Source organism: Perca fluviatilis, chromosome 7 (assembly GCF_010015445.1).
Source record: "Perca fluviatilis chromosome 7, GENO_Pfluv_1.0, whole genome shotgun sequence".
Taxonomy (NCBI): Eukaryota; Metazoa; Chordata; class Actinopteri; order Perciformes; family Percidae; genus Perca; species Perca fluviatilis.
The window spans coordinates 8625036-8913393 of record NC_053118.1 but is presented as its reverse complement, the minus strand read 5'-3'; the positions used below and the strand labels follow the sequence as shown (position 1 = coordinate 8913393).

General features: G+C 40.8%; 4 protein-coding genes, 1 long non-coding RNA gene and 42 other non-coding genes across 51 annotated transcripts; 3 read left to right on the top strand and 44 right to left on the bottom strand.

Moving 5' to 3' along the window:
- Positions 1 to 14996: 14996 nt before the first annotated feature.
- On the top strand, positions 14997 to 33263 carry vegfaa (vascular endothelial growth factor Aa). 5 transcript variants are annotated; one of them, XM_039806575.1, is made up of 7 exons: positions 14997 to 15762; positions 17936 to 17978; positions 21524 to 21720; positions 23059 to 23135; positions 23224 to 23256; positions 27462 to 27593; positions 30343 to 33263. In XM_039806575.1, the coding sequence occupies exons 1-7, from the start codon at positions 15697 to 15699 to the stop codon at positions 30362 to 30364; spliced, it is 570 nt and encodes a 189-aa protein (XP_039662509.1). In that variant the 5' UTR covers positions 14997 to 15696; the 3' UTR covers positions 30365 to 33263. The 5 variants fall into 5 exon arrangements, with proteins under 5 accessions (XP_039662509.1, XP_039662511.1, XP_039662512.1 ...); XM_039806576.1 differs by lacking the exon at positions 14997 to 15762 and adding an exon at positions 15782 to 16788; XM_039806577.1 differs by lacking the exon at positions 27462 to 27593.
- A 30410-nt stretch (positions 33264 to 63673) lies between these two features.
- On the bottom strand, positions 63674 to 63762 carry trnay-gua. Its single transcript is given in 2 exon segments — positions 63674 to 63709; positions 63726 to 63762. It is a non-coding gene; the product is annotated as a tRNA-Tyr (tRNA).
- Positions 63763 to 64056: 294 nt separating this feature from the next.
- On the bottom strand, positions 64057 to 64145 carry trnay-gua. The gene is given in 2 exon segments: positions 64057 to 64092; positions 64109 to 64145. It is a non-coding gene; the product is annotated as a tRNA-Tyr (tRNA).
- A 677-nt stretch (positions 64146 to 64822) lies between these two features.
- On the bottom strand, positions 64823 to 64911 carry trnay-gua. The gene is given in 2 exon segments: positions 64823 to 64858; positions 64875 to 64911. It is a non-coding gene; the product is annotated as a tRNA-Tyr (tRNA).
- A 1001-nt stretch (positions 64912 to 65912) lies between these two features.
- trnay-gua lies at positions 65913 to 66002 on the bottom strand. The gene is given in 2 exon segments: positions 65913 to 65949; positions 65966 to 66002. It is a non-coding gene; the product is annotated as a tRNA-Tyr (tRNA).
- A 236-nt stretch (positions 66003 to 66238) lies between these two features.
- trnay-gua lies at positions 66239 to 66327 on the bottom strand. Its single transcript is given in 2 exon segments — positions 66239 to 66274; positions 66291 to 66327. It is a non-coding gene; the product is annotated as a tRNA-Tyr (tRNA).
- Positions 66328 to 68459: 2132 nt separating this feature from the next.
- On the bottom strand, positions 68460 to 68548 carry trnay-gua. Its single transcript is given in 2 exon segments — positions 68460 to 68495; positions 68512 to 68548. It is a non-coding gene; the product is annotated as a tRNA-Tyr (tRNA).
- Positions 68549 to 68785: 237 nt separating this feature from the next.
- Positions 68786 to 68874, bottom strand: trnay-gua. Its single transcript is given in 2 exon segments — positions 68786 to 68821; positions 68838 to 68874. It is a non-coding gene; the product is annotated as a tRNA-Tyr (tRNA).
- Positions 68875 to 69535: 661 nt separating this feature from the next.
- trnay-gua lies at positions 69536 to 69624 on the bottom strand. The gene is given in 2 exon segments: positions 69536 to 69571; positions 69588 to 69624. It is a non-coding gene; the product is annotated as a tRNA-Tyr (tRNA).
- A 1397-nt stretch (positions 69625 to 71021) lies between these two features.
- trnay-gua lies at positions 71022 to 71110 on the bottom strand. The gene is given in 2 exon segments: positions 71022 to 71057; positions 71074 to 71110. It is a non-coding gene; the product is annotated as a tRNA-Tyr (tRNA).
- A 237-nt stretch (positions 71111 to 71347) lies between these two features.
- Positions 71348 to 71436, bottom strand: trnay-gua. The gene is given in 2 exon segments: positions 71348 to 71383; positions 71400 to 71436. It is a non-coding gene; the product is annotated as a tRNA-Tyr (tRNA).
- Positions 71437 to 73134: 1698 nt separating this feature from the next.
- trnay-gua lies at positions 73135 to 73223 on the bottom strand. The gene is given in 2 exon segments: positions 73135 to 73170; positions 73187 to 73223. It is a non-coding gene; the product is annotated as a tRNA-Tyr (tRNA).
- Positions 73224 to 74170: 947 nt separating this feature from the next.
- Positions 74171 to 74259, bottom strand: trnay-gua. Its single transcript is given in 2 exon segments — positions 74171 to 74206; positions 74223 to 74259. It is a non-coding gene; the product is annotated as a tRNA-Tyr (tRNA).
- A 1885-nt stretch (positions 74260 to 76144) lies between these two features.
- Positions 76145 to 76233, bottom strand: trnay-gua. Its single transcript is given in 2 exon segments — positions 76145 to 76180; positions 76197 to 76233. It is a non-coding gene; the product is annotated as a tRNA-Tyr (tRNA).
- An 870-nt stretch (positions 76234 to 77103) lies between these two features.
- On the bottom strand, positions 77104 to 77192 carry trnay-gua. The gene is given in 2 exon segments: positions 77104 to 77139; positions 77156 to 77192. It is a non-coding gene; the product is annotated as a tRNA-Tyr (tRNA).
- Positions 77193 to 77429: 237 nt separating this feature from the next.
- trnay-gua lies at positions 77430 to 77518 on the bottom strand. Its single transcript is given in 2 exon segments — positions 77430 to 77465; positions 77482 to 77518. It is a non-coding gene; the product is annotated as a tRNA-Tyr (tRNA).
- Positions 77519 to 78193: 675 nt separating this feature from the next.
- trnay-gua lies at positions 78194 to 78282 on the bottom strand. The gene is given in 2 exon segments: positions 78194 to 78229; positions 78246 to 78282. It is a non-coding gene; the product is annotated as a tRNA-Tyr (tRNA).
- Positions 78283 to 78554: 272 nt separating this feature from the next.
- Positions 78555 to 78643, bottom strand: trnay-gua. Its single transcript is given in 2 exon segments — positions 78555 to 78590; positions 78607 to 78643. It is a non-coding gene; the product is annotated as a tRNA-Tyr (tRNA).
- A 4203-nt stretch (positions 78644 to 82846) lies between these two features.
- Positions 82847 to 82935, bottom strand: trnay-gua. Its single transcript is given in 2 exon segments — positions 82847 to 82882; positions 82899 to 82935. It is a non-coding gene; the product is annotated as a tRNA-Tyr (tRNA).
- A 289-nt stretch (positions 82936 to 83224) lies between these two features.
- trnay-gua lies at positions 83225 to 83313 on the bottom strand. The gene is given in 2 exon segments: positions 83225 to 83260; positions 83277 to 83313. It is a non-coding gene; the product is annotated as a tRNA-Tyr (tRNA).
- Positions 83314 to 83657: 344 nt separating this feature from the next.
- Positions 83658 to 83747, bottom strand: trnay-gua. The gene is given in 2 exon segments: positions 83658 to 83694; positions 83711 to 83747. It is a non-coding gene; the product is annotated as a tRNA-Tyr (tRNA).
- Positions 83748 to 83981: 234 nt separating this feature from the next.
- trnay-gua lies at positions 83982 to 84070 on the bottom strand. The gene is given in 2 exon segments: positions 83982 to 84017; positions 84034 to 84070. It is a non-coding gene; the product is annotated as a tRNA-Tyr (tRNA).
- Positions 84071 to 84622: 552 nt separating this feature from the next.
- On the bottom strand, positions 84623 to 84711 carry trnay-gua. Its single transcript is given in 2 exon segments — positions 84623 to 84658; positions 84675 to 84711. It is a non-coding gene; the product is annotated as a tRNA-Tyr (tRNA).
- A 1358-nt stretch (positions 84712 to 86069) lies between these two features.
- Positions 86070 to 86158, bottom strand: trnay-gua. The gene is given in 2 exon segments: positions 86070 to 86105; positions 86122 to 86158. It is a non-coding gene; the product is annotated as a tRNA-Tyr (tRNA).
- A 237-nt stretch (positions 86159 to 86395) lies between these two features.
- On the bottom strand, positions 86396 to 86484 carry trnay-gua. The gene is given in 2 exon segments: positions 86396 to 86431; positions 86448 to 86484. It is a non-coding gene; the product is annotated as a tRNA-Tyr (tRNA).
- A 636-nt stretch (positions 86485 to 87120) lies between these two features.
- Positions 87121 to 87209, bottom strand: trnay-gua. Its single transcript is given in 2 exon segments — positions 87121 to 87156; positions 87173 to 87209. It is a non-coding gene; the product is annotated as a tRNA-Tyr (tRNA).
- Positions 87210 to 89147: 1938 nt separating this feature from the next.
- trnay-gua lies at positions 89148 to 89237 on the bottom strand. Its single transcript is given in 2 exon segments — positions 89148 to 89184; positions 89201 to 89237. It is a non-coding gene; the product is annotated as a tRNA-Tyr (tRNA).
- Positions 89238 to 89809: 572 nt separating this feature from the next.
- Positions 89810 to 89898, bottom strand: trnay-gua. Its single transcript is given in 2 exon segments — positions 89810 to 89845; positions 89862 to 89898. It is a non-coding gene; the product is annotated as a tRNA-Tyr (tRNA).
- Positions 89899 to 90796: 898 nt separating this feature from the next.
- Positions 90797 to 90885, bottom strand: trnay-gua. The gene is given in 2 exon segments: positions 90797 to 90832; positions 90849 to 90885. It is a non-coding gene; the product is annotated as a tRNA-Tyr (tRNA).
- Positions 90886 to 91521: 636 nt separating this feature from the next.
- Positions 91522 to 91610, bottom strand: trnay-gua. Its single transcript is given in 2 exon segments — positions 91522 to 91557; positions 91574 to 91610. It is a non-coding gene; the product is annotated as a tRNA-Tyr (tRNA).
- Positions 91611 to 93986: 2376 nt separating this feature from the next.
- Positions 93987 to 94075, bottom strand: trnay-gua. The gene is given in 2 exon segments: positions 93987 to 94022; positions 94039 to 94075. It is a non-coding gene; the product is annotated as a tRNA-Tyr (tRNA).
- A 293-nt stretch (positions 94076 to 94368) lies between these two features.
- trnay-gua lies at positions 94369 to 94457 on the bottom strand. Its single transcript is given in 2 exon segments — positions 94369 to 94404; positions 94421 to 94457. It is a non-coding gene; the product is annotated as a tRNA-Tyr (tRNA).
- Positions 94458 to 95453: 996 nt separating this feature from the next.
- Positions 95454 to 95542, bottom strand: trnay-gua. Its single transcript is given in 2 exon segments — positions 95454 to 95489; positions 95506 to 95542. It is a non-coding gene; the product is annotated as a tRNA-Tyr (tRNA).
- A 237-nt stretch (positions 95543 to 95779) lies between these two features.
- Positions 95780 to 95868, bottom strand: trnay-gua. The gene is given in 2 exon segments: positions 95780 to 95815; positions 95832 to 95868. It is a non-coding gene; the product is annotated as a tRNA-Tyr (tRNA).
- A 775-nt stretch (positions 95869 to 96643) lies between these two features.
- On the bottom strand, positions 96644 to 96732 carry trnay-gua. Its single transcript is given in 2 exon segments — positions 96644 to 96679; positions 96696 to 96732. It is a non-coding gene; the product is annotated as a tRNA-Tyr (tRNA).
- A 294-nt stretch (positions 96733 to 97026) lies between these two features.
- trnay-gua lies at positions 97027 to 97115 on the bottom strand. The gene is given in 2 exon segments: positions 97027 to 97062; positions 97079 to 97115. It is a non-coding gene; the product is annotated as a tRNA-Tyr (tRNA).
- Positions 97116 to 97352: 237 nt separating this feature from the next.
- Positions 97353 to 97441, bottom strand: trnay-gua. Its single transcript is given in 2 exon segments — positions 97353 to 97388; positions 97405 to 97441. It is a non-coding gene; the product is annotated as a tRNA-Tyr (tRNA).
- A 615-nt stretch (positions 97442 to 98056) lies between these two features.
- trnay-gua lies at positions 98057 to 98145 on the bottom strand. The gene is given in 2 exon segments: positions 98057 to 98092; positions 98109 to 98145. It is a non-coding gene; the product is annotated as a tRNA-Tyr (tRNA).
- Positions 98146 to 99959: 1814 nt separating this feature from the next.
- trnay-gua lies at positions 99960 to 100048 on the bottom strand. The gene is given in 2 exon segments: positions 99960 to 99995; positions 100012 to 100048. It is a non-coding gene; the product is annotated as a tRNA-Tyr (tRNA).
- Positions 100049 to 101057: 1009 nt separating this feature from the next.
- On the bottom strand, positions 101058 to 101146 carry trnay-gua. The gene is given in 2 exon segments: positions 101058 to 101093; positions 101110 to 101146. It is a non-coding gene; the product is annotated as a tRNA-Tyr (tRNA).
- Positions 101147 to 102196: 1050 nt separating this feature from the next.
- Positions 102197 to 102285, bottom strand: trnay-gua. The gene is given in 2 exon segments: positions 102197 to 102232; positions 102249 to 102285. It is a non-coding gene; the product is annotated as a tRNA-Tyr (tRNA).
- Positions 102286 to 102570: 285 nt separating this feature from the next.
- On the bottom strand, positions 102571 to 102660 carry trnay-gua. The gene is given in 2 exon segments: positions 102571 to 102607; positions 102624 to 102660. It is a non-coding gene; the product is annotated as a tRNA-Tyr (tRNA).
- A 294-nt stretch (positions 102661 to 102954) lies between these two features.
- On the bottom strand, positions 102955 to 103043 carry trnay-gua. The gene is given in 2 exon segments: positions 102955 to 102990; positions 103007 to 103043. It is a non-coding gene; the product is annotated as a tRNA-Tyr (tRNA).
- A 35528-nt stretch (positions 103044 to 138571) lies between these two features.
- Positions 138572 to 153348, bottom strand: LOC120561899 (alpha-N-acetylgalactosaminidase-like). Its single transcript, XM_039805233.1, has 5 exons — positions 153237 to 153348; positions 150413 to 150569; positions 149160 to 149447; positions 143161 to 143182; positions 138572 to 139271 (listed from the first exon to the last, which is right to left on the bottom strand). Exons 2-5 carry the CDS (start codon positions 150565 to 150567, stop codon positions 139065 to 139067), a joined length of 672 nt encoding a protein of 223 aa, XP_039661167.1. The 5' UTR covers positions 150568 to 150569; positions 153237 to 153348; the 3' UTR covers positions 138572 to 139064.
- Positions 153349 to 160271: 6923 nt separating this feature from the next.
- rrp15 (ribosomal RNA processing 15 homolog) lies at positions 160272 to 166897 on the top strand. Its single transcript, XM_039807218.1, has 5 exons — positions 160272 to 160383; positions 162080 to 162390; positions 164078 to 164175; positions 164264 to 164453; positions 165916 to 166897. The coding sequence occupies exons 1-5, from the start codon at positions 160341 to 160343 to the stop codon at positions 166060 to 166062; spliced, it is 789 nt and encodes a 262-aa protein (XP_039663152.1). The 5' UTR covers positions 160272 to 160340; the 3' UTR covers positions 166063 to 166897.
- Positions 166898 to 181421: 14524 nt separating this feature from the next.
- On the top strand, positions 181422 to 253920 carry tgfb2 (transforming growth factor, beta 2). The gene is made up of 7 exons (XM_039806415.1): positions 181422 to 182702; positions 236351 to 236514; positions 243046 to 243178; positions 243266 to 243376; positions 245397 to 245571; positions 249406 to 249559; positions 249778 to 253920. Exons 1-7 carry the CDS (start codon positions 182357 to 182359, stop codon positions 249934 to 249936), a joined length of 1242 nt encoding a protein of 413 aa, XP_039662349.1. The 5' UTR covers positions 181422 to 182356; the 3' UTR covers positions 249937 to 253920.
- An 11764-nt stretch (positions 253921 to 265684) lies between these two features.
- On the bottom strand, positions 265685 to 266430 carry LOC120561615. The gene is made up of 3 exons (XR_005639619.1): positions 266372 to 266430; positions 265960 to 266056; positions 265685 to 265730 (listed from the first exon to the last, which is right to left on the bottom strand). It is a non-coding gene; the product is annotated as an uncharacterized LOC120561615 (long non-coding RNA).
- Between the last annotated feature and the right edge of the window lie 21928 nt (positions 266431 to 288358).

The following is a 288358-nucleotide window of genomic DNA, read 5'->3' as shown; positions in this document are numbered from 1 at the left end:
TGCAGGAGACCCAGATTTGAATCCTGGACCCAGTTTTTTTTCCAGCCAACTTACAGTTTCACCTAATCGCCTTCCTGTTCAACTGAAATCCTATCACATGCAATACTGAAAAGTGCTCATAAACACAACTGAAATGCTCTCATAAACACCACTGAAACGCTTTCATAAACACTACTAGAACACACTCACGTGCTAGCCTCGTGAGACCATCCTGATCTCGCGAGCTCCAGTTTTCCACTCGCAGATCAGTCTGGCATCTTGAGATAGAGAAAATTTGGAGCCGTTCACCAAACGACCGACCAATCAGTGTTGTGACACAATGAGAAGTGACTGTTCAGTCTAAACAACATGGCAGCTTCCACGGATGAGATGAGCGTAGCTATCGCGCAAGTTTTATCCGGATTAGAAAGTATTCCTTCATTGAAAGAAGAACAAAAAACGGCACAGGAGGCTTTTCTCAGAGTAAAAGATGTTTTTGCTCTTCTCCCAACTGGTTTCGGCAAGAGTTTGATCTGATTGTTTGATCGATATGCCGAGCAAATGTGAAGCAATCCATCTGGTGGAGTCAGGTTACTCTATTACTATACTGAAACGTTGTCATATACACTATTGAAAGTGAATTCCCGTTTCAGTTGTGTATATGAGAGGGATTCAGTATTGCGCGTGAGAGGGTTTCAATAGCGTATATGAGAGCGTTTTAGTGTTGTGCATGAGAGCGCCTCAGTGTTGCACATGAAAGCATTTCAGTAGTGTTTATAAGAGTGTTTCAGTATTGCGTGTGAGAGGGTTTCAGTAGCGTTCATGAGAGCTTTTCAGTGTTGCGCGTGAGAGCTTTCAGTAGTGTTTATGAGAGCGTTTCAGTAGCATTTATGAGAACGTTTCAGTAGTGTTTATGAGCAATTCAGTAGTGTTTATGAGCAATACAGTTGTGTGTGCGTGAGGTTTCAGTATAGTATGTGAGAGTATAATTTTTCACTAGTGTGTGAGAGCATTTGCATTTGTGATGTAATTGTGAATAATGTCCCAGATGGCCCCTCATACAATTTGGTTGGAAATATCTTATCACCAAGCTTAAAATGGTGTTACATGTGCCCATGTATGGCCTTAGCCCACTCAAAATGAGCCGTTGAACTCAGTTTCCCAGGACCCTTCACATTTTCACACCTGTTTGAAGCCTCACCCATGGACCCAGTTTTCAACTACCATTGGTCGAGTGTGGCCTGTGACCTATGATGTCATCTTATTAATAAAATTGGCACACAGATCCAAACTGATCTCTCTGTACAATGCCCGGAGTTCCTGTTAAGAGACCTATACAGTGATGGACTTTTCCCTACTTTTTGGACAAAGATAAGGTAAGTTTGACATAGCATTGTTAAGGTATTTGAGTAAACACTAGGAACAACTGGTTGATTTTTTACTAGACAACAGTGGACTTTCTTTTGAAATCATCCATTGCAACAGAAAATAACTGTTACAGAGGTAAGAGTGAAATCAGGCAAGAGCAGTGTCCTTAATACCAACTCTGGGGCTTCTTCAGTTTTTATTCTGCTTGATTTGAGTTCTGCCTTTGATACAGTCAACCACAACATCTTCATAAATCGCCTTGAAAACTGTGTTGGTATTAAAGACAATACTCTTGCCTGGCTTTTTCTATTTTATTCTTTCTCTCTAACATATCTTTCTCTGTTGCAATGGGTGAATTCTCCTCATCCTTAGCCCCACTCTCATGTGGTGTTCCCCAATGGTCAATTCTTGGTCCTTTATTATAGATCTATACATGCTTCCGTCAGGTCAGATCATTTGTAAATATAATATTAATTTCCACTGTAACGCAGACGACACACAACTTTATGATCGCCTTGAAAACTGTGTTGGTATTAAAGACAATGCTCTTGCCTGGCTTTTTCTATTTTATTCTTTCTCTCTAACATATCTTTCTCTATTGCAATGGGTGAATTCTCCTCATCCTTAGCCCCACTCTCATGTGGTGTTCCCCAATGGTCAATTCTTGGTCCTTTATTATAGATCTATACATGCTTCCGTCAGGTCAGATCATTTGTAAATATAATATTAATTTCCACTGTAATGCAGACGACACACAACTTTATGTTCTGCTGACTGGTAGCAAAACAAGACAACTTTTCTCATGTGATCAAATGTTGGATGTCACAAAACTCCCTCCAGCTCAATGATTCAAAAATCTGAAGTGCTTTCATTCAGCCCCCCAAAATCTTGGGAACCTGTCCTCTAATGTCAAGCACTCTTTTTGAATCTGAGCTTTGTTTTGACTTATAAATCAAAAAGGTTATACAATCAGGCTTTCTCCAACTTAGCATTATTGCAAAAGTCAAACATTTCTTATCTCAAGCAAAAACAAAGGAATCAATGGTTTCATCTTGTAATTCCTTGTATTTCAGGGCTCAGCCAAAAGGCCATTTCCTATCACCAGCTTGTCCGAAACTCGACTGTCAGACTTTTAACAAATTCAAAGAGACAAGATCATCACATACAGTATCACTCCCATCTTGGCAACAGCTTGCCCCTGTCCTAAAGAACCCCCTATCTGAGGAACTTAAGTTAGCAAACTCGGTGCATTCTTTTATATCACTTCTCAAAACTTACTTTTACAGAATTTTATAGTAAATCCCTTGTTTGTCTAGTTTCAGTCTCTTTTATCACTTGTATTTTTTATTACACACTGTTTAATCAGGTCTTATGTTCTATGTTTTTGTTGTTTTTATCTTGAGTGTGTATATTATTAGTTATTAGTGCTATACAAATAAAGTTTATTTTATCAGTACTGTGAATCACACATGGTTTTACTTAAGGCTTGATATCTGCAGATTTTGAAATAAACCGTGTTTTTTAAACTAAATCTTGTCTTATTTGTTCTGAAATGCTGATGTTTTAATGCTATATTTTATGTTTGCCTCTCACTGGCTCACATGTATTATAGATGACCATAATTCTTCTTAGACGGTATGGGGTATTAAATAATAGAGCCATATGATGTGACTCAGGAAACTACATAATTCAGTAATATCCTGTCTTACTGCACCACTGCTCTCGGGTAAATGAATATGGAGCGAGTGGTGCGCATTCCAAGTGGAATATTTGTCTGCCTTACCTTTATTCATCAAACATTAGCCAAGAAAAGTTGTTCTTTGAGGTACAATAGTCATATGAGCTGCTCTAGGAGTTGGTGTATTTTCCCAGATTCGGTTTAGGTACTACAGAGGTGGGACCAAGTCACTGTTTTGCAAGTCAAAAGTAAGTCTCAAGTCTTTGCACTGTAATCCCAAATCAAGATAGACAAGTCCCAAGTCAAGTCCCAAGTCAAGACTAACAAGTCCCAAGTCAAGTCCCAAGTCATAAACTTTGTATTTTGAGTCCTTAATAAGACACAATGCAATATTCAAATGTAGACAACCGACTGCTAATAAATTTGAATGAATAAATAAAACAATTATTTCGATTGATATTAAAAAAAATGTATATATGGAAAATGAATAAAAAAATAAAGTAAAAAATGAATAACAAAAAACATTCAGCATAACATCCATTGCCATCCATTTTTTGTTGACCATATAGTCTTTATACACAAACAAAATTATCTTTGGTGTCATGTCCAACTCAGCAACATAACTTCACATCTTCATGCTTCTGGGCTGACGCATGAAACCACGGCGGAACCAGCAAGCCAGCCACTGGCTAGCTTGTTAACTCTGCCATGCCATGCCCACACCACACCGGTCCAGAAAACAAGCCAAACAAAGTTGGCAATAGTAATGCACTTTCCTATGGTGTGACAAGAGTGTGTGGATGAAGCATTAGGTTGTTAAATTTGACTTGCTCTCTATCCCTGTTAATGTTACTACTTCACTGCTGGTTTGGCCGTAATGCAGAACCTCACTTCCGCGACTTGCCGCAAGTCGGTTTATATAGGCGTTTATAAGGAAGTTAGTCCAATGCAATAGCAATGGTACATATAAAAATGGTTGCAGCTCTGACCATTGTATTTCATTGATTTGAATGGGAGTGTCCTTTCTATCCATTTTATTTCTATGGTCTCACCACACATGATTAAAAATTATGGACGTATTATCAGTTACACATCGGTTTGTGGACTACCGTTTTGAACATGGATGCATAATAAGTTTTGGATACAGCATTGGAGGTGGAGCCCCGTTCATTCCTATGAGAGCTGCTCAGTGGTGCATGAAGCCAAAAAAAGTTCAACTTCCGCGCACTACAGACCTCGGCTAGCCGACTACTTTCTGGGTCCTGGTTTTGAAGCCTCGAGTTTGGCATTTGGTTGTCGCCATCTTGTTATTTGGGATTCAGAAGTGATCATATTTGGAAAATACTGTCAGATTGGCAGACGATTACGAGGTAACACTAGTGCTAGCTAGCTAGCTTTGGTTGGCAAGGTGCTACCCAATGCTTAACAATAAAAGATTAACAAAATGAAGACATTTTAGACAAAATGTGAGGCGGCTCCCAAGTCTAATTTTATTTTTTAAGTATTTACCCAATCCATTTTGGTAAGGTTGATTACCACAGTGAGTTGAAGTCATTTTTAATAAACCAGTCAATCTGCTACCTTGGCGACTAGCAAAGCTAACTGAGCGCCAAACATGGAGCTAACCGAGCAGCTTGAGAAAATCAGTCTATCTACACCTTTATGAAGACGGAACTTGAGACTGCTTTATCGCCTATCAACTCGACGCTAAATCAAGTGAAATCTTTATACGAGACACACGAGGAACGGATCTGTGGAATCGAAGCTACTCTTGAACAAAACGAACCAAGACTTGCCCTGGTTGAAGCTAAGCTAGCTAACCATACAGGCTGAAAATGCCTCGTTGAAAGAGAAAGGTGATGCTCTAGAAAATCGTTCTCGCAGGTTTAGTTTAAGGATCGTGGGGATTCCTGAGAGGGTGGGGGGGATCTTTTTTGATTTTTTGACAAACTTTTTCGAAGAGCTTTTTGGGAACGATTCCCCCCCCCCTCGTTTTCGCCTGAGCCCACCGACTTGGAAAATCAGAAGCGAGCGGTAATCAACACCCAAGAGTTTTTATAGTTGCATTCCACAGCTACTAACCAACTACCAAGACAAGCAGCGGATCATCATCACATACAGACGTCAACGGGAGATGACCTTTCGGGGCCACAGGGTGTTTTTTCACGAAAATGTCAGTGCAGAATTGGGACGCAAGCAAGCAGCATTCAGGGAGGTCAAGGCATTGCTTTATACAAAGAAGATCAAGTTCAGGATGGTATATCCTGCTCGTCTCCCAGTGTCATTTGAGAACGCGGAGCTGCTTTTTGACACACCCGGGAAGGCGATGGACTTCTATCGTGAGCATTGGGGCTTCGAAGCCTCTGATGCTTCAGAATCTACTCATGTCTGAGGTAATTCAAGCCCATCCTAAATTGTGAGTGATGAGAAAGAGACATTTAAAATTACACTGGACATTGCTAGCATATCACGTAACCTAGGGATTTTGTCACTTCTCTTACTTTACATTACTTTTTGGATGATGGGCTATAGGCTATATAGGCTGTCTGAACCTGAATAGGCTGCTCTTTCACAGCCCATCATCTCATTTATATATATTTTCTTTCTAAATCATATATGCTAGGATCCTTTAAAGAATACTTTGTTCATGCATAGGCTAAATGACATATCCAACATTTGAGGAGATATTGCTATTATATTGTATTGTTTAAGATAGCCTATACTCAATGTAATGTTTTTTTCTGGTCCTTAATTTTTCTTATTGAATCGTTTGCCATTTGTCATTGTTGACTGTTCTAGATTGAAGTTGTAGCCTACAAGCATAGATTGTTTTGCTACACGATAGATTTGAAACTTTTACTGTTTTTTTCCCCCTTTCTTTTATTTAGTCATCATTACTTTTTATACTTTGTTTTGAGTAATGCCCCCTCTCCTTTTTTTACAATGGTATATCTGGTCATGATGGGCCTTTATTTTGAAGGGATGAAAGAGGGAGAGAGAAAGGGGAAGAGGCCTACTCTTAAATAGTGGTATCAAACTTAAATTTCACATATGGGGTTCTGTTTTATACATGACACTGGGGGCCACTCCAGTGGCATTTCGGTGAGTGTTTTTTTTATTATTATTTCTTAAATGTCAGATCGGATAGTCTGTAGATTGGTTAAGCCTGCGATCCCCTTCAGGTTCTTTAATAGAGGAAGATCTAGGACGGCGTTATTGTTCATGTTATGGTTGTTGTTTTTCTTTTCTGTTTTTTTTCTCTTTTCTTCCCCCTTCCTTTCAGCTTTTATGGGGTTAATGGGAAGCCTAGGACACAAGCCTTTATCACAGTCTTATCTACCTCAGCCTTATGGAATGCTTCATAGAGCACATGTGAACCTTCTTGCTTTTACTGTACTAATGCTTCACTGCCTTTCTCATGTCTCTTTAACACACTATTCAAACACTTCTGTTACAGCTTTAAAACGTTACCATATACCATTATACTCCTATGGCTACTTCTGATAATTTGAACTATAATTCACAAGTACGTTTTGTTTCGTGGAATGTTAAGGGATTGAATGGCCCAGTCAAACGATCCAGAGTTTTCTCCCACCTTAAATCTATCAATGCTGATAATTTGGATCATACCCGTTTGTGGAAAGCTTGGATCAGCCAAGTTTATCACACTAGACATAATGGTAGTTCGAAAGGGGTTGCCATTCTCATTAATAAAAAGGTGCAGTTTACATCAATAGAGGTCATAACCGACCCTTATGGTCGCTTTGTCATAATTTGAGGTTTTCAAACTAAAGTTCATCTGGTAAATGTGTATGCCCCAAAAACTGGGATGATACTGATTTTGTTAATCATCACTACCAAACCTGAATCCTCATAAACACATTTTTGGAGTTGACTTGAATTGTGCTATCAACCCTGCATTAGACAGATCTTGTCCCAAAAAATCATCTTTGTCAGACATGGCAAGGGCATGGTCGGCATTCATGGCACGGCTTCGTAACCCGAATTTGAAACAGTTCTCTTCTTTCTCCCAGGTTTACCGCTCCTTCTCTCGCATACATTATTTCTTCATTGACAGCGCATTCATTCCTTCAATTAAATCTGTTGACTACTTAGCTATTGTTATTTCTGAACGCGCCCCTGTTGTTCTAGATATTTCCTTTGCTCTGAATATAAAGCAACGTCCAATGTGCTGGCAGATGAAGACTTTGGCAAATTTTTGGCAACCAATATAGATGTTTACATCAGCACGAATAAAACTGATGGGATCTCATATTCCCTACTTTGGGAATCACTTAAAGCTTACCTTAAGGGGGCAAATTATTTCACATGTGGCATTTAGCAATAAGGAATGTTCAAGGGAGATATCGGACTTCACTAACTCTATACGTAGGCTTGACCATCTCTATTCAGAGTCACCTAATGCTGAATTATATAAGAAACAGGTGGATTTGCAAGCTAAACTGAACATCGTAACTACAAAACATGTGGAGCAACTTTTATTGAAAACCCGCGGAAACTGTTATGAATATGGGTAAGTCTAGTCGTCTACTGGCTCACCAACTAAAACGCCAGGCCGCATCCAGTCTTATCCCACAAGTAACAGATGAATAAGGTAACTTAATGTCAGACCCTAAACACATTAACAATATTTTTGTCTCCCATTTCATTTCACTTTATACCTCTGACTTCCCTACAGACACCTCTTCAATGAGGGCCTTTTTGAACAACATGGAAGCCCCTTCTCTTGACCAAACTGTTGCATCCACACTTGAGCAACATTTTGAAATAGGAGAGGTCCTTAAAGCCATTATGGCCATGCAAAATAGCAAAACCCCAGGATTAGATGGATACCCTATAGAGTTCTATAAAATGTTTAGAGACCGGATTGCACCTCTCCTCTTGAAAGTTTTTCCTGAATTACTAGATAGTGGCATCCATCTCACATCTTCTCAAGAGAGATAAATACATAGTGTTTTTAGTAATTTTTTTTTTTTAACAATTTCTGGTTAAACTGATCTAGGGACTTCTTTCAAAGCTCAGGGTAGCTTGTAACACAATAAAGTGCAGAGTTGTCCCTCTGCTCATGGTGTGAATCTCATCTCACACAAGACATGGTGGGGAAAAGACAACAGTGGAGAAAAAGAAGGGGGCTAGAGAGGGCAGGAACCATGGAAACTATTTGGAGTGGCTTCACTGAACCTGTAAGCCATCTCTGTGATGAGACTGCAGGGCCGAGCTGAATGGAAACAAGCTAGACTCTGCTGGAGCTGGGGGTTATAGATGTTGAGGCTGGGACAATGCTTTGAACGCAGTGGGACACCACCTGTTCTGCTCTGATATGTGCCAGCATACATCAGAATGTCGAGACCAACAATCAATGTATCAGGATGTGGAGACTAACAATCAAAACCTTAAAATGAGAGAAGAGAACCGTTTTTTTTTTTAAGTTTGACAAGATGATTGGCTCCCAGAGGTCGTGGCAAGATCTGATTGGTTTAACTGAAAGAGGGAACGCCCTCCGTCAACTAAGTTGGAAGCGAAAAAGGAAAAGAGAGACACAGAGAGAATGTAAATAAATAGACTAAGCTGATCCTGTGAAGCTTCATTACTCCATATTATAATATTATTTCCTCACTTTTCACTCACCTTTTTGAAAGTCTTTCTTAATGTTTTTTAAAAGTAATTTATTTTTTCACCTATTGAGATTGTTTCAACTTTTCATTGGAAAAATTAATAAAAAGGCAGGAAATGTTACCTGCTGTAAGAAAACAATAATAAAAAAACAATAAACAAAATAGCTGACAGGTGCACTACGTGCAACAAGAAAGCGTACTCCTATACATAAGTAATCAATTCCAGTGAGAGTAATGGTGTAGACACATATGGCCCGACGGGCCACGGTTGACAGAAAACCCCGTCGATATGATCAGTTGCTTCCCCAAGGTCCAAAAAACTGCCACAGAACAGACCAAAAAGACGAGAGGAGACGAGACGTAATACATCTCTATAACAGCAGGCGGCGCTAATCATTTCCAACAAATGAAAACCGTCAGCTGATTGGACGAACGCGTCACATGGGTTTGTTTTCTCCGGAAATTCAGAGCCAGACTGTCATGGCGGCCGTTCAGAATACGATCTCATATTGTACTAAAATACTTCACTGAAACATGTTTCTGAGAACATTTTAAGTGAGAAATAGGCCATGCAGTTGCTGAATCTGTCTTCATTTCAGCTCAACAAAGGTCAGTTTAAAGATTTTCATCAGATTTGAGAGACTCTAGTCACCTCATTCCGCTCGTCATTTCCGGGTGAGTCCCGACTTCCCTGCCGCCGACTGAACATGTCAGGTCGGCCAAAATGAACGCCGACAGCCCCCCAGACGGACGATGGCACGGGACACACCGAACAGATTTGAGTCAGACTGTCCCACGGCCGATAATCGGCCTGATGTGTCCCGGCCTTAACAGTGAGTTCAGAAACAGTCAGGGGTTGCGAACATGCTTCTGTAACTGTCCTTTTTCTTGAATTAGTCAATATGGTAACCTTTGGGTTTCCTACCATGCTGTATGGTTCTGCCAACACATTCTATGATCCCAATTATTTTTATTTTTAAGAATTGGTTTGTAATGGTTCAGTTTTAGTAACTTAGATATAGCTTAGTGGAAAAGCTTAGTTGGAATAATACATACTGCAGCCTGAAGGCAAGCACATTCTGGGGAAACAAGGTCCTCCACACTGACTATGTTTACATGCACAAAATATTCAAAAAGACAATTTTTCCACCTAAGCTGTTCAAATGGTTAATGAAAATAAATATTCCACTTATATCCTATTTACATGCAACCGTGCAAAATAGAATTTTTCCAGTGTTCCAGCGGTGGCTGCCCTGCTGGACTGTGCAAACACAGCCTCCCTCTTTCATTCCTTCAACCACCTTCTTGAAAAGGTCACAGTCGCGATGTTTGTGCATATCCAAAAACTTAATTGTTAATGTCCAACTCTTTCATAATGTTTAAAAGTAGATGTGTTTCTCCTTCTTTCCTTTTGGGCATGCAAAACTTGCAAACTGTAAGTGGTTTGTGTAAAACAACCATAGGAACACACAGAGCTGACCATAAGCTAAACGGGCAAGAGAGTCACAAACTGCGGTAAAAATCCTGATTAAGACGCATATTTCAAATGTTCAGTATACATGTCCAAAGAATGCTTCTAAAATACCGGCATATCCCACGTCTTAATCGGAAAATGCTGTATTCGGGGAAATGGCCTTATTTGGAATATGCTGTTTACATGACCTGTATCAACCTCGGAATATTGTCATATTTGGAATAATAGTGGAATATAAGTGGGCATGTAAACGTAGGGAATTTTGAAGGGCTGGTGGACTGATTTTAATTTGACTTTGGTTTGCAAACCCTGGTTCAGATTTGTATTCTTATTTTCATTCAGAAAACTACAGTGATTGACCAAAATTCTTGTTTTTCATGAGTAGTTGAATTGAGTGTAAAAAAAGTGTGCACGAATTGTGGTCGTACGATTGAACGGACTGATTCATTTATTTTGATAAAAATGTGCCGCAGACTTTGATTATGTTAGCATGAATATTGCATAATTGTTTAATTGTATCCAAAATGATGTATGCAATGAGCACACACTATGTGTAGAAACAATTCTTGAATGTTCTGCTGCTTGCACTTATAATTCATGTTATAAATAACCATTTGGTCTCAAGGTAAATCTAATTTTAGACCAAGCCACTATGTGTAGTACTTCAAACAGATGAGGACCAAAACTTCAATCCCAGCATCATGACAGCTCCCAATAAGTTTCAAACATTTCCAGGTGAGAGCTGTCAGCTTCATCAGTGGTGTGTACATGCAGCATAAACTGAGCTGTGCTAAAGTTCGCAGCTCTGGGGAGCAAACACCGCATGCCAAAGAATCTTCAGATTCATTTGATGGCAAATACACAGTGTGCAGAAATATAGTTAATACTGTTTTTATCATTTTGGATATTTTGACATCAGAACATTGTTAAAGATAAAGAGTTTGATTGAATCAAATCAATGAATTCAGGTTGTAATACAGTCCCCTGGTTGCAACAGACCCAATGGAAGCATTTAAGGGTTAATAAAGTCATTAAAGATGGAGTGTTTCCAGGAAGGGAATAGTAATAGTGAATCATTTTACATGGGAATTTACAGTCCTAATAAAAAAAAAGCATTTTGAGTTCATCTTAGTTTGCTAATGTGATATAGTATTTCCTTGTTAAAACAGAATACTGAAGCTAAACATGACATGGGTTAGGAATATAATCATTGAAAACTGTAAAAAAAAAAAAAAAAGGAAAGGCATAGGGGCAGGGTGACAGGACTGGATGAGCTGGAATTCAATGTCCTTCTTACTGGAGCAGCATGAGGAGAACCGTTAGAGGTTTTCAACTTTATAAGTGCTTACAGTATCATAGAGGAGCCCCCTACACAATGTCAGCAGTGTTACACACTCAAGGTCTATGATCCTGGATCAGGGCACTGTTTTACATGCTGCTGGGATTCCTAGATATTTAGATATTTATTTTGTCCCATGTGGGATATTTGTGTTCACGGTCTGATTACATGCACATGGGCAGTATACACGGGACAAACACATCAACAGGTAAGCTACACAAAGAACAGGTGCATTTACAAGGACGACGACGGAATTTATTTGTACAAGGTCAGCGAGATTGTTTGATTAGCAGTAATATGGCAGAAGGAACTAAACGTCTGCCAAAGCGAGTCCTTCTTCACCTCAAAGTCCTGTACCTGCGGCCAGACGGCACCAGTAAGAAGTGTGGTTTTAGAGGATGGTTGATGTAAGGACAATGGTGAGGGCACGGCGTATGGTGGCTCCTTATTTTTTTTATTTATTTTTTTTAGTATTTATTGCTGAGTAGCAGCACGTAGTAACACACTTTCTATTGTAAAAAGCTATTTAAAACGGCATTTTTAAACTGCAACTCTGTGCCTTTTAAATCAAGGTTGAAGACTTATTTTTAATGCTGCCTCTTTTAAGTGATTGTTCTTCATACACTGCACTGTAACTTTTGTTCCTGAATAATGTTTTTTTTTCACTTGTCTTATTCTGTTTCAGCTGTTTCAGCTTGTTGAATTGCCTTGTTTCTGAAATGTGCTATATAAAAAGAACGCCTTGCATGAACTGATATTTTGACCACTTGAGGGCAGCGCAACAAGCTGAAAACACATCAATGACATTAACACTTTATAAAGTAGTTATGGTGAACGTGTTAGCAGACAGGTGCTAATTTTACACACCCAGCAGCAATGTAATCATTGATTCAGAGTGGTGTTTGTGTGTCTACCTGATGACTCCTAGTCCAATATATTTACTCTCTTTCAGCTCTGGTTGGGACTTTACCAACTCCTGAGGGAATGACTGTCTCTTATTAAGCTGCTAAATTTTCCAGTACTGCATATTCACCAGCTAGTCTCCTAACTGTGTCAGCATTCAGTTTGCTGCTAAGTGTGCCATAAAACCAGAATAAAAAAGAAAAGAAATATCACAGATATGTTTTTAATTACACAGTATGTGATAAAAATGTAAATATATATATATTAATATATTTTTGAAATATATATTCATAAAGTAACAGAAACATGAAGAGTAACTTCAGAGTACAGTCAAGGTATAAAAACAGCAACATATAGACCCAATAAAAGAAAGAAAAGAGAAAAAAATGGTAATTGAAACCTGTTAATAGAAATTCTGTGCACGTGTTGCCTATAATTTGTAGGTACTTTACTATGCATTATTCTAATGTATACCTACCTACGAACCTGAAGTGAACACGTGAGAATATAGTACAGGGCTGCTGTACAGTCACTGTGTGTGTGTGTGTGTGTGTGTGTGTGTGTGTGTGTGTGTGTGTGTGTGTGTGTGTGTGTGTGTGTGTGTGTGTGTGTGTGACTCACACACACACACACACACACCGTCGCCAGGAATTTTGGGCCCCATGACAAAAAATCTAATTGGGCCCCCTCTGCGCAGCTGTTGTCACCACATCTCTAGGACCTAACTGTCCCATCAAAAGCTTTACATAACTCTAATTAAAGGCTTGCAACTGTCTTGCTGCTTGTAGTTCAATACTAGTACTAGCACAATATATTGCTGCTGGTGATTTGTACATGCATGCAAGCAGGGGTTAAATTTGAATTTGTTATGTGGGGGGGCTCTCCCTAGGGGGTCCGGGGGAAAAAAATTGAAAAATAAACCGTTAAATGGCACTTTCTGGAGAGTTTTGTGCAAAGAAATGGAGAAATAGAGTCTTACATGATATGTGCAAAACTGCAAGGTTAAGAGTCTATATTTTGCATTGTTGTATCAACAGGTATTAGGGCATTAGGGACAAAATAGACATGCCATTTCAAACATCATTCATTTATTGTCAGAAATATCATGTTTTCAAAAGCATCCCTTTCATCATATTTTTTGTGACATATTTAGACTGCAAGCAGGCACATCCAGACACGAGTAGGCTTATGTGCCGGGGCTGAGCCCCGGAGAGCCCCGGCCCAATTTAACCCCTGCATGCAAGTCTAGTATGTAGTTCACTATTTGATGCAAGATTGCCATATACTAATAAATAACACTAACACTACAGAACATTGACCCAAATTACCTAGTTCTGTATCACCACCACTTGATTACATACATTAGATACGATAGATTTTTTTGTGTTTGTGTGTTTGTGTGTGTGTGTGTGTGTATGTGTGTGTGTGCAAGCTTCTCAAATAACTTGTCCTTCATGATGGGAATAATAAAGTCTGTATCTATAGATGTCATTCCATAATTCAATCTAAATGAACATATCAAACTGGATTATTTTAATATTGTCTGTATCTTACATGCAGGCTCAGGTAAGCTACTCACTGTTTACAACTGTCCAGCATCCAGTACAGACAGTAGGTTGTTTTTTTTTTAATTTTATTTCATAATGATCATTATGTGATAAAATAATTGTTATTAATGTGTTTGAATTTTTGTCATTAACAAATATTTCATTTTATTTTTTTGTAATGGTAAAAAGAGCAAGAGAGACAGAGAAATCCCCACAGACTCCCTGCAATGATGCTAACTGGCATGTCATTGAACACAATGTTGCTCACCTTCTTCACTGGGACAGGGAGGGGCACAGTTAGGGGGAGACTGGGGTGCTGCTGACTCATCTGTTGTTAAGTCTGCTAAAAGGGGCAGGGACAATGATTTAATATGAATATGTTGCTAAACGTTTCCCTGCACTTATTAAATGGTGATTAAATGTAGGCTAACACTAGTCTGTAGCTAGCTAGCTTATTTCACTATGGACATTAAGCCAACAGGTTAATACCACTCACAGACTAGAGGATATCCACCTTTCTTGGTGAAAAACTGGGTTACAGTTTGACACCCTTTCCTTTGTTTTTCCTCTCTTTTCTCTCTTTCCTTTTTTGAAAACCAGATTTTGATATAACGTTATTTGGCAACATTGTGGTCACTGTAGTTCTGGCGCATCTACTGACTGCAACTAAACACCGTCGCTGAGTGCCCTAAGGCAGGACCAAACCATTTCTTGCAGATACATGAAATGGTGGTCGGTCAATATGGAATATGGTTTACTTTTTGGTCAATGGGGATATTTAACTTTTACTGCCAAAAACAAGTAAAACAAAGAGATCATTAATTTTATTATTATATTTGAAATATATATACTTGAATGATGATGGTTTAATAATTTTATATTAGTTTTTACCTATTTTTTGGGGCCCCTGTCAGTCATGGGCCCTTGGAATTGTCCTAACTTTTCGCCCCTATACGGCGCCCCTGTGTGAGTTAACAGCAGGTTCAGATCCAGTGCCCCCCCCCCCCGGCATTCTGCCATTGGTTCTTCCCAGCCGCCCCGCCTCCGACAAAAGAAGCTTGCTGTCGGCCGGCTTCCTTAATAACGCATGAACTACGGCAGCAGCCGCCAAGAGGAGACAGAACGCGAAAGAGACTCAGACTGGTACCGCTGCTGAGCCGGGGACAAGCTGCTGTCGATGCTCCCCATAAGATCTTTAGAAAGAGAAGAGAAGCCGAGGCACAGCACGGGGGCGGACCCTAGAAGGGAGGTTTGCGGAAGAAAGCAAAAAGGATCACTTCATACCGGCAAACAGTGCCTGCTGTACACACACACTGTACACACACCCCTTCACGTTGTGGGATTAATGAGAGTAAAGAGAGACACCGGTGCGTAAAGTTGATGAACTGATCGGCCCGTTTCCACTGTGAACATTATTACTGTATTTTTTTTATTTTTTTTTGGAGGATCGCTCTGTTCCCGAGGTCCCGGATCCAGCGTGGATTTTCAGAACCCATCATAGTGTCTTTGTCTGTGGATGAGCGACGCTTGTCGGATGGTTAAGGTTTCCAGAGGAGCGCTGCTGTGAGACACTGGAAGGGTCCCTGTGAACGTGCCACATGCGTGTGGAAGATATGGATACGCGTTTTTTTATTTATTTAATATTTCTGACATTTTTTTGACTGCGTGGGTGTTTGTTTTGTTAATAAAATATTAAGATTTTTATTTTATTTTTATTTTTTACTATTAAACGACCGCAGAGATTTTAAGACTCATCGTGCGGAATTACAACCATGAACTTTGTTGTCAGTTTGGTACACATCCTTTTGGCAGCGGTTCTTCACCTATCCACTATAAAGGTGAGTGTTTGACTTCATTCATTCGTAATATCAATAATTAGGCCTAGACAGCGACGTTTGTTCTAATTCACATGTATAGGCTATGTATGCGTCTTTAAAGCATACCGGTTCTCTATCAATCATTTTAGATTCCTGCTGTACGTGGCGCAAAGAAAACACTAATCCCATCCCTAGTGAAAAACGTTACACACGTAGGGAAATTGTTGGCTAATTGCTGAAAGTGTATTCTATATATAAATGTATTATTAAATGAAAATGTTACCACCGGTATTTCTATTTTCTGTTTGTAGTCTACATAAAAGCCCTTAGTCTTACTTTGTCCATTTTGTTGAAACACCCATACATGTCCCTTTTTTGCAAAGCCAGACTCCATTTAAAAACCAGTGAGGTTAAGATTTGCTTTAAACGCTACGTGCAAAGAGACGCGCTTGATGAAATACGTAGCTATACCTAGGCCTATTCAGTTAGTGTCTTTCGATTCTGTAAAACAATCATTACATTTCGGCATATGTTTTGTTCACGGAAAAGTACTTAGTTGAATAGAAATACAGCTTAAATTGGGTTTGCTTATGGTAGGCTGCGACTCACCAAACTGGGTGTAATAGTCATAAAAGTTGTGATTTATGATTAAACGAGTGTTGCTTCCTGGATTACCTCTATGCCGAATGAAATAGTAAACGATACGATTCCGAAAATGTTTCTCAGTTAGTAATATGGTCAATATTTCCGGAGAGTGTGCATTAAACTGAGATTTCTGAATAGAGTTCTGCCCAGTGCGCCTCCATGAGAACTGACTGTTAAGTGCGGAGTGTAGTTTGGACTCTGTAGTCAGTCAGCTATTCAGCTGCAGGGTTTATTCCCAGTCAATCTTTTTTTCTCTCACGGTGATCCGGAGTGTGTGTGGAAGCTGAGACCCGGTTTCTCCTGTCCTACCGCCCTGCAGGATGCCCACTTCTTTCCCACACAGGCCGTTCCCGCTTTGGCTTTCTCACGCAATATCTCCGCCTGTTACAGCAGCCACATAAGGTGAACGTAGGTCTGCCCGGGATGCCGATTCGTCACGTTATCTTTTTACAATCAAAACAAAGGCCGGTTCCTGTTACTCCTTTCAGAATAAAACTAAGCCATGGTCAAGCAATTTCATGAATTGGAGTGAAAATTTGAAATGATTTTTACTTTTTGAGTTGTACTTTACTTTTTACAAAGAAAGTCAGTCAGTTGTTGGAATATTGCTAGGACTCTTAGCTTTCAACATCAAATGATTAAACTTATAAAAGCATGGCAGTTTTTTCAAATATAGAATGCCCATTTAAATTTAAATTAATTATCTTTTGGGCAGCATACCTTAGATTTACAGAAGAGGATTAGGGCCACTGGTGAAAAATGTATTTGAGTTCTGACTTAATTCTCAGAATTCTGAGTTTAAAGTCAGAATTCTGACTTTAATCTCAGAATTCTGACTTTATTTTCAGAATTCTGACTTTAAACTCAGAATTCTGACTTTAATCTCAGAATTCTGACTTTAATCTCTGAATTCTGACTTTATTCTCACAATTCTGACTTTAAACTCAGAATTATGACTTTAATCTCAGAATTCAGAAAGTCAGAATTCTGCCTATATTCTGAGTTTAAAGTCAGAATTCTGAGAATAAAGTCAGAAACTCAGAATTCTGAGAATAAACTCAGCATTCTGAACTCAAATAAATTTTTCACCAGTGGCCCTTATCCTCTTCCGTATAGACTAAACTGTTTGAGCAACAGGCTGCAGCGCTTTTATTTTGAAGGTACATCAGCCTTGCTCCTCAACTTCGTGTTTGCAGCTTGAATGACGGGCCTGATGCATCTGAATGCATTTGGTAACAAGCAGAGACATAATGGAGAGTCTATAACAACATTTTTTTGCGTGACATGTTATTCTGATATCAGTCTTTATGATTAGGAAGCTATTGTCATACTGCTGTGGATTTGGCTTCCCCATAAATCATATTGTGATGTAATGAGCTAAAAATAAAAAACCTTTAGGCCTAACATACTGTCATTTAATACGATTTGTACAGTAAAAGTTGACGAGATACATTTTGATTTGTTTTATGGTGATGACATTCTGTACAGAGGCAGTGCTGCATGCAAAGGAGACATATTTAACACCTGGTCTAATGTGCATCTCTTACAGACTGCCAGCATTAACAAGGGAGTGGAGAAGAGTAAAAATGAGGGTAAGTTTTCTTTCTCCATTAGAGCTGTTCTAATTTAAAGACTTCTTCCTTTCTTCAATGTGCAGGCCAGATAACTACAGGGCCACCTAGTGGACATGTGATGAACATTTGTATCTACTCTGCGTCAGACTTGCTTTGTTTCTTTAAATGTTTGACGTGTGTAGGTGGGGGGTATTTGTTCATTAGTGTGAGCTGAGGATTGCTTTCTGTACTGAGCAGACGGGAATCAAAGTTCCCAGCGGTGAAAGGTCGGAATCAGGACTTTGGAGTCGCCATAAAAAGAGGGGCAGATTTCAAAACACGAGTTAATGTAAGATTAAAGGTGTAAATAAGTCAACGCCTCCACAATAATGTGCTTCATTTTCAATCTGTGGTGAAAGAACACAGTCAATACATGAGCAGACAGTCAGCCTTGGTTCAATGCCATACTCATGTTTGTTTGACAGTGACAATGCTGAGGCCAAGGTTAGCCCCTGTTGGTTGGTTGGTTGGTCACGGATGGAGACACAGATTAGTCAACTGCAAACGGCGTCGCTGGACAGGTTGTGTGGTTGGTCCTAGTGTTTGCAGAGGAGCAAAAAGTCTGCCGTCTGCATGCTGCTAACCTTCACACACCTACACTGTCAGAGATCACACCACCTGTCAAAAGCTGTCATATCAACTGTTTCAAGACTGTGACCTGATAACTCCTGGTGGAGAGCTCTGAAGCGTTATTAATATGACTTGTTAAGTCCACCTCGGCCAGAATGGAGATTAATATATTTTTCAACAACAGCAGATCCCACAAAGAGATTGTGTCTTGCAATGCTTTCTGACTTCTCCACCCTGCCTGGGGCTCTCAGCCCCAAGCCCATTCATTCCTACTAAACACAAAACAGCGCACACAACAGGGTGTTCAACGCACCCCTGTTTCAGTTCAAATAAACATGTTGCAATTTTGCTAAACAGTTGAAAGCCCCTTACAAGTTAAATAAATACTAATTTATTAATCCCGCAAGGGGAATTACAATGTTTTCACTCTGTTGTTAGAATACACATTACACACAGGCCTGAAATACACACATGCTCAGTACTGTATGCACTAATGGAAAGATGTCAGAGTGAGGGGGGATGCCATTGCTGGACAGGCACCCCGCTTAAGTTGCTCCAGCCAAGCTGCTCTTGGCAGTGTCCAGGAGGTCCATATGGGGACTTGAACCAGCGACCCTCCGGTTCCCAGCCCAACTCCCTACTGCCACCTTGAAAGTTGATAAGTGGGCCCTAAGTTAAGACTTTTTTTGTTTGTCAAAACACAGTGTCCGTGCCGCTTGTGATTATGTAACATGTCACGCAGTGCAACAGTGTGGCTCGCTGATGTGTATTTAATATAGTTTAGGACAACAATGGAGCTCTATGGCGCAGATGAATGAGATGGATCAGACCGATACACAAACAGAACTCGTTACGATACATTCGTTAGTGTGGGTCTTGTCATTAGACTTGTTGACGATAACAATCCTGTAGAGTATCACCAGAGTAACTATTAAAGGATGATGTTAGACAGAGCAAATGTCTGCAACCTTGCTTCGGCGATAGAACCAGTTGAGTGTAGGGCTGCACGATAGTTTGTTTAATCGTCTACGTCGCGATGTGTGACGTAAACTTCAATACAATGCTGTCATGTGAGTCAACCGGTGTATTTAGCGACCTAATTTCCCTCTCCAAAATCACTTCAGAAGAGTAGTCACAGCGCTTCCTTCCTATGGTGTTTGTAAAGCATTAAAGTTCAACAAAGAATGGTTCACATAAGAAAAGTTCCTTTTTCATTTTTATTTTCTACGTAGATGCACTCCCCTACAAAATCACCCCAGTAGTCAAGAATGATTTATTATTTCCAAATAGAGCTATTCATATGGAGTTTTTTCTCATATCGTAATACATATCGCAGGAAAAATATATATTGCAATGTCAGTTTTTTCCAATATCGTGCAGCCCTAGTTGAGTGTGTTGGCATGAGGCCGCAGTCTGCTGACAGTCTCATGAACCAAATCCACCCAGCAGGTGCTAGTGTTTTAGCTGTTCGTGTCTGCTGGCCCCGGTCACTGCAGCCAAAACTGCAGAGTCATTCATCATAGATCTGGAGTGATACATGGTGCTGCAAAGATGAATCGATATCAACTATTAAATCAATCTGCAACTATTTTGATAATCGATTTGCACAGCGTTTGAGGGAAAAAGTTAAAAGTCTCTGATTTTATTTTTGTTGCATTTTAGGCCTTTATTTGATTGGACAGCTTAGACATGAAAGGGAAGAGAGAGAGAGAGGGGGAATGACATGCAGCAAAGGGCCGCGGGTCAGAATTCAACCTGCAGCTGCTGTGGCGAGGACTGAGCCTCTGTACATGGGGCGCACGCTCTACCAGCTGAGATACCCAGGCACCCCAGTCAATATGCTTTTAATATTTATATTCATTTTTCTATATCTGATGTCTCACCAGAGCGCTTCCACTGTAACATGAGAGTATTTTATTCTACAGTCTGTAAAGGCAATTTGCCTTATCATGCCTCAGTTAAAGTTATGTAACCATGTCCAGTGGATGGTATGGTTGAAATACTGCGTAAAACACTTTTCAAATGAAATTATCAGGGATCCATCTGTGTATTATTTGTAGCATTTAAAAAACAAAAAGTAATCATAAAGCTAACAGAGTCAGTCTGCAGCATTAATCCAGAAGCAGAGCTTGCACAGGGGTGGGCTTCCTGGGGTCACATGTCAGAGGTGAACTGGCGCCACAGTGCCTGAGGTCGTGACTGCTCTGGCAAACCAGGGGTCGGGAGTTAGCTCGGGGTCGCTGGGAACGTAGTCCTATGGACTGTGGGACGGATTATTCTGGGCTGCACAGGGAATGGAAATACAGAGAGGGCTGGCAGGTCACTCAGTTAGTTTTATCAAGTCTTGAGTTTGGTATCAAAACCGTTATCAACTCTCTGCTCTTGATCTCCAAATATTACTTGCTGCTATACGTAGAATACAGTATATTTGATCTCAGTCAAGGTTGCATCTTTCTGTGTAGCTGCTTTAATGTAATTATTATATACATTATATACACTAAAATAAATTTAAAAAAAGTCAGTTTTTGCTCGTATTAAGTTTTTTTTTTAAATCTTTTGTCACATGGTCATTACGTCCTTGTTATCTACTAATAAATGTGTGTGATTATTGTATTTTCTAACCCTATCCCTACCAGTTTGACATATTGTCAGTACAAGGTTGTCACTGGCACAAAAATGTTATTGTTGCTGCTCAGGCCACAGATCTGTGGCACTGTTTGCTTGTTGAGTTTGTCTTGTGTATTGGGCATCACTTAGGAAATAAATGGCTGAGGTATTTTTACTGGCAACAGATAAACAAGTGCTCTATTCTTCAGGACAGGAAATGGGGTTGGATAAGTATCCATTATTACGTAAAGCTTTTCTATTCACTTTTCACACTGGCTATATAAGGAAGATGACGATAATGATGATGATGATGAAAAGATGATCAATCCTCTTGTCTTTTTTTTCAGTTATCCCTCTCACAGAAGTCATCACCAAGAGTATGTGTCAGCCCAGGGAGGTGCTGGTGGACATCTTCCATGAGTATCCGGAGGACACAGAACATACCTACGTTCCTTCCTGCGTGGTCCTCAACCGCTGTGGAGGCTGCTGCAGTGACGAAGCAATGGAGTGTGTACCCACGGAAACCAGCAACGTCACGTTGCAGGTGAGTTAACGATTATTTTGTATTGTTGATTATTTTCTCGATTAATCGAATAGTTGTTTGGTCTATAAAATGTCAGAAAATGGTGCCTGGTTGACACCAGACCCTTCTCAGTTGTAACTGAGAGTGGGTCTGGGGAAGGTTCATTCAAAGCCCATTTCCAAAGGGGCGTCACCAACGGACGACGCTCAAATGCCTTTGGGGCGCAATTGGATAGTCCTTCAACCAATCAGACCAACCGATCCGGGTGACGTAGCAGCGACAGCGGCACCAACGGGTTGCTGTGCTTCGGTGGCCGTCATTTTGAACGTAAACAAAAAGCTGCTTGCTGTCGCTGCGCTATCGTCATCATGTAAAGCCCGCCTCAATGGTTACGATTGGTGCCTCTATTTGGAAAAATTGGAAATGGGCTTGAATGGGCTCTTGGCCAGACTGACTTGCAGAGCAAATCTCAAATTTGCCGGGAGTTCGTCACGGTTTTCCCAGGCTAGTGAAAATCCTCAAATGTCTTTTGTTCCACAACTCAAAAGATATTCAGTCTACTGTCACAGAGTATCGAAACTATACAAATATTCACATTAAAGAAGCTGGAATCAGAAATTGTACTTTTTTTTTTCACAAGAAATGACTCAAAGCGATTCAATTATCAAACTAGTTGGCGATTATTTTATTAGTGGACAACTAATCGATTCATCCTTGCAGCTCTAGTCTTCATCAGCAGATGGACTTTGCTTAGTTGTAATGGAGATAGCTCCGATGTCATCACATGATCAAAGTATGTAGTTGTATGTATCACGTGACTGAATTTCCATATCTGGGTCACATTGTGACAACTGAGCGGTCTATGAAAACTGAGTAAACTCCACCCACCGATGAAGACTAAAATTGAGTGTTCCAGAAAAAAAAAAAAAAAAGGTAGTAAGAAGAGCTTGTGTTAAGATTATTTAGTTAAACCCTTAAATCGGAAATTTCTGAGCACAATCACAGGGTTAGGGTTAGTGGTGCTTTGTAATTCTTGAAACATTATGAAAAAGGCTTGTTAGGCAAAGGTTAGAGACACGGAACATTTACATCCATCAGCATCTCAGGTATGTCGTTTACCCCAACCAGTGTGTTTACAGCCATTAGTGTGTGGTCACAGCCTCTACTGTGCTCAAACCATGCCGGCTGTTTGACGTGGATGTTGGCTGGAGAAGAATAGAGACGTAGAGTAATAAAGACCGCTCACGTCTTCGAGCCGTTGGGTTACAGAACAGTAATGGCTGTGGTGCTTAGACTGCATGTTACGGAAAGTCACGTTTTAATCTAAACCTTGCCTTATGTCCTCTGTTTCTCTTCAAGGTAATGCGGTTTCGACCAATGGTTACGCAACATATGATTCACTTAAGTTTCACAGAGCATCAAAAGTGTGATTGCAGGTAAGAAACTGCAGACCTCACACAGTGACAGTGATGCGATAAAAGCCACAAAAAAAACACTAAATCATCTTGCTTTTTTTAATTTCAGACTAAAGCCAGATGTTCAAGCAAAGAAAGAATAGTAAGTACGTGTTCTGTTTTTTTTTTTTCCTGTTTTCTCATCTGTTCAGAAGGTTTCAGATTTCTCTCATGTTCTCTGTATTCATTTGTTGAGATGCACACACCTTCCCCTTTCTCTGACTTTCTTGCGCTATGTGTTAATGAAGAGTGGTAAGATGTAATAGTATGGATCCTTCCAGTAGTGATAGCATTATTGTCAATATGGGGTGCGTAATTGATTAGTATTTTGACCTTAATATGCTTTGTCTAAACACAACATTGGATACAACTTTGCCCTTAATGGTCTAAAGTGGCAACATTTTAAATTTAAATAAACTACTTTATCAAAGAATAAAAAATAAAAAAACATTACAAAATGGCAGTGGTTCGCACAGTCGCCTCACAGCAAGAGACATGTTCTCCCCAGTCTCTGGCCTCCACCCAGTCTAAAAAGATTAGGTTAATTGTTGACTCTAAATTGCCAATAGGTGTGAATGGCAGCATGGTTGTCTCTCGGTGTCAGCCCAGTGATTGACTGACAATCTGCCGGGGGTGTACCCTGGTTCTCCCCCAAATGTCAGCTGGTATCTGCTCCAGCCGCCGCGACCCTGTAGACGATAAGCAGTTACAGATAATGGCTGAATTGATGGATGGATTGCAAATTTGAACAGACATTCAATTCCAGATTTTTAGCTATGGAACCAGAAAAAAAATATATTAAGTTGCAATACCCACTACTAGCTTTTTGAACTTTGGTTTAAATACACAGATTTCTATATTTAAGTATGTGGTCCTTTCAATTTAGTTAAACAGAAAATGAGCAAGCTCAGGGATGTCACAATTTAGGAAGTCATAGCATATGATCAAACTCAAGTTTACAAGTGTACCATCATGTTTCCTGTAGAAGTTAAAAGTTTAGAGTAGGGCCTTCAGACCCGGTCTTCCACCTATCATACGGACTCTCACACTTTGAGCGTGCTCTTTTTATGGCCGCGAGTTTAGTACTTTAGGGTGCAGCTATAATACCGTGAGTGATTGAGGCGTAGCCAGCCAGCTTCAGACCACCCGCTGCTGTCTGCACTCTGACTCCAGTTGCACAAACCTGACCCTCTGCCCTGGGCTACTTCTCCAGTCTAATCATAGCAGCAGGTGTCATGCTGTTAACCTATTTTTAGGGGTTGTTACGGCCTCCCATTTAAAGAAACAAATCAAGGCTCAAAAGGGATTGGAGGATGCAACACATAAAAAAGGATGCCAGACACAAGGTTAACAATTAACCGACAAGCTTTATTAAATAATGCAAAAATATTGTTCCCAAAACAAGCAATTCACATAGCTATTAAACATAGCTATTCCCAAAAGTAGCAAACAAAAAAGGGACCGGAGACCCCAGCCAAAGAGAATACAAGATGGGAAGATGCTGGACCAACCTAGACATGGGCAGTCGCTCCCCACGTCTCCCCCTAAATTACCTAAAAAGAGTAAACTAATCCTAGAACAAACAAAACAGACGAATAACGGAACTACCGGTAATCTCCAGCCCAAACTAACACAATAAACTAAAATAACAAAATTCCAGCACCTAATTGTGCACGGAGGTTGGGAAACAGAAACCTGCTTGTGGAGAAAATAGGTGAGGCAGAAACTCAAATAAACTTAATAGTGTGCTGCTGCTGTGCTCTCCATGTGCCTCTGTCCCTTCACTCTCTGCCTTCTTATCACCTCCCCCACTCTACCTGAGCACTGATTACGCTCAGGTGTGCAAAAGGCAGAGGGAGGAGGGCGGAACGAGGGACAGAGAGAGAGAGAGAAGAGAGAGAGAGACAGAGAGAGAGACAGAGGGAGAAAACAAGACACAAACACACACACACACCAGAGGCACATGTAACAGGGGTGTAAATAAAGGGGGAGTTCGGAGACGAACGGAAGTGTCGTCATTGATCGAGGGACCTCACTCCCTGTCACAGTTGTCATAGAGCTGTGTGTGTTGAGGCATGCATGTGGTTTGTGCGTCTTAAGGCTTTTCAGTGGTAGGTCAGGTTGTTTAATTGGATAAGAGGAGTGCGTGTGTGCCAAACTGCGCTTCGGCAGCTTGAAACCTGATGGATTGGTGGAGGATAGATGGGATCGTGTTAGCTAAGTCAAACCCATTTGTCATGGGACTGAGCTGAGCTCCGTCCAGCCTTGTAGAATGTCTGCCTGTCACTGTGCACGTAGGCAGCTATTTTACCCTGTGGCAGGGTGAGGTGAAGGTGCTATAAAGAGGATGTGCTCATTCATACAGTCGGTTACAGGAACAGAAACCCTGACACACCTAGCCCAGTCCTATCCCATGGATCAATATCCTCCCCTGCTCATGAGGAGACCAGCTTAGAGCAGCTGTTCTGTTGGTTCATTACCTCCTGTTTGGCTTTTGAATGAACCCTCCATGACAGTCCCTGCATCTGCTTAAGTGTCTCTTCATTTTCTCCTGCCTCCTTCTCTATTTGTTCAGAGCCTGAAGTTGGCCACCAGCTACCACTGTGTGGCAGGTGGATTTTCTAACTAACTTAAGAATACACATTTAAGTACTGTCAAGTTATGAACAAAATCAATATAATGAATGGATTTTGTGCACAGGTTCCATTTTTGTTTTTACCTGTGTACTTTTTTATTCATCTGCAACAAAATTCCACTTCCATGGCATTTGTCATGTTATCTCTATGGGAAATGGTTATCTTTAAGGCTGTCTGCTGGCCTGTAGTGTGCTGCACTGATAAGCACTCACTACTTCTACTTGCTGTTGGGGGCTTTTATCTGTTGCCGTGTTTCCTTTTGTTTCAGATGATAAATAGCCAGCTAGAGTACAGTATTACAGTAAGGAAGTACAGATACGTGTGTGTGTGTGTGTGTGTGTGTGTGTGTGTGTGTGTGTGTGTGTGTGTGTGTGTGTGTGTGTGTGTGTGTGTGTGTGTGTGTGGCATAAGATCATTGTAGCCTTGAGAGGTTCACAGATAAGTTCTGCTTTGGGTTGCTTTCCTCCTGTTTTCATACAGGAGGTCTAGAAGGTGATACAGAATTGATCCTTCTGCTTGGGTGTGTGTTTTGCATAGTGAAATCAGTTCTTTGAGACAAAGCATAGTTCCGTTTTACTTCAGTTAGTAACTACCCTCGTATATCTAGTTCTGTCCTTGTTGTGTCTCTGGTGTGGCCTTCCATCTCGTCAGCAGAGCACTGTAACAGATACTGCAACAAATATAGTGTCTACCTTAACATCAAACTTAGACATTCATTTTCCATCTCCTTGCGCCTCCTGTGGGTGAACACACTGCCTCAGTTAAATTGCTCTACCTGCCCTTTAGGGATTTATTATAAAGTGTTAGGAGGAGTTGGTTCAGTTGGCTTTGGCTCCAATTGCTTGACTTAAGGTTCTGCGCTGATGATGGATATTTGACGAATTCTGGAATCATCTTCTGACTTTATCAAGAATGTTCTTTGCTCCTGCCAAACAAAAACTTCAATACAAATTTCAATATTGTATCCAGAGCATCGATTTGCAAGCATGACAATGCAAACTGAGATTGGCCCCAAGTCATTAATTTCTTCGAACATAAAATCCCTTAAATTGTTACAGCACATTAAATTACATTTTTACTTCCTTATTGTGATGTCATTTATGTTCTTGTTGAAATAGAATGTTGGGGAAGAACATTTCATATCAATGGTGGAAGGGCAGGATTAAAAATAAAAAGATTTTATTAAATAAAAATGAAGTTCCAGTGCCAGCTTTATTGGCCTGATTTGTTTTTACACCTGGACAATGTCACCATGGAAGAGTCATTGATTTCCAAAAGAAAGTGTTTCCTTGTTCTTCGAATATAAAGTAAATGGGCATGGTGGCATTATACTTATATATACATATACATAATAGTGCAAAGCTTCTCTAACTGGGTAGATTCACTTTGTGATTTACTTAAAACATATGCTTCAATTATGCAGGGCACGAGGATGCCAGAGTTGGTGGATTAGTTTAATACCCAAAACATTAAATCTGAGCCACAAATCCTCTCTTGTGTGTAAACAAATGCCTTTACAAAGCGATCTTAGTGAGGGGTGGTTTGGGGTGTGAGGAGGAAGGGGGAGGATAGGGATGTTGCATGAGTGTCTGTGTCTGTCCTTTCTGCCGAATTTGCTCTATAGCTTAGATCTCTCTCTCTCTCTGTCTCTCCCTTTTTGCTTCCCTTGCAGCCACTGTGCGCCTTGCTCAGAGAGAAGAAAGCGCTTGTTTGTGCAGGACCCTCTCACCTGTAAATGTTCCTGCAAATTCACACAATTAGACTGCAAGTCCAGGCAACTTGAGTTAAACGAAAGAACTTGCAGGTTTGTTTACCATACATACACGATAAACAACGTGCCTTGAATTCCTTTTTTTCCCCTCCCGTCTACCCATCTCCACGCCCACCGCTGTGCTTCAAGCAAGGATTGAATGCATGCTTCTCCCTGCTTTTCCATGTTGTGTTGGTGTTTGTTCATGGGAATGTGGCAGCTTCTCTGTGCTTGCATTGTCTCTTGTAAGATGCAACAGTCACATCCGTTTGAGTGTTGATGATGTTTTAATTTTACCACTGACATGTTTTAATCCGGTCTGATTTAGGGATGCAAATTTAGATTTTTTTCTTATCGAAAGCCGGCCCTCGTTAACCGATCATTAACCCGTTAACCGGGAGGCTCGAGCGAGCAGCTGCAGACTTGAACCGGTCGTGCAGCAACGATGTCGCGTGCACTGTCCCACACGCAGCCCCTTTCCTGGAACGGCCTGCGTCTCCGTGCGACCGGCAAAGATCTGCAGCTGTTCGCAGAGCGCATGTCCAAGTCTGTCTCCACCTGCGTTGTTGTCAGCTGTGTGTCTGATCGGGATACTCCGTATAGAGGACGGCCGATTTAACCCAATGTAGTGCCATGTGTCACGTAGTTCTCCGCTGTAAGCGCCGTCCAGCAGAGAGCCACAAATTTAGGGCTTAAAATGGAACTTGCTAGCTGGTTAGCACCATCAAGTTAACTAGCAGTTAAGAAATAGATTGTATGGACTGTTATTTTTTTTTACCATGCAACACATTGCTTTTTTTGTTTTGATAAACAAAACTGATAGTATTAATCGGTAAAAAATCGTAATCTTGGTTAACGGTTAAATGGTTGATCGTTAACATCCATTACAAGGCAAGGCAAGGCAAGGCAAGGCAAGGCAAGGCAAGGCAGCTTTATTTGTATAGCACATTTCAGCAACAGGGCAATTCAAAGTGCTTTACATAAAACATTAAAGAGCAGTAAGAAAACAATTTAAAACAATTTAAAAACATTAATAAACAAATTAAAAACATTAAAAGACAAGAATACAATTGAAAGTGCAGTATAAGAAATTAAAGTTAATAAAATAGATTATTTAAAGAAAAGCAACATCAAAAAGATAGGTCTTTAGCTTAGATTTACAAAGCCATTATATAAAGGAAACGGTTTTATTAGCCCAGGAGGATTGCCCCAGCCCATGTAAAGCTTTAAAGGGTTGGTTCACCCATGTTGTTTTACTTACCTCTGGTGCTATCTGGCTTTGCAGACAGTTTTTACATATCCAGGTTTTACAATATCCACTTACTGCCCCCCAATACAATGAAGGTGAATGCAATTTAATTTGGGATGTTAAAGAAAGCACTGATAGAAAATAGTTCCAATGAAAGCTGAATATAAATGTCATTTTCCTGGCCAAATGGTTAAGGTTCATATCACATTACCTTAACGCCACCTGCTTCAGCCTAGCCTGGGGCCTTTGTTGCATGTCACACTACTACCTTTTTAGTCCCAGAGTTTTCACGGTCTTCATTTGCGGATAGAGTTAGCTCAGTACTGTTTATTTATACTGAGCCAACTCCATTTGCTGATGAAGACCGTGAGAGAATGCCGAAAGCTCCTGGGGGAAACAATTCAATTAAATTTTATTTATAGTATCAAATCATAACAAGAGTTATCTCAAGACACTTTACAGATAGAGTAGGTCTAGACCACACTCTATAATTTAACCCAACAATTTCCCATGAGCAAGCATTTACAAACACTTAGTCAATGGACCTTGAACTAAGGTCGTTTTTTTTCTGAAACATTTAGCGTAGCCAGATACCACTAGAAGGATCTGAAAATATATTTTTTATATATATATATTTTTTTTTTTTTAAAGCACTAAAATCACCAATTTGGAGATACAAGGTTTTCACATGCCAGTGATTATATATTTATCTTCCTGTGAGGGAGGTGAATGTCAATCTTGCTTTGTTACCAGTTACGTAGAGTAGACAAGGAGTCGGATAAAAACGTCATGCAGGTCTAGCAATGGCAGAGGCTCCACAGCCGTTCTTTTTAACAAAGGTTTACCGGTTATCGTGTTCATGCTGCTTGCACGTCACGTTCACTGGTTTTTACTCATTACTTTTAAACACTCAAATACTAATAAATATGTGTGGAGTTAAACTCATCACCCCAACTGTGTGCAGCAAACAGCTAAATAGAGGACTGCTGCCTCTTGTTAACAAGGTTTCACGACCTCTCCTGACCCAGCCACTTCCATGACCTCTGACCCCTGTGGACCCCCCACATTGCTTTGGCTTTAGAGAGCCACACACTTCTTGGTGAAGTGATGACTGACATGATTCCAATTGGCTGCTCAGTGGTCAAGAGAGAGAGAGTGGAGGGGACCTAAGGGTGGGGGGTCTCTGGAACTGGGGTTAGATGCCTGTTCAACCCCCACCACTCCACCCCACCCCCCAGTTCCAGCTATTACCCCACCACCTGAACCCAAAGCTACCAGAAAACATAAAGACCAAACCTTTAACTGAAAAAGCACATTTTATATACAGCGGAAAAAGTACGAGAAGGTGGAAACTGACCCAGGTCATCTATCCCCCAACCTCCTTCACTATCCACTTCTACTTACTGTTTTGCCCCTGTCTCTAAATAATCCCTTTTTTTTTGCATGGAGCAGTTATGTATAGGACATCATGCACATCATATTCTGTGAGAGAAGGCTGTATAAAACCAATTTGCTGCTTGTCACTTAACCAGACTTTCATCTCGTTTTCCACAGATGTGATAAACCGAGGAGATGAGACCAGCAACACTGTTATGAAGGAATTATTTTCTTGGCACAGCACTTTGAAACCCGAGGATGCATTCCCTGCAAGGACACGAAACGACAACGCAAGACAGGACATTCTTGGCGCAGATCTTGCCACTGTCTGTTTTCTGCCTAAAGATATTAATATATGTACATATACTATAAGTACATCGACAATGTGTATTGCTGCTACATAAAAAAAAACACTATTTAAAGCAAAACGAATGCGCCACTTGCGTGTGAATGGGAAAAGCTTCAGTGGCGTTCTGCTCTTGGGTAGAACTGGTAAAAGAAATCTGTTATTTTTATCTAACACTTCACTGGATGCCGGTCTGCTGTGGATATGAATATCTTAAACATTTCTTTAGTAACAAAAAAAACTGGTGACTATAACTTCAACGAGCGGTGCAGCAGAAGCCAAACTCACCTCCGAACTCTGACAGAAGAGACAAGGAGGAGACGGAAGGGAGGACGAGGAGGCGGAGGTGGAGGAACGCCGGTTGTACTTGAACAGAACGGCAGGTCCAAGAACTGTTTCCCTCTGTGACATGATGTGAAGTTTTTGTCTCCACTGTATGGAGTGACTCCAGCTGGTGTGAGAGCACACCGGAAAAATCTCTCAGAGTTTCCTGAAGTGACTGTGGATGCAGGTTTTGTGGCGTGATGATGGATAATGTGAAGATGACCTTTCCTCATAGAAGGGTTACGTGATGATGGCAAGAACTGAACTAAAGCTTAGCTAATTAAGTTAAGCAAGTACAACAATTTTAGTCAATGTTAAAATTGTGTGGGGTCTAAGGGCAGGACAAGAGTTAGGAGTTTCCATCAGATGTCTTTCTTTTTGTGCACAGAGTTTATTATTTACATTTTAAGGTATTGTGCTCCTTTTATAAAATGGCTGTCTGAAGGGATATTACTATAGGTATATATGGAGACAAGAAGTGACAAGCTGATCACAGATAGGCACCTCACTGTAGAAATCCTCAACCTTCCAGTTTTCTTATTTAATGGCTTTCTGTGTTCCAAAGAAATAGTCAGGCATCCACAACAGAGCAGTTTATCATAAACGATCTGTATATACTTACTAGCTATCCCTTTGTCTAGTACACTACATCTTATTTATAGAATATGTTCAGTATACTGATATTTATATGCCGTGTTAAGGTTATTTGTACTCCTCAACTGTTTGCAGTCTCCTAAGAGATTGAATGGAGAACACGTATGACTGTAGACTCTTTTATTGTGGGGAAAAAGGACTGAAAGACAATGCTTTGACATTCCTGATTTAAACTAAAGCTGTGTTTCTCACCAGCCGGAGGGGGATCATGGTGGGCCTGTTGACCGATAGTAACCCCAGCCACCGACATGTGTGTGAATGAAATGCCAACACAGGTGTTTTTCATTTTGGACTGGGGTGATGGACACGTGGTTTTGCACTTGTGGGCCCAAAGGCACATCATATGGAGGACCGAAGGAGTTTCGTTTCTGCTGCTCAGCTCTGACGTAATTTAGTGAAGACTGTCCGATCAGACTGAGGCCTCTAGTCTGACGGTGGTAAACTGGCACAGTGTTTTCTCTGACTTTAACCAAGGCACTAACATAACCTTCTCATTCCCAAGTATTACACTGTTGTGTGGCTTAGTAGGATACTGCCACTTACCATAAATCAAACATTTCCTTTAATGCTAAACTGTTACCATATGAGAAAAAGACCTTCCTCATTAATGAGCCATAATGGAGAAAAAATAGAAAGTTGCAAGGTATATATTTAATAGTGAATAACAAAGCAACAAGTTTAAGTAAGACAATGAATAAATACTATACTGATGATATACATATATATATAAGATAACATAAGTTGAAGTAAGTAAGGTCACTGGAATACAGTATATTATTTTGAATATACTACAGATTGATGTCCGGGAGCTGTGCTTTGACAGACATTAGTCAGTCAATTATCTGATACAGTTTGTCTGGAGGCGGCTGGATCTCAACAGTACAGAAAAATTGTTTTGTTCTGACATTAATCTCAATTCTATGAATCATGGCAGTGTGATGTAGAATTTGTCTTTTTGTGCTCCTGAGTTAATAACTAGTTCCTAACAGTTAATATGTATGTCACCAACCATAACCAAAACAAACCAGAAAAATGTCATAAAGTAACACTGTATTATGTTATTATTAGCTAAAACCTTTAAATACAGTATATACATGTAACTCAGTCAGAAATCAAATTCTTACATTGACCACTGTTTATTTCAGCATGTGCGCACCCAACAGCCAAAGCTGGCCAACAAAGAACAAACAAGGAGTGCTGACACCGCCCAATGTAAACTGTTTGTCACAGTGAATGTTGACCGTATGAAGACGCATGAAATAATTTATTTTAAGGACAGTTGACTAATTTGTGGGCACAAAATATTCATTCAAAATGTGTGAATTCCTGATTGTACTACCTGCTAGGCTCGGTACAATATGGCCAGGTATGGTCAAAAGACGGGTGAAGACTAAAAGTCAGTAATGCTGACTGTAGACTCAGATTTTAATCCATTTTCAAAAGTATAGGGACACTTTTTTCATGAATCCTAACTATGTATTAGTGCCAGCTGCATCACTGCTGTTCATGTGAACCGACCTTCTGTGCTGCCACCCTCAAACTTTAGGCCTGAGAGTATGTTCACTGAGAACCGGCTGCTAGTTCAGTACCTAGCCTCTCCAGTCCTCTGATGATGACAACATTCTATTTGTATTTAAGACTTTTTCTTGAGTTTGTACAGCCACACATTTTTAGTATATTTTCACATTAATATATTTATTGGTGCTGTAAAATGTTTTACAATATTAATACTCTGTTGTTTTTAGTGTATTAAAACATATTTATTTTGAAAATACATTGTTTTTGTATTATTAAATGTCTAGTCATATGTCAAAAACTAGTTTGAAAACTTATCTTTTTAGTGTGAATTATGGTGTCAGATACAGCGGACTGAGACGTAACAGGAAAGATATGATGTGTCATTGACACTGCTAGATCATTGACATGGCCTCCATGTAGACCAACAGAGTTAGGTTTAAAAGATTTTTGTAAGAATTATTTATTGATATTTGTTTGTTGTATTTAAAAACCTAACTGGTTGGGACTACATCCCATTTCTCATATACATCTCACGTTCTTATCACCAGCATGGATAAAAACTGGAGGAACTGCAAAAGTGGTTTAGGCTGTAATACTGCTAGTTGCCACTGTATGCTTACTGAGATGAAATTGGCAACTGTTTTGAGATCTAGTTCGAAAAGTACCATATATTACTTTTATAAATCAGTATTTCTTTCTAACACAAGTTAGGATATCATTAGTTAACTTTGTCATCTTTAAAGAAATTTCATAAACCATATATAGTTTTACTGACAGTTGTCTCACTGTCTCCATGGTGGTTGCTGCAGATTCGGCAAGACTGTCAGTATTGACTTCTTTTAACAATGAGAACAACCTTTTTATAATCTCAACCATGAACACAATCTTTTCTGTAGTGTTCAGCCATGCTAGCAGCCCTGTGAGGCTGTACTCAGGTACAGCGAATTTAGTGTAAACACAAAGTGCAGCTGAGGCTGATCGGATATCATAGTTTTGCAGGTATTTGGTCATAAACCAAAGTATTGGACGAAAAGAAATGTTGACCTGATGATGGCACTACAGATATAGTCAGAGGATCACCAAATGTGCACTTTGTCTTGGGGGAGCATGACTGTCTGAACCAAATTTCATGACCATCCATCTACTAGTTGCTGGTGGTGCTATAGTTGGGATCACTGAGGATACATCATCTGGGAAACATGATTTTTTTCAATGTATTAAGGTTTGTGCAAATCCATCTTGTTGATGTCAGGATATTTTGCAATATTTTGACCTTATAATGATAATTATTAGGGGGATTACCAAAAATAGAAGAACATGAATATATTTACCAAGCTTCATGGTAACCCATTCCATAGTTGTTAAGACATTTCACTGTGAATCAAAAGTGTCAACCCGCTGGCGGACCAAAGTGGTAGACCTACCAACCAACAGTTCCAGCCACAACATGGACAAAACACTTTGGGTCATTTTGTAATGCAGTGATAAACAACTTGTTTGGAAGGATTTGTTGTTGACCAGCTTGTATGGTGCATACGATTGATCCCCAATGGGTTAATTCTGTTGTTGCAGTAGTACAACAGAAACAGAAATAAATACACATAAGTGTGGAAAGTAACAGAAATAAATAAAAAATGATACATAAACTACAATAATAGAATATAATAAAAATAATAAAAATAGAAACTTTACAAGAATATTTGGAGACAAATGATATGGTTGTCAGGGTCCCACCGTCACCTGCATTCACTCCTCCCTCTCATTCTCCAGCACTCACTCCTCCCACTGATTCATACTCCTCGTCACTCACGCCGATCAGACGCTCCCAGTCCCCTCAGTACTAATTACACACACCTGCACCTCATCAAGCCACATCCTCAGTTCACCACCTGCAGCTAATCAACCACCACCTACATAAGCAGCACAGACACACATGCACTTTGTCTAGTCTCGTTTCTACACGACGCTCTGACTCCCTCATGTTAAAGCCTAGTCTATCAAAGTTTGCCTTACCAGTACTTCGTATCCTGTTGTCTGCTGCTGCTCTAAACCTGCCTACTCAGCTACCAGATTCCTGCCTGTTGCTTCCTGCTCGTTGTTGGATCATTGTTAATAAAGATCTGCTTCACTACTCCAGTATGTCTCCTGGTTGTCCGTGACAATGGTAAAGTGAGTGGTACTGATAAAGTGACAGTGGTGAGATTAAGCAGCAAAGTAAATGGCCTATGTAAACAGTGTATGCCAGTCAATATTTACTATGATTAGGTAACGGTATTCAGTGTTTGTCTGTATTGAAGGAGACATACTTTATTGAACCCCAAGGGGGAAATAAAAAATGTTCCCACTGTTATTTTTTACACATTACACACAGGCCCAAAATACACAAAGAGGCACAAACAGGACATTTAGCGATGTCAACGCTGCCAATGGACAGTCGCCCTGAGTAATCGGGGAGTTCGGTGCCATGCTTAAAGGCACCTCAGCAGTGCCCAGGAGGTGTACTGGCACCTATCCAGCTACCATTCCACACTCTGTACTTGGTCTGTACTACCACCCACTATTACAGTAAGAGTCAATGTAACATATTAGTGTAGTAATATAGTATAACATAATATAATATATAGTACAACAATATAACATACAGTATATATTATAACTGTATACATATAACATAATATGACGTATAATACACAAATATAACATAGAATTGAAAATCAACATGGTATTTTATGGTATCATATGGTATATTATTAAAGTGCCCATATTATGAAAAAAACACTTTTTCTGGTATTTGGAGTGTTCTTTTGTGTCTCTGGTGCTTCCACACACATACAAACTTTGAAAAAAATCCATCCATGCTGTTTTGAGTGAGATACGGTTTCTGAATGTGTCCTGCTTTCAGTCTCCTAGTGAGCTGTTCAAAATCGGCTCGGACTGTGACGTCACAATCCGAAATGAGCTGGCTAACCGCAACCGTTAGCTTGTAGCGTTAGCATTAGCATGCTAACGCTAATGCTAACACTAGCATGGTACCTCGTTCTCAATAGCAAAGCACTGCTACAACACACACAAGTTCACCATAATCTACAAAAGAACTACTTACATGTGCGCCCTCATTTAGAAGTCTCCCAGCTAATCCTGCCTTGTAACTGACTGAAGTTGGAGAAACAGCCTGTCTTTTACTTCTATGGAGCTAGCTAGCTGACATGATCTACATCTGAGCTACTGAGCATGTGCGAGTGCAATCAAAGATAGTACAGAAGAAGAAGATGAAAAGAGGTCTCACTCTGTAGCTAAAACAGAAACCAGGTGAAAAGAGGATCTACAGCAGGTAGAGAGAGCTGTGCAGTACAACAAAAATATGCAGTTTTTTGAAAATTAAACCATGTAAACCTATTCTGGTACAACCTTAAAATACAATTATGAACCTGAAAATGAGTATAATATGGGCGCTTTAATAATCTTCCCAATAATGCATTATTAAACTCTTTATTCAAAGCCAGATTAATTACGTGTTTAGGCTTAGTCGGGTAGGGGGACTCATTGTACATCAAAATGTATTAAATTAATGAATAAGAGAGGTTTCTCAGAATACAAACAGCAGCTGTTATAGAAATAAATATGGAATAAAACGGATAGACTTACTAGGAAAGTAGAAAATTATGGTGACACTTCTCACTTCCAGTTAACTGTGCAATCTATTCTGTGGTATTTCCTGACCTGTTCAGACTCATACAGCAGAGGCATTTTTACTTTTTGTTTTGATGTTGTGGTTCATGCTGGGAAGTTAACTTTTAACATTTCTGTGTTTACCCCCATTACTATTTATTATTTGATGTTCTCTTTCATTCTATAAATAGACAAAATATCTTTTATATGACAGCTTTTCTAGCTTCATTTATTGAAATTCTTCCAGATAAACTCTGGTATTGGTTTAAGGTTTAATAACATGTGAACTTTGTTCCTGCTGTTGAATGATAGCTGACTGGAAAACCTGAGAGTGCTTGTAACATGAACTCCTTAGTCAGAAGCCGTAAAGACAATGTGTGAGTACTTTGTCACCTCTGAGGTAGCATGTTCACAAAAGATTAGGCATTAATATCATACACAAGTGTTGAAGCACTTCAGAATAGCAGATTTGAGGCAAAAATGAGGCCCAGTAAAAGTGCTGGGTCGTTTTGCTGCTAAATACTCAAAAGAATGCTGCAAATCATTTGATCTGCGATTTAAGGGGAATTAAAAAAGAAAATCCAGGCCAACTTTGCCATATTAACAAGTGGGGCTGGACTTTCAACTGCTCCCTCGCTAATGCCACAGACAAATGGGAACCAAGGAGCAATACATCCGTCATATCCTTTATTTTATGAGAGAAATTTCTGCTGACATTCAATACATTCTACGGTGAAAATAAATGATATGCACTCTTGTTCTTACCCATCTGATTATGTTGATTATTTGTGTTTCATCTTAAATTGGATGTGCGTTTCAGGCAATTTTCAATTAGCATAGCAAAACGCTTTAATAAACCCATGTTAGGAGCAGCAGATAGGGGCCTGTGCAAACCACAAACCAACAAGGCACTTACGTTAAATTTGGACTATTGAAAAAAAAGAAAAAGAAAGGAAATGCCTCCTAAGGGCAGCAAAAAGAAAAACACTTTTCATCTGCAGAGATAGATAGAAACTTTACCTAATGGTAATACATGTTGGAGGTATCGCTTACTGTTTGTAATGACACAGCATTCAAAGTTGGCCCCTCTTCCCTGGCTCAACGGGCCCGAGAGAAACAGAGACAGAGTGCAGTGGGGGGCGAGCGAGGTAGAAAGTGAATGAAGAGAGGGAGTGGCGTTAGTGAGGACAAAGCTGTTAATCAGAGGATTAAAGCGTTATTTTCTGATTGTTTAACGGCGGTTACGTTCTAAAGCACAAATAAACAGACACACATCCGCGGGAAGGTGCCGCATTGCTGCATGAGTGAATGCAGTGCTTTATTCTGTATGTTGGTAAAACAAACACAGCGGCGAAAAACAGCACAAAGCAGCACTCTGCACATAAAAACACAGCAACGTAATAACCCGTTTCGTCGCCAAATACTGTAGCTTTGTATCATACAGATGCTAAAGGATGCCTTGTGGGTCGGTATGGACACTGAGGGGTATGGCTGAATGTCAGCCAAAAAACTTTAAAATGTACATATTATAAATCCTTGTCCATAACATCTTCTGCACTCATATTTTGGAATGCCATTTTCGCTGTTGGAAATGTAGCTAGTTTGCAATACAAGCAAAGAGAACAAGGAAGTTCTATCTCAAACAGGCTCCGCCCTCTGCTGGACAGTACGGGTAATACTCTCCTCTTATCCCGAGCACTCTCCCACTGAAGTTTGCATAAACGTAGCCGGCCACTCAGGAGGTACATGACAGTATAAACACTGCTGTCTGAGTCGCTGCTTCAAGAACATCCGCAGTGTCCCCAGTAACGACAGGATCTCTTCTGAAGCTTCAACTTGATGCTTCGCTGCGATGTGAGCGAGCCTGAATCTGGGCCATCAGGGCATCTGAGACTCTGCTATTCTCTCCAATTCTGCAGCGTTCATCCTCTGTTTGTGGGCGTCAAGGAGGTGAGGATGCAGCGCGGCTACTCTTGGACCAAATGTCTCAATTGCTCCCAAGAACTTGAAGAGTTCGTTCAGGTCGAGAGTTATGCAGTTAGATGCATTTTGTCGTCCACCCCATGATTTTTGGGAGGCAAAAATTGCATCTGCGTTGCCCAGCTCATGAGTTGGCATGGTATGTGGGACGCACAGTCCCAATCAGACGCAGTGAACAGCTGTTTGTGTGCTTCAGGGATGGTGTGGTTGGTAGATACTTGTCCAAAAAACAAGTGCCTCTCCATAGCCTACAGGCAGGCTGGAAGAGACCCTATCTCTGTGGTTTGTGCACTCTCCACAAGGGGCAATTAGTTAAGAGCAGCTATAGACAACACACACACACACACACACACATACATAACAGTACACAAGCCTACATAAAGGCCTACACCCTAGAGAGCAGACAAACAATAACCAATCAATTGTTCGATCTGGTGAGCATCAAGGTCTTATGTACGGCAGCGTTGTGGTCTACGCCCTGTGCGTTCATATGGTTCTATCTCTTGGACTTGTCAGGCTCCTTTTTTAGGTTCTGTGCTCGCTTGAATGACACAGGACTGGTAAAAAGGAATGAGTGTGTCCTTTGTGTTGCATCTAGTCTCGCTTTGCCAGACCCTCCTTCAGAGCGCGCTATAGGAGGGTCTGGCTACCCCACATAGCATTCGGGGATGGGAGGAAAACATGCTCTGGTTTAATGGCATTTCTTTAAACAAAACAGAATCATCTTGGGCGGTGCTAAACTCGGGGTGGTCTCTAGCTGACCCAGTAGAGCGTGCGCCCCTTGTAGGCTGAGTCCTTTGCAGTGTCACAGAGTTCAAATCCAACCTGCAGCCCCCGCAAAATAATCTTGAAAAAAACAAACTGTATAACACTGTTTTAATTGCACTAAATTATATGCGACTAAAGAGATTGTTGGGCTTGCACTTTTAAAAATGGACTGGTATCACTATGCAATCTCACTTTCTCAGTTATCTAAGATGAATGATTCCCTCGACCAGGTGCTATCCTGGGTAGGAATTGGACAAAAATTTGTAGCCCCAACTTCTTTGGAAGCTTTCCTGACTCGAAGGGGAAGACCAGTGCCTTTTAAGAATCCAGTACTGTGTTTTGCCAGAGAAACCTGGACAAAGACCCAGCTTTTTAAGGCTAGTCCATATCTCACCCTTAAAGCCTCTGTCTAGTTTAATAAAAAAACTATTCATATGAAAAAAAAATAGTTTTGTCGGAGAAATGGGCCAAATCCGGAATTCATCTTAGTGACTTGGTTAGGAAAAATAAAATTAGATCATTTGATGACCACAAGTGAGTGAATATGGTCTTAGTCAACAGGATTTTTGGAATTTGTTAATTATCAGGCATTGTGTTAACCAATAGGAAAAACAATCTTGACCAGCCAACTAAGATCCAGGATTTGTTTCATGTAGCTTGTCAGAAAAAAGGTGAAGTTTCCAAGTTCTATGGTCTTATCTGAGATGTACATGTACCCAGATTGGAAGGTTTGAGAATGTGTTATTACAGATGACAGATGGGAAAAGCTGGTTGCCTCTTGGCATACCTGAGGCCTGTACTACGAATCAAGATCAACATGCCCTGGATTTATTTCAGTTCCCCGGCTTCACCTAACCTAACAACCGCGGCCCCACTTAAGCTGTGTCATGACGGTGGTTAACAACTAGTTCAATCAACCCAGGGTTTCCCAATCCAGCGACGCACATGTTCACATAAAAGAGGAGGTGTTTGAGCAGCATGACCAATCGCAAACATCTACCAGAGCCACACATTTTACATAAGAAGAGCAAACTATAATTCTACATAAATATGAAGAACACAGACACTGTTTTACAGGCAAAATGCAGTCGCTGCTTCATAAAACAGGAAGGAAAGCTGGCAAAAAAAAAAATGACGCTGTAGATGCGTAAATCACAACGCTTACTAATATCACTTCCCCATCAGTCAGGCACAAAATCTGACCATCATTACACTTGTGCTTTCCATAAACTGGCGTTGCTTTAGCCTACTATTCCAGTTGCAACCCTGGCAGTGGTAAGTGATCATGAGAGCAAATAAAAAATATAAAAACATAATTCCAACCGAGGTGCGTATTGGGAACACACGGCTCAAGAACCCGACAAATAACCTATATGTAATTCCCTCCATTGAAAATCTATATCTTTCAGAAAAATACCCATCAGGGAATGTTGACGGGGTTGTCGGTCTCTAAGTGTTTTAACTTTTATGAGTGCACCTCTCTCTCTCTCCACGCACCGAGCTCCACTTGATCTTCTAAGAACGGTGAAGCCGTTATCAACCGAGTATTAATTTGTCAGTAAGCGGTGCATTTACACCGGTTGATCTCTAATCTCCAACATAGCCTGCTCCCGAGCAGGTTAGGTGTTCGGCATTAACAAGCGACCCACCATCATGATACACAAAACCCTGGGTTGAACATGAAGTTACCTTGTTAACACCAAATCTTGCTTCGTAGTACAGGCCTCTGTTCATGTGAAGCTCAAACTCAATTTACTCAGTATAAACTGTTAAACAGAAGTTACTGGATCCCAAGTAAATTAGCCAGACAAAATTTGTAACTTTGGAAAGGTGGTGTTGCTCTCCTGACTAAGGTATTTCAACTGCAGTTGACTAAATCTCCAGCTTCATGTGTTCTGGGTCTTCTACCAGACAACATAGTTTTGAATGAGCTGATGATATTATGGGTTCGTCTGGCCACAATAACAGGGTGTAGAATAATATTAAGACACTGGAAATCGACTAGCCCATGTTGTTTTAAGGAATGGACTGAGTTGATGACAAAAAGGGCTGCATTTGAACGTGACACATACAGAGTAATGGGGAGAAAAGATATTTTTCCTTTTTGGATGTAATAGAAGAAATGTCTGTCTGATTTTTTTCTATTGACACCTGGTATAATGGATTAGTAAGCTTGGTAACTGGTTCTATCAAGGCATGTGTAATTCTATTATTGTAATGTCCGTTCTGTGTTGTCCACAGCTGTGTCTCATTTAGAAATTGTATTGAATGGCTGAGAGGTTCAGCCTGAGTTAATTTAATCGAAGAGAGAAAGTATTTGTGTAGTAGTCGGATTTCTATTATTAATCCCTCTGTCGTGGTCTAAGGGATGCTGCTGATTTGTGTTGTATAAAAAGAAAATTGGGGACAAGGAAAACAATTGTGAAATGGAATGACAAAGTTCTGTAACATCTGTCAAAATAAAACAATATGAAATAAAAAATTGTAAATCACAAAAAAGTGGCAGTCTATTATATTGTCTATAATCTATTATAATGGTACTTGGAGTGTCTAGTTTAAAACATTGTAGTGTAACTTATAAATAATAAAATAATTAATTCAGAAAATGTGAACAGGAAAAATTGCGATCTGGTGTTAGCATTTCGAGAATTCACAGCAGGTAACATTGCACAGGGAGAGCACAACACTCTAGATTTCTTGAAGGAAACTAATTTTGCTTCTCTGTAAACTGTCAGTTGTAATACTTCCTCATAAACTAGATATTTTGGTCAGCTTAAAACATTCAGCCCCACTATTGTCCCAGGCACGTAACAGGAACAACAAATTTCCTTTACGCAAAAGCTTCCAGAGTTCATTAATGGACTAAATGATGGAATGAGGAACAGGGAAAGAGGAATGACTGGAAACTGTTGTGACTGTGGCTTTAAGTTGAACTGCAGATGACTTGATTCATAAAGTCATGATGAATGTGTGTGTGTGTGTGTGTGTGTGTGTGTGTGTGTGTGTGTGTGTGTGTGTGTGTGTGTGTGTGTGTGTGTGTGTGTGTGTGCGTGGGTACGTGCCTGCGTGCATGTGTTTTGTATTTGTGTTTTACCTACTGTTTGTACACTAATCAGAAAAAGAAAAAAATATCCACAAGAATAGAATGAGCCAACAATTTTTACTTGGCCTTTAAAAAAATTGGATAGCTATCAGCCCAAAACACATTAAGTGTCTACGATGTAATTGATGTCATAGTGAGGATGGTCTTAAAGTGCTGCAAATCCTAATTACATTCTTAAGAATTCAACCTTATCTGAAGCTTTAATACACACTCATACACATTCACTTGTAATAGTGTTTGTGTATGTACAGAAAGCTTCATTGAATGTGTAATACATGGACATCATGCAACTGAAGTACACTGAATTGAAAAATGAAATTCAGTGACAGAGTGGGAGAAAGACTTGAGAAAGAAAGATTGAAGGTAGTCATGCCGGTCTGCCTCTTCTCAGTCCTATCATAGTACAGCCATTATGACCCTGCACAAATTGCAAAATAAATTCTTTCAACTGTTCTTCTCTCTTCTCTCATAAATATGTCATTTATTACATATCAAAAGTCCTAAGAAATCCAAGTAGTGGAAAGTCTTGAAACATACAGAAAGTTCGGACAGATATTTAGAAATGATGTTCGGGTTCGGGTCGGGCTCGGTCACATCAGCACAGTAAGGCATTTGTTGTAAAATGGTGCTGCGGCTCCTTTAAGAGAGCTCAGTGCGTGTAGGTGTGTGTGTGTGTGTGTGTGTAAATTTGGCAGAAGAGAGAAAGGGAAAGAGGAAGCAGACGTGTAGATATGCCCGGAGCAGAGTTGGAGGAATAAGTTTAATTGTTGGACACAGTGTGCGCGGTGTCCGAAATAAACCCCAGACTGAAAACCAAGTTCATTAATTTGCTCACCAGAAACGGGATTTTAAAATCACGTTTCTGGAGCTAACAAGTCTCCCCTGGTTTTCTGACCACGCTCGGAAAAGAACGAAGCAGGAAAGGTTAACACATTGAACATTTTAAATTAAACAGCTTATTAACGTGCGCTTGTTGCCCCGTGTGCGCTGATGCGCTCATCTGTTGATATTTCCGAATGCCTTCCTACAGTTGCTTAATAATAGCGGGCTTTCCACACAAACAAACGTACATGTGTACAGACTTTAACTGTGTCGGGCTCGGGTCAGGCTCGGACATCTCCACTCTAGACCAAACGGGTTTGTTTTGTTGCACTATCTTTGGGCTGGCCTGTCTGTACATCTCTTCATTGAGCAGGTGCTGATGAGCATATAAAAAACAAATAGTGGCCTCAATAGAGGGCGTGGGATGACGAAGCTTGCAAAGTTTGACATGGCTGCTCTCCATGCCATCTTGCGCTGAAGTCAACAATTCCATGTAAGAGCTGACAATGAAAACTTCCGGCTTCACAATGTCCTCAAACCAATGGGTGATGTCACCATCTACATCCATTATTTTTACAGTCTATCAGTACAAGACTGGCAAGCAGAACAAGGACATGACGGATGCCAGACCTGATGTGACATGAAGGACACACTCACAGTTCTGAACCATCTACAAAAAAAAGACGCCCCTTCTGCTCGGATCTCTGCTCAGTGTCTCGACTGGGGTGCATGTGCACCCTTCTGTGAATGTTCGAAAGGCAAAGGCCATTGGTGACACTATGTTGGACAGCAAGGATGGACAGACTTATGCTTAGTACTACATACACAAAGAGGGATCAGATAATCTAACCTGACGCACTATATGTTTGTTAACACACAACCATCTCAAAAGCCATCACTGGAAACTGTTAAAAAATAAAATACCTGGCAGGTGATTGGATGTCTATAAGTCTAGCACGTCCGCCATTGTTTATGTGATCTTAACAGTCGCGGCCGTCACACAACTAAACTAGCCAGTAACTAGTAACCAGATGCTGATTAGTGAGTTAAGCTGGTAGTTCCGATGCAAACGCATTTCAATCAGGAGAGACTTAGTTTGCAGATATGCAAAAATATTTATTGTACAACAGCATGATAAAATGTACAAAGTCTTTTGGAGATTAGACTATTAAAATTAATATTTTAAAGGGGTAGAGAACAGGAACATAACCCCCCCCGATGGAGTCTAGACACTGGTGGCGGCGGAGAAGGAGACCAGACCGAAGAGGTAACGGAGCAGTCAGCCGGGAGAAACACGATGACTGGAGGCGGCAGGGAAGGTGGAGGGTTGAACGCTTTGCCTGAAACGACAGCTGACAGCCCAGGGAGAGAACAGATTTAAAGCAGAGTTGTAATGCTGTGATTGGCCCTTGAATTTCGTGGCCAAGTCTGATTGGTTTAACTGAAAGTATCACTTCCAAACAGCTGATTTGATTTAAGAAGAAAGAGTAGTGATTGGGTTAATGACGTCTTCCTGAAAGAATTTACGCTGAGCTTCATTATGCTGGAGCCTGACAAGATGGCTTTCCGTGTGATACGTGATCCCGCGATTCTTGCACGATCTCGTGATATCGCCAGAATCCAGCTGCCGTGCAAGGTAACAGGCAATCACCACGAGTACAAAATCCTCCGTGATGATTGATGGCGAAGCATCGCAGGTGGATCCTCAACTTTCCAGTGACTTAGAATTGCTGCAAAAGCTGCAAAAGACCTGTGTTCAAGTATGAGCTGTGTAGTCATCCTCCAGCACTGTTTGACACCGCCCTGCTGCTTCAATAGCCACAGAAGCTGGTGCTTGCAGATGCCATCTGGGCGCTCAACACACATGACCTTCCAGTAGTCACAGGCCATGTTCAGTATGTGCTGGATGGTGGAGCACTTGTTCAGCGCATCGCATCCACACATGTATCCACATACAAGGTAAGCTGTAAAATGTACAGCGAGTATGTCACAAGTTAGTATGGATAGGCAGTTGTCATGTTGTACAGTTATCAGGGCGCATCTACTGAAAACATCACACACCACAGGCGAGCAGGTGGGCGAACTGGAGCAACTGTAACTATAGATGAGGACATGCCTGTTGCCAATGAATAAAAATGAGTTCCTTGCAAACACCACAGACATGCAGTTTGCCACCACAACAAACACTAAGCTCATTGGTGATGATACAGATCTGCTTGTCCTCCTCATCTACCACACCAACCTCTGCTTCGAACCTGAACCAAATGAGCGAGAAGAAGCCGCATGTCTGAAACATCAAGGCCGTCAAGCAGCAGCTGGGTCCCAGTGGGACTTAGTGCCAATTTATGTTGCTTTGTTTACAAGTGTAATAATATAGTTGATTTAAAATATTATATTAGGAAGCCAATAAAGTGTTGCCAGGGTATGGTTAAGAAACACCTTTAAAAAATTCTTTTTACAGCTTGGATCTCTTAGGACTTTATATATGTTAGGCTATGGTAGACTTTTATAAGTAATTAACATTTGTCAGATTTTCTGTTGCAATTTGTGCGAGGTTCACCAGTTTTTCTCCCAAAGTGCCTGTACTGTCAGTCTGACTACGTCTCACTGGGAGTTAATGTCTACCAGCCTGGGTGAAAACTCTTGCAACAGGAGGTGTGTGTGTGTGTGTGTGTGTGGGGTTGGGGGGGGGGTGAAGGGAGGGGGAGTGTGCGTGTGTTAATTCATGTGAGTGTTTGCACTTATGGGAAAGAGATTACAGACAGCTTTTTCCACTCCCTCCCGCCTGTGTGATGTAACCTGCCTCTGATTTTCCTAAGTAATTATTAAAGTGGAAAGTCAACGGTTGGGAAACTGTCCTGCTGCTGCTCGGGACTGCAGAATAGTTGTTTTTTTTTTACTCTTAAAAAAGCTGCCCATTCTCCTTGAAATAAAAAAATAACTATATGAACTATACTGGATGGGGCAGTTGAAGGCACGTTTCAAGGATTTTTCAATTCATAACAGAAGCTTCCAAATTTCTTTATATTATGTCCTGAAATCTGTATATTTGTAGATGAGCTATATACACAGACATCACTGACTAAATATAATTTTTGTTGCATTTCATGTCATTGCTGTAGAAAAGCAATGATTTAGCCCATACTTACCCATAAATGCTTTTACTTTTAATACATACTGTACACAGTTCTTATCAGATTGCCAGGCTGGTGACTTTGACACTAGATTTAGCAACTGTGCTTACACCCTGGCTACATGCAAAAAATCGAGCAACTATTTTCAGACGAGCAATGTTGACTGCCAAGTCATTTAGCAACACATGGGTCAAACTCATCCCAGTGTGTGCACATTAGGCTGCTGGTTTTCCTGCTGATTACTGCAATTCATGTACAGTGAAGCACCATTCTAGTAGTATTCCCACCAAAAGCCTTTAACAAGTACAGTATGGTCAAAAGCGTGGATGATAACCTCACACTGCAGGTGAGAACATTATTATTAGAGCCGGTGAGCCACGTGAGTGTTATATAGTGAACGGACACTATATAACCGTGCGTAAAACATACTGAGATAACACGCGCACTGGGCAGACTCGGTGAGACGCTTATTCTGCTTCTCTGTTATGAGGTGGAAGGAAGAAACCCTCAAGGTAAGAAATTCTCGGCCGAAAATAGTTCGTTTTGACTTTCGGTATTTCAACATTCACTTCTCTAACATTTAACTTAACATAACTACCAAAATAACATGACGTGTATTTGTATGTGATGTACTGTACTTCCCCATCGATAATGTGTGAATTGCCATGAACACAATCCTCTAAGATGCACAAGAAACAAGGCTTGGTTAATAACTCAAACTTGCCGAGAACCAAGACACTGCTTGATTACATTAGACTCGAGTGGGCCGGCCGGTTGCGGTACGGTTGCGGTCGTTTCGTTCAGTAGCCTGGTGCGCGGTCTAGGTAGCTCATTTCCTGATTGATTCTACCACCACCACTCTAGTGGAGGCGCTAATGAGCTAGATTACTACACACACAGTAGCAGAATATTACCAGCTACACACAACGGCACGAATGAAGTAAATGAAAAAAAAAACAGGAGTTCGTCGGTTCATTGACGTATGGCACTCGAGTCTCCCGGTTCAGTGACACGAGTCGGGTTAATTAACCGGCTCTTTGGTCAGTTCGTCAACACTACTCTCCAAGCGCTCCCGTGCAGCGGCCAGGGCAACAGCCGTTGGCTTATTACTGCGGGGTGGGAGATCGCACAGTCCAGCTGCGACAGTGCATCCCTGTGCCATATGGCAGCTGTCCCAAGGGCAACGTCCCCCGAGACGGGAACCATGGTGCGCTTGTGTGTTCTATTGCCACTAGAATGGCCGTCCGGCTCTCTTCCTGAATGAGAGCCAGGAGAGGAGGAGTCAGGGGGACAGTGGAAAAGCAAGACCAGTCTCGCGCCTTCATAGAGAACCACAGTGCGTACTTTCGCCCTCCCAACCTGTTCCATAGCATCTGAACGAGAGTGGGATTTAATTTCCGCTCGTTGTGAGAGGGACCCCCGCGATATCAGGTCTGCCACGCGGTTTAGTAACCCCAGAGTGTACGCCGCTCTTATTAAGAGCAGGTGTCTGTGTCACCACAGCAACAGACTCCTGCCTATTTCTAATAGCCTGGCTGAGTGTACCCGCCACTGTCACGTTGTCTGTTCTTATCGACACGTCTACCTGACCCCCTGTAAGGCGCAATATGTGACAGCGGAGAGTTTAATGCATCCAGCCTGGTAATCATTAGGGGTGGGGGAAAAAATCGATACAGCATAGTATCGTGATATTTTTCATGGCAATACTGTATCGATACACAGACGCCAAGTATCGATCTTTTATGATATATGTGTTGGTCAGTTTGTCTGCTTGACAATCAGATTTTGCACCATGACAATTGAAGTGAGATGAACAAACAGAGAAATGTATCTTTTTAGATAAAACAGATGTTGATAAAATTGTCCTTTCGGGACATCATTTGAAATTGGGAAAAATCTGAAGTTGGAAAAAAGGTAAATACATTGCAATATATCGCAGAATATTGCAATATGTTTAAAATCGCAATAATATCGTATCGTGACATAAGTATCGGGATGATATCGTATCGTGAGGCCTCTGGTGATTCCCACCCCTAGTAATCATGGTGGCGGAGTTTATGTCCACACCAGCTCCCCCCCTAGCACCTGTGAGCGGAAAAACCACCCTCGCAACTTTGGGCTGGCTATCAGGTCTTGCGATGTAACGAATTGCTTTACAGCACTGCACACATACACGCTCCCAGAGTTTTTCACCCTATCGTCATAGCTGAGCCGGCAAGAAAGAAGCAGAAAGCTAGGAAAGCATTGTCGGAGGAACAGAGAAAGAGGAAACGGCAGACTGACCGAGCAAGTTTTTACACAGTGTTGCCAAATATCTATTCGGAAGCTGTAGGGGGAGCTCTATAGAGAAATCTGCGAGCAAAAAGCTCCTAACCCATTTTATTAAAAATGGAATTTAGTTTGTTAAGTTTTTACAGAATAAAAAATGGCTTCTTTTTTTTAAACAACATACAAATCTACACACGTCAACAATTTTTTGTTATTATTATTGATTTTGTTATTTAGGTGAACTAACCCTTTACTGTTCAAAAAACTACAGTTACTCAGGCTATTTCCCAAAAACTTAACTCAACTGAAATTTGAATGTGATGCAGCATGAAATAAAATGTCTCCCCGGAGCACTACTAGCAAAAAGAAAGAAAAACGTGTCAGTGTGCATGTGAAGCCTGGCTGGCTGACGGTTTGAAAGTGCGATGTGCTCTTTGGAGATAAGTGAAGGGATGCTGAAGGAACTGAGATAATACTAAGCTCATACAAACCTCTGGCAAGCTGAGGGCTTCAACTCACACTGCATCTTATATTCAAATGCCGATATGGTATATCTCGGTGCACAACTACATTCCGTATCCATATGGCCTGAATGTTATTGTTAGTGCTTGTGTGTGTTTGTTAGATTTGGCAGACTGCAGAGGCTGGGGGTTAAACTAATGAGATCTGGGGGCAAATGTGCCTGCATTGTTGTAGATAAGCTACATTGGTCTCAGTTGGATGGTGCATACATACATATGCTGTATGCAACAACTTAAGTATACATGGTTACATGCACACACACATTACAATACATGAACAGAGTATGACGAAACCCATAAATACTCTTTCAAACCTTTCCCTCCTACTTTTTTTTTGGAAAAACTGGATTTGTACGAGTCGACCTCTTGTAGAGCTGAGAAGACAGAGTAATGAGGAGATTAGCAACTTAATTTGTCGACCCAGTATGCCCCTGGGCCTCTTAGAGAAACTTCCCGTAGGAGGACCAATAAAAGGCAGGGTGCACAAAGATTAAAGTGGCCTTACCTCAGTAAAGTATGGAGGCTTGTGCAAGTAAGAGGGAGACTCTGCATATTAAGTGAAGCCTGATAAACCTATTTTATAGACCAAATTGCAAATGCCAGTTAGTCTGGACATCAAAAAAGAAAATTGGGGGCTTTTCCCTTTATGCTATGGTGACAGTGGATAGACAGAAGACATGCAGCAAAGGGCCGCATGTTGGATTTGAAGCCCTGCCACTGCAAAGGACTAGGCCTACATGGGGTGCACACTCTGCTGGGTGAGCTAGAGGTCACCTCGCCTCCTCAGGAGTGATTTAATCCAAAGAACAACCTTTTTCCTAAACTTAACTGTCAGTCTCAGACTTTACCTGGTCTAAATTTAAAGTAAGTTAGATTGTTTTGCAGTCGGCACCAAAATGAATATAATTACAGGTGTCCAACATAGACAATATGAAAATATTGAGCACAGTGATTAGACTGAGAACACTAATATAATTAAATAATTCAGCAGAGGCAGGGATATATAGACCAGAAAGGGGGAAATCTAACGCATCCCCTAAGTTTTTAGCTGCAGAGGCTGAAGAACTGAGCCTATACGAAGGCAAACACAGATACAGGCAATTGGACAAGAGGCATGAGTGGGAAAAATTGCAGGATCCTGAAAATCAGTATGCCTATGGTAAGTCAAATATCCAAATGTCAGTTTTCTGTAACGTTTTTTGAGCATTTTGACAGTATGTGACTTGCTAACATTAGTTTTCCAACAGCTAACCAACTTGCCCGATCATTTTAGTTATCAACTGCGCTCTAACTTCCCATAAATTGTAACGTTTTCTTCCCATGTAGGTTACGGACCCTGCACAATCTTGCAAAAAGATGGATAGGATTCCAATCAAATTTCCCTTTCTCACTCTGTTTGTGAGAGAGCGGCAGAAATGAGTGATGAATCATGTTTATTTACCACAGTAGAATTAAATCTTTTTTTTAATAGTTTTTATTTTGTCAACTATTGATTTGTTGACTAAAAACTATTAGTTTCATATGGTTTCCAACCATACTGCCTCACAAGATTGTAAACAAAGCCACTTCACTACAGCTTTTGCAAAATAAGAAACACCATCATCTCCATGTCTCCACCACTACAGCCCTGCCCACAATTAATGACCCTCTGAATCCCAATACAAACTTACCTGAAGAACACCCAACAACAGGGATCGGGCATCTTATGTCCATAGGCAGTCTGTTATTTTGTTTAGTACTTCTGACTACCACAAACCAGGAGACCAGGTATGTACCTGTTTGTACAGATGTAGCTGGGGACATTCCTTGAATTAAAAAATATCCATGACCATTTCAATCAATAATTAATAGTAATTATCTATTATTGATACTTGCCGACAGGGTTTTAACTCTTGCCGAAGATGTTACTGTAGTGGGCGCCCATTTGGTCATTCCACCTTTCAGTCGGGGCCGGAAACAGCTGCCTGGTAAAGAAGTTAAGTAGTCGGGGCTCACCCAGTAGAGTGCGCGCCCCATGTAGGCTAAGTCCTTGGCAGCGGCCAGGGTGCAAATCCGGCCTGCAGCCCTTTGCTGCGTGTCATACCCTCTCTCTCTCTCTTCCCCCTTTCCTGTCTATCCACTATCACTATCTAATAAAGTAAAAAAAAAACGGTGACGATTGAGCGCACATAGAACCGCGGGCCTGCAGTGTGGGGCAGGAGATAGACCAAGAATCATGCTGGCGAGAGTTCTGACATCGTAGGACAGGTACCTGTTGTTGCGGGCGGCTAGAATAACCTGGCAGAATAAGTACATAATGCTATTTCCAGACTTCTCCAGAGCTACACAGACAAAGTGGGACAAATTCGAGAAGTGTAAGAAAAAGCTTCATGAGCGAGAGGTTAGATTCAGAATCCTGTATCCTGTAAACAGACTCCAAGGATAGAGTTAGGACACTTGAATGCCCCCGAAAGGTGATGGCATTCAGGGACAATCTATTAAATAAATCTGTTGCATCAGTACATGGAGACAGAGCATGTGTGGAGCGAGAACGGATAATGGACCGAAAAGACACACTTTAAAGGGAGTTGGACTGTGCATTGTTCAGGTGCACATAGACTGTTCTGTGAGTATTTGGGAATTAGTTGTGTTTAGTCAACACCACTATGTATTTGTTATGTGCTCAAAAGATGGCTGTGATATTTTAATAGGTTATGTCGTCTAACATAAGCTCTATACGTTTCTCCACCTGGAATGTTAATGGGCTAGGGAATCCTATCAAGAGGAGGAAGGTTATGTCCAGAATTAAAAAAAACATAAACATTTGATATTTATGTCGACTGTGGAATCTGAAAAACTGTATGGAGGTTGGGTTGGATATGTGTTTAATAGTGTGGGGTCTAGCAGAAGTAGGGGGGTTGTTACACTGATTAGCAAACACTTACAATTTAAATTAATTAAACAAATTAAGGATAATTCTGGAAGAGTTATTATCATACTGGCTGAAATATAAGGGCAAGAACTAATTCTGGCTAATATATATGCACCTAATGTAGATGATCAGGCATACTTTTGTAGATTTAGAAAGGAAATTACAAGCTGTAGGGAACCACAATGTTGTTCTAGTGGAGGATTTTAACTAGATAGTGGATCCAGTTCTGGAGTACAGCGGCGCTGCAGCACGCCTAGAGCCTCAGAGCCTCTCTCACATTACAGAGGATTTGTAAGACTCTGGGCTTGGTTGATATCTGGAGAATTTTGAACCCAGCTGGGAGAGACTAAATAAAAAAAATTACACTGCACAAGACATATGATAGGCGCCTTAACTCCTCCCTTTCACAGGAGCCAGAAAATATAGAATTTATTAGGTCCGTGTTAAAAGATTACTTGGCAATCAATTAGTCCTCAGTGTCGTCTTCAGGGGCCACAGCACCGGCCTATAAGGCTGTGTTCAGGGGACGCACTATACACCCAAGCACTGTTAGAATTGCAAAGTAAAAGTCAATCAACAAGGAAGGGGATTTGAATATTACACGTCGATGATTAGGAGTGGTACAGAACTTTTAGTAATATTAAAACTATGTCACTGGATGTGAGGGTGCGCAACATTCACTTAAGGATTATGCATCGCTTCTATTGGACTCCCTCCTGATTGCTTAGACTTGGATTAAGAGACACACCAAATTGTTGGAAATGTAAGACAGAGGACGGCCAATTACTTCATGTCCTATGGGGTGTGATAAGGTCCAGGAATTTTGGACCTGGATACATGACAACCTATGTCTTATTGCAGGGAGCCAGGTTCCATTCAGCCCAAACTATTTGTTCTACCAGATAGGTCAATCCTAATAGATAGATAGATAAACACATAAGAAGCTGAGTCCAAACTGGTTAAATCATAGCCAGACAGATTCTTCTAAGAGATTGGAGGAAGGAAGGAGGAATGAAGGGATGCCTGCAATCCAGGAGAGGCTCGTGAGATGGCTAGGGTGGAAGCATTTAAAATAATGTCATATTAACGGTTTGCAAGATTGAATGTCTGCATTAGAAAATGCGTAAAGTGATTATGCTTTTTTTAAGGGCTCCTAAGAAGACGTGTTGTGGAGAGGCGTATAGTATGTGATAATTCTTTTTATCACATACACATAGTATATTTATTTGGTTTACAGTTTGTTGTCTATTTTGTTATTATTTTATTGTATTGTTTTGAAAATTATGGTTATTATTATTTTATGTTATATCTCTTAATTTCTATCTAAGGAAGTGTACCTAAGTTGACAACCTAGGCCTACGGTAGACAGTATGTGGTGATGACAAGAAGGGGGTTCCTGGCAGCCACCATTTCAATTCACTGCAGTGATAAAATTGCAGCCATTGAAGTCAATTAGAGTGGACAGATATTTAGAAATGATGTTCGGGTTCGGGTTCCGACTCGGTCACATCAGCGCGATAAGGCATTTTTTGTGAAATGGTGCTGCGGCTCCTTTAACAGAGCTTAGTGCATGTGGGTGCGTGTGTGGAAAATGGGCAGAAGAGACATAGAGAAAGAGGAAGCAGAGGTGTAGATGCGACCGGAGCAGAGTTGGAGGAATAAGTTGAAGTTTTGTACACAGTGTGTGCGGTATCCGAAATAAACCCCAGACTGAAAGCCAAGTTCATTCATTTGCTCACCAGAAACAGGATTTTAACCCCTACGTTATTGATTTTATAACATCGGCCCTGGAGTTAACAAGTCTCCCCTGGTTTTCTGACCACGCTCGGAAACAAAGCAATCAGGAAAGGTTAACACATTGACATTTTAAATTAAACAGCTTATTAAGGTGCGCTTGTTGCCCCGTGTGCGCTGATGCGCTCATCTGTTGACATTTCCCAATGCCTTCCTACAGTTGCTTAATAAAAGTGGGCTTTCCACACAAACAAACGTACATGAGTCATTAGCATGAGAAAAAAAACGAGATTTTAACTGTGTCAGGCTGGGGTCGGGCTCAGACATAAATATCTTAATGCCTGTCGGGCTCGGGTCAGGTTCGGTTACTGCTCTGTCGGACGTGGGCCGGGCTCGGACAGAAAAATGCAGCCCGATCACCACTCTAAAGTCAATGCTTGATATTCCACCACTCGTGTAATGGCGCGTCCCATAAGCATGCGTGAAGCGTCTCTCCGCTTCGCAAAAGATACGCGCATGGTCTATATTTATGCGAGCGGCGGGGCGTTCAGACAGCCGGGCATGAAGTGAAACTGCGAGAGCTTGGATAGGGTTTCTGCAGGTTTAACCAAGTCAAATTTAAGACTTTTTAAGACCATTATCATTCAAATTATAGGACTCGTGTCTAGTCACCCTGTAGAGGATCCAGAGTAGGTTTGGACAACGTTTGGGTTTTTTCTGATACCGGTCCTAAAACAATTAAACTTATAAAATGGTGTTGGTGCCTTGACGGTGCCTGAATCAATACTTGGCTTGTGTACTGCTAAGGCCATATGATCAAATAATTTTTTTTTTATTAAGAATGTAAGAACAATTACTTATAACAAAACTTATTTTACTAGTCAATTACAGGTATACAACAAAAAGAAGAACCACTAGTTGACAAAAGGGTATTTTACAATAACAATGAATGCACCACTAACTTACCAACTGTAAGTGAACATATCATTAAGTTATGTGTTGTTTCTCCGACAACTCTGAGTCTTTAACTGCAGGCTGTTGGATATGGAGGATATATTTATTCATAATTCAAATTGAAAGTCCAAAGAGAAAATGAAAAAGAGATCAAATTGCTAATATTATTATTTTACTAGCTACTAGGAATAATCATGCAATAATTGATTTTAAAAAAGAAAACGGAAACTGAAAAAGCAAAGTTGAAATGTAAAATCATAATTTGAAAATGTCAAGTAACAATGTAAAAAGTCAAATTTAAAATGTAAAGCTTAATAAATGCTCAAACTGAAATCTTAAATTTAAAGATGACATTGAAAATCGCAATGGAAATTAGAAAATGGTAAAATCAAATATGAAACTCAAAATGGGAAATGGAAAAGCTTAAATTTAAAATCTCAAAAAAAAACCTAATAATTTGATTTAAGCTTTTGCACTTTTTTTTTTTATCAAATTTTATCTTTTGAATTTTACACTTGGCAATTGCCCTTTGACATTTTAAGCTTCACCTTTTCCATTTCGATTTAGCGTTTGGCATTTCAAAGGTGTATGTAAATGAGGAGGCGTGGCCCAAAGGCTGGTGGGAGCATAGATATAGAACATGTTCTATACCTATGGGTGGGAGGGTCTGAAACAGAATGGGTGCAGAGGCACCTTAGGGACAGCAGGGGGAGCTGACTGCTGGGGAGCACACTGTTTGCAAGTACTACGGCGACAACAGAGTAAGTTGCGGGGGAAAATTAAAAATCATAAAGTGCAAAGGCAAAAAAAAAAATATATATTTTTTTCTATTTGAGATTTTAATTTAAATACTTCAATTTAAGCTTTTCCATTTCATTAGGTTGCACCGGTTGTTATCGGACCGAATGGATTGAATCCTGATAGGAAACAAGTCATTTTATGGGCGTTGTGACGCTTAAAAATGTAGCCACTGATTTACAGACATGTTTTGCAATGTGTCTATGGGAAAAAGTATTTTTGGGAGAGGTAACACGTAACGGACACGTGGATTAGGAGGGATATTTTCACCGCTGGCTTCATAATCATGAAATGCATTTAACAGTTTCCACATGTTTAGAAAATTTTGGGAAGGTCATCTGAAATAGAAATTGTTGGTACTATAAGGAGAACTTTGAATAATATTCCCTTAAGCAATAGAGTTTAATGTTTCAGATTTAAACTTCATTACAATGTTAGCAACGTGGTTTGAATCATAAGCCAATTAAAAGGAAATCTTGGCACAGATACACCACTTGTATCTTAATTACAGTTGGTCTGCTTGAAGATAAAAAGGCAGTTACTTATTGTCTACTGGTATTATTTAACACAGAGATCCTGCCATCTGCTTGCTGTGCCCTTACAGACCTGTCCTTTGCTTCCTATGTTATCTGAGGAATGTAGACAACAATTGCTCCGTGCTGTACACAGTACGTCACATGAAAGTACTGTGACATTTCTCCTGACAGGTCTGCTGGTATGTGGAGCTGCAGTTGAGACACTTGCAGAACTGACTTGACTGTGTCTGCTGACCGAGCATGTACGCCACAGTCTGCATACAGTAATCCTTCCAGTAGGCTTCCATCAGACAGCAGCACAGTCCAAAGTTGGCGCCAGACGTTTAGAAAACTGCTCATTCTCTTTCTGTGCTTCACTTCACTCAAATCACCTCTTTCTCATTTTTTGATCTCATTCTTTCAGTCTGAAAGGGATCACATTAGAGAAGAAGCAGCAAAGCATTCTATATTTAATATTTAGTAACTCACTGTCTAGACTCATTTCAATACAGCTCAGTTAACCCACTTCTGTTCAAAGCAGTTTAAATTCATCGATTTCCTACACCTTTTTATCCCGTTCAGATTTTGGGGTTTGTCTACATTTCCTGTATGATTATGTCATAACTGTATAAAAACTTTGTTTTTCCCAAATTTGTGGGGTGCATCCAGTGATTATTCTGCCATTGCTTTTGTAGCTAACGTTGTAAATTAACTTTTATTTTTATTTATTATTGCATTTTAATTTACATTTTTACTCAAAAAACACAAAATGATGCTAATGTGGAATTACATTTTCACATTTACAATATCATTTTAATTAAGTCCCTTATAGGCTTCCATAAGGTCAAGCCTAGCTTTTTCTGTTATCCTGGATTTCTAAATTCTGCTTTTGTGAAATAGGCCCCAAGTCAATGTACAAGTGAACAAAAGTGCAAGCCAACAATCTAAGCAAACAAAACTATAAAATAAATTCAAGAAAATAATAAATCAATCAAATGAAATAAAAAAATTAAAAATAAAATAAAGACAATTAGTAAAGTATAAGGAAGAAAACTTGCAAAGCAAAAAGCAAAACAAGGGATCGGGGTATTACACAATATATACTGCAATCTGTTTTTGTAATCTTAAGGCATGTTTATGCTTTAGCTTCCTTAAAGTTTTAATAATTAAGTAAATGTTGTAGAATGTTGCAGTAACCCTTACATATATACATTACTGTGGACAGAATTTACACTAAATCATCCTTATTTACAAAACCTCATGACAAGGGTAGATGGGCCCTATCTTGCACCTGGCACAGCTCAAAGGTTTATTGCATGTTACGCCCAAAACACACCTATGAATCAATGAAGACATTAAGTACAACCCTTTAAAACCATGTGCCCAGCGCCTGGACTTTTTTTTCCACCGTCAAACTAGCAAAAGTGGATTTGGACACGCCCTAAACGCACCTGCTCCATGCGCTTCATGCCGTGCGCTTGGATCGTTGAAATAGGGCCCTATACATTCTATGAAACAGAGCCATTTGGGTCTGTAATGTTTGATAAAAAGCATAAGGCACAAAAAAATTCCAAAAGTGTGTTTCCAAAGCTTAATGGTGTTATTGTTAACATGATATATGATAAAAATACTTTTTAATCCTTTTTCACTCGTTCATGGCACATTTCACATGTCCGTATTGACCAACATGACAATAGGTTATAATTTTTTTTAAACATTTTAATTTTCAGGATTATACATGTGTCCCTGTTTACATAAGATATATTTATTCAAAATAAAAACATTACTTTGAGTAAATATTTTTTTATTTGTGTGTTCCTCAGTTTGACTTGCCACTCCATCAGAATAACACACTGGGGGATCTGTATACGGTGGCATATTGAAATCCTTTGAGGATGTGAAACAGCAATTTGGAATCCTAAGGTCTCAATTTTTTTTTATATTTGCAATTTCGCCATCTATTAGTGGGGATTTTTGGATCCAGTTCTTCAGCCCCAAAGGCACCCGAATGTTTAGATAAGGTGTTGTAGAAATATGGAAAAGGTCATAAGACTTCTGGGTATTATTCTGTGCTTATGCAGAACCTGTGGGTTGGAGCCTCTAGATTGTTTAGAATTGGTCTCAAAGACACACCAAATTATTGGAAATGTAAAACAGAGGATGGCCAATTACTTTATGTCCTATGGTCCTGTGATAAGTTCCAGGAACTTTGGACCGTTACATAATAACCTATGTCGGATTGCAGGGACCCAGGTTCCATTCAGCCCAAAATTATTTGTTCCAAGTAGGATGGATAAGCACATAAGAAGCTGGGACCACACTAGTTTAATGATAACCAGACAGATTATTTTAAGGGGATGGAAGAATGAAGGAGTGCCATCAATCCAGGAGTGGTCTTGTGGGATGGCTAGTTCCCTTTTAAGTCCTACTGCTCAATGGATCATTGAAAACTTTGAAATGAAAACAACTGTGTTGAATGCACAAGAGATTTCCGGTTCGCTTACAGGGACTGCTATAGCTACTGCGTTTGACACCATATTTTGTGACAACACACAAAATATTAAATACAGATTTTAAAGTGCTTTTTCCGATCCACTGTACAACTTGGCAACAATCTTGGACCCAAGGTACAAAGACCTAGCCTAGAAATCTAGATGCACCCTAGTGGCAGCAAATGTAATTTGCAGCCAGGGTCAGTCTAGCAACTCTCCGTTTGCTTGCAAGCTGGAAAAACCAAACTCTAGTCAGGCCAATCACGTTGTGTATAGAGTCGGTATTAGTGTCCTATTAGTACGGGCTTAACATAAGGACGGCAGAGTTGCGACGGTTCCGCGTGAATTCCCCGCTACTTGAAAACAAAGAAGATCGCTGCTGGTGAACAGCGGTCTTTTGAATCGGCTTTAGCTGCAACTCTGGAAGACTTGGAGTTAAGCACTGAAGTCATTCTTAAACAAGGAAGATGTGTTCGGAGATTTGCCGAAGGGATACGGCAAAAATTTAACCTATGAACTAGTGTTGCTCTGGTTGGCTATGAGTGCAGAGGGAATTTGAAAGACAACCGTTTATCCCGCCCCTCGGATTGAGCCCTGCCAATGGTGAGTTCCCAGACCCAACATCTTGATGTGGGTCTGGCTCGTCAGGCTAACAAAGACCGCTTTTTTTGACAAAGTGACCAAACAAATGGCAATAAATATGCTACAGAAGCAAATGGACAAGATGATGCACAGCAACAGTGCCACCAAGGCACCTTACAAAGAAGAACAGCAAGAAAAGAAGTGTACAGAAAGTTGATGCAAGTGGCCAGCTGCTGTTGGAAATGTATGATGAAATTCTGGAGGAAATCTCGACCATGGAGCAGGAGGCCGGCCTGACAATTCCAACAGGTATGCGTATAATCAGACCCTATCCTTTATTTAAGAAATCAATTCTGTTAAATTTCCTGGTGTAATGAAATTTTTGAGAATTAACATACTTTACACTCTCTCGATTTATTAAAGGAATAGATTTACTTAGGTAAAAAAGGATAATTGTGCCCCCTTGTGGTTGACCTATAGCTCTGCTCAGCTGCTCAGAGCAGAGTTCCACAAAGCTCTTGAGGGGAGGATATTGTTTTAATGTAGGCCTACTGATTCCTGATCATTTGCCAGGCATGTATATTTCCTATAGGTACATGGATATCTGAGTGAGCCCTGCATACCCAGATGTGAGAGCCCACTGCATTAATGAAAAAAAAAAAACATGTCCCGCTTACCTGCCCTTGACCAAGCTGCATGCAAGTACCTCTCGGCTTCATGCAAAAGTGTCGAGCAGTGAACGTCTTTTCTCAGCTGAGAAATAGGATTTGTGAGACAGCAGAAATGCTTCTAATCTGCCTTTGCTCATAAAGTAGGCCAAAACTTGACTCTAGTTTCAAGTGGAAACATTACAGTGTTTCATTTAGTTTGAGAATTGTAAGTTGGGAAATATGCAAAGACCACAGTGTCTGTCATAGACCTTGCCTGACCTTGGCTATTTTATACATGTGAATTGAAAGTAACTTGAATTGTTTGGCACTTTGCAGTTTGATAGACTGCTATTGTTTCATGTTTGACAGATGTCCCAAATACTGTTTCAGTTTGTGTCAATGTCTGTTTTAAATGTCAAGTTTGGTTAGTGAGAATATAGTCAGGAAATGTTTGAATATTTTTTTATTTCACACATTAATATCGGTATCGGCCAAATTTTTCACATCGGTGCATCCCTAGAAATAAGAACAAGAAAAATGCTAGGAGTGACAATCTCCAGCCAGAATACCAGTATTACAGTAATACAGTCATGACGGTACAGAGAATTTGACAGCTGGAACATACCGCACTCTCTTTCTCTCTGTCTATCTATCTCCGCAAGAAAGAGACAGGATAAGTGGGGAAAACTGTGGTAATTGTAGCCTACGTGTGTGTGTGTGTGTGTGTGTGTATGTGTGTGTCTCTCTCTCTCTCCATGTGCCTGATTGCGTGTCTTGCTATGAGAAGTCAAGACAGCCAAAACCCCACCATAAATCTGGCTGTTTTATTTTGAAATGTGTTTATTTTGGTAAAACATCCAGCTGCACTGTGGTCTTCCTTTATGTGATTACCTGTCTGGCTTGACACATACGCTCGCGTATTGTGCAAGAAATAGAGGAGACGCCAAAACTATCGCTGCAAGCGGTGGGGCTATGCGCATGGTGTGGCCGGACAGAATGAATAACATGGGCGCCGAAATAAAAATAGCTCTGCTATGCCACGCATACACGTGCGGTGTATTCCAGCCAAGGGGGTAAGCTTCGCTTCAGAACTCGAACCTCCTATGGCGCCATTTTGATGCTACAATAATATCACCTCCCATTAGCATTCCATTGACTGCCATTCATTTTGACATCACTTTGACAATGAATAACTTTACATCTGAAGCGTTTAAAGACTCTATTTGTCCATTGTTTATTTCCAAAGAAACACGACAATGTATAAAAGGCTCCATTACCTTGTACCTCACGTTATGGCTCCGTAGCAGACGTTTTTGTAAAAATAGGCTAACGATTGTGTCATAACCACGCGACTTTCTGTCGCATAGTAGAGGAATTACCGTATAGTACAGGAGAAGCTCGCGTGAGCTGTTTAGGTTTAATTACTAATGTTAACTAGCATGTTAGTTAGCAATAATTAGCCTGTGCCTATGTTGTATGTATGTATCTCCTTATATATACCTACGCTCTCCGTCTCTATTAACTCGATAATAAAGCCGTAAAGCAGGATATCTTTCAACTCAGGACAGCGCCACTTCTCACAAATACAGATAGTCTTGGAGATGAGAAGTTTAACTGACACGTAACTGCGATCAGCTTCGTGGGAAATTAAGAATCAATGCCACCGACATAACCAATCACACTATGACAGACGCTCCACTTAGCACCAACTGCAATGTTTAATTTTAAATGAATGTAGCCTACTGGCAGTCTGGCACACGTGGGTGCTCAGTATTTTCCTTGGGTGTTCGAGCTCCGGAATACCCACGGCATCGGCGCCTATGCTGTCTATGATTCCAGCTCAGAGATAGCAGATGCTGAAGACCCTGAAATGCTGACCAATCAGAGCAGACTGGGCTTTTATCGGGAAGGGGGTCTTAAAGCGACAGGCGTTTAAACGAAGCGTCTTGGACAGAATACAGGTATATTCAGACACACAATATTAGAAAAATAGTGAGTTTTTTTAAACATTAAACCATGTAAATATGTTCTAGTAGCAACACAAAATACAAGTATGAACCTGAAAATAAGCATATATATATATATATATATATATATATATATATATACTATATATATTTTTTTTTGTTTAGGACCACTGATATGCCAAATCATGGCAATCCTGAGTAGCCTGAAATTTACAATATATAACTTGTCTTGATATGTGTGTGTGTGTGTGTGTGTGTGGTGTGTGTGTGTGTGTGTGTGTGTGTGTGTGTGTGTGTGTGTGTGTGTGTGTGTGTGTGTGTGTGTGATGTCAAGTGATTAATGGCAAAAGTTTGGATTAGCATATGAACCCAATCCCTTCACTCTGTGATTATGGGAAAACATTTTGGTATTTGGATTAGTTCAGCAGTCAGGGAGTAGATATGTAACTAAAGGTGACCATGTGGAGCATTTTATCATTTACAGGCATATCCTGTATGAATGTGGCAAAGTAGAAAAAAGAAATCACACATAGTTTTTGATGTTAGGGTTTTGTTTGAGCTCTGGAAAGCCAACACAATTTCCACTCCGTGTGATAGTTAATCACACTTGCATTTGGTATTGAGCACCTAACTCTGCAAACAAGTAAGAGTGTACCTACGTAAAAGAGTCACCGTGGTGAAGGCCAGCTGTTACATAATAGGGTTCAAGTCAGGTGAAACTCATGATTCAGACGGAAGAGTTTATGTAAGCCAGAACAGGTGATAAAGGGGCCCAGGATAAGCAAGAAGATGACATACACACAGGTATGTCAACATTGACACAGTAACCATTGCTCTGATGGGTCAAACTTGGGATTGAGGAAGTGACCAGGAATAAGATAAAGTTCTGCACTTTTACTGCAATCTAATTTGACAAACTTGTAAGAAAAACACATTTTTGACACATATTTTTATAGATTTAATACTATCAGCCACTATCAAAGGATAAAAAAGTATCATAATAGATGTTAGAATGTAGACACAGAAGATTTTGACTTGTCAAAGCAGGAAAATCCCTTTTTGCTCTTTTCTATTTAAGTGTCTCAGTAAGCGATGCCAGTAAGCTAAAATACCTAGACCCTGGAACTAGTACACCTAAATGTTATTTATTAGGGGTGTGCATCTCTGATAGGTATCTAGTGACAATCTCTCTCTATCTCAATCTCTATAACACAATTTGCAACAATGAAAACTACTTCCTTCGAGCCGGAATTCAACCAGTGACCTAAGGATGCCGGCAATTATCAACCTACAATCCTCCGCTCTACCAACTTAGCTATCGAAGGGAACACATCATTTTGATGGTACGATAACCGCAGAACCTGATACCCATCATCATGATCATCATTCTCCATCTCTACAACACAATTTGCAACAATGAAAACTACTGCCTTTGAGCCGGAATTCAACCAGCGACCTAAGGATGCCTGCAATTATCAACCTACAGTCCTCCGCTCTACCAACTATCGAAGGGTACACAGCACTTAAATGGTACGATAACCACCGAACCTGATGCCCAAGAGCGTTTGTATCCTCCATATCTGAAGAATAACCACGGAACCTGATGCCCAAGAGCGTTTGTATCCTCCATATCTGAAGAACAAGTAAACAGTGTTCTATTACAAAGTTTTGAACGTGACAAACAACCACCTGTCTTAATCTACATATATGTTCACTAAATAATGGTACAAAGTAACTTTCCAATGATGCATCATCATTCTCCATCTCTATAACACAATTTGCAACGATGAAAACTACTTCCTTCGAGCTGGAATTAAACCAGCCACCTAAGGATGCCTGCAATTGTCAACCTACAGTCCTCCGCTCTACCAACTGAGCTATCGAAGGGAACACAGCGCTTAAATGGTACTATAACCGCCGAACCTGTTACCCAAGAGCGTTTGTATCCTCCATATCTGAAGAATAACCACGGAACCTGATACCCAAGAGCATTTGTATCCTCCATATCTGAAGAACAAGTAAACAGTGTTCTATTACAAAGTATTGAACGTGACAAACAGCCACCTGTCTTAATCTAGGTATATGTTAACTAAATAATGGTACAAAGGAACTTTCCAATGATGCATCGTAATTCTCCATCTCTATAACACCGTGACACAATTTGCAACAATGAAAACAACTTCCTTCGAGCCGGAGTTGAACCAGCGACCTAAGGATGCCTACACTTATCAACCTACAGTCCTCCACTCTACCAACTGAGCTATCGAAGGGAACACATAACTTAAATGGTACGATAACCGCCGAACCTGATACCCATCATCATGATCATCATTCTCCATCTCTATAACACAATTTGCAACAATAAAAACTACTGCCTTTGAGCCGGAATTAAACCAGCAACCTAAGGATGCCTGCAATTATCAACCTACAGTCCTCCCTCTACCAACTGAGCTATCGAAGAGAACACAGCATTTAAATGGTACGATAACCCCCGAACCTGATACCCATCATCATGATCATCATTCTCCATCTCTATAACACAATTTGCAACAATGAAAACTACTGCCTTTGAGGCGGAATTAAACCAGCAACCTAAGGATACCTACTCTTATCAACCTACAGTCCTCCGCTCTACCAACTGAGCTATCGAAGGGAACACAGCGCTTAAATGGTACTATAACCGCCGAACCTGATACCCAAGAGCGTTTGTATCCTCCATATCTGAAGAATAACCACGGAACCTGATACCCAAGAGCGTTTGTATCCTCCATATCTGAAGAACAAGTAAACAGTGTTCTATTACAAAGTATTGAACGTGACAAACAGCCACCTGTCTTAATCTACATATATGTTAACTAAATAATGGTACAATGTAACTTTCCAATGTTGCATAATCATTCTCCATGTCTATAACACCGTGACACAATTTGCAACAATGAAAACTACTTCCTTCAAGCCGGAGTTGAACCAGCGACCTAAGGATGCCTACACTTATCAACCTACAGTCCTCCGCTCTACCAACTGAGCTATCGAAGGGAACACATAACTTAAATGGTACGATAACCGCCGAACCTGATACCCATCATCATGATCATTATTCTCCATCTCTATAACACAATTTGCAACAATGAAAACTACTGCCTTTGAGCCGGAATTAAACCAGCAACATAAGGATGCCTGCAATTATCAACCTACAGTCCTCCCCTCTACCAACTGAGCTATCGAAGAGAACACAGCATTTAAATGGTACGATAACCACGGAACCTGATGCCCAAGAGCGTTTGTATCCTCCATATCTGAAGAATAACCACGGAACCTGATACCCAAGAGCGTTTGTATCCTCCATATCTGAAGAACAAGTAAACAGTGTTCTATTACAAAGTATTGAACGTGACAAACAGCCACCTGTCTTAATCTACATATATGTTAACTAAATAATGGTACAATGTAACTTTCCAATGATGCATAATCATTCTCCATAACACCGTGACACAATTTGCAACAATGAAAACTACTTCCTTTAGCGCCGGAATTAAACCAGCCACCTAAGGATGCCTGCAATTATCAACCTACAGTCCTCCCCTCTACCAACTGAGCTATCTAAGAGAACACAGCATGTAAATGGTACGATAACCACGGAACCTGATGCCCAAGATTTTACGTTTTTCCTCCATATCTGAAATCATGTTTTAAAGTATAACTCAACCCACCTTTTTTCATATATTTTATAATAATTAACTTTAATGTTTCTAATATCCTCCATATCTGAAGAATAATACCGAACCTGATACCAAGAGCGTTTGTATCCTCCATATCTGAAGAATAACCACGAGACCGATATCCAAAGGCGTTTGTATCCTCCATATCTGAAGAACAAGTAAACAGTGTTCTATTACAAAGTATTGAACGTGACAAACAGCCACCTGTCTTAATCTACATATATGTTAACTAAATAATGGTACAATGTAACTTTCCTATGATGCATCATCATTCTCCATCTCTATAACACCGTGACACAATTTGCAACAATGAAAAGTACCTCCGGGCCAGGAGTTGAACCAGCGACCTAAGGATGCCTACACTTATCAACCTACAGTCCTCCGCTCTACCAACTGAGCTATCGAAGGGAACACAGCACTTAAATGGTACGATAACCGCCGAACCTGATACCCAAGAGCGTTTGTATCCTCCATATCTGAAGAACTAGTAAACAGAGTCTTCTATTCAAGTTTTGAAGGTAAGAAACAGCCACCTGTCTTAATCTACATTATACTTTAACTAAATAATGGTACAAAGTAACTTTCCAATGATGTATCATCATTCTACCATCTCTATAACACAATTTGCAACGATGAAAACTACTTCCTTCGAGCCGGAATTAAACCAGCCACCTAAGGATGCCTGCAATTATCAACCTACAGTCCTCCCCTCTACCAACTGAGCTATCGAAGGGAAAGCAGCGCTTGAATGGTACGATAACCGCCGAACCTGATACCCAAGAGCGTTTGTATCCTCCATATCTGAAGAATAACCGCCGAACCTGATACCCAAGAGCGTTTGTATCCTCCATATCTGAAGAACAAGTAAACAGTGTTCTATTACAAAGTATTGAACGTGACAAACAGCCACCTGTCTTAATCTACATATATGTTAACTAAATAATGGTACAATGTAACTTTCCTATGATGCATCATCATTCTCCATCTCTATAACACCGTGACACAATTTGCAACAATGAAAAGTACTTCCTTCGGGCGAGGTTGAACCAGCGACCTAAGGATGCCACACTTATCAACCTACAGTCCTCCGCTCTACCAACTGAGCTATCGAGAGGAACAGCACTTAAGTGGTACGATAACGCCCGAACCTGATACCAAAACGTTTGTATCCTCCATATCTGAAGAATAACCACGGAACCTGATACCCAAGAGCGTTTGTATCCTCCATATCTGAAGAACTAGTAAACAGAGTCTTCTATTGCAAAGTTTTGAAGGTAAGAAACAGCCACCTGTCTTAATCTATGTATACTTTAACTAAATAATGGTACAAAGTAACTTTCCAATGATGTATCATCATTCTACCATCTCTATAACACAATTTGCAACGATGAAAACTACTTCCGCCGGAGGCGAATTAAACCAGCCACCTAAGGATGCCTGCAATTATCAACCTACAGTCCTCCCCTCTACCAACTGAGCTATCGAAGGGAAAGCGAGATGGTACGATAACCGCCGAACCTTATACCCAAAGGCGTTTAGTCTCCTCCATATCTGAAGAATAACCGCGAACCTGATACCCAAGAGCGTTTGTATCCTCCATATCTGAAGAATAACCGAGACCTGATACCCAAGAGCGTTTGTATCCTCCATATCTGAAGAACAAGTAAACAGTGTTCTATTACAAAGTATTGAACGTGACAAACAGCCACCTGTCTTAATCTACGTATATGTTTACTAAATAATGGTACAAAGTAACTTTCCAATGACGCTTCTCTCCATCTCCATAACACAATTTGCAACAATGAAAACTATTTCCTTCGAGCCAGAAATGAACCAGCGACCTAATGATGCCTGAAATTATCAACCTACAGTCCTCCCCTCTACCAACTGAGCTATCGAAGAGAACACAGCATTTAAATGGTACGATAACCACGGAACCTGATGCCCAAGAGCGTTTGTATCCTCCATATCTGAAGAACAAGTAAACAGTGTTTTATTACAAAGTATTGAACGTGACAAACAGCCACCTGTCTTAATCTACATATATGTTAACTAAATAATGGTACAATGTAACTTTCCTATGATGCATCATCATTCTCCATCTCTATAACACCGTGACACAATTTGCAACAATGAAAAGTACTACCTACAGTCAACCTACAGTCCTCCGCTCTACCAACTGAGCTATCGAAGGGAACACAGCACTTAAATGGTACGATAACCGCCGAACATGATACCCAAGAGCGTTTGTATCCTCCATATCTGAAGAACTAGTAAACAGAGTCTTCTATTGCAAAGTTTTGAAGGTAAGAAACAGCCACCTGTCTTAATCTACGTATACTTTAACTAAATAATGGTACAAAGTAACTTTCCAATGATGTATCATCATTCTACCATCTCTATAACACAATTTGCAACGATGAAAACTACTTTGCCGAGGCGAAGATTAAACCAGCCACCTAAGGATGCCTGCAATTATCAACCTACAGTCCTCCCTCTACCAACTGAGCTATCGAAGGGAAAGCAGCGCTTGAATGGTACGATAACCGCCGAACCTTATACCCAAGAGCGTTTGTATCCTCCATATCTGAAGAATAACCGCCGAACCTGATACCCAAGAGCGTTTGTATCCTCCATATCTGAAGAATAACCACGGAACCTGATACCCAAGAGCGTTTGTATCCTCCATATCTGAAGAACAAGTAAACAGTGTTCTATTACAAAGTATTGAACGTGACAAACAGCCTCCTGTCTTAATCTACATATATGTTAACTAAATAATGGTACAATGTAACTTTCCTATGATGCATCATCATTCTCCATCTGTATAACACCGTGACACAATTTGCAACAATGAAAAGTACTTCCTTCGAGTCGGAGTTGAACCAGCGACCTAAGGATGCCTACAATTATCAACCTACAGTCCTCCGCTCTACCAACTGAGCTATCGAAGGGAACACAGCACTTAAATGGTACGATAACCGCCGAACCTGATACCCAAGAGCGTTTGTATCCTCCATATCTGAAGAACTAGTAAACAGAGTCTTCTATTGCAAAGTTTTGAAGGTAAGAAACAGCCACCCGTCTTAATCTACGTATACTTTAACTAAATAATGGTACAAAGTAACTTTCCAATGATGTATCATCATTCTACCATCTCTATAACACAATTTGCAACGATGAAAACTACTTCCTTCGAGCCGGAATTGAACCAGCCACCTAAGGATGCCTGCAATTATCAACCTACAGTCCTCCCCTCTACCAACTGAGCTATCGAAGGGAAAGCAGTAGCGTGAATGTACGATAACCGCCGAACCTTGATACCCAAGAGCGTTTGTATCCTCCATATCTGAAGAATAACCGCCGAACCTGATACCCAAGAGCGTTTGTATCCTCCATATCTGAAGAACAAGTAAACAGTGTTCTATTACAAAGTATTGAACGTGACAAACAGCCACCTGTCTTAATCTACATATATGTTAACTAAATAATGGTACAATGTAACTTTCCTATGATGCATCATCATTCTCCATCTCTATAACACCGTGACACAATTTGCAACAATGAAAAGTACTTCCTGAGCGAGGAGTTGAACCAGCGACCTAAGGATGCCTACACTTATCAACCTACAGTCCTCCGCTCTACCAACTGAGCTATCGAGAGAGATGCAGCACTTAAATGAATACGATAACCGCGAACCTGATACCCAAGGGCGTTTGTATCCTCCATATCTGAAGAATACAACCTGATACAAATTTGTATCCTCCATATCTGAAGAACTAGTAAACAGAGTCTTCTATTGCAAAGTTTTGAAGGTAAGAAAACAGCCACCTGTCTTAATCTACGTATACTTTAACTAAATAATGGTACAAAGTAACTTTCCAATGATGTATCATCATTCTACCATCTCTATAACACAATTTGCAACGATGAAAACTACTTCCTTCGAGCCGGAATTAAACCAGCCACCTAAGGATGCCTGCAATTATCAACCTACAGTCCTCCCCTCTACCAACTGAGCTATCGAAGGGAAAGCAGCGCTTGAATGGTACGATAACCGCCGAACCTTATACCCAAGAGCGTTTGTATCCTCCATATCTGAAGAATAACCGCCGAACCTGATACCCAAGAGCGTTTGTATCCTCCATATCTGAAGAATAACCACGGAATCTGATACCCAAGAGCGTTTGTATCCTCCATATCTGAAGAACAAGTAAACAGTGTTCTATTACAAAGTATTGAACGTGACAAACAGCCACCTGTCTTAATCTACGTATATGTTTACTAAATAATGGTACAAAGTAACTTTCCAATGAACATTCATACTCTCCATCTCAACATCATTACACAATTTGCAACAATGAAAACTACTTCCTTGGCCAGAATTGAACCAGCGACCCTAATGATGCCTGAAATTATCAACCTACAGTCCTCCCTCTACCAACTGAGCTATCGAAGAGAACACAGCATTTAAATGAGTACGATAACCACGCGAACCTCAATTAGCCCAAGAGCGTTTGTATCCTCCATATCTGAAGAACAAGTAAACAGTGTTTTATTACAAAGTATTGAACGTGACAAACAGCCACCTGTCTTAATCTACATATATGTTAACTAAATAATGGTACAATGTAACTTTCCTATGATGCATCATCATTCTCCATCTCTATAACACCGTGACACAATTTGCAACAATGAAAAGTACTACCTACAGTCAACCTACAGTCCTCCGCTCTACCAACTGAGCTATCGAAGGGAACACAGCACTTAAATGGTACGATAACCGCCGAACATGATACCCAAGAGCGTTTGTATCCTCCATATCTGAAGAACTAGTAAACAGAGTCTTCTATTGCAAAGTTTTGAAGGTAAGAAACAGCCACCTGTCTTAATCTACGTATACTTTAACTAAATAATGGTACAAAGTAACTTTCCAATGATGTATCATCATTCTACCATCTCTATAACACAATTTGCAACGATGAAAACTACTTCCTTCGAGCGAAATTAAACCAGCCACCTAAGGATGCCTGCAATTATCAACCTACAGTCCTCCCCTCTACCAACTGAGCTATCGAAGGGAAAGCAGCGCTTGAATGGTACGATAACCGCCGAACCTTATACCCAAGAGCGTTTGTATCCTCCATATCTGAAGAATAACCGCCGAACCTGATACCCAAGAGCGTTTGTATCCTCCATATCTGAAGAATAACCACGGAACCTGATACCCAAGAGCGTTTGTATCCTCCATATCTGAAGAACAAGTAAACAGTGTTCTATTACAAAGTATTGAACGTGACAAACAGCCACCTGTCTTAATCTACATATATGTTAACTAAATAATGGTACAATGTAACTTTCCTATGATGCATCATCATTCTCCATCTCTATAACACCGTGACACAATTTGCAACAATGAAAAGTACTTCCTTCGAGCCGGAGTTGAACCAGCGACCTAAGGATGCCTACAATTATCAACCTACAGTCCTCCGCTCTACCAACTGAGCTATCGAAGGGAACACAGCACTTAAATGGTACGATAACCGCCGAACCTGATACCCAAGAGCGTTTGTATCCTCCATATCTGAAGAACTAGTAAACAGAGTCTTCTATTGCAAAGTTTTGAAGGTAAGAAACAGCCACCCGTCTTAATCTACGTATACTTTAACTAAATAATGGTACAAAGTAACTTTCCAATGATGTATCATCATTCTACCATCTCTATAACACAATTTGCAACGATGAAAACTACTTCCTTCGAGCCGGAATTAAACCAGCCACCTAAGGATGCCTGCAATTATCAACCTACAGTCCTCCCCTCTACCAACTGAGCTATCGAAGGGAAAGCAGCGCTTGAATGGTACGATAACCGCCGAACCTGATACCCAAGAGCGTTTGTATCCTCCATATCTGAAGAATAACCGCCGAACCTGATACCCAAGAGCGTTTGTATCCTCCATATCTGAAGAACAAGTAAACAGTGTTCTATTACAAAGTATTGAACGTGACAAACAGCCACCTGTCTTAATCTACATATATGTTAACTAAATAATGGTACAATGTAACTTTCCAATGATGCATCATCATTCTCCATCTCTATAACCGTACACAATTTGCAACAATGAAAACTACTTCCTTCGGCGGAAGTTGAACCAGCGACCCTAAGGATGCCTACAACTATCAACCTACAGTCCTCCCTCTACCAACTGAGCTATCGAAGGAAAACATAATTATGATAACCCAACCTGATACATCATCTTGATATTTCATTTTTTTTACAGCATTTAAATGATGCATAACCACGACCTGATGCCCAAAAGCGTTTGTATCCTCCATATCTGAAGAACAAGTAAACAGTGTTCTATTACAAAGTATTGAACGTGACAAACAGCCACCTGTCTTAATCTACATATATGTTAACTAAATAATGGTACAATGTAACTTTCCTAATGATGCATCATCATTCTCCATCTCTATAACACCGTGACACAATTTGCAACAATGAATACTTCTTCGCGCCAGGCAGGAGTTGAACCAGCGACCCTAAGGATGCCTACCACTTATCAACCTACAGTCCTCCGCTCTACCAACTGAGCTATCGAGAGGAACGCAGCATTTAAGTAGTACGATAACCACGGAACCTGATACCCAAAGGCGTTTGTATCCTCCATATCTGAAGAACAAGTAAACAGTGTTCTATTACAAAGTATTGAACGTGACAACAGCCACCTGTCTTAATCTACATATATGTTAACTAAATAATGGTACAATGTAACTTTCCTATGATGCATCATCATTCTCCATCTCTAACGAACAATTTGCAACAATGAAAAGTACTTCCTACAGTTCAACCTACAGTCCTCCCTCTCCACTGGCTATGAGGAACACATATGAGATAACCACGAAACCTGATACTTAAGGCGTTTGTATCCTCCATATCTGAAGAACTAGTAAACAGAGTCTTCTATTGCAAAGTTTTGAAGGTAAGAAACAGCCACCTGTCTTAATCATACGTATACTTTAACTAAATAATGGTACAAAGTAACTTTCCAATGATGTATCATCATTCTACCATCTCTATAACACAATTTGCAACGATGAAAACTACTTCGCCGGGCAGATTAAACCAGCCACCTAAGGATGCCTGCAATTATCAACCTACAGTCCTCCCTCTACCAACTGAGCTATCGAAGGGAAAGCAGCGCTTGAATGGTACGATAACCGCCGAACCTTATACCCAAGAGCGTTTGTATCCTCCATATCTGAAGAATAACCGCCGAACCTGATACCCAAGAGCGTTTGTATCCTCCATATCTGAAGAATAACCGCCGAACCTGATACCCAAGAGCGTTTGTATCCTCCATATCTGAAGAACAAGTAAACAGTGTTCTATTACAAAGTATTGAACGTGACAAACAGCCACCTGTCTTAATCTACGTATATGTTTACTAAATAATGGTACAAAGTAACTTTCCGCTACGATCATCACATTCTCCATCTCTATAACACCGTGACACAATTTGCAACAATAAAAGTACTTTTCTTCGAGCCAGAGTTGAACCAGCGACCTAAGGATGCCTACAATTATCAACCTACAGTCCTCCGCTCTACCAACTGAGCTATCGAAGGGAACACAGCATTTAAATGGGTACGATAACCACGAACCTGATGATCCCAAAGGCGTTTGTATCCTCCATATCTGAAGAACAAGTAAACAGTGTTTTATTACAAAGTATTAGGCGTGACAAACAGCCACCTGTCTTAATCTACATATATGTTAACTAAATAATGGTACAATGTAACTTTCCTATGATGCATCATCATTCTCCATCTCTATAACACCGTGACACAATTTGCAACAATGAAAAGTACTACCTACAGTCAACCTACAGTCCTCCGGCTCTACCAACTGTATCGAGAGGGACACAGACTTAAATGTACGATAACATGGAACATGATACCCAGAGCGTTTGTATCCTCCATATCTGAAGAACTAGTAAACAGAGTCTTCTATTGCAAAGTTTTGAAGGTAAGAAACAGCCCGTCTTAATCTACATTATACTTTAACTAAATAATGGTACAAAGTAACTTTCCAATGATGTATCATCATTCTACCATCTCTATAACACAATTTACAGCGATGAAAACTTCCCGAGCCGAAATTAAACCAGCCACCTAAGGATGCCTGCAATTATCAACCTACAGTCCTCCCCTCTACCAACTGAGCTATCGAAGGGAAAGCAGCAGATGAATGTACGATAACCGCGAACCTTATACAAACGTTTGTATCCTCCATATCTGAAGAATAACCGCCGAACCTGATACCCAAGAGCGTTTGTATCCTCCATATCTGAAGAATAACCGCCGAACCTGATACCCAAGAGCGTTTGTATCCTCCATATCTGAAGAACAAGTAAACAGTGTTCTATTACAAAGTATTGAACGTGACAAACAGCCACCTGTCTTAATCTACATATATGTTAACTAAATAATGGTACAATGTAACTTTCCTATGATGCATCATCATTCTCCATCTCTATAACACCGTGACACAATTTGCAACAATGAAAAGTACTTCCTTCGAGCCGGAGTTGAACCAGCGACCTAAGGATGCCTACAATTATCAACCTACAGTCCTCCGCTCTACCAACTGAGCTATCGAAGGGAACACAGCACTTAAATGGTACGATAACCGCCGAACCTGATACCCAAGAGCGTTTGTATCCTCCATATCTGAAGAACTAGTAAACAGAGTCTTCTATTGCAAAGTTTTGAAGGTAAGAAACAGCCACCTGTCTTAATCTACGTATACTTTAACTAAATAATGGTACAAAGTAACTTTCCAATGATGTATCATCATTCTACCATCTCTATAACACAATTTGCAACGATGAAAACTCACCTTCGAGCCGAGATTAAACCAGCCACCTAAGGATGCCTGCAATTATCAACCTACAGTCCTCCCTCTACCAACTGAGCTATCGAAGGGAAAGCGAATGAATGCGATAACGCGAACCTGATTACCCAAAAGCCTTTGTATCCTCCATATCTGAAGAATAACGCCGAACCTGATACCAAAAAGCGTTTGTATCCTCCATATCTGAAGAATAACCACGAACCTGATACCCAAGAGCGTTTGTATCCTCCATATCTGAAGAACAAGTAAACAGTGTTCTATTACAAAGTATTGAACGTGACAAACAGCCACCTGTCTTAATCTACATATATGTTTACTAAATAATGGTACAAAGTAACTTTCCAATGATGCAATCATTCTCCATCTCTATAACACCGTGACACAATTTGCAACAATGAAAACTACTTCCTTCGGCGAGAGTTGAACCAGCGACCTAAGGATGCCTACAATTATCAACCTACAGTCCTCCGCTCTACCAACTGAGCTATCGAGAGGAACACAGCACTTTTAAATGAATACGATAACAACCGAAACCTGATACCCAAGAGCGTTTGTAGTATCCTCCATATCTGAAGAACTAGTAAACAGAGTCTTCTATTTACAAAGTATTGAAGGTAACAAACAGCCACCTGTCTTAATCGCTATATGCTTTAACTAAATAATGGTACAAAGTAACTTTCCAATGATGTATCATCATTCTACCATCTCTATAACACAATTTGCAACGATGAAAACTACTTCCTTCGAGCCGAGATTAAACCAGCGACCTAAGGATGCCTGCAATTATCAACCTACAGTCCTCCCTCTACCAACTGAGCTATCGAAAGGAAAGCAGCAGCTTAAATGGTACGATAACCGCCGAACCTGATACCCAAAGGCGTTTGTATCCTCCATATCTGAAGAATAACCGCGAACCTGATACCCAAAGGCGTTTGTATCCTCCATATCTGAAGAATAACCACGAACCTGATACCCAAAGCGTTTGTATCCTCCATATCTGAAGAACAAGTAAACAGTGTTCTATTACAAAGTATTGAACGTGACAAACAGCCACCTGTCTTAATCTACGTATATGTTTACTAAATAATGGTACAATAGTAACTTTCCAATGATGCATCATCATTCTCCATCTCTATAACACCGTACACAATTTGCAACAATGAAAACTACTTGCGCAGGGAGTTTAAACCAGCCACCTAAGGATGCCTACAATTATCAACCATTCTACCAACTAGCTATAGGAATATGTATAACAACCTATACATCATCATGATCATCATTTCCATTCTATAACAATTTGCAAATAAAATTTGAGCGGAATTAAACCAGCAACCTAAGGATGCCTCAATTATCAACCTACAGTCCTCCCTTACCAACTGAGCTATCGAAGAGAACACAGCATTTAAATGGTACGATAACCACGGAACCTGATGCCCAAGAGCGTTTGTATCCTCCATATCTGAAGAACAAGTAAACAGTGTTCTATTACAAAGTATTGAACGTGACAAACAGCCACCTGTCTTAATCTACATATATGTTAACTAAATAATGGTACAATGTAACTTTCCTATGATGCATCATCATTCTCCATCTCTATAACACCGTGACACAATTTGCAACAATGAAAAGTACTTCCTTCGAGCCGGAGTTGAACCAGCGACCTAAGGATGCCTACACTTATCAACCTACAGTCCTCCGCTCTACCAACTGAGCTATCGAAGGAACACAGCACTTAAATGGTACGATAACCACGGAACCTGATACCCAAGAGCGTTTGTATCCTCCATATCTGAAGAACAAGTAAACAGTGTTTTATTACAAAGTTTTGAACGTGACAAACAGCCACCTGTCTTAATCTACATATTAACTAAATAATGGTACAAAGTAACTTTCCAATGATGCAATCATTCTCCATCTCTATAACACACAATTTGCAACAATGAAAACTACTTCCTTCGGAACTAGAGTTGAACCAGCGACCTAAGGATGCCTGCAATTATCAACCTACAGTCCTCCCTCTACCAACTGAGCTATCGAAGGGAAAACAGCATTTAAATGGTACGATAACCACGAACCTGATACCCAAGAGCGTTTTGTATCCTCCATATCTGAAGAACAAGTAAACAGTGTTCTATTACAAAGTATTGAACGGAGAAAACCGCCACCTGTCTTAATCCACGATATGTTTACTAAATAATGGTACAAAGTAACTTTCCAATGATGCATCATCATTCTCCATCTCTATAACACCGTACACAATTTGCAACAATGAAAACTACTTCCTTCGAGCCAGAGTTGAACCAGCAACCAAGGATGCCTACAATTATCAACCTACAGTCCTCCTCTACTAATGAGCTATGCATTTAAATGAATACGATAACCCCAACTGATGCCCAAGAGCGTTTGTATCCTCCATATCTGAAGAACAAGTAAACAGTGTTCTATTACAAAGTATTGAACGTGACAAACAGCCACCTGTCTTAATCTACATATATGTTAACTAAATAATGGTACAATGTAACTTTCCTATGATGCATCATCATTCTCCATCTCTATAACACCGTGACACAATTTGCAACAATGAAAAGTACTTCCTTCGAGCCGGAGTTGAACCAGCGACCTAAGGATGCCTACACTTATCAACCTACAGTCCTCCGCTCTACCAACTGAGCTATCGAAGGGAACACAGCACTTAAATGGTACGATAACCGCCGAACCTGATACCCAAGAGCGTTTGTATCCTCCATATCTGAAGAACTAGTAAACAGAGTCTTCTATTGCAAAGTTTTGAAGGTAAGAAACAGCCACCTGTCTTAATCTACGTATACTTTAACTAAATAATGGTACAAAGTAACTTTCCAATGATGTATCATCATTCTACCATCTCTATAACACAATTTGCAACGATGAAAACTACTTCCTTCGAGCCGGAATTAAACCAGCCACCTAAGGATGCCTGCAATTATCAACCTACAGTCCTCCCCTCTACCAACTGAGCTATCGAAGGGAAAGCAGCGCTTGAATGGTACGATAACCGCCGAACCTTATACCCAAGAGCGTTTGTATCCTCCATATCTGAAGAATAACCGCCGAACCTGATACCCAAGAGCGTTTGTATCCTCCATATCTGAAGAATAACCACGGAATCTGATACCCAAGAGCGTTTGTATCCTCCATATCTGAAGAACAAGTAAACAGTGTTCTATTACAAAGTATTGAACGTGACAAACAGCCACCTGTCTTAATCTACGTATATGTTTACTAAATAATGGTACAAAGTAACTTTCCAATGATGCAATCATTCTCCATCTCTATAACACCGTGACACAATTTGCAACAATGAAAACAACTTCCTTCGAGCCAGAGTTGAACCAGCAACCTAAGGATGCCTACAACTATCAACCTACAGTCCTCCCCTCTACCAACTGAGCTATCGAAGAGAACACAGCATTTAAATGGTACGATAACCACGGAACCTGATGCCCAAGAGCGTTTGTATCCTCCATATCTGAAGAACAAGTAAACAGTGTTCTATTACAAAGTATTGAACGTGACAAACAGCCACCTGTCTTAATCTACATATATGTTAACTAAATAATGGTACAATGTAACTTTCCTATGATGCATCATCATTCTCCATCTCTATAACACCGTGACACAATTTGCAACAATGAAAAGTACTTCCTTCGAGCCGGAGTTGAACCAGGGACCTAAGGATGCCTACACTTATCAACCTACAGTCCTCCGCTCTACCAACTGAGCTATCGAAGGGAACGCAGCACTTAAATGGTACGATAACCGCCGAACCTGATACCCAAGAGCGTTTGTATCCTCCATATCTGAAGAATAACACAACCTTACAGCTTGTTCCATATCTAAGAACTAGTAAACAGAGTCTTCTATTGCAAAGTTTTGAAGGTAAGAAACAGCCACCTGTCTTAATCTACGTATACTTTAACTAAATAATGGTACAAAGTAACTTTCCAATGATGTATCATCATTCTACCATCTCTATAACACAATTTGCAACGATGAAAACTACTTCCTTCGAGCCGGAATTAAACCAGCCACCTAAGGATGCCTGCAATTATCAACCTACAGTCCTCCCCTCTACCAACTGAGCTATCGAAGGGAAAGCAGCGCTTGAATGGTACGATAACCGCCGAACCTTATACCCAAGAGCGTTTGTATCCTCCATATCTGAAGAATAACCGCCGAACCTGATACCCAAGAGCGTTTGTATCCTCCATATCTGAAGAATAACCACGGAACCTGATACCCAAGAGCGTTTGTATCCTCCATATCTGAAGAACAAGTAAACAGTGTTCTATTACAAAGTATTGAACGTGACAAACAGCCACCTGTCTTAATTCACGATATGTTTACTAAATAATGGTACAAAGTAACTTTCCAACGATGCATCATCATTCTCCATCTCAAAACCCCACACAATTTGCAACAATGAAAACTACTTCCTTCGAAGCCAGAATTGAACCAGCGAACGCAAGGATGCCTACAAATTATCAACCTACAGTCCTCCCTCTACCAACTGAGCTATCGAAGAGAACACAGCATTTAAATGGTAATGAATAACCACGGAACCTGATGCCCAAGAGCGTTTTTTCCTCCATATCTGAAGAACAAGTAAACAGTGTTCTATTACAAAGTATTGAACGTGACAAACAGCCACCTGTCTTAATCTACATATATGTTAACTAAATAATGGTACAATGTAACTTTCCTATGATGCATCATCATTCTCCATCTCTATAAAAATCGTGATAACAATTTGCAACAATGAAAGTACTACTACAATCAACCTACAGTCCTCCGCTTTACCAACTAGCTATCAAGAAGAGAAAACAGCACTTAAATGGTAATGATAACTTCCAACATGATACCCAAGAGCGTTTTGTATCCTCCATATCTGAAGAACTAGTAAACACAGTACTTCTATTGCAAAGTTTTGAAGGTAAGAAACAGCCACCTGTCTTAATCTACGTATACTTTAACTAAATAATGGTACAAAGTAACTTTCCAATGATGTATCATCATTCTACCATCTCTATAACACAATTTTCAACAATGAAAACTACTTCCTTCGAGCGGAATTAAACCAGCCACCTAAGGATGCCTGCAATTATCAACCTACAGTCCTCCCCCTACCAACTGAGCTATCGAAGGGAAAGCAGCGCTTAAATGGTACGAATAACTAACCTTATAATTAAGAGCTGTTTTCATATAAATTACCAAAGTTTATATCTGAAGAATAACCAGGAACCTGATACCCAAGAGCGTTTGTATCCTCCATATCTGAAGAACAAGTAAACAGTGTTCTATTACAAAGTATTGAACGTGACAAACAGCCACCTGTCTTAATCTACATATATGTTAACTAAATAATGGTACAATGTAACTTTCCTATGATGCATCATCATTCTCCATCTCTATAACACCGTGAACAATTTGCAACAATGAAAAGTACTTCCTTCGCGGCGAGTTGAACCAGCGACCTAAGGATGCCTACAATTATCAACCTACAGTCCTCCGCTTACCAACTGAGCTATCGAAGGGAACACAGCACTTAAATGGTACGATAACCATGAACTTGATACCCAAGATTGTTATCCTCCATATCTGAAGAACTAGTAAACAGAGTCTTCTATTGCAAAGTTTTGTAGGTAAGAAACAGCCACCTGTCTTAATCTACGATAATTTTAACTAAATAATGGTACAAAGTAACTTTCCAATGATGTATCATCATTCTACCATCTCTATAACACAATTTGCAACGATGAAAACTACTTCCTTCGAGCCGGAATTAAAACCAGCCACCTAAGGATGCCTGCAATTATCAACCTACAGTCCTCCCCTACCAACTGAGCTATACGGGGAAAGCAGCGTTGAATGGTACGATAACCGCAACCTGATACCCAAGAGCTCTTTCGTATCCACCATATCTGAAGAATAACACAACCTTAAGCTTTGTATCTCCATATTGAGAATAAACTCTGATACCCAAGAGCGTTTGTATCCTCCATATCTGAGAACAAGTAAACAGTGTTCTATTACAAAGTATTGAACGTGACAAACAGCCACCTGTCTTAATCTACGATATGTTTACTAAATAATGGTACAAAGTAACTTTCCAATGATGCACATCATTCTCCATCTCTATAACACCGTACACAATTTGCAACAATGAAAAACTTCCTTCGAGCCAGAGTTGAACCAGCAACCTAAGGATGCGACAACTATCAACCTACAGTCCTCCCTCTACCAACTGAGCTATCGAAGAGAACACAGCATTTAAATGAGGATAACCACGGAAACCTGATGCCCAAGAGCGCTTTGTATCCTCCATATCTGAAGAACAAGTAAACAGTGTTCTATTACAAAGTATTGAACGTGACAAACAGCCACCTGTCTTAATCTACATATATGTTAACTAAATAATGGTACAATGTAACTTTCCTATGATGCATCATCATTCTCCATCTCTATAACACCGTGACACAATTTGCAACAATGAAAAGTACTTCCTTCGGAGCGGAGTTGAACCAGGGACCTAAGGATGCCTACACTTTATCAACCTACAGTCCCCGCTTCTACCAACTGAGCTATCGAAGGAACGCAAGCACTTAAATGGTAATAACCACAAAACTATAACCAAGAGCTTTTATTCATATTAAGAATAACCACGAACCTGATACCAGACTTTATTCCATATTAACTAGTAAACAGATTCTATTGCAAAGTTTTGAAGGTAAGAAACAGCACCTGTCTTAATCTAATATTTTAAACTAAATAAGGCAAAAAATTTCCAATGATGTATCATCATTCTACCATCTCTATAACACAATTTGCAACGATGAAAACCCTACTTCGAGCCGAATTAAACCAGCCACCTAAGGATGCCTGCAATTATCAACCTACAGTCCTCCCCTACCAACTGAGCTATCGAAGGGAAAGCAGCTTTGAATGGTACGATAAACCAACCTTATACCCAAGAGCGTTTGTATCCTCCATATCTGAAGAATAACCTATATACTAATTTTCTATATCTGAAGAATAACCACGGAACCTGATACCCAAGAGCGTTTGTATCCTCCATATCTGAAGAACAAGTAAACAGTGTTCTATTACAAAGTATTGAACGTGACAAACAGCCACCTGTCTTAATCTAATATATGTTAACTAAATAATGGTACAATGTAACTTTCCTATGATGCATCATCATTCTCCATCTCTATAACACCGTGACACAATTTGCAACAATGAAAAGTACTTCCTTTGAGCCGGAAGTTTAACCACGATGTGCTACACTTATCAACCTACAGTCCTCCGCTTACCAACTGAGCTATCGAAGGAACACAGCACTTAAATGGTACTATAAACGAAACCTGATACCCAAGAGCGTTTGTATCCTCCATATCTGAAGAACTAGTAAACAGAGTCTTCTATTGCAAAGTTTTGAAGGTAAGAAACAGCCACCTGTCTTAATTCACGTATACTTTAACTAAATAATGGTACAAAGTAACTTTCCAATGATGTATCATCATTCTACCATCTCTATAACACAATTTGCAAACGATGAAAACTACTTCCTTCGAGCCGAATTAAACCAGCCACCTAAGGATGCCTGCAATTATCAACCTACCGTCCTCCCCTACCAACTGAGCTATCGAAGGAAACAGCAGCTTGAATGGTACGATAAACCACTTTAATCACCTAAGAGCGTTGTATTCCATATCTGAGAATAACACCTATACTAAGATTTGTATTCATATTAATAAACGAACTATACCCAAGAGCGTTTGTATCCTCCATATCTGAAGAACAAGTAAACAGTGTTCTATTACAAAGTATTGAACGTGACAAACAGCCACCTGTCTTAATCTACGTATATGTTTACTAAATAATGGTACAAAGTAACTTTCCAATGATGCAATCATTCTCCATCTCTATAACACCGTGACACAATTTGCAACAATGAAAACTACTTCCTTCGAGCCAGAGTTGAACCAGCAACCTAAGGATGCCTACAACTATCAACCTACAGTCCTCCCCTCTACCAACTGAGCTATCGAAGAGAACACAGCATTTAAATGGTACGATAACCACGGAACCTGATGCCCAAGAGCGTTTGTATCCTCCATATCTGAAGAACAAGTAAACAGTGTTCTATTACAAAGTATTGAACGTGACAAACAGCCACCTGTCTTAATCTACATATATGTTAACTAAATAATGGTACAATGTAACTTTCCTATGATGCATCATCATTCTCCATCTCTATAACACCGTGACACAATTTGCAACAATGAAAAGTACTTCCTTCGAGCCGGAGTTGAACCAGCGACCTAAGGATGCCTACACTTATCAACCTACAGTCCTCCGCTCTACCAACTGAGCTATCGAAGGGAACGCATCACTTAAATGGTACGATAACCGCCGAACCTGATACCCAAGAGCGTTTGTATCCTCCATATCTGAAGAATAACCACGGAACCTGATACCCAAGAGCGTTTGTATCCTCCATATCTGAAGAACTAGTAAACAGAGTCTTCTATTGCAAAGTTTTGAAGGTAAGAAACAGCCACCTGTCTTAATCTACGTATACTTTAACTAAATAATGGTACAAAGTAACTTTCCAATGATGTATCATCATTCTACCATCTCTATAACACAATTTGCAACGATGAAAACTACTTCCTTCGAGCCGGAATTAAACCAGCCACCTAAGGATGCCTGCAATTATCAACCTACAGTCCTCCCCTCTACCAACTGAGCTATCGAAGGGAAAGCAGCGCTTGAATGGTACGATAACCGCGAACCTGATACCATTAAGAGCGCTTGTATCCTCCATATCTTAAGAATAACCAACCTGATACCTAAGAGCGCTTTTGTATCCTCCATATCTGAAGAATAACCACGGAATCTGATACCCAAGAGCGTTTGTATCCTCCATATCTGAAGAACAAGTAAACAGTGTTCTATTACAAAGTATTGAACGTGACAAACAGCCACCTGTCTTAATCTACGTATATGTTAACTAAATAATGGTACAAAGTAACTTCTATATGATGCATTATCATTCTCCATCTCTATAACACCGTGACACAATTTGCAACAATGAAAACTACTTCCTTCGAGCCAGAGTTGAACCAGCAACCTAAGGATGCCTACAACTATCAACCTACAGTCCTCCGCTCTACCAACTGAGCTATCGAAGAGAACACAGCATTTAAATGGTACGATAACCACGGAACCTGATGCCCAAGAGCGTTTGTATCCTCCATATCTGAAGAACAAGTAAACAGTGTTCTATTACAAAGTATTGAACGTGACAAACAGCCACCTGTCTTAATCTACATATATGTTAACTAAATAATGGTACAAAGTAACTTTCCAACGACGCTTCATCATTCTCCATCTCCATAACACAATTTGCAACAATAAAAACTACTGCCTTTGAGCCGGAATTAAACCAGCAACCTAAGGATGCCTACAACTATCAACCTACAGTCCTCCGCTCTACCAACTGAGCTATCGAAGGGAACACGTAACTTAAATGGTACGATAACCGCCGAACCTGATACCCAAGACGGTTTTTTATTCTCCATATCTGAAGAACTAGTAACAAGTTCTATTGCAAAGTTTTGAAGGTAACAGCCACCTGTCTTAATCTACGTATATTTTAACTAAATAATGGTACAAAGTAACTTTCCAATGATGTATCATCATTTCCATCTTATAACACAATTTACAATGAAAACTACTTCCTTCGAGCCGAATTAAACCAGCCAACTAAGGATGCCTGCAACTATCAACCTACAGTCCTCCCTACCAACTGAGCTATCGAAGAGAACACATAACTTAAATGGTACGATAACCAATGAACCTGATACCCAAGAGCGCTTTGTATCCTCCATATCTGAAGAACAAGTAAACAGTGTTCTATTACAAAGTATTGAACGTGACAAACAGCCACCTGTCTTAATCTACATATATGTTAACTAAATAATGGTACAATGTAACTTTCCTATGATGCATCATCATTCTCCATCTCTATAACACCGTGACACAATTTGCAACAATGAAAACTACTTCCTTCGAGCCGGAGTTGAACCAGCAACCTAAGGATGCCTACAATTATCAACCTACAGTCCTCCGCTCTACCAACTGAGCTATCGAAGGGAACGCAGCACTTAAATGGTACGATAACCGAACCTGATACTAAGAGCTTTGTATCTATATTAAAATAACCAACCTGATAATCAAGAGCGTTTGTATCCTCCATATCTGAAGAATAACCACGGAACCTGATACCCAAGAGCGTTTGTATCCTCCATATCTGAAGAACAAGTAAACAGTGTTCTATTACAAAGTATTGAACGTGACAAACAGCCACCTGTCTTAATCTACATGATATGTTTACTAAATAATGGTACAAAGTAACTTCTGCACGCATCATCACTTCCATCTCTATAACACAATTTGCAAACAATGAAAACTACTTCCTTCGAGCCAGAATTAAACCAGCGAACCTAAGGATGCCTGCAATTATCAACCTACAGTCCTCCTCTACCAACTGAGCTATCGAAGAGAACACAGCATGTAAAATGGTACGATAACCACGGAACCTGATACCCAAGAGCGTTTGTATCCTCCATATCTGAAGAACAAGTAAACAGTGTTTTAATATATTTATAAAAACCATCCTGACTATATATATGTTAACTAAATTGTAATTTTATTATCATCATTTCCATCTCTATAACACCTACACAATTTGCAACAATGAAAAGTACTTCCTTCGAGCCGGAGTTAAACCAGCCACCTAAGGATGCCTACAATTATCAACCTACAGTCCTCCCTCTACCAACTGAGCTATCGAAGGGAACGCAGCACTTAAATGGTACAATAACCAACCTGATACCCAAGAGCTGTATCTATATTAGAATAACACGAACCTGATACCCAAAGAGCGTTTGTATCCTCCATATCTGAAGAATAACCACGGAATCTGATACCCAAGAGCGTTTGTATCCTCCATATCTGAAGAACAAGTAAACAGTGTTCTATTACAAAGTATTGAACGTGACAAACAGCCACCTGTCTTAATCTACGTATATGTTTACTAAATAATGGTACAAAGTAACTTTCCAACGACGCTTCATCACTCTCCATCTCCATAACACAATTTGCAACAATGAAAACTATTTCCTTTGAGCCAGAAATGAACCAGCGACCTAATGATGCCTGCAATTATCAACCTACAGTCCTCCCCTCTACCAACTGAGCTATCGAAGAGAACACAGCATTTAAATGGTACGATAACCACGGAACCTGATGCCCAAGAGCGTTTGTATCCTCCATATCTGAAGAACAAGTAAACAGTGTTTTATTACAAAGTATTGAACGTGACAAACAGCCACCTGTCTTAATCTACATATATGTTAACTAAATAATGGTACAATGTAACTTTCCTATGATGCATCATCATTCTCCATCTCTATAACACCGTGACACAATTTGCAACAATGAAAAGTACTTCCTTCGAGCCGGAGTTGAACCAGCGACCTAAGGATGCCTACACTTATCAACCTACAGTCCTCCGCTCTACCAACTGAGCTATCGAAGGGAACACAGCACTTAAATGGTACGATAACCGCCGAACCTGATACCCAAGAGCGTTTGTATCCTCCATATCTGAAGAACTAGTAAACAGAGTCTTCTATTGCAAAGTTTTGAAGGTAAGAAACAGCCACCTGTCTTAATCTACGTATACTTTAACTAAATAATGGTACAAAGTAACTTTCCAATGATGTATCATCATTCTACCATCTCTATAACACAATTTGCAACGATGAAAACTACTTCCTTCGAGCCGGAATTAAACCAGCCACCTAAGGATGCCTGCAATTATCAACCTACAGTCCTCCCCTCTACCAACTGAGCTATCGAAGGGAAAGCAGCGCTTGAATGGTACGATAACCGCCGAACCTGATACCCATCATCATGATCATCATTCTCCATCTCTATAACACAATTTGCAACAATAAAAACTACTGCCTTTGAGCCGGAATTAAACCAGCAACCTAAGGATGCCTGCAATTATCAACCTACAGTCCTCCCCTCTACCAACTGAGCTATCGAAGAGAACACAGCATTTAAATGGTACGATAACCACGGAACCTGATGCCCAAGAGCGTTTGTATCCTCCATATCTGAAGAACAAGTAAACAGTGTTCTATTACAAAGTATTGAACGTGACAAACAGCCACCTGTCTTAATCTACATATATGTTAACTAAATAATGGTACAATGTAACTTTCCTATGATGCATCATCATTCTCCATCTCTATAACACCGTGACACAATTTGCAACAATGAAAACAACTTGCCCAAGAGCGTTTGTATCCTCCATATCTGAAGAACAAGTAAACAGTGTTCTATTACAAAGTTTTGAACGTGACAAACAGCCACCTGTCTTAATCTACATATATGTTAACTAAATAATGGTACAATGTAACTTTCCAATGATGCATCATCATTCTCCATCTCTATAACACCGTGACACAATTTGCAACAATGAAAACTACTTCCTTCGAGCCAGAGTTGAACCAGCGACCTAAGGATGCCTACAACTATCAACCTACAGTCCTCCGCTCTACCAACTGAGCTATCGAAGGGAACACAGCACTTAAATGGTACGATAACCGCCGAACCTGATACCCAAGACCGTTTTTATTCTCCATATCTGAAGAACTAGTAAACAGAGTCTTCTATTGCAAAGTTTTGAAGGTAAGAAACAGCCACCTGTCTTAATCTACGTATACTTTAACTAAATAATGGTACAAAGTAACTTTCCAATGATGTATCGTCATTCTACCATCTCTATAACACAATTTGCAACGATGAAAACTACTTCCTTCGAGCCGGAATTAAACCAGCCACCTAAGGATGCCTGCAACTATCAACCTACAGTCCTCCCCTCTACCAACTGAGCTATCGAAGAGAACACATAACTTAAATGGTACGATAACCACGGAACCTGATGCCCAAGAGCGTTTGTATCCTCCATATCTGAAGAACAAGTAAACAGTGTTCTATTACAAAGTATTGAACGTGACAAACAGCCACCTGTCTTAATCTACATATATGTTAACTAAATAATGGTACAATGTAACTTTCCTATGATGCATCATCATTCTCCATCTCTATAACACCGTGACACAATTTGCAACAATGAAAAGTACTTCCTTCGAGCGCGAGTTGAACCAGCGACCTAAGGATGCCTACAATTATCAACCTACAGTCCTCCGCTCTACCAACTGAGCTATCGGAAGGAACGCAGCACTTAAATGGTACGATAAATAATCACTTAACCTGATACCCAAGACCGTTTGTATTCTCCATATCTGAAGAACTAGTAAACAGAGTCTTCTATTGCAAAGTTTTGAAGGTAAGAAACAGCCACCTGTCTTAATCTAATATACTTTAACTAAATAATGGTACAAAGTAACTTTCCAATGATGTATCATCATTCTACCATCTCTATAACACAATTTGCAACGATGAAAACTACTTCCTTCGAGCCGAATTAAACCAGCCACCTAAGGATGCCTGCAATTATCAACCTACAGTCCTCCCTCTTACCAACTGAGCTATCGAAGAGAAAGCATATAACTTAAATGGTAATGATAACCACGGAACCTGATACCCAAGAGCGCTTTGTATCCTCCATATCTGAAGAACAAGTAAACAGTGTTCTATTACAAAGTATTGAACGTGACAAACACCACCTGTCTTAATCTACATATATGTTAACTAAATAATGGTACAATGTAACTTTCATGATGCATCATCATTCTCCATCTCTATAACACGTACACAATTTGCAACAATAAAAATACTTCCTTCGAGCCGGAGTTAAACCAGCGAACCTAAGGATGCCTACAATTATCAACCTACAGTCCTCCATTTGAAGAATAACCACGAACCTGATACCCAAGAGCGTTTGTATCCTCCATATCTGAAGAATAACCACGGAACCTGATACCCAAGAGCGTTTGTATCCTCCATATCTGAAGAACAAGTAAACAGTGTTCTATTACAAAGTATTGAACGTGACAAACAGCCACCTGTCTTAATCTACATATATGTTAACTAAATAATGGTACAATGTAACTTTCCAATGATGCAATCATTCTCCATCTCTATAACACCGTGACACAATTTGCAACAATGAAAACTACTTCTTGAAGCCAGAGTTGAACCAGCGACCTAAGGATGCCTACAACTATCAACCTACAGTCCTCCCCTCTACCAACTGAGCTATCGAAGAGAACACAGCACTTAAATGGTACGATAACCAAACCTGATAACCAAGATGCTTGTATCCTCCATATCTGAAGAATAACCACGATTACTCAAGAGCGTTTGTATCCTCCATATCTGAAGAACAAGTAAACAGTGTTCTATTACAAAGTATTGAACGTGACAAACAGCCACCTGTCTTAATCTACATATATGTTAACTAAATAATGGTACAATGTAACTTTCCAATGATGCATCATCATTCTCCATCTCTATAACACCGTGACACAATTTGCAACAATGAAAACTACTTCCTTCGAGCCAGAGTTGAACCAGCGACCTAAGGATGCCTACAACTATCAACCTACAGTCCTCCGCTCTACCAACTGAGCTATCGAAGAGAACACAGCACTTAAATGGTACGATAACAAATCAATGAACCTGATACCCAAGAGCGTTTGTATCCTCCATATCTGAAGAACTAGTAAACAGAGTCTTCTATTGCAAAGTTTTGAAGGTAAGAAACAGCCACCTGTCTTAATCTACGTATACTTTAACTAAATAATGGTACAAAGTAACTTTCCAATGATGTATCATCATTCTACCATCTCTATAACACAATTTGCAACGATGAAAACTACTTCCTTCGAGCCGGAATTAAACCAGCCACCTAAGGATGCCTGCAACTATCAACCTACAGTCCTCCCCTCTACCAACTGAGCTATCGAAGAGAACACATAACTTAAATGGTACGATAACCACGGAACCTGATGCCCAAGAGCGTTTGTATCCTCCATATCTGAAGAACAAGTAAACAGTGTTCTATTACAAAGTATTGAACGTGACAAACAGCCACCTGTCTTAATCTACATATATGTTAACTAAATAATGGTACAATGTAACTTTCCTATGATGCATCATCATTCTCCATCTCTATAACACCGTGACACAATTTGCAACAATGAAAAGTACTTCCTTCGAGCCGGAGTTGAACCAGCGACCTAAGGATGCCTACACTTATCAACCTACAGTCCTCCGCTCTACCAACTGAGCTATCGAAGGGAACGCAGCACTTAAATGGTACGATAACCGCCGAACCTGATACCCAAGAGCGTTTGTATCCTCTCCATATCTGAAGAACTAGTAAACAGAGTCTTCTATTGCAAAGTTTTGAAGGTAAGAAACAGCCACCTGTCTTAATCTACGTATACTTTAACTAAATAATGGTACAAAGTAACTTTCCAATGATGTATCATCATTCTACCATCTCTATAACACAATTTGCAACGATGAAAACTACTTCCTTCGAGCCGGAATTAAACCAGCCACCTAAGGATGCTGCCAATTATCAACCTACAGTCCTCCCTCTACCAACTGAGCTATCGAAGAGCATAGCTTAAGTAGAATTGCGATAACCACGGAACCTGATGCCCAAGAGCGTTTGTATCCTCCATATCTGAAGAACAAGTAAACAGTGTTCTATTACAAAGTATTGAACGTGACAAACAGCCACCTGTCTTAATCTACATATATGTTAACTAAATAATGGTACAATGTAACTTTCCTATGATGCATCATCATTCTCCATCTCTATAACACCGTGACACAATTTGCAACAATGAAAAGTACTTCCTTCGAGCCGGAGTTGAACCAGCGACCTAAGGATGCCTACACTTATCAACCTACAGTCCTCCGGCTCTACCAACATAGCTATCAAAGGAACACAGCACTTAAATGATACGATAACTTAACCACGAACCTGATACCCAAGAGCGTTTGTATCCTCCATATCTGAAGAACTAGTAAACAGAGTCTTCTATTGCAAAGTTTTGAAGGTAACAAACAGCCACCTGTCTTAATCTACGTATACTTTAACTAAATAATGGTACAAAGTAACTTTCCAATGATGTATCATCATTCTACCATCTCTATAACACAATTTGCAACGATGAAAACTACTTCCTTCGAGCCGGAATTAAACCAGCCACCTAAGGATGCCTGCAATTATCAACCTACAGTCCTCCCCTCTACCAACTGAGCTATCGAAGGGAAAACAGCGCTTGAATGGTACGATAACCGCCGAACCTGATACCCATCATCATGATCATCATTCTCCATCTCTATAACACAATTTGCAACAATAAAAACTACTGCCTTTGAGCCGGAATTAAACCAGCAACCTAAGGATGCCTGCAATTATCAACCTACAGTCCTCCCCTCTACCAACTGAGCTATCGAAGAGAACACAGCATTTAAATGGTACGATAACCACGGAACCTGATGCCCAAGAGCGTTTGTATCCTCCATATCTGAAGAACAAGTAAACAGTGTTCTATTACAAAGTATTGAACGTGACAAACAGCCACCTGTCTTAATCTACATATATGTTAACTAAATAATGGTACAATGTAACTTTCCTATGATGCATCATCATTCTCCATCTCTATAACACCGTGACACAATTTGCAACAATGAAAACAACTTGCCCAAGAGCGTTTGTATCCTCCATATCTGAAGAACAAGTAAACAGTGTTCTATTACAAAGTTTTGAACGTGACAAACAGCCACCTGTCTTAATCTACATATATGTTAACTAAATAATGGTACAATGTAACTTTCCAATGATGCATCATCATTCTCCATCTCTATAACACCGTGACACAATTTGCAACAATGAAAACTACTTCCTTCGAGCCAGAGTTGAACCAGCGACCTAAGGATGCCTACAACTATCAACCTACAGTCCTCCGCTCTACCAACTGAGCTATCGAAGGGAACACAGCACTTAAATGGTACGATAACCGCCGAACCTGATACCCAAGACCGTTTTTATTCTCCATATCTGAAGAACTAGTAAACAGAGTCTTCTATTGCAAAGTTTTGAAGGTAAGAAACAGCCACCTGTCTTAATCTACGTATACTTTAACTAAATAATGGTACAAAGTAACTTTCCAATGATGTATCGTCATTCTACCATCTCTATAACACAATTTACGATGAAAACTACTTCGAGGCGAGGAATTAAACCAGCCACCTAAGGATGCCTGCAACTATCAACCTACAGTCCTCCCCTCTACCAACTGAGCTATCGAAGAGAACACATAACTTAAATGGTACGATAACCACGGAACCTGATGCCCAAGAGCGTTTGTATCCTCCATATCTGAAGAACAAGTAAACAGTGTTCTATTACAAAGTATTGAACGTGACAAACAGCCACCTGTCTTAATCTACATATATGTTAACTAAATAATGGTACAATGTAACTTTCCTATGATGCATCATCATTCTCCATCTCTATAACACCGTGACACAATTTGCAACAATGAAAAGTACTTCCTTCGAGCCGGAGTTGAACCAGCGACCTAAGGATGCCTACACTTATCAACCTACAGTCCTCCGCTTCAATAGCTATATCGAAGGGACACAGCACTTAAATGGTAAGATTAGCCGAACCTGATACCCAAGACCGTTTTTATTCTCCATATCTGAAGAACTAGTAAACAGAGTCTTCTATTGCAAAGTTTTGAAGGTAAGAAACAGCCACCTGTCTTAATCTCGTTATACTTTAACTAAATAATGGTACAAAGTAACTTTCCAATGATGTATCATCATTCTACCATCTCTATAACACAATTTGCAACGATGAAAACTACTTCTTGCGGCGAGGAATTAAACCAGCCACCTAAGGATGCCTGCAACTATCAACCTACAGTCCTCCCTCTACCAACTGAGCTATCGAAGAGAACACATAACTTAAATGGTACGATAACCACGGAACCTGATGCCCAAGAGCGTTTGTATCCTCCATATCTGAAGAACAAGTAAACAGTGTTCTATTACAAAGTATTGAACGTGACAAACAGCCACCTGTCTTAATCTACATATATGTTAACTAAATAATGGTACAATGTAACTTTCCTATGATGCATCATCATTCTCCATCTCATAAACACGTGACACAATTTGCAACAATGAAAAGTACTTCCTTCGAGCGAGGAGTTGAACCAGCGACCTAAGGATGCCTACACTTATCAACCTACAGTCCTCCCTCTACCAACTGAGCTATCGGAGAGCACTTAAATATGGATAACAGCAAACCTGATACCCAAGAGCGTTTGTATCCTCCATATCTGAAGAACTAGTAAACAGAGTCTTCTATTGCAAAGTTTTGAAGGTAACAAACAGCCACCTGTCTTAATCTACGTATACTTTAACTAAATAATGGTACAAAGTAACTTTCCAATGATGTATCATCATTCTCCATCTCTATAACACAATTTGCAACAATAAAAACTACTGCCTTTGAGCCGGAATTAAACCAGCCACCTAAGGATGCCTGCAATTATCAACCTACAGTCCTCCGCTCTACCAACTGAGCTATCGAAGGGAAAGCAGCGTAGAATGGTACGATAACGAACCTGATTCCCATCATCATGATCATCATTCTCCATCTCTATAACACAATTTGCAACAATGAAAACTACTGCCTTTGAGCCGGAATTAAACCAGCAACCTAAGGATGCCTGCAATTATCAACCTACAGTCCTCCCCTCTACCAACTGAGCTATCGAAGAGAACACAGCATTTAAATGGTACGATAACCACGGAACCTGATGCCCAAGAGCGTTTGTATCCTCCATATCTGAAGAACAAGTAAACAGTGTTCTATTACAAAGTATTGAACGTGACAAACAGCCACCTGTCTTAATCTACATATATGTTAACTAAATAATGGTACAATGTAACTTTCCAATGATGCATCATCATTCTCCATCTCTATAACACCGTGACACAATTTGCAACAATGAAAAGTACTTCCTTCGAGCCGGAGTTGAACCAGCGACCTAAGGATGCCTACACTTATCATCCTTATCGCTCCTGAAGAATAACCACGAACCTTACAAGCGTTTGTATCTCCATATCTGAAGAATAACCACGGAACCTGATACCCAAGAGCGTTTGTACCCTCCATATCTGAAGAACAAGTAAACAGTGTTCTATTACAAAGTTTTGAACGTGACAAACAGCCACCTGTCTTAATCTACGTATATGTTAACTAAATAATGGTACAATGTAACTTTCCAATGATGCATATCATTCTCCATCTCTATAACACCGTGACACAATTTGCAACAATGAAAACTACTTCCTTCGAGCCAGAGTTGAACCAGCGACCTAAGGATGCCTACAACTATCAACCTACAGTCCTCCGCTCTACCAACTGAGCTATCGAAGGGAACATGCACTTAAATGGTACGATAACCGCCAACCTGATATTCAAAGGCGTTTGTATCCTCCATATCTGAAGAATAACCACGGAACCTGATACCCAAAAAGCGTTTGTATCCTCCATATCTGAAGAACAAGTAAACAGTGTTCTATTACAAAGTATTGAACGTGACAAACAGCCACCTGTCTTAATCTACATATATGTTAACTAAATAATGGTACAATGTAACTTTCCTATGATGCATCATCATTCTCCATCTCTATAACACCGTGACACAATTTGCAACAATGAAAAGCACTTCCTTCGAGCCGGAGTTGAACCAGCGACCTAAGGATGCCTACAACTATCAACCTACAGTCCTCCGCTCTACCAAATGAGCTATCGAAGGGAACACTGCACTTAAATGGTACAATAACCGCCGAACCTGATACCCAAGAGCGTTTGTATCCTCCATATCTGAAGAACTAGTAAACAGAGTCTTCTATTGCAAAGTTTTGAAGGTAAGAAACAGCCACCTGTCTTAATCTACGTATACTTTAACTAAATAATGGTACAAAGTAACTTTCCAATGATGTATCATCATTCTACCATCTCTATAACACAATTTGCAACAAGTAAAAACTACTTCCTTTGAGCCGGAATTAAACCAGCCACCTAAGGATGCCTGCAATTATCAACCTACAGTCCTCCCCTCTACCAACTGAGCTATCGAAGGGAAAGCAGCACTTGAATGGTACGATAACCGCCGAACCTGATACCCAAGAGCGTTTGTATCCTCCATATCTGAAGAATAACCGCCGAACCTGATACCCAAGAGCGTTTGTATCCTCCATATCTGAAGAATAACCACGGAATCTGATACCCAAGAGCGTTTGTATCCTCCATATCTGAAGAACAAGTAAACAGTGTTCTATTACAAAGTATTGAACGTGACAAACAGCCACCTGTCTTAATCTACGTATATGTTTACTAAATAATGGTACAAAGTAACTTTCCAACGACGCTTCATCACTCTCCATCTCCATAACACAATTTGCAACAATGAAAACTACTTCCTTTGAGCCAGAAATGAACCAGCGACCTAATGATGCCTGCAATTATCAACCTACAGTCCTCCCCTCTACCAACTGAGCTATCGAAGAGAACACAGCATGTAAATGGTACGATAACCACGGAACCTGATGCCCAAGAGCGTTTGTATCCTCCATATCTGAAGAACAAGTAAACAGTGTTTTATTACAAAGTATTGAACGTGACAAACAGCCACCTGTCTTAATCTACGTATATGTTAACTAAATAATGGTACAAAGTAACTTTCCAATGATGCATCATCATTCTCCATCTCTATAACACCGTGACACAATTTGCAACAATGAAAACTACTTCCTTCGAGCCAGAGTTGAACCAGCGACCTAAGGATGCCTACGACTATCAACCTACAGTCCTCCGCTCTACCAACTGAGCTATCGAAGGGAACACAGCACTTAAATGGTACGATAACCGCCGAACCTGATACCCAAGAGCGTTTGTATCCTCCATATCTGAAGAACTAGTAAACAGAGTCTTCTATTGCAAAGTTTTGAAGGTAAGAAACAGCCACCTGTCTTAATCTACGTATACTTTAACTAAATAATGGTACAAAGTAACTTTCCAATGATGTATCATCATTCTACCATCTCTATAACACAATTTGCAACGATGAAAACTACTTCCTTCGAGCCGGAATTAAACCAGCCACCTAAGGATGCCTGCAATTATCAACCTACAGTCCTCCCCTCTACCAACTGAGCTATCGAAGGGAAAGCAGCGCTTGAATGGTACGATAACCGCCGAACCTGATACCCATCATCATGATCATCATTCTCCATCTCTATAACACAATTTGCAACAATAAAACTACTGCCTTTGAGCCGAATTAAACCAGCAACCTAAGGATGCCTGCAATTATCAACCTACAGTCCTCCCTCTACCAACTGAGCTATCGAAGAGAACACAGCATTTAAATGAATGCGATAACCACGGAACCTGATGCCCAAGAGCGTTTGTATCCTCCATATCTGAAGAACAAGTAAACAGTGTTCTATTACAAAGTATTGAACGTGACAAACAGCCACCTGTCTTAATCTACATATATGTTAACTAAATAATGGTACAATGTAACTTTCCTATGATGCATCATCATTCTCCATCTCTATAACACCGTGACACAATTTGCAACAATGAAAAGTACTTCCTTCGAGCCGGAGTTGAACCAGCGACCTAAGGATGCCTACACTTATCATCCTACAGTCCTCCGCTCTGAAGAATAACCACGGAACCTGATACCCAAGAGCGTTTGTATCCTCCATATCTGAAGAATAACCACGGAACCTGATACCCAAGAGCGTTTGTACCCTCCATATCTGAAGAACAAGTAAACAGTGTTCTATTACAAAGTTTTGAACGTGACAAACAGCCACCTGTCTTAATCTACGTATATGTTAACTAAATAATGGTACAATGTAACTTTCCAATGATGCAATCATTCTCCATCTCTATAACACCGTGACACAATTTGCAACAATGAAAACTACTTCCTTCGAGCCAGAGTTGAACCAGCGACCTAAGGATGCCTACAACTATCAACCTACAGTCCTCCGCTCTACCAACTGAGCTATCGAAGGGAACACTGCACTTAAATGGTACGATAACCGCCGAACCTGATACCCAAGAGCGTTTGTATCCTCCATATCTGAAGAATAACCACGGAACCTGATACCCAAGAGCGTTTGTATCCTCCATATCTGAAGAACAAGTAAACAGTGTTCTATTACAAAGTATTGAACGTGACAAACAGCCACCTGTCTTAATCTACATATATGTTAACTAAATAATGGTACAATGTAACTTTCCTATGATGCATCATCATTCTCCATCTCTATAACACCGTGACACAATTTGCAACAATGAAAAGCACTTCCTTCGAGCCGGAGTTGAACCAGCGACCTAAGGATGCCTACAACTATCAACCTACAGTCCTCCGCTCTACCAAATGAGCTATCGAAGGGAACACTGCACTTAAATGGTACAATAACCGCCGAACCTGATACCCAAGAGCGTTTGTATCCTCCATATCTGAAGAACTAGTAAACAGAGTCTTCTATTGCAAAGTTTTGAAGGTAAGAAACAGCCACCTGTCTTAATCTACGTATACTTTAACTAAATAATGGTACAAAGTAACTTTCCAATGATGTATCATCATTCTACCATCTCTATAACACAATTTGCAACGATGAAAACTACTTCCTTCGAGCCGGAATTAAACCAGCCACCTAAGGATGCCTGCAATTATCAACCTACAGTCCTCCCCTCTACCAACTGAGCTATCGAAGGGAAAGAAGCGCTTGAATGGTACGATAACCGCCGAACCTGATACCCAAGAGCGTTTGTATCCTCCATATCTGAAGAATAACCGCCGAACCTGATACCCAAGAGCGTTTGTATCCTCCATATCTGAAGAACAAGTAAACAGTGTTCTATTACAAAGTATTGAACGTGACAAACAGCCACCTGTCTTAATCTACGTATATGTTTACTAAATAATGGTACAAAGTAACTTTCCAACGACGCTTCATCACTCTCCATCTCCATAACACAATTTGCAACAATGAAAACTATTTCCTTTGAGCCAGAAATGAACCAGCGACCTAATGATGCCTGCAATTATCAACCTACAGTCCTCCCCTCTACCAACTGAGCTATCGAAGAGAACACAGCATTTAAATGGTACGATAACCACGGAACCTGATGCCCAAGAGCGTTTGTATCCTCCATATCTGAAGAACAAGTAAACAGTGTTTTATTACAAAGTATTGAACGTGACAAACAGCCACCTGTCTTAATCTACGTATATGTTAACTAAATAATGGTACAAAGTAACTTTCCAATGATGCAATCATTCTCCATCTCTATAACACCGTGACACAATTTGCAACAATGAAAACTACTTCCTTCGAGCCAGAGTTGAACCAGCGACCTAAGGATGCCTACAACTATTAACCTACAGTCCTCCGCTCTACCAACTGAGCTATCAAAGGGAACACAGCACTTAAATGGTACGATAACCGCCGAACCTGATACCCAAGAGCGTTTGTATCCTCCATATCTGAAGAACTAGTAAACAGAGTCTTCTATTGCAAAGTTTTGAAGGTAAGAAACAGCCACCTGTCTTAATCTACATATATACTTTAACTAAATAATGGTACAAAGTAACTTTCCAATGATGTATCATCATTCTACCATCTCTATAACACAATTTGTCAAGCGATGAAAACTACTTCCTTCGAGCCGGAATTAAACCAGCCACCTAAGGATGCCTGCAATTATCAACCTACAGTCCTCCCTCTACCAACTGAGCTATCGAAAGACATAGCAGATGAATACGATAACCGCCGAACCTTATTACCCAAAGAGCGTTTGTATCCTCCATATCTGAAGAACAAGTAAACAGAGTTCTTTCAAAGTTTTGAGTACGCCACCTGTCTTTTATATATACTAATTTTTTTCTCCTATACACATTTTGATACCCTGAGCGAATTAAACCAGACCTAAGATGCCTGCAATTATCACCTACAGCTCCTTACCACTACCCATGAATAATTGAATGAATTAACCATGAACCTGATACACGTTTGTATCCTCCATATCTGAAGAACAAGTAAACAGTGTTCTTTACAAAGTATTGAACGTACCCACCTGTCTTATTTATATTTTAACTAAATAATGGTACAAGTCTTTCATTTTTTCATCTCTATAACACATTTTAATTTTTGGCATAGCCCCTAAGGTCAATTATAACCTACACTCCCTTACCAACTGAGTATGAGGAATTTGTAGTAACTTTTCGACCTGTGCAAGAGCGTTTGTATCCTCCATATCTGAAGAACAAGTAAACAGTGTTCTATTACAAAGTATTGAACGTGACAAACAGCCACCTGTCTTAATCTATATATATTAACTAAATAATGGTACAAAGTAACTTTCCAATGATGCATCATCATTCTCCATCTCTATACCACGACACAATTTGCAACAATGAAAACTACTTCCTTCGAGCCAGAGTTGAACCAGCGACCTAAGGATGCCTACAACTATCAACCTACAGTCCTCGCTCTACCAACTGAGCTATCGAAGGAACACAGCACTTAAATGGTACAATAACCGCGAACCTGATACCCAAGAGCGTTTGTATCCTCCATATCTGAAGAAAGTAAACGTAAACTGTAGTGTTAAAGCTTTTTTGAAGGTAAGAAACAGCCACCTGTCTTAATCTACGTATACTTTAACTAAATAATGGTACAAAGTAACTTTCCAATGATGTATCATCATTCTACCATCTCTATAACACAATTTGTAACGATGAAAACTACTTCCTTCGAGCCGAATTAAACCAGCCACCTAAGGATGCCTGCAATTATCAACCTACAGTCCTCTCTACCAACTGAGCTATCGGAAGGAAAGCTTGAATGGTAATGATAACCGCGAACCTGATACCCATATCATGATCATATTTCATTCTATAACACAATTTGCAACAATAAAACTACTGCTTTGAGCCGAATTAAACCAGCAACCTAAGATGCCTGCAATAACCTAAAGACTATCGAAGAGAACACAGCATTTAAATGGTACGATAACCACGGAACCTGATGCCCAAGAGCGTTTGTATCCTCCATATCTGAAGAACAAGTAAACAGTGTTCTATTACAAAGTATTGAACGTGACAAACAGCCACCTGTCTTAATCTACATATATGTTAACTAAATAATGGTACAATGTAACTTTCCAATGATGCATCATCATTCTCCATCTCTATAACACCGTGACACAATTTGCAACAATGAAAACTACTTCCTTCGAGCCAGAGTTGAACCAGCGACCTAAGGATGCCTACAACTATCAACCTACAGTCCTCCGCTCTACCAACTGAGCTATCGAAGGGAACACAGCACTTAAATGGTACGATAACCGCCGAACCTGATACCCAAGAGCATTTGTATCCTCCATATCTGAAGAATAACCACGGAACCTGATGCCCAAGAGCGTTTGTATCCTCCATATCTGAACAACAAGTAAACAGAGTGTTCTATTACAAAGCTTTGAATGTGACTGTCCAGTTTTCACTAAGCTAGCTACTACTATAGCTCAATAATCTCCCCACTGGAAGGGTTTCAGGACAAGTACGGCGGATACAACTCAAGCCACTTTATTAACTTTTATTGCGCACACAAGCATCCACACACTAGCTAGGTAGCCTGATTGCTACCGCTACACTAGCCTGTCAGCTTGTTAGTGACGTTAGCAAGATAGTAAGTTAGCAAGCCAGGTTGTAAACCTGTAATGAAAACACAAAACCCAGAATTAACCAATGAAATTATACAATCATATTGTGGTGACCCACAAGTAAGACTGAAAGAGACATTCACCAAGGGACTGTACCTTTTAAGGGACAGGTGTTTATGTTATGAGAGTCCCGGGTTTACGTGTGGTGGCCGCTGTTGCTCTCACTCGCTGTACAGTGTTGTATACTTTTTTAAGTGGAGAGTAAAGCTGACTCGACGCATCTCCGTCTACTGTCTCCTCACTTATTGCACTCTACATTGGTGACCCCTGACGCGAGTTGGATACGGCTGAATTATGTCGAACAACGACGGTGGTGAGAGTGCTGCTGCTGCGGCGCCGGCCGCCGCTAGCGCCGCGGCTAATGTCGGCGCTATCTACGTAAATGGTACGATAACCACGGAACCTGATGCCCAAGAGCGTTTGTATCCTCCATATCTGAAGAACAAGTAAACAGTGTTTTATTACAAAGTATTGAACGTGACAAACAGCCACCTGTCTTAATCTACGTATATGTTAACTAAATAATGGTACAAAGTAACTTTCCAATGATGCAATCATTCTCCATCTCTATAACACCGTGACACAATTTGCAACAATGAAAACTACTTCCTTCGAGCTAGAGTTGAACCAGCGACCTAAGGATGCCTACAACTATTAACCTACAGTCCTCCGCTCTACCAACTGAGCTATCAAAGGGAACACAGCACTTAAATGGTACGATAACCGCCGAACCTGATACCCAAGAGCGTTTGTATCCTCCATATCTGAAGAACTAGTAAACAGAGTCTTCTATTGCAAAGTTTTGAAGGTAAGAAACAGCCACCTGTCTTAATCTACGTATACTTTAACTAAATAATGGTACAAAGTAACTTTCCAATGATGTATCATCATTCTACCATCTCTATAACACAATTTGTAACGATGAAAACTACTTCCTTCGAGCCGGAATTAAACCAGCCACCTAAGGATGCCTGCAATTATCAACCTACAGTCCTCCCTCTTACCAACTGAGCTATCGAAGGGAAAGCAGCTTGAATGGTACATGCAACCGCCGAACCTGATACCCATCATCATGATCATCATTCTCCATCTCTATAACACAATTTGCAACAATAAAAACTACTGCCTTTGAGCCGGAATTAAACCAGCAACCTAAGGATGCCTGCAATTATCAACCTACAGTCCTCCCCTCTACCAACTGAGCTATCGAAGAGAACACAGCATTTAAATGGTACGATAACCACGGAACCTGATGCCCAAGAGCGTTTGTATCCTCCATATCTGAAGAACAAGTAAACAGTGTTCTATTACAAAGTATTGAACGTGACAAACAGCCACCTGTCTTAATCTACATATATGTTAACTAAATAATGGTACAATGTAACTTTCCTATGATGCATCATCATTCTCCATCTCTATAACACCGTGACACAATTTGCAACAATGAAAAGTACTTCCTTCGAGCCGGAGTTGAACCAGCGACCTAAGGATGCCTACACTTATCAACCTACAGTCCTCCGCTCTGAAGAATAACCACGGAACCTGATACCCAAGAGCGTTTGTATCCTCCATATCTGAAGAACAAGTAAACAGTGTTCTATTACAAAGTTTTGAACGTGACAAACAGCCACCTGTCTTAATCTACGTATATGTTAACTAAATAATGGTACAATGTAACTTTCCAATGATGCAATCATTCTCCATCTCTATAACACCGTGACACAATTTGCAACAATGAAAACTACTTCCTTCGAGCCAGAGTTGAACCAGCGACCTAAGGATGCCTACAACTATCAACCTACAGTCCTCCGCTCTACCAACTGAGCTATCGAAGGGAACACAGCACTTAAATGGTACGATAACCGCCGAACCTGATACCCAAGAGCGTTTGTATCCTCCATATCTGAAGAATAACCACGGAACCTGATACCCAAGAGCGTTTGTATCCTCCATATCTGAAGAACAAGTAAACAGTGTTCTATTACAAAGTTTTGAACGTGACAAACAGCCACCTGTCTTAATCTACATATATGTTAACTAAATAATGGTACAAAGTAACTTTCCAATGATGTATCATCATTCTCCATCTCTATAACACAATTTGCAAAGATGAAAACTACTTCCTTCGAGCCGGAATTAAACCAGCCACCTAAGGATGCCTGCAATTATCAACCTACAGTCCTCCGCTCTACCAACTGAGCTATCGAAGAGAACACAGCACTTAAATGGTACGATAACCGCCGAACCTGATACCCAAGAGCGTTTGTATCCTCCATATCTGAAGAATAACCACGGAACCTGATGCCCAAGAGCGTTTGTATCCTCCATATCTGAAGAACAAGTAAACAGTGTTCTATTACAAAGTTTTGAACGTGACAACCAACCACCTGTCTTAATCTACATATATGTTCACTAAATAATGGTACAAAGTAACTTTCCAATGATGTATCATCATTCTCCATCTCTATAACACCTTGACACAATTTGCAACAATGAAAACTATTTCCTTCTAGCCAGAGTCGAACCAGCAACCTAAGGATGTCTACGCTTATCAACCTACAGTCCTCCGCTCTACCAACTGAGCTATCGAAGGGAACACAGCACTTAAATGGTACGATAACCGCCGAACCTGATACCCAAGAGCATTTGTATCCTCCATATCTGAAGAATAACCACGGAACCTGATGCCCAAGAGCGTTTGTATCCTCCATATCTGAACAACAAGTAAACAGAGTGTTCTATTACAAAGCTTTGAATGTGACTGTCCAGTTTTCACTAAGCTAGCTACTACTATAGCTCAATAAACTCCCCACTGGAAGGGTTTCAGGACAAGTACGGCGGATACAACTCAAGCCACTTTATTAACTTTTATTGCGCACACAAGCATCCACACACTAGCTAGGTAGCCTGATTGCTACCGCTACACTAGCCTGTCAGCTTGTTAGTGACGTTAGCAAGATAGTAAGTTAGCAAGCCAGGTTGTAAACCTGTAATGAAAACACAAAACCCAGAATTAACCAATGAAATTATACAATCATATTGTGGTGACCCACAAGTAAGACTGAAAGAGACATTCACCAAGGGACTGTACCTTTTAAGGGACAGGTGTTTATGTTATGAGAGTCCCGGGTTTACGTGTGGTGGCCGCTGTTGCTCTCACTCGCTGTACAGTGTTGTATACTTTTTTAAGTGGAGAGTAAAGCTGACTCGACGCATCTCCGTCTACTGTCTCCTCACTTATTGCACTCTACATTGGTGACCCCTGACGCGAGTTGGATACGGCTGAATTATGTCGAACAACGACGGTGGTGAGAGTGCTGCTGCTGCGGCGCCGGCCGCCGCTAGCGCCGCGGCTAATGTCGGCGCTATCTACGCTGCCACCATCAAGTTACCGGACTTTTGGCAGCACAGCCCGCGGCCGTGGTTTCCACACATCGAGGCACAGTTCCAGCTGAGGGGAATGACGCAGGATGTTACAAAGTATTTCCACGTGGTATCGGCCTTAGATGCCTCGACGACAGCCAGGGCTATGGCGCTGTTAGAGGCTCCTCCGGCTGATGGCAAGTACGACGCGCTCAAAACATTCCTGTTGAAACTCTTTGAACTGTCTGAGTTGGAGAAAGCAGACCGCCTGCTGTCCCTGACCGGCCTTGGTGACAGCAAGCCGTCCGAGTTAATGGAGAGGATGCTAGCTGTGCTGGGCACGGCGGATCCCTCATTCCTCTTCGCCCACATCTTCCTGCGGCAGCTTCCAGCACCCGTGCGCACCGCACTGGCCTGCTCCCCCCTCACTTCCTCCAGAGACTATCGGGCGGTGGCTGTGGAGGCAGACAGGATTTTCCTCGCCAACCGGCAGCAGTTTGTCCATGCGCTGCTGCCCCCCCGGCACACGTCTGCCCCGCTTCCACCCCCGGAGGACGACTCGGACACCGCAGCTGCTGTGACGGCCCGCCGACAGCGTGAGGACGGGTGGTGTTATTACCATTCCAGGTTTGGTGCCAAGGCCAAGCAGTGTCGCCAGCCTTGCAGTTTTGGAGCCCAGGGAAAAGCCAGGGCCGGCGCTATTTAGCAGCTATGGGCGCTGGCCGTGACTGCAAGCTGTTATTCGTCACTGACACCTTGTCCGGCCGGCGACTGTTGGTCGATTCTGGGGCTCAGCGCAGCATTCTGCCGGCGAAGCCTGTGGACACCATGGCTGGCGGGCATGGCCCCCCGATGGACGCCGCCAATGGCACACCTATTCGTACCTATGGCATGAGGTATGTGGAAGTGTGTTTCAGCGGGCGGCGTTTCGGCTGGGACTTCGTCATGGCCGCCGTGTCTACGCCGCTCCTGGGGGCAGATTTCCTCTGTGCTCATAGACTGTTGGTGGATGTTACAAACTGCCGCCTGATCGACGCCCTCTCTTTTGCTTCGTACCCCTGCACGCTTGGAGGGGTGGGAGCGCTTTGTCTGTCGAACACGCTTGCCACCGGGGACCTGTATCAACGCCTGCTGGCTGAGTTCCCTGATATCATCACGCCCACGTTTTCTACGTTTTGTAGATTTAGATTTAACTGTTTATCAAATTTCAGTGCACTATCGCAGATTATACCTAAGTTTTTTACTTGATTCATCAGATAAGGGGCTAGTGTGCCCAATTCAATTTCCGATATATTAGCGGACTCTGAAGGGCCGAATAAAATCATTTCAGTTTTTGACTCATTTGCGGACATCCACCTTTTACTCTCCCCAAAACACTCTGCCAGCCTTTCAACAGCAGCAGGGACAGTTGGTTGTAAGGGAAGATACAACTGCGCGTCATCCGCGTAGCAGTGAAAGGAGACATCATATTTACTCATGATCTGACCTAAAGGCAACATATATAAGGAAAAAAAGACTGGTGCTAAAATAGATCCTTGTGGAATACCGCATGATAAAGATGCTGAACTTGACGTACATTCTCTCATTTGCACTGAAAAACTTCTGTTTTGAAAATAAGACTTAATCCAGTCCAAGACATTACCTCGGATACCTACATAATTTTCTAAGCGTGCAATTAAAATATTGTGGTCAATTGTGTCAAACGCTGCTGTAAGATCTAATAGCAGAAGTAAGGTCACGTCACCGCTATCTGTGGCCATAAAAACTTTTAATAACGTAGATTCTGTACTGTGTTGTTTTTTGAACCCCGACTGAAAAACTTCACCGATAGAATTGTTAATAAGGAAGGACTCAAGTTGAATGAAGACTGTTTTTTCCAGAATCTTTGCTAGATAGGGCAGCTTTGAGATTGGTCTATAATTGCACATCACACTCTTATCTAAGTTAGTTTTTTTCAGTAGAGGATGCACTATAGCATGTTTACAATAAGTTGGAACAATTCCAGACAGAAGACTCTTATTAATTAATGTTATTACATGGCTTGCTTGAATTCTAATGTAGAATGCGGTCTGTTATTTCTTGATAACAGACCGCTGCTAAGGATAACACACCGTTGCCATGCAAAAGCAGAGCGTTGCCATGAACGCAGTTCTGTTCACTCTGGAGGACAGCTATCAATCAATCCGCTGAAAGAAGTCCGGATAATTTAGCCTATCAGCTGTGGCAAAAAGTGGGGAAACGTGGAGCAACTTCTGTCCTCCAAGCAATGACAGCAGATCTGATGAGCGTCTATCGCTAGTATCTTTCTATACCGTCTATGATCGCTAGCTACGCAGTAACAGCCGTAGGGACAACAACGCTAATTAGTTAGCTTACATTGCAACTTGTTTAACGTTAACTTACAGGTGTGTCAACATGCAGCGGCTCTGCAAAAAGGAAACGAGATGAATGAGGACATAAACGTCCACATAAATATTCCCAAAGAAGCCATTCACCGTGTCTCACTTCACCGTCAACAGAAATGTTCAGTTTACTGTAAATTAGAGCAGCCGATAGCCCGCTAGCTCACTACAACGCTTCAGCTAATGTTGTGTCAATTCCTGCAGTGATTAAAACAGCAGCTGGGTCATTTGTCCACCACGGCAGCACCCCATAAAATATACGGCTACTACCACAGCCCGTAAGGTGGTGTTGAGTATCTAATAGACGAAGGATTGCATTACAGAGTTTTTACGTTGCTATGGACGCAGGATTCCAACCGTAGAGACGGAACGGACTATTTTCTCTAGTGGAAGCAATACAATCGTATTTAAATCAATAAACTCCCATTTAAATCTATATTTTGTCAAGTTATTAGTCAAATTATTGATTTATTTGGTAAGTAGCCATGTAATAAGCGGGATAATGTAGAGCGAGGCGGTTGTTATAGCGAATACAACCCCTTCAGGCTGATTCAAGTCCTGATCACCCTGTCGGGGTTGTATTCGCTATAACAACCGCCTCGCGCTACATTATCCCTTACATAATACAAATGGAGCAATCAGTTAAAGAACTTTCTTAAATAGCATTGTAGGAACAATATCTTGAGGAGAGACTGTCGACTTTAATTTACCAACAATATCTAAAAGTGTGGATAAAGAAATAGGCTCACAGCATGAATTACAGGTATATCCATAGGCTCCTAAGAACACTGTTGTATATTCCTGCGGATGTCTGCTATACGTCCGACAAAGAATTCTCACATAAGTCCATAGGTATAACTCCAGGCACCTCTAATCTGGGGTTCAGGAATATATAAAAAAAAAGGATTCTTGGATTTTGACGATTTTTCTCAATAATGTCTGAGAAAAATCTGAACCTAACCGTTTTTACAGCTTGTTGGAATTTACCTAAGGACTCTCTTAACATTTCATACGAAATTTGTAATTTATCTTTCTTCCATTTACGTTCACATCTTCTACAATCTCTTCTCAATGATTTAACATGTTCATTATACCAGGGAGAAGGCTTATTTTTTCTGCTCACTTGTCTCAAAGGAGCAATACAGTCTAGTGTTTCTGTGCATATAATATTAAAATTATTAATAGTTTATTCTACACCAAGATGTGGAGATAGAAGGTCCGTAGTCAAATGCTGCAATTTCTCCATAAAAGACACATTAAAATCTACGTGTGAGTTCGGTGTTAGAGGACGGTGTAATATTTTAACTGCACAAGGTTTTCTCAGCTGACAGGGAAGAGAAACAGTACATGAAATCGGATTATGATCAGATAACACAAAATCTTCAATAATAACATCCTTGACACCTAAGCCGAGTGATAGAATCAAGTCCAGAGTGTGGCCACGATTGTGTGTAGGGCCGTTCACCATTTGTTTAAAACCAAAAGAATCAACAAGATTTAAAAAGTCTTTTGCTAAGGGGTTTGATGGACAACATACATGGATATTCAAGTCCCCCATCACTAAGATATTATCATATTTTAGAACAATGTCGGCTAAGAAGGCAGCCAGTTCTGAAATACAATCCTTATTTGCCCTCGGTGGTCGGTAAATAACCGCACAAAGGACAGGTGTTAAGTTCAAAGCTTGAAAAATGCTCAAACTTGAGTAAGGTACAAATGAAATTGTTCTTAAAAATAGAAGCCAGCCCAGTCCTCCTCCCCTTCCTTTTTGTCGAGGAGAATTAAAAACTGAGAAATTATTTGGTACAGCTTCTCCCAGAACGTATGTATTGTCAGTGTTCATCCACGTTTCCGTAATACAAAAAAAATCTAAATCCCGAACTCGTTTAGGATAAAAGACTTGTTTTTCAGAGAGCGTACATTTATCAAAGCCAACCTTATAGCTGATCTTTCAACGTCCATGGACTCCAGCGACTGTGCAGTATGAGTAAAGTATTTGTAAAATATACACAGATATAATATATTATAACAAAGCAGGAAGACTGTTGCTGTTGTACTCATTGGGTACACACATACACACATACACACACACACCCATCCCAGTGCATAGTGGCAGTGTTGTCCACCCTTGGGTGACCTCCTGGGGATGTTTTTGGATCAAGGCCCAGGTTATATTTTCAGTGCTGCTTGGGAATCACACGCTCTGTGAGGTCGCCGGCCAGCTGACCATGGAAAACATCTCTGACGTCTGCAAATAAACTCGGGGGTGTGAAAGAGTTCCTGTTGCACTCACACTGTCACATAACCACACACTCTAAACTGTGTCATCCCAGAGGGTAACACAGGGAATTTGGAGGACAAGCTTGGTAGAACTCGGTAAATAAAAATTAAATGAATTCCATTTTGGATTCATTTTGAATCAATTTAACATCTATGGTGTTGTGTTTTGTGTGGTGTGGTGTGTGCTCCTGACAACAAGCCCACTGAACCTACTTGAACCTACTAAGGCTCTAGTTGCCATCTTATGAGGTTCAAGGCTAATGTACCTAAGTGGGAACGATACAGAGAGGATTATCAATGGCCCCTGGTGCAGATGAACTAACACAATGCTCGTTACTGTAAGTGCAATAAAACCTTTGTGGTTAAGCGGTCAATAATGTCTCAATTATGGTTATCAATACTCACTTACCTATTCAACAGGTTTAACCCTTGTATGGTGTTTGGGTCTGTGGGACCTGTTTTCAATGTTTGCTAAAATAAAAATGATGCTATTTATTATTGCTTCTAAATCAAACTCATTGGCTTTGGCTCATTTTCTGTGAAGAACATAAAAAAATAACTTATTTTCAATGACTGCACATGGTACTCCATGGTACAATAATTGTGTAATAATTGTAGGTGCTATGAAACTTAACTGTGTCCTCCTAACTGGGCCTGCTGTGTGTGTGTGTGTGTGTGTGTGTGTCTGTGTGTCTATGTGTCTCTGTGTGTGTCTGTGCGTCTGTTTGTGTGCCTGTCTGAGTGTAGGTGTCTGTGTGCGGGAATGTTGTCTTTCTACACCTGCTACTCCCACACAAAGTTACACATTTTTTACATTCTTTCACCTGTTCTGATTAACCCTCTGGGGTCTGAGAGTGTTTTCAGACAGATAATTTGGGCATGCTCTGATATTGTTGTCAATTTAAGCAAATCTAAGTGGTATTTTCGAAGTACTGTGACTTTTTTCTTTTCAGCACAAGTTCAGCTACAAAAATATCTAGTACATTGTATTTCACGATTGTACTTTTTTTATTACTGGTAAATACTGGTAAATAAACAAGTTGTAAAAGGTAGTTTTAGAAGTTTGCTGGAATTTGTGAAAAAACATTACCTTACCCATTGTGACAAACTGGGCCACTTGAGGTGATTGTGTAAAGTCTTTGGTTTATAACAAGCACAACCACTTTCATCTGCTCCATTGTTTTATACAATCTGTCAATCTAAAAAAAAAAAAGCATATTGTTTTGTAAACCAAGAGTTGGGTTTAGAGTGGGAGGGTCAAGCTCGTTTTACTGAATATGCAAAAGGATTGTTCTCAGCTGATCCCAGGTGAATGGGACTACAGAAAACCTAGCAGGGCTATTCAATTATTCTGTTTGTGCAGGGGGACAAAAAAAGCTCAGTGCCTGGGGCCTGGACATTTCCCTGAGCTATTTTCAATGAAATAAATCATATAATTCATGATATTAAAATACTAAGTGAAGTTGAAGTAAATGAAGAATAAAGAACGCAAACATGACGATTACATAATTCACGTGCATATTAAGTAGCCATGTGGATTTACCGCTCCAGCAGAGAGGATGGTTTATTTATGGCAGCAGCTAAGTACACAAGAACGTGTCCAAATTTCAAGATTCGTGGCAAACTAAGATAAACAGTTAGACTACAAACCAACAGCTTTTGTTTTAGAGTGTAAATATTTGCTATTTGCAGAGCAACATGCTGTGTTTGTGTAACAGAGCGGCTAAGAGAGAAGCTGCATGCACACAGAGCAGTTTGAAATATCGCTTCCTACATGATTAACCCTTGTGTGGTGTTCATATTCTTGTTGCACAGACAATGTTCCTGGGTCTGGTGGACCCACCACATTATTAGGCTTTTAAATCAATACAGCCATAACAATTTATGTAAAAATACTTAACAAATGTTTACTTTAGCTCAATCACCAATGATATATACATAATTTATGGTTAATATTTGCCATTTACCCCTGTGAGATCACGTTTATGATCATATGATCATTTTCGTTTTTTGTGAGAAAACAAAGAAATTCCATTATAAAAAAGGTAGAAAAAAAAAATAGAAACAATATTTTTGATCATTGTTGGTGCTTATGTCTTAGACCTTAAGAATTGAAAATATATATTGTTAATATTTCATAAAAAAATGCAAGTCGCTCCAGCAAAAGTTGAAATTTGTGTTGTAAATGTGCCATTGTTAGCCAGCCGGCTAATTTTCAACTGTAGTCCTTTGGCCAGATGATTTTAGACCAGAGCAACAGGAAACAGTGAGACATTAGTACAGGTTAAACTATACAGACAGAAGTCAACAAGACACCACACAGACAGCTAGAGCAACAAATAAGCTTTCTGAATAAGCCATGCAGAGCTACAGGAATCAGCAAGACATTAGCACAGTTACACATCAACAGTGTCCACATTCAGTACAGGAAGCCAAAGCATCAAAGCACACAACAACACACACAACAACACACACACAACACACAATAACACTGACCCGTTGGGTCCCGTCGGGTTTGGGCAAAGATCTTCAGCTCTACTCCACGCACAAAAAAGCTTGGGGAAAAAAACTCCTTAAAGCAACACTAAGTAACTTTTCCCGCTTCGGTCTCCCTACAGGTTGGAAGCGGAATTGTCCATTACATTACAATATGCAAGTTTGCCAGATCGGGTAGCGGATCTGTAGTTCGAATGAACTGGACAATGTAATGTAATGGACAATTCCACTTCCAATCTGTAGGGGGACCGAAGCGGGAAAAGTTACCTAGTGTTGCTTTAAGAAGGAGTGAAGAAAAGAAAAAGCAACAACACACGTGTGTGTGTGTGTGTGTGTGTGTGTGTGTGTGTGTGTGTGTGTGTCGGTATAGCAATACAAGTCTGCAGACACAGAGGAACATTACCTCCCATCTCTGCAAACCACTTTATTGATCATGTAGGCAGAGATTGGACAGTTTGTGGCCTGAGTTTAGTTTACGGACGTCCTGTCTCACAAATCAAACATGCTTCATTTCCTCCTTATTAGGAGCTATTAGTGGCCCAGGCTAAGATAAGCCATATTTGTTGCCAGGGGCAGCAGCAGCCGGAAGATAGATGTGCATCTCATGTTGATTCAGAGGGACTAATGTCTCCCATTAACATTGAGCCCTGTTTGTTCCACAAGAGAGCACTGCCAAAGTACACAGTTATGTAGCAACAGGTTGAGAAGAAAGCTTTACTAAGATGGAAAAGGAATCAGATTAAATGATGGGAATCAAGAGCACGAAATGAAGTCCCATTGACACTCATTTTAAAACAAGTGTTGATCATTTATCTTGGGAATAAGTTTTGTTTCCATACGTAGCTGTGTAAGACGACCCCCTCTCTTTTTGGAAACAGACTTTTTACAGACAAGAAACATTTTGAATAAACAGGGTGGGTAGCTTTCACGATTCAAGATCTCAGTTGCACATAACAACCTACGACAAATAGCAAAACAAGTTACACCGTTGCGGATGGCGGCACATCTCAACAAGTACAAGTACTCCAGCTCCACCAAGGCTAGGCGTGAAGCCTTGGGGCAACGTGACTCAGGTAATGCTAATCAACCTTCTACTTTGACAGAACATACAAAAGAAAAGAACATGGGAGGGCGGACATCTCATTAGTAATAAAAGAAGAGCTAAAAAAGTGTTTTGGAACGTGATGACAGAGCCCCACTCAGCCACATCAGGAACCACAATGCTATATTGCCATGACTACACTACCAGTGTCGCCTGGGCCAGAGTGGCATTCACCGACGTGAGGAAAGCACTTCGGAAACGACAAGGAGTCCAATACGGACTGATTTATACGGCCAAACTTATGATCACGTACAACAATGAAGAAAATTAGTTCTTAAATGCGTCTGAGGCAATGGGCTATTTCACCGCGAAATTCATCACAGACATAAAGATGGACACTGGACACACATCATCTCACGCCTGAGAAAAGAAAGGCTGAGTGATAAGTATTGCGCGTCTTTAAAGTGTTTACCAATTTATCATTGTGCTGTCGTAGGTCATTACTGTTGGCATTATTATCATCATCATAACAACTATTAGTATTCTTATCATATTTTTCTTTCTCTCTCTCTCTCTCTCTCTCTCTCTACTTGTTCTTTTTCATTTTTTTCTTCATCTTCATGTAAAGCATATTTAGTTTTCTCTTGGGTTTGAAATGTGCTGTATGAATAAGGCTTGCCTTGCCTTGCCTATGTCAATTACAACTCACTATAAGTGCCAGAGACATGTGGATTAGAGTGTGGATCGGGCCGCATTTTTCTGTCCGAGCCCGGCCCGAGCCCGACAGGCATTAAGATATTTATGTCCGAGCCCGACCCGAGCCCGACACAGTTCAAATCTCAGTTTTTTTTTCTAATACTAATGACACATGTACGTTTTTTTGTGTGGAAAGCCCGCTTTTATTAAGCAACTGTAGGAAGGCATTCGGAAGTGTCAACAGATGAGCGCATCAGTGCACACGGGGCAACAAGCTCACGTTAACACAGGTGCACACCTACATAATAAGCTGTTTTAAATTTAAAATGTTCAGTGCCTTATCGCGCTGATGTGAACAAGCCCGACCCAAACATAATTTCTGAATCTGTCCGAACCCGGCCCGGCCCGTCGGGTCCTGCCGGGTCCCGACGGGCTCGGTTCGGGTATCCATCCTCTAGTGTGGATGTTGCAGTAATTCCCTGACCAACAGAGGTCCGTAAAAGTCAAAAATGTCTCAATGCCCCTGTAGGTGTCTACAACGTCTCACAGTCACAGCTCAGCAGGCTCCCAGTGCCTCAGACACAAATAACACCCATGGCTATAATGGCAACCATGTAGTCAAATCTAAATTGGTGGCTGTATATTTGCGTGGGCGGCATATTTTATAACAAGAAAAGTGAAAGCATGGATTTGAGGAAAAATTACTAAGGGGAACTGTAATAATAGGGCCACAGACTGGAAGATGTGAACACTGTCATCCACATTGCACGCCAACCTCAGGGACACGGCGAGCCTGCCAGTAATGCTTGGTTAGATAAATGTGGGCCATGTCACATTACTTTGTTGTAACAAGCTTTTTTACATGCAATTACAGGCATGCAGAATGAGTTTGCTCAGCATTATGAGAGCATTTTTAGGTCCTTACAGCGCACAGTAAGTTGACTGCCCGTTTGTTGCTCTTCATAGTCTATTTTTTTAGGTTGGAAATGGCCATTTTCAACATGGAGCGTGACAAACAACCTCATAGCAACAGGACTGCGTGCAGGACAAAGGCAAAGGAGAGAAAATATATTGTGTATTTGCTGGCACGGCCCATAATGTTCTGCGGTTGGAGAAACTTGTTTTTCTGTGTCTTTTGTTCCATCAAGCTGAGGGGTTTTTGTAACAGCATGTGGCTGTAAATAGTTACATATTCTTCCTTGATGGACATTTCATTTACTTTTCTATACAGAAGTGGTTTCTGCCTCTATTCTGCCTGTAATTATTTATGTTTTTCCACTGTTTTTTTTTTTCTGCAGCAGTAGGTGGCTTGGTCTGTCAGTTGTCTGTTCCTGTGGTTTAAAGTGTGGACCTTTTTCACGGCAGACATTTTGACTTATCATAGTAGGAAAAGCAAAGCTGAAATTGATAACCTTAACTCATTTCCATCAAGTCAAGTCAAGTCAAGTGGGTTTTAATGTCATTTCAAACACATACACTGTATATAGTGAAACGAGACAACGTTTCACCATGGATCAAGTGGTGTTACACATTTAAAATATCTGAAAACATTATATACAAACGACATTCGAGACATTTAGTGCACACACATAGACTTTACAAAAAGTGCAATTACTACTTAAAGTAGAGCATTTAAGACAGACATGGGACAGGACAGACAACAAAAGACATAAGTAGACTTGTAACAGAGCATTGATTGAGGTAGGATATATAAAGTTTTAGCAACATAAAAAAAAAAATGTCCCAGTAAACTATTTCAGTGAGTCAGCATGCACAGTACCAGGGCCTCTCCTAAGTGGAATGCAGCCATCATTAATGGGTTTGAATACACCTGTGCTTTTCCTACTATGACATGTCAACATGTCTGCCGTGGAAAAGGTCAATCAAGCATTGTTCACAGGGAGTGTTATAGTGCTTTAATGTGTTACTCCTTTGTTTCTGGCAAAGTCAAGGCCTGTTTATTGTGCAAACGTTAAATTGTGAACTTATTTTTATAACATAACTTAAAATACCATAAAATGAATAGAGAAGAGGATTCATCTGGGTTATTTATTTGTTTATTTATTTATGTTTAGTTACAAAAAAAACATTTACCAATAGAAGCAACCTAATTATAGGAATTATGCTTTTTGGGTATTTTCCCATCCTTAAATTTCAATTTATACTTTTTATTGATCCCTAGTGGGGAAATTACAATGTTATAAGTGTGTTATATAATAATAATAATAATAATAATAATAATAATAATAAATGATAATAATCTTTATTTATAGAGCACTTTTCAAAATCTACATTACAAAGTGCTTTACAAAACAGCAACATAAAACAGACCAGTCATAAAAACATCCGGTTTTTAAAACAAAACAAACAAATAAAGACTATTAGGTGTATAAAAACCTTTTACAGTGTAGGTAAGAATAGTAAAAACATGTTTAAAAGAAAAGATGTTCAAGCTCAAATAAAACCAGGAAAGGTTCTCTGATAAAAGTATGTTTAAAGAAGGGAGACCACTGAGTCAGCTGACCTACATAATATCCCGTGCAGATTGTTCCAGAGCCTCTGGGCCCTGGTTTAAGCAAGTACAGAGGCTGTTGCAATAACCCAGGCGTAATGAGTTGAAGGCATGTAAAATGATCTCTGTGTCTAGTTAAGATGGATCGTATTTTTGATGTTTTTCAAAAGGGGACCAGCCGAAAGGCAGAAATTGCAGAATAGGCTGGGACCCTAGCCTGACAAGCCAGACCCACATCAAGATGTTGGGTCTGGGAACTCACCATTGGCAGGGCTCAATCTGAGGGGCGGGATAAACGGTTGTCTTTCAAATTCCCTCTGCACTCATGGCCAACCAGAGCAATGCTAGTTGATAGATTACATTTTTGCCGTATCTGGTCGTCAAAACCCCGAACACATCTTCCTTTTTTAAGAATGACTTCAGTGCCATTCTTTGTTCTTTTCTCAAAGAAAAGCTTAACTCCAAGTCTTCCAAAGCTGATTCGAAAGACCGCTGTTCGCCAGCAGGAGCAGCCATCTTCTTTGCTTTCAAGTAGCAGGGAATTCACCCGGAACCGTCGCAATTCTTCCCTCCTTATGTTAAGCCCTCCCACCGACTCTATACACGATGCGATTGGCCTGACTAGAGTTTGGTTTTTCCACCTTGCAAGCCAACAGAGACAAATTACATTTGCTGCCGCTAGGGTGCGTCTAGATTTCTAGGCTACTGGGACCCTACAACAACGATCTCTGCTTTGTTAGAGTTCAGTTTAAGAACATTTTGCGACCTCCAGCTTTTGACATCAGTGACGTTGATATTGCCCGCCCAGCAGCAAGCTCTCGAAGTGGAGGCCGAGCTAGGAAGAATTTGCAGTTGGGGTTATTGTCATGTTAATTGTTAAAGTTGAGTAGCCTGACAAGCCAGATCCAGATGTTGGGTCTGGGAACACACCATTGGCAGGGCTCAATCCGAGGGGCGGTTGTCTACGTTTATATGGAGATTTTTTATTTTATATTTATATATTAACCTATTTCTCAAATGGAACATTTAATCCAGTATGGATGGTTAAACATTCTGATCTGTTTGTTTCCTCTTCATTCTGTCTGAAGCCATGTGGGGTTTTTCCTGCGCTCACAGAGGCTTCATGGGATCGTGGTTCTGCCAATTATACTCCTGTTTTCATACCATGCCAGTCACCGCAGTGCGGGTGGAGGCCCTGCGAGTGTATGTTCTGTCTGACACTTTCCCAAAAAAAGACACACCCCTTTTTCCATGTCCTTATGTGACCCAACAACCTCATTTAAGCCATCTTTACACACACACACGCACACACGTACACACTCTTCGACATTCTTACTTGCTCTTTCACAATGTAACACACACCCAATGACCTCTAAGCAGTTGTCCACGTCAGTCCTCAATTGTAACCAAAGCTCACTTCAGTTTAGAAAGCTGATGTTGAACTTATGATTGAACTTGTGATCTCTAATAAAGTACAGTACAGTAAAGGTACAGTTCCTACACTCATCATTAGGCAGAGAATTTCTGATCACCTGTGCTGCTCAATCAAAGTGAAAATAGTTAAGCAGTCTCTAATAATCTCTACAGTCTATGGGATGCACAGAATTTGCATTTTTCTCAGACATAAAAAGTACAGGTGTTAAGCTTGGTAGTGTAGTAACTATACGCAGGCCTAGTTGGTGGTAGTCTATATCAACGACATTCCACTTCAAGGATTGCTCCGCTGGCGCCGGGAATTCTGCTCTTTTAGGCCGGATATCCGCTTTCTTTGTGTTGGAATTTAAAATTCTGGTCGATTTATGAGGACTATGGTTAACAGGGGCCTCATTTATAAATCTGTGCAGCGAATTTGTCAGAAGTGGCGTACGGACGAAACATAGGACGTGAGTACGCACACAAATATTCAGATTTATAAAACTGTACGCACGTCCTATGCCTACGTCCTATATTTCCCTTCAAATCACAATCGACTCTAAATGTGGTGCAGCTTTGGTGGCTTCATGTCACGCCCATAGTTGCCCTTAAATAGTCAGTGAAACACCCCAAATTGCCATCTTGGAAAACCATTCATGACTAGTCGAAAAATGAGCGCCGTGCAAATGAGTCTGAGATTCCCATACTATCTATGGAGATTCCACGTTGCACGGCGTTCGACTAGTCATGACTGGTTTCCAAGATGGCTCCCGCAAGTAAACATCTTTTTAATAAACTATCTGTACACTTACAATGTTGTCAATTCTTCGGTTCACATTTAGGGACCCTAATTATGCTAACTTTATGGTGTGGTGATATTTCGAGCCTTTTTAGTGGTATTAAATAACGATTTAATTTGAGTGTCCCCATGCCCAAAATGCTAGCATTGTAAGTTAACCAGCAGTCCGCGGTAGCCTCGTCAAAGCTCCAAACTCATTCGATTAGCATGAAAACATGTCCCAGAGAGCGACAGAGTAGGTACACATCAGTTAATAACCCCTAGGTTCGTTTTGCACCGGAATTGCCCTTTAAGGCTCCGCTGCTCTGTAAAAACTACAGCTCTTTATCAGCAGAAGTCAAGGCTAGTCTTATACTTGTTAAACCTTTTATAGCTCTGCTGCTCTCTCTGCTTGTATATGTGTGTGTGTGTGTGTGTGTGTGTGTGTGTGTGTGTGTGTGTGTGTGTGTGTGTGTGTGTGTGTGTGTGTGTGTGTGTGTGTGTGTGTGTGTTATTGTAGCAGAGCTGCTTATTAACTGACTTTGATAAAATGTCATGCAGCATCAGAAGTCAGGCTGTAAGCGCTGGCTCTGTGTACAGAGGCTGAGAGTAAGCGGGCCAAGAGCTCCTCCTTCTGGTTAACTCAGCTACTTCAACAGGACAGAGAGCTTTCATGGGATTTAATCAAGGGTGTTCAATTCCCCCTGGAGATGGGGATATTCAAAAATGTTTTCTCTACCCCCTCACGTCATTCTTTCCATTGTGCCATATATATCATCATATACCAAACTAACACGGGGGGGGGGGGTGGCCCTTGCCCTTGCCCTGGCGTGCCTGTCTGTGCCCCTGCACTTGTCCTGGCGTGCCTGTCTCCTGCCAAGCCTTGTAGTTGTGCCGCGGCGGGCCCTGGCTAGTCCAGGTCTGGCCTTGCCACGCACTACTGCATAAAGCCGTCAAGTCATTGTCAATACCAATTATATTAGATATTATTTTGTAATATGTCATCATATCATTATTATAATTATACCATAAATATGAATCACCATATATTATTGAACACCAATATTTGATATAAGACAAGGATAGTGCTGATGTAGTTGTACTAATATTCAATTATATTATTATTAATTACTTTAAAGTAAGTACAATTGTATTATTATCATTTATTGATTTGTTTCAGGTCTATTCTTGTCTTATTTTTTGTATCTATTTATCTTCATTATTATTATCGTCTCTGCAACATTTGTTATATCACACTAAGGTTCACTCACCATGTCCACACTTGTCTGTCATCCAAACTCATATGCCTACACAAACACACACACACACACACACACACACACACACACACACACACACACACACACACACACACACACACACACTTACTCTATAAATGATTTGTACATTGTCTGTCATATCAACATTCAACATAACTGCTATTTATATATATATATATATATAGATATAATTTTCTGTATGTCTACATATGTGTATTGTTTACTCTATATGTCACCTTTTTGTTACACATTATCTTCACATATATATATATATATATATATATATATATATACCTTGATTTGTTCATATTTCAGTTCCCTCCATGGAGCTAATTCTGTCATCCAGCCATGTGCCTTTATGTCACATGATGACTATTGCTGTGGTCATACAAACCCTAAAAGAACTCCTTGAATCTACATTTTATACAGTGCTATAGAAATGACAGTGCCCCCAAGGGACAGGTGTTCTTTTTTTTCTCGTTGTGTCGTTGAAGTTAATATTAGATCAATATTAAATTCAAATTTAAGCAGGGTTAAAGGAACACGTCGACTTATTGGGACTTTAGCTTATTCACCGTATCCCCCAGAGTTAGATAAGTCCATACATACCCTTCTCATCTCCATGCGTGTCGTAACTCTGTCCGACGGCCCCACTATATTCTCAGAAAGGCGAAGCAGTGCTACTTCTGTTACTTGGGCGGAGTGATATGCTAGCAGCACCTGAGAAGCCCCGAGCAGAGACTACCAGTGCTTTGCCTTTCTGAGAATATAGTTCCCAGTTTATATACGGTTAGAATATGGCTGTGTCTCATGTGACCTTGTTATTTGTACACGCTGTGACTCTACAAATCACAACATGTAAATAGGAACATGTTGGCGTTATTTTTTCACTTATTCGGAGCAGTAGGCTAGTTGGAACCTGTTACCTCCAGGATCTGTGCTAGGCTAAGCTACCGGTTGGGCCGTCGGACAGAGTTACAACACGCACAGAGATGAGAAGGGTATGTATGGACTTATCTAACTCTGGGGGATATGGTGAATAAGCTAAAGTCCCAATAAGTCAGCGTGTTCCTTTAAGTGTCCAAAATCTTGCCCAAGGACAAAGGAAATATAGCAAAACCCACACATAAAAGGCCTAAGGACTATTTATATAATAAAAAATTACTGACCTTTTATTCAACTTGTGTATGTTCCTTTTGGTGTGTTACTGAAATAAAAAAAAAAATATAAATTGGTTTTATTTATTTCTGCCAGGACACAATGACCCATAAACACATGCACATGCTCTAAAAATAATCCTTATAGATACTAGCAACTATCCATTGAGTCCAGCTAAAATAACAGCAGGTTTACCCAGCGGCTACAAGAATTCCAGAAAACAGCAGAAAGTTTTAGGAACAGCCACTGTATATTTGTGGAACAGTATTCTGGTTTATTTAAACAGATGTGTTTCCTTCAGGGGCTCTAAATTTACCAGTGCAGTGTAGAACACTGAGGTGCCACATCTATGGGCAGCTTGTACGTTCTAACCGTCCTCCGCCACGCGTCATACCACCACGGGAGCATTGCAGAAGCGGAGCGTCTTGCCTGCACGACTCACAGATTATATTGTCTCTATGAATCTCTCGTCGTCCGTGGTGTTGTAGAGGAAGATACGATATTGAGAAGTGTGTTTTAGTAAATTGCATGGATGCTTTCGCTATCACTTGCCTGGCTGTCCAAACGCCTCACGGCTCGCATCAAAATAGACCTGGCGCGTATCTTTAGCGGAGCGGAGAGCCGCTTCACGCACGCTTTTGGGATGCGGCGCGGCTGATGAAACATCAAAGCATTGACTGGCCGTGATTCCTTGCGGGGGCCACGGCCCCTCTGGAATGCAGCACAGACGCATCTGATGGAAAATAGGGGTAATGAGAAACATGGTGGTGTCTGGTGAGAAAAGAGGTAAATACCTTTAATTAAAATAATCCTTTAAAGGGGTGATAGAATGATTATACAGGGTATTTTACACTGTTCCTTAAGGTCTCCTAATGGGGTATGTAACATTGGTTGGGCTGAAAATTGCCCGAATGCTATTTTATTAGGCCCTTAACTACCCTGTGAATATGGCTCTATTTGGAACAAGAGCTTTTCTTCCAAATATGGTATGCTCATGAATATTCCGAATGAGCTACGCGCTGATTGGTTTGAGCAAACTACATAGAAACATATGGGAGACTGGACAGCAGGTCTCATATTTCAGACACTGCAAAGTTATACATTGTTAGTCGGGCTATTTCGTTATTAAATTCACTTCTGAGACTTTTTTAAGCGAGAAATCAACTATATAAAGCTCAAATATGGGCTGTTTTACAAATATTGATGGCTAACCGGTGCTGCCTCGCCGCCCGCCGGTGCTGCCTCGCCACCCGCCGGTGCTGCCTCGCCGCCCGGCCTGCCTTCCTTCACAGACCCCGGCCTTCTATGAGGTACTTGGAGCTCCGTCACGGCTGGCAGCCCACAGCAGGGACTACCAAACACTGCTGCCCTGACAGAGCTCCAGGGCCTGCAACTCCCCTCTTCCTGCTAGCTAAATGGCCCGTTGTGTGAGAGTGAGAGCGCGGCCAGCGAGCTTACACCAGCAATCTCTTACCACATGTTACACACATGTCACGCCACTTATACAACATCTAACTAAATGTCTTATAAAGCTAACAACGTGTCCAATTTCAAGTTAATGAATATTTGTGGAGACTAGCTAGGTGTTTCGTTAGCTGCGGCTGTCCCTTCAATTCTAGCTATATGTAGCTACAAATCACGGATAGTTAGCTTCATTTTCGGCGTAATTCAAGTGTATTTACAGTTTGAATTTCGTCACGCTACTTATACAACATATAACTAAATGTCTTATAAAGCTAACAACGGTGTCCGATTTCAAGTTAATGAATATTTATGGAGACTAGCTAGGTGTTTCGTTAGCTGCAGCTGTCCCTTCAATTCTAGCTATATGTAGCTACAAATCACGGATAGTTAGCTTCATTTTCGGCGTAATTCGAGTGTATTTACAGTTTGAATTTCGTCACGCCACTTATACAACATATAACTGTCTTATAAAGCTAACAACGGTGTCCGATTTCAAATTAAAGAATATTTGTGGAGACTAGCTAGGTGTTTCGTTAGCTGCGGCTGTCCCTTCAAGTCTAGCTATATTTAGCTACAAATCATGGATAGTTAGCTTCATTTTGGGCGTAATTCGAGTATATTTACAGTTTGAATTTCGTCACGCCACGTATACAACATCTACCTAAGGGTTTTATAAAGCTAACAATGGTGTCCGATTTCAAGTTAATGAATTTTTGTGAATTCCAGAGGAATTCTAAGAGGAGGCTAGCTAGCTCTCATTGATAGAGCTACATTTAGCTCTATCAATGAGACTTGCGACTTATGTCCCCAATCGTTTATTTAAATAACTCAACACATTATAATTACACACATTAAAAGAGCTCTGTCAGGGCAGCGGCGTTTAGTAGTCATTCACCCACAAAGCAGTGACTTTGCACGGTTATGAAGTTCTGTGGGCTGCCAGCCTTGACGGAGCTCACTCGAGCTCACAGCAGGCCGGGGTCTGTGAAGGAAGGCAGGCCAGGTGGCGAGGCAGCAACACAGGCAGCACCGGCAGCTGAACTCTGACACACAGTCGGACAAAATTTGCAATTAGACATACATTTTTGTAAAACGGCCCATATTTGACCTCTACATTGTTGATTTCTCGCATAAAAAAGTCTCAGAAATGAATTGAATGTTAAAATAGCAGATGAACAACAGATGAAATACTGTATAATTTCTGAGATCTGCACGACCTAGAGTCAGAAGACTAACTGATCTCAGGTCAGTTGTGTAGCCTATGTAAATGTTGGGGCGTGACAAGGAGAGAGACTAGAGGAGGAGGAGGAGCCGCAATAGTTGACGTCAACTATGGGGCTTGTTGAGATTCGCCTGTTTTCAGAGGCAGTTTCAAATTGTGAGATTTGCAGAGAAAAGAGGTGTCAATGGGATTTAGCGGTTCTATGTATGTCATAGTTACCCCCTAAACTGTCATTATTCAACTATGACAAGGTAAAATCGGTTTTGCATTCTATCACCCCTTTAACTTTTGCTTTGGTGGATTATGTGTTTGCTGAATTACAGCAGATGCTTGAGCAAAACCCAGCAGAGGGAGAGACAGGCAAGCCGAGGTCCTGGTCCAGATGAGGCTGCACACTCACCAACCCCCACTCCCCAGTATGTTACTGACTAAGGCCAGTTACACACTGGCGGCGTGGCGTGAGCGTGGCGTTTCTGTTGCGTGTCAGCTGCGTGTCAGCTGCGTGGAGTTTTCTGTCTTTACACACCAGAAACGTGTCTGACGCTGCTGCTGCTGCTAGCCTTGCCTGTACACATGTATGTTTCCCATTGATAAAATGCTCTCAAGCAGTACTTCATCTTAAACTAATATATACTGATTTGATTACAGTAAAGACAACGTCGGCAGTATTGACGGCAAAATAGGCTACAGAATATTTTGTTCTGTGTTGACAGATGCAATATTTGAAAATCGATTATTAATTATGTTTTTTTTTATTACATTTATATCTGCATTTATGTCAAAACCTGGAGACTTTCAAACATAATTTATTAATATGTATTCGTGTCAAAATGACATATAAACGTTTTCCTATTCTATTTGCCTGGAAACGCTTCCAACACGCTTGCGTGTCGCAGGAAAAATAGGCGTTGGTTCTATTTCTAGCATGCACGCGTTTTTGCGTAACCTTACTACTCCGCTGCTCGTTTGTCCGTTACTGCAAAACCTCAGACAACGACAGACGGAAGTCGGCTTATTATTGGAAGTTTATACGTTACGACTAATTAATGGCTGTTACTTTTTTCAGATTCTTGCCCTACATACACAATGTATTTTAAGGTGACTCAATGTAGTTATTATTTTGGGAAATTGTGATGCGGCCTGCATTGTTGTAAAAACTAAGTTATGTTGGGCACTTATCTTCATCTTCCACCAGTTACAGATGGTGTAATCTGTCTGGTGAAGCCTGCTATAACAGACCATGCAGCTTTAAATTCTCTTAAAACTCCACAGTTCATAACGGTTTAGAGAGTACAACACATACAACATAAAAATGTTCTTACAGTAGGATGATGAAGACACATTGTCAGCGGCCACAAGGGAAGATACTATTGAGGTTTACACCTTACATCTAACTGATGGTGTACCATGATAAAAATGTACTTACTCACCTTATTTCTTTTCATGGGGAGGTAAATGGGGAAAGAAACTCAGGGTTTGTTGAAGAAAACCTGATGCAGTAGGTAAGACTTATAAAACTAACTTTCTGTCATATTTGCTGAAACTGACCCTATGTTCCAGTAGAACTACATGAAAGAGGTAATCAAAAAAGAATCCAGCTTCTCTGGCACCACCAACAGCCTGTAGCGCGATTTGCAAAAATCCACAGCTCCCTGTTCAGATGCACCAATCAGGGCCAGGGGGGGTGTCTAACTGCATGTCAGTCACTGCTCATGCGTACACATTCATTCTCCCTCGTGGGGGGAGGGGCTTAGGAGACCATTTGGGCTTTAGCAGAGTTTCCGTCAACTCTGAGTCAACTAACTCTGAGTTTTTACTAATCCTGCTTTCTGAAATGGGGCCCGAACATTGGTGCTGTCAGAAAACATTAAAAACCATGTCAACCAAAAGCCATGGATTAACTGTAACGTTCGTGCAGCTCCCCATGCATGTGTGAAGGTAAAGGTGCAAAATGCGAGAGCTTGTACACCTGATGTGAGCACTTGTAGAATACGATGTGAGAAAATATTCACAATTGTGTAGATGGATATTGATATACATGAATACAATGACAGCTGCAAACTTGTAATGGAACATTTACTCTATTTTTTTTTTTTCCATTTTCAAGCACAACCACAACTTGGTGATTACAAGCTCTCAAATCGTTCACTGCAACTTCACATATGTGCTCTCTCGCATCACAAAGTGGCGAATCTGCACGCCTTGACTTTTGCAACCATTATTGCAATACATGTGGTGCCAAACAAATTTGTACCTGTGAACTTGGGGCTGTGAAGCTCTCAGGGAGAGCAGGATTTCTGTCGCTAGATGGGACAACTTTGTATGTCTCATTTAGTGTAGCATGGTGGAATTAGCAAGTTAGGGTTAGCTAACTAGCCAGCTGGCTTATATATAAATATAATTAAATCATCTCAACACTCTTCAACAGTGAAACTGAAAGTGGATAGGAAGCAGACTGTGAATATTTTTTCTGTGACTTCACATTCAGAACACAGGTGGGTTAATATTATCCCCTGGTGAAAATGTTAACATACAAGCTTAGATGTTTGTTCTGCAAGTTCCCACATCGTATTCTACAAATGCTCACTTCAAGTCTACAAGCTTTCGCAATTTGCACCATATTTACCTTCATTCGCACGTACCACAGCTTTTAACTCCAGCGGGGAGAGCAAGAGCTGCAGGAAGAGGTCTGGCGCTTTTGATTTCTACCTACTGCAGCTCTAATTTGTTGACTCCATTCTTCTAGTTGGCGCTAACTAGATCCTGGGACACAGTTTATTTTTTGTTACATTGTCATACTTGCGTTCAATAGCGGATTCTTCCTTGGGCCAAGCTACATCCTTCCACCAAGTTTCGTGGAAATCGAGCCAGCAGTTTTAGACAGGCAAACAAACAAACCAATTAACAAAGAAACACACAGGCCCAGCTGAAAACACCTCATTGGTGGAGGCAAACATAATGAAAACATGACAGTTGTTTCTTTCATGTATTAATGTGAGGAAGGTTACAAGATACTCGTTACAGATCTGATAGTTTCCACCTCATCAGTGGAATCTTGACTGATGTTTAAGTCACATGCTTTTTAACCTTGCACTTTGTCACTTTTTCTTTTTTATCAGTTCACTATTTTTGTACAATCAAAAATAGGGATTAGACACACACATATTCTAAACTTGAATGTAACTTGTCAGAGGTTATCATTTGCATGAGCTGCTTTGGTGTTCCCATGCAGGAGACATGCAGGTTACCCTTTATAGATACATAATCTTTTTTAATGAACTGAGCTTTTTTTTGCACCTGGCACAGGATAAAACATAGACAGTGAAAAGATGAGACCAATTGGGTAGAGCAGAAAGGCAGAGGCTCTGAGAGATTCACTGCAAGAGAGAGGCTATGTGATAACAGTAATGAATGCATGAAACTGTGCACTTGATGAAATCCACCACTGTCATTATGATTTGAAAACGAGTGTCTGATGTCCCCATTCATTTCTGTATCTTTCTCTGTAGCATTAACACATAATAGATTTGAAGTCAAAGTTTGCTTTTCTCAGGGGGTTGCATTTTGCCAAAAGCTCTTGCAGCTTTCCGCAGTGACAATTGGCCCCTTCCCCTAATGAGATGGGTTAGGAAGGATTGTCCTTTGCAACAAAGGACTTCCACACACTGTCTAAGCCAAATCATGTGCCCTCCCTCTCCTGCGACTAAATAGCTTCTCTGTATTCCAGTCATTATCCAAATGTATCTCAGTGTTCCACTGTGTGTGTTCCGGTCAGAACTCTTTTGGCTTCTGAATGCTTCTTCTGACTTCATGGCCAGTGAACTGGGACCGATGTGCGTTCATCTGATCTAATTTGATGGTTGAGGTTACAGTATATGCCATACCATCTGTGAGTTAGTTTGATCCATCAATGTTGCATGTTGCACGGGGGACTACCGATGAAAATTATCACTTTTGAGCTAACTCGGGAACATTTACATTGTTTCAATGTTGATTAATGTTCACTGTCCCCTTTCAAAAATAAAGAAATTGAAAAAAAAATGTTGTTGCGAGGGCCGTAGCTACCATGTGGGATCTACTGATGAAGTTAAAGTGATAGTTCATTGTGTATTTACATTTTTAAACCTATTTTTAAACCTGTTCATATATTACTTTCTAATCAACAAAGCTATATCTCTTAGAATCTGCACATATGTGTAATATTATGTCTGATATCTTTCCCATTTGTTGTTCTTTCTAGGGCTGTCAGCATTAATGCGTTAATCGTGATGCGATTAAGGGCCGAGCATAACGCCTTCATTTTTTTAATCGCATTAATCGTATGCCGCCAATTATAAATTTATGTTCACTTCACTCGGCTTCGCATCGTGCCTAACAGGCTACTATTTTGACCCTTTGCCGCACTTTGCCATTGTAGCAGTAGGAGTTGAACTCCTAATTACCTGGTGCTCTGTTGACCAATCACTGCCTCACGGCCCCGTATAAAAACTGCTAGTTTCCCTCTTCCGCCCTCTCTTGCCCGTTGGTGACGGAAGTGCGTCATACTTCCGCGTCGCTCACTCCGTGTAGTTGCTCTGCTGTGCTACAGATCTTCGATTGGCGGGCTATCCTTCACCTTACTGTTGAACGCTGTGAATGAGGAGCGAGTAACACTGATAGCTGCTACGTTTGCATGCTCAGAGCTTCCTCCCTCTGGGCTTACTAAAACTCTGCTTGAACGGAACCGGGCTGAAGCCGCTGGAGATCCTTGTAGCTGCTTAGCACTTCCACTACTGGCTGCTGTTTTGCCGACACTGAAGTTTTGCCGACACTGAAGTTTTGCTGACACTGCTGTTCGCTTCAGACGCCTTTTGTCGACACTGCTGTTCGCTTCAGACGCCTTTTGCCGAGACTGTTGCTGTTATTTAAAAATGTAAGATCGTAGCGATTGCTGCACGCCTGTCTTGCCTTCACGGCTACTGGGCCAATATGAGTCACCTGTTTTATCGAGGCATTGTTTTATAGTTGAGGGGTTTGACTCCCTACCTTAATTGGGTTGATTTATTTGTTTCTTTCTTTATTTTCTTTCTATTTTGTTTTCAATTTAATTAAAAGTTGTAGTTATATTTTGTTTAGTTTTTTTAGTTACTCTTTTTCTACTTAAACATTGACTTTCCTTGGTTATGTTATTGTGTTAATTATAAGTGTTTTGTTGTGTTTCTTTTGAGGTTATTGCAAAGTCTTTTCTTTTTAATTCTTGCTTTGTATGGCTTCCTGGAACCACTAGTGGTTCTGGCCATTATATTGTATTTATATTGTGTTCAATTTCTTTCAATTTGTTTCTTTATAATCTGTTGATATTGATTTTTGATATTCCTTTCGTGGATTGAACCCCTTTAATTTTGTGTGTGTGTTTCCCATTTTTCTCCCCATTTTTAGTTACTGAGAGCCGAAGGTGGTGGTGTTGGTGTCCGGGTGGTGGTATCTCCTTTCCGGTGTGCTGTGTTTCCCCATTTTCATTTGCTGTGTTCACTGTTGTGTTTTTGTGTGTTCACGGGTGACTTTCCCTGGGATCCCTTTTACCATCCTCGTTCCCTTCTCCCCCTCCACTGGTAAGCCTCAGCCCTAATTATTTTTCCCCTTTTAGTGTGAATGTGTATTAAATTGTTTGCTTTTAACTTTATTAATTTTTATTGAAATCAAATTGTATTCTTTTGTAAGTTGAACCTCGTCTTTGGCGCCTTTGTATATTGACCTGTGTGACCTTAAATATATCAATCTTGCAATTGGAAGTAAAATCATTCTGGGTGAAATTCCCAGGGTGGCGTTGTCGGTGTGTTTGAGGTAGGCTTCATTTAGAATACTACCTCCTCTGTTCAGTCTGCTCTCGTGCCGCCACACCATACTTCCTCGTAACACATCCTGCTGCTGCAGGAATAGCAACACGGATTTCGGTGCCTCATTCTGGTGCCACTGATATGCCTGCGCTTCTCTCTGATGCTCTGAAACAGACATTACAGGCAACAGAAACATCGCTGCACGTGACGCTAGTTAACACTACACTCGACAGCAGCTAAAGACAGCCTACCGCTAGCTAGTAGCTGGATTAATACAGTTAGTTACAATGCTGACAGCTAAAGCTAAACGGTGTAAAGTTTGTCTGTATTTCACTGGAGAGAATTCCGACACCGGGATGTAACAATCTGCAGCTGCCGTTGTCGGAAAAACACAGACGCTGCGTTCAATGAACCTGGTAACCTACAGCCTCGTGGTGCATTCAAAGTTATTGTTAAATGCCCTTTTCCCATCTTGTGGTTGTTTTTGTCGTTCAACGGCTATTTCCCAGATGGGTTAAGTTATTGTTATAGTTATTACATTATTATTAAATCATTTACCATATGGCCTTAGCAATAAACAAGCCTTTCTTTAATGTCACCAACTGTAGTACCCTTCTTTTTTTTTACTTCCATTAAAAAGTATCAGGTTCCGGCACCGGTAAGGCACCGGTACCGTTTTAAAAGTACCGCTTTAGCACCGGTATCCAAACCAAACAATACCCAACCCTAATATTGACTCTAGATTCAAATGTGTGACTAGATTCACACATTTATTTTTTGTTTACAGTAAATAAATAATAAACAAATACAAATCTTAAAATCAACTTCATAAAGTCACTTTCTTTGCATTAATTTGATTCCCAATCAAGATACACTGGTAAGAATTGCTTTCAATTGTTAATATGTACTTAAAAACAGTTCCGAAATGTAAAATAATAGAATTTTAATCATGTGATAAAACATGCGATTAATTGCAATTAACTATAGAAATTCAGCGATTAATCACTGTTAAGTGTACTGTAAGTGTTAGTGTTAAGTGAGTTCAGCTAGCATCACGTTTTCTGCCTCTGTCTGTCCGTTCGTGCCTCTTCTGCGCGATGGTGCCGCTGTGTTTTAATGTGCTGGGTAATGCCATTTTCCCGCCGTGCGCTACATTAAAATCAATGCGACACACACACAAAAAGCGTGGAGCTTGTCGATATGACTAGGTAAGATGCATGTAAATTGTTGCGCATCTGTTGAAATTTACATCTATATTTCAATTTCTTTGCAGGAACACCGCCTTCACCTGCCATTTTTATTGGCTCACTTTCGGGTCTGAACTCCGTGAAGCTTGCGCAGTTGATCTGAACTGGGTTATAAATTGCCAGGTTGAGGTGACAAATGGGTTGAAAATTGGTGTGTGGATTGTGTGAATAAGATGCGTTTCATACAAGATCTGGCAACTGGTCAACATTAGACAAACATATTGGTTTGATTATTTATAAAGGAGTTTGGGCCATGCAAATTACGGGAGTTTCCTGGGAGAAATAACAAACCGGGAGGGGTCCGGGAGATAGGGCTAAAAAACGGGAGAAACCCGGGAAAAACGGGACTGTTGGCAGGTATGATCTGGAGGCTCTACACAAGAACCACACAGCAGCATGCCTGTTAAGCCACGGCTTTATTGCACTTTATTAACACTTAAACAGCACCTTCAAAACAGAACGTTTTTAACAATCAACTGTTCTGTTTTTAACTCAGGTTTCACTTCTTTGAACAAACAAAGTCTAAGTGGGAGGCTTCCTCATTCTGGCAGGAAAACGTCTTTTATGGCCCTGACACACCAACCCGATAATTGGCCGTCGGACAAAGAAAAACTTCCTTTTAGGCGAAACCTCGGACAGACCCAGGCTCTTGGTGGGCGGCCATCTGCTGGTGCCGGTTGGGACACAGATACACTGATACAGATATACATATACAGATATAGAGAAATATGATTCATCATAATTATAGCAGTTGGTATAATGAACAGTGGCAATTAAAGTAACAATAAAGATAATGAGACAATGACGAGAAATAATAGTTGTAGCAGTTCAGGGCATAGCAGGGCATAGTAGGGCGTAGCAGGGCGCCGAGCAGGATCACGGCGGCAGCTGCAACCATGATTTAGGTGCCACCCAAATCCAAGGAAAACTGCGAGTCGAGAAAACATAAGGACTTTGGGGGAAAAGCTACCCGGAGCAAAGTTAGAGATAAAATGATTTGCCATGGTTTTGGCCAGAAGACTTGACCCATTCGTGACCATTATTAGTACATCATGATCAGACTGGTTTTATTGAATCTCACCTCATCAGATCATGTCCGTTGTCTCCTGCATTTTACTGAAAGCTTTACTAAAGTGTTGTCACCCTTGATTTCTGATGGCCTTTACAGGCGCGCCAGGGGCTGAAAAGGAGAAACTCTACCTCAGCCCACACCGGAGGTTCCCGCGTTAAGACCAGGAGAACTCAGGCCCCAGCTTAAAGCTATGCGAGGGTGCAATAAGCCATGCAATGAGCCGCATAATAAACTGCACAATAAACTGTACAATAAAATGCACTATTAACTGCACAATAATGTGCAATAATTTGAGCAATAAGCTGAGCATTAAGCTGTGCAACGAGCCGCTTAAAAAGTGGTATAATAAAAGTTCTCCTGTGGCGAGGTCTCCCACCTTTACTTGAAGCTGTGAATGACCCTCATCACGTAGAGTTACGACAGACAGATATGTCCACCCTCTTGGCCAGAGCAGCAATATGGGAGGTGGACTCTGGGGATCTGCAGGCTGGGCATTTCTTCCACTATTTCCTTTTTTTGCCAGATTGGGGGATAATGTATTCATTTCATTGGTTAAAACGTTCATATTCAAAGGCAATATGAAAATCTCAATAAAAATATGTTAAATACATAAAATGAAATAAAAAGGGCACAAGCCTTGAGCTATCCTCTAGATCTACTACTACTGCTACTACTACTACTACTACTACTACTACATTCTGGAAGGTTTGTTGTTTGTTGTTGCCTTATTTTTTACTAGAGTTATGTTTTGTTTACCTCTTTTAGGGGCCCAAAAACTCAGCCTTTATTTGCTTTGTTCAATCTTTGCGTCGGGAAAATAAACCCAACTTTTTAAACTTTCAACCTGTGTTCCTTGACTGCTTGGAAATGTTGAGAAATCTCCCAGAGGAGTCACAGATGCCTTGAAGCTGAATGGAGTGAAACGGTTTGTAGGTAAAATAATCCAACTGATTGGTTTAATTATTATGTGACAGCCATCTATGACCCGCCTAATCAAAGGCCCTTATGCTGTGCCAGCTGTCCAATGTGTTTGGACTGGGGAAAGAAGATTAACCTTGGACTTTAATCTTAAGATTTCTTTGGCACATCAAAAGCCTGTGCTGCCACCCGGTAAAATACCCCATGGGCCAAACAGAAAATATACGTAAACATAAATAATGTCCCCAGCCATGATCCCTCTTTTGGTCCCTCCACATCCATGCACATCCTGAGTACTGGTATATGGCTGTTCAGCCTGGTATAGTGGATGCGGTGGTATGCCTACATCTACACAGAAACAAGTGAAGCACTGTGTGACCTGTGTTTAAGGATTATTCGTCTGTTTTTATTGTTTATGTTTATTTTAAAAATGTTTATGCTGCCCTCTTGGCCACGTCACTCTTAATAAAGAGATTTTGAGCTCAATGAACCTGGTTAAATAAAGTCTCACTCTATTCCATTTTAAGCCATCCATGACACCTCTGGGATATAAATATGTTGAATCATTTATATTTATATAGTAACAAGGACTGTGGATGCTGTAAATAATGCAAGGCCTACATAACATGAAGTCAGGACAACGTGATATGTTGTAAAGAGCTGACCCATTCCTTATTTATACTAGTTCGAGCCCTTGCAGCCTCTGGCACTCAAGCACTTTCCAGGTGAAGTCAATTAAGTCCTAGGGTCAGGGTTTAAGGATGGAGATTGGGATTGGGCCCCAGTGTCATAGAGACTTAGGCATGCACACACAGACTGTTAAAAAGTTTCCATATGGTAGTTTGATATCATTGCACACTCTCCAAGCCGTGTGGGCTGCTCTGTAGCCTCGGCTGGCTCTGGGGGCTTTCTCCGCTCTGGGATCTGCTAAGGCAGAGGAAGTGGTCCATGTCCACCCACGTCTTTCCCACACAGCCCCTTTTGGCACGCCTGGGGTCAGCATGGGTCAGCGCCTTTCTGCCAGCTGCCATCACTCACGGATGAATGCACAAAGGAAGACACAAAATATTCTAGGAGTCATACACTTGTCCTTTAGATCAGGGGTTATCAATCTTTTCTACTTCAAGGCCCACCCATTCATACTTGCAACTGGACAGGGCCCATTAATAAAAATCTCAAATTATTTTGGCTGATCTTCTTCAATAATGTAATCTAATAATCTGTTCTAAATGTATTAATTAACTACAACAACACCACCCCCTCTTATACAGGTTGTATAGGTTATACAATTGTATAGGTTTGACAGAAGCCAACATAAACCATAAAAGCACAGCATTCTCAGTCAAAAGGAGTTTATTATATGAAAGTGTTGGTCCTATTAACAAGAACAAGTACTAATAATTCAATAATTAACAGTAGAGTTAAAGTGACTATATGTAACTTTTTAATATTTCTGAAGCTCTGTCATTTTTCATACAATGATCTTAAATAACCTGTAACAACAAACTAGACTAACAGTGGAAAGAACAATTTTTATATAGATTTTATTAAGGCATCTGCAAACAGAATGATTTTCGGCAGGTAGACGGCGCTACATGTTATTTTAGAAGTTATCTGTTGTATATTATTCAAAACCAACCCAGAATTGGCTCTCAGGTATGTAAAATGTCTATTTCATTCATAAAATAACTTCACAGTGCACAATGTGACTGTACGTCAGTAGCCGACATTAAATTACACCAGCCTTCCATTTAGCGCAGAGGTTTCCCCTTTACGCCGCCTTACTATTTTCTGTTCCCTTGTTCCCCTGTAAAGTTACTTGTGCAAAGTGTCCGTGGGTTTCATGAAATGCGCTATATTAATCTAAGTTATTCTTACGTTGTTTGCTACACCAATCTCTTAATGCTTTGGCTTGTAACACAGTGACAGTGATACCCGGTTTAGCTCACGAGACATCCAAAGTAGGCTAAGTTACCCTATGCTACACTTGAAATGCAACGATGCATCTGTAACTTAAGCAAAACATACATTAGAAGTATATGACCTCCCGGTAACACTAACTCATTAATATACAGCGGCCAATACAGCACTGTAAAGAAAAGAGCTTTATGACAGCATGTGTGGTAAAAACACTACCACTTTTGTCCAAAGCGGCCGCTAGAATCAACACAAACTGAATGTCACATATAGCCACTTTAAACATGAAACAGAACAAGAACAGGTGATGCAGCTGTCTTCATCTTTGGGGTGGCAATACCAGTAGTTTTTCTCTATATCTGTGATAAACATGAACACATAGCACATACTAAGAATGTAATATTCTCATTGTAAGATTTTCACAATATAACTGTATGCTGTCAACTGAAAATTCCAGGAGCTGGGATTTCAAATCTATGGTCTGTGCCACACATCTCGCTACCAAGTAGCTAGCTTTCAAAGCACATTTAGATTGTATTGTAAAATAAACAATAGACTTTTCTGTAATTGTAGCTTATTTTCTTTTCTTTTGAAGTAGTCCTATGGCTTTCCAGCAAGAGTTGGGTATTGGGTGTCTTCTCAAGATGCTGCCTCAGTTTGGACGGCTTTAGCGCCTCATTTGAGAGTGTCAAGCCACACTCAACACATTGGTCTTTGGTCCACCCGTATGCGTTGAGTAAAAGTTAGGTTCTGTATGTTCAACCCGTTCTCATTCCGAACTCGTAAAATAAGTACGTTTGGTCAGTGTCCTTCAGCGTCTGATGCGACGAAAAAGGCACCCTTCGGCGCATTTGTGTAACGTACTGGGGAGAGCCGCAGTTGGATGAGACTTAGCGAGTGGTATGTAAAGGGAAATTGCTGGATAAGGACGGTGGTTGGGGTGGCGGATGGGTAAAACACCAGACTTTCACTCAGGAGACTCAGGTTCGCGCCCCCCGTGTGGCGTTTTGTTTCCCCGTCTCCGACGTGTGTTTCCCGGCTTTTGAGGCGTCCTTTCCCTGTTGTTTTTCTTTTGTTTCCCCCGTCTACGGCGTGTCTTTCTCGGCTTTTGAGGCGTCCTTTCCCCGTTGTTTTTCTTTTGTTTCCCCCGTCTCCGGCGTGTGTTTCCCGGCTTTTGAGGCGTCCTTTCCCCGTTGTTTTTCTCCTAAACCTAACCTCCGCGATTCCGTTATTGTCGCGCTTCACCCGCGGTGTGTTTCCCGGCTTTTGAGGCGTCCTTTCCCCGTTGTTTTTCTCCGAAAAAGGGACGGCAATAGTGGCGACCAAGCACGTTTACATGAGACGCTAAAGGAGACTTTTAACGTCAAATAAGAACGAGAAAGGCTCCTGACCGAACGTCCTTATTTTACGAGTTGGGTGTGAGAATGTGTTGGTATGTTAATATGCCAGGTATAAAACACTAACATAACATCAGGAGTTTGTAGACACCTGATGTATATGATATATATATATATATATATATATATATATATATATATGGCTATAGATGGCTGCATTCCACAGAGGTCCTGGTATTGGGCATGCTGACTCACTGAAATAGCTTACTGGGACACTTGATGGAATTGAGCCATCGTTGAGGTTATCAATTTCAGCTGTGCTTTTCCTACTATGACAAGTCAAAATGTCTGCTGTGAAAAAGGTCCATTGGAAGGTTAAGTCTCACTGTCTTGACACTCTTTATTTTCCAGAAGACCACATGGCAGATCATATCACAGAAATGATGCCGACATGTGGTGGAAGGGTTTTCTCAAAGCTTGAAACGGAAACGTGAGCTTCAAAGGAAGCAGGCAGAATTGAACATCCCTGAGCATTCACTGATGCACGATGTTGTCACCAGGTGGGGATCCACATTTGAAATGATTTCTAGGTTCTTGGAGCAGCAGCAGGCCACAAAAGCACCTGGCATCTTATGCCTAAAGACAGTGACTTCACTGCACTGGAAGTAAGCCTTAATCCTCTTCATGATGTCACTGATGTCCTGGCCTCAGAGAAACAAGTCACACTTTCCTTACTGAAGACTTGGAGCACATCAACATTGAGATACTTCAAGATCAAGAGGAAGACAGCACTTTCACTGAACAAATAAACTTGTAATAAGAGAAGACCTGTTAATGCAGCTGAGATATACAATGGAAATGAAGAATGTTCTGAACATATCCAGCTTTGTGGATCCCAGGTTCAAGGGAAGCTTTGCCAGATTATCTGAATGACACAAAGTGAAGCAAAGCTCACTAGCTTCAGGATGTGCAATGCCATTAAAGGGATGGTTCGGAGTAATTTCACCCTAGGGTCCTTTGCAACATGACCTCGAGCCAAACGCCACCCTAGAAGCTTTTTTTCCCTTGGTCTAACAGAGCACGGCATCTATTGCTAGAAGAGACTACCGGTAAAGTAGTGAATAAGGAGCAAGAAGCGAGAGAACAGAAGAAAAGGTCAACGAAATGGCAGAGTTTAAGGTTATCATCATACACAACGATGAGTGTATCAATTTCAAAGGTCGCCCGTACCTATTCTAGCCTCAATACACAACACAAGGGGCTAGAACTAACAAGGAGCTACAACTAATGGAGGAGAATCAGAGAGCTAGCTACCTAGCAGCGGTAGAAGCAGAGAGGAGAAGCCATGAAGCAAGTGTTATTTAAATAAACTCCTGGTATACTTATTATCTTTCCAATGCCTCGTTTTATGATTACAGAACCTATTTGTACTACTGTATAAGTTTGGTACCATTCTGGGCATTATTAGTGGGGTAATTTATGAGATACACCTTTGGTTCCATTAGCACCTACACTAAGCCATTCAGCTGATAGCGCTAACTTGACCAATGTTAGACCAAGGGAAAAAAACTTCTGGGGGGTGTTTGGCTCGAGGTCACGGTGCAAAGGATTCTATGGTGAAATTAGTCCAAACCATCACTTTAATCCAAGTTTGTTTTGTTCCAAAAGGATATGCATAGCTCATATTTAATTCCAGAGATGTGGACCTTGTTTCTTTTTATTTATTTTCACTGTACTGTATTATTTATGTTTTAAAAGGAAGCTACTGTTTAAGTCAAAAGCCAGCTAGATATTTTTTTCACCATGTTTCTAGGTTCTCTACTACAAAAGAATTAAAAATACACAAACCGCAAATATAAAACAATTTTGTGTAGATGATCAAAAGAGCTTTGCAGACAGCAGCGTTTGACTACATTTGTTTTCTTTAAAATGGAAATACATAGCATCTAACTTATATTTAATTCAAAGAGACAAACACTTTTATTTAAAGGTTATTTTTTTATTTTCATTGTAATTTGTTATCCATGTTATAGTATTATTTATGTTATACATGTTATACATTTATATAAAAACCAACAAGATCTTTTTAACCATGTTACCAAGTCCTCCATCTCAGTAATAAACCTCAGGTCCAAAAGAAATATTGATAGAATGTACCAACTTACAAAACTAAATCATTTTGTGATCTATTTCATCAAAAGAGCCATTGGTTATTATTATTATTATTATTGGTTATTATTGTGTTAAGGCAGCATTAAATAACACATACAAATCTGAAGTGTTCATGTGATTATATACATTAGTGTTGTGAAATTAATGAATGCATAATCCATGATTATTTCTCAGACTATATTTGTAACAACAAAATCTATAATTGTTGCATCTCTAATACTAATGCAACGTCATTGTTTTTTCCCTTCAGGAACTTACCACTCACCGTGCCTAGGCTAACTGTCAATAAACTGAGCGTCGTAAATTGATGACGTTGTTTGAGAAGGGACTTTATATAATTAATAATTAATTATTTTGAATAATCATTTATAAACTTAATACAATTTGAGCATCCAATTGCCATCATATTATTAGATTAATCTACTTTATTAAAGAAATATATCTTTACTCACAAAAAGTGAATATCAAGTTGAAAATATTTTGCGGCCCACTAGACAGTACTCGCGGCCTAGTGGTTGAGAAAGTCTGCCTTAGATGTATGTGCTCACACATGCTAAAATATTTATAACAGAGGTAGCAGTAGCTAGCTAGCTAGCCTGGTTGGCAAAATGCTGAACAGGAAATTTTTAGGTGACCAGAATGTTCCAATTAACTTTAATGAAGTGAAAACACACAGTGGGAGGGTCAGAGATGAAACAGATGAAAACACAGACCCAACAACACCCAAAAACAAGTTCACATCTATTTGAATGTACACAGTGCCATGGACAAGCATTGCTAAGTAGGGTTGGGTACCGAAACCCGGTTCCACTATGGAACCGGTTCCTATGCAAACGGTAGTATTCGGACCGGATCAGAACACAAATTTCGGTTCCTCATTTCGGTTCCGACTGAAATACTTTCCCTCTGTCGTTCCGGACAGCGGCAGAGGGAGGCACGTGCCCGCTCGCGGTGTGAAGCGCATGTCCGCGCTATTCTGTGACATGCACTCTACAATCACTGCTGATAGATGGCTGCTTTTTGTACACGCTCCGAAACGGACGTAAAAACATCACACTTTCTCTGTAGTCTACCGTTAGCTAGCTACCGTAAATGTAGGCTACATTTAAAATGCCATATTTTCCCTCTGGGCTCACCAAAACGGACGTAAATGCATATTAACCATTCACTGACTGCAGGTGATCGCTAGTAAACATATTACACTTGCTCTGCTAGTCTATTGTTCAGGACAAGAGCCTGTAGCCTGGTGGTGGGGGACGCCGGACAGCCTCCCCAAATTGTCTGCCCTTTCAAACTCATACCTGGGTGTGTACAGACCTCTTGGACACTATCTGAGAGAGTTTTCTCCTGTGCAGGACATGCCATAAATCAGTCAAATATGGTCATTTTTCTGCAAAAGAACTGCTAAAGTAAATTATTGTAGTTGTGCGTTAGTGACTTAGGTTTACTTATTATATATTTAAGTACTTTAAAACGTTAATATATTGTTAAATTTAAATAATTTTCAATAAAAAAAAACTCCATAAAAAAGCCTTTCTTTTATGTCATTTTTCAGTTTTTCAAGAATTGGTTTAGGAATCGGAATTGTTTTAAAAGTACCGGTTTGGCATCGGAATCGTAAAAATCCAAACGGTACCCAACCCTATTGCTAAGTCTCTATCATGATTGTCAGGTCGGCGTGTAAGTACACAAAATACGTACACAAAAAAAACTACATAATTGTTACTTCCCCTGAATTTATGTATTAATTATGTCACAATTTTATATATATTTTGACAAAATTACTTACTGGCACAAACATCTTAAAAAAGGACAACAAATGTTTTATTAAATTCAACGGAAAGGCCCCTCTAAACAATTAAAAAAAGAACACAATATTAGGTTTGGTGAACATCAGTGCAAAAGAATATATATCTGTTCAATGATAATTCAAAATCGGGTTGAGATGGTTTTGATTGAGCCTGTCCGCCTTTTAAATGATTCTATAAAATACCAGCTTAGCATTTTTTTCCTTTCCACAAACGTTTCTTCATAACACAGTATGATGCCCAGGTTTAGCTTTGTGTAATGTGAACGGTGAGGCTTTCTTTTGCTGGTAGTGGAGTATCTCCATCTGTTTGGATTGTTGTTCTGTGTAAACGTACCACATGACAACACCTGAGGGATTGATGGAGACGGAGAACTCTGTAGTGGCGTTCAACACCTTCATCGTCGAGCCAGTAAACACATCATAGACCTAAAAGCAAGAAAAAAACATATTTAGGGAACGATCGGTATTTATGGAATGGACCACCGGAGGAAAATAGGAGAGGGTCATGTCTTTTTATTCTTTGTTGATTGGAGGGTCATCCAATTTCTTTTAGTCTAGGGGGAGGGTCACCCAACTTCTGTATTCATGAGAACAGCAACATTTCAAAGTGGCTTGTTTGGTGCATATTTATCTATGTAGCTCTCTCAGTCTCGGCTCCTATTGCTAGCAGATGGGTCCCTCCTTGTTTAGTCAGCCAGACAATTTTGAGCTGTAGCTTTAGAGACCGTGGGATTTTCCAAACTAAATAAATCCTGCTCGCACATATAAACACAAAACTGCTTTGCTAGCTCCATCGTGTTGTAACAACATCTGCTGAAAAAATTATTGTATTCATTAGCATGATTGCCGTACTGTTTAGTTCAAAAACATCCAAAACACTGTACGAAAATACATAGCAGACCAGACGCAAGCTTTTATTTTGAAAAGTTGAAGCGTGCGCCGCGGACAGCACCAAGCCGGGAGGGCGTGAGACAGGAGGTCTGCAGGCTCCAGCCATACCCATCTCAAATATCCTTTCGGTCCCGGTGATTATTTGTGAAATTGTGCAAACGACAGCCTTTTCAAGGCATTTGAGAAGGAAGGAGTGGTAGCATGCAAGCTCCCAAATTGACGCTCGTCTGAGAAATGGAATTTTGGATAATGTTCAGCTTTGGCAGCTTTACCTATGCTAAAATATACAATGACTGAGGAAGCCTAGTGACGAGTCCATAGCAACCAGTTATTACCCAGTGTGCTTTGTTGAAGGGTCTCAATGTTTTATTGTTTAATTGCATGTGAATACTAGTTTACTAGATGAGTAACATAGTATTTGAAGTAATGCAGTAATGCAGGAAGTGTGCATTTAGTTTCCATGCTTATTGTGTTTCCACAACAATGTTAATGAGTAAATCTACTGAAATGGCCACCACACCATAACAGAGGAGTGTGATGTATAAGAGGAGAATGCATAGGTTTAGTCACATATGCCATGGCTGTAAAAAAACATTGGGTAAATGTACATCTTTGCCAAGTGCAAACCAGTACGGAAGGCATCAATGAATTGTTGGGGAGGGTCATCCCCTTTTTCCCCAATCATTTTGGAGGGTCATCCCAAATGTATTTCTGGTGAAGGGAGGGTCAGGTCTATTTTGACTAAAGATCCCAAAACTCTTCCGGTGGCCCGTGAAATAAATAACAAACAGTCCCTTAAGCATGGGCTTCGGAAGCAAAAAAATGTGGGTGGGTCCTCCCTTGCTAGTCAGTGAAGATAACAATACAGTAGCACCAAGGCTTTAATATCAACACACAGCAGTGTTCTCTCATTGACCAATTCAAAGCGCTGCTAACACTGGTTGATAGCTAGCTAGCCTAGCAAAATGTCAGCTAACTGTTACCATTATAACAACATGTGTAAATGTACTGTAATTCAATGCTGCAACAAAGACTACACAATGCCTTTAAAAGCAACAGGCGAACAAATAATGAACATTCACTTAAACATACAGCGACTTTGAACATATATTTCGTTCAAAAAGCAACTCAGCCGCTGCTGCAACAGAGAGAGAATTTGCGTGGGAGAAAATTGCTGCAAGAGTAAATGCGTAAATTCCAATATAGTGTATTTATTTCATATTTAATCCTAAGTATAATATTACTGGTGAAATGGTATTGCACCTATAATCTATTTCATTTAGGTGCAATCCTGCGGGAGAAAAAGTCCTAGGCCTTCTAATCCCATTCTGAGGCTGCAGCACCATCATTAATATCATTATAATTCATATTCTTTAATTTCAAAAGGGTTTACATCATTCACCTGCAATACTGTGGAACTCCTTTTTAATGTCGCTTACTGGTTTGTGTCCAGGGAACACTACAAAAACGTTTAAAAAACGTTTCAGAGCAAGTCACACTCTTCTGACGGTGCCTAGCTATACAGTGGCTTTACTAATATGCTCCGCTTCACCAATGTAAAGAAAACTGCCGTTTGCAAAAAAAACGTAATGCGACACAGATAATCTGCTGAGATGTAGAGCATGTCCACGATGGGTGACGTTAGTGATATGAGGACGGATAAGGTTATGTAGGCTACATAACTGATAGACTGGGAAGAAAAACCATACCGCTCAAATAGGTAGGCTAGTATCTGGACATGAAAATGCATCTATAGTCGGGGCCACAATATCATCTCCAGACGTATGTTTATCTCCCTGCGGAGTAATACAGCTTCTTCATCAACGGGATCATCGACACAAGGAAATGCCATGTTTAAAAAAAAAAAAAAAACGTTTTATAGTCTGCCTAACACAGTTAATAAACCAACCCTGTTCTTTTATTCATGCAGATGACAATACTGCGCTAAAATGCACCTGATACAGACTGAATGAATGAATGAGGAAATGAAAGAGCACTGTGTCAGAGGGAGGAGACTGAGAGAAACTCAAGGTTTATTGAAGAAAACCTGCTGCCATGACCAGGTTAGGTTCACAGGCTCAGTTACCATAGTAACTGGCTCTGAGGTTAAGTTACCTCTCTTTCTGAAATGGGCTGGAGTTACCCCCCTCTCTCTCAGGTTTGATTAACCTCCCTTTCTGAAACCCAGAGTTTCCCTCATTTCAGGGTTAACAAACTCAGAGTTTTCACTAAACCTGCTTTCTCAAACGGACCTCTGAGCAGCAGATATGCTATGCTGCTTGTTTGTTTTTTTATAAAAAACTTTGGGGGGGGCATTTTTAGGCCTTTATTTCCACAGGACCGATGAAGACATCAAAGGGGAAAGAGAGGCGGAATGACATGCAGCAAAGGGCCGCAGGTCGGGTCAAACCCGCAGCCGCTGCGTCGAGGACTAAACCTCTATATATGTGCGCCTGCACTACCAACTGAGCTAACCCGACCACGCTATGATGCTTGTTGCTCTTGCTGTGTCGCGGGAGTGCAGCAGTAGTGAAAACACGGAATGGAGTTTAAGTTATATGGACTCTGAATGATCAAAGTGGAATGGATTTGAGGAAGCAGCAGCGTGGAAGTCAACGCTGTAGCTAAAATGCGGAATGGAGTTTAATTTATTATGGCATTCCTCAAGTGAAATGGATTTGACTGACCGTGCTCTGAAAACTTAACAGAGAGATGCACTGATTAAAGAGGGTAAAAGTGAGTGGGTCCGATATCATTGATCCCAAAAATTGGGTGGGTCTTGTCCCACCCACTTTCCGACGCCCATGTATTTTAGGCTAAAAAAGACAAGGTAATTTACATTTGATGATTACTAGCCTAATACTTATAAACAATAACTTGAAGAAGTTGGATACTTTTTTACTATGGGCTACATGCCTAATGGCAGTATCTAATCTTTCAGGTTTCACTCATACCAATATTTTACATAGTAAATGTGATAAATCAAATAGCAATATTGTCTGGCCATCTTCACTGGGAACTCCATTAACTGTTAACGGCTAGCAATATATTTGATTCCACATATTTACGTGTTAACTGTGAAAACAGGAAGCTAGGGAGGGACTTGTTTTGTCGCAGATTTTATTGGAGTATACAGTAGCCAATAATGCTGAATGTGCGTTACGTTCATCTGCTATGCTAGCAATTTAGCTGACTAGGTGCTCCCAGTGAACACGGCTGGAGTCACCATGCCGGGACCAAACATAGCCTCCGAGACTGACGGAGGTGGCCAGTTTGACGACAGGGAATACAGTGCCCATTGGTGGTTTTCTTTCCAGGTTTGGCTCCTGGCTCCCCGGGGCTGAGTCAGCTAATAGAACACTTGCAAAGCTACCTGAACTAATTAGCTAATGGCAGCTAATATCAGTCATGAAGGTGTACAAACCTTATAGTTGCCAGTATCGTAGTGGAGTTACCCAGTAGGTTGTAGGGCTTGTGTGTGGATGTCTGTCCATTGCTCAGGAACACAAGACTGGGCTGAATGGGCAGAGGCCTCCAGTTAAACCTCCTTTCCTTTCCCCCCCCCCCCACACACACACCACACACACACACACACACACACACACACCTAATATGTGTTCCTTCCACCACCTTGATTTTGTTTTAGTGCCAAACTCTGACTCCAAATTTCCCCCCCTCTGTTATGTTACCCATTTTACTGTATGTGTGTGTATATTATTTCCTTTCGTGGTTTGTTTTCTTGTTTTTTGGGGGGGGCGGGGGCTTTGTAGTGAGGAGAGGAGAAAAAGGGGTGAGCAATGATGAGAAAAAGAAGGGTCCATATCTCCACTGTGTGTGGCTTTCCTTTCCTTGTCTTTGGTCTGTTTATTTCTGTCAGTCAGTTGTGTGTGTTTTTCCATTATTGTGGATGTGGCCTTCATTTTTTTTTTTTTTTTTTTTTTTTTTTTTTTTTTTTTTTTTTTGTGTCTGTGTGTGTAAAAAGAAAAAGGGGAATATATATAAAAGCTCTGTTCATTTCTTTTTGTAAGTTGGTGTTATATATTCGTCTCCATCTCATCCTTCCATCCTTTCCTTCATTGTTCATATCTTCTCTTCTTATTCATTCATTCCTCATTTCTCATTGGTGCTCCTTCTGTGTGTTCACTTGGTAGTGATTTTATTTTTTATTTTCATTTTTATTTTTTTTTTGTTTTTCTTATCTCTTTTTATTATATTCATGCTTCTCCTTCTTTCCTATTCTCATTACCATTTTTCCACTCTCCTTCTTCATTCTCTTTTTTTTTTTTTTTCTTTCTTATTTTCTTTTTCATTAGTTTTTCTTCTTTTCCTCTCTCTCTCTCTTTTGTATCTCTCTCTCTTTCTCTCTCTCTCTCTTTCTCTCTCTCTCTCTCTCTCTTTTTTCTGTGTTTTTCATATATATATATTATATATATTATTATGTGTATGTATATATTATATGTCTCATATATTATAATATATATGTATAATATATATGTGTGTATATATATATTAATAATATGTATTTAGTAAATCCGGCTAGACTGGAACAAAACAACAGACGTGCACCACTTGTTTGGTTCGAGCCGACAAGTAGTAGGCTGTTTCGTTTTGACTGGATGGCGAGCGTGAGATGCCGAAATGGATGCCAATAAGATTCTGAATGGAAAGTTTACTTTTAAAAAGTTGCCAAATGGTTCCCGTGACAAGAGCAAAGTGATCTGTGTGTTTTGTCGTTGTGAACTGAGCTATCATCGCAGCACGTCCAGTCTGAAATACCACTTGATGGCCAAGCACACAGCTGATGTGAATTCTCCGCCCCTTCGTCTAAGCCAGGCGACAAAAGCACAAAGCAAGCCGATCCACTTTTCCATGTTGATAAGAGCATTAAAATGAGAAAAAAATAATGGGACAAAAAGAAATCAAGGGACATTTAGAATAGATAAAAATATGCGATTAATTGCGAGTTTACTATGACATTAATGCGATTAATCGAAATTAAATATTTTAATCGTTTGACTATTAGCACTATTATTTATTTATATAATATGATGTACCTCTTACAATTTCATGTGACAAATAAAATTGATTGAGTAATTGTTTGATTCATCTCCCTCCTGCCCAGACTTTTCTTAAATACCTATTCTGGATATGCATATTGTCATGATGATAGAATAATGTTTAGAAACCCAAATACATGTTTTTTTGTTTGGTTTTTCACAAAAACACCTCCCTTTAGCATTGACTAAGATTGGTACTCTCATCCGCCTCTCCTCCGCAGCTGAACTGATGCATTTGCGTGATGGCCGCACATTGAGGAAATGAATGTGACACAGAACCTCATCTGCATGCCAATATTTACTCTAATGCACTTGTAATCACACTATTGTATGTAGGCTCACTTTACTCCTGTCATGTGTAAAATATCTGAAATGATAGCAAAAATAATCACACTTTTTGTCCAACTATAAAAGTTGTGTCCTGTATGTGCGCTATAGGCTATAATAACTATTTATGTAAAGTGTCTCATTTGAACAAAATACTAATGTTTCTGAATTGTATTATTTCTATATTATTTGCATTCTACAAAAATAAATGCTGAAATTAATTATTTTGTGTTTCAGCATTTATTTCACGCCATTTAGGTTTTTACGCTGCAGGTTATATGCTGCTTACAATATAAAACAGATAGAACAAGCATCAGATAGAACCAAATATATGGGGTTAGGTTGGTATGGCCGAATAACGAGCCCCTCGCACGCAGTGCCAAGTGGGATAAAAACAAGCAGAACTGTGCAATGTGCAAATAATTTGTTTGCTGGAGTTTCTAACAGAAACCTCTGAAATGTTTGTGTTGACTGAATTGAACTTAACGACACACATCAAAACAAGTTCCTCCAGAAGACCATTTTGCGAAGGCACCGACCGTCACTGTGTCCGGAACTTAGCACCGCCCAAGACGATTGGGATTGGTTTAAAGAAATGCAAACAACCCAGAGCATTTTTTTCTCCTATCCTGGGTGGTATTTCAGAAAGCAGGTTTAGTGAAAACTCTGAGTTTGTTAACCCTGAGATGAGGGAAACTCTGGGTTTTCTGTTTCAGAAAGGGAGGTAACGTCACCTCAGAGTCAGTTACTATGGTAACTGAGCCTGTGAACCTAACCTGGTCGGGAGCAGGTTTTCTTCAAGAAACCTTGAGTTTCTTCGAGTCGAGTCCTTCCAGAAAAGAGTTTTTTGTGATTGTTGCGGGCAAAAATCCTTGATTATGCGGCACGTTTTCTTAAAAAATGCGATGGAATATGCGGGATATTTATGCAATTTTATGCATTGAAATTGCGGGAACTTGCAAAAATTGTGGGAAATTGCAAAAACTGCGGTTTGATGAAAAAGAGAAAAAAAGTGATTCCCCAACACCCTGGTTTTCGATGTTCACGTCACGTAATTACATCACTTCATAACGTTCCCATGGCAACGGGAAAATGGCTACTCTTGTGTGACGTAAACGCAAGATTTTTCCACTTTCTGCTAAGATATATGTGACTTTTTGGCAACGAAAATGCGGGGATTATGAAATCATGCAAGCCCAGCATATTTTGCGCGGAAATCGGCAATTAATGCGGCAATTAATGCGGCAATTAATGCGGCGAAAGTGCGGCGTATTTGAAAAAATGCGCCCCCCGCAACAGCGCTCTCTCATTTCCTCATTCATTCATTCAGTATGTATCAGGCGCATTTTAGCGCAGTTATCGGCATGAATAAAAAAAAAAATGATGTTGGTATATTAACCATGTTAGGCAGACTATAAAATGTTTTATTTCTCAAAACATGGCATTTCCTTTTGTCTATGATCCCATTGATGAAGAAGCTGCCTTAGGCTACTTCACAGAGAGTTAAACATACGTCGGGAGATGATATTGAAGCCCCGACATTTTAATTTTCAGATAACTTACAATTTAAGCAGTAGCCTATCGTTTTTCTTCCCAGTCGATCAGTTATGTAGCCTATAACCTTATCCGTCCTCATATCATTAACCTCACCCATCTATGCTCTTACATCCCAGAAGATTATTTGTGTCGCATTACGTTTTTTTGCAAACGGCATTTGTCTTTACAACATTGGTGATGCGGAGCATTTTAGTGAAGCCACTGTAGCAAAGCGCCGTCAGAAGAGAGTGACTCGATCGCTCTGAAACGTGTTTTAAACATTTTTAAAAGGAGTTCCACAGTATTGCAGGTGAATGAGGTAAACCCTTATGGCCTTTGAAATAAAAGATTATGGATTATATTTCTGATAATGATGGTGCTGCAGCCTCAGAATGGGATTAGTAGGACTAGGATTTTTTCGACCGCAGGATTGCACCTAATAGATTATCGGTTCAATACCATTTCACTAGTAATATTAGGCTATACTTATGATTAAATATGATATACACTATGTTGGAATATACGCATTTACTCTAGCAGCAATTTTCTCAAGCAAATTCTCTCTCTTTTGCAGCAGCCGCTGTGTTGCTTTTTTTTTTTACTCGCTGTATATGCGCATGAGTATTTCCGCCGACCCGTTTGTTTATGGTTGTTACCGTGGTGAATCGTAGAATCATGGCTCCATTCATGCTGCCTTTTTATTGTGGTGGTGCACGCGCATGAACTTATGGTGCGTTCTTTTTGTCTTGTAATCGCGACTAGTAGCTCGAGTGTGACGTCACATCCATGTCAAAAAACGAATAACCGCGGGTTGCTGCTTTCTTTTTGTCACACAATACTACGAGTCGGAGAAAAGATGGATTTTTGTAACATTTTTAGTAACATTTAGGAATCTATTCACCCAATTATTGACATATTACACAAATTTATTTCACAGTTTGATACATGAAAATTACATTTTGATTAACATTAACGTTAGGCTACTGCTCTGCTTTCTGCTCAAGACTCGGCTTAAAGCCATTGTTGTCATATAGCAACCGAGCGTCTCTAGCCAATTTCAGCTGCACAAGCTACCAAATAACTATATTAGGCGGTATTTAACTCATAATAAGACTCTAGCGACATGCCTATAGGTAGCAGTATACAGTGCTATGTGTACGACTTCTTCATTTGGTTACAACAACGACAAAAGTGCTTAAAATTGTAGAAAAAACCACAATGTTTACTACGTGTGATGCACGATGTAGCCATCTTTGAAAGTGAACTCGGGGTCCTCTGAGTTCAGACGACTTGACAAGTCGTATATACGACCTTGTGGCATTCTTTTTGCAACTTCCGGTTCGTAACTCCGGAAAACTACTCGTAGATCGACTTCGGTGGACAAAAAGAACGCACCACTACTCTGAGTTGATTGAACCAACTCAAATCAGCTGTTCTGAAACCGAAAACTCAGAGTTTCCCATCTCAGGGTAAATCAACTCAGAATTAGAGTCAGAGTTTGTTAAACCTTCTACCTGAAATACCACCCTGGAATGAAGTGTGGTGGAGCCTGACCTTACTCTGCAGTGCTGTGGAGATAGGTCTGTCAATGCGAGACTAACCTGGTCCTAATGCATAAACATATACAACTGATGAGGATAGGTCAGAAATAAGTACATTTTAAGACCAGGTCAAAAAGGTTGTGAACCACCGACTAAACATATACAAGACACAGGCACAGTGTCATCGTCTTTGATACTTCCACACGCCATCGCCTACTTATGTAGATTAATGTGGGTATGTGGCTTGGAGAGACATATTAATTTACACCGTTTAAATATCCGGCTAGAATCTGGACCTGTTGACTAAATCTACCTGAGTATGGCATATTCTGTCTCTTGGAATCTTTGAAATCAAAACTGTACTTCAGTAGCCTGGTCCTACCAGACTCTTATACATTTCATTTGTACAGAGTCTGGCCACTCTCCATTGACAAGTGTTAACTTCCTTGAAGGCGGGTACTCTGTTGAAGTTTAAAACTATTGGATCTGCCCAGAGCCTCTCTGGATCTGCCATAACCAATCGCTAACGTTTGGTCATGCACATGTGCAACAAGAGGGGAGACCGACAACTATCGGCCTATATTTAGCATTAGCATCGCTAGCGTTAGCCTTAGCCAACTCCTTCACTATTAACGGAGCGAGCTGGAAAATCTAACTTTTCCCGAACCCCGTGGGGAGGAGGGCCTCAACATCATGGCCACCAACACAACTCAACAAAGATTGTTCTTGCTCGGGCTTTAACTTCTGGATATTCGGCAGCGTTGCCAAAACAGACCGAATGGCTTCGCTCGCATCTTTCTAGCGCACGTTCTCAACGTCATCGTTCTAAGCCACTCCCTCTGGTCGCTGATTGGACCGCCAATATTTGGCTGGAGAAAACCCAAGAATATACCGCAAACCCAGACAGAGTACTGAAGGGAAATGAAAATTGAGCGGAAGTACGTAGGAGGGCAGAGCCAGGCTAGTACTCCAGGGGGCCATTAGGACAATTTAAATGAGTGAAACTGAAAGTCTCTACTGTATTGCTTTTAAGACAAATAATTGCACAGTAATGACTGTTGATAGAGCACAGACATGCTGATTTTGCAAAGTGAGAAAAGGAGACCAACCTGGAGGGTTCCGGTTGCAGCCTCCCTAGTTCATCTCTCAGCATGGACATCCAGCAGTCGTCTATGATTACATACTCATAGCCCAGCTCCTTCCAGCCATCCTCAGCCAACCGGTCAGCCATGTCTCTAAACAGAGTTTCGCTTTGGGCAGAGAAAAGGAAGACAGAGGTTGTCAGCCATTCATGAAACACATTTATACTTTTTTTAGTCAGAACTTCTGCATCCTTCTCAATTTAATATGGTGGAAGGCTAAGGTCATTGGCCAAGGCAGAGTTGATTAATTATTTGGATGTGAATAGCACCACCGTGTGGCCATTTATAAAGCGCCTATTGTTTCCACTTACAACTCCTGTGAGGCACAGAAACAAAAGTATTTGTCCTATTCCTGGATTCAACACATAGGCCTATATCACAACACCAATTTCTACCTAGCAGATTTTATGCCAGTTAAAGTTTGTTTGCATAACATAATATTTCACTGCTGTAAACATATGTTGTATAACTAAACCTCCCGAATGTAATCTGCAATTGGAACTAATTGGTTAACTAACTGGTTACAGCATGGTTCCCTACCCCTTTATTAAATGTATTAATATAACGATGGAGTTCAATCTCCAATACTCTGTACAGCTACATGCTCTTGTACGTTAAACCTTTTGCATATCTGCAAACAAGTCTCTCCTGATTGAAATGCATGTATCATCTCTGCAGAAGATAAGCGTGGCCATGAGTCAGTTGTTTATTTTCTGGAGGTGTCAAAACAATCAACAGTAATTTTAAGAAAACAAAACCAACCACTCTCAGCTTCTGTCCAACTCTGAACAATACTGCTAAATGTATATATGGGATTCTATATATAAAATAACATATTTAGGATATTTATGTATTGGCTGTTAGTCTATTATGATCTTACTAAACCCAATATCCCTCTGTAAATATACTAACCTCAATATTGTAACTATCAAATATTTGCTTAGCTGTCATGTTCCATGTTAAATGGCTTCTACAGCAAAATTACGAGAACATGTATTGTGTTCATTTTCAAAATTGTCTACAGCTATCTTTCTATCTAATCTAAATCACAGAAACTCCCTTATTGATCATACCCGATGCAATTCTCTGGGTCATCTTTACAGTCAATATCACAGCGAAAGCGTTCCCAGGCCATCCATCCCATAGGTGGAGTCTTCAGCAGTCCGTTGTCTAGCGACACAGTCAGTGAGATCATGACAAGGAGCGGAGTTGCTGCTAAGAGCCCCATTTCTAAAAAAAGAATTGTGGAGAATATAGATTTACAAATGGTTTACTCACATACCCAAACAGACATACATGTTATTCAAGGTGGTAAAGATCTACTTTGCTAATGTTGTTTGATAAATGGCAGTTTTACTGTTGTTTCCAGGCATTTCGGATTCATGAACGTTAGTGTGTATTGCGCAGAATGTTCAACATTGACAGCGCAATCACTTTCAGTGCTTACTCCTCAAATGACATTTCAACTGCTTTCATTGCCTTTCTTTTGACTGACATCGATTGCTGCTACTTTCACCTTTTTCTCCTCAACTGTTTGTTCAACTAGTACTACTACAACAACTACTACTACTTTCAGTGTTGCTTGCAAACTGACAATTAGAGCCCCATGTTTAAATATCCAACTTCACAGCCGAAATAAACATGTTTACAGCCTGGTACAAAAAAACGGTAATTTCTAATTTCCTCCTTCATGACATGACTTCATGACGCGTCTGCGCGTGTGTGTATAGGCAGACAGGCAATGGCCTAAAGCGGCACTTGAAAAACATGTAGGCTTATTAAAGAATGTCAACTGTTGGGCCCTCATTTTGTTGCCTCTTGAAGTCCATTGGTAAGGAATGTGTGTCTGTCATCAAAATCACTAATCCAGACCAAACCAGAGACCGGTGGAGCCACAAGCGTTACTGGGAGTGACAGATACATTGAGGCAGTTAAACATATGGTGTCGATACCTATACGTGGACAAGGTGAGGAGGATATGAAACATCCCAGCAAAAAGCCAACAACAACAACGCAAGAACTAATGGACATTTTGACAGAGAGAGGATCATATTGAATCAAATTGATTTCCCCAGGGAAGATGCACACAGAAAAAAGCATTTTTTTCTCTAGTGGTTTTAAGTTGTGAACCTGCTGATATGCGCCTTGCTTCGAACTTGTGTGTAGGCCTGTGTGTGTGAGTGTCTGTGTGTTTCACACACACAAGGTTTTGTTAATGCAAATGGATGGATAGGAAAATAGTTCGCATGATATCGCATATCTTGAAACAGAGAGGATTACTGACTAACATACAAAGTGGATTTCGAAAAGAACGCTCCACAACAGATGCTCTAGTTAGAGTGATTAATTAGGTGGAAAAGGCATTGAAAATGAAAGAGCTGATTACAATAGTATATTTTGACATGGAGGGAATGGCTGCTTATTAAACTTAGTGGAATGGGTTTTGGAGGAAAGATGGATTTTTTTACTTTTAGTGTTGCTTGCAAACTGACAATTCAACTATCTTAACAGTGTTTAACTTTAGACGAGTGTGTGTGATTACAGTTAAAAGTGCCATCTTGCCAACTTATTTCATGTTTTGTTTATTTTCTTATGATGTGCAATTCGACTGCCATTATCGATTTAATGTCACAATGCTATGCATTGTGGGGTTTTTCTTTAACTAATGGCCGCATAGTTGCAGATTTACTGTGCAAAGTGTAAATAAAGAACTCAAAACGTCATAACACAGAGGCATACTTTGTGGGAGTACAAGCCAAGCAGTCTGTGATTTGAGTAAGGGGGGACATGGGAACCCGCATACATGTGCGCATGCATGTGCGTCCTTGTGCACGAGAAAAACAAAACGTGGACCCACTCGTGAAAAAACTTCTCCACAGCGACCTAGAGGTCAAGAATCCACAGGAAACCTTTAAGTTATTAAGTTGAATCAACAACTGCTCCCACTAATCTTGTTAAATATGAGTGTAAGGGGGTACAGACTGAGTTCTATACTAACATTCACCAAGGATTGTTTTTTATTATTATAAAAGAAACAACCATGACTTATGTTAACATCGGTTTAAAGACGTACAGAAAGTTTCCATCATGTTTGTTTTCTTCAAACTACAGAGGGATTTTAACTCTCTGCTGGAAAACAGCTAATATGCTGATCATGTTTATTTAAAAACCTAATTTAATAAGTAAACTCTCAGCAGTACATTTACTTAACTCATCATTTGAGGTTTAATTTAAGTCAGAACAACTCGTGTTTATATGCTCTGAATCTGAAGTGGTATGAAAATAAGAACTTAAATGAATAACATTTAAGTTGATTTATCTTGAAATTAGGAAAACTTGTGTATATGGTATGAATTCCAAGTTTAGATAATTGAATTGAGAACAATATGAGATTTTAAAGTGTTCTCATTTAGATCACCATGGGAAACGCAGCTTTGTAGACAGACCAAAATAGATGAAATAACTTAGCAGCTCTTCATGAAGACGACCCCATCCCCCTCCCACAACCACTCCCCCTATATGTTTTGTTGGTATACGTGCAGTTTAGTGTGCCAAAATATTTTCCAAAAATGGAGTGTCCCAAATGATGAGGGTCTTATTTGAGACAGGTTAGGGTTAGGGTAAAGGTTAGGGTAACACAGGTGGTTTAACAGGTTCATAATTAATTAAGGCCATTGTATGAGGAATTTGGGACACTAAACTGCACGTATACGTTTCGTTTTCTTACTACATGAATTAGGTCTGATATCTTGGCCCGGAGAAAGAAAGTTACTGTGAGCCAAAGAACACTCGAGCAACAGAGATCCTGTTTACCTAAACACACACACCAGAAATGCAAGATTGTTTTACATTACTGAAAAGCAATTAAAGAAAATTATAAAAACGATGGTCTCTTACCTGTTTACCTGAAATAATCAGTGTATGTATAGTTATTGCAGGCATATGACTGCCCTCTCTTCTTCCTGGATTTACTACTGAGCTGCACTCATCTCTTCCTGGTTAGGTAAACCAAGTACCATGTGACTGCTCTGTGTCACATGATGAAACAGGAAACAGGTAGAAGAGGCAGAAAAGCCCACAAGAAGAAGGTGGTACAGTAAAGTTGCAGAAGGTAGCAGCAATGCAACATTACAGATGCCGTCTGCCTTAAAAGAAGAAGAAGAGGCAGACGTGATATTGTGGTGATTTGTTGTGTTGCATATTGTTTGAACTTTTATATATTTTTTTAAATTTTATGCTCATTTGTATTCAGTATTTTAGTTGTTTTTTTCAGTAGATGTTTTTTATTTTTGTTTTTGCAGTCAGTATGATGCTGGTGTTGCTTTACTATCGGTGGTTGAAATATCAGTGTTTTCTGAGGGACTGCTTATATAAGAAACTAACACAGTGACAATAATGACCATGCTTTTAAGAAATGAAAATATACCCTAAACCAGTGGTTCTCAAGCTTTTTTCAATAATGTACCCCTTTTGAATTGTTTCTTTAAGCCAAGTAACCCCTGACCAGCACTAATCATTTTTGGTAGAAAAAAAAGTCTGTATAAAGAGGAACAGTACAGGGCTGTAAACAGCCTTGTACCTGGAAAAACATTTAAATGCTGATGAAAAAAGGAGACAATAACTGTAAAAAAAAAGACAAAACCTTGGAGAAAGATGGTAGAAAGAAGGAAGGAAGTAAGGCAAGAATAGGTCAAAATAGTATCAAAAACTTCAAAAACAGTGACATAACTTCGAAAAAAGCGAAGAATAGGTCCAAAGAAGGCGACACAAATGTCACATTTCTGTTAGGGAAAAAAAAATGTTCTGGACAACCAGCCTTGTAACTACTAAACATTTTGTTAAATATCTCACGTACCCCCTGCAGTCCTCTAAAGTACCCCTAGTTGTACACATACCCCCATTTGAGAAACACTGCCCTAAACTGCAAAAGAGTCAACATGGCATCATGACTTTGCGTAAACATACACGGCACTTTCCTAAAGCGAAATGGCGTGTTATCTGTACGCATTTTGAGCTACCCACGTGTACGTCTACGCTGTATACAGCGTAAACATACACACCACGTGGCGTCGCCACGTTGTCTGTTATCGCCAGAACGTGACGTACTATCGCGAGAAGAACACTGGGAAAGGCTTTAGTAACACAAAAAAGAAAAACGACAAAAACACGCTTAGGAAAACAATAAACGGTTGGGTTTAGGAAAGAAACATTGGGGAAGACTTAAAAAAAAAAAAAAAAAAGCTGAAAATCACCACACACGGGACAGCTCTCCTGGGTGAAAGTCCTGTGTTTTACCCACCCTCCCACTTACGTCCCTTTATACTACTCGCTACGGCGAATGTAGGTCAATGGCTGGCGAATTGCGTTGATAAACACGCTAAAAAGCAATTATGCGTCTTGAATGGCATATGAATTGGCGTGTCATACATATGCCACTTTATGAGATCAGTCTGAAAGAGTTGTGTTGGGGACATTTAAAGAGATATATTTCAGTGACTCATAGTTATACATTTTGAAGTAATTATTGTGTTTGAAATTCCAAATTTGGTGGCCTCTGGCACATTCTTATGCCACTACTCTATCATATACACTAATCTTAATCATTGCAAATTGGTCAATGATAAACAAGCATTTTATGAGTGTTTTAAACAGTAAATTACAGTGGGACTGCATTTTTCTTATGACAGTCCTCTTAGGCTATGACAACATTGACAAACATTGTTTGTTGTGTGTTTGCATTGTGTCTTAGAGATGGCTCTGTTGTAAAAAGATGTATATAAAGATAGGCTAATTCATTTTTATTTATTTTTTCATTCATTAAGCCCATAAATGTCCTGTGGCATAAGGAACATGCAGCGCTTTCAGAGGACTTTTTAATGCTTACTGCGCAATCGTGAAGTTGCTGCCACCGGTGTTTTCCAAAGTAGCCCGTCTAATAAAGATGTTTCCCGGTCTGTGGCGCACTAAAGACTCGCTCAAAATAAAGACTTTTGTGTGACTTATGGAGGTTCATGCGAGAGAAACTAGGTATGACAAAGTAAAATGTAATAACATTTCATAGATGAAAAAATCTATTTTACAATATTTTAACTGTTTACGAACGTGTTGAATTTAATATCGAAGGTGTGTCAGGTCATGTACTTTTTTTTTGTTTGTCATGTGTGTTTTATTGAAGCAGCAGCGGAGCTGATCTGCAGCTCCTCGAGTGGCCGCTTCAGTTATTCCCCATAGAGCCCCATGTTAAAATATCCAACTTCACAGCAGAAATAAACATGTTTACAGCCTGGTACAAAAAAACGGTAATTTCTAATTTCCTCCTTAATGACATGACTTCATGACGCGTCAGTGCGTGCATATAGGCAGACTAGGCAATGGTCTAAAGCGGCACTTGAAAATAATTCAGCCGTTCATGCAATTAAGAAATTTACAAAAATCCAGAGTCTTTAAGGCTTTATCGTTGTAGAGTGCTGAATAGTTTGTAAGTATTGTAGCATTTCATTCATAAAGATTTTAAATAGAGGTTTTCTGTTACAGAATTTACTTTTGTGAATGTAAAACTTTGCCAAGATAAAAAGATTGATGATATAATACTGTTTTTGTTTTAGAATGCAGAAATTATAAAAACCAAACAGCACGTCTTTGTATAGTGGGCGGTCCGCTGTTGAACTCTATATTCTGAATATAAACGATGAAATGGTAGCCTAGAAAGCTAGACATACCCTAGCAGCAGCAAATGTAATTTGCAGCCAGGGTCGTCTAGCAACTCTCTGTTGGCTTGCGAGCTGGAAAAACCAAACTCTAGTCAGGCCAATCACATCGTGTATAGAGTCGGTGGGCGGGCTTAATATAATGACGGCAGAGTTGCGACGGTTCCGCGTGAATTCCCTGCTACTTGAAAACAAAGAAGATGGCTGCTGCTGCTGGCGAACAGTGGTCTTTCGAAACGGCGTTGGCCGCGACTCTGGAAGACTTGGAGTTAAGCTTTTCTTTGAGAAAAGAACAAAGAACGGCACTGAAGTCATTCTTAAAAAAAGGAAGATCTCACCTTCTTCGTTGTTCTGCCTGGTTGTAGTGCTATCCTATTGCGTGCAGAGGGAATTTGAAAGACAACTGTTTATCCCGCCCCTCGGATTCAGCCCTGCCAATGGTGTGTTCCCAGACCCAACAGCCTGTTCACTCCCTATTTAGCCCCATTGTACCGAATTTGGTTGCAGTTCCACCAGAGTTCCACTGGGGGTGATCGCAGGCGAGTGCAAAATGAATGGGACTCTATGGAGCTAGACGGCTAAATTTGTCTCTTTCGCCTGATTGTCGTTGAGAAATCTCAGATTTGATTGGAGTTTTTGCAAGTTCACCATGGATTATAGGTCGAAAGTTGAATGAACGAGTACTTGTCGTTTCGATTTCTTACAGTTTGAGTCGTTGCCCATAACACGCTAGCATTCTGCTAATGAATGCTGATTGGTCGGTGAAGGACTGATTACGACCAGAGATCCCGCTTGACGGTATCCGAAGCGGAACCGCCCAATGCATGCCAGTTAGATTTGTGTCCGACTTGATCCTGACTTGCTCTCACGTCATGCACACGTGGGCAACGATAACCTCACGAGATCAAGGGGGCTGCAGGTTTGAGACGCAGGCAGCGCAGTTGCTTTTCACCTACTGCAAGACCCAGGTGGACCCAGGGCATGATGGGAAACACCTGGCTCTCAGCGGATCTAACAGCTGATTGGTTCAGAATCGACTCATCATGATAACATTTTATATCAACTTTTTATAGTTTCTGAATTGGAGGGATTTTAATTGCTATTTCTCTGATGCTTATTCTGTAAAGAACACCTGTTGTGTGGCTGATAGTTACATTTAGAAGTCAGAGAGACTAAATCCGTTAAGATTAGGGATCATCTACAGTATGTTGTGTAGCCTATTAGCATCAGCACCAGATCGCAGGTAGAGCATTTTGACAGCTACTCTGTCTTTATAAAACAACTGGAGACTGTGTACGAGCTGATATATGGGTTTGATAACATTTTATTTAAATCGGAATCGGGCCTAACAGGATTTGAGTGTTTCTGGTCTTGTTCAGCCTGAAGGCTGCTGGAAACGGCTGCAAACTGTCCGACTTTACCGTGGCTTTTTGTCATGCCCCCTGCTGCTGCCTCCTGCTGTCGTCCACTTTACAGGCGAGGCGCAGTTCATCCATACTGTCTATGAGTTCATCTCGAACGAGCCAAATATCTCCAGTGTATCATATGCTAAAGGGGGTAACAAAGGAAGCATTAAAGCACCTTCCCTTTAGCCTGGGTACCAGCCGAACTTAGCCCCGCCCACAACATTCGAGGTCGGGAAGTTCGGTCTGGACTTGCTCCGTTGAGAAGCAATTATTGCCCGAACAGGATCTGTTCGGACCAATCAGATTGTCGGATAGATGATCAACAGTAACAAATCAACCACGTCACCAAGAACGCTTGGGTTCAATTTGTTTACAACAGGTGGCTGCCGCTGGAGCCACGTGTAGCTAGATTCATTATGTCTGTGTGTAGATTCCACCATCGCGTCTGTTATAGAAGATATCGACAGCGCATTAATTTTAAAATCCTCAACCGGCCTGTCTCAAACCAGCTGATGGTGTGGCTGCGACTCAGCTGTTCAAGTGGCAGAGGCTGGTTTTAGAGGCTTACCTGTTTCAACGGCCAATAGAGAAGTCAGCCGGTAAAGTCAGATATAAACTATATGAATAAAATGATCATTAATCCATTTTATTTCTGTGTTACAAACAGCTTTACGAAATGGCAGAGTTTTAGACGGAGCGGAGCCTTAGTAGCGTTATATGGTGGAGCGAGATAGAGAGAGACTGGAGAGAGAGAGCGCCCAGCGGCGTTAGAACAGTATGGAAAAACGCCGTGCGAATTGTGACGAATTGTGACCCTTCTGACTAGAATCTGAGTATGACCACGTCAGGCTACCTTTCATTATCACTTAGACCCAGTGGTTAAATTGGCTTTTGTAGGGAGGGGGAGCCCTTATTTACGGGGAATGGTCGTCATTCAAAATCGCGTCGTAAAATGACTTAATGTGTTTTAAGGGGCACTTTTTCCAGTATTAATGTGTAAGGTAGGGTTGATTAGTTCAAACAAAGAGAAATACTTTACAATTCACTTACTTTATTATTATTTCTTACCTTTTATAGGCTAATGTTAACAGGCAGGCAACGGATTTCACCCTTGGAAAATGTATGAAATTGAACATGTTTGAAAATATTGGTTGGCAAATATGTAAACATCTTTTTAAACAAGAAAATTATGTTGATTTAAGAGAATCAGAAACCACTATTATAGCCTTTTTAACAGTGATTGGCTTGCCCGGCTTGTTAATAGCCAGTGTATGTTCATTTTAGCTTCCAGTTTGTTAGATGGCACCAACATTTGGTCTAATCATAACTGGCCTGGCAACCCAAATGCCAAGGTTTTGCTTACAGATTTGTGTGCTGACTTATGATGTGGGGGTCTGGGGGTCCTCCCCCAGAATTTTTTTAGCATTAAACACTATATTTCCTGCATTTTGGTGAATTTGTATGCATCTACTTCTACCTTTTTCTGAATAAATATGCCTGAAATATCTTTATGTAAAGGGAAACATTACAATCCAAAAATAAAAACATAATGGAAAATATTGCAGTAAGGCTGTCAGGCATTCTGTATTGCATTCATCTATTTATTCTCCTTTAGATCGACTTTTCTAATTATATCTGAGTCAGCACACATGTAGCTTAGGCCTAATTTATTCTTCCCTCTTTTGCATCTTTTGTTGGGGAAGTAACCTCTGTAAATGTGCATATGACAATTTTTCACCTCAGTGATACATTATTCATTTAATAAATCCCTGGACTGTAATATTTCAGATGTTTGAACAAGATTTCTGCTCATGTCCAAAACTTGAGTTGACTTGTGCACATTCAAAATATAACTCATCCCACCTGTGCTCTCTGAGATTTGGAGGAGTCGTGATATTTTGTGAAAAATAAAGTTATAATAGGCTATTAGCCTACAAGAATAAAGTCACTATATTTCAGAAAATAATGTACCTGCACCGTAGTCTGCTGCGCATTACGCGATTGGTCTGCTGATACGGTAGATCTCAGACCGTCTGACAGACATAGAGCGCCGTTTGAGACGTTTAGGGAAGTGGCTGTACGCTGCTCTACATCGGAGGTGGAAACCCGAAACTTATGGCAGAAATGCACTGAGCACAAACGCGACACATTTGCCGCAGCATGTCGCCAGCAGAGCGCATCCATAAACCTGAAGCTGCCCAGCTTTTTACAGCGAGAATGGGCACAAAGCGACGTCCAGTTTCATATTTGTCAGTCAACACTTCAAAATACATTTGGGGCTGAAGCCCCGGCAAAATGTTTGATGCTGAAGGAGACGGAGCTGAGCTCCGGCAGGGTGTATAGTGGACCTGAGGAGGCGGAGCTGCGCTCCGGTGCGCTCCGGCCCAATTTAACCTCTGCTTAGACCAGTACTTCTCAAACTTTTTTCAATATTGTACCCCCTTTGAATTGCTTTTTTGAGCCAAGTACCCCCCGACCAGCGCAAAACATTATTGGTAGAAAAATAGAGTCTATATAAAGAGGAACAATACAGTGCTGGCAGTGATAGATTCACTAAACAACCTTTTTTTTTAATAACATTTAAATGCTACATTTCAAATTTTTAGAATCCATCATTTAATTCATTCATTATTATAGTATAATTATTTTAGGAATTATGCATGACATATTTTTAAATGAGCATTTTTGCAGACAGACTTAGACAATTCGAACGGCTCCATAGACTGTAAATAAAATATGACGGCTCTTATCTATACATCCATGCTCTTATCCTATATACTATCTATGCTCTTATCGTGGCAGCCACTTAACTACTTCCGGGTCATTTCACTCCGTTAGGAACCTAAGTGCGCTCCATTTACTCTACGGTGCTATTTCAGTGTAACTCCATGATGGCAGCTCTGTTGACAACACATGTGCAGCAGTTGTCTGGTGAGTTTTTACATACAATTCACTTGTGTTGCCTCTGAAAGACACGAGAAAATGCGTTTGCCACTTATTTTAATCTCACAAATATACGCCATTGAGCTAGCTAACCTTACTTACTTTGGTCTGCTGTATGTTAGACTTTAATTTGCTCCATGGCTAGCTTAGCACTAGCTCTGTTCCTTTTAGCTTTAGTAGGCTAACCAGAGCCGGAGTGCTCGATTATGTTTTTAGTAACGTAACATGAAAAAATGCAGCACTGTAGGGTTAGTAACGTTACTAGCTAACAAACGTCACATGAGGAGGAAAAGTAACGTTAATTGCAGTAACGTTAACGGTATTATAAATGTGTCGAATGTGTCCGTTCTGCACTCTTGCTAGAGAACGCTAGCTAACTTACACCAAACGTCTTTCAAATATTGCGTATTTTTTGTTACCAAAACTTTCAGGTTTCTTTGCTTATGGATACGGTTTTGACATCGCTGAAAACGACTGAAACTGTTTTAGTACATTCCTAATTTTGAGATATTGGACACAGCAAGCAACTTAAGTTTAATGTTGATTGTTAATTAACTTCCACACATCAACATTCTAACCACTAAAAACAATCACACTGACGCCACAAACAAGAAGCAATTTATGAGGCTCTACATTAAGACTTTCAGATATTGTGCTCATATTTGCACATATTATTACATAACAAATATCCAATCGTCTCTGTAAAACGAATAATTGGAATTCTGAGGAAAATTCTAAATGTATCTTAAAATCTGCTTAGCTTACAGTGGTAAAAGAAGGAAAAAATACGTTTTTATACAGAACTAAATAAAACTAACCTATCTATATGTAGGAATATATGATGTGTGCAAAAGATTTTATGTTTCAGAACAACAACAAATGACGACTAAAAATCATGAGTGATTTTTTATTTTTCTTGGGAAAGTGTGTGTGTGTGTATATATATATATACATATACATATACATACATACATACATACATACATACATATTAGTTAAACCCAACAAGAAACCAAATGAAAAGATTTACGTGCTTGAAATTCTTACTGCACACACATCTTATTTTTATTTATCAATTCAAATACACTTTTCATGAAAGTGTCAGGGTGAACAATCCTCCAAATGTTTCAGCTGTAATAGTCCCTCACATACACAGACCTTTTCACTTAAGCGTAGAGGTATCCTCCTGTCAACACTAAACAGACTGATGACTGATTACACATCACAGGAGACTCTCAGATGAGGCAATGTTTCTGTCTGCATTTCTTTGTGACATGACTGGTTTAAAACCAGAATCTGAACTATTAATTAAAGGAACACGCAGATTTATCGCGGCCTGGATCACTTCTCGTGCGCCCTGCTTTCATTCCGCATCCAAGTAATGGTCTTTATAACGCGGATCAAGTACAGTCGCGATGAAGTGCAGAGGATCCGAATAGATCTCACTGAAACGTGTGCTGACAGACTCTAAGAGCGTACTTTTCATTGTTTTCACTCCGTGGTCCGTCTCAACCTCTTTGCTTAGGAGACACTTTGCAGGTGGATCGGGTACTGACACACGTGCAGGTCGCGGTTTCTGTTTGCGTCATCACAATGTTTTCGGCCGTATTGTTTCGGTGATAAAAGTATTTCGGCCGAATATTCGGTGCATCCCTAATTGTTTGTATTTCCTTGTGTGACTTAGGAGACGATGCGCAGCAGAGTGATTCTGAAGGAGGGAGCAACGATGAAAGGTCAGATGATGGCGCGAGTGATGGAGGAGAAGATGACCGAGATGGCGAAGGAGGGAGTAATGGCGAGGAGGCGGAGGATGAAGATGGAGAAGAGGATAAAGAGGCAGATGAGGGTAATGCCAATGCTGGATGGGCAGAGGCCATGGCAAAGATCCTGGGGAAGAAAACCCCAGAGAGCAAAACCAGCATCCTGGTAAAGAACAAAGAGCTGGACAAGATGAAGGTAAAAGAAAGAAAGGAGCAGCTGGAGAGAAAGAAACAGGTAATCAGCACTGTCCGACATCCTTTAAAACTGAATTTACAATACTGTTTTTTGTTTATTGTTGATGCCTAGTAGTTAATCACTCAACATGTCTTGTGAATCGATAGAACCCACCTGTAAACTTGGCACGTGGGTGATACACGGCCAGCTCATATAATAGCCAAATCTCCACATTTGTGTCTACTTGCTTTTTTAAGGGGTTGAAACCCTGCTCTTACAATAGAACAGTCCATTCCATTCTTACATATACTGTCAGTGGTTTCACATTGTCACTCATGATCTCTACACCTACATGCTTGAATCAGCTTATTCAGTCTGAATCCTTTCAAATGTCTTTTCAAATCTAATACGGTTTAGCTTTTAACATGTGCATGTACCCACGTTTTAAAATAACAAAACTCAGCCTTAGTACATCTTTGATCAGCTTTTGTTGTCTGAGAAGTCAGAAAAAGTTTTGAGTAGCAGCCTAGTTCATCTACCTATAATCTATTTATAAAAGTAAGGAGTATCTGTCGATACGTCGGTCCGTCTGTCCGACCCAATTGCGCAATAGGCTGTCTGTCCGTAGGGTTGGCAACTGAAACCCATATATTTCATATTAGAAATTAGAGCTGGGCAATATATGTTTTTTTATATATATATATATATATTATATATATATATATATATATATATATCTCTCGTGATATGAGACTAGATATCTGCTTCGATTTTGGATATCCTAATATGGCATAAGTGTTGTCTTTTCCTGGTTTTAAAGGCTGCATTACAGTAAAGTAATGACATTTTCTGAACTTACCAGACTGTTGTAACTGTTCTATTATTTGCCTTTACCCACTTAGTCATTATATCCACATTACTGATGATTATTTATCAAAAATAGTCAACACTACAATATCGTTGCGGTATCGATATCGAGGTATTTGGTCAAAAATATCGTGATATTTCATTTTATCCATATCGCCCAGCCCTACTGGAAATGATTTCAAAATGCCAAGATAGGGGTACCAATAATAATAATAATAATAATAATAATAATAATTATAATAATAATAATTTTGTTTTTGCTTATGGATTCCTAAAAGCCTACACATTGTTTGGACTGGACGATGCTCTACAAATACATTTTGTTTTGTGTAGGCTGTATGGGCAAGATGAATAATAATGATATAAATAAAGCTAATATAATAGCTTGTCTTGTTGGTAAATATACTGTCATGTTATATTTACTGATTGTCAACCAATCTTGAGTCTTGTAGCTTTCAACACAGCATAGTTGTTGCCTTCCTTTTTAATTCAAAGCTACTACCAAAGTCATAGAACACTTACACAATAAGGAGCAAAGGAGTTGCTTTACCTGGTCCGTGCTTGTTAACGGTCCACCTTTTCCGCGTCTTCTAACATAATACCAGAGAACGCCTCTACCGCTCTCCTGTGTTGTAGGTACAGGGGGGGTAAAGCGAGTGAAGATTTATTATCCACTAGTTAATTCAGGATGACGTCATTCTGGCGTCAAACGCCGAAGTGGCCAAATATACTCAAAACAATGAGAGATGGGCGAATGTTTGTCATTTTATAGAAGCTACATTGAGTAACACTGCAGGAATAGATGCAGACAGATGGTTTTCCAGCATGAAAAGTTTGGGGAGCTAAATGTGAGGATTTGTTTTGTACCTGTGTCCATCAGGTTGACAAGAAGCGAGCGTGGGAGATGATGTGCAGAGAGAAACCTGACATAGTGAAGGACCGTGAGACTGAAAGAGCTCTACAGAGGATTGCTACCAGGTGTCTATACCTTTTTCTGTGCGCTTTTGTTTTAACATTCTCAGAAACAAGTTTCATTCCTGATTCCAGTGTGTACTTTGCTGTGCAGAGGGGTGGTGCAGCTGTTCAATGCTGTGAGGAAACACCAGAAAACAATCGATAACAAGGTGAAGGAATTTGGTGGCTCAGAGAGGAAGAAGACCAAATTTCTTTCATCTGTCTCTAAGAAAGACTTTATCGATGTGCTAAGAAGGACCGAGGAAGGCAGCGGAGTCACCGGCAAGACTGAAAAGGACACTGTAAGTGAAATGATGTCTTATGTTCTCTCTATCTGTCCTTTCTTAGAGGTTACATGTTTTAAATCCTTAACGTTAATTACAAACGAGTTTGGCGTCACTTTCCCGTGGATCTGACACCTGACGGGCTGTGCTTCTTTCGGACCGTCTCCCAGCCTCCCTGGCTTCCCGGCTGCTGCCAGGGGACGGGAGCTACATTAGGTCTGTCAGCAACAATTAACGTTACTGGGGCTTAAATCGCCTATCAGCAGATGGGATGTTGGGCATGTTTCACAGCTGCTGCAGATGATAAAAAGACAGAATGAGAAATAGTCTGCCAGTGTCTCCATTGTGGGCTTGTGCTGCTGCTTCACTATGTTGTTGAGCTGTTTAACCGATCATGCACGCGTGTTTAGTTATTTTGTACACCAAAGCAGTGAGAGAAGAACAAACTCTGCATGTTTTATTTTGCGGAATGGGTCGATACTTGACCTTTGCGTAACTATTTCTAACAAACTGTGATTTCACCGAGTGCTCTCATGGTGTCACTGTTGCCTCATGAAGAAAGCACGTGCCATGGAGCAGAACTAGAAGCATGCACTGAACCTAGAGCAGGGGTGTCCAAACTTAAAATAGTTGCACATCATCACATACCCTTCACCATACCTAGAGATTGGCATGGGCTACTTTCCATAAGATCATGTCTCAATGCGAATAAAACCAGCTATTAGGCTAACTGAAAACCTAATAAAAATAGCTAGTAAAAATAAAACCATGCCTATCTCTAGGTATGGTGAAGGGTATGTGATGATGTGGGCGGGGGGGGGGGCTATTTTAATTCCAAAGGCCAAGGGAACTTTATCAGGATGCATAGTATCCTGGATCCATGAAATTACTGGCCTTTAAAAATAAAAATCTGCCTGCCTCTATGGGAATTTAACATAGGGGTGTACTTAATGCCCCCTGTATTTTAAGAAAGAACATTTATTTATTTACGATACATTATTCATTCACTTTTGGTGTCCTTAAAGGTTGGATTTTTCCAATTCTTTTTAATAAGGCATTAAGATCAATTTCCAAAAGAAGATTTTTTTTTTCTTTTTTTTTTCTTTTTTATTCCTCATTTTAGTTAACTTTAGCATGGGTTCATAAACTTATTAGCACAACTGTACATAGAAATGCACTAATCTATAACAATTTAAAATTTTCATTGTCACAATTATCTCTTATTTATTTATAATTTTATTATAACGCCACTCAGACGTGAACAAATCTAAAATAAACAAAACCAATTCTGACTTACTTTCTCATGTTCATTTTCAACATGACTTTTTATAAGTAATGCAAAATTTGTTAACATTTAAGCTTACAACATATGACTCTTGCTCTTGTCCTTCACAAACCGAGGCTGCGGGCCGTGATGGGCCCCCGGGCCGGACTTTGGACATGTCTGACCTAGAGCAACTTGTGGTGTGTGTGTTTGCAGGCTGCTGCAGCGGAGGAGAAGCCTGCCTGGAGCGTTCTCACAGACGACTTTATGATGGGAGCCACCATGAAAGACTGGGACAAAGACAGTGACAGAGAGGAGGCTGATACACACTCGGGAGGGGGCGTGGAAAGTGACTCGGACTGACACGATCCATACAGACTAAAGGGACTGCGTACAGCAGGCTGTGATGCCTTCAAGGACGTTCTGGAGAACAGAAACCCTGACCTGTGACATGCAACTAGGGCTGCAACTAACAGTTATTTTCGTGTTCGATTAATCTGTTGATTATTTTCTCAATTAATCGATTAGTTGTTTGGTCTATAAAATGTCAGAAAAATGTGGATCAGTGTTTTTCAAAGCCCAAGATGACGTCCTCAAATGTCTTGTTTTGTCCACAACTCAAAAGATATTCAGTTAACTGTCAAGACACTAGAAAATATTCACATTAAAAAAGCTGAAATTTTTCTCAAACAGATGACTTGATTATAAAAAATAGTTGGTAATTAATTTAATAGTTGACAAGTAATTGATTAATCTTTATAGCTCTAAATAAAACTCCTGATCAGTTTGTCTGCACAAAAAGGATAGAGACAATCTGGAAACTGTTCTTTACTGATTGTACACCCTAGATTTCTTTTATCATAGCTCACATTCTGGTATTTGTTGCTGAGTATATTTTGCAGAGAAGGGAATGGTTTGTGACTGTGCAACATTCTGTACCCTAAAGACATAAACTAATATGTCAAAAAAGGATATAACTGAGAAATTAACTATCGCGGAACTTAAATAAGATTTTTACTATGTGGAGTTGCAGGTTCTGAGCTTCTGCCCTCTATCATACATTTAGCATCAGTTTGCTCCCTTTTGTCTACATGCTATTGTATTATCGAAAGACCTGTGATAGTGTAAACTCTGTAAATAGGAATGTTTTATACAGCGCTGGTTGAATAAACAGCCAATTTGTGCATCATCATCAGTGCTTAGGGGTTTTTCTGTATACGACTTGTGTCTGGTCATTGAATTGCTTAAGCTCTCAGCATTGTCCATGTGGGCATTTTTTTAGTTTAGTATTAGGTAGACACCCACTATGTGGTCAGGAAGGAGAGGAAACAATTATAGCAACCCATAACTCTGAACGAACGTATGGCATGCGAGTAGGGGTGTCGGATAAGATACGCCTTTATTGTCTCCTATAGGAGAAATTTGTCTTGGGCAGTCGAGAGAACAAAAATGGCTACACATCGTACATAAACGCATAATAAACATACAATTATCTCGTACAAATGCAATCAACTACAGTTAACGTTTAAAAAAATAAAATAAAATCACACAAGACCCCCCTACCTACCCCCCAAACTCACAGAAAACAGAGAACCTACTACACATCCACCCCCTTTATATTGCACATATATTCAACCCAAATTTCACATTTCCCGTAAAATCACGCTGTGATCAAGTTATTTATTGTACAATGCCGTATCAAATTTAAAAATATTGCACAAATGCCCTACCAGATATTGCACATCCTTCACTAACCATAAGGTGGAGTACTACAAATATTACCTGTACTTGCAACTCAGGACATTCAAGGTACTTTAAAATTGAGTAGACATTGGTAATTGAGGCATCGTCTGTGCCCCTGCCATAATTATTGGTAAGGGTCCAAGAGATGCTGTACCTTACTCCTTTTTACTACCTTTTATGTATTCAAATGAGTTCATCACTAATGATGTCAGTGCTACTGGTCTATAATCATTAATGTGCTGTGGGCAGGGTTTTTTAGGAAAACAAACAGATTTCTTCCAAATAGTAGGGATGGTACATGTATTGATAGAGAGCTCCAAGCTGGAGTCAGCTCATCTGAAAATGTTTTAGGAATAAAAGGTGAAATATCATCAGGCCCACTGGCCTTTTTACTATTCAGCTTTTTAAAAACCATGGTGACAGCATTGGGATTAATTCTTATTCTATCCTATATTGGGTCACGTGGCATTGAAATCGATAGGTCTCTGCAGCATATCACATTGTTTTCATAATCAAGAACATTATGTTTGTAAAAATTTAGTTTATTTGCTTTGTTCAATTCCTAATTTTCAGAGTTCAGGTTAGTCATATCTTTCACAGTGTCCCATAGTTTTTTCCGAGTTGTTGGTTGAGAAGGCTTCCCTGAAACGTGTGCTGTATTGCTCCCGAGCCTTCCTAAGTTTCCCACTCAGGTCTTTTTAAATTGATCATAGCGCCATGAAATCATTGCTCTGGAAGGCTTGCTTTTTTTTTCTCCTGATCAGTTTATTTTCAGGCATGATGTAATCTTAATTGTTGGAGTAGATTGTGATAGTCTTGTCTAGATTTTTTGTGTCGACACAGAACTGAATATACCCTGTTATCGCTTCTGCAATATTGTCAATATTATTGTCCTGGTAGAAAACATCTCAGTCTGTGGCCAAGAAGCAGCCACTTAACTTCTCCTTGCTCTCATCCTGCCAGACACTGATAGTTTTTGAGGCAGGTTTGCTTCTTTTAATGGCACACTTAAAGGTGGGAATCAGGTGGATGGTATTAGGATCCAAATTTGAGAGGGGGAGGGGGATAATTCTGGCAGCATATGGATCTTTAATGTTGCCGTAGCACTTATCCAGTGTCCTATTCTTCCATGTGCTATTGGTAACATATTGCTGGAATCCTGGAAGAGCATGCTCCAGTTTGCAGTGATTAAAGTTTTCGAGACCAAACAGAGGGGAATCAAGCTTGTCTTTGAACTGCTGGTGGACACAGTCTGCTACGCATACTGTAAGGCTGCTTTGGATGCGTTCCCACAACACAGTAGTGTATTGCAAGCAAATGCAGAAGGTGGATGTAATTACCAAGTGCAGAAGGTGGATGTAATTACCAGTAGCAACAGCAAGACTCCAGCGATTCTCTTTCCCATTGTGATATTCTCATCCTTGTTCACTTCTTCCTTGCCAAGTAGAATACCAGCATCCGACACACTTCAGCACACTTGACATTGACTTTTGACCGACTTGACAAACATAAACTTAGACAAATTTAGGCTACAATAGACGCCCGTTCTCTCGTACCCAAGTCGCAAGCAGTGCTGCACCACAGATTTAGTCTTAAATCGATCGAAATAAGCTTTTGATTTTGACTATCGAAATTAAGAGCAGAATCTGCAATTTCCCCCCAGTATTTTTTTTTCTCTCTCCACCCCCGCCTACTTGCACACATCCAAAGAAAAAACAACAGACACAGCGAAGCTTACCAGCTGGTAGCATGCAGCTAAAGACAGTTAGGTACCGTAGCTTACCGGTAGCCTGGAGCTTGAATTTTCCAGACACAATTGCCACTGCAGGAATCTGAGATGATGGCGAAAAAACTAAACCGGAAAATCCTTGCGCTTCCCTGAGGTCACTGGTGTGGCAACATTTTGCTTACCCCTGAATGAGTTATGTTAACAAACAACAAAGGTAACGCAAGTGGGCTCCAGCGGGACTCCATAATGCATTCAGTCACCTCGTTAAACTGATTGGTGCATTCAGTTGCACTTAGTTATATTTGAGAAACTCCAAACTGTTGTTGCAAAGTACCCTTCTGCCATCTCATGGCTCTTACTGAGTACTTTTACACACACACACTAATATTCCACTATTATTCTGATTACGAAAATATTCTGAATTTGATACAGGTCATGTAAACAGCATATTCCCTTTGCATCTTCCGAATAAGGCCTTTTTCCGATTAAGACGTGGGCTATGCCGGTATTATTCGGGTGTTAGAAGCATTCTTTGGACATTTATACAGCACATTTGGAATGTGTCTCAATCAGGGTTTATACCACAGTTTACTGGCAGGTTACAGCCTCTTGCCTGTTTACAGCTTATGGTCAGCTCTGTGCTGGGTTGTTGTACACAAACCAACTAGCAAGCAGTTTGCAAGGCTGCAGTAGAGATGCATACATGCAAAAGGAAAGGAGAAACTCCTACTTTTAAACATTATAAAAAAGACTTGGATATCAACAGGTTTTTGGATATGCGCAAGAATCACAAAGCCAACCTTTTAAAGAAGGTGGCTGAAGGAATGAAAGGGGGAGGCTGTGTCTGCACAGTCCAACAAGTCCACCACCGTTGGAAAATTGTTTAAACATCCTATTTTGCACAGCAACAGCAGGATTAGTGGAATATTCATTTGGTCTTGCATAGCCAGACCTTCCTCCACAGCGCTGCGAAGGAGGGTCTGGCTAGTTCACATAGCATTCAGGGATGGGAGAAAAACGTGCTCTGGTTTATTGATATTTCTTTAAACCAATCACAATCGTCTGGGGCGACGCTAAGCTCCGCACGGAGCTCTGGTGCCGCTGCAAAATAGCCTCGGGACGGAACTTGTTTTGGTGGAACCTGTACGTTCAAAGGTTGTTGTGCAACAGAAAACTCTGATTGGACAGATAGTCTAGCTAGCTGTCTGGATTTACCCTGCAGAGATCTGAGGAGCAGTTAACCATAGTCCTCAGAAATCGACCGGAGTTTAAAATTCCAATACAAAGAAAGCGGAAGCTAATGGACATCCGGCTGTAAAGAGTGACATCTGGTGGACCATTCCCGGAAGTGAAACGTTGCGGATATGGACTATATTAACATTGACTTGGAAAAATCCTATCCTTTTAAAGCAGTGGTTCCCAACCTTTGGATCGGGACCTCCACAACAGGTTGCAAGACACAGAGGGTCCTTCTCACTTCCCTTTAATTGCACTTGCCTCCCTTCCTCGGGTGTTAGTCCGCCCCACGAGGAAGCATGAGAGAGACGGAGGAAATCATGGGAGGAGAGAGGAATTGATGAAATGTGTTTCAGAGGGATGAGACGTCCTTTCCTCTGAAGCGTCAAGGGAACTCATTAGCTGTTTGGGCGGAGTTAGCAACGCCTGCAGCTGCACGGCTTCCGGAAGGCTGCTCTCGGTATCCTCCCTCATAGCTCCTCGGAGATCCCTTCTCGATGCTCGATCCTCGCTCCTCGGGGCAGGAATAAGAGCTTTGAGACGGCCTTCCCGAACGAGGGCCAGAACAACTTCCCGTTCAGCAGAGGACCGAGGAGCTATCGGGTAAGGGATATGAGATTCAGCCAGAGATTGTGAAGTGGTCAACAGGAAAGGAGAGCAAAGCATTAATGCTACACAAAAGTGTGTTTATACTACATAAATTCCTCTAATCTTTGCTGTTTTCTTAAGAATTACTTGATCATTTAACATTTTTGAGGTACCTAAAACATAAACATAACGTGTTTGTTTGTGCGTATGACGGGGGGGGGTGCAACAAATAGATGGCACAGAGCTCTACGGCACAGAGGGATAAGATAGCAGGCTTTAGATACACACACACACACACACACACACAATCACCCAACTTCATCCTTTAAACTGGATTGATTGTAATGTGATAGTAGAGGGCATATCACACATATATATCAGTATAGTAATATGTTTCTATAGGTTTTCCATCCTGTAAAGAGTGGAATGTTTCCAAAAGCCTAAGCACTGTCTCCTTACGACCTGAACCAGCTGAGCCAGCTGTTCTCTTCACCCACCTCTAGTGTACTGACACTGCAGCAGCCTCCTTCTCTGCAGACTTCTCTCTCTGACTTGTTTTATCCATTATATTTTCACAGGGCATTAGCAGCATAGAAGGGGCGCTGCAGCGCGTCAGTCTGTCTGCACCACACTGGACGCTTGTCTGTCATGGCAAGGCCGTGGTCTGCCACTCTGGTATGCTGCCTTTTATCCTGGCGCTGTTGACACACAGCCTGGGGAACGGGCTTCTGTGTCGCCTCATTTAGTGCCATCGTCTCTCTCTGGCACTTACTGTATGTCTGCTCAGAGCCTCCAGCATACTGAAGCTTCAAACTGACGTATGGCCCAAACTGTGACTGTCACATGAAATTCCAAAGCTGGAAATCTTAATCTTAAATTTAACAGTAACACCCACTGTAAAGCTGGTCTTTGCTGACCTCCAGTGGTGTACCTGTGCTGTGAAGTTACTCTGTGAGACCAACAGTTGTGTTTGTGTGAAATGCTTGACTGACACATACCGTTCAGCTACTGAATAAATTTAGATGTTGACAGCATGGGAGTGTCGTGTAGCGTAGCCAGAGGGTTAAAGATCCAACCAGTAAATGTACTGCATTTATATAGCGCTTTTCTAGTCTAAACAACTGCTCAAAGCGCTTTATACAGTACAGGCACTATTCAAACACTAGTGAGGCAGCCACACAAGGTGCCACCTGCTCATTAGCTAAACATTCATGCACATCCACACACCGATGGCATAGCACTGGGAGCAATTCGGGGTTCAGTGTCTTGCCCTTCAACATAGGACTTTAGGGGCCAGGAATCCACCCCCCCACACACACACACACACACACACCCCAGTAGACGGCCGCTCTACCACCTGATCCACAGCCACCTGTGTGGATTTATTTACAGTGTGGCCAAATATACAAATAAATGAGACAAAGTTAAAATAAAAAACATGAACCTATCAAAAGAAAACTTGAGCAAAACAACAGAATCTACTGTTACCAAAAGCACGTGTTTGTAGCAGCATGGCTGCCCTGTACCCTGTACGAGCAATCCTTTATAAGCATTGTCAGAGACCAAGCAGTAAAGCAATGAGGAAAACAAGAGTTTTTGTTGAAAAGTGGGTTTTTATTTACGCAAAAAAATGGAAAAAACCAATATAAACCAAGAACTTAATATCTAGGTCTATAAAAGAGGTCAACACAATATAACTTAACCCAAAAATAGTAACAATAAAACAAGATATGAACTCACTAAACTGACCTCCTTGAAGGGGACATATATACCAACTTGGCCAAACCAAATTACACACACGGGGAAAACCAAAATGGACATAATTGCAACCAATACAAATAAACCCAACCTAAACCTAAATCCCCCTCCAGCATGGTAGACGATGGTACGGCCCAATTGGCAGGCCATAGTATATAACCAAGGGGGTAAGCATCTGTCAACAACCCGTAGCTCCTATGGCGCCATTTTGATGCTAACAAGCCATCGCCCGCCATTAGCATTCCATTGACTGTCATTCATTTTGACGTCACTTTGACAGTGAATAACTTTACATCTGAAGCATTTAAAGACTTTATTTGTCCATTGTTTATTTCTCAAGAAACACGACAATGTATAAAAGGCTCCATTACCTTGTACCTCACGCTATGGCTCCGTAGCAGACGTTTTTGTAAAAATAGGCGATTGTGTCATAACCACGTGACATAGTACAGGAGAAGCTCGCAGGCAGTTTCCACTTACATTAGATGTTTAAGTTTAAATACTAAAGTTAACTAGCATTTTAGTTAGCAATAATTAGCCTGTGCCCATGTTATCTCCTTACATATACCTACGCTCTCCGTCTCTGCAAGATTGGGAATGATTGAGATTTCTCTTGGCACAGCTACCAGAAGACTTCCAACTTTCAGACACGTTGCTCACGTCATATCTACGTCTTCGAGCTCAGTTGGAGGCTGCGCAGTAACGCTCAGCCATCACCAGAAAAGTGCTTCTAATATCCTTCACTGGTCTCCGTCCAGAGCAATGGGATCTGTAGGTTCATTACTGTCTATGTATATAACAGTCCTTCACCCTTGGCAATGCCTTTTCTGCACTGGGAAGGACCTCACCACCAGCATGGCAACAAATATAATAATTAATATAACAGAAAACCTTACAATGTAGAAAAGAGTGCACTCCATTTAAACCATGTAAACCTTAAGGAAATAAACGTGGATTATGAATTAACCAGACAGTGTAATGTGTTTGTTTTGATGCCTGAATTGTTTAGCGTGTGGATGAGTGCACAATAAATTAATGTGTGTACTAAACAGCATGGGGTGAAATTGTGTACCATATTACCATTGTTGGCTGTTTTAACCTGTGTGGCCTAGGCCATCACACACGTGTTTGTATCAGCACGGCTTCCTTCCTCTTCGGAGCAGCAAAATGCCAGTGCCTTTATTACAAAAGCCAGACAATGAGTACACACCCTAATGTGGGGACCTCCTCTGTAACGTATTTCACAAATACAAATTGTAGATGGTGAATATGAAATGGCCTTTTTTTTTGTTGCTTTAATCCTTGTGCTTACAGTTCCCTGACAACTAAGCAAACTCAATCTGCTGATTAAGACTGCATATTACGATTGAAAGCTCTGGAACCAGTAAGTAAGTGGACCTGTAAACTTGTTATATAATGCTGGTGTTATGATTTAAAACCTTTTGTATGATGATTAGATAGGGACAGAGTACATCTAGCTCATGTGCAGAGCTTTGCTGAAAAAATAAAATCCCAGTCCTGCATTCTTCTCATGTCTGCTGCTACAGTAGTTTTCATTGTGTGGAACAGGTGTTGGAAAGGACATTCAGCCTGAGACAGACAAGCTCACACCTCGCCTGATCTCACATCTGTCTGTGTGGGTACTGATTTAGTGACACCATCTGGTTCACAGAAGCCTCTGGATGCAGAGAGTCAGAGAGTGGCTGTCAGGCCTGATGGATGGCTGGCTTTGCTCAAGCAGAGTGTGGAGGGCCGGCACCAGGCTTTAGCAAATAATGAAAAAAATGGGATTTTCTGTGGGGTGTGAACATAAATCAAGCTGGCACACAGCAGGCTCAGAGAGTGTGGGAGTGTTCAGAGGAGACCAGGTTGGAGGAGCACATGGTAAAGCTGGTCCTGTCCGGTCAAATCTGACAGATAGGTGAATGGTTACTTTCACAGTATTTTACGGTTAACTAAAGTTAAAAATACATTATATAGCTGTTATTTTGTCATTTTCTTTTACAATATCTTACAGTTGACTGATTCGTTTAGTTTGTATTTTCTACATAGCCTATGTTTAATAAACCTATTTTTTTACCTAAATTAATACTGACTTAGCAGGTTTTACACATAGGAATAGTCACACAATATCTGATTAAAGGCACTTTTGTTAAGAAAAAGGCTATTATAGACTTTACTCGTTGTTACTCTTCCCAAAAATGGCTACAAGCACAGAATGCAAACCATAACGCAATGTTCTTTGTGAGTGAAGAACAGAGCTAAATCCCCAATTTTTCAATCATGTAATTACAATGCAAGATTTATTTAAAACACAGCATTTTATTGCACTTTCCTTGTGATTTTAATGTAAAGTTGGAAACTTCACATGCAGAAGAATTAGAACAACTAGTGCTAACAAAAACCTGAGACAGAGCCTTTCGCTCTCAAAATGCCAAAAAAGTGTGAACCGAAGATGACAAGGGGGTGAGTTAGTGACTGACTGATGTCCCACTGGAAGACACCACTTGTCTTAATCCAGCCTTGGTAGCCCTTGGACTAGTACAGTGCCCGTTCAAAATGTGCCTGTTTGGAACGGGCCGATTGCTTGGCCTGTGGTATTGCTGCTTGTAGAATTCTCCAGAACCAAAATGTACCCCAAAATTACTTACAGAAGGACCCCAAACCACTTATTATGCAAATTATATGGTATTAATATTCTTACACAAAACAAGTTTCATAAGCTGAACTCTTCTGTGTACACACACACGATCCTTCTACCATTTCAATTACATGTCATTTAGCTGAAGCTTTTATCCAAAGCGACTTAACAATTGCTACATATGTCAGAGACCACACGCCTCTGGAGTAACTAGGGGTTAAGTGTCTTGCTCAGGGACACATTGGTTAATGTACCACAGTGGGAATTGAACCCAGATCTCCCACATCAAAATCATGGGACATATCCACTGCGCCATCACCACCAGACTAGGTTGATTCTTACACATTCAAGATGCAACAATATGGAGCATGATGCAGTACGGGTAAGTGTGGTTTTAATGCTGCCTGCATAATTCTTTTGCGTTTTCTTCGTTCTGCATTTTTACACACATCTCATTGCAGCAGCCAGGTATTGATAAAACCGTTAAAAACAGTCAATAGAGCATTATCTAACAGATTATCTTTTATATTAACAGTAAAGCGCTGTATTTAAGAATAATGAATACTGTTGAAATCCTGCTTGTTTGGTAAACGAGTTAGCTCAGCTTTAACCACACAGTAGTCAAAATGTCAGATAGTTGTTCAATTGGATGCCCAAATCGAAGAGAGGCAAGCCTGGGTTGTGTTTTCACAGAATCCCGTCTCAGAACGAAAACCCAGGGTGGAGGGGGTTGTGGATTTGTGCAATTGTACGTGCACTGAAACTGATCACCTATGCAACCAATGACTAACTAAGCTAACCGTATCACCCATCTCCAAACCAGCTCATTTAATTTAAATTGGCAGGGACGTAGCTGTTTTTAAAGGGGAAGTAAACAACTTATTAACTAGCTAGCTATGCTAGCTCAACTCCTTGATCATAACGGATTATAGTAACTTTTACCACTACTTATTTTAGATAGCCAGCAGACAGAATTGCATAACGAAATGCAATTCAAACGCACATTATATAACATATACATGGAACACATTTTCTTTTAGTGGCCTTTTTAAAATGAGCAGGGGTACAAGTTGCAATATCATAACTGGAAGAGTCCAAATAGACCAGACATTACGGACTGGCTTAAACTTATGACAGAAATAGCGGCCTTTGAACTTCTGATCGAAAGGGTACAGAATGTCCCAAGCAAAAACAGACAAGCATGGATGTCTTTTCAATGTATTATTACCACTGACTCTTAGAGGGGAAGTGGGGCATTTGTGGATAGAGGATGATTATGGATGTGCAGGCACATATATGTGTGTTTAAATATCTGTGGGTAACAGTGTGTATGTAATGGATATGAGGATGTTGCGCGGGTTCCTTTTTCTTTTCTTTTTTTTTGGCTGCCTTTTATTTTTATTTGTTTTATCTCATTGTTTTATTTTCTATTGTTTGTATTTGCAAATGTGAGATTACATTTGTGCCATGTATATACAGTACAGACCAAAAGTTTGGACACCCCTTCTCATTCAGTGCGTTTCCTTTTTATTTTCATGACTATTTACATTGTAGATTCTCACTGAAGGCATCAAAACTATGAATGAACACATATGGAATTATGTACTTTACAAAAAAGTCTGAAATAACTGAAAACATGTCTTATATTTTAGATTCTTCAAAGTAGCCACCCTTTGCTTTTTTTATTAATAAGGGGAAAAAATCCACTAATCAACCCTGACAAAGCACACCAGTGAAGGTAAAACCATTTCAGGTGACTACCTCATGAAGCTCATTGAGAGAACACCAAGGGTTTGCAGAGTTATCAAAAAAAGCAAAGGGTGGCTACTTTGAAGAATCTAAAATATAAGACATGTTTTCAGTTATTTCACACTTTTTTGTTAAGTATATAATTCCATATGTGTTAATTCATAGTTTTGATGCCTTCAGTGAGAATCTACAATGGAAATAGTCATGAAAATAAAGAAACACATTGAATGAGAAGGTGTGTCCAAACTTTTGGCCTGTACTGTATGTGTATGGTGTTGCATTACGAAAATTTATAAAAAATGTTAATGACAAAAAAAAAGTTGCAATATCATGTTGTGAATATAGACGGTTGTGAACGAGGAGTTGATCAGTAGCGTAGCTAGCTAGCTAGTTGAAACACTTGAATGATTGAAACACCGCAGTGGGTGCTGTATATGGGTCACATGACATGACTTGCAGTTTGTATATATATATATCTTTGTTTTCTTTTTACCTGAAAGGTTTTCTAAATATTTGTGGGTTGTAAAAGAAGAAGATTTGACAGGCTTGTGTGGCAGCTCTATGGAGTTCCCAGTGGGTTTTGCCCTCCAGTCACGTGACTGAAAATTACGAATAGCCAAATTAGCATTCAACCTGACGTTTGAGATCCTGTCTCCGTGATATGTTTTTTCAGATCAGTCGGCTACTGACTGACTACACAACATGTAGTTGTCATGATGTCATCATGGCAGCCTGTGCTGATTGCTGTGGGCGTGGCTCAGCTGGCAGGTGGCTCCAGGTGAAGCTCATTCCCTCATCAACCTCCTGCAGTATTTAAGGCTGGCTCTGTGATCCACTTGTCGCCAGATAGTACAGTCTACAAGCGTGGTATAGTGGCAATCCTAGTTCCCTGTATTTTCTGTGTTCTTGCTTGTGTGGCTAACTTAGCTTTCTGTTTGTCTCAGGTTGCAGCCTACCTTGCTCGTTTGTTTGCTTGCCTGCCTGCCTGCCTGCTTGCTCCTCACACCTGCCCTTCTCTCTCTACGGATTGGACTCAATTGTTTGGACTCTGGAGGAGGCCTACCACATGGTCACCCCCACCACGTCACGGGGCACGCTCTGGAGAGCACATAGCACCCACCGCTCACCACTGGATTCCCTCGACCCAACTTCCCCTTTTTTGCCACCAGCACGTTTATTGTATATATTTCACGCATTAAAACATTTACCTTTACTTTTTGTGTTGGCTGTCTGCTTTTGGGTCCCTCCTCCTGTGACGTTCCTTAACAGTAGTGACACAGAGGCTCATGGTGGTGAGGGTGTGGCTGATAAGGAGCGGCCACTGCTGTGGTTTCAGAGATTCTATCAAACACTCAAGCCCCAATTTAGCTGAATAAGGCTGGAATTAAATGAAATTATGAGAAATTATATTTTTTTGGTTCCTGACGCCATTAAATATGCAGCTGGAGGGCCCGTGACCTAAAATCTTTTTTAAAAGTTCTTCAATTCTGAACTCTACACAACATCAAAACACAACAGTGCCCTTCTGTTTACATTCAGCTGCACCCAGAAGAGACACCCTTCAGCTCAACAATGGGGGAAACTAAAGAGATGATCAGAGACTTGGGAAAAAGCAGGAAATGGGAGTTGAATTTTTTTTATTTTTTGTGCTAATGAAAACAAGGTTTACAAAAACTTAAAGTTAGCTCATCGGGGATTATATTTTCAAGGAAGTCCCCAAAAGGAGCCATGGTCCACAGCAAAACTGTATTAGGATCTTTACTAAAAGTGTAAGTACCCCCAAAAGCCAAAAATGGCGTGTACCCGCCAAAAAAAACATACATCTGTAAGCAATGTTTCCTTTATAAATCACAGATTACCCACATGGATCAGCCTCTTATCCCGCCCTGTACATGCCCATTTTAACCATAAATAGTCAATGCAAAGCACCTCATGAATGCTGATCAGACCCTGGTAGTTGTTCTTTCGTTACGCCGAATCATGACGACTGGCATGAATGGCAAAAGCAAAAAACTTCTCAGATGCTGGTGAATTGCTGCAAATTGAATTATAATTTCGGCCTGTTCTCGCACAGTGTAGGGAAACATGATCTATAGACTACTTGTATTAATAATACCTTCCAAAACGGCAGGTATTACGGCACTCAGAGACATCAGCTTCAATATACCAGACCTATATGATAATATTTAACAGAACTATATATTATATCCAAACAAGCCTCAGTGATAAAGTTGAAGATTATATATAATATTTATATAAAACACTTAGATGTCTGCCATTTCCGTTGCCCTCTCTACTGGATCCAATTCAGTACATAGAACCAAGAGCTCAGCTTTAGGGAATCTAAATCGGCATATAGCCATTGTCATGGTCCCCGAAGTCTCTTTTTCTCCTGATTCTTCCATTGGGGGTTAGTCCTCCTGCAGGGCCAGCAGTGTCATCATGCAGCATTACGTTCACTGCAGTATTTACAGTATATGTTATATAACAATTTGTGATTGTGTAGAACCTTGCCAAAATCACAGCATCAACTAGTGGTATACCCCACTCCGAGGTACAATTTCAAGACGAAAGTCTAATAGGCAAACACACTTTTCTTCACACTTTTCTTCATGCAGGTTTTGTCACAAACAGTATTAAAGTTTGGACTGGTAACGAGAACATAGAGTGTAACGATTGCGCGAGAGCTTAACGGCTGTATTTCCAGACTTTGACATTTGATGATATATGCACAGTATTAAAGACAGATATTTAGTTATTTACACTGTGTTCTGCTGTTATCTAATTGTAGGGTATTTGATGCTGTCCTGTATTCCATGCAGTCGGGCCATCTCCTCCTGTGCTCCGTAACGGACAATGTGACGGTGGGACAGCGCCGATTAAATGTTAAGAACACATTTTGATTTAATTTGGATTTTACAAGGTGTTTATGGAACAAGCAAATAACACTGCTGGATTTAATCTTCATGACAACGTGGATGATATAGAGTGAAAAAATGCGCGTGAGGCATCAATACTTGAAAATATTATGAGTATAATCGTTATTCCCACATGTACTTTCTGCAGTCTGACTTCAGTTCACCACCTCACCATCTGCGTCGCCAATTCCCATTGTCTCCAAAATGTGCGTACGCATGGGTCAGAGTTTGCGTGGAGTACCGCACATTCTCATTAATGTTTTTTTTATAAATCAAAACCTTTGCGTGGGAAGTGGCGTATGCACATTTTCAGACCCGTTTTGTGCGTACGCCACGTTTATAAATGAGACACCAGATGTTTTTTTAGTTTTTTTATCACAGTTTGCTTCTGTAGTGTACTGACTGACTACTGCTGAAACAAGTGATCAAGTCATTGAAAATTACAGCCCACTGTCTCCCATCTCTTTTTTCAGCTTTATCAAAAGACTCAGAGTGTCTTGTCAAATGACCACATAACAAATCTGGGGCCAGATAGTATGACAGCATAGAAAAACTGTATACATTACACAGAGTGGGAGGAAACAGGGACTAATAAGGGCCCAGTAGATATTGTTTTTGCCCATGGACCCCCAAGCAGGTTAATCCAGCCAACTTTACTAATTGTCTTCTTTGAATTATTTATGGTATTTTAACGTTATGGTTTCATTATGATGCTTGATTGAACAAGGCAGCATTCATGCTGTCTTGCTCAAATCAAGTTCCTAAACGTTTGTTGTGATGGCAATGAAGTTAACTCATTAACACACTCTTCCTAACAGTATACTTGGAAATGTGAACTTGTGTATAATGGAACTGTGACATGGAAAAGGGATTTTAACCCTTGTGTTGTCTTCCCGTCGACCATAAACTTTTAGTTTTTTGGGGTCAAAATTAAAAACTGAAATTTGTTTCTGTCTTTTTCATCACTTTTGTCCATTTTTGTCACTTTTCCTGATGTTTTTGTCCATTTTTTTTCTGTGTTTTTCTTTTTACCTTTTTGTTGTTGTTTTTTCAACGTTCTTTTATCTTCTTTTTTTCAAATGCTATAAAATTGAATAAAACACCCAAATTCAATGAAAGTAGTGAACTGATCATTTATTTTACTTTTCACAGTTTGGTTGAAAGAAACCCAAATTACTGATACAGAAACTTTTTGAAAATGGGTCAAATTTGACCCGAGGACAACAGGAGGGTTAACCGTTTCAAGTGTAGAAAACGATAAGATGTTTTTGCAGCAGTTTAAAAAAAGTTGAAATTGACCGACTTTAGGACCTTGCGTCACGACGCAGCAGGGGCAACGGGCCATTAGCCGTTGCAGCGCTGTCCCAATGGGCACAGTGAGCACTCCTATTTTCAACAAGTCGTCTCGCGACGTGGAATTTAAGGGGTTCCCTTTCTCCGACAGTGATGACCACAATCTCGGTTTGAAGCGGGCGGAGGGAGGAGCACGCGTGGTAACTTTAGTCCTTTATAAATCTCCTACAAGCGACAACTGCTGTCCGCTTGACACGCGTAAAAAAGACGAGCCGTTCCCCAACTAAATGGGTTGAGGGAGACGCGTTAAAGCACTATGCAGTCGCACTTAAGGCAAACTCCGAGCTGTTTTTTAAAAGCTACTTTTAAAGGGAGACTTTCTCATCGTAAAATCACAACTGTATATGAAACTGATTTGATTTCGCCTTAACGCGGACGCCAAACTTGGAAGGGAAAAAAATCACACATTAAGTCAGGACCGAGTTTGAGTTCGGATGTTTATTGAACAACTTTGTGATATGTCTGAAGAATAAAAAAAAAAAAAAAAGCAATGAATCGCACAACAAAGCACTGAAGTTTGACAGACCTGGGCTGGTGTTGGGGTGAGGTGCGGTTGGAGCGCTACGGTGGAAGTGTGCTCAGTTCCACGGGCTACACTGTGCGTCCCGCTGACGAAAACCTCAATTTTTTTTGTTTTTTGTAACTCTCCTGCTTTCATCTATATATTTCAGATCCATTTGGTGGCCGCACGTCCACCTCTGGAAACATTCAGCTGCACCTTTACGCACTCTCGCTGTGCGTTCACCGTCATCCGGGAATAGATTCGTTCGATCTCTTTTTGAACGAATAACGGGTCTCTTTTTGTGTCGAGACAGTTGAATGGATTTTAAGGCACACTTTACTGAAACTAGGGCATTAGCACCATACGAGTTTCGTATAGCCGTTCTTGGGTGAACTTCTTTTTTTTTTATCTGAGATTTGAAGACGTCAGAGAGAGAGAAGATGAACCTGTGTATCGTCAGCCTTCTCCTCACTTTGGATTTAGCCACCGTGGCGCTCAGTTTGTCCACATGCAGCACGCTGGACATTGATCAGTTCAAGAAGAAGCGCATCGAGGCCATCCGAGGGCAGATCCTGAGCAAATTGAAGCTCGCCAGTCCCCCGGAGGACTTCCCCGAGCCCGAGGAGGTGTCTCGAGACATTGTCGCCATTTACAACAGCACCCGCGACCTGCTGCAGGAGAAGGCGAACGAACGGGCGGCGACATGCGAGCGGCAGCGGAGCGAGGAGGAGTATTACGCCAAAGAGGTGCACAAGATCGACATGCAGCCTTTCTACCCGTCAGAGAGTAAGTACGTGTGTGTGTGTTGGTTTATTATGCGTGTGCCTGCGCAAAATGTGTAGCCTACGTGTGCGCACACTTGTGCAGGCCCTATGTCGCCTTTAATTTAAAAGTATTGAGTCCCAAATAGCATTTGTGCGAGGTGACGTGTGTTTGCGATTGTTTGGGAAAAGCCGTACCATCGTGCCTGGCTGGATGAGTGCAGATGGAATGGGGGAGTTAGAGCTGAGCTGGAGTTCTTGGACTTCAACAACGATTCCTCCTCTAACTCAAGAGAACTGCAGAGTGAACGGCCATCAGCAGAGCCAGAACAAAATCCCATTATACTAAAACCTTGTGCTGTATGCTATGTTGACTCCATGAATCATTACATCTGTACACTTTACCATGACCTCCAGTAACAGTTAGAGCTAGGGTGTGTAGTGCCTTTACCTTGACCATGGCTGGATTAATCTGTTGCTCTGGGAGGAAAAAAGCCTTTTAGCCTTTAACCTCGGTTCTCCTCTAGTGGCGTCTCTCTATGCAAATAGTTTTTTGGGCTTTGTTCACTCATGTTTTGAGTTATATATCTCTGAGGTTTCTGCCTCTACACCACTTATTGGAACTACTTTCTACTAAAATGATGTCCCTGTAAAAACTGTGGATTTAATAAGGACACTATTTCTGAAAATACTTTTCTTTAATCTGGTGAACTAATCCTTTAAGGCACATTTATTACCACTTTACTCCTTGAGTTGATCAAGTTCCCCAACAAAAACCCTCAATCATCAATTATCTGAAAGTCTGCGTCATAATGTCACCATATCATATGTCTGCAGTGAAAACCCAGTACACCAGCGTCTTAGGTGTTTAGCAATAAACTGGACAAACTGGCCTTGCAGTTTTGCTGCTCTCTCTGGCTCACTTCTCTACCTCTGTGGGTAAACTTCACACAGCAGGGTTTAAAGAATCATTAAAGAGCTAATGTTGGGCAAAGTAGGATTAGAACACAGTTACATAGTGTCACAGCCAGAGTGACCATTCAGATTCTTTTCTGTTGTTTTTTGTTTTTTTTTATTAAAAAGTGTTTTATTTAGAGCACTTGTGTTATCATGTGAGCCATTATCTTTAAAAAAAAAAAAAAAAAAGATACATTCAGTATTACACAATCACACATTCCCCCCCTAAACTCAATTTACTTAGTCAGAAATTCTTCCACTGGTAGCAGGGGAGGATTTCTTTATCCATCTTTTCTTTTAAAATGTATTATTGTGGAAAAAAAGCCACATTTGAGCAGAAGCTGTGGGCTTAGTTCTCTGCTGACGGCTCTGGCGCTGAATCCACCAGCTTCAGTGATGATGTTCTGTAGCTGACCCTAACCTTTGACCTCCCGTGTGGAGAAGATGAATTCCTCCTTCAGTGGATCAAAGAAAAATCAGAAGAAAGGCATGGCTGTAGAAACAAAATAATCATATCAAATGAAACTGTAGAGCCATTAATCTCAATATGGGTTTCCCATTCACATCAGAAATGTGAGCACATGAACTGAAGCAAAAATAAATTAGCACGACATTTTGTATGCCCTGAGGTGTATTTTGCATTTAATGTTATCCTTGGCCCTGCCTCTTGTGTAAATGCCTTAAATATGAATAGATGTGGCCTGATGCCAAGTGCAGTCAGGAAAGCATTCACAGGGTATAAATAATACTGAGTCAACACGCAGAGAGGAAAGAGGCCAGAACTGATTTCCATTCATTTGAACTGGTGACACTGGCCAGGTCCTTATATCTGGAAACAGATGCTGACAGGAGAGAGATCAAGCAGTGTACCCTTCAGCTGATATGCTGTATTTTTTGTCTCTTTCTCTTGATGTGCGAGTTTGAGTCACTGTGAAAGTGAATATCTCTCTCTCTCTCTCTCTCTCTCTCGCTCTCTCTCACACACACACACACACACACACACACACACACACACACACACACACACACACACACACACACACACACACACACACACACACACACACACACAAAGAGTATGAGCCTTGTTTAGTTAAGCCTGGAAATCTTCAGAGGTAGCAACGTGGGGCACAACGACCTTGAGAGCCTTAAAGAAATTCTAGGCAGCGGAATGAGGAGGGTGTGGGGGTGTATATGGAAAGGGTTGGAGACACTGTCCCAGGTCTCACAGTCGTTTTTTTAAACCCAGTTAGCTGTGAGGCATTGTGTGTATGCCCTGCCTGCCACTCACTGCATGGAAAATTCCAGCAAGATAGACGCTAAGTTGGTGTCTAATAACTTTTAAGGTCTTTTTGGAGATTTATCACAGTAACTGGGGGTGTGGAGTTTAAAATAACATGGGTGTTAACCAGGCACGGAGGGTCTCGTGAAAAATGTTATAGGTTGCATTATGGGGAACGTAGGAACCAGCATTTTCTAAGCTTGACCCTTGCTAAATCTGAGTAAAAGTCAATATATTTTTTAGTGGCTGACCTAGTATTTGGGTTTTCAGAGCGCTTAGGTGCAAATAACGTCATACGCTTATTTGCATGTTGGTGATGGTGGTCAGCGCACAATTACTTACAGAAAGCTTATTGGTTGTCAGTTGCAGCGAGGGAGAGATCACTAAAGCAAAACTTGAAGGAGCAGCTTGTCACTAAAATGAAAATAGCTGGTCCACCTTAAAGCCAGCCCACCTTAAGTTAGTCAGCCTGTGCTAAAGTTGCTCGATGGTGTTTTAAGCCCCCAACGTCTCCTTCCAGGCAGCGCTGCGACTGTTGACGTCAAGGCACCTAACCCTTGCCTAATCCTAGTGCCTTCCAGGCAGCTCTGCCTGGAAAGAGACATTGGGGGCTTGAAACACCGATAAACGCTAAAGTTGTCCACTAGCTCCGTGCCGGCTAACCCACTTCACTTTAACCAATAGGTAGCAAGCAAGACACAGGAACTTGGCTTGGGTCTTGAGGAGTTATAGCATTTATTCACCAACAGATAAACTGTACACCCTCTGCACTGTTACTTTCACAGCTATAACGTTACTGCTAATTTCATACTCTAGACCAAACACACTATGACCAAAACTTTGTGTCACTGTATTTTCTAATATTCTGGCAGTTTCACGGTATATCACATTTTTTTCTTTATTTTGCATGACTGGGCCTTTATATAGGTTTATAATGGCGTATTCTAAAAAAACATTTTAATGTGATCATGTTTACTGAAAGCTTTGATTACGAAAGGGTTTGCTTGGCTCCACATTATACAATATGTGAAGGAAATTAGAATGCATGAAACATTTACAGAATGTAAAGTATTTTTATACGAACCCTGTTGGAGTTTTCTCCCCATGTGTCCGGGTGCTCCGGTTTCCCCCACCACTAAAAACATGTCCCCCCCTCCTCCTCCACCCCCCTCTCTACCGAGCTGATATGTGTTGAGTGTCTGGTGCCGTAAGGCTGCTGTGCATCACCCAGGTGGGTGCTACATATTGGTGGTGGTAGACACCCCAAGTGCTTGGAGTGTCTATGATAAAGGGCTAACAAAAGACATATCTTAAATCCAGTGTTTTAATCATTTCTCTTTCTTGACTGTCTGTAGCGGGACCACAGGTGGACTGTTATTGTGCTCGTAATGCTGCTCCACCGCTTGCTTATGGTGACACGGTAACTTTAGCACGACATTAGCAACATCAGTGGCTAAATTATGTGGTTTTTTTTACAAACAAAAAACTTCTGAACAGCGGACGGCTCCTGTCTTGAGCACACATTTTTCTGGTGTATCTCTTTTAACCATCTATCTCTCTTTTCTGTTCTTGAATGTGCAGTGACGACATAGCCTCTTCCACTTGTTAACAGACTGTTATGCTACCTGGCTAGCTAGCAGCTATAACGTTACCCTGCATGCCGTACAGCGGTGTAAATTAAAAAAAAAAACGTACAATTGCAAATTGTTTATGTCGCAAATTGTTGTCTGCCAAGGTGTTTTACCCTGTTAAAGAGTTAGTTGTGGGTTATTAATTGTTGTGTTATAAAGTTGCAAGGTTACACAGTTAACAGGGGTCCCCTTATCAATTCACTCGCAGCTTACTTCGGCCATAGCACTCTTCGTGGCCATGCACCAGTGTAACAGTATGTGAAAACTGCACACTCGCTAACGTGTGGGCTGCAGCTGCCTGCACAACATGCAATGGTGTGTATTGTTTGTGTCTGTGACACTGTTGTGGCCACATTGTACTAGACCGATCACGCGGCACATGTGCAGAAGACAATGAGCGGATGCCCGTCCCGCTTGTCCAGATGCTCTTCACATTGTTTTTACGTTCATACGCATGTAGGTTTATCGTCGCTGTAGTGTTCCTGGCACGAGGTGTGCGAGCTAGAAAATGACATCACCATGTCTTTCGTGTCCAGCGCGAAGGTTCTCCAAGTTGACACCCCTGAATGCGTGTAACTTTTTGCGCACTGCACATTCTATTTCAACATGGTCAGCTGGGAAGCCTGGCCAAGCAGGTTCGCCTGTACAAACATCTGTATTATTCTCCATGTCAAGACCACAGGGAGTCAAATGGCCTGAAATATGTGTAAGAGAGTGACACCACATTGGGAAAGCTCAGAGTTCTTTGCCCTCGGAAAATGCCCACAAAACGAACATCATTGCGTCTCGAACGATTCTCCATGTCATCTATTTTCTCCCATAGCAGCTCTATCTTTTTCTTGCTAGCTTGTGGATTAGCTTGCCTTTACTTCTTGGCTGATTACAGATATTTCACCCGCTTCTCAACCTCATTTATTCTGCTGATTAAGGTAGAATTTTCTTTCCACCAAAGCAGTCGTGTGGCAAATTTCTGCCAGGCTTTCTACTGTATGTCGCCGGAGATCTTTGTAAGTGCAGCATAGATGTTACCGATGTCATCCGCTATGTTATGAGACTGCTGCTTGCTAGACACAATCGTACATCTGCCATCTTGGTCTTGCAAGCCGTCAGGTCTGTGCAAGCTCAGATGTTTTTTAATATCCCCACGGGCTATCGCGAGTGGATTGTGCCACGGATAACCTACTTGACCTACTGTCGTGTGACATCTATGTGTGGATACACTACACCGCCGCCAGTGTACATCGTTGATAATAAGTACGCTGCCACATCTACGCATCCTCGCCAGACATGACCCCTCCTCCAATTTAGAGTAAATTCAAGTCAATCAATACATGTTTTAAATATGTTAAAATGTCTTTCAATTCATTCTATACATACATGTTCCAGGCCATTTTTTCATTATAAAAGTTGCTCTAAAAGTAATTCACAGTATAAAAATGATATATAGCTGAATTATGGCGTTTTTCCATTGCATGGTACCTGCTCGACTCACCTCGACTCGACGCACTGTGCGTCCGTTTTCCATTGCAGATTTTAGTACCGCCTCAGCCTGGCTGGTCGTCATAGCGGCGCCGCAGTAAACTGCTATGACACACACACAGAACGTTGAAGGTGTGTTGTTGTTGCCACAGCCAGAAGACACATTTTGTTTCAAAGTTCTTAAGTAAATTAGGCACAATTCGTTTCGGCCCACAATCTGGCCTTCCTCGGGTGTATTTGATTGCATGAACCTTATCTGTTGTCATCACATCACATGGTCAGAGGTCATGTGATATGTGAAAAATAAACATACATAGAGTTACTGTTCAGACATAGATGTACATATTAATACTGTCCAGACTGGGCAATTAAGATGACAAGATAATGAGCTCAGTGTTGCACTTTACAGATGATGCATGCAGTTGTTTAAAACCAACAGACTCAAGCGGATGTGACTCTCATAAATACAATTCATATTCCTCACACAACAATTTAAGATGGCTACACATTTTCTCAAAAGGTGACATAAATAAATTGTGACACGTTTACGAAATAGATCAAAAACAGCAGTTAAGAATAGGGCTTGTTAGGATGACAAAAACACTGGCTTCACTGCTGTACTACAGACAACCTAAGTGTCAAACTTACAAAATACTTACAATTTGGTGAAATAAAAGACAATGCCAACAATTGAGGCAGCCACTTTTTGTGGACTGTGCACTCATTTCTTATGTCTCTATTGGCAGGTTACGAGTGAGTGTGCCTCTTATAACTCAAACCTGAAAGACAATTTTCAATAAAGATATCATCAATATCAATATAAATACCATGCCAGGATCAAAGGTGTGTTAGTACAATCTCAAAGTACTCATTTAGTCCTCCTGGTTTTAGCATATGTAGAGTGTAGATCCAATATGTCTCCCTTTGGAGTAGGATATTTTAGGGATGTCCCTAAAAATATGTGGGAAATGAGAAGGTGCTACTTTCCCGCAGAGGGGGAGACATCCATAACCTCCTACTCCAAATTCGCCGGATGACACAATCTTCTGAACATAGCCATACTGAGAAATCCAGAGAGAGTTGTGTCAAGGTGATAGTCTTAATTAGCTTTGTAGCAACTCATTTGGAAATAGCTTGACTGTAACAGACAATCACTAATATCAAAAAGTTACGCACTAAAGCTTTAACTTAAGGTTATACTACACTGTAGCTAATCCTAATTAGTGTTTGACAAAAAAACGCACGATTAACAGATCTGTCTGATTTAGCTACCGCTAACTAGCGTGAGCACAAGCATTTAGTGCAACAGTGGTGAGGAAAAACTTCCTTTTAGAGAGAAACCTCGGACAGACCCAGGCTCTTCAACCCGGTCTCACGGCAGTTCGTGTAAATGTCCACGTTATTCTTAATCTATTGATACGTGTTCACGGAGACGTTTTTCTCGTTTTTTACGTGTAACTGTCACGTTATTTTTTACGTGTAAATGTCACATTATTTACTCGGGGAAAGGACGCCGGGAGGCGGCCGAAAAGGTTGCTCCATAAGCCGGGAGGTGCCCGCGAGGCGGCCCGCTGGGGACCCGCTGGGAGGCGGCCGAAAAGGACGCTCCATAAGCCGGGAGGCGCCCACGAGACGGCCCGCGAGGCGGCCCGCGAGGCGGCCCGCAAGGCGGCCCACAAGGCGGCCCGCTGGGGACGCCCCACAATATGGCGGAGGTTGGGTTTAGGAAAAAACTTACGGGGAAAGGGTGCCTTAAACGCCGGAGAGAGGGTGCCTTAAACGCCGGGGAAAGGGCGCCTTAAACGTTGGAGAAAGGGCGCCTTAAACGCCGGGAGAAGCGCCACAGTAACACACGGGACAAAACGCTACACGCAGGGACGCCATCCCCGGGAAACAAAGCGCCGCAAACGGGACGCGATCCCCGCTCGCCCGGGTGAAAGTCCTGTGTTGTTTGACCCATCCACCACCCCGGCCAACCTCCCTACCCGGATTTTCGGCTTTTTATATTACTCCCTACAATTTCGTGCTGTGGCCACGAAATATGTTTCCCATTGAAATACATTAGTTCACATTTTGTTCCACCACGTAAAAAACGACAAAAACGTCTCCGTGAACACGTATCAAATAACGTCACATTTACACAAACTTCCATGAGACCGGGCTGGGCTCTTGGTGGGCGGCTGTCTGACGGTGCCGGTTGGGGGTACGATGAACAGTGGCAGTTATAGTCATAATAAAGATAATAGAACTATGACTAAAAATAGTAGTTGTAGTAGTTCATGGTGTAGCAGGGCACTGCAGGGTGTAGCAGGGCGCCGAGCAGGACCACGGCGGCAGCTGCAACCATGATTTAGGTGCCACACTAATCCAAGGAAAACTGCGAGGCGAGAAAACGCAAGGACTCCGGGAAATAAGCTCCCCAGAACTAAGTTGCGCTCTATAATATGAGCAGGTTGACACAGTGCTTCCCTGTTTGTGGGCTATAATTGAGCTGAGTGGACAGAATGTCTTTGTGTTGTGGCCTGTGTGCCCTCCAGCTGATTGTATGTCTCTGGAGGGCTATAGAGTTCCAGGTTCCTCCACAGCAGCCTGTGAGCTCGCATTCACAAAACAGTCCTTTAGTCTCATGCAGCCTACTATGGAGTCTGACTGAGACAACTGAGGGCTTGTGTTCAGGCTGCATCGGCAATATAAGATTTGGTTATTATTGAATGATGCAAAGAATATTTTTATACTGAACTGCAAAACAGTGATTATGCTCAGTTGGAACTTTCAGTGTCCATGCAGGAAGTAGTGATGTTCATATTATATAGTGCATTGTAAAGTAAGGATGTGAAGGTTGGATTGTTAGTTAAAAATGTTATAAATGTTCACGTTCAGCATCAAAGCTTCACATTCCGTCTCATTCTAGTAGTTGACATTTTTATTATTGGAGAATAACCACATTTCCCTAACTTTAATGAAATGTTTTTTTATCATATCCATGTCATTACCATATCATATTTATATCAAATTAAATCATTAAATTATGCTGCGGAAGTGGGTTGAGAGCTTTCTATGTGCGTTTGATTTTTTTTTCAGATTCAGATTTGTTGGATACAGGTGGAGCAATATCATCTTGAGGTCAAGTGGAATATTCACAGACAAGATGAACATGGTTTTATTGATCACCTCCCTCCAGAATGTTTTAATTTTGTCACACTCCCAGACACAGTGCATAAATGTTCCATAAGCCCCATTGCATTTAAAGTGGCCATATTATGCTGTTCCGTATTTTCTGTCACATCTACAATGTTATAATGTCAGATTTTCACGTTAAACATGGCCCAAACCTTTAAAAGAATTAGATTAATGTATTTTAGAGAAATCCCAGTGAGCTAAAACGTTCAGATATCAGATTGTTTCGGGACGGGGGGGCTTAAAGAGACAGGCGCTCCAAAAGAGTGTCTCAGACAGTGGGTGAATACAGAAGCATATGGGCATATGAAAAAGGGTGTTTTTTGAACATTAAAGCATGTAAACATGTCCTTGTACAAACACAAAATACAAGTATATACCTGAAAATGCTATATACAGTAATATTTCCCCTTTAAAACAATTACTGTTGCATTTATTTTATTTAACATTTGTCTGCATCAGCCAATTATATTAGAGTAGCTGGCTGGCTGGCCTGGCTAAACAATAGCACGTTAACTAAGGGTAGCGCTCATGTTAGAGATAAGGTTACATCTGCATGGATTTAGGGACATTTCAAAAGCATCACACATATCCCATCAACAGAAGAGATGAGAGACACTTCTTCTTCACACATTCCTTTATTTACGGTGCTGTCTGCATCGTTAACAAAGACAGAAAAACAGTTCTTCGGCCGGGACACCAAGTCCGGGCTTCCTGAATGATAGCTGTCAATCAAGGTAAACTAAGGAAGTCTGTGGGTGAGATCGCCTTGAAAGTGACCAATCATAGCAGGGCCAGGGCCTCCCTTGGTTTTCACTTGCGGGTGCGTGGTGGCTGCTCTTTGTATGTGGTGCTTAGTTTTATACACGCAGGTGCCATTCTTTCCCTCCTGTTTTGTTTCACACTCAAAGCTGTCTGTACAACTCTAGATGGTTGTATTGTTGCGAGAAGAGTAATATTTGTGCATGTGAAATTATATAATTTTCTCATGAGTATGTTTTATCACGCTAGCGAGATATTACATAATCCTGACTCCATAATTAGGATCCCTTCTTTAAAGAGCTCACCTACTTTACTTATTCCTTACTTTGGAATAAGTAATAACCACACATAAATTATATTAAGAACTACAGGAGGTATGTGTTCTTTAGTACTTTAGCTTAGCTGAATACAGGTACAAATGCAATGGTACCTTAAAGGAGCATGACTCCGTCCATGACAGAAAAATAGCCAACTCCACATTTACAGTGACATGATGTTTTGGTTTTGTGCAGCAGGTATTGGGCGGCACGTTTTCCTCAGTGTCCTTCATGCTCCAGCAGATATTGTTGACTTTATCACACACACTGATTGATGCTGCTCATGACCTCTGCAGAAGATGTAAAAGTTGTTGTTCCTGTGGTGTGCAGAGATCAGGAGCGTAATAGTGTGAAACATCCTGATAAAGCCAATGTTTGTCTTTAATGATAGGTGGTATTTGATTTAAACTGCTTTTTTCGGAAGTGTCGTAGAAACACACACACACACACACACACACACACACACACACACACACTACAACACAAATCCTGCATCAGTGCAGAGACGCAGTGTGTGCCCACTGCTTTAAATATCCTGAGGTGGAGGTGGAGGTGGAGAGAACCTCCACCTATTTTTTTCTTCCAATCAGTGACTCTTTTTGATAATGACTCACTTTTTTAGGACCTGTTGCTAAGGTGTTAGGGACTGTTCGTTATTTATCTCAGGGGCCACCGGAGGAGTTTTGGGATCTTTAGCCAAAACAGACCTGACCCTTCCTAAATGAGATGGGAAAAAGGGATGACCCTCCCCAACACTTTATTGATGCCTTCTGTACTGGTTTGCACTTGGCAAAGACGTATATATGCCCATTGTTTTTTTACAGCCATGACATATGTGACTTAACCTCTGCATTCTCATCTTACGCATCACACTCCTCTGTTATGGTGGCCATTTCAGTAGATTTACTCACTAACATTGTTGTGGAAACACAAATAAGCATTGAAACTAAATGCACACTTCCTCCATTACTTCAAATACTAAGTTACTCCTTATTCACGGCAATCATGCTAATGAATAAAATTATTTTTTCAGCAGATGTCTTAGTTACAACACGATGGAGCTAGCAAAGCAGTTTTGTGTTTATATGTGCGAGCGGAATTTATTCAGTTTGGGAAATCCCACGGTCTCTAAAGCTACAGCTCAAAATTGTCTGGCTGACTAAACAAGGAGGGACCCATCTGCTAGCGATAGGAGCAGAGACTGAGAGAGCTACATGGAGCTACATGGATTAATATGCACCAAACAAGCCACTTTTTGCTGTTTACATGTTGACACAGTTTTCCTTTGGGAAGATACTTTGAAGTTGGAAAAAGGTAAATTGCAATATATGTTTTTAATCGCAATAATATGGTATAGTATTTTAGGTTATTTTAACCATATGAAATGGTTTTCATCAGTAGATAAATTTTACTGTAAATTTCATAGTTTTTTCTGTAAACTAGTTTGCTTTCGACCATTTGATATGATTGTTCCCCAGAGCCTCCTCAAAGCTACTATGCTCATTGGTGGCACCTTAACCCTTAAGCCACCAGGCAACCCCCAAATATAACTCATACTACATCCTCTATGGTGCTGACTAATAGCACAGAGAGCTCTGCCATACACAACTGTAAAGAAGAGGAATGATGTTGGCAATTTTAGGTGGAATAGTGAAGGTGGCACCTCCTTTCCAATCATCTATGTGATCAAGTCATGAAAGACAGCAAGCTATGATTGGTCTGGGTTCAACTCTCAGCCAAGTCACTCTATTTCATATCAGACCCATGTCAAACTCCTGGCTAAATAGCAAGCACTCCCTGCATAGGTGGGTACTATGACATCTCCTGGTATCTTTTTATAATAATTTCAAAGGAAATGTCTTTCACATATCTATTGTGGAAATGGTTTTACCAACAAGCTAGCAACAATAACCACTCTTTCCTCGATCGTTGAAGCCCCTGCAATTGTTAGCTTCCCTTTGGACTTCTAGCTGACTGAAATCATTATTTTATTAATAAAGAACCCAGAGATAAAATGTGAATGGTTATTTATAATATCACCCCATGGAGTGTATTTTAGGTATAACGGCAAAAATGATAGGGGGAAAAATCTGTGCTTGATTCTTCAAAACTTTGGTCTTGATGAAGGCTCTCTATGAGAGACTAGTGGGCCATGCTGGTTCTCTTCTGGTGTTCTGTGTATTTGTGAAAGACTGTGTGGAATGAGCGAAAATCAAAGGTGTGTGGTTCATGAAAGTGTTGTTATGGCCATGTGTTAGTCACTTGGGGTTGAGTCTTGTGATGTGAGTGTGTGATGGATGGTGCGAACCCCTGGCTAATCTCCCCTGCACCTCTCTAAATAAACCCAGTAGTGTGACGACTGTTGACATGTGAAGGGAGGCTTGTAAAAATAGCCAAACACTGTATGTTCTAAACATCTAACAAACCTGAAATAAATAATCTCTGAAATAAGAATGTTGCACATAAAACTACAGGGTATCTGCAATGTGCGCTGGTCCTGACCCATTTAGAGCTTTACATTCAATAATTTCAATTTAAAATTAGAAGAGAAGGCACTGTATTTAAGATAAAACTAAAGTGAGGTGCTCTCATTTATTGTGATTCTAACAGCAGGATTCAGGATAAGTAGTAGCCTGTTTCTGCTTTTTGAAAAGACCAGTGAAAAGTGCATTACTAAGCTGAACACATTAATTTTCAGCAATTCAGATGAGACCCATAGACCGGGGGGCATTGTAACCATATGGGGCAAATCAGGTCAGTGTCTGTTATTATCTACTAAAAGTGCTTTATTTTGCCACTGAAAGGCTCAGATTATTATTCTAAGTGTCTGACAACATTATGGAAAGGATCCATACAGAGATAGGGCTTTTTAAAACCTCTTTAAAGCAACACTATGTAACTTTTCCCTTTTTCGGTCCCCCTACAGGTTGTCTCATTGGAACTACAGCTTGCGCTACTTGCGCGCTTCGGTCCCCCTACAGATTGTCTCATTGGAACTACAGCTGCAGCTAAAAGTTACATAGTAGTAGTAGTAGATAACTTTATTGTCCCCATGGGGCAGTTAGGTTTGCGGCACAATCGCAAGGCACTTTATGACATCAGACATATGACACAAACAAATAGTCCTTACATCAGACACCGACAGACTACACGAATATACATCACACACTACAATACAGTACAATTTAGTGTTGCGTAAAGACCTATCTGTCTAACTAGAAACAGTTCTGACGTCGCTAGCGCTAAACCCACCAGACTCCATTTAAAAAAAACAATACTTTTAGCATGTATAGAGCCAACATATTTTCATTTCAGTGAAGTTAAATACAAGCTTCACAATTGCCATATTAACTTACATTGTAGATTGTTTCACCCCTGCTGACGGCAGCGATCTTGCTTAATACTGGACCAGTGTCAAAGATTGTTGTTCCCATCAGTCACTTAGTCACAAAAACATAGGAAAATAGGGTCCAGGTTGAAAAAAACGGTAGTTACACTTTAAACTACCTCTTTAGGTGGTCCTTTTTTAGGTGGCTAAAAACATTTTGTTGGTACCCCGGTCCACAGCGATACATATCGCTCTATTCAAAGCCACTAGTCCTTTGACAAAAACAGTAATTTTACCTCGCAGAACAGGGGGCTAACACTGCCTCGATCGGTTAGTTAGAACAAAAGTCACACAATAACCAACTTTTTTGGATCCGACCTAACGTGGCGACCACAGCATACATTGCTTAGCTTCCTGTGTGTTTCTCCAAACATGGGACTGTGCCAACCACTGTACTTTATATAGTTACTTTGTATAGTTACTGTACTATACGGTACTGTACTGTATTGAAGCAACGTCATCATACAGAAACCTACATCAGATCAAGTGGGAAAAAGTGTTTGTCTTGCAGACCTTCCCCTATTTGTTTTTCCCAGCATAACCACAACCCTAGGAAAACGTAATACTACTGTATAGTTATGTCTAAGGGCTTCCAGAGTTTAGGCCAGAGATGGGGACTCGAGTCTGAGACTCGGACTCAAGTTGCACTTAAGTCGCACATACAGCTGACTTCAGACTTGAGTTGCGACTCGACCCAAATGACTTCAGACTTGACTCGGACTCGAGCTTCGTGACTCATCAATAACCTGTTTTCATGCAATTATTGCTTTTTTAATCTAAATTTATTCATGTATTTCTTTTATTGGCGCATATACGTTGAGGAAACGTATGACGAGCTGCATGTCCCCCGCCCTTTTCCATAATGTGCAACATAACGCATGCGCTATGCCTTATGTGCGCACACTCACATATCAAAAAATGCATTGAGGATGGTGACACCAAGTCCTCTCGGAGTTGTGGCTTTGTCATTAGTTTTGGGTTTCAATAACTTGTGCGAACAGCTACATGCAAGGTGATATGAGCCAGTGTGTTGCACCAAGATAAATTATGCCGGATCAACAACGTCGAACTTCATCAGGCATCTCAAAACGCACCCAGATCAGTCACTTGCTAATGTGAAAAGAGACGTTACATTTAGCATATATCGTCACAGGTAACAAGCTAACCATCGCAAACTGTTGTGCTAATGCTGGGAACAGGCAAATTGTATCTTTATAGTTAGTAGTTGCTGAGGCTCAGATATCCATGGCGCACAGGAGGCAGGACGCACGGATCCATCTCCCCAGGAACAAACGGTGTGTTGGATGGGCAAACTCATGTGATGCGTAATTGATCCCGTGGATGATTTGTAGGCTATTAAGTGAACAAGGTTTACCCAGTTCACCAAACACTTGGCCATCTTGACTGTCTTAATTCTGCACACATTTATGTTACAGTAGGCCTATTTACTATTTCATTATATAATCCATGTTTGGTGCAGTGGTCATCTGCCGTGGAGACCCTGGCCTCACTAACCTCTCCTCCTCTGAGTCTCATCTCCCTTGCGCTGGACTCAGTTTCTCTGAGCGTACTAACACTTAGAAAATGAATGGAATTACATCAGTGAGTTCAAACTGCTTATTGTGTGTAATTTGGACTGACACTGAGATGCATGTTGTTCTGTAACTGGTGTGGCGCTGCCACTATTCTCTTGATTTCCACTTTGACATTAGACATTTTTTTGAGAGATTTTACATTTAGCATATATCGTCACAGGTAACAAGCTAACCATCGCAAAGTGTTGTGCTAATGCAAATAGGCAAATTGTATCTTTATAGTTGTATCCATGTGATGTGACAGACTTTGGTTAATATTTCACCAAGTTCGAGGGCTGGAGGGATGTGTTAAGAAGACCCCATAAAGTTATCCTACAACTGATTTTGATACTGTACTGTATGGATGGTAGCTACATGACATGCTTTGAATTCATAAGATTTAACAATACAGTGTTAGGGACAGATCAGATGGCCAGAGACTTGAAACTTGACTTGGACTCGTGGCAATAGACTTGAGACTTGACTTGAACTTGCCCCTCAAAGACTTGAGACTTACCTTGGACTCAAGCTCAAAGACTTGAGACTCGACTTGGACTTCCAAAAAATGACTTGTGAACATCTCTGGTTTAGGCTGCCCGTGCATATGAATCAGAGCTAAACACTCGGCTTGCCAGGCCACAGTGAAAATTGATGGGCCTACCTGTAGTCCTTTGGCTCCGCTGCTCCCCTCCGTTCACACGACCAGCTCACTCCGTGGTCCTGCGCTGGTCATCCTCATCACAGTGTTGACAGTTCAGTTGTAGACATTTAAGACGTGGACAAATAACATTAAAACAACTTGATGGGGGGAAAAGAGGATTCCTTTCTTCCACAGTCTCCTCAACATCCGCTTTTTTAAAGGAACACGCCGACTTATTTGGACTTTAGCTTATTCACCGTATCCCCCAGAGTTAGATAAATCCATACATACCCTACTCATACAGTGTTTCTGTCTGTAGAGGTACGAATAAGCTGCAGACTGTAACCACTGTTAGAGGACAGTTTTTTGCAGTTTGAAGATCTGTATTTCAAGCATAAGTGATGATCCCAGTTGGAGTTGAGCCCCCAACCCTGCCAGAGTTAAAGCATGGCTCAGCTATTGGGCTATACAGGGCTACAGACAGTAAATACTCATACTGATCCCTCAAAGTGAATATACTGTACAGTGTTAGAAACTGTGACATGCATTCTGTATTCATTTTCTATAGCAGTTAAACTTGAGCTTAGATACATCATGTTAACTTTAATAAGTCTTGTGTTGTCTGCAAAACCTGATATACATCTAGGGCTGGGCGATATGGCCTAAAAATAAAATCCCCTTTTTCAAAAACAAATCCGATTTAAGATTTAAATCGTTTTTTTTCTCCCCCTACTTAAAATCAATCTGCAGATGACAAAGAAATTGTTCTAAACAAGTTTTAACTTTATTTTATTTTGACTCATACGCACACACACAGACACACACAAGGGGCTATATATTCAACAACAAAAAAACGGATGCGTGAGATAAATCTGTTTTCACACATACAGGTAGCAAATTCAATTCTCGTTCCTCGCTATAAGTTCAAATCATTTTAATGTTATTGCGCAACCTTGCCTGTATTTTCAACTGTTGCTGAGTAACGTACAGTAACATCCCATGGTCTCTTGAATGTAGCATACCTTTAGTAACTAGCGGTAAAAACAAACGTTGAAGAGGAGCTCCGTGCTATAGAGCGGCGATTGCTAGTTGTTTAAGCCGCTACAGACCTCTGTCGTATCAGCAGCATTTAGTTGATGTGTTGAGCCGCAACAGAGTTCCTCAACACCGCCTCTGGTGCCCTGCATGGTGCTCCTTCAGGTCAGCGGTAGCTGGTGGTTCAGTTATCCGAGAATAGGTGACTCTCAGCTGGGGACAGGGCTTAAATTAGCGTTAAAAACAGCCAAGAAAGGGAAAACACAGGGGTTGGACGGAATTCCATCAGAACTTCTGCTACAATACTTTGACATACTAGGACCTACCATCTTACAAACTTTAACCTCGGCCATAGAGAGGGGCACCTTTAATTAACAAACCAACACTGCACTAATTTCGGTCATACACAAAAAGGGCAAAGATCCCACGGAGTGCTCAAACTACAGGCCCATCAGCCTCATTGAGACGGATATTAAGCTATATTCCAAAGTCTTGGCACTACACCTAGAACGCTTTATTGAGAAGCTAGTCCACCCTGACCAATCAGGGTTTATACCAAAGCATCACGCTGCAGACAATATACACAGATTATTCCATGTAATAGAAGAAGCCAAAAACCTTCCAACAACAGCAACAGTTTTATCACTGGATGCGGAAAAGGCTTTTGACCGCTTAGAGTGGAATTACTTGTAGTAAGTAATGCAGAGGCTTGGTTTGGGAGCCAAATTCATTGACATGGTACGTACTTTATATGCGAATCCCACAGCCATAATCTCAACCAATGGCCTCCACTCACAGCCATTCCCGGTCACACGGGGCTCACGACAGGGATGCCCGCTATCTCCCATGCTATTTGCGATCTCTCTTGAACTGTTAGCCCAAGCCATAAGGCAAAATAAAATATGTAATGTCCAGATTAAATCCAATAACAACTCAATATCGTTATTTGCAGATGATGTTTTGCTGTACATCTCTGACCTTGAGGACTCCCAAAAATTCTTAAGATCTTTAACGAATTTGGCTCAATCTCCAGCTATAAAATCAACTGGAATAAATCTAATCTTCTGTTGAACAACGGACAGGTGACATCAGCTATTAGTGATACAATACCAACCCAAAAGCAAAATTACATATTTGGGCATCACCATTCACGCATCGCTACAGCAAGTTGTCCAGGGCAAATGTGAAACTATACTAAGTAGTGTTCAAAGAGATCTGGCCAATTAGTCTGCGCTGCCGGCATTGCTACGGTCCAGGATTGCTGTCGTTAAAATGAACATAGTTCCTCGTGTGAATTTCTTAAGTACAATGATCCCCTTACCCCCACCAATACATTTCTGGAAGAAAGTTGATACCGTAATTCGGCAGTATATTTGGAATAATAAACAACCTAGGCTAAAATACTCTACCCTGCAACATACCACAAACACGGGAGGCCTGGCCCTCCCCAACCTTAAAGTGTACCACAGAGCTTTTCAACTACGGGCCCTCAGAGTGTGGATGGACCCCTCATCTACGGTCCGATGAAGAGAAATAGAGCAAAACCTCACTGGAAGTCTAAGACTGCAAGACCTTGCCTTTACAGGTGTGTGTCCAAAAATATGTATGCTAGCCTATGGCCATATTATCACCAACACATTGACCAACTTTAAACAGGTCGAGGAGCAACTACGCTACACCAATAAGTGGCATTTGAACACCCCAATTTGGCACAACAGACACTTAATGTCTGGTAACAAACCTTTTGTTTATAACCAGTGGAGTGACAGAGGTATTTATACCAACTATTCAATGATGAAGGTATGTTAAGTTTTGAAAACCTGAGAGCTGGCTTTGAGGTCCCTAGGGCATCCTTCTTCCTTTATCTTCGCTTAAGATCAGCCCTAAAATATTACGGAGTACCATGGGGGAACAGTCTTGAGATGCACCCAATCATTAAATGGCTTGTTGATTCTCCGGTGAGAGGATTAGTGTCCAGGATTTATGCTAAACTGATGCAAGTATCTGTAGGAGAACTCCCAATACTAAAGAAATGGGAGCGAGAGCTGAGACCGGAGGGGAACGCGATAAATTGGGAGACAGTTTGGGACATTTCCCACTGTTCCAAGAACCCAAATCACCAGCAGATCCACTTCAACATATGCCATAGGACATATTGGACTCCTCAGAAAAGATACGTCTCTAAAGCCATTCCTACTCCCTATTGCACGTTCTGCCAACCTGAACAAACTGGAACTTTCTTGCACATGATCAGGGAGTGTGAGCAGGTGCATGAGTTTTGGAATAAAACAACATCATTAATATCTGATGTAATAGGATGTTGAATTCCTGCTGACCCGATTGTTTTGTTACTTAATGATGACTCTAAATTACACCTACTTGGGAGACAGAAGAAAATTTGGCTAGCTGGATCAACCGCAACCAAGAAAATGATAGCTCAGTGCTGGCTCCCTCCCCCACTCGCTTTGTATAAAACAGTGGTTGGCGTACTTTCTGGACATAGCAAGGATTAACAAAGCCAAGTCATCGACTATAGACCTATGGAAAAATGCAACAGCACAAGTATCAGTCCTAATGACCTCAGCTTCACAACAAGTAGAGGAAAGCGACTAGGCAATGTGTGAGTCCTTATTACTGTGGGGGGTGGGGGGTGGAAGAGGGTTGTTGTTCTTGTTCAACTGTGTTTGTCTGTTTTGTATGATACGAAAATATAAAAAATTTAAAAAAAAGACTAGTCATAATCTAGGAAGACTCTTTAAGTAAGAAGGCTCTGAAGGCCTTTAATTATCTAAACACAATCTCCAGTTAAAGCCCTGGAGATTTCTGGGGGCCAAATGCATAAAACTGTATAGATTCACAACTAAAACTCTATGTACACAAGACAAAAATGTGCTTACACATTCTTTTGCTGAGATTCATTAAGCCGCACGTATGCCTGATTCTGTTTTATAAATCCCAATCATTGTGGAACCCTAAGCCTCATGTTTCTTACTGGAATCACACATCATTGTAGTGATAACTTCCAACTCACCAAAAAATAAACTTAATGCCTTTTATTACATTTGTTCAAATATTATATGAGTCTGGACAGACATGGATGTTACCTGCAAGGCATACAACTGCAAGGCGGTAATTCTAGTTTTCACATTTTGCACTATTTCTATCATATCCAGGCAAAGTGGAACTGAGAGTCTTCTGCTCTTCAGTAGCAAAAACTCTTTCTTAGCCTTGTGTTTTATTCAGCTCATGTTATTTTCACTATGATGGATTGTGTAGTTCTCTACTACTAGTTCTAGATTTTTTGTAGTTTTCAGGGCAGCAATAGAAATTGCAGTCATGGTGTTATTGCTGTGTTGCTGCAAATAGACGGCATGGTAACTAACTGTCATTCTGCATTGCTGTTAAGTACCAGCGTTCGACTGTGATGACTGCAGCCCAGACTTGTTTTTGTCTCCAATTCTTAATCTGGATCTTCCATATTCAGCTGAAATCCTCTCTTCCTGTGATGGAGTGAGGGAAGGCAGCTGCAGGGAGAGCTGAAAACTTTTAAGACCTCTGGGTATTTGCCTGAGTGACGGACCTCACCACAGGGTTGTTGTTGAGCCCGCTCTCTGTTCACTTACGCAAGACCTGGACGCTGCTGCCATTTGAACTGCTCAGCCACTGTGGCCAAGCAGCATTGTGTAACAAAAGGGAGGGAAAGACAGCAATTGAGTGAGAGAGTTAAAAGAATAACAAGTTCCTCCAGCACTGTATTGTTTACAGCAACGGCACAAGTCCTGTGTAAGATGATAGTCTTAACAGGAGTGCAGGAGGAGGGGGAGGAGGTTGTTTGGTGCTGGGCTATGGTGCGGCTGCTCACATGCTGGATGAGAGTTTGTACAGTGTTGCTGGCTGTGCTGGTGCCTTGGGTTATGCAACAGGTTGGTCGAGGTGTGTGTGTGTGTGTGTGTGTGTGTGTGTGTGTGTGTGTGTGTGTGTGTGTGTGTGTGTGTGTGTGTGTGTGTGTGTGTGTGTGTGTGTGCCATGCTGTCTAATTGCCAGTGGAAGTGAGCCATCCCAGCAAGCATTCAACATCCTTCATCATGCCAAGTTTAACGTCAGTCCAAATGAACATCAAACTTTTACAGGGGTACTATTATATATTAAAAGAGAACTCTACAGAGGGTTTTGAAGAGCATGTATCAGTTTGTGCCCTGTCACAGACCTGCAATTAACTTTTGCCTTTTTATTGACTTTACCCATGAGCTTTCCATAACCTCAACTATTGTTACGATGTGCAGATATTGTAGAAAGCATGCATTGGCATTGGATGTTAAAACAAGGGTTTGAAAATCATCCAATAATGACATTTTTGTCTGGAGAGATTTTTAACATTTACAATATTTTATTTACTGTTCTTGATTATAGGAATTATTCAAAATATATGATAATCTCAATAAGATGCCATTCTATAGAAAATTACTCAGTAGTATAGATAACTAGAATGGCACTTGGAAACCGCAGACTTCTGCCAATGCCAGTAGTGTGATAATGTCAGGAAGTGCAGGGCCCAAAGGTGCTCACAAGTCTTTCAGCTAGAGTCCAAGTCAAGTCTTAAGTCTTTGATCTAGAATCCAAGTCTCAAGTCTCTCATGGTTATAATTAGTGTTGTATCAGCTGCTGCGTTCCATCCAGGCTGCTTAGAACACTGCATATATAAGGAATTCAAAGCATGTAATATGTTATTATCCTATCCTATTAGCTTACAATATCAGGTTTGATTAGTTGTTTGGTTGGAATCAATGTAAACAAGCTATTGCCATATGACAGAACACACGAAGGATGCTTTACTTTAAGGGTTAATAACTGTATTTTGCCTTGTAACATGAGCATACAGTACAGTATACAGACCAAATATTGAGATACTAAAGAAGAAAGGACTTGCTGTCTAATTGTTGAATCATGACAGACCTTGCATCCTGTTGTGCAGGCTCTGCTGGGCCAAAAGAACAAATACAAAACAAATGATTACCTCATAACGCCATAATTAACATTCTCCCAATTAGTGCAAACTGCAAAACATCACATTGTAGCTAAATGCAAAACAATATTGCTGCCAAATGTGAACTCTGATCCAGAATGCCGCAGCACATGTACTGACAAGAACTAAGAAAAGAGATCATATTTCTCCTGTAATACCTTCCCTGCATTGGCTTCCTGTAAAATCCAGGATTGAATTTAAAATCTTTCTCTTGACCTACATAGCTCTTAATGGTCAGGCACCATCAGATCTTAATGAGCTAATAGTACCTTATTGTCCCACTAGAGCACTGCACTCCCAGAATGTAGAGTCCCTGTTCCTAGAGTCTCTAAAAGTAGAATGGGAGCCAGAGCCTTTAGCTATCAGTCTCCTCTCCTGTGGAACCAGCTCCCATTCTGGGTTCGGGAGGCAGATACCGTCACCACATTTAAGAGTAAACTTTAAACTCTCTTCTCTGATAAAGCTTTTAGTTAGGGATTGAGGAGTTGCAGTGTTCGCCTAGACCGGCGGGGGAGGGTGTATAGCTTCAGACACGGCACCCCTTCTTTTCTCTACTTCTCTTCATAGTCGTCAGATTCATCTACCAGCCCTTATAGAGCTGGCTCAGGTGTGCCTTGGACCAGCTCTTAGTTATGCTGTTATAGTTTTAGACTGCCTGGGGACTTCCTTTGACACACTGAGCTCCTCTCTCCTCTCTCTTTCCATCTGTGTGCACTCATGCCCCAGAAATGCTTGTTACTAACTTAGCTCTGGGGTGCTTATCCCCCGGAGTTCTTATGTTTTCTGGCCTTGCAGTTTTTCTTGGATTAGTATGGCACCTAAATCATGGTTGCAGCTGCCGCCGTGGTCCTGCTTGGCGCCCTGCTACACCCTGCTATGACCTGCAGTGCCCCGCTACGCCATGAACTACTACAACTACTATTTTTAGTCATCGTTCCATTATCTTTATTGTGACTATAATTGCCACTGTTCATCGCAACCGACACCGTCAGACAAACGCCCACCAAGAGCCTGGGTCTGTCCGAGGTTTCTGTGAATGACTTTTCTTGGGCCCATGTACGCACAGGGTATATGTAAATCTGCATCCTTCAATATCTGTAGATGCATATGTGTGCCTTTGTTTAAATCCATGCCTAAATAACCACATTACACAATGCATAAAGACCATGTATCTGTGTTGTGTATATGTGTGTTTATCTGTTGCTGGGAATTGGGCCTGTGGAGACAGACAGGCAGTGGTGGAGAGGCCTTCAAAGCGCTGGGTATTTTTAGTTCCCAGGGATTATGTGCATAGTTGTTTTCAATTTACTATTGGCAGGTGAGTGTCTGGGCAAAGGTGTCTGCAGTGAACCAGACAGGCAGGAGCTCACATTCCCTCACTATAGATACTTTTCTTTTTCTCTCTTGCTCTCAGTCTCTCATCTTATTATCAGGCTGTTCTTTTACTCTCTCGCGCCCGACACCTCCTACCCCTCCTCTGTCTGTAGCTGCCTGTTCCTGTCTGCTGCTCTCTTTATCATTCTTTCAACTTAAAGACAACTTAAAGACTTTCTTTACACCAATGACGTTTTATCTGCTTTTCAATCAAGTTTTAGAGAAAAAACATAGCACCATCACAGCTGCACTGAAGGCGGTGAATGACATTTCTGTTGCATGTGATAAGAAGCAACACTGTGCATCACTGTTTATTGATTTGTCCAAATCCTTTGAAACAGTAGATTGTGATCTTTTAAAATGTAGACTTCTCAATACAGGACTATCAGAGCAAGCAGTCGCTTGGTTCCAAAACTACCTCAGTGGACTTAGTGCATTAAACATGACGGTCTTCATTCGAATAATTTACCCATCCTTAAGGGTGTACCACAGGGTTTTGTACTAGCCCTACTTTTATTTACCATTTACATAAATAATCTGAATCAAAATGTCTCACATGCTAATTTCCATTTTTATGCTGATGATACCATGATATACTGCTTTGCTCCAACTCTTAAACAGTCTATTGAAAACTTGCAAAATGCTTTTATTGTCATCCAAAATACCCTTCTTCAGCTAAAGTTTTGAATGCAGATAAGACCGAACTTATGTTGTTTACTGGCTCCAGAAATAGACCACAAAATGTCCCCTCTGTGGTCACTCTTGATGCTAGTGAAATACAGGTGGTTACATCCAGTGTTGGGGAGTAACGGAATACATGTAACGGCGTTACGTATTTAGAATACAAATTATGAGTAACTGTATTCCGTTACAGTTAGAATTTAAATCGTTGGTATTTAGAATACAGTTACATTGTTGAAATCAATGGATTACATGACGATACACGAGTTTATTCACTCTGACTAAATTAAGGCAACTCTATGCATTTTCCAGAAGCCCCGATATGAAATCGAAAAAAATAGCTATTTGCGTGATCAGTCACAATGGAGTCGGGAGTCGGAACCGGCACGACAGAGCCAGGACAGGAATAAGTTTCTATCTTGGAAATTCAAACAGCATTTCACATTAAAGAACGAACAGGGAGAATGAAATATAACTGTGCAGTGCAACCTCTGCTTGCCAGCAACCAACCTGCTTTCAGCGTCCAAATTACTCCACCTCCAACCTGAAGAAGCATCTTAAAGTAAGCTATTTTTTTTATTAGCCAGGTGTAGTCGTCTGCTGTAGTTTTACTGGTCACCTTGCTATTTTAACGTTGACGTGTGACTTTACATTCTCCTACGTGCTGATTTACTAGCTCCAGAGCCGTTAAAGACTGACTAGCCCCGTTTGACATGCTAGCTAACGTTAGCTAAAATTAGCTCGTGGTAGCAAGACTGCGGTTAGATTTTTGTAGTATGCAGTTCGGGACTACCAATACAATAATCTATCTGCTTGTTCAGGTACACATTCAGCTAGTTGGAATAAAAAGAACACACCATTATAGGCCTGTTTAGTAAGCTGGATGTGATAGCTGCATTCCTACACTTATAAAACGCAATTCAATGTGGAAGTAATCCTGAAGTAATCCAAGTATTCAGAATACGTTACTCAGATTGAGTAACGTAACGGAATACGTTACAAATTACATTTGTGGGCATGTATTCTGTATTCTGTAACGAAATACGTTTTGAAAGTATCCTTCCCAACACTGGTTACATCTTACAAATACCTGGGCATTGTAATTGATGACTCCCTCACCTTTAAGCCTCATGTGCCCTACCTGGTAAAAAAGCTGAGGCTTGAGTTGTTCTTGAGTTGTGTTTCTTTTTCAATGTAAAAAAGCATCTTGTGGCTGCTACTTTTTTATTTGTTCTGGACTATGATGATTTTTTTATATGCATGCCTCTGTTCAATGTCTTCATATGGTTGACTCAGCCAACCGTGCTTCCTTGAGGTTCATTACCAACTGCAAAGCTCGGACTCACCACTGCAAGTTGTACTCTTGGGTAGGATGGCCTGCTCTGGCGACCCGTAGGCTCTGTCACTGGTATAACTTTATTTATAAGGTGATGCTTGGTGTGCTACCTCCCTACATTTGTTCTCTTATCACACGGAAAAGTGCTGGTCGGCACTTACGTTCTCAGGACATAATTTTGCTTTCTGTCCCTAATGTGCGTACAGAACAGGGAAAAAAGGGGGACATTCTTCCCTCACTTTTTAATCCTATTCTTGTTACTCTCACTTTTGTTGCAGGTTAATTAGTTTTGTTATTGCTTTGGGACTATTATAGGTGTATAAGTAGGTGGTAAAACCTCACAACTCTTAGTACAAAACTCAAAGAAGATCATCAAAATGGCTGTTTTTTCAAACATGTTTTCGCATGTTGTGTGTAAACACTGGCAATTTCCTTCAACATGGAGCAGGATGGACAGCAAGGAATAGGAAGAGCTTGATAAAAGGGATCTGTCAGAGAGGTGGCCATGGGCACCAACAGAGGCCAGAGAGGTTAATGTAAATACTGTAAAAACTAATTTGGCCAAATTATTGTAGAGGATGTCTTCATTGATCACAACTTGATTACACATAATATTTTACACTACTGTAGCATATTACTTTCAGCACTACTAACAGCGATATGAAACATGTATCTTGCATTGTTTGTTACTGGATTCGCTGGTAGTTAAAACGACTAAACTACAAAAGATATCATTATGTTGTGTTTTGTTTTGGTTTTAAATAGGGCTTTGCAAGTTAACGCATTATTATCGCGATAACTCATTAATTAATTAATGCCGACAATTATTTATTCATGCATTAACGCAGTATTTATTATTTCTTTTATTATTGTAAAAGTCTGTTGCTGACTGCTGCCATGCTTACAGGAACCGGAAAAGAAAAGAATTGGCGGATAAACAAACATGGAGAAGGATACGGAACTTTTATATGGCCAGTTTCATTTTAAAGTTCTTCCAGACGGCGCAGTTGACAGAACCAAAGTTATTTGTAACCACTGCAAAGTTGAATTTTCTTATCGCCGGAGTACTTCCGGTCTGAAATATTACTTAAGTGCAATACACACAGTTGATACCAGCAAATCATTCAACGAAACAAACAGTGGCGCGTCGGCAGACTATGTTAGATGCAGCGTGTGGGAGAAGTATAGATAAACAAAGACAAGAGAAGCTAACAAATGCCATAGCGAAGTGGATAGCTACAGACTGCGGGCCCATTAGTGTTGTGGAGGACGTCGGTCTGAGAAACATTCTGAGAATTGCAACAAATGACGGCAGGTATGAGATTCCCTCAAGACGCACCATCACAAGAAGAATACACGGGTTGTATGAAAAGGAGAGTTAACTTTACAATGTGCACCTGCTGTTGCTCTCACTGGGGACTACTGGACATCACTGGGTAACTAAAATTACCTCGGAGTTACAGTTTTAATGTTATGATTGTGGCTCAGGATTTTGTTTTTCTATATATATATATATAACAGGATGACATGAATGCCCTGGCAGTGGCAATAAGCTTTAATTTTGTATTTGCTTTGATTACATTCGCTGGTAGAGATTTACACTAAATATTTTATTAATCTGCTACTGTATAAACAAAATGCTGATGTTAAGTGTTTGCAGAACAAATGTTATGGCACTTTCGTTCATATGGCAGAACATTTCAAATAAAATTGCGCTATACACTACTTTTGCGTGTGGTTTCAATCGGTAGCCTCTGAAAAGTGCCCATTGCCGTACTTTAACATACCTTCATTGAATCGCCTGAAAGTGACACCGTGTTGCTACAGTATAACCATACGGACCTCCAAACATATCAGACTGCTCGGTTATAACTCAATATTCTGCTTTTTTATGAAGAGGGATTTCTTTTTAACAAAAAGTGGAGTCTCATGTTTAATTTTTAAAACACACTGCAGTGCAAACTCTGTTGTAACATTTTTTACCAAACTATGTGACCATGTACAAGATGAGATGCATTAGAATTATTTTTAAAATAGCGCCAGTCCAATCAACTAATTCATCTCTTTATTTATAATTTAGTAACTGCTTGATGGAAAATCATACTCCACCTGTCTTTGGGTGCATATTTGTGGTGTGTTCAAACAGATTTTTTTCAGGTGTCTACATCTAGTTGCTGGCCCCAAGTTGTGTGTATGGTCTCACCCCTTTTTCTATACAGAATTAAACCAACTGAAGTGACTTTGCTCAGCTTTGTGAAGCCCGCTGAATGTTGCTTGCGACTACAACTCGGATAAACATGAAAAAAATAAAATATTTATTATCTGTCATCTTCCGCCGCGGCTTAAATTGCCGTGAGCTGGAATAAGTTAGAAACATGAAACTTGTCACTATAACTGGCAATTATGTGCAAGTGCTTCACAAAAAATATAAGTCCAATCGGCCCCATGGTGGTGCTGTTATTAACAGTCAAAATCGGAAATGCCACACCATAAATCCGATTTAGTTGAAATTTCTCACACTTATCCAGCTCAATGTGCTCTACATAAAAAACGCTTGGATAATTAAAGCCTGCCATGATGTTTTTTTTGCTGCTAATATATTGTGTAATGTGAAAAACTGTAATATAAATAAAATGTTGTCAATTCTGATTTTATCAACACCAAAAACATTCTTACTCTCAGGATCTGATCTCTTATATTCGGACCAATACGGTATTTTCTTACAATTGAATTGTATAATTGCTGCCAATTTTATTCGACCTTGTACTGTATTTCAGATTTGATATATTTTACAAATTGTATTTATTTAACCTTTATTTAACCAGAAAGTCAAGGGGGAACTGGTCAAAAAAAGAAATAGAACATGTCAAAAACAGACAAGAGGCCATCATTACTATATACTGTTTATGTTAATATCTTCTTTCATTTTTGTGTTTGAAACACAAAGGTATTTTCACTCTAAATAAACTCTCTTCTACCCTTTTCTTTTCTTGTGTATGACAGAAGTGAGACATATTCAAAGTAGGTCAAATAGGTTTCCCTAAAGTCAGCATGTCAGCTCTGCAGACCAATATTTAGACCTTGTTTTTATTTTCAAATTGTAAAAGTAATTGGGAAAGTAAACAGTTGCATCTGGTAATAAATCTGAGTAATGGGGAATTTTCAGAACAGAAATAGTCACTGCACCATGCCTACACTGTGAAAAAAACTTATTATTATACTGAAACGTTTAAAATATCACACAAAACACCCAATAATATCACCGTATGTGTGTGAGAAGAAAGGTATCATAACAATGATGATGTTGGTGCCAGAACCCACTACCAGTGCTGAGACACATGTGCGCACATGTGGATTTCTTCATGCCAATACATCTGCAAATGCAGTCACAGCTGAATTCCCAACAGCTTGGGATCACAGCGTAATTATTTCACAGCAAATGTTTTCCTTTATGTATTCCCACACTTTCAATCTGTTATTGTTCAGCTCATGGATAGAGCTGAATAATATGGCTGCCACCTGTTCAGGTCATGAAAGAGAACCGAGGTTTGGAAACTAAAATTGAAAATGGTAAAACCCCTTTCATGGCCTAGAATTAGGAAAATCAGCTGAAGTGGAGTATTAAAGCTGCCTAAATCCTCACAAACCGACTCCAAATGAAACAGTTTTAGTTCAAATATTTTTTTTCCTGTCTTTAAGGTCAGATGTTTGCCCACTGCAGGATCCTACTCAGCCCCGACCAAGACTATAATGACCCTTTCATGTTGCATCCAGACTATGCAAGGTGCCACCTGATCATAATTGTAATAAATGATGTTGAATAAACATTCACACACAATTAAGGGTTCAGTATGTTCCCAATCATTAGGCATAACAGCCCCATGTAGACTTAAGGGACCAAGGATTGAGCAACCAACCTTTTTATAAGTGAACGAGAGCTCTACCTCTTGAGCCACAGCCACAGATGGCCCCTTTGACTTTGATCAAAGCCGTGTTGTCTGGTCGCCCAGTACTCAGAGCTCAAGATTTCTTTCTCCCGTTTCTGCTCGCAGTTGATGCTTGTGAAGTGGAAGTATGGGCTGTTCTGCTTCAAGCAGGAGAGGATGGTTGTGAAAAACCAGTGGCCTACTTCTCAAAAATGCAGGGATCAGACTTCCCCTTTTTTTGTCTTTCATAGACGAAGAGTGGCAACACTGACTGATTATTGCGTGCTGTCGTCAAGATCACGCAAAAGTTAATAGGTCACAGCAAGTTCATAGGTCAACACGGTTTGGAGGAGCGACAGCTTGGCTCACCGTCTCTGAAAAACTGTTAGAAATAAATACTATTTTCTTAAAATAAGAGATCCTTTTTCAAACGAGCCTCCATTAAGGTCGGTGCAGACAGCCAAACGTGAAGTGTTCGTCAAGTCAGGTCCAGCCATCGCAGTTGTCGGAAGGTGTAGCCTGTTTTCTTTGCTTGTCAGTGAAGAGAAACTGATAACTGCTAGTGTCAAGCCCACTAGTGTGCAATGCTAGGAAGCATTTAAAATTCCAACACAAAAAAAGCAGATGGTAACGGACATCCAGCCAAAAAAGGACATCCGGCGGAATTTCTGGTGGCACCAGAGCAATCCCGGAAGTGGAACTTCGTGGATATAGACTAGAAATACAGTAATGAGAAAATCAGGAATACATTGCGTAAGCCAGTCTTACTAAGGAGAGCTTTTAGGGTAAATTATGAAATTCAACCATGTTTGAGGTTTTTCCCTGGAGCTTTAAGTGGGCTTAGTGTATTTGTATCTTAAATTAAGAAAATGTGATATGAAAAAAGAAATTGTATATAAGTGTTATTGCAGCTTAGTCCACTGTCAAGTCTTGTTTTGTTTATGGGAGAGTAATGTCACTGCACAATGTACCTATTGGTTGGCAGGCTGAGGTGGGTGTGGCTTACCTTTGTCACAGAGCTGTAGGAGTTTAAAAAGTGGAAGTTAAGGACAGACTGAGAGGACAGTTGGAGGAGAAAAGACATCTGTTGCTGAGTGTGGAGATGAAGAGTTCTTTTTTCCCCAACAAGTTGTGTTAATGTTATTTGTCCGCGTCTCCAAATGTCTACAAATGAACTGTCAATGGAGTATCGAGGCTGAACAGTGCCCGACCATGGAGTGAGCTGGTCGAACACTAAGTGAAGCGGTGCCGGAGCAGCAACGAGAGGTAGGCCATTCCACCTTTATCTTTAGCCTGGCAGCTGAGTGTTTAGCTCTGTAGTTTCAAATACACAGGTGGTCAAAACTCTGGAAGCCCCTGGCCTAGACATAACAATAGTATCTAGTTTTCCCAGGGTTGTGGTTATGCTCTGACAATAGCAAATCTCATCAGGTAGACCATAGATATATATATATATATATATATATATATATATCTATGGTTGAACTGGTTACAACTGGTAGATATGCAACTGATGGGGGGGTCACTAGTAGACCTTGCCTTATTTTGAGGGACACAGGGAAGCCACAATGTTTATAACTAGCCCAAAGTATTAACATGAAGCCTCAGAGCCAAAGAGCTAGCAGGGGCACATACAGTAGATGGTTGTCGTATTCATGTTCTCAATATTTAACAGCTATTTCAACCAACAGAAGACAATCACTCATAAACTCTCTTTAACTTGTGTTATGTCCACATACCACATGTTTTAGTGCTTTGCTATTGGTATTTGAGGTAATGGGAGTGATGAGTAATGAAGTGACTGATTATAGGAATCGGGGGCCCTGTGACAGCTCTCTTGTGACATCAGCTTTAGTCTCAGAGGGAGTAACTGTTTGAAAGAACAGCATCCATGTCACTGTGTGTGTGTGTGTGTGTGTGTGTGTGTGTGTGTGTGTGTGTGTGTGTGTGTGTGTGTGTGTGTGTGTGTGTGTGTGTGTGTGTGTGTGTGTGTGTGTGTGTGTGTGCAAGAGTGCATGCATGCGTGATATATGACTTCACTTGCCTCACTCCTGTCTTAGTCAATGTGATGGAGTGAAACACACACACACACACACCACAGCGGCGCCAGTTGTGGTGGATCATTTTCATGTCAAGCTTGGATAAATCAGTGGTAATGTGGACTGACTGCTGTATACCACTGCCTGCAGGCAGTTATGCAGTGATTTGCTTACGGCCCACAATGTCAACTAACCTCTGGAATTTCCCTGCAGATCTCCTTTTACTAGAATACCCAAGTGTATTTCAACTGGCAGTCCACCTACACTGTCTGTGAGGATGTAACTGTGTTTACTGAGCATTATTTGTGGATATATGACAAGTACTACTTTGTGGTAAAGCGTTACAAATAAATATTTCAACATTTGAGAGATACACTTATCCTAGCTAAGAAAAAAGACTGGAAGCAGGGGAAAATGTCTAGCCTGGTATTTTCCAAAGCTCACCAACCCAATATCAAAGAACTACTGGCGAGCAAGGCCCACTGTTGTGTCCTCTCACATCACCTGTGTCTTGTCGACACAATTGCACTTGAGCAGACCGCAAAGGCTACAGTGGACGGCCAGCTAGTATTTACATTATGCGCCTGCTTGAGAGGAAATAACTCTCCATACCACCAGGTGGCAGTAGTCTGTATTTGTCATTTGATGGGAAACTGGACAAAAAAACGCAATTGTCACAGGTTGCCATAGCCGTAAAGAAGCAGTAATGTTTTCAGCTACAATGGAGGTAAATGGCTAACGATTTGAACAGCATAAATATGTGGAAAGACTTCGAGGTGCAGGAGCTGCAGCCGGCTAACTTTACTGAATGAGAGAGGCATCTGCTGTACACAGAACCAGGTTACAAACAAATTGACCCAGGCACTGAAAAAGCAGGACACCAAAGGTCATGACAACCAGAACAAAAACCTGAGGGGTGTTGGGCGAGTGGACTGACAATACTACGATCTGTGCTACAGTATTTTCAGACACACTGCTCTAGCTTATTCAGTCCAGCTGTCCAGCTCCGGTTGGACAGGCAAGCAAAGAAATGCTATCGCCAGCAGAAATTATATACAATGGGGCCGGTGATATCATGGCAAATGCTTTGCATTAATCATAAAAACTTTTACATAAGATTACATGTTTTAATTCAAACGTTAACAACTACAGTCCCAACAGTACAAATAAATTGGATTCAACTCTGTGCTTAAAAAATCTAGTTAAGAAAGCCACTGAATATGTCTTTACAACAATGGCACATTTTTGAGTTTTGAGTTCCGAACCCATCAAGTCTGCTAATGGTTGTTTTGATTTTGATGTTGAAATGTTATGTTTGAAATGAAGGAATATTTTAATGTTGAAGTTAACTGTATTAATTATTGTGGTGCACTAATATACAGTGCCTTGCGAAAGTATTCAGCCCCCTTGAACGTTTCGACCTTTTGCCACATTTCAGGCCTCAAACATAAAGATATAAAACTGTAATTTTTTGTGAAGAATCAACAACAAGTGGGTCCCAATTATGAAGTGGAACGAAATTCATTGGCTATTTCAAACTTTTTTAACAAATAAAAAACTGAAAAAGTGGGCGTGCAAAATTATTCAGCCCCTTTACTTTCAGTGCAGCAAACTCTCCTACAAGTTCAGTGAGGATCTCTGAATGATCCAATGTTGACCTAAATGACTAATGATGATAAATAGAATCCAGCTGTGTGTAATCAAGTCTCCGTATAAATGCACCTGCTCTGTGATAGTCTCAGAGGTCCGTGTAAAAGCGCAGAGAGCATCATGAAGAACAAGGAACACACCAGGCAGCTCCGAGATACTGTTGTGGAGAAGTTTAAAGCCGGTTGGATACAAAAAGATTTCCCAAGCTTTAAACATCCCAAGGAGCACTGTGCAAGCGATAATATTGAAATGGAAGGAGTATCAGACCACTACAAATCTACGAAGACCCGGCCGTCCCTCTAAACTTTCAGCTCATACAATGAGAAGACTGATCAGAGATGCAGCCAAGAGGCCCATGATCACTCTGGATGAACTGCAGAGATCTACAGCTGAGGTGGGAGACTCTGTCCATAGGACAACAATCAGTCGTATACTGCACAAATCTGGCCTTTATGGAAGAGTGGCAAGAAGAAAGCCATTTCTTAAAGATATCCATAAAAAGTGTCGTTTAAAGTTTGCCACAAGCCACCTGGGAGACACACCAAACATGTGGAAGAAGGTGCTGTGGTCAGATGAAACCAAAATCGAACTTTTTGGCAACAATGCAAAACGTTATGTTTGGCGTAAAAGCAACACAGCTCATCACCCTGAACACACCATCCCCACTGTCAAACATGGTGGTGGCAGCATCATGGTTTGGGCCTGCTTTTCTTCAGCAGGGACAGGGAAGATGGTTAAAATTGATGGGAAGATGGATGGAGCCAAAGACAGGACCATTCTGGAAGAAAACCTGATGGAGTCTGCAAAAGACCTGAGACTGGGACGGAGATTTGTCTTCCAACAAGACAATGATCCAAAACATAAAGCAAAATCTACAATGGAATGGTTCACAAATAAACATATCCAGGTGTTAGAATGGCCAAGTCAAAGTCCAGACCTGAATCCAATCGAGAATCTGTGGAAAGAACTGAAAACTGCTGTTCACAAACGCTCTCCATCCAACCTCACTGAGCTCGAGCTGTTTTGCAAGGAGGAATGGGCAAAAATGTCAGTCTCTCGATGTGCAAAACTGATAGAGACATACCCTAAGCGACTTACAGCTGTAATCGCAGCAATAGGTGGCGCTACAAAGTATTAACTTAAGGGGGCTGAATAATTTTGCATGTCAAATTCAGTTTTTATTTGTTTAAAAGGTTTGAAATATCCAATAAATTTCGTTTCTCTTCATGATTGTGTCCCACTTGTTGTTGATTCTTCACAAAAAATTACAGTTTTATATCTTTGTTTGAGGCCTGAAATGTGGCAAAAGGTCGAAAAGTTCAAGGGGGCCGAATACTTTCGCAAGGCACTGTATACTGTACAATGAGGCATTTAAGTATAAGGGCCCTATCTTGCACTCGGCGCAATTGCCTTTGTACACCGACGCATGTATCATTCCTATTTAGCACCCCACGCACAGCGGACTTTTCCCTCCACAGACGAACGTCGGTAAATTAGGGAATGTATTTGTGCTCCCGGGGGCGGTTCAGCGAAAAGAGGAGGCGTGTTCAGGCGCAAACGTTACGTTGTGCTATTCTGCAGTTTCAGAAAACAATTCCGCCACTGACCAGGAAAAACCTGGTCTAAAGTCAGTGGCGCTAGTCTAAAGTCAGTAGCGCGTTATTCAGATGCTATTTTAGGGATGAATGCTTGGCCATAATGTAGCGTGTGCACAACGCGCATACACTTCTCTCATCTACAGCAGTTCACATTTTTGAAAACCATACATAATTACAAAGAAAAATATTACTGAAAATGCGCTTTGTGTTTGGATAGGTCAGGAGGCATTTTACAGTACAATCCTCAAAAAGTCGCAGCATTCTTTGTGGCTTGTTGTGTTTTACACAACATTTCCATGAATCGTGGATGTGTTGATGACATAAATGAGGAAATATTAGAGGACTTAAGGAGACGTGATGTTGAACTACGGTGGGATTGGACACACCGGCGGGATCTGGTCCGGGAGTAATGCGCGATGCGCTCCTGGTGGAGCGGGTGGACGGAGATGGAGTGGGGGGAGGAGGAAGGGGCACAACAGGTGCAGGTGGTGCGTTTGGAGGCCCACGCTGCATGGCTTCAGCAATCCTCTCCAGACTTGAGGAGACGCGCCCGAGAGGCCGCAGCAACATCGCCACCCGGCCAAGACGGGCATTTATTACTTTGCCGCATCCCGGACAGCTCCCGCTGGCGTGCGCCAGGCAAATCCGCCGTCATAATAGCAATCCGCCACGGAACAAGCGCGCCTGCTCTTAAAGGGAATGTGAGATGACACTCTGATTGGTTATTTTCACGTTACGCCCAAACCACACCTAGCTACTTCAGACCAACCCATTTAAGATTTGCGTCGGGCGCAAGAGTCATTTATCCCGCCGGTATAATAGCAACAGCGCCCGAGATCCGCCCACAAAGCTACTTGCGTTTTGCGTTTCACACTTGCGTTTCAGATCGTTAAAATAGGGCCCTAAAACACTAGTTCTGGTGGTGTACAGCTGGACTGGAGTGTGCAACAATGTTAGCTACTCACTGAATATAACATGTAAACCCCTTGCCCATTTCTAGCATGTGAGGTAATTGATATGCATCGCTCCAGGTTTGTGACCAAGTTCTTATCTGAATTGTCATGACCAGGGATTAACCTGTGTTGACTGGCTTGGTTTGAATTGACAAAAGAAGGGTTGAGCACAGGTCAGAAAACCCTGGTTCAACCCTGGTCATTGGTGTGAATGATGTATAGGCTACTTCTGTTGCTTTTTATTTGAACAACCAAAGCATACTCCATAAATTAATTTTTAGGAGACTGCCTGAAAGTGTGCTCTGTTATCCCCATGTTTAGGATTAATTATGTTGAGTCTACAACGACACAGAGTTCTTGGACAGAGGCACTGGGATGCTATGGGGGAGGCTATAATGGCATGCTTATCACCTTTAAGTGAACCGATGTCAACACTTTGGCTGTTTGTCAGGGTTGGACTTTGCCTGAAGCCTATTGAGGCTGTTAGGCTCTACTGTGAGCTTGGCAAAACCACATATTGGCTTGTCAGTGCAGTCCAATGTGGTGGAGGTTCCTCCCTGATCACAGTCAATAGTCCTAGTCAATATATTCATACCAGTTTTATGTTTATACTTTTCAGACAACACAGAATATTTTGAGTGAGGTATGAGTGAACTGTGAAGTGTGTGCCTGCCATCCACTGCCTGTGTCAGCATGGCGTCTCCTCAATGCGTCCAGTGTTGTGTTAAAGCACAGCAGACTCATTCATGAAGCTCTGCAGCAGTTTGTGTAAACAGTTCGCCTTTAGCTGGTCCTCCAGGAGCTGGAAGTGTGACTTTCTCCATTGACGAATAGGAGGAAACAAGAAAAAGCATTGTTAGTCTTGGCTCATCTGCCTCAGCTGCTCAGACTGCATACTGTTCAGTGTTGGCCACTGATCAGCACCAGAAGGAGCTGAGCGATTAAACATGTTGATGTGTGCTTGATCAAATAATTGCTTTAGAGTTCATTTAGGTCACAATCTGACCATAGAGTAGTGCTGTAAGTATAGTTTGTGATCAGGTTTTGTGCTGACAGTACCTGCAACTTCAGGTGCTTAGGGTTTTGTTAATCTGCTTGCGGTAGTAACAGTTATACAACAGGTACAACACTACTGACAGTAGTTTAAAGGTCCTATACCTTAAAAAGAGAGTTGCATGTCTTTTTTTATTATAAAGCAGGTCGAGGTGCTATACTGTAAAAGTATAAAACGCTCAATTCACAGAGAAATGCACACAGCCCATGTTCAGAAACTGTGCCTTTAAAGCATCTTCTAGTAGAAACCCAAATTACAAGTATAACCTAAAAATGAGCATAATATGGGACCTTCAAGGTGGATGTCTGACATTTTGGTTAGTAAGAGGACCCCACTTACCTAGTATTTACCAAAACATGAACACTTGCCCATTAAATAAGTTAAACTGGAATGTAAAAGGAAGTCTTCTTTGTTCCCAGGTTATAACCATATAACTTGTAATAGATTACTACCTTTGTTTGTGCAGTCAACACCACCTTGTACAATATAGGTTCCACAAAATAACTATGAAAAACATGAATATTTACTCATTTAATAAGTTGAAACTGGACTGTAAAAGGATATTCCAGGATATAACCATTAAACTTGTAACAGATTACTCGGTAGCACTTTACATTGCCCTTTTGGTCGGATCCATCGCCGTCCACTTATCCGGGGTCGGGTCGCGGGGGCAGCAGCTCCAGCAGGGGACCCCAAACCTCCCTTTCCAATCCTGAGGAGCACCTGTACACCCTGTACAACTGAGACAAGAGCTTGAACAACAGCACCCTCCTCAGCCTTTACCTCCATAGCTACATCTGTTGCCTCAGCAGCACCCACCTCAGAACCCACCAGCATGGCAGGGACCACTTGCATTATCAACCCCAGAGAGAGATGTGGAAAAGATATCGAAGCGATGCACTAAACTGAAAAAAGAAAGGGCACAACTGAAGCAACAAAAGGTCAGACTTGAAATGCAACTTGCAAAGTCAAGAAAATCTGAAAAAATAAGGAAGAGTTAAGAGAAGGTTAACTGAAAAAAATAAATTTGTGAGTGAGAAATACAAGCCAAGGGGGGCCAAGAAATGTGCAAAGTGAAAAAAGAGCGGGTGACTGAATTCCTGTGTAGACATGAGAAACGGGAAAAAAGGGAAGGCTCACTGTCTTATACATGGGTATCAGTCACTTGACTTTTATGTTGTGGCCGCCATCTTTTGGACCATTGCGCGGCCTGTCCTCAGTGAACGTAAACAATGTCTCACCAGAAAATAGCAAAAGCTATTATTAAAGCAACTATTTAAACAAAAAAGATATTTTAGGCTTTGATCCATATCTTCTCTCAAACGAATGATACTGCTGAGAAATTGCCAAATTTGACATGTGCTGATATTTACATCTACCTTATCCACAATCCCTCTCCATACACCGGGGAGTCCCTCAAGGCACAGAAGCTTACCGCTACTTCACTTCAGAATGGATAAATAATCCCAAAGTTTATCATCTGGAGATGAAAAAACTGTTCTTGATCACAGGAAGGGTAAGTGGCTGTTTGATAATTAAGCGATATTAACGTTACAGGAAAGCGTGTTGTCTGCGCCAAGTTCGATGAACTAGCTACCATTATCGTTAGCTGACGTTAAAGGAGAATTCCGGTCGATTTCAACATGTAGCTATGTTGTTTGTGGTCACAGAGTGAGTCAGTAGTGAGAAAAACAAAACCCAGGCAGTTAAAACAGGGCAGGTTTAAACGTGCTTTTAGCCTCTTAACATCTTCGAGATGTCATTACAAGTGCCTAGCCATGTGAACTGATTCCTTCCGAGTGAACACAGTGAATATGACTGCAGTAGATGTGAAAGAAATGCATAAAAGTTGTGCTAATTCAGCCAGTGCACATACCTCTGTTTAGTTCTGGTGTTCCGGTGAAGTCCACAAAAGTCGATTGTCGAACTCATACCATCCAATATTCCAAAACGTATTTTTTTTCCACCAAAAAATGATGGTCATGAATTGCCGTGACAATGACCACAGAGGAAGAAAGCCTGTGCTGTCAGGAGTGGTCTCTCATACAGCCTGGTCTGGATGGGTCCCCAGATAACGGACATTGTTTCGCCCATACAGAGCTCGTGGTACTCCGTCAGGTCAGTGGTAGTTGGTGGTCTAGTTACCCCAGAAGAGGTGACTGGGCGCTGGGTACAGAGCACTGCGAGCTGCCATTTCATCGTTTTTTTGGTGGAAAGAAATACATTCACCGGAACACCGGAACTAAACAGAGGTATGTGCACTGGCTGAATTAGCACAACTTTTATGCATTCCTTTCACATATTCACTGTGTTCACTCGGAAGGAATCAGTTCACATGGCTAGGCACTTGTAATGACATCTTGAACATGTTAAGAGGCTAAAAGCACATTTAAAACCTGCCATGTTTCAGCTGCATGGGTGTGAACTGTAGCAGGAGCATAACTCAGTGTAGGCAACACCGATTATTTTCGTTTTTTTTCTCACACTGACTCACTCCGTGATCAAAAACAACATAGCTATGTGTTGAAATCGACCGGAATTCTCCTTTAAATTGCCAATAATGTCGGTAAAGCACACCATATCTTGTAATATTATGTTACAATGGTTACCAAAAATATAACCAGTTACACAGGACACATCAATAAACGTAGTTTAGCTTACTACTTTTATAACGTTACATGTCCTAATCCTTAACTACATGTTTTAATCTAGCCAGCTAACCTGTTGCTAACATTCACAAAGCTTCAGTTTGACCCCAATGCACCTCTGGATCACAGTACATATAATATGTATAATATGTGACTATTCTTATGGCTCATTGCACCTGTAAGGCAGGCTTAGGAGAGGTCAACACAGTCTCACTCCCTACTCCTCAAATATATGAAGCATGGTCAAGGACCCCTGGCGTTAAGTTGCAACGAAATAGGGGTACCCGTTGCGTTATTTTTCAGCGGGGTCCGGGTCCGTCAGATAGACATTCATGTTAATCCCTCACCGTCGGATATCGACGAAAGAAAAAACGGCAGCGATCAGAGGGTCTTTAACGACAGTATCGCTTCAATATACATATATATATATATATATATATATATATATATATATATATATATATATATATATATATACTCAGTGTTTTTGTCACCAGCAACAACACGTTGCTCAGCTTTGTTCCAGTAAGTTATGCACCGTAATAACGTTTAAAAACATCCGCGGAAGTGACGTAGTAATTACCGCTCCTCGTCTGTGAAAGAATGTTGCACGTTGTACTTGAGAATTTACACAATAAAATACCAATAATGGAAAAATTGTGATTTGCCTTATATACACTATATAAAAAACCTACAGTTGAGTGTTTAGAAATACAGCCTAATGGCTTGTTTGACTAATTTGTATTTGTTTTGACTTGTACTGTTGTGAAAAACATTAAACTATATACAAAGAGAAGCATTTTTTATTTTATTTTCCATGCATAGTTATTTAAAAACACAATTTTCAAATTTTGCATTTGACGAATATTAATCGCAAAGACTAAAGGGAAAGAAACATGAGCATATTTATGTGTGGGACTTAGTTTGATTTAAAATCACACTGCGTTATTAGTTGTTTTAAATAAGTGACTTTTTTGAAATATCAATTTATGGTAGTCCTAACATATTAATTATTAGATGATCCTCATATCAATCACCGTGGTTACAGCATGTAGCCATCCTAACCTTTGTAGCCTTTACTGATAGACTACCTTTTCAAAATTAAGAAGGGACTAGTTTTAGGCAGCATTTTCAGGAAATGAAAAGGATAATCAGATTGTTGCCGAGGTTTTTTTTCACAGAGTAAGATGTATATAGCTTTGTTTGGGTATGTGTACATATACAACATGTGTTTTGGCATTTTTGAGACACTTCTACCTCAGCCTATATACTGCACATAGACAAAACTCACACATCTCATTCAACCATTTCAGGGTTTCATCGGCTCTGCTCCTATAGGCAGCTTGGTGTTCATATGGACACCTTTGGCTGGAAGGCCCGTGTTCAAAGTGTGTGTTATCATTTAGAGCAGACACCCATGGTGAATCAGATGGTTTATGTTATACAAGGCTGCATTACAGAGCATATTAATATGACTGTCATGAAGGTTGTGGAGAGGAATAGAAACCAGTCTCTCCAGGCAAGCACAGAGAATATGGTCTGATCTATCTTTATTCTCCATGCCAAGTATGAGCTCTTATCCTCTGGCAGAAGATATGCATGTTGGTTAACTTAACATTTCTAAACTATTGGCCTAATTTGGACCTACCTCAATTAAAACTTTAAATAATGTTGTTTGAGGCTGCGGGTGTTGTGCAATAGCTTCATGATATGATGCATAGTGTTGTGTGTAAGTTGCTCTTGTCACTGTTTGCGAAAGATGAGCAGTAGTTGCTGTGTGATGTGCTTCAGTCTGGCTACATATCACTTTGTTTATAATTTTTTTTATTGTAAGTATATGTCAGCTGTATGATAAAACAATATGTCAAGTGTTATGTGTATCGCCTGCAAAGTGGTCTCCATAATGTGTAAAAATTAAAACATTGTCGTAGGACTATAGCAAACACATTGTTGGAAAGGTCTCAATCTGGAGAGTAACATATGTCAGTCTGAAGAGGATACATTACTCTTGCTCTGAAATATTGACCTCTGAACCTTGAACCCAGTACATCTTTGAAGGCTCGTCATTTAGCAACAGAAGGTGCTAAACACATAGGACCAGCTGTTGTAGAAAGCTCTGGATCTCAGCTGTCATGTAGATATGGTTTTCAAAGTTTACCCACTGTAAGCACTGTCAAATATGGTAATAAGCTATTTTCACCTATTTAACGATTCGATTTTTAAAATCTGATGACACCAGTGTGTTCCCCATCCCAAAAAAAACCCAGGGTGTATCCAAAATTATACACTGCCAACTTGTAATTATGAGAAATATACCAATATACTTTAAAACTAAAACTCCCAAAAGAGACGCCATAGAAGCTGTCACAAAGCTTGTGCACTTGTAGTTCTTCCGGGGTGGGTGGGTGAACTTGTTCGACTCCTGTGTTTCTGCTGTCGGCCGTGAATGGGCTTATTCCATTTCAGATTGCTGCTGCCGGCCAGTCGGCCGGCCGGCCAGCCAAGCAAGCAGTACATAACACAAATACATGAAACTGTATTTTATTATTAATGTTATCTTTATTATTTAAATCCTCAAATACAACGTTAGACAAAAACATCAATATTACGAATATTATGTATTTTTTATCTTCTTATCTACTGAGAGGGACGTACTATGTCACTTCCGGAGTATTCCGCGGATTCGTTTAAACATTATTATGGTGCATAAACTTACTGGAACAAAGCTGACCAACGTATTGTTGCTGGTGACAAAACCACTGATTATATGTATATATATATATATATATATACATTGTAGCGATACTGGCGTTAAAGACCCGCTAATCGCCCAATTCTGTGAATGAATGCCCGCATTGCATTGGGGGATATCGGCCTTGAATGCGTCTAGCTCGGATCATATCGTAATGTTCTGTATTACAGCATAGTGTAATATTTCACCGGTAATAAGACCGAAATAATATTATTAAAATAAGGAAATTAATCTCATGATAACATCTAAATAAATGTTGATAGATCTAGCGTTATAGTTTTAAAAATATAAATAAACAAAAAAGCTTCCCTGGCCGAAATAGACTGAAATAATAACATTAAAAGAAATACATATAAACCATGATAATATCTCGTGACTAATGTTGATTAAAACAGCGGTTATTGGGCTAAAAATACCAATAACAAAACGGTCACAGATTTTGAGTTAAGGGGGCGTTTTTTTTCTTTCGTCGATATCCGACAGTGAGGGATTAACATGAATGTCTATCTGACGGTCCCCCCCCCCCCGTCGAAAAATAACGCAACGGGCACCCCTATTTCGTTGAAACTTAACGCCAGGGGTCCTTGACCATGCGTCATACATTTGACGAATAGGGAGTGAGACTGTGTTGGAGAGGTATGCTCTCATGGATCAGCTCTGATGTATTCTGTGTTGGCTGCTGTAGATATCAGGGATGGGCAGGATTGCACCCAGAAGCCCTATGCATGGGCACAGTCAAGTTTGGAGTCTGTCTGAGATGTCCAATATGCAGAGATCCGTAACATGGGTTTCTCCCAAAAACAAGAGCCCCATCATGTTTAAGGCCCCAGCTTAACTGATAGTAGACCATCAGATGAAAAATGCAGGATGTTTATTTGAGATGCTTCATCACATTGAAACGCAAGAGTCTAGGCTAAAAAAAAGTGGGCCACTCCCACAGGTACACAGTGGTGAAATGTAACTTAGTACATTTACTCAAGTACTGAACTTATGAACAATTTAGAGATATTTATACATAGCTTGAGTACTTTCATTCCATGCTTCTTTATACTTCTTTATTACATTTCAGAAGGAAATATTGTACTTTTTACTATACTACAGTAACTTGACAGCATTAGATGCTAGTTACTTTGCAGATTTAAAAAAAAAGAACAAATCCTTTTTTATTACATTTATACAAGTTAAATGTATAGTATGCATGATTGTTTAAGAAAAAATGTTCATGAAGTACTTTGACCTGTCACAACATATCTACTCTACATAAGTCAAATATCTTAGTACATCTTAAACCACTGCAGGTACACTCCAAAGGTGATGCAGCTGGACTTGCCACCTCCTCTGTCAACCTTATATTCAAGCGCCCAGCTTGAGATGGACTTGCCCACACTACTGGTTGAGAGTACCAAGGTTTGTGATAGCCTACATCTAACCAGAGCCTGTCTACAGAGAGCCTGTTCACTCCCTATTTAGCCCCATTGTACCAAATTTGGTTGCAGTTCCACCAGAGTTCCACTGGGGGTGATCGCAGGCGAGTGCAAAATGAATGGGACTCTATGGAGCTAGACGGCTAAATATGTCTCTTTGGCCTGATTGCCGTTGAGAAATCTCAGATTTGATTGTAGTTTTTGCAAGTTCAACATGGATTATAGGTCGAAAGTTGAGTACTTATGTCCTTTCGATTTCTTACAGGTTAAGTCATTGTTGCCCATAACACACTAGCATTCTGCTAATGAATGCTTATTGGTCAGTGAAGGACCGATTACGACCACAGATCCCACTTGATGGCATCCAAGGTGGAACCAGAATGTCAGAGTGAATATTTCGGTGTGGTCTTTAAAACATTTGCAAACCTCTTTCTAGCAGTATCTCTGGCCGTACGATATGTATGATGTCATTGACATTTTAAAAGGCTTTTTGCCTCCCCTTTCAAATCCAACATTCAAATTACTAGACAAAAAATTATATCCTTAGAAAAGTGGACTTTGAGGGGTATAGCTCCATCGACCTCCATTCATTCTGCACTCGCCTGTGAGCGCCTTCATTTGGAACTAGAGTCGAACTGCAACCAGTTCAGAAGCCGGAAGTATCCCAAGAGTGGAAGTTCTTCCCTTATTAGAAATTCTCTGATCTAACACAGCAACAGGTAAACATTAGAAAAACAGGTTTTCGTGTTGTGTGTGTGTGTAGTTGAAATTAATGACTAACTACTATTTGTGTTATATGTTTAGTTAAAATTCATGACAAGCTAACTGACTGACTGACTGACTGACTAACCTTTTTTTCAGTGTTTAGTAGTTGAGGAGCAGACTAGAGAGCAAAGTAAAGCTAGGGTATGGTTTTATCAGAGGGCAGGAAGAGTCACAGCATCAGTATTATTTGAGGCAGCCAAAGCAAACAGACCAGTATCCTTGATCAAAAGATTTTTTTTACCCGCGCTCTACTCAGTTCTCAACTGAGGCAACAAGGTAAATATGATAAAGCACAATTAAACAGTGTAAAGGGTTGGATTTGTGTAGTTACTTGCCATGGTGTAACCTTTTACACCATTCATTGTAAGTCAAAGTGGAGAAGATCATAACCAAATCAGAAGTTTTGTGGTCAGAGAGAAACACCTCTAGGTAAATGTTGATAGGCAGTTAACATCATTCGGACATGTATACATTTTAATGTACAGTTTGTATTTCATTTTTTGTCAGATGGGGTCAAGTGAATGAAGAAAGAGCAAGGGCAAACTATATAGCTATGATGCAAGCTCACCATGAAAACGTCCAGGTCTATCCACCGTTAAGATGAATACATATACAGTGTGTGCATTCTATCAATATCTCAGTTTATCAATTTACTGTATATACTTCCAGGTTAAAGCATCAGGGTTCATCATCAACCCAAATCTCCCATGGATAGGAGCATCACCTAACGGCATGGTATCATGCACTTGCCATGGTGATGGTGTATTTGACAGGAAAACCTGTATTTGTACGGGAATAATAGTAGAGTTTTTCCAGATAGAGAGAACAGAGTGAATGTCTAGAGACAGGCACCATGCCTCTGCCAGCTCTTTGCTGCAAGATTTCAGTAGGCGCCCAGAGATGCCATCCGGTACAGAGGCCTTCCTGGGGCAGATGCATGAAAAAAGTCTTTCCACAACATGCTGGTCAATGGAGATTTTCACAGAGTTCAATTCAGGTACACCATCTAGAGCTGCTTTTTGCTCTTGAGAAAAGTATCTTGGTTTGAATCTACAGGAAAAAAAATGTCAACTAATTTGCTTTATCCCTCTCATTTATCACATTAATACACCTCTTAGTTGGTGCCATGTTTGTCATGGCTTTTACAGAGTTCCAGAGTTTATTATTGTTCACAGCCAAGCAGTGGGATTCAAAATTTTCCCTCTCCTTACATCTAGCTGTCCGTAATTTGTGATTAAGTTCTTTCTGCATAATTGTCATACTTACAAGGTTCCCTCTCTTGAATCCTATTTATTTCTGTAAAATGCACTCTTTGATTTCCTTGGGAATGTAAGATTTGTTATTTGGGTACTTAGTGATTCATTTTTGTGGTAACACGTCATCTTTACAAAAGTTAATGTAATCAGTGATAGTATTTATGGCCTCCTCTAACTCCAGGCTATGAAAGAGTTCCCAGTTGGTACAGGAGAAACAGCCTTTTAAAGTTCCAGTGCCATCATTATCCCATATAGTTTTAACCTGTGGCTTGTACATGGGGATTAAGTGGACGGCATTGTGATCAGAAGATCCTAGGTTTAACCTTAGCGGTGTACGCATTATTTACATTACCATAGCATTTGTCAAGAATATTTTTACCTCTGGTATTACTATCCACAAAGCAGGCTCAAGTTTACAATGATTAAAATCACCTAAAATAAAGCAAGGGGCTTCAGCAGTGTGTGTGTGGTTTTTTTGTCATGGCAGTAGCTGGATTTGCAGCGTTTCCACTGGGCGGGATGTAAGCGGTGCATAATATGAAGTTGCCAAATTTGCGTGGGGTTGCAGACCGACTCTCTCAGCGTGAACTGCGAACACCACTTGTTTTTAACATAAAACAGGTACCGCCGCCTTTGCTCTTGCCACAGTTATTGGTCCTGTCAAAACGCACCAGGGAAAAGCCGTCCAAAGAGACAAGCGAGTCAGGCACGTCCTCCTGCTGCCACGTCTCAGTGAAGACAAGCAGGCCTGATTCACATTACTCGTGTAGAAATCTGGTGTTGACTTTGAGCTCCTCAACTTTGCTCTTCAGCGAGCGGACGTTGTGGAGAAGCATGGAGGGCAGGGGTGGTCTGTGTGCTCTTCTCCGAAGTCTCTGTCGTAATCCGCTGCGTTTCCCAAGTGCCCCTGACTGCAGCACGCAGATCGGGGTTGGGCTAAATGTGGGCGGAGCTAAACGTTTGACACCGCGGGCTAGCCATCTGGTGGCGGAGATCAAGCAGCACATTCTCAAATGTCAATGCCGCACCTTCATAATATAATATATATTATATATAGCTATATAGATTATGTTAAATAATTAGGGCCCGAGCGCCAACAGCGGCAAAGGCCCTATTGAAACTGAAGGAATTATTGTTTCTTTCTTTCTTTTTCCCGTCAAATGAATTGGCTTTTTGAGGGGCTTAACATATTCAAAAACTCACCAAATTTGGCAGTCGCATCAAGTCTGGTGAAAATTTATGTATTTTAAGGGTTAAGTCGCACAAAAATGGCTCGCTAGTGCCCCCTAGAAAGTTAAAACAATTGAGCCCCTGCTGTGCATTTAACGTAGACTCACGGAACTTGGTACACATATGTAACATGTCAAGATGTACAAAAAACTTCATTAGAGCCATACCCTAAACCCAACAGGAAGTCCGCCATTTTGAATTGAAAGTTCGAAATTAGTGCGATTTTGGCCATTTCCACATGTCGTACTTTAACGAACTCCTCCTAGAGATTTCATCCGATCAACTTCAAACTCGGTCTGTGCCATCTTAAGACGTTAAAGATGAAAAGTTGTTAAAAGAAAAACTTTTCGTCAGACGGTGTGGGCGTGGCATGGCGGCCATTTTGAGTGTTTAGCGATGAACAAAGAAGTTGTTGTAACTTGAGTGTACGTTGTCGTATCTCACCGAAATTTGAGGACACCTACATGCCAAAATTGAATTTTGGTCATAGCGCCCCCTGCTGGCAACATGAAATGCGCCTTATATGACAAACATCATCCGATTTGCATGAAACTCAGAATGTGTGGTCTACATGTGATACTGAGCCGCCCCCTATAATATGGCCACGCCCACGTAATCAGGCCACGCCCCCTTTCATAACATTTGAACCGTTTAAGGTTGACCTTTGTGTGAGGTATCAATGAACTCAGCAGAGAGTTCCTTCTTCATTGGTGATGGTTTGGCCCGCCCCCTATGCTTTAGCCACGCCCCCTTTCACAGATGATGAACCGTATGACGTAGACTCTTGTGTGAGGTATCATGGTATCATTGAACTCGGCAGGGAGTTCCCTTTTCATTGGTGACGATTTGTGGTGTCTGAGTGCCGAGCGAATGAACGCTCGCAAGGATCAGCGTCTGCCAGTAACCCCGACCCGCGCAGAGGCGCGAGGGCCCGTCCATCGCTGCTCGCAGCTTGAATTATATTTTAATTGTAAAAAGAAAAAGAACAATGGGGTTGGGATTGTGAAAAGAAGAACAGGGTTGGGTTTAGGAAAAGATGAACGGGGAAAGCAAACGTGACTCGCGGGAAACATGCCCCGGTCTCTGGAGGATGCCAAACAAGAACGGACGGTTGGGTTAAGGAAAAGAAGAATGGGGAAAGCAAACGTGACTCGCAGGAAACTAGTCTGGACTTTTCCCGGTGGGCCGGTAATGTTTCGAGGCTGCAAGGGCCGGTCTGCCCGCGTACGGACACTGCGTGCCCACGGACGGACGCTGCCTGCTGGCGGACGGATGCTGCTTGCCCGCTGGTTAAACTGCGCAGCCTCTGCTCAACCCGTACAGCGTGCCCCCCAGTGGCCAGTGGTCTACGAAATTTCCCGGTAGATGTTTTGGTTCCACTCCGCCGCTGGGGGAAAGCAAACTTAAGACGTGGGAAATGATCTCCAGTCATCGGGGTGAAAACACAGGACTTACAAGCATAAGTCCTGTGTTTGTCCCTCAGACATACATTCTTCCTCTACCAATTGCTATTGGGCAAGTGGGCAGAGTCAAATGTTTAGCTCCACCTACATTGAGCCACTCCTCAATCTGCGTACTGCAGTCAAGGCTTACTCGCGTTTCCTCCTCTTCTGCGTCCGTCCACTGCAACCTGCCGTCGGACTTCGGGCAAGCAGCTCCCTTGGTGGCTGAGGGGCAGGCGTGTGACTGGGCCGCAGGAGCAGGAGTTGGTCCCGGTTGTACCTCAGGAGCACAGTCTGCATAGTGCCCTGACCCGCTGGCGTGGAGTAGCATACAAGCCAAACAATTTGGATTGCAATCACTCCTCTCATTAAAAACAGTAAAAATAGCATTGTGTTGCACTTGAGCACCGTGTTGGGATAAAAACACTAAAAGTTCATAAGAAGCCACATACAACAACACATAACGAACAAAAACAATGAGGTAACAGCACGAGGTAGGCCGAGTCCCAGCAGAGCAGCTGCGACTATGTTACCTAATATCGATATATTTTCAACCTTATATCGATATATTTCCAAACGAGATATCAGATGAGACAATACAGTTAATGTCGATATAGTTTAATGTTACGTTACACAACCCATTTTCTCTCCAAGCCGTGCCGTGAGTTTGCCTCACTCTCACGCAACCCTGCCCACACCACTACACACAAGCTCTCCTGCAACAGCAATGGTCCACACTGCTGACATTTGTCTACAGTTTTAAAGGGGTGGTAGAATGATTATATAGGGTATTTCACACTGTTCCTTATGGTCTCCTAATATTTAACATTGGTTGGGCTGAAAATCGCCTGGTTGATATTTTTTTTGGCCCTTATGCATCCCTGTTTTTTGGCTCTATTTGGAATGACAGCTTTTCTTACAAATATGGTATGCTCATGAATATTTAGATGAGCTGCGCGCTGGCTGATGAAGAACCACATACACAATACATTGGAGACGATACAGCAGGTCTCATATTTCAAAACACACACACACACTGCTGCCCTGCGCACAGCGCACACACACAAACACACACACACACACACACACACACACACACACACACACACACTGACATACACACACACACCGCTGCACAGCGCACACACACAAACACAGACTCACTGTCTGTTACATGCCCAGGCGTGAGCCGCAGCGGCTAAAACAGCCGAGACAAAATAAAAACGTTTCGACACTTTCATTATAACTATAGTTTTGTTCTAACGTTACTCTTGCGACATAAAAAAAACCTCCACCAAAGAACTCACCTCGTAGCTAGTAAGGCGGGGAGAGGAGAGTGAACCCCTGCAAGCCTGTCCTCTGCCAGTGCCTCTGCAGCGCTGCGTTAGATCCACAACTCCGGCTCCATTGTCCGATATACTCGTTCTAAACCCTTTTCTCTGGGCCAGTAGGCTCTTCCGTTGTACAGTCTGGAACACTGCATTTACGACCGTGGTTCTTTTTCAATATCCTTGCAAAACCTCCAAACTTTCTTCTTTTCTAAAGTACACTGCGCAGCCCGTGTGTGAGATCCTGACACAGCTCCAGCTCAGGGTGTCTGTGGAGGGGGAGAGGCCGGCAGGGAACAAGCAAACCCGGCCAGCAGCTGCCGCCTGTCTCGGCAGATTGTGGAGCTTGTGAAGTCCGACATGGACTTACCAAATTTGCAATTAGCCATCAATTTTCATAAAACGGCCCATATTTGAGTTTTACATAGTTGATTTCTCGCATAAAAAAGTCTCAGAAGTGAATTTTGTAATGGAACTGAGCTCAGATCAGTTAGTGGCCTAGTATGTAAATTTTGGGGCGATAGAAGGTTGAGCCAAATGAGGAGGATTTGGGAGGTTGACGTCAACTTCCAGCTTTGTTGAGATTTGCCCGTTTTCAGAGGCAGTTTCAAATTGTGAGATTTGCAGAGGAAAGAGGTGTCAATGGGATTTTGAGGTTCTATGTATGTCCTAGTTACCCACTAAACTGTCGTTATTCAACTATGACAAGGTAAAATCAGTTTTGCATTCTGTCACCCCTTTAATCGTTATTTCCACTGCTGTATATTTTCTTAAGCATGATAGGAAAACCTGTATTTGTACCAATGTTTCCACTGGTAACTTTGTGTTGTGGCGACTGCCACGGCGAAAATCAAGGCAAAAACATGGATGATTAATAGCGTGTGAATCGGTGGCTGCTGGACCTGGGCGAGAGATGTGACCCATGGCCATACATGAGACGTTTGTAATGACAATGTCCTGCCAATGTGCATTCAATCCGCGCTGGACTCATTCAGCCGTCCCTCTGTGAGTAGAGAATCCAGTCCGCAGTGTAGTTCAGACCCTTCACTGATAAACCAGAGAATTGTACAGTAACAATCGACTTTATAGTCAAAGAAAGTTTTTTGTATCATAGCCTACATTTCAATCTATTGCAAGCTCCCTCTTGTCTATGAGCTCTCGATCTCTCTCTCTCTCTCTCTCTCTCTCTCTCTCTCTCTCTCTCTCTCTCTCTCTCTATTTCTTTCATTTTCAGCTATATATTTTCAAACAAGGAAGGAAACCCTGTCTTTGCATTTTATTTTGATGGCAGTATGTTTTAATAAAAGTACTTGTGACATCTCACATGTGGCTTTGACTTACAGCTAAACATTTAACCCACTTTGTAAAAAATACCAAGACACACATCGTCATTTAACTGAAAAATAACGAGATATGAATTTTGATCAATTTCGCCCAGCCCTACTTGAGTATACAGCAATGAGATTGGTGCATGATCCGAGCAATAGCAATCCTATTAAAACATTTTTCTTTTTAATTCCCAATACCGATACCAGCGTTTTAGGTAGTATCGGAGCTGATACCGATAACATCTCTAGTAAAAATGACCAGCTAAACATTAGCATCAGCAACAACATGATAACTTTGTCACTGTGAGCACTGTACTGAATTACAGCATCCTATAACTTTTTGTATTGCCGTAGACCCCTTCCAGTACCACCCGAATCTACTCAATACATGTTCGACCTAGACCCTTTAATATTATGAAGTTGTCACCCAGTTTCTCACTGTTAGCAGAGACTTCAGTCTGCAGTACAAGTCATACACTTTACTGATAAACCATAACATTACACTGAATTACATCACACAATAACCAGATAAAAGTAAGGGTTTCAGTTTCAACTTCCCGTCTGTCTATATACATGCTTCCTCCCACATTCAAGGAGGCCTGGTCAGGGTCATGAAGCAAGGGTAGACTAATGTGTGTTGACCCACTCCGATAGCCCTGTGACGTGGGGTTATAGTCTTATTACTTAACGCTTGATTTCTGTTTTGTATATCAACTTTTTGGACATGCAATAAGGAGCACATCACACCTGAAATTGCCAGTAAGTGTGTGTTGGGATAGGCTCCAGCACCCCTTGACTATCAGTAGTTCTGGGAGTAGGTGGCTAGAAAAATAAGTCTTAGTTTTAGGAAGATTAAGGGTTGTTCAGACACTAAAAACTTCTGGATGGAGCTCTCAACAAAAAAAAGCTGTCCTCATAGTGGAGTAGCCAGGTATGTACATTGTGAGCGTTCTGAGCAGAACTAGGATATTCATTGAATTGTTGGTGACTGACATGCTAGCAAGCCAGCAGAATACTACATATAAATGGACACTACTGGAGTTGTTGGGCAATATTAGGCAAATATATTAGTGTAAACCGTAGTGCTTAATGTTAAGGGGAAACCATATAAGGCTGGAAATGAGATAGACAATCCGGAGACAGCCATGTTGAAACAAACCAGCAGATAAGGTATTTCACAAGGGGCTGTGAAAGGTTTGAGAGTTGGCTGGACAAACAGTCAGAAGTTAAAGCAGACAGTAAAGCCTTCTGTAGGCTTTATTCTTCTGCTGTAGTGTGTTTCTGCTGTCTAGTCACTTACTTAGATATGCCAAATCCACCAAAGATGTAACTTTTTCTCATCAAGCAAATAAAAGGGATTCCCACTGGCTTGCTCAGAGCTCCCAACAAGTAAATGCTATACAGAACAGACCGGTGAGAAATGTGATGAATCATATGCTTTAACCGTCACCAGATCTTAGCTCAGGATGATACAACTCTGCATTATACACACACTTTTTCCATTCACATGGACTATAGCATGTACTGTACATATTAGGAGAGCTGGATATGTTATAACAATATAGCTGAAAAACAATTAAAAAAATATGCACAGCCCTGTGCCCAAAAGGATGGGTGCTGAATAAGAGAAATAACATTGAAACAAATAGATCAACAAACCAAATAGCTCCCAAATTTTAATACTGTGTAACGTTTAGAGTACCAAGCTCTTCCTCAGACTTTTTTGGTATCATGAACAATATGGCTGCCCTTTCATTTGTACATAACTTGCTCCCACAGCAGAAAAGCCCATCCAGGCACCCAGTCAACCATTAGAAGTTGGATAGTGCAGCAACAAAAAAATAAATTGTTTCCCCTCTTCCCCACATTATACCTGTCACCCAACTGACAGTGTTTGTATTACTACATACGCATATCACTTACTACTCTCCAGTGTCTATCAATGATAAATTATCATTAACCCACTTCAAAATACAATAAAAGAAAACTTCAGATCTTGTCTCATTATTATCAGATTTAGACCTTTTTCTCTCTGTATCAACAATAATTGTGTTGATTACTGTCTGCCCCTTAATGTCAAATCTACGTAAATGTTGGCATGCCAAACCTGTGATAGAGGCACTGAGCCTCTTCCTCTTTAGCTGCAGACTGTTGTACGTCCCGGTGCTGGAATAATTTCCAGTGAAATACACTCACACTTCACACCGTTTAGTTGTGTTGTGTTTAAGCCAGCTAACGTTACTGGCTAACCGTAGGCTAACGTTACCTGCTGTGTAATGTTAGATGGCATCAGGCACATTTTTTTATCTCAACCGTTTGTAATATTTACACATTTAAATCCATTTTTAACTGATTCACGATGCATCGTTACATCCCTATCATGTAATCTCAATACTTCTTTTTAGCTTTGGTGACGCGCTGTCTACTCTGCCTTCCCCGACCGCACATTACTGGTTGACCGATATTTTTTGGTAATACGCCTGGACTAATCAGTCCCTCCAGGATTTCGCGATGTCGCGATCGTAACAATTCATGCAAATTCAACCAATCACCGTGAATTTGGTGCAACTCGCAATTTTGACCAATCAATGCAACTTTTCCCTACATTTAACCAATAACCGGAGTTTCGCGCGACTTCAACCAATCCCAGCAGTCCCACGTGCCAGACTTTGTATCAGTATGTGACTCTGAGAGCCAATGACCAAGCGACGTAACACACTTATTACTAATTACTAATACAAATTAATTTCCTTGTTTCTGATATGAAGACGAGACGTGTGCCACTCGAACATCTCACATTTACCAACAAAATGTACAGTGAAAGACAAAAGTGCAAAACATTTCAGACCGTCCTGCCAACCTGTATACATTTTTAAATCAATGTACGCTGTAACGTTTTTTCACTCTAAAGTCATTGAAAGCTGCTGCTGTTTTAATCATTTTGGCTCTGCACCGCGACTGACACGCGCACACACACACACACGGTGGATGCAGGAAAAAACGGAGATGAGACACAATGTAAGATTAATTCAATAAATTAAATACATTTTATTCTCCCCAAAACAAGTTTCCTTTTGATTTTTAAAGAACTATACAAAAAAAAATCGCAACTTTATTTTGCAACTTTCACTGTCTCTCGCAACTTCATTTCAAGAAAAATACAAAAGACATTGCAACTTTTATCGCAATTTTTTACACAAGCTCCCACGAAATCAGGCATTTTGGGCCGCAACAATCTCAAAAAAGGCTGCGAAATCCTGGAGGGACTGACTGTATATACTATGTATATACCTTAGCATAATGCTATTATTTTCTACTGGTTGTTGATTGTTGTAATTGCTTGTTTTTGCTTTAGTGAGAGTTACAGGGAACCAACTTTCTCCCTCTTTAGTTCTTTTACAGATTATATATGGGCACAGGTGTGAGGTCCACATCTTTCCTTACTGTTAGTTTGATCAAATAATGTATTCCCATTTCAGTGTAGATCACTCTAGATAAGGGCCTTAAATAAATGCCTCAATGTCAAGTTAAACACATTAGCCAGTTTCACATCAGTCTCTCCTCTCTTTGTCTGCCAAACACACACATATCCTAAATCAGCCATTCTCTCACCTTTTTTTGTAGATGTTATATCTCCTACACACTTCAATCCTTACTTCAGGCGGCTGACGTTTGATGTGTCTTCCATGGAAAAGAACGCCTCCAACCTGGTGAAGGCGGAGCTCAGAATCTTCCGTCTCCAAAACCATGGAGCCCGAGTGTCTGAGCAGCGCATCGAACTCTACCAGGTACACACACTTTCCTCTAGACTTACATCAGGAGCTGGCTAATAAGCTGACTTTACTCTTACTTTAAAGTGGAAATCCTTAAATTTTGTGTCCTTGTTTATTTGGCGACACCCTATGTACTAGAGGTAACAGCTAATTTGGTTAATACCACAGGTCGAGCAATACTTTCGACCAAAAACAAATTATTGTTCTTTTAATACAGAAGTCAGGCAATAATTGGCCTTTTTACATCATTTTGTGAGCAACCATGATCTGATTTCATGCCGCCCACGGCATGAGTCTGTGAACAGTGAAAGTGAAAGTAGATGGTTACCTCAATGAGACGTTGGAACCTGTCGCCTGCAGCTGCTCATCTAACAGCTCACTGTGGCTTCTCCTTCTTGTTCCATAAGTCCCTGCAATATTTCAAACTGATCAGCTGTCAAACATTACCCTTGTCTTATATTTAAAATATATATATATATATATATATATATATATATATATATATATTAAAATACAAAATGTGAATGTAATTTCAACAGCAGCACAACCTTACTGCATAATAGTTGTCTTATCTGATGCCATCACTAGGCTGATTTAAGAATTGAATTTAGGCTGCTGTATTTAACAGTGAGTTCATTTCATTCAGGTGTGAGGATGGTGGCTCAGGAAAGACAAGGGAAGGCAACAGGTAGGTCTAACATTAGGTGGAAGTGTAGGGGGAGCCACTTGATACCACCAGATTTCTTTCTTAATATTATTAATATGGAACAACTAATGAAAAATCTATTATAATGTTGTTTGACTATATGTCTTAGTGGAGAAGAACACAGGCAAGGAGTGAATGAGACAGACATGAGGTCGGCGATGGCATCACGTAGCGATTAAACCAGTGATGACATCAGGTAGGAGTTCTATTAGTTAGACCACACAAAACTAAATGTCCAGTATGGTTTGAAGTTCTGTTGACCAACCTATTAAAAAATAAATAAAAAATAGTAAAATAGTGCAGACAAAGATGGAAAGCCACTCACCGCTCAAATCACATTAACCAGGGGTGATTATTAGGTTGTCAATTGTCACAATTTGGTTGCCAAGGCGCTACGACGCGTAGTGCAAGCGTAGGGTTCAGTTCGGTGGAAAAGAATTCGAAGGTTCGGCAGAAACCGAGCCCCATCAAAAAGCCCAATATTTGGCCAAATCCGAAGCCAAATCCTGGATTCGATGCATCCCTGTTTTAATGTGAAGCTGCACCAGTAGGAAATGTTCGATTTGCATTGGCAGTAACTTAATACGGCATTTTTTAACGCCACAGATATTCAGTTTGTAATACGGAAAATATGTAAATATTGCAATACTTTCGTCAGTGGGCCATATGCTCAATCACCAGTGTGTTACTTCATTCGGTAATAGATGGCGACTTAACAGACATTTATTTAAATGAAAATCTTCAAGATTGACACTTTAAAGTCATAATTATATTCCCATATTGTAAAAATGTATTTCCATGTCTAACTGAAAGAGACGGATGGTATGTAAGAGCATTTCAGACAAAGGCTGAATACAGGTTTTATTCAGACAGACAGTAAGAGAAAAATAAAAGTGTTTTCTAAACATGTTCTAGTGAACCTAACAATTAGCATATAATGGGACCTTTTAAAAGATGACATTTGCACATTGTTAATATTCAATTATATATATATATATATATATATATATATATATATATATATATATATATGTATATACATGTATATTTAATTTTTCATTTTAAAGCATAGATATGGCAATACTTGTCTGACAAGAAAAAAACGTGTCAAGTAAAAAGATCCAAGTTACTCTGTAAAACATGGACACAGTATAGTTCTCCTAGTAGCTGCAGGTACTTTATTTACTGAACAGTTTTTCCAACTACATTTTAAACATTTCTTATGTTTACATGGTCTATTCATTTTGGCTCTGAAACTCTTCTGCCTCGTCATGGTAAGTGTCACTGGTCTGACATAACTAATGTGTGTAGAAGGGGTGGGCGATATGGCCCTAAAATAATATCACAATATTTCAGGGTATATCTGCGATTATTTTCTTGATAATATGACAAAATAGGCAACTGTACAGGCAATTCGTCAAAAAGTTGGAATATTGCCTCTATGATATGATTTGTTTCATATTATACCCTGATATTATCTTGAACAATATGACATTGCACAGTGCACAGCAATCCTGTACGCCCTGTGCGTACATTTTTTTCTTGATCTTATGATAATAATGCATAAATGCAGCAGCTGACAACAGCTATGCTCTGCTCTCTGCTATATTTCCTCATTTATTATAGTTATTTCACCAACAAGTCATCAATTATTAATGAAGTCTAAGCCATTTTTTCCTATCTTTGGTTCGCCTGGTCTCCTTGTCTAATAATGCTTGTATAACCTCAACCCTGTTATACACAATCAAGTTATAGAGACCATTTTCTTTCAGGACAACCTGGGCTATCAGGATATGTATGTGTATACATTGTGTATAAATTGATAGATGAGGATAAAGACAAAAGAAAAGACTAAATGGAAATGGAATCTCACAGAAATGTATTGAAATCACACAGAGAACAATAATAATTTGAAAATTGTTATCCAAAGTCTTGGCAATCAGGGGAAAATAAAATAAACTCTGTAACTAACAAAAATATGAAACTATTTAGAATTTTTTTCCCATAAAAAGTTCATATGATTTTATCCAAAAAGTTAGTTGTGTCATCTTCAATGCATCTCTGTCTGCTATTAGACATCAGTAGGCCAAATCTCACGCATTTCAACCTCCAGGCTTCATTCTGGCATCTCTTTATCTATCTACCAGGCCTCTGCCAGGAGACCTTCCAATACACACACACACACACACACACACACACACACACACACACACACACACACACACACACACACACACACACACACACACACACACACACACACACACACACACACAAAAAAAACCCTCCTGTATGGGATCTCTATTCGGCGAGCAAAATCGATCCTGAAATATTTCATGTGATTAGTCAAAACAACTGTCAGTCTAGGCGTCAAATCCAAGATGGCACCAGCCAACCTGAATACATTGTTTTTTTATTACTAAGCTTCTGGAAGGGCTACAAAGGCATAAAAGCACTTGTTATAAAGCTCCAGCTGTTTGCTACAAAGCTAAAAAAATCTGTGAGAGCATGAGTGAAAGGTCGCCAAGGCAAAGCGGAGATTATGTGAGTTGATTTTTGGATTCATAGTTATTTATTTATTTTTGCAAAGACAATTCCAAGTAATTCCATGATGGATTAAAAAGCTTCCGATCCGGGAATAAACTGCTGGTAGTTATGGACGCTGCTATCATTGAACCCACAGATGGAGCTAGCATGTTGTTTGAATCATGTGTGTTTACATGGACATGAATTCCGGTTATTAGACTTATCACGTTTTTGATCATATTCGGGATATGATTTTTACAATTTATATCCCTGTACAGACTTGCTGTAAACGGTCTGCTCTGAGCGCATCCACCTCTCTCTCTTTCTCTCTCGCGAAATTTTATTTTTATTTTGTAAGCGCAAAAAAACGTTTCAACTGACGTCATCATGTTACAGTTAGCCTATGAAAAAAACTATTTTATGGACGGTAAACACGTCAAATTCAACAAACAGTGGCTTAAACAGTACAATAGGTTTGAACCCAGGGAGAAAGTGCCCAGACAAAGTTGTTTGTGAAACGCTGTCTACGACAAATTCATAATTGCTCATGCCTTGTTGTAAATTCGGCAAACCTAATAGGCTCTAGGGGTTGCATGACTTTAGATTTTTTAAAGTCGACTCTAATGTGATGAAAGTCCAGTCGACCTTGATTAGTCGCTGACATTATTTTCAGTCATTAGCCTAATAAAATCACAGGAGGTTGCAAGGAGCTTTGCATTCTCTCCTCCTGTGATTTGATCTCCTGTGATTTTAACAGTATTTTATCAACCCTTGTATTGGTTTTCTTAAGAAGTCTTTCTAGCATTTTGCAATCTGTCCAGTTTATCAGCAAGTGCTTTTGCAGTGATCTTAATTATCGTTACCCATTTTTCAGTTTTTTGCTTCAACACCACTACTCACACTACTGGGTTTCCCAGCAGTAACTTTATGCACACCACCCTGGTAATTATGTCCGACGCTGCATGTAATGTAATTGAAGCGTGACTTATACCTCCTATGTTGGGCTTTGTGTGATAATCCAGTGATCCAAAGCTCAACACCCTGTAATGTTAGTATTAGCACATAGCTCCTGTGTGTCTTTACACCAACAGCTGACTGCAAACGTCCTTTAGCTTCAGAAATCACAGCTACAGCTACAAGGCAGCTCTCCTCGTTCAAATGAAGTTCTAGATGAGCTTGGCTTTTGACAAATTTTGCAAGTGACAGTGCTACAGGTCTATGTGTTCGTGCCAAAACCACATGATCAGCGAGGAGCACACTCAATACACATCAAATATTACAAGTATAGCTGATTTCTGTCGCAGTAAACCTCTTCAGCGGGAGGGCCGTTCTTGTACCATTATTTTTTATTCTTTCGTACATCTATTTGCTTAATAAGTAGGCTAATAGTACTTATGATACCATTACTTTTATTCTTTCGTACATCTTTTTGCTGAATTATCAGAGTAATTTACTTTACTAATGTTTCACATCTTCTATGACTACATATGTTGCTTTGCACACTGGCATGCTGACAATCACGTTAAGTATTAACATTTCATACATTTCTACTTTTTTTCTATTTCAGAGACCTGTGTGTGTGTGTGTGTGTGTGTGTATGTGTTTTCCATCATTAATATCTAATTCAATTCAATTTTATTTATAGTATCAAATCATAACAAGAACTATCACAAGGCACTTTACAGATTAGCCTAATTGGGTGGGGAGAAAGCTATGCCATAATCAGAAATATTATCTGTATAGGCTATATTTAGGCCAAAGTAACAAATGTTTCCAAAAAGTTACACAAGTTGGACTACAGTTACAAAATGCAACATGTGTCATGCGCGGAGTCTCCTCCTCTCGCACGCATCACACCGGGGCTGCTGGGCTGTATTGTGGAGCTTAAGTGCAACATGGAGCTTGAGGATGTAAAGAAAAAAAGAAAAACAGGAGAATTACCTTTGAGCAAGTTTGGAGGAAATTCGGAGGTATGGAACCATTTTAAACAAGTTGTGGGAAGTGACAACATATTGCTTTGTCGAGTGCATTAGGCTAAGTGCAGCACGGTGCTCGCCTATGACAGCTGATAAAACGGGGACTTCGATGATTAACAGACACATGAAGCAGGCTCACCGTGGCAGAAAAGATGATAGTCAGCCTTCAATGTCCTCTTTTGTTACTTCTCCAAGCTTACTTCTTTTTTTTAATTTTTTTTTACGTTTCTTCATTCGGATCTATTTGGGATCCATTCCATTCTGAATAAACAAACAGAGCAGTTTACATGCTTCGCTCTTGTTGCATTATTCATTAAGATCATTCTAAACAGATTTCTTCAGTTAAAACAACTCTGAATTGTAGTTGAGAACGTCAGTTATAACGGCCCATGTATTAAAAAAGTGTTGGGTTTAAATCGGGCTCGGGCTCATAATTCCACTTAATGTGTCGGGCCGGGCTCCGACACAACGTGCACAGGCTCGGGTAGGGTCGGGATTGATTTTTTTGGGCCAGATCTAAGCTCTATGTCTAACTGCGTTGCGTGTCAATTACTGCTCATGCACACGCATTCATTCTCCCTTGTGGGGGGGGGCTTAGGAGACAGTTTGGGCTTCAGCAAAAATGGGGGGAGGGTCTGAGAAGTTGTCGATGTTCAAATTCTTTGGCTACTTCCTGGATCTTCACAATCCTACCTACAGCACCTTTAAGCATAATTTATTTGGAGACAAACTTTGCATTTTGGAAGATTGCCGGCATTCTGAACCAGATGTCTGCGGTCCACACAGACACACACACACAGACACACACACACACACACACACACACACACACACACACACACACACACACACAGACCATAGTCAGCGAACATGGCTGTGGTGAAGTTAGGATGACAACTAACGTTATAGCTTAGTAGTTCCAATTAAACCTTTGTGAGTAACAAGGGCCTTCTGAAGTCTACCCCTTTGGTCTAGACTGACGTGTCCACAACTATGAGATGTATACCAATGAAATGTGGTACAAAAACCTTAATCACATAGCTGGCAGATCAGAAAACACTCTCATGGGTCATCCTGGAATGCAATCACATGTTATCCATTATGTTCTCAAGGTCGGAGAACTTGTTCGACAAGATTGTGTTGCATAGAACTTTGGGTATTTCTCTTTAGCCACTGTGACTACTGCAAGCATCTTAGTGAAGTTTTTTGGTGATTGACTGTGTGGCAGCATTCTCAACTGTCAATACAAATAAAACTTAAGCATTTCAAATAAATAGCTCTGAAAACAAAATGTCTGTTTCACAACTTTGACCTTTCATGCCTCTGTTTTGTAAATAGATTTTAGGACACAGAGACCTGACGTCCCCAACACAGCGATATATAGACAGCAAGGTGGTACAAATGCGAACGGAGGGAGAGTGGCTGTCCTTTGATGTGACAGAGGCAGTGAGTGAATGGCTGAACCACAGAGGTGAGTGCATATTCCTACCATTACTGTAGCACGTTCATCATCATTTATTGCATGTTTCCCCTTGTTGTGACTTTTGTTTCTTCACAGACAGAAACAGTGGATTCAAGATCAGCCTGCACTGCCCGTGCTGCACGTTTGTACCATCAAATAACTACATTATTCCCAACAAGAGTGAGGAGCTGGAGGCACGGTTTGCAGGTTATTTGATTCAGAATTTTTTTAAAGAATATAAAAGGATATGTCTTGTGTTATTTATTATTGTATTATTGTCAACTAATCCCATGAAAACACCAATACCAACAATGTGTTAGTTCAACTCGTAATATCAATCAATCAGTTTTGTTTCTCACATAAAATTGTATGAGGTACAATTCCAGGGAAATGTTATCCCATCAGCTACATAAACTGCATCATAAAGCAGAATGTGGCCATCAGAAACAGAAAAAGAGTCACCTGGTTGAATGGCACTGTTGGCACTCCAGGATAAAGCTGACTTTATGTCTCAGCAAAAGGACACCGCAGCTCCCAAAATCTCGCTAAAAACAAATGGAGATCAGATCGCTATCCGACTTCTGCACACTGGCCTGTGTTGCTGCCTCACCGCCCGGCCTGCCTTCCTTCACAGACCCCGGCCTGCTGTGAGGTAGATGGAGCTCCATCACGGCTGGAAGCCCACAGCACTCCATACGTGCGCAAAGTCACAGTTTTTTGGGCTAATGGACTACCAAACGCTGCTGCTCTGACAGAGCTCCAGGGCCTGCAACTCCTCTCTTCCTGCTAAATGTCCAGTGTACGGTGAGAGCGCTGTCAGCTAGCTTGTTACGCCAGCAATCTCTTACCACAGGTTCTAGTTAATCTTTTAATGTGTGTAATTATAATGTGTTGAGTTATTTAAACAAACGATTGGGGAAATAAACGCTTGTCCGCGAGTCTCATCGATAGAGCCTGCGGCTGGATGTAGCTCTATCAATGAGAGCTAGCTAGCCTCCTCTTAGAATTCCTCTGAAATTCACAAAAATTCATTAACTTGAAATCGGACACCGTTGTTAGCTTTATAACACCTTTAGGTAGATGTTGTATAAGTGGCCTGACGAAATTCAAACTGTAAATATAGCCACTCTAGTTATGCCGGCAGCTGGCAGCCAGCCAAAAGTAACTGGAACTGTGGTAAGAGATTGCTGGTGTAACAAGCTCGCTGACCGCGCTCTCACTCTCACACGGGCCATTTAGCTAGCAGGAAGAGGGGAGTTACAGGCCCAATATCTATTGGCCTCATCACAAATTTACAAGCTTACAATCAAACTGACCGACAATCAAAAACACTGCCTTACAACACTTCCATTTCTGCGACCACCCCGTCACAAAAATCTGCAAATTTCACACAAGGCCTGGGTCTGCAGTAGCCAAATTTAAAAGCTCTAACGTTACCTATCTATCTGTCAGAGAACAATAAATCCACATTAGCTCCAACACTTTGTGCGGTCCCTTTTAACGACAAACAGTCACAGTCACACTACCTGCCAACTAAATTATCCACAAAACATCAGTGGTTATTTTTTCGATTCTACAACTCTGTCTGCGATCGTACTAAGACAGAGTGGCTACTCTGTTCGCCAACTGTACACACCTCTAACTAATAAGCCTGGCCACGCACACTTTTTGATGAGCTGAAATATCAACTCTGTTGCCTTTCCCAACACAAACAGTTATTAAGACTGCTTATTAAGACATTTTCATATGGAGGGAATTATGCAGTTAGACAGAGACATATTAAATAGATCTGCAAGAGGACACATTATTACATTTGCAGCAAGTTTTAAAAATGTGGCTTCTAAACCATCTGGACCAGCACTAGTTCTTTCTTTTAACTCACAAAAAAGTCAACAGGCAAACTGTGTGCGTCAACCTAGCAGTCCACGATGCTATTTGGGAGGCTAACAGGCCAAGCTAATGGGCTAATTGCTATCCGACCAGCAGGCTAAATGCCAATGCTACAAACAATCTTTTAACACCGTTACTGTTTCGTTCAAATCTTGAGGTGTGGGGGAAGTCACTTTTTGAAGTTCTGACAAGCACTTCCTTTAAAGCAAAAATAATGCTTTTAGTCTCTTTACTTTCATAAATGTGATTAGTTTAAATCTTATGTTTTGACCTGTTAATTAAGAAAAGTATTCACATACAGTAGTATGCAGCTTATTGATCTCTTTTATGTTTCCAGGTATTGATGACAGCTTCGTCCATGGTGTTGACCTGAAGGCGTTTAAGAATCGGCGACACAGCACTCAGGCTCCACACCTACTTCTCATGCTGCTGCCTTCATACCGGCTGGAGTCCCAGTCCCAGCACACAAACCAACGATCCAAGAGAGCGCTGGACACAGCCTACTGCTCCAAGTACTAACCTGGAATTCACACTCTAAGGGCCCTATCTTGCACTCAGCGCAATTGCCTTTGTACACCGACGCATGTATCATTCCTATTTTGCACCCGACGCACAGCGGACTTTTCCCTCCACAGACGCACGTCGGTAAATTAGGGAATGTATTTGCGCTCCCGGGGGCGGTTCAGCGAAAAGAGGAGGCGTGTTCAGGCGCAAACGTTACGTAGTCCTATTTTGCAGTTTCAGAAAACAATACCGCCACTGACCAGGAAAAACCCGGTCTAAAGTCAGTGGCGCGTTATTCAGATGCTATTTTAGGGGCGCATGCTTGGCCATAATGTAGCGTGTGCACAACGCGCATACACGTCTCTCATCTACAGCAGTTCACATTTTTGAAAACCATACATAATTACAAAGAAAAATATTACTGAAAATGCGCTTCAGGTGTTTGGATAGGTCAGGAGGCATTTTACAGTACAGTCCTCAAAAAGTCGCAGAATTCTTTGTGGCTTGTTGTGTTTTACACATTTCCATGAATCATGGATGTGTTGATGATATAAATGAGGAAATATTAGAGGACTTAAGGAGACGTGATGTTGAACTACGGTGGGATTGGACACTCCGGCGGAATCTGGTGAATCTGGAGTAGTGCGCGATGCGCTCCTGGTGGAGCAGGTGGACGGAGATAGAGTGGGGGGAGGAGGAAGGGGCACAACAGGTGCAGGTGGTGCGTTTGGAGGCCCATGCTCCATGGCTGCAGCAATCCTCTCCAGACTTGAGGAGATGCGCCCGAGAGGCCGCAGCAACATCGCCACCCGGCCAAGACGGGCATTTGTTACTTTGCCGCATCCCGGACAGCTCCCGCTGGCATGCGCCAGGCAAATCCGCCGTCATAATAGCAATCCGCCACGGAACAATACGCCTGCTCTTAAAGGGAATGTGAGATGACGCTCTGATTGGTTATTTTCACGTTACACCCAAACCACACCTAGCTACTTCAGACCAACCCATTTAAGATTTGCGTCGGGCGCAAGAGTCATTTATCCCGCCGGTATAATAGCAACAGCGCCAGAGATCCGCCCACAAAGCTACTTGCGTTTGGCGTTTCACACTTGCGTTTCAGATCGTTAAAATAGGGCCCTTAGTCTCATTACACACACATCAGTTGAGATTCTCCCCTCTGTGAGTTTTCCTTATACAGTGACCTGAAATCTGCCTCAGGTATCAGGAATCATGGTGAAATCAAAGTATTCTGTGCTGAGAGTGGTGTTTTTTATGTATTGATAAGCAGCAAAATGCTCTCATGTCACATCATTTGCACATGAGCTGTATGGACAGATAATACAGCGACAATTATTATGAGCTTTACTTCATGGCAAAAGTTTGTTTAAATTGTTTGGATAGTGTTTTTTTTGCATTGAATTGACGTCAATTGCTTTGTGTGGCGCTTCAAATGGTCATACGAATTTGCAACTCGTGAAGCATAATGCACAATGGGTGGCAGCATGAAGATATTTTCGAGAGATGTATATATATTAGTGATAACAAAAAGATACAGACACTCTCGGGCGTCGGACTTGGTGGTTATTGCTTGGTGCTAGTGTTAATCAGCTGCTAACACAGAGGAATTTCATTACTTTAGCTTTCCATAGAGAGCATTAGGCCTATAGACACAGATAGACTGTGCCCTTTTGTTGTGTCAAAACTTTGGTGCTAAAACAATCTCATATGAATTTGCAACTCGTGAAACACACACAAATAAATGCAGATATTTGTATCTGTAAATCTGTGTCGTATCTGTGCCTCTAATTTTTGACTTTTGAAACATGATGCACAAATGAATGCAAAGCGATTTGTATCTGTCAGTGTGTATCTGTGTCTCTAACTCGTATTTCAGCATTTGTAAATCAACTTAATATTTTTTAATGGAAATATATTTGTAAACCTCCAATTTGTGTGGATTGTTTTGAGACAGTTTATCTCTGCCAGTACAGCTGCGCCAAGCTCAAGTCTAGAATTAGTAAGGTCAGGCTTTGGGGCCAATTTCGCTTTGCCTAACAATGTAACAATGTACACTTGAGTTACACCCACTTCCTGTTTCGATGGCGTAACACACAAAATAGCGGCCCCGCCACAGCCAGGCCCTAGAACGAAAAGTCTTGCTTTTAATAACTTGATGTCGGACTTCCTGTTGGGTATAGGGAGTGGGTCCTCAAGGCTTTTTTGTTTGCCACAACATGATACATATGTGTACCAATTTTCGTTACTCTACGTGAAAGTTAAAGGAGGGGGCTTCAACTTTGAAACCTGTTTGGGGGTGCTGGTGGGCCATTTTTGTGCACTTAGTCACAAAACCCTTAAAAAAATTTAAATTTTCACCAGCCCAAATGCAACCGCCAATTTTGGTGAGTTTTTCAGTATGTTTAGGCCCTCAAAAAGGTGATTCATTTATCAAAATAAAAATAATTAAAGCTGCAAGCAGCATTTGACGGGCCCTCGCACCTCTGCGTGCGCTGGGGTTACTGGCGGACGCCACTCCCTGCGGCCGTGCATTTGCACCAACGTCGGACACTACAAACCGTCACCAATGAAAAAGGAACTCTGCTGAGTTCAATGATACCTTACACAAGAGTCTACGTCAAACGACCGCCGTTGGTGCTTGGGCCCTAATTAGAACTGCAAGAAGTTATGACGGGGTCCAAGCCTTCCTGACCAGAGTGTGTAACCTAAAGCTCGACAGCAAACGTCAGGAAATATCGCAATGCGTCGAACATCAAGAAATATGGCAATGTGTGAGCCACATGGTCAAGTATAAACCCTATCCCTAACTTCCCATTTATATTGATTTTATTGATGCATGGTGCATATGTAAATGCACCAATGTAATTTGGTAATTTGGTGACATAGTTGGCGCTCGGGCCCTAATAAATGTCTTACATCTATCTATTGTTTGCATTTTTTAGTTGGGATATAACATTCAGTGATCTTCAGTGAGATTAAGGTTTCTGTAATTTATCTTGTCTTGAGTTTTTGGGAGAGGACTTTAAGCTTCTTCCTACTTTTCCAAGGCAACAGAAGGAGGGTCATTAACAAAAAAAAAGATGTGGCTGAACACATGTGGGAGGTGCAACATTTTCAATCAACTATTGAACCTATGATCTCTAACCCAGTCATTCTCTTGGAGTGAAGAGGAGGGACAGCCCAGAACGCTGTTGTAGGGCAAAACACACATAAAAGCACATTCTACAACATTACCTTTGTAATGTATTAGGCTACATTTATCTAATAAAGCAAGACTCCTCTGTGTGTGTGTGTGTGTGTGTGTGTGTGTGTGTGTGTGTGTGTGTGTGTGTGTGTGTGTGTGTGTGTGTGTGTGTGTCTGTCTTTGAAATATCTCATGAGCCCTTCATCAAATCTACTTAACATTTGGTTTCCTGGGTACCCAATAAATTTGGGGCACTTTGGACAGCACTGGATATACAATGCTGCCAACAAAATATTGGGTTTGAGTCTGGTTTGGGCAATTTTGTTGCATCCTGGCTTGATTTTATTTTGAGATGTCTTTGGGGCTAGCTTACCTGGTAGAGCGTGTGCCCCATGTACGTTAAGTTCTTGACAGCAGCCTGGTTTCAAATGGTTTCGAATCCAACCCACAGCCCTTTGCTGAGTGTTATCCCCTCTTCTTCCCCCCCCCCCCCTTTCCTGTTTATCTATGCTATCTAATAAAACTAAAGAATAGATATACTTAAATATTATTTATTTATATTTATCAATATCTTTAATTAACTGTGTACACCAAAGTCAGACTACTGCAACATGATTCACCACTCCTCTTCATCTCTTTGTAGGAACGTTCAGGACAACTGCTGCTTACGGTCACTCTACATTGATTTTAAGAAGGACCTGGGCTGGAGGTGGATCCACGAGCCCAAGGGCTATGAGGCCAACTTCTGTGCCGGAGCCTGTCCATATCTGTGGAGCGCCGACACCCAGCATTCCAAGGTACTGTATAGATAATTGTACTTTATTGATCCCAAATTGGGAAATTCTTAAAATAGAAAGAATTTCTCATAACTTCGCAAAATTTTAGGGAAAGGTCAAAGGTTAAAAATGTGTGGGATCAGAGTTGGTAAGGTCAGTAACTTGAACATGAATGTTTTGTTCTACTTTACTTAAGGTCATATTTTCTTCATGAAATAGCTCTAATTCTTGTGTTTTAGGTGTTAGGCCTGTATAACACCATTAACCCTGAAGCATCTGCATCGCCCTGCTGCGTCTCTCAGGACTTGGAGCCCCTCACCATCCTCTACTACATTGGAAAGACCCCCAAAATAGAGCAGCTCTCCAACATGAAGGTCAAGTCCTGCAAGTGCAGCTAAAAGCGCTTACAAGCCAGCACAAACACACTCTCCTTCCTTCACACAAAAATAGACACAGACACACACACACACACGCACAAACACACACACACACACACACACACACACACACACACACACACACACATACACATATACAACTGTATTTTCTCTTACATTACATTATACTCACAGCAGTGTTTTCACACCGGCACTTTGGGGTAGTGTGCTGGAGAATGGAGGAACAGATTCAATGCATACACAACATATAGAACAGTGTCGTCATGATACCAGAAAGTTGACTTTGATACCAATGCTGAGTACCATAGTTACAGTGTTGCATTGCATAGGTTGACACTGCCTAATTACAAGCAGACTGGGGCTTGTGTACAAAGAATGTCATGGAGAGCACAAGAGTCTTTAGTTTGTTGTGTAATATGTTGCTTTCCAAGCATTAGGAGCTGTTGGCTGTCCAACATGCAGCTTTTTTTCACCTATTCAACCTTCTCCAAGAGGAGTGCCAGTGTATTTATTTGGTGCTACACAAGTCTGAATGACATTGTTCTTATGTAGCCAAGCAAACCAAGACAGCAAAAAATAAGAAAGCCCTCACATTTAATAGCTTTATATGTAGCTGAAAACCAGCAGTAGAGGGTTTGAGATTTTCATCACTACTGTCTTTAAGTGAAATATTTAGATATTTTGCTCCTGGCAACAGTTTATAAACCATATTAAAGGGGTGGTTCAGAATTTTAGAAATAGGACCTCATTTCCAAGTTAGCCAGTGTGTTATTTATCAGTGGAGACCGTTTTCAACACTTTTCATCCAGTCCTTCCAGTTGCAGAGTTCGCTGGTGCTAGGCTAGCTCAAGTCAACGGTATATGCTAGCCTGCCATTAAAAGCAGTCTTACACACTCCACAGTACACCCGAGGCAAATAAATTATAACGCCAGGCCATCGATGTAAATGTCTGTTGATAGAATAATGTTAGAATTAAAACTACCCTTGCATCGCATTGCAATAGTTATACTTTGTTCCCTGTAGTTGGTAGCATAGGCTACAGCAGCGGCGGAGTGATATTACCTAGGCTACCTAGAAAGCCGGTTTACATGACAATCACGCAAGTTTATTTACTTGCCGCTGTGAGCTCCAATAATTTCACTCTGCCAGGCTATAACTCACATAACGTTACCGGTACATGAAAGCACACGGGCTAGCAATTTGCATGTAAACTGTCCAAGCTCACATGACGTTTCTGTCAGCAATTACCTAAAGTTAGCGGTTAGCCCAACCAGGTATCTACCAAGAGTGTAGCTATACCGTTAACGTTGTCACTCTCCACAATGCATTGAACAGTAACTTTATCTCCACTAACGTTGTCAGTCTCAATCTATCAGTAGCAGCTAGGCTAATGTTATGAAAGGGGCTAGCTTTTTTAGCTAGAGTAGCCTACCAAAAGTTATTACTTGTTCATCAGTAGCTGTTGGTGCATCTACAAAGACGGATGGAACCGCATTCATTGTCAGTGACTTGTGGTCCTTTAGATTGTGGGTTTTTTCAAGTCATCTGATCTAAAATGATCATTACACATTTGCCACTTGGGTAGGGTCTCCCGACTGGAGTGCGCTACTCTGTTTACTTTTTGGCGCAGTGCTACTAACCGGAGCTAAGTAAAATTCTGCTGCTGTTGAGAAACTAGTCCCTCAAAATGTAATGCGATCATTGAGATGCAAGGGTAGTTTTATTTCTAACATTATTTTATCAACAGACATTTACATCGATAGTCTGGCATTATAATTTATTTGCCTCGGGTGTAATGTACACTGGCAAACTTGGAAATGAGGTCCTATGTCCAAAATTCTGAACCACCCATTTAAATAAAAAGGGATCCAGTTCATGATGTGAAAAACTGGTTGATGCCAAGCAGCAACTGCGTGATGAATCCAGTGAAATGCCTTAAAGGTAGCGTTGGTAAAGTTGGAAAGCTCCTTCCAATCCCTCTGCATTTGAATTCAGGACTTTTACTGTGCAGTATTAACAGATTTAATATTAGCCTTTGAGTACTTTTTCTACCACTGCCATTATCAACATTCCCAGTTAGAGAAAGGGTGAAAGTAAAGCAAGACAGCATTTAACTGCAGCCCCCAAATCACTAAATCCGCCCCTGAAGAACACACCAAGTTGCAGCTACTTGTGGCCAGAAACACACTCAGCGGAGGTATTAATTTCAAAACAGGCATATTAGTTGCTTGCTTTGACATAACTACAGCAGTTATTATAAAACGTTATTAGGGTTCTGCAATGGCAGAGTGGCACTTTTCCTGCAGGATATCTGCTCATGTTCGTTGACTCCAGGAAAATGAAGAAGAGTTTGAGTGTAATGTTAGTATACCCAGAATCGTGATCAGAAACACACGGTGAAATACACAGGGGGTGGCTGTGAATCGGAGGTAGAGTAGGTCACCCCTTAACCACAAGATTGGCAGTTCAATCCTAGTCTCCTCCGGCCACATGTCAAAGTGTCCCTGAGCAAGACACTAAACCCCAAATTGCTCTATGTAGCTCTCCACTGCCTGTAATACTTAGGATAGGTTAAATGCAGAGATTTAATTTCACTACATTGTACTGTATGATTTTATATGAAGAATAATAAAGTTTCTTCTTCTCACTTAGCGGAGATATTCATCTTTCAAAGAGATGTATAGGTCACTGGTGGCCCCCTGCAGACGGCATGCTTGACAAAGCCATGAAGCCTGGCAGAGCCCTGAGGCCCCGCCCCCACTGCTGCACAGCTGTTTGCTTGTTTATTAGGAGTTTATTAATATTATATGTGTCCAAATTGCATCAAATCTTACACAAAGCACACCATTAGGTCTCCAGCAATACATACGCCAAGTGTGAAGTCAGATAAGATAAACCTTTATTGCCATTGCACAGAGATCCACACAATGAAATTGTGAGTGCCATAATAACATTGACAATAAATAGCTAAAAACAAGAATTAATTTAACAGGAAAAGTAAATCGGAAGAACAGTTCTGGAGATATGCAAAGGACAGACAGACAGACAGAGATTCCCTGCTTTGTTTTATTTTTTTTTTCAAATTTAAAATGTCTAGCTTACATATCTGGGTCACAATTCTTTAATGACCAAATTTTAAGATTTCAGTGGTAGTTGCTTTGGTGACACCCCTGGTGTTTGATTTGAATTCCCTGCCTTCTCCAGTGCACACATTTGCACTGCCTAGATGCAGGTAGGTAGGTAGGTAGGTAGGTAGGTAGGTAGGTAGATAGATAGATAGATAGATAGATAGATAGATAGATAGATAGATAGATAGATAGATAGATAGATAGATAGATAGATAGATATTTTATTCATCCTGAGGGAAATTTTAGTGGTCGTTTGAGTATTTTGGTGACTCTGAAACAAATTTCAGCAGGCAGAACACATTTGATGAAAATATATGTTTGTAGTAAAGTAATCTTTAGCAGTGGTATCAAAGTCATGCCAAAATGTGGCTTATTGTGGCCCCGCTGCACAGGACACATACATGCTACACATTTATGATACACATACATACATATATGCATACATATGGCTTTTGTACAGGTATGTCCCTGTTCGCAATTTAAGGGCCCTGTCAACATGCATCACCTCACACAATTGTCACATTGAGATATAAGATTAAGGCAAACACTGGAAGTATAAGTGATAAGTGTCTACATGTGAAATAAGTCCTGAAAATAACACAGCCCCACACCTGACATATACCCCACCCCTTCACTCCCCTCTGTCCACAACTCACCCCTACACAGTATTCACAGCCACAGCAAAGCATGTTCTCATTTTTGTGTGTTCTTGTCTGCTATCCTTTCTAGTTTTTCTAAATCAAGTATAGGGTTGGGTATCGTTTGGGTTTTTTCCGATACCGGTGCTAAAGCGGTACTTTTAAAATGGTGCCAGTGCCTAAACGGTGCCTGAACCGATACTTTTTAAGAAAGTTAAAAAAAAGAAAAAAAAGAAGGGTACTAAACAACTGTCTGCGACATTAAAGAATGGCTTGTTTATTGCTAAGGCCAAAAAAAGGTCAAAATTAAATGATTTAATAATAATGTAATAACTATAACAATAACTTTTTTGACTAGTCAATTGATGTTGAATGACAAAAACTAGATGGGAAAAGGGCATTTAACAATAACTTTGAATGCACCACGAGACTGTAGGTTACCATTTTCATTGAACGCACCATTTGTGTTTTTCCGACAACGGCAGCTGTAGTTGGAATCCTCTACAGTGAAATACAGTCAAACTTTACACCGTTTAGCTGTCAGCATTTAACCGTGTTTATTCCAGCTACTAGCTAATGCTAGGCTAACGTTAGCTGCTGTCGAGTGTAGTGTTAACTAGCGTTACGTGCAGCGATGATTCTGTTGCCTCTAACGTCTGTTTTCAGAGCATCAGAGAGAAGCGCAGGCATATCAGTGGCACCGAAATGAGGCGTGTTGCTATTTGGTCCGGTAGATACTGGTCATTAAGGCACCGGTGCCATATTAGCACCGGATTTTGGTACCCAACCCTAATCAAGTATGAAACTTGCATGCACTGACTACAAAAACTAGACCCCATTTGTCAAAAAACAGAATTATCCCTTTAATGTTATGAACACAGATTCTTGCTGTCGTATCTAGAATAACTTATGTAAAGTCAATGAACAAAGGTGTCTTTAATGTGGCATTTAGTGTATACTGGCTGTACTATTGATTGCTGTTGAAAAATTACAGGCTTTGCGCACATAGAGAAAAGCCTTAGAATTACAGCGGTGTCATCTCATACACTCCGCATAGACACAGATTCAGTCCACACTGAAAGGTCTGGGTTCAGAGAAGGGAGATGCTGTCTTCTGGTAAGTAATGATGGAGCTGTGTTTGGAGAAATGATGTTGATTAGTGTGATGAAAGATTATAGAATGTATAAATGAAGAATAAATATGACCTTCAAAAAAGGCTCACAGAACCAAAAATAATACAGCCACCTCTGTCGCTCTGTAGTAGAGGTTTGTAGTGTCATTAGTTTGTTGTCTGCTTGCCAACATCAAACATTTATTTCACCCATAAATTTGCAAAGTCTGTCTGTCTGTCATTGTCTTTTTGTTTCTTTAATAAAAACAAACTGCACTGAAGCTGTTTTAATTATACTATTTTAAGTACCTAGTTTTCTTCAGAACTTTCAGAACTCCCCGTTATCAAATGAAGAGTGACCTGTCCCTTTGTGCCAGTGGACCTGCTGTGTAGCAGAAAACAAAGTGTTAGGCACCAACTTTGTCACAAAGGAGCTGTTATTTTCTATGTCTATTTGTTGTTTTGATGATGATGATGATGATGATGATGATGATGATGTTATTGTGACCCACTATGCTGTATTGTAACACAGTGTTGTTGTGGTGCTTTAGTGGTAAATAAATTATTTAACTTTCAAGGGAATTCAATGTTATTATGTGTAATTTGTTTGTCTAAAGTAATATTTCATCTGACGGCTGCAGCGTGTCCTCTCTGGAAACTTGAATCCCTCCTTTACTTGTTGAGTTCTGTATTTGGAAAGCCACAAAGACAAATAAGAGGCTCATGTTTCCATCATTTTTGCAATGCAGTTTGGCTCATAACATGATATATGATCAAAGGATGATACTCTTGTCGCAGTCAAACAAAACAGATGGGATTTTGCAGCACTGGATACAAAAGGAGGAGATGTAGATGCTAATGCCAAACTTCAAACTGTTAATTTATAATGTGGGCATGACTTTCAGTAGGTATACACTGGTGTGGGGCCGATGGAGGATGCTGCAGGCAATCATTGCCGATCTCAGAGCAGTTCCCTCTCCTAGTCCTGCTGCTGTCGCTGCTACTACTGCTTTGCTTCCTTTATTGTTGGTGACTCCCTAGTGCGCCATGTGGCTGTGAAGGTATGGAGGGAATATTTATTCATAATTCAAATTGAAAGTCCAAAGAGAAAACAAAGCATGATCCAATTAAAAATAGTATTATTTTAATTAAAAATATTATTTTACTACGCTACTAGGAAAAATCATGCCATAATTAAATGTGAAATGTAAAAGCTTAAATGGAAATACTTAAATTAAAATCTCAAATAGAAAAAGAGAAATTATTTTATTTTAGCCTTTCACCTTTATAATTTTCAATTTGACATTTTATCTTTTGAATTTTATGTTTTACATTTGACATTGACATTTTAAGATTCACCTTTTAGATTTGGATTTAACATTAAGCTTTTCATTTCACGACTTCCAGCTGACAGCGGTTGCTGTGAGTATTACTGGCCGCCGCCAGCTGGCTGTCACCTAAGACTGGAGCTTCCAAGTCCGACATCATATCAGAGAAAATGGGCCATACATTTTTGTAAAACTGCCCATACTCAAACTGTACACAGTTAATTTCTCGCATAAAACAGTCTCAGAAATGAATTTAGTGGTGAAATATCAGACGAAAAAGCAATCAATTCTAGAATCTTGATCGAGAGTTCGCCGTAGTAGCAGCAGGCAACAACTGGAAACCTTTTACAATTTTTGTCTGCTACTTCACCAATAATTTCCCCACAACTTTATCTAACTATAAGCGCGGTTAAATCATGCGAGGCTCAGCTGCGGCTCATCTAGAGATTCGGCATCATCACCGCTACAGCCCTTAGGGATGTGCCCCGGCCCCGGGCAAGGGAAGGAGACAGGCTTCTCCAGCAGGCTGAACCGGGCTCCCCATTGTTCGAACTATACCGTGGCGTTCGGGGAGCCCGAAGGGGTTCGTGCGCTTGCGACTTACAATGACTAACAAAGATACATAACAGCTAAAAGTGTATGCACAACAGGATTTACCCTATTATACTTTATCGACAGGAATAGATAGGTCAAACAGCCAGCAACAAATAGTCTATAAACAAAGCATCAGGCTGTCTTTGAGATTTCACATGAACAACAGTTAAAGTTACTTAGGCTACCGAAGAATACCATAATTCCTCCGTTCAATTAGACCTTAGAGACGCACCCCAAGCTTCCATCCTTAACAAACAGCCATGTATATGGGCTCTTCCAGTCTCTCCACTGCTGGCTGTTCCAATTTAACAGGAGAGATGAGCAAGAGGGGTTAGGATCATCTTCAGCCAGAGAGGACATTATATCTTCAGCTTCTTACGTTGTCACCCTGGTGGGAGGTGTGCTAACAGGGCTTGCAGCAGGTGAATTGGTCGTGCTATTAACATCATCGTTACACAATTTCTTAGTAAAACCAAAATTAATTAAACTGCCTTGTTTTCTTTTTGCCATGGCTGTATGATGCTTACTGCAGAATGGATTTCAAGGACTTTGCGCGCCGATTAAAGGCCTCCAACGTTTATGTTTTTTCTGCGAATCTTTGAGTTTACAGTTTTATATACAGTACAGGCCAAAAGTTTGGACACACCTTCTCATTCAATGCATTTCAATGCGTAACAAACAGCCATGTATATGGGCTCTTCCAGTCTCTCCACTGCTGGCTGTTCCAATTTAACGGGAGAGATGAGCAAGAGGGGTTAGGATCATCTTCAGCCAGAGAGGACATTACTTCTTCAGCTTCTTACGTTGTCACCCTGGTGGGAGGTGTGCTAACAGGGCTTGCAGCAGGTGAATTGGTCGTGCTATTAACATCATCGCTACACAATTTCTTAGTAAAACCAAAATTAATTAAACTGCCTTTTTTTCTTTTTGCCATGGCTATATGATGCTTACTGCAGAATGGATTTCGAGGACTTTGCGCGCCGATTAATGGCCTCCAATGTTTGTTCCACCAATGAGTTAATTTGAGTACAGTTTTATATACAGTACAGGCCAAAAGTTTGCACACACCTTCTCATTCAATGCGTTTCCTTTATTTTCATGACTATTTACATTGTAGATTCTCACTCTAGGCATCAAAACTATGAATGAACACATGTGGAATTATGTATTTAACAAAAAAGTGTGAAATAACTGAAAACATGTCTTATATTCTAGTTTCTTCGAAGTAGCCAAGAAGTGCTGTGGTAGCCATGCTGGTTCAGTATGCCTTCAATTTTGAATAAATCTCCAACAGTGTCACCAGCAAAGCCCCATCACACCTCCTCCTCCATGCTTCACGGTGGGAACCAGGCATGTAGAATCCATCTGTTCACCTTTTCTGCGTCGCACAAAGACATGGCGGTTGGAACCAAAGATCTCAAATTTGGACTCATCAGACCAAAGCACAGATTTCCACTGGTCTAATGTCCATTCCTTGTGTTTCTTGGCCCAAACAAATATCTTCTGTTTGTTGCCTCTCCTTAGCAGTGGTTTCCTAGCAGCTACTTGACCATGAAGGCCTGATTCGCGCAGTCTCCTCTTAACAGTTGTTCTAGAGATGTGTCTGCTGCTAGAACTCTGTGTGGCATTCATCTGGTCTCTAATCTGAGCTGCTATTAACTTGCGATTTCTGAGGCTGGTGACTCGGATGAACTTATCCTCAGCAGCAGAGGTGACTCTTGGTCTTCCTTTGCTGCGGCGGTCCTCATGTGAGCCAGTTTCGTTGTAGCGCTTGATGGTTTTTGCGACTGCACTTGGGGACACATTCAAAGTTTTCGCAATTTTCCGGACTGACTGACCTTCATTTGTTAAAGTAATGATGGCCACTCGTTTCTCTTTACTTAGCTGATTGGTTCTTGCCATAATATGAATTCTAACAATTGTCCAATAGGGCTGTCAGGTGTGTATCAACCTGACTTCAGCACAACGCAACTGATGGTCCCAACCCCATTAATAAGGGAAACAATTCCACTAATTAACCCTGACAAGGCACACCTGTGAAGTGAAAACCATTTCAGGTGACTACCTCATGAAGCTCATTGAGAGAACACCAAGGGTTTGCAGCGCTATCAAAAAAGCAAAGGGTGGCTACTTTGAGGAATCTAAAATATAAGACATTTTTTCAACAGCTTTTTTGTTAAGTCCATAATTCCATATGTGTTCATTCATAGTTTTGATGCCTTCAGTGAGACTCTACAATGTAAATAGTCATGAAAATAAAGAATACGCATTGAATGAGAAGGTGTGTCCAAACTTTTGGCCTGTACTGTATGTCTATAGCTAAGTTTCCATCCACTTGTCAATCGAATTATCTGAAGTTCGGTAAAAAAAACTCATGCGAATAAAGCTGAGTGTGAAAGTGTGTTTCCATCCAACAGCTTTAAAGCGAATAAAAACCTGTGTGTAATGATGTCACATGCTGTTTTGCAATTAAATTGGTATATCGAATTGACATTCAGACATTTTAAGGTGTTTCCATTCATTTTCGCACTGAATCGCACAACATTCAAGCAAACATTTGCGAACAAAGTTTTGCTAGACAAAAGTAGTTGTTAATATTAGAAGTCAAGGATGGGCCTTTGGCCGAGGATCTGATCCAGCTCATCAAAAAGGTGGAACTCCAGCACCGCTGCGAGACAACTCTCTTTTTTGAGACGTGTATCACTGTTTGAGCACCTTCATTTACTCCGGAGGACGTCCCACGGCTTGTCGTAACCTTTGTTGGTCATTTCCTTTGCTAGTTCCTGATAAATTATGGCATTTCTAAGATTTTTGATATCTAAAATAGCCGTTATATTTTGCTCGTAAATTAAATTCAAAGTCTCTTGTCTCCTCGTTCATCCACTTACATCTGTCTTTGTTGACACCGGTCATGTGTGCAAACAGAGCGGAAATATACTGGGTGGAAATTAACTAAAACTTCTTCTTCTTTGTTTTGTGGCGAGTTGCAACCATAAAAATGACCTAAAACTTAAATCGCAATTCATTAATTTATTCAGCAAATAATGTTTCCATCAGCGTTTATCGCATAAGCCGTATATCGATCAAGAGAAAATCCGATGAGACCGAACGTATTTCCTTTGAGTCGATATTCATGAAATTCTATTGAATTTTACTGTTTCCATAAGGCATTTTTCATCCGATATCACTTAATTTGGATAAAAACGTGTGGATGGAAACATAGCTATAGTTAACATGTACTAAACATGAGTTGGATTTGCACCGCAGCGCTGCCACGCTTTGATGCTCATGACAAGAATAGCATGTATAGTTATCTTTATTGAAGTGAATTAGGTTTAAATCGCCGTCATGCATGAATGAATATTTATACAATTTTACACATAATAATCCACGATGGTCACCTTACACAAAACTGAAATTGCACGTCAAAATGACACCTGTCAATATTTTTAGAGACCCCCCAAAATTTCAGAAATCACATTTTCAGGGGAGCCCATGTCTTATTAAGGGGAGCCGAGCTCTCCCTAGCTCCCCCGTAGTTCGCACCCTGGTCTCTGGTTGTACACATTGGATCAAATGATATTAAATCAGAAACATCTGAAAGGAAAACAAAACACAAATCAGTAACATCTTAAATGTTGAAGAAGGACATAAGCCTACAACAGGACCTCTGGTAAGAAGTTTAATATATATCATAACACCTGTCAGGACGAATTGATATAGTAAAAATTAGGGCCCATGATCGCGTGTCACTGTCAGCCCAGGAATAGTGGGAAAAGAAAAAAGAAAACCAGTAAGAAAGGGCCGATTTAGTATACAGAGAAAAGAGAAAAGAAAAATGGATCAGGATATTCAGGATACAGGAAAAGTTGAAGCCTGGTATTATGAAAACAATTGAGTAAGGGAAAGGCATGACAGCTCAAACTAGAAGTAGAAGCACCAGACAAAGATTCAGACAAACAGCACAACAGCCCCAGTGGAGTTAATAATAAAAAAGCTAATTTTAAGCTGCATGAAAAATGAGAGTAGAGGGTGGCAGGCAGCTGTCAGTGGCCGGAGGCCGGGTACTTTTGATATGACATGCTGGGAAGAGGAAAAAGTAAGTGCTAGATTGGATTATGCAGGTAGGGATGACGTCAGTGTAAGAACGCATGCAAGGCGTAAATAAGTTGAAACAGGGGCCGACAACGCCACCTAGGTTTAGTTGAGGCCTAGGACCTCCTAAAACTACCAAGTTTCAAATTTGAGATAAAAACCCTAAAATAGTGCAGCAGAACAGGAGCGCAAGGTTAAAATGACAGTCCACGGGTCCCCGGTGGCGACCACCTTCTTCTCGCCTGGCTCCTCTCCTCGGGCAAAGCGCGAGAGGTTTCACCTTCTCCCACTCTAGCCGCTAGCGGTTGGTGTTTTTGTTTTCCTCTGTGTATTCTCAGGCCTCCTCCAGACTGGGGACGATGCTGTTCTCACTGGAATCCCGTTCTGTCTGTCACTCTGTCTGCTCCATTCGGTCTGCTCCATTGTGCCGTTGTGGTCTCTGTGTCCTCCTGGTCCCCAGGTGCAAGTCCTTAATCATAATTAATTTACATGTCCGACGGCGGAAGTAAAACCAACGTTAAAAACACACACACACCAAATTTCAAAATAAAAGCATGCAACAACAGAAGATAAAAACACAGCAAATACTAAAAACACAGCAAATCCAAAGTAAAAGCATGCTTAAATAAAATCAACTTGATGACACAATAGCGGACGGCAAAAATAGCCATAGCAAACATCAAATAGAGGGCCCCACACCCAGTAATGATAACAGGAACAGATTGTGATTGAGTCGATAGCATAATTACATACAATATGTGGGAAAATGTTGGTCTGGGGCCTGGAAGGGTGTTATGTTGGATGGTAGAATAAAAAAAAAGGAACAATTAAAAACTCATTAGCTTGGTGGTAATGAGCAATCAGATGTTTCAACTTTCGTGAAAAATTTTGAGACTATAGGGCTGAGAAGGGAACCAGTCACCATGGACGATTGCCAAGTAGCTGTGGAAGAAGAAAAAAGGAAAATAAGCTGCAACTATAGAAATGGAGATGAGACAAATTATGTATGATAAAAAACTAGCCTGCTCAAAGTGCATGAATAAAAACTACATGTTGATACATTTTACAATTACAGTCAGGGTTTGTGAAGCAGGAAGAAGAGGGATACACATACAGATCATAATTAAAATTAAAGAAACACAGTTTATAGAGGAAAGGTATAGTAAAGCTTTGACTGTAGGTGGTCGAGCCAGTTGGTAGTTGAGTTAAAAAAACTATTTTAAAACAGACCATAGTTATGGTATGTTGCTAGAATTGAGTGATTTGTGGAGCTATGTGGACAGAGGTTAAGGGAATATTATTATCACTGCATAAGTAAAGTCACTTTCATAAGGTTAAGTAAAAAGAAAATTAGAGCTGAATTAAATAAAACGTGGGGAAATTTAGTTTAACAATTTATTCACTAAATGGGTACAAAATGTTCGATGGTGATTTGCTATAATTATCATAAGGGGTAATGGGTTACAGTTTGAAAGTTAAAGTGGGTTGTTTAAAATCTAAACATACAAACTGTAGTCATCACCAATTCTACCCTCTTCTTTGCTAAGGCAAATTGTTTGCTCTTTAGTTCTCTGCCACTTGGATTATTGCTCAGTAATCTGGTCATCTGCTTCAAAAACCCTACTTAGAAAACTTCAAGTAGCACAAAACAAAGCGGTCAGATTTGTTCTGACGTGCAATTCTAGGTCCAATGTTGTTAAAATGCATGAACGTCTTAAATGGTTGAGTGTTGAAAAAAGACTATTGGCCAATGCGCTTACTTGGTTGCACTCTGTTATTCAAAATCAGACATCATTTATTTTTGGTAGCATAACTTACAGTTCAGATATCCATACTTATTTAACAAGAGGAGCCAGTAGGGGGCAGATGACTTTACCTTTGCCAAAATCTAATAACTTCAAAAAAACTTTCATTTATAGAGCAAGTTCTATGTGGAATAAAATTCCAAGTAACATTTGTTTTATTACAGGAAAGGTATATTTTAAAAAGAAAGTCAAATCTTACCTTCATTTAAATTATTTATCATGATGTATCTGATTGGGTGGTGAAAAAATTTCAGATTTTTTTTGTGATCTACCTTAATGTTAACCATGTAATATATACTGTAATATATAACTTTGTTTTCAAGATATTTCTCTATTCTGTTTATTATTGTTTTTATTTCATTTTAATTGTAATTTTTCTTCTTCTTATTTAGTTTTGTAAGCAGATATTGTTACATATATTTTCTGTGTTTAATTTCTTTTCAGTATATGTTATGAAATGTTTTAATATTGTCTGATTAAATGTTGTCTTGGACCCCAGGAAGACTAGCTGGTCATCTAGGCGTCAGCTAATCCTTATAATAAATACAAATACGAGAATTGACACCTGAAGCAATATTTAAGTTGACATGTTGAGAAATTCCTTTAGTCACAGGCGGACATACAGTAGGTCATAATCATAAAGCTAAACTGGAGGTTTGGTTTCTAGAGCAGCCTGAATAAGACTTACAATATGGCTTTAATTAGCAGCCTGAAAAATAGTTGAAATACAGCTTTAAGTGGACATTTAAGCCTTTATTTTTAAAATCCTATATCAGAATGCTCCGATATTACCTAGTGACATTATGGGATGTGTATACTATCACCCTGAGGTGAAATTATTCTGGCTAAACTGGAGGTTTGGTTTCTAGAGCAGCCTGAATAAGACTTAAAATATGACTTCATTTAGCAGCCTGAAAAAAGAATTGAAATATAGCTTTAATTTGACATTTAAGCCTTTATTTTTAAAATCCTATATCATAATGCTCCGATTTTACCCAGGGACATCATGGGATGTGTATACTATCACTCTGATTTGAAATGAGTCTGGCTAAACTGGAGGTTTGGTTTCTAGAGCAGCCTGAATAAGACTTACAATATGGCTTTGATTAGCAGCCTGAAAAATTGTTGAAATATAGCTTTAAGTGGACATTTAAGCCTTTATTTTTAAAATCCTATATCAGAATGCACCGATATTACCAAGGAACATTATGGGATGTGGGATATTTATACTATCACCCTTATGTGAAATGAGTCTGGCTAAACTGGAGGTTTGGTTTCTAGAGCAGCCTGAATAAGACTTACAATATGGCTTTGATTAGCAGCCTGAAAAATTGTTGAAATATAGCTTTAAGTGGACATTTAAGCCTTTATTTTTAAAATCCTATATCAGAATGCACCGATATTACCAAGGAACATTATGGGATGTGGGATATTTATACTATCACCCTTATGTGAAATGAGTCTGGCTAAACTGGAGGTTTGGTTTTTAGAGAAGCCTGAAATAGAGTTACAACATGGCTTTAATTAACAACCTGAAAAATAGTTGAAATATAGCTTTAATTTGACATTTAAGCCTGTATTTTTAAAATAATATATCAGAATGCTGCAGGATTACCCAGTGACATTATGGGATGTGTATACTATCACCCTGAGGTGAAATGAGTGTGGCTAAACCGGAGGTTTGGTTTCTAGAGCAGCCTGAATAAGACTTATAATATGGCTTTAATTAGCAGCCTGAAAAAGAGTTGAAATATAGCTTTAAGTGGACATTTAAGCCTTTATTTTTAAAATCCTTCATCCGAATGCTCCGATAATGCCTAGGGACATTAAGGGATGTGTATACTATCACCCAGGGGTGAAATGAGTCTGGCTAAGCTGGAGGTTTGGTTTTTAGAGCAGCCTGAATAAGACTTACAATATGGCTTTAATTAGCAGCCTGAAAAAGAGTTGAAAGATAGCTTTAAGTGGACATTTAAGCCTTTACTTTTAAAATCCTATATCAGAATGCTCCGATATTGCCCAGGGACATTATGGGATGTGTATATTGTCACCCTGGGGTTGAAATGAGTGTGGCTAAACTGGGGGTTTGGTTTCTAGAGCAGCCTGAATAAGACTTATAATATGGCTTTAATTAACAGCCTGAAAAATAGTTTTCTCCATAATTCCCGGGTATATATGGGCATCAATGGGACATGCATATTTGGCCATCTGGGGGCACTGTAAAGTGAGGCACTTTAGCAATAGAATGGGCAAAGGCAATTTAGCTTTATAATCATCAAAATCTTGTTTTCTCCATAATTCCACAGTATATATGGACATGCTGGGCATCAATGGGACACTGAAGACCTGTGTTATGTGAATCATGGGCAAAGGCAATTTAGCAATATAATCATGAAAATCTTGTTTTCTCCATAATTCCAGTTGGTCATATGGTCATGCTGGACATCATTGGGACACTGAAGACCTGTGTTATGTGTATTGAACTGTGTTATGTGAATCAGGTTTCCATTTCAACAGGCAATCATATTTGGCCATCTGGGGGCACTGTAAAGTGAGGCAATTTAGCAATAGAATGGTCTATACCTTGATTTCTCTGGAGCTGGGTCTTCTCCATAATTCCAGGATAGATATGGACATGCTGGGCATCAATGGGACACTGAAGACCTGTGTTATGTGAATCAGGTTTCCATTTCAACGGGGAGCCATATTTGGATATGTGAATCAGGTTTCCATATCAACGGGGAGCCATATTTGGCCATTTGGGGGCACTGCAAAGTGAGGCACTTTAGCAATATAATGGTCCATACCTTGATTTCTCTGGAGCTGGGTATTCTTCTTAATTCCAGGATAGATATGGACATGCTGGGCATCATTGGGAACCTGAAGACCTGTGTTATGCGAATCAGTTTTCCATGTCAACGGGGACCCATATTTGGCCTTTTGGGGGCACTGTAAAGTGAGGGACTGTAGCAATAGAATGGGCAAAGGCTATTTAGCAATATAATCATTAAAATCTTGTTTTATCCATAATTCCAGGGTATATATGGACATGCTGGGTATCAATGGGACATGCATATTTGGCCATCTGGGGGCACTGTAAAGTGAGGCACTTTAGCAATAGAATGGTCAAAGGCACTTTAGCAATATAATAATCAAAATCTTGTTTTCTCCATAATTCCAGGGTAGATATGGACATGCTGGGCATCAATGGGAGACTGAAGATCTGTATTTTGTGAATCAGGTTTCCATTTCAACGGGGAGCCATATTTGGCCATTTGGGGGCACTGCAAAGTGAGGCACTTTAGCAATATAATGGTCCATACCTTGATTTCTCTGGAGCTGGGTATTCTTCTTAATTCCAGGATAGATATGGACATGCTGGGCATCAATGGGACATGCATATTTGGCCATCTGGGGGCACTGTAAAGTGAGGCACTTTAGCAATAGAATGGTCAAAGGCACTTTAGCAATATAATAATCAAAATCTTGTTTTCTCCATAATTCCAGGGTAGATATGGATATGCTGGGCATCAATGGGAGACTGAAGATCTGTATTTTGTGAATCAGGTTTCCATTTCAACGGGGAGCCATATTTGGCTATGTGAATCAGGTTTCCATTTCAACGGGGAGCCATATTTGGCTATGTGAATCAGGTTTCCATTTCAACGGGGAGCCATATTTGGCCATTTGGGGGCACTGCAAAGTGAGGCACTTTAGCAATATAATGGTCCATACCTTGATTTCTCTGGAGCTGGGTATTCTTCTTAATTCCAGGATAGATATGGACATGCTGGGCATCAATGGGACACTGAAGACCTGTGTTATGTGATTCAGGTTTCCTTGTCAATGCGGAGCCATATTTGGTCTTCTGGGGGCACTGCAAAGTGAGGCACTTTAGCAATAGTATGGTCAAAGGCACTTTAGCAATAGAATGGTCTATACCTTGATTTCTCTGGAGCTGGGTTTCCTCCATAATCCCAGGGTAGATATGGACATGCTGGGCATCAATGGGACACTGAAGATCTGTGTTATGTGGATCAGGTTTCCATTTCAATTGGGAGCCATATTTGGCCATTTGGGGGCACTGCAAAGTGAAGCACTTTTGCAATGTTTTGCCAATGACTCATTGAATGGTTTCAATTAAGAGCAGTAGTTCATAAATGTACACTACCGGTCAAACGTTTTAGAACACCCCAATGTTTTTTGTTTTTTATTGAAATTTTAGCAGTTTAAGTCCAATGAATAGCTTGAAATGGTACAAAAGGTAAGTGGTGAACTGCCTGAGGTTAAAAAAAAAAAAAAGGTTACCCAAAACTGAAAAATAATGTAGATTTCAGTATTTTACAAAAAGGCCATTTTCAGGGAACAAGAAATGGGTTAATAACGTAAAGCTGTTCTGCAGCAATGGAGGTTGATCAAGCTTTGAAAGTTGGTGCTATCAATTCACACATCTGTTCCAACTTGTCTGGATTACTTACAACCCCCTCTGTTTGTATAACAGTATTGTTGGATCACACTGTGGTACCGTACCCTCGTGGGCATTATTTGAAAAGTATTGTACTGCAGAAAGTAGTGTATTGCTATAGAAATGGCAGGAAAAAGGCAATTAACAATGGAAGAGAGACAGACCATCATAACACTTAAGAATGTTGGTCTTTCCTACAGAGAAATTGCGAAGAAAGTCAAGGTGTGAGTGAGTACAGTATTCTTCACCATGAAAAGGCACTTAGAAACTGGGGGAAACAGGAAGGAAGAGGCCTGGCAGACCCAAAGCCACAACAGAATCAGAAGACACGTTTCTGAGAGTCAACAGCTTGCGTGATAGGCGGCTCACAGGACAACAGTTTCAAACACAGCTTAATTACGGTGGCCGACAGGGGCAAACGCCCTGCAACTTCAGAAAACACATGCAAATAGACAAAACACAAGCAAATTAAGAAAACAACTACATTAATTTGACAACAATGTACGTGCAGCCCGCAAACGCGCGCTGCATATACCACACAAAACAATATAACAAAAAGACAACTGCCATTAATAAAAACGATGCAAAAAGGAAAGCAAACCCCAAAAAGAAGCAATGCAAAAAGAAAAACAACTTCATTAATTTGACAACACATGCGCAGCATTCAGCAAACGCGATGCAAATACCACACAACACAATACAAATAAAACGCCCGCGCGTAATAAAAAACGCATGCACAAAAGAAAAGCACACAAACCCCGAAAAACAAATGCAAAAGAAAAACGCTGCATCCAAATTCCACAACGGAAGTTCTCCGGACCTCTGGAGGGACCTTTAATAACAAAATAAAACCCGCGTTTGGTCGGCTCGTCTTCCTTTGGTGTTTTGGATGTTTTTGAACTAAACAGTACGGCAATCATGCTAATGAATACCATAACTTTTTCAGGGATGTATTACTTACAACACAATGGAGCAAGCAAAGCAGTTTTGTCTTTATGTGCAGGCCGGATTTAGGCTATTCCGTTTGATAAATCCCACGGTAAATGGCTGGTTTACTAAACAGGGAGGGACTATTTTAAATAGTCTATTTTTTGTATTTCAAGAGCGTATTGCTCCACAATATGAATACAGATTGGTCACTTATTTTGTTGTATAATCACAATATTACACTAGCAGTGGAACAGCTGATTTTTTTTGGGGGCTGGGGAGAGCATAGTCTATGAGAGAGAGAGAGAGAGAGAGAGAGAGAGAGAGAGAGAGAGAGAGAGAGTTCAATCTCAGAACGGTGTGCAACGGTGAGCTCACAGACTGTAAATATTAAGTCTATGTTTGAGATATGTTTTCTCTCGTTGGGTGTGTGTCTCGGCTCGGGTCACAGCTGATACTCAATCAGCAGAGACGTGTCTGTAAACTCGTGGTAATAAAACATTTAAAACTGCATCAGTGTTTAACGTTGACGTTTGTTTAAGCCACATTAAATAAGAGGGTTTAATTTCCAGGTCCGAAAGCGCATCACTGAAGTGTAGACCTCATCATGTGTAATATTGTGATTATACAACAAAATAAGTGACCAATCTGTATTCATATTGTGGAGCACGCATTGCTCTTGAAATACAAAAACAGACTATTTATAATCCCTCCCTGTTTAAAAAACCAGCCAATTTACCGTTTATCAAACTGAATAAATCCCGCCGCAAATAAACACAAAACTGCTTTGCTTGCTCCATTGTGTTGTAAGTAATAAATCCCTGAAAAAGTTTTTGTATTCATTAGCATGATTGCCGTACTGTTTAGTTCAAAATCATCCAAAACACCAAAGGAAGACGAAAACCGACCAAACGCGAAGCTTTTATTTTGAAAGGTCGAGCTCGAGCACCGGCACCAGCGTCCCTGCTGAGACGGGAGCAGAGACTGTATATTACTAATATATTATATTATGTTATTAATAAGGGCATGAGACAGGAGTTCTCTTTTACTATGCAGCCATACCCGACTCTAATAAAAAGGGCAGAAAAGGGTCGAAAATCCAGCTGATTAGCTGTTCCCTGTCTGGAGAACTTCCGTTGTGGAATTTGGATGCAGCGTTTTTCTTTGCATTTGTTTTCGGGGTTTGTGTGCTTTTCTTTTGCATCGTTTTTATTCGCATCGCGTTTATGTATTTGGTTGTGTTGTGTATTTGCATCACGTTTGCTGAATGCTGCGCATGTGTTGTCAAATTAATGAAGTTGTTTTTCTTTTTGCATCGCTTCTTTTTTCGGGGTTTGCTTTCCTTTTTGCATCGTTTTTTAATTGCAGCGCGTTTGTATATTTGGTTGTGTTGTGTGTATATGCAGCGCGTTTGCTGAATGCTGCACATGTGTTGTCAAATTAATGTAGTTGTTTTCTTAATTTGCTTGTGTTTTGTCTATTTGCATGTGTTTTCTGAAGTTGCAGGGCGTTTGCCCCTGTCGGCCACCGTACTTAATAGTGGTCGTAATAAGCAAGTCTCAGACTTCGAGCTGCAGGTTTGATAGGTCGAGTTGCAGCAAGAAAGCCATTGCTAAGACGTCAGAATAAGAAAAAGAGGCTTGCTTGGGCCAAGAAATACTGCCAATGGACTACTGAAGACTGGAAGAAGGTGTTATGGACTGAAGAATCAAAATTTTAAATCTTCGGTTCATCATGCAGGATTTTTGTACGCCGTCGAGTAGGCGAAAGGATGGTTCCTCAGTGTGTGACATCAACTGTCAGACATGGAGGAGGAAGCATGATGGTCTGGGGCTGTTTTGCTGGATCCAGGGTCAGTGATTTGTACAGAGTGAAAGACACCCTGAACCAAAACGGCTACCACAGCATTTTGCAGCGCCATGCAGTACCCTCTGGTATGTGCCTAGTTGGTCAGGGGTTCATCCTACAGCAAGATAATGACCCAAAACATAAGTCCAAGCTATGCCAGAACTACCTTAGCAAAAAAGAACAAGATGGTAAGCTTAAAAACATGGAGTGGCCAGCACAGTCACCAGACTTAAACCCCGTTGAGCTGGTTTGGGATGAACTGGACAGAAAAGTGAAAGCAAAGCAACTTACAAGTGCCACACATTTATGGGAACTTCTGCAACAGAGTTGGGAAGAACTTTCTGAAGAATATTTGATTTCCATTGTAGAAAGAATGCCACGAGTGTGTTCAGCGGTTATATCTGCCAAAGGGGGCAACTTTGATGAGTCAAAAATGTTGAAGACATTTGTTTATAAATTGATTCCATGATTTCTTTTTTAACTTAAATTGTTCATTTGTTCTATTCTTTCATTTCAGAGTACAATAAGACATTGAACTGCATGAATTTCAATAAAAACCTGGAAAAATTGGGGTGTTTTAAAACTTTTGACCGGTAGTGTATATTTTTAGAATATCATTCAGTCGGTCCGCTTTTATCTGCCACGCTTTTTCTCGCATTGGATTTTTTTATTTTTTTATTTTTTTTTTATAGAGGACGAGTTTCCTTCTCTACATATTATATGCTTTGCTCCCTCGTATATATGGACATAGAAAATAAAAGACACTGAAGAAATTGGACTCTAAAATCTAGAAACTATAAAGATAATTAAGTGATCAATTCCATGCACACTGTAAACAGAGTATATTAATCTGTTATTCCCCCCAGCAAAATATTAGGTCAAAAACCATTGAGGTGTCCTCTCCCTGTTGTCATGAATGTACAGTAGCCTACAACACTAGTCACTGGTCCAGTGAACTAAGACTATAATTTCTGAGGATTGTACAATTAAGATATGTTCTTAAAATTGTACAATCCTCCCTGTTGAGGGTAGATGTCCAAGAGTAGTCTTGAGCAGATGTAAACACTCAGGATGAGTCGGAGATGAGGTTGAAACGATGGGATTTTTATTGTTTTTGTCCCAATTAAGGCCAGATAGGCAAGAATGATAAAATAAAAATGAACAAAATTTTTAAAAAAATGAACAAAAATATACTTTCAAGAAAATAAAGTAAAATTGACGTGGGAATCAACACAATTAAATATTATAAATATACAACCATTCACCAATTGACCTTAAATCAAGTCATCACTCTGCGGATATACAACAGACTTACATCCTTCTCCCTCAGGTATTCCAACAGCTCTGTCTGGAGCAAATACTACTGCCACTCTATATAGCCTGAAGCCTGCCCCTCAAATTGGAACATACCAACATAATACAATGCAGGCGTGGCTCAGGTGAGTAGACCATAACAGCTCCATACAGCCAACATTAATCTATCTAAGACACTACACAGTTACAGTATATAAATTATATAATTGACATTCCAATTAGCCACAGCCACAAGACCTCTTGTTAGCTGTAAAATGTAATACATAAAATGCCGGTTAACTTCCTGTTACCCCGGAAGTCATAGACCCATTTAAATCCAAGGACTGCGGAAAACTTTCCCTTAGAACAAAGAGAGCACATGCTGGTAAGACCAAACATTTTACCCTCTGTTAACTTTTAAACTCAATAAACTACAGTAGTTAACCTATGGGATTAGTTTTGTGACTTTAATTCCAAGCAAAACTTCTCAAGTATCAAACAAAAAACACTAACTCAAGCAAAAAAATTGTCACCTCAAAGGTAAAACTTAAAACTTGCAAACAAAACATTTGTGTAGTTGTAAACTATTGGTCTTTTATTTGTTTGATATTATGTCCTTTTGTTTACAGTTCCCTCTGCTTCTTTCTCAATGATCAGTCTTTTGCTCTCTCCATCACGTTTGCAGTCATGCTCCCAGCTTTCTCCTTTGCGCTCCCTGAGTTTTTGCTTGCGATTCTGACACAAACATCTCGCGTGGGCAGGTTGTTGAGGGTAGATGTAGGAGAGTCGTCGTGAGCAGATATTGACACTCAGGGTAGTCAAAGATGAAGTTTGGAGTGATGGACTTTTATTAAAGGTGCAATATGTAATATTGTATGTAATACTGGCAGCTAGCGGTTAAAATAGTTACTGCACTACCAATTCAAAATACTGGACAGTCGTTTCCCCCGCCCCCTCCTGCCCAGACTCAAAGTTCACGGGTTGCCAGGCTGAGACCGCAGCATTCACAACAATGTTGCTAGACGCTTTTCTCACATAGCCAGACATTACTCCACAGCACAGCGGAGTAGCTAACGGTAGATGCTAGTCTCACATAGCCAGACATACTCCACAGCACAGCAGAGTAGCTAATGTTAGATGCTAGTCTCACATAGCCAGACATACTCCACAGCACAGCGGAGTAGCTAACGTTATGCTGGCTATATCGACAGTCATAAAAGCCCGTGCTCACGCGGAGCCATAGATATATACACGAAAAAACACAACAACCTCACCGTCCTCTCCACACGCCAGTCAGGCACACTTCCTCGGCTTAGAATTACAATACGAAACGCTAAAAATACCACTAGCTACCTTGCCGGCGGAACACGCTTCATTGGCTTAGAATTATGGCAACAATTGCTAAACACACTGCAAACTCATAGTCCTCTCTTTCCGATTTACAGCCCCCCTCTCGTGGCTTAAAATAACTCACGGTTGTCGGCTCCAGCTGCTGAACTACACGTTGTAAACAGCCATGGCCCGCTTGCCTGGTCCTCCCGGTAACGTTAGCAGTTAACAGGGTTAGCATGGCGGCGTTAGCCAGGACCAGTCAGGATCACTTTACTGGCTATGTCTCAATTGTTTTTGCGAGTAACCAACTCGGGTACTCTAGCTATATAATTCAATGCGAGTACACAAATGTTGAAATGACATAAAATGCCCGTCCCTAGTGGCTGTGATAAATTAGCCTGAAGCTAATGCTACCTGTTCAGGAGGAAATAAGCCAATTCTGCGTCCTTTAGGGATCTAAGCTGTCTCCATCTTTCAAATACATCTCCAATATTTACCAGGGGGTTGTTACGTCTCTGGTCACGCAACTGTTAGAAACATGCCGTTTACTTTTTTTTTTTTTAGGTCGGGTAGAATCTATCTCCGTTGATCCTGTTTGTTTGTGTGCTGCTTTCATGGCTGTAACAACATTACAGCTGTAGCGCGCTGGGTTTACGTTTTTACAGGTATATCTGGCAACCCAGCCTGGCTCTCAAACTGGGCAGTTGCAGTTGATAACAACCACAGACCAAAACATAAACATAAATTCCGTCACGGAATGTAAATTTCAAAAAGAAAAAATACTGACATTAGCATTGTTGTCAGAAAAGATAGTATTTCAGTTTAACATGTTTCCTTAATATCTGATGAGGCATTGGTGTCATTTTTGGATTTATTACAGTACAAATATTACATATTGGACCTTTAATTTCTGTCCAAATTAAGGCCCACAGGCAAAACAAACAAGTAATAAAACCAAAATTAAAGAAACAAAAAAAAAATGAGAAAAAACAAATACTTTCACAAAAAATAAAAAAAATTGACGTGAGAGTCAAAACTTATGAAATGATACCAAAAATACAGATACAGCTGTATATAAGTAGGGATGGCTGACGCGAAACTGACGTTCCGAAGCTTTGTCGAGATCCCGAAGCGCAGATGTTTCAAAACACTGATCCGAAGCGTGATTCAAAACACCCATGTCACGTGACTACGGCTAAATGAAGCTTCAGAGTGTTTCACAAGTGTTTCGACAGGTGGCATGGTCTGTCAAATCAGAGTTTGATTGACAGGGTCTGGAACAGACCACACAATCGCACATCTGTATAAAAGTGAAGTCAATACATCTTGACCTCTTGGGTTTTTGTGAGAGGAGTTTGATTTTGAGATAGCGGATTTTTGGTGATATAGTGACATTTATACTGCGATTTGTTTAGTTATATTTAGGCTTACATTTAAATTTACACATTGACTGATAGGCTAGAGACATACAGAGTATACATACAGTGACACATAGATAGATAGATAGATAGATAGATAGATAGATAGATAGATAGATAGATAGATAGATACAAATGGAAGCTCCGTTTTCATTTTCATTCAGAGCCCCAAATCAGGCCCATCATAATCAACATCAACACCAGTAGAAACACAGGACAGTTTATGGGAACGTTTTGATGATCGTATGTGAAACCAAGATGATACACAATGCTACAGCTGATGCCACAGTGGAAGTGAAAAAAAATACCTCAACTATGCATTTTTGCCCAGAACTCATGATTCCTAACTTACTGGAAAGAGAGAGCAGTAATCTTTCCTCATTTGTATGTCCTTGCTAAAAAATATCTTTGCATGCCAGCAACAAGTGTCCCTTGTGAGAGGATTTTTTCAAAGGAGAAATTATCTGTAAAAAAAAAAAAGAAGTAGGCTAAGTCCTTCCACAGCAGAGAAATTAATATTTTTGAATAAAAATCTATAAAAAAGTGAGACATATTTCACATATTAGAAAAATACAATAATACATTTTTTTTTTAATGGCTCGTTGTCAAGGTTGTTTCAGATCAACACCTGCAAGTGACCACTAGGTGTCATCGTTGAGACGGGTGTCGGATTGTTTCGAAGCCTCGACACAATATGGCACATTTGCTTCAACTGTTTCATTGTTTCACGAAGCCTCGATCTGCCCACCACTATATATAAGTTGACTTGTGAAACTAGTCACTAGAGCCTTACACAGACTTACGTCCACCCTCTTCTAGCTCCTTGAGCAACTAAAACTGACAGCCTATATAGGCCTGTAGCACACCCCTGGAATTGGAACATACCAACCACAAATAAAATACAGGGGTGGCTAAGGCGAACAGACAATAAAAGCTACAAACAGCTAACAATAATAAATCTAGTAGACTAGAAATTTACCGAAGATTTATACATGACTCACCAAAACATTTCATTAAGCCACAAAATACTTTAACAGACAAAATAAATAATTCCTCAAAATTACAGTCACTTCCTGTTACCCCGGATGTAATAACGTAATTTAAACTCGCCGATCGCGGCAAACTTTCCTTTATTAACAAAAGATAAGACGCCGGTAAGCCACAACGACTACCTGTTATACTGTTACCTTTTAAACTAAATAAACAGTAAGTTAACAAAGATGTAAGTGTTGTAAGTGTGATTATTATAAATGATGATGTTTGTGATAAACTGTGTGGTTTTAAACAACAGAGAATTATGTATTGATAGATATAGCTATAGCCTTTAAATCACCGCAGTATTAGCTGTAATATGTGCACAAGAACGCTACGGGATTACTGTGTGGAATCGGATGAATGGCAAGGTTAACAGATGATTTGAAACGGAGCATATGATACGTAACAGAGCATATCGACATGCTAACAAAACATACACAGGCAACATTCACACTCCGTCTTTGTGAGCTAAACTAGGTAGTACATCGCTACAGTGACGGCAGCTATGCGCCCCGTCACACGGGTCTTACAGGGGTGCGTCCCCATTGGCTAATGAGTGTTAAGGGAAAGTTAAGGGAAAGTTTCAGTGACAGCTCAGCCTCAATGCAGGTAAACTAACGTTAGAGACTCAGAGTCTGGTCTGGAGGACACACAAGCCACTCCACAGGGGATTACTACAAGATTAATAAAGTGTAAGTATTGATCATATATATATATATATATATATATATATATATATATATATATATATATATATATATATATATATATAAGCTTTTTTAAGTTAGCATTTAATGTTAGCTATACTGCTAACGTTATCTAAAACTTGTAGCCACCGGCTACCTTACTGAGCTAATTTGCCATGGGAATCATGTATTCTTCGTGAGGCCTTACTCAATGGAGATGTATTAATTATTGTCTTCTCTCTGTAGAGACCTGCAGGACCCGAGCAGAGCTACGATGCTTTCCCAGGTAACCTTAGGTTAGTAACGTAGCTATATTATGGTCTATTAGGAAAATTATTATCCAGTAACTACTAATTGTTGTGGTTGCTATTGACCTGATAATACACAATGCTAGGGTATTGGTTAAGTTCTACAATGTAGAAGCTGTGAATGTAATATATTATATACAGTGCCTTGCGAAAGTATTCGGCCCCCTTGAACGTTTCGACCTTTTGCCACATTTCAGGCCTCAAACATAAAGATATAAAACTGTAATTTTTTGTGAAGAATCAACAACAAGTGGGTCCCAATTATGAAGTGGAACGAAATTCATTGGCTATTTCAAACTTTTTTAAAATAAAAAACTGAAAAGTGGCGTGCAAAATTATTCAGGCCCTTTACTTTCAGTGCAGCAAACTCTCTCCAGAAGTTCAGTGAGGATCTCTGAATGATCCAATGTTGACCTAAATGACTAATGATGATAAATAGAATCCAGCTGTGTGTAATCAAGTCTCCGTATAAATGCACCTGCTCTGTGATAGTCTCAGAGGTCCGTGTAGCGAAAGCGCAGAGAGCATCATGAAGAACAAGGAACACACCAGGCAGGTCCGAGATACTGTTGTGGAGAAGTTTAAAGCCGGATTTGGATACAAAAAAGATTTCCCAAGCTTTAAACATCCCAAGGAGCACTGTGCAAGCAATAATTTGAAATGGAAGGAGTATCAGACCACCGCAAATCTACGAAGACCCGGCCGTCCCTCTAAACTTTCAGTTCATACAATGAGAAGACTGATCAGAGATGCAGCCAAGAGGCCCATGATCACTCTGGATGAACTGCAGAGATCTACAGCTGAGGTGGGAGACTCTGTCCATAGGACAACAATCAGTCGTATACTGCACAAATCTGGCCTTTATGGAAGAGTGGCAAGAAGAAAGCCATTTCTTAAAGATATCCATAAAAAGTGTCGTTTAAAGTTTGCCAAAAGCCACCTGCGAGAAGACACACCAAACATGTGGAAGAAGGTGCTGTGGTCAGATGAAACAAAAATCGAACTTTTGGCAACAATGCAAAACGTTATGTTTGGCGTAAAAGCAACACAGCTCATCACCCTGAACACACCATCCCCACTGTCAAACATGGTGGTGGCAGCATCATGGTTTGGGCCTGCTTTTCTTCAGCAGGGACAGGGAAGATGGTTAAAATTGATGGGAAGATGGATGGAGCCAAATACAGGACCATTCTGGAAGAAAACCTGATGGAGTCTGCAAAAGACCTGAGACTGGGACGGAGATTTGTCTTCCAACAAGACAATGATCCAAAACATAAAGCAAAATCTACAATGGAATGGTTCACAAATAAACATATCCAGGTGTTAGAATGGCCAAGTCAAAGTCCAGACCTGAATCCAATCGAGAATCTGTGGAAAGAACTGAAAACTGCTGTTCACAAACGCTCTCCATCCAACCTCACTGAGCTCAAGCTGTTTTGCAAGAGGAGGAATGGGCAAAATTGTCAGTCTCTCGATGTGCAAAACTGATGGAGACATACCCAAGCGACTTACAGCTGTAATCGCAGCCAAAGGTGGCTCCCAAAGTATTTACTTAAGGGGGCTGAATAATTTTGCACGCCCAATATTTCAGTTTTTTATTTGTTTAAAAGGTTTGAAATATCCAATAAATTTCGTTCCACTTCATGATTGTGTCCCACTTGTTGTTGATTCTTCACAAAAAATTACAGTTTTATATCTTTATGTTTGAGGCCTGAAATGTGGAAAAAGGTCGAAAAGTTCAAGGGGGCCGAATACTTTCGCAAGGCACTGTATATGTAACGGAGTAGAATATACTTGGTTTAATTATGGCGAAAGCGGGGCAACAGTGCCACCTATTGGCACGGTGGTGGTTATAACATTGTGGGTTGGTGTTTACGGAACTACACAGTGATGCGGGAAGTGCAGTGGTAGGTCACGTTCTCCCGCATAGTCCGGGATAATTAATAATTTTGTGAGATTTCAAATGTTCATACTTTGTATTTTACCATATAATGTACATATATTGATGTTAGCTGACTGTCTTGAGCCCAGACTATAAGCTATCTAGTCTTTTAAAATGATATTTTAGAGACTTACTGAAACGTACATTGTCAGTGTTAGCCTAGCATAATTATTTGCATCTGTTCCATGTTTTGTTCAGACTGTTATCCTGAGACCAATGCTGATTGACTTACCACTGCTGTACTGTGTTACAGGTAATATTCTACGCATTTCTGTGTTAGTTTTCATGATGTTTCATTGTAAATTATTGTTTGTCTGCGTGAGCAGCTCCTTTTTAACTGTTAAGTAGCTCGCGCTAGTTTGGCTAGCTCATAGTTAGTGAAGCAGCCTGTTGATTAGGTGTGTATGATGTATACCTGTGCTGTGTTTATGCTCACCTCATGCTAAATGGTTAATGAGGTTTTTCTGCCTTTTCCTGTATTATAAAATGGATTACTGGGTGGTGTTTTCACACAATATGTCAGTACATATGGAGGTATATTTGATTGTGCAAATGTGAATACATTGTAGCCTAAGCATTGTAATGTATTATAATACATTAGGTAATATCCACTATACGATCACATCCAGTTATGATCATTTCTTTTGTTATTATTATTATTATTGTTATGAAATCATACACAGTGATGCGGGAAGCGCAGTTACTGTTATCCTGAGACCAATGCTGATTGACATACCACTGCTGTACTGTGTTACAGAGCGATAAGGAAAATATGGAGCAATAAAGACCCCCTGTAATCCACCTGGCCGCCTGTGATGTGTAGAAGCGACAGTAGTGTGGAGCTGCATTTCATCACACACAGTTGTGACCCGTCACATTGGTGCCGTGTCCCGTCGATTTGAAGTTGGCTCTTCAACCCGGACCGGGACCATCTTACTGGACGGCTTCTGCATTGTACTACCAAATGGACAGTGTGTCGGCCTTTCATAACTAGTACACTTAGTTTAAGTGACCTTGCTCTTATTGAGTTGTTTTGTTATTGATGTACTTTTCTGCTTTGATTATTTCATGCTGTTTTGTTAAGTGACATTTCACAATGAGCTACATTCCAGGGAGTTTCAGTACGCCTTTTACTGGAGGTATTGGTAGAGGTAGGGGGACCCCTATGGTGTTGCACTTTGACAGTCCTATTCAGGGGGGTGACGTTCATGTAGTAGGGAATAGGCCAGATACAGCAGAGGCCCCTTCAGTTAGTGGGGACAGGGTTCCTCTTCAGAGCCACCACATTGAACTTGCACCAAGCACGCAGGTTACTGTCACACCCACACCACAACCTATCTTGCAGTCACCTGATGTAGTCAGTCAGATGAGTGAGATAATAAGACATGTTGGTCAGCAGCTAGCAGATAGTATAGTTGCACGCCTCAGCCCAACACATAGTGTACCCACACCGAGCACTTCAGCTGCACGACACGCCCACTAACACATCCACACAAAGTCTGGACCTGTCACGAGTACAGCTAGTGCCTCACAGGAAGGTGAAAGAGCCTCCAACCTTCAAAGGGGATGGCACGGACACTGTAGATGTGCATGAGTGGGAGGACCTGATGAAGAATTACATGAAGAGGATGGATATCAGAACGGAGCAACAAGCGGAGGAAATGCTCGTCCATCTCAGGGGTAGGGCTAAAGATGTTGTTAAGTTCGGAATGAGAAACAGTGGCATTGATGTGACCCGGAACCCAGATGCCATCTATGGTCTTCTCCGTAAACATTTTGCTGCTGTCCCCTGTTCACCTCTGCCCCTAGCAGACTTTTACACTACACTGCCGAGGAGTAATGAGGATGCGTATGACTACTGGCTGAGGCTCAACCAGGCTGCAGACGTTGCTGCCGATCGCCTCAAAGAGCAAGGCAAGGAACTGGACTGCCCGAGCCTAGAAGTGACGCGTATGTTTATCAAGAACTGTCCCTCCAAAGAGCTCGCCATAACATTCAGGTCAAAGACAATTGACAAGTGGTCTGCGGTAGAGGTCCAGGACGTGCTGGATGCGTACCACTCGGAGATGGGTTCGAGGAGTCCTGCTACTGCTGCTGTGAGTAGGAAGCCCAGCGAGAACGTGTATGTAAACAAGGTCGAAATGCTTCACACTGCAGTGCCTCCGCCTGACACTTCAGACTCTCACACAAGCAAGACGACAGACCTTGCTGCTCTTGAACGTGTCCTCACCATGCTGGAGAAAGTTCTGCTAGAGAGATCTGCTCCGAATAGGGCCAGTACCTCCAGACAGCCTAGGTCGAAACCACCCAGGATTGAGAGTCTGAATAACCTGCCGTGTGCTGTCTGCGGTGATGCTGCCCAATCTGCACTCACTCATTGCCACGACAAGAAACTCTGCTTTCAGTGCTATTCACCTGATCACTCCAGATGCAGCTGCCCTGTACAGACAATATCCACCACATCTGCACAGTTGGGAAACTAGTGGGTCTGCATCCAGGGGAGGACGATGCAGATCCTATTAGTGTACCTCCCAGTAGTGATATGGATGATTTTGAGTCAGTGTTTGAGTCGTTCAGTTCCACAGCAGCCCCAGGCAAGACTGTTATATTTCAAGACACACAAAGAATCCAGAAGTCAGACAGTTTGTTCTATACCACTGTCACCGCAGGAAATGTTGCTCTGAAGGCGATGATTGACAGCGGGTCGTCACGATGCATGTTAAGTGATGCAACTGTAATGCGCCTCTTGCAGCATAATCCAGAAATGAGACGTTACTCTGCAGACGATGTTGTCATTATTGGATGTGGTGGTCATCAGGTCACGCCTTCAGCTGTATGTGATGTGGAAGTAGTGGTGTATGACTGCAAGATGGTTGTTCCTATGTTTGTGGTGCCTGGTCAGACTGACGAGGTTATCCTGGGCAGCAACGCCATCAAGAAGATCCTTCAACTGATGAGGAAGACTGACAGCTATTGGCGACTCATGTCAGAGCCCAGCAGTGTCTCTGATGAAGACTGACATCGCTTCTTCTCTCTTCTTTCCAACACGGAGAGATGGAGAGGTGAAACAGTGCCTGACAAGGTCGGCACACTGAAGTTACAACGGTGTGTGACGCTACAGCCACGGAGTGAACATCTTGTGTGGGGTAAACTTCCTGCTTCAGCACCAATGTCGAACCAACTCAATCAAGATGCAGATCCAGGAAAGTATTGGTCGGCAGGCTCGTTACACCGATGTGGGGCGATCGATGGCTGCCCATGAAGGTCATCAACCCTTCCAGTGAGCCCATAGTGCTGAGGAGGAACACTAAGCTGGCAGATGTGTTTCCCTGCATCGCCGTTGAGGATATGTCTCAGCCTGACCATATCCATGTCCTCTCTCAATCCATGACTGATGCCACGACGACGAGGACCAGGGAGGGTGTCAGAAGGGCATTAGACGAGCTTGGCCTACAAGATCTGGACTTGGATGCATGTGCTGTCTCTGACGTGTGGATAGACAAGCTTTCTCAGGTCATTGAGAGACATGAGTCAATTTTCTCACGGAACAAAATGGACTGTGGAGAGGCGTCTGACTTTGTGCACAAGATACATATGGTGGATGAGAGGCCATTCCGCCTGCCTTACCGCAGAGTGCCGCCAAGCCACTATGAGAAGCTAAGAACAGCTCTCAATGACATGGAAGAAAAATGCATCATTCGTAAATCCTACAGCGAGTACGCATCACCACTGGTTCTCGTCTTGAAGAAAAATGGGGATCTGCGCATCTGCACAGACTTCAGGTGGCTCAATGCGAGGACAGTGAAAGATGCACACCCTCTGCCTCATCAGGCTGATGCTCTCGCTGCACTCGGGGGAAATGTCTTCTTCTCCACCATGGATCTTACCTCTGGATTTTACAATGTGCCTCTGCACGAAGACCACAGACGGTACACTGCCTTTTCTTCCCCTTTTGGCCTGCATGAGTACAACCGGATGCCTCAAGGTTTGTCTAACAGTCCAGCTACATTCATGCGAATGATGCTCTCCATCTTCAGAGATGAGAATTTCACCAGCCTCTTATGTTACTTGGACGATCTCATGGTCTTTGGTCCAACTGAGCAGATAGCGCTTGAACGTCTGGAGATGTTGTTCTCTCGCTTGAAGAACCATAACCTCAAGTTAGCACCGAAAAAAGTGTCACTTTATGCGGAGATCTGTAAAGTTCCTCGGCCATGTCATTTCTGAGTCAGGAGTGCAGACGGATCCTGGCAAGGTTGAAGCCATTAGCCGGGTGCAAGTGTCTGACCTGATGGACAGCGACGGCGTCACTCCTTCGCAGAAGAAGATTTGGTCCGTCTTGGGGATGGTGCTGTACTATCAGCATTTCATCGAAGATTGCTCCACTAAAGCCAGGCCCCTTTTCAAGCTCCTCTCAGAACAAAGGACTGGCGTGAAAACCCGAGGGAGGAAGCCCAGAAATGTGAATCTGGTCATGTGAAGCTGTCAGCAGAGGATTGGACAACCGAGTGTCAGGGTACCTTCGACACTTTGAAGCACGATCTATCGCACAGTGTGACCTTGGCCCATCCTGACTTCGGGAAGCCTTTCATTCTTGCTGTGGATGCTTCCTTTGATGGGATTGGAGCTGTTCTTTCCCAGCTTCAACCTGGGGAGAAAATTGCGAGGCCAGTTGCCTTCGCCAGCAAAACACTGTCACGGGCTCAGTTGAACTATCCGGCTCACAGGCTAGAATTTCTCGCTTTAAAGTGGGCCATTTGTGACAAGTTCTCCCACTGGCTCAAAGAAAGGCATTTCACCTCATGGTCTGACAACAACCCCTTAACCTACATTCTAACAAAGCCCAGGTTGGATGCATGCGAACAAAGATGGGTGCGAAGCTTGCGGCATACGACTTTGACCTAAAATATGTCCCAGGGCCCAAGAACATCGTCGCTGATGCCCTGAGCCGTGAGCCTTTTGTCCGGTCCAGCGTAAGCCATCGCCTGGTGAAAGAACCTTATCTGTCTTTGTTGGATGAGGTCAATGGAGTTGTTACTGGGACAGTACAGGATGCCTTCCGACTGACCACCAACTGTCAAGCTGTCCAAACCGCTGGGAGCCGTGCTGATGGAGACCTTGGTCCAGAACAAGATTTCTGTCTGCCATCTAGAGGTGCCATCTGCGCTGAGGAGGTGTCGGCAGTCTTGGATGTCCATCGCACTGGTGGTGTCTCTCGATTGTCTGGCGCGAGCCGTAAGTCGCTGCAACTACCTGAGGAAGACCCATCCATTGTCCTCCCGCACAGTCAGTTGACCAATCTACAGCAGCAGGATGCTGCAGTGAGCAGAGTTCTCTTCTATGTTCAGCGGCATAGGAGGCCGAACGCACATGAACGGGTGACAGAGTCGGGCTGTGTACTCAGGCTGTTGAAGCACTGGGAGAAGCTGAAGGTGCGCAATGGAATTCTCTACAGAGTGAAGAGTGACCGTCGCATGAACAGAAAGATCTTTCAGTTTGTCATACCAGAGTCTCTGAAACAACAAGTCCTGCACAGTGTTCATGATACAGCTGGTCACCAGGGCCGTTCAAGGACTCTCTCTCTGGCCAGTGCACGATTCTTCTGGACAGGCATGGAGAAGGATATTGTGAGGCATGTGAAGCACTGCCAGAGGTGCATCTTAGGGAAGACTCCTGAACCAGCTGCTCGAGCTCCTCTTGAGATCATTCGCACTTCAGCTCCTAAGGAGCTAGTGTGCATTGATTTTTGGACAGCGGAGTCAAGTGATAAGAAGACTACTGATGTCTTGTTGTTACAGACCATTTCTCCAAGCTGGCTCTCGCATTTCCCTGTAGAAACCAATCTGCGAAACAAGTTGCCCGCTGCTTATGGGACAAGTTTTTCTGCATCTACGGATTCCCCAAAAGGATCCATTCAGATCAGGGGGCCAACTTTGAGAGCAGGCTCATCAAAGATCTACTTGAGATGGCGGGTGTGCATAAGTCCCATACAACACCGTATCATCCCATGGGCAACGGCATCACAGAAAGATTTAACAGAACCCTTGGGGGCATGATACGGACTCTTCCCCCAAAGTGCAAATCCAAGTGGCCGCAGATGCTCCAGATGTTGACCTTCTGCTATAACTGCACGGTGCACGAGACCACAGGCTTTGCGCCGTTTTACTTGATGTTTGGGCGGATCCCACGCTTGCCTGTCGATGTCATGTTCCATCATGTCCTGGAGGATGCTGACGTCGTCAGCCACCATGAGTTTGTACACCATCTGAGGAGAGATCTCTCTGAGGCCGCGCAGATTGCTCAGCAGCATGCCCTTGGAGAGCAAGGCCGTCACGCAGTGATCTACAATCGCAGGGTCAGAGGATTGCCGTTGACTGTGGGTGACAGGGTGCTGCTAGCCAATCGAGGTGAGAAAGGCAAGAAGAAGGTTGCAGACCGGTGGGATTCAACCGCTTTTGATGTGGTGTCTGTGAGATCCGGAATCAACATGTACAGGATCCGAGATAGCGTCACAGGAAAAGAGAAGGTTGTGCACAGGAACATGCTGCTCCCAGTTGACTTTCTGGCATTTCCTGAGCAAGATGGAAACCAAGCAGCCTCTGGAGAGTCACGGTCTGATGCGACACACAGGAGTGCTTGGAGCTCCGTCATGAATGATGAGGAGGATATTCGAGCACGCACCATGAACTGGCTCATGCAGTCGCCAGCCCAAGTGGAAGCTGAGAGTGTTCCTGGAGGAGATGGCCTCGACGATGCCTTAATAGTGGATGTCATGGAAGGGGACCAATTGGCTGAGTCGCCAGACATTGTTCCTGATGATTCGGAACATGTCCGCATCACTCATGCACACACTCACTCATCATTAGAGCCGGTACACGACACAGCACACTTGCCTGTCAATGAACCTGTAGCCTTAGGTGACCTTCTCGCTGCAGTTGAGGTTGAGCTAGAGGAGGTTGTTTGCACATATCCACAGACCACACAAGCCTCTTCAGTTTTCACGAGATTTGGGAGGAGCGTTAAGCCCCCAAATAGGCTTATTTGTGAGATGGCAAACCAGAGACTTGTGGGGAATATTGAACCTATATTGGGGTCTGCGTTTAGTGTCGAAGCGACAGTAGTGTGGAGCTGCATTTCATCACACACAGTTGTGACCCGTCACATATAGAGTTCGACACATACATTAGATAATGTTCCATCTGTACACAGTTTCTTCTTTCTTTGCACTCTTAAGATGGCAGATAACGGACGTATTTTTTTTATTTTTTAGCGCTGTAAATGTCAACAATATTTAGAATTAATGCATAGTGTTACTACTGTCCAAACTATGTACTTTAACTAACACACCAGGCCCTTGACAAATACTTTGCTTAGTGATCCTTATGGTTTGATGTCATGTGCATGTGTCCTAGTGGCTGGCTAAATTCAACATGAAGCCATATCTTACTTTACACATGTAGTCAACGTGGAGGTAGGAATCTAGAAAGCGTGCTCAATAATATTCCAGAAATAAGTGTTCCAGTAGTTTTCAGAAAAGCTAGAAAAATGTTTCTAGAGTGCAGGCTTTATTACAATTATTTATTATTGAGCTAATTTCAAACACTTTTTTATCATCCAATAAGGTACTTCAAGCTTTACAATAAGAAGTCAAGGAAGTGAAGGACTACAGCCACATCCCAGCCCTTCAGAGAACTGTCCTGCAGAAAAGGCTGTCGTCCAGACTGGAGTGGTGGGCCATCAGTGAGCTCAGGAGACCAGATGATCCCAGGCGTCCAGGAGTTGTGTGTGATATTCCTGCGCCACCCTCAGAAGTGTTGTTGCAGACACAAGTCTGCAGAGAAATACAGCTTGCCTTAGGTGAAACTGAATATGTGAAATATATACATAACCCAATTACTCAGTATGTTTGTGTATTGTTGGTGATGAAAAACTGACCCTGACCTGTGATGTACTGCAAATAATGACTGACACTGAGTTCCAGCTTCTTCTACCACTGGGGCCCCAGCAAAATATGTTCAAATATCCATTATGTATGTGAAGTTTTATATTGGACTAAAAATAAAGCATTATAATAGTCTCAACCTTATTTCCTGTTTTATATAATGAACCAAACAGACAAGGGTGAATGTAAAAAAGTGTTTTAATATATTATGTGCATTTTAAAATATAATTACAGTAAGACAATGTAAACACAAATTAAATTACAGGACAGTATACTGTAGTAGGATACATTGACATACAATGGACTAAGAAACTACAAGTACACCAATGAAAACTTAAGAAAAAGGTTATTGCAAGTGTTAATTGAGTATCTGAGCAAAATATGATCAATACATACGCTATTGGTCTATACCCTGGCTGTTTGAAGCCTTCGCACACAGTGTTTCCTCCACAGAGAGACCGAAGGCTCCTCTCCCTCTGCTGCTCCCATGTCCTCCTGGTTGGTCTGCCTGCTGCCTGATGTGAGCTGTGATAGAAAATTATAACAAAGTTTCTTACACAAATCAAATGGTAAAATAACTTGCTTTTAAGTAGCCATTAGCAAATGTGTAGGCTTTAAAAACACTATGAACATTTTCCTTATGCTGACCTGCTTGCAAATGCAACAGAAGACATGTAATTAGAGTTAAGATAGCCAGTCTTTGTCATAACTAGGAAAGTACAGATGAGCACAAAACTATAAAGATTAACCAGTTAAGCAGTGCTAACACTGCATTTGTACTGTACAGTATGTGTCGACCTCTAGATATAATACATTATATTCACAGCTTCTACATTGTACAACTTAACCAATACCCTAGCATTGTGTATTATCAGGCCAATAGCAACCACAACAATTAGTAGTTAGCTGGATAATAATTTTTCCTAATAGACCATAATATAGCTACATTACTAACCTAAGGTTACCTGGGAGAGCATCGTAGCCTAAAACTAACTTAATTCAAATGCCACAGCCCATACTGTTTTTTTTTCATTATTACAACATAGACATTAAACGTACAATATGTAACTTTCTGCCGCTAGGGGTCCAAAACAATGGACGGTAAAACTGGACTTTTGATGACGTTGGGAAGTTGCGTGGAATTATGGGAATTTTTAGTGTTAAACACCTTTGCTGCCGGTTAGAATCATTGACATATATATAGAATGCATCAGTTCACGGACGAGTTTACCCATTCAAGTTTATTCACGTTACGTTTATTCATGTTATTGTAATAAAATAGCTGCAGTTTCCCCAACATAATTACGTTTTTCTTGATTTAGATTTTTATTTGTAGCTGACCAGTTAGCTAGTGAGCCAGCAAGCTAAGAGTAGCCAGCAGCTAAAACACAAAATATTTCACATATCAATGTCACCTTTTGGATGGTTTCAACACCGGGGCGGACGGGGTTTGTTGTAACGCTAGCTAGCTACTAAACGAGGCTGAGAGACGGGTGTGGGTGGGGATTGTCGGGGAAAATTCCACGACAGCGAGCCAGGACGTTCGATGCCTGTTGTGCAGCAGCAGAACATCTCCCAGCTGCCCAGAATTATCTCCCCTTCACTTTTCAGTAATCTTAACTTTTCGTTTTGGTGCTTAACCCACATTTTGTCAGGTTAATTTGGCTAACCGTATAGATAGCTAAACGCAGAGGGGGGAGAAATTCGGCAGGGAGGAGATTTTCAGCACATACACCGGTAGCGCTACGGAGATGTAGCTACCGCTATGGATGGCCGCTGTTGTGACTCGGTGCTGGGTCTGATATGGTCTGTTTCCCGACGTTTAATTAAACTGCCGTTAGCGTCGTAAGCACCAGGCACTGGAGATAAGTTCTGGCCGGAGGGTTGCTGTAATGAAAGTAGCTGGCTGATAGCTGACTGGGGGCTAACGATAACTAGCTAGCTATATGTCCCGGGGCTGTTGTCAGCTGTCATCCCGACTGAGTCTCTCTGCCCCGGGGGTGTGAGGCAGACAGACCGGGGTGTGCTAGCTGGCTAAATTAGCATTAGATTAATCGTCTATCTATACAGCTAACGTTAACGTTACTAGTGAAGTTATTCGGGGGGTTAGCTCAGTCCTGTTAGCTGTGGTCGAAACAGTCATACTAAAAATAACTTTATTAGCGTGTTGAACGATGTTGTAACCTCATAATGTTACCCACAAAGCATTAGCATCAACGTTAGCACATTGTAACGTTAAGCTGGTATCGATATTGAACTTTCAAAATAGATAAGGTCTCTGTTGTATTACTGTGATAAAAAGTGGGATGTAATAATTAACAAAATGATGCTGTATGGCAAAAAAAAAAAACAGTATTACGGTAACAAGTATTTTTTTTCTCTGACGTATGATTTACAATTACTCCTGAACGTATCATCTTGGTGCCAGTGTTCTGACGGAAGTTAGAGTAAAAGGTTATATGACGCCACTGACGGGCGACTAAAGGAAACGTGCCGTGTCTGAAAATAAAATAACAGATTTCTCTG

Bases quoted from the DNA above. Each gene is read 5' to 3' on its own strand.
- vegfaa (XM_039806575.1), top strand. From the start codon at position 15,697: ATGAACTTTGTTGTCAGTTTGGTACACATCCTTTTGGCAGCGGTTCTT. The intron at 17,979-21,523 runs GTAAGTTTTCTT...CTTTTTTTTCAG, and splicing joins GGAGAAGAGTAAAAATGAGG to TTATCCCTCTCACAGAAGTC. The intron at 23,257-27,461 runs GTAAGTACGTGT...CTTCCCTTGCAG, and splicing joins GTTCAAGCAAAGAAAGAATA to CCACTGTGCGCCTTGCTCAG.
- rrp15 (XM_039807218.1), top strand. From the start codon at position 160,341: ATGATGGCAGCTCTGTTGACAACACATGTGCAGCAGTTGTCTG. The intron at 162,391-164,077 runs GTAATCAGCACT...TGTGTCCATCAG, and splicing joins AGCTGGAGAGAAAGAAACAG to GTTGACAAGAAGCGAGCGTG. The intron at 164,176-164,263 runs GTGTCTATACCT...TTTGCTGTGCAG, and splicing joins CTACAGAGGATTGCTACCAG to AGGGGTGGTGCAGCTGTTCA.
- LOC120561899 (XM_039805233.1), bottom strand. From the start codon at position 150,567: ATGGGGCTCTTAGCAGCAACTCCGCTCCTTGTCATGATCTCACTGACT. The intron at 143,183-149,159 runs GCCTGGCTCTGC...TGGGTAACTCCA, and splicing joins AATGGCCCCCTGGAGTACTA to CTACGATACTGGCAACTATA. The intron at 139,272-143,160 runs GTTTGTACACCT...TCTTGCTTTTAG, and splicing joins ACGATACTGGCAACTATAAG to GTCTATGATGTGTTTACTGG.
- tgfb2 (XM_039806415.1), top strand. From the start codon at position 182,357: ATGAACCTGTGTATCGTCAGCCTTCTCCTCACTTTGGATTTAGCCACC. The intron at 243,179-243,265 runs GTGAGTGCATAT...GTTTCTTCACAG, and splicing joins TGAATGGCTGAACCACAGAG to ACAGAAACAGTGGATTCAAG. The intron at 243,377-245,396 runs GTTATTTGATTC...TTATGTTTCCAG, and splicing joins GCTGGAGGCACGGTTTGCAG to GTATTGATGACAGCTTCGTC.